The sequence below is a fragment of the Protomyctophum parallelum genome (genome assembly GCF_964188405.1).
Source record: "Protomyctophum parallelum genome assembly, chromosome: 20".
Taxonomy (NCBI): Eukaryota; Metazoa; Chordata; class Actinopteri; order Myctophiformes; family Myctophidae; genus Protomyctophum; species Protomyctophum parallelum.
Window position 1 is genome coordinate 30,595,018 of NC_139718.1, and position 288,358 is coordinate 30,883,375.

The 288,358-nt window shown below is 43.1% G+C and overlaps 4 protein-coding genes across 10 annotated transcripts in view; all 4 read right to left on the reverse strand.

Annotated features, from left to right (window-relative positions):
* Positions 1 to 5,436: 5,436 nt before the first annotated feature.
* atrn (attractin) lies at positions 5,437 to 163,446 on the reverse strand. 4 transcript variants are annotated; one of them, XM_083792563.1, is made up of 29 exons: positions 162,932 to 163,446; positions 147,266 to 147,349; positions 139,076 to 139,189; positions 136,311 to 136,439; positions 134,648 to 134,850; positions 129,916 to 130,084; positions 127,241 to 127,331; positions 125,671 to 125,920; positions 124,874 to 125,057; positions 122,413 to 122,567; positions 114,742 to 114,826; positions 112,593 to 112,816; positions 105,064 to 105,185; positions 102,717 to 102,855; positions 101,795 to 101,976; positions 99,640 to 99,859; positions 98,875 to 99,060; positions 96,081 to 96,326; positions 95,487 to 95,624; positions 92,762 to 92,855; positions 91,786 to 91,838; positions 89,876 to 89,970; positions 88,175 to 88,253; positions 87,240 to 87,394; positions 76,506 to 76,567; positions 51,087 to 51,165; positions 27,940 to 28,047; positions 12,469 to 12,583; positions 5,437 to 7,581 (listed from the first exon to the last, which is right to left on the reverse strand). In XM_083792563.1, exons 1-29 carry the CDS (start codon positions 163,195 to 163,197, stop codon positions 7,457 to 7,459), a joined length of 4,152 nt encoding a protein of 1,383 aa, XP_083648689.1. In that variant the 5' UTR covers positions 163,198 to 163,446; the 3' UTR covers positions 5,437 to 7,456. The 4 variants fall into 4 exon arrangements, with proteins under 4 accessions (XP_083648689.1, XP_083648688.1, XP_083648690.1 ...); XM_083792562.1 differs by having other exon boundaries at positions 87,240 to 87,397; XM_083792564.1 differs by lacking the exons at positions 5,437 to 7,581; positions 12,469 to 12,583; positions 27,940 to 28,047; positions 51,087 to 51,165; positions 76,506 to 76,567 and adding an exon at positions 83,294 to 84,872 and having other exon boundaries at positions 87,240 to 87,397.
* Positions 163,447 to 163,940: 494 nt separating this feature from the next.
* eif2ak3 (eukaryotic translation initiation factor 2-alpha kinase 3) lies at positions 163,941 to 219,668 on the reverse strand. The gene is made up of 18 exons (XM_083792567.1): positions 219,132 to 219,668; positions 198,701 to 198,830; positions 185,479 to 185,673; positions 183,792 to 183,922; positions 181,155 to 181,455; positions 180,363 to 180,528; positions 179,519 to 179,644; positions 179,214 to 179,336; positions 178,700 to 178,917; positions 177,903 to 178,015; positions 175,544 to 175,666; positions 174,380 to 174,529; positions 172,500 to 173,127; positions 170,644 to 170,817; positions 169,488 to 169,661; positions 169,003 to 169,104; positions 168,585 to 168,647; positions 163,941 to 167,688 (listed from the first exon to the last, which is right to left on the reverse strand). The coding sequence occupies exons 1-18, from the start codon at positions 219,422 to 219,424 to the stop codon at positions 167,506 to 167,508; spliced, it is 3,393 nt and encodes a 1,130-aa protein (XP_083648693.1). The 5' UTR covers positions 219,425 to 219,668; the 3' UTR covers positions 163,941 to 167,505.
* Positions 219,669 to 221,202: 1,534 nt separating this feature from the next.
* rpia (ribose 5-phosphate isomerase A (ribose 5-phosphate epimerase)) lies at positions 221,203 to 236,285 on the reverse strand. The gene is made up of 9 exons (XM_083792573.1): positions 235,963 to 236,285; positions 235,201 to 235,261; positions 234,158 to 234,213; positions 232,874 to 232,933; positions 232,343 to 232,407; positions 230,728 to 230,796; positions 230,092 to 230,233; positions 224,422 to 224,521; positions 221,203 to 224,300 (listed from the first exon to the last, which is right to left on the reverse strand). The coding sequence occupies exons 1-9, from the start codon at positions 236,161 to 236,163 to the stop codon at positions 224,203 to 224,205; spliced, it is 852 nt and encodes a 283-aa protein (XP_083648699.1). The 5' UTR covers positions 236,164 to 236,285; the 3' UTR covers positions 221,203 to 224,202.
* Positions 236,286 to 243,315: 7,030 nt separating this feature from the next.
* slc4a11 (solute carrier family 4 member 11) overlaps positions 243,316 to 288,358 on the reverse strand; it is a 148,966-nt gene continuing 103,923 nt past the window's right edge. For all 4 annotated transcript variants that reach the window (XM_083792571.1, XM_083792568.1, XM_083792570.1 and 1 more), the window contains exons 6-20: positions 286,296 to 286,377; positions 285,400 to 285,523; positions 275,403 to 275,612; positions 261,794 to 261,878; positions 260,766 to 260,891; positions 260,390 to 260,503; positions 257,557 to 257,689; positions 257,191 to 257,264; positions 255,769 to 256,027; positions 254,345 to 254,451; positions 253,520 to 253,685; positions 252,022 to 252,195; positions 249,195 to 249,390; positions 246,777 to 246,946; positions 243,316 to 244,203 (exon numbers count right to left, since the gene is read on the reverse strand). In XM_083792571.1, the coding sequence (XP_083648697.1) occupies positions 244,137 to 244,203; positions 246,777 to 246,946; positions 249,195 to 249,390; positions 252,022 to 252,195; positions 253,520 to 253,685; positions 254,345 to 254,451; positions 255,769 to 256,027; positions 257,191 to 257,264; positions 257,557 to 257,689; positions 260,390 to 260,503; positions 260,766 to 260,891; positions 261,794 to 261,878; positions 275,403 to 275,612; positions 285,400 to 285,523; positions 286,296 to 286,377 (2,087 nt within the window). In that variant the 3' untranslated portion in view covers positions 243,316 to 244,136. The remainder of the gene's footprint in view (positions 244,204 to 246,776; positions 246,947 to 249,194; positions 249,391 to 252,021; positions 252,196 to 253,519; positions 253,686 to 254,344; positions 254,452 to 255,768; positions 256,028 to 257,190; positions 257,265 to 257,556; positions 257,690 to 260,389; positions 260,504 to 260,765; positions 260,892 to 261,793; positions 261,879 to 275,402; positions 275,613 to 285,399; positions 285,524 to 286,295; positions 286,378 to 288,358) is intronic.

Genomic DNA, 288,358 nt, shown 5'->3' on the forward strand with positions numbered 1-288,358 from the left:
AGAGATTATGTGAACATATAGGCCCTGACCATATGTACTTTTAGCTTTTCTGCCATTAAGTGACTGCCACAAAAAATCTATAGGCCTACTGTACATGATCTCTGAGCTATGCTCCATTTCTCCACTCAGAGTTAAATGAACACAAAGGGGTTTACTTTGTAATTGGCTCTGGAATTCATGTTTGGTTCAGTTGTAATCTGGGACAGCAGTATCCTGTTGTTGGTGGTCCATTCCATGGGTGCTCCTGCAGCGGAGCAATAAAAAGGATGATGATTTCACTGCCCAACAGCAAGCTAAGTTCTAAGTTTGACCCCTTCTGCCACTGACCTTTCAAATCACAGCTAATAGTGTGTGTGTGTGTGTGTGTGTGTGTGTGTGTGTGTGTGTGTGAGAGAGAGAGAGAGAGAGAGAGAGAGAGAGAGAGAGAGAGAGAGAGAAAGGTCCCATGTATGCACCCAAGGTCCAGAATCAATTGAGTTTTTTATTTTATTTTCCTGCCACTTTGCTCTGCTTGCTTTTGGCCTGTAATGCTGTCAAAACCGAGGAAAAATCATTGCAAACTAATGCTGCAATGGTGCTGATGATTTTACTACAATGTTAAATTCTAATTTGATGCACGGTAGAAGAAGCAGAGGAAGGAGCTGTGTGTCAAATTGCATGACTTGACATAATGGGTGAAAAATGTGAGAGGCTCATTAGCACGCAACTGTTAGCAAGGAACTCTGTCTGCGCTGCCTGTCAGAGTGATCAGGAGGGATTTAGTCAGTGACTGAGATTGAAAGGCCAACACCTAATCATCTCTGAACTGTATTTGAGAACCTCCTGAGGCAGGAGAGGGATGTAAAGAGGATAACAGAGATGGTGAAAGGGAGCCGGGAAAGTGACGAAGAGAGGGTCGGAGGAGCAACAACGGTAAAGGTCGCTAAAGAGATCGTAGGATCCGTCCCTTGTGCCATTTCATGTCATTGGACAGTAAAATAAGCAATACGTTCTCATTAGTCTGAAACTAAAACTGACTGGCAGCCAGCACATTAAAAGTATAATTATGATAGTGGAATTATCATTACTTCGTCTTGAAGTGCCAATGTCCCCACACAAGCCCTTATTCCCCCCTTCCCCCCTAGCCCTTTTTGGCCCTCCACACAAGCCCTTATTGGCCCCCCACCCCACAGAAGCTCTTTTTGACCACATTGCCCACCCCCCCCCACATGCCCTTATGTGGACAAAAAAAGGGAGCACTTTGAGGAAAAGGGCAGGGGCTCAAGCCCCCCTAGCCCCCCCTCTGCACGTGCCTGAGGCCTAGTAGTAGTATTTTAGTATGCTGTTTTTCATGATTTGACGATTTAAAAAAATTCGAAAATCATGCAAAACGTCATTGCTGATTGCATATGGTACTAAACAAAATACAGTAGAAAGGCAAGTGGTTTGAATTTTACATTGGACAGCTCCGATCCGCCCTGCCCATAAACCGTTTAATTGGAAGGCTCTGGTCCCACCCCACCCATTGACAATTCCAAATCGTACAAATAGTTTTTGTTTTCTTTGTTTGTCATGGATATTATTTGTAGTGGGTAAGGGTAGGCAAAATAAGCTAATTAGCTTCAGCCTACACCTTTTTTTGGTAATAGCAATGTATCTTTATTTATATACTGTCTCATTCTGTACATGAACTGAAGACCAAAATAAAACATTGAAAGTGAAGTGAAAATCCTCTCTACTTAGGGCGCTTGCCAGTTCGGGTAATGTCAACAAAACCAATGCTAATGCAGTTTAGCTTTTCACAGACGGACACACTGAAGAACAGGGGAAAAAACATGGTTTCCAGCCAGCCTGGCGGGGACAACAAAAAACAGTCAAACAGTTGTGTGTTTTCACATTTAATAATAGACAAAAATGTTCTGTCATTCTTTTATGTACATCTGTAATTACAAGTTCAGTAAGCTATTATCCTCAAGTTTTACGCGCAAGTTTCATCAGCTTCTAGTAATGCTTGTTCGTCTTTACATTGCTCTCACATACAAAATATGCTATGTACTGTACTCACATTTTAAAAGCCTTGAGTTTTGCCATAAATGATTTTTTAAACCATTCAACAAATGTCATTCACAATACTTTCTCATTATTTACAAAAACCAGAGATCATAGCTGCTAAATTATACATTAACAAACTACTTCCTCAATATATATATATATATATCTATATATATATATATATATATATATATATATATATATATATAATGCCGCTATACAAAGAGAGAGAAAGAAAGAGGATGACACTTGACCTCACAGTGGCCCTATTCCAGTGTTCAGCTCTGTATCAAACTATGGAAAAGTGTTTTAAGTACTTAGTATATTAAAGATGTTCGTGCTCAGTGAAAAACACTATTTTACACTTTAGTAAATACATAACTGCTCAACAAATATCGATTGCTTACATGATTTTAGGGAGATTTTCCACTGAGCATTTACACACTCTTCATTCTTACAGTAGTGTTTTGGGCTATAGGTAATTGACCACACTCATACAGCTGCCATGTTCCCCTTACATCATACATATATACACCCTGTTCGGGTGGGGTCCCCACCCCTCACAAGTATAACATAAGAGCAAAATGGCTGCCGTGTGAATATGATCAATACACAAGTTAAATATGGAATAAAGCCAGTGTCAAATAAAAGTGCCACCAAAGAGAGTTTGAGGCTTGGAGACCAGGGGTGGATTAAGGGAATTTCTCCTTGGTTACAATGGCACTGTTGGGAACGTACAGGGCAGAAAGCTGGGGTGGGCTAACCTGGGCAAAAAAAGAATAATATCGTTTGTGCCAAATGGGTGGGTTTGTTGTGTCAGATGATACTCCAAATGCAAAGACAATCACAATTATAGTCAGTTGAGTTCCCACTCACCTGACACAGTACAACCTGAATGAAGGTTCATGCCTTGCCCAAGTGGAGGTGTGAATGTTGTGCTCCCCAGTCTCAGGGCAGACAGAGGGCTGTTAAGTTAAACTGACTGACACGCATGTCTTCTGTCCCATGGAAAGAATCACTGATAGATAAGTGGAAGCAGTGTATTTGAATATACAACATAAACCTTTGATACAGAGATTTTACTGTGCATGTCTGAGGGTTCAGTGTCTTGCTTGAGTGCACTTTGACAAGCTTCTGTGGGGATCAAATCCATAACCTTTGGCTATGGGACAGGCCTCTTTACCCAAAGGGTGATGCTCTCTTCATGTGAATAGGGGACAGTTTAAACATACATTTTCAGGCTGGTTTATGGACAACCGTACATTCATTTACAGAGAACAATCGTTACCCTTTATGGGATTAGTTCCACAGTATTTGTATCAGCTGTAGAACGGGGTCCTTCAGGGGGGAAAAAATGGTATATGAAAAGCTTGATTCCAAAACAATGTTAAAAGGAAAAAACACCTGCTTTGATAAAGTGATTGCTGGCATGAGCTAGGAAAACCTGCTATTGCATTGTTGGTTATTCACAATCTGAAGCTCTCTCACTAGTCACATTTTAAAAGGTTGTAATCATCTGTGCTTTTGTTATATTTTGAACAGTCACATGTATTTTGGGTGAAACCCTTCAACAGTGTTTTTGCATGCGAACCCAAAAAATATTTCTGGCATGGGTTTATAGCAGATTTCCAATTTGCTCTGTAGCAAACAAAGGCTTAAGATATTCACATTTTGTTCAACAATGCCACACATAATTAATATAATTAAAAAAAAACAGCATCAACAGCTTCATTTTCAAAGGGGGGAATTAATGTTGTAGAACAAAATGTTAGCCTCTCTTAAGCATACCACATGCCTTTTTTTCTGCATAATTCAAAAACCCAATGGGGAAAAACAAACATCGGATCTGGTGAAGGAACCTATTGCTAACACATTGTTACAAACCAAGTCATTTACTAATTGTTTGGACTTACTGGGAGTGTGATTTACTGCAATAGGATAGTTAGTTCAATAATATCTTTGTTGTGATTAGCTAAACATTGCTAAACGCAATTTATTGTGTTATGTGCCAAGCTATGTCCATCTTGTACACCAAGCAGGTTCAAATAAGTTGTTGAGTTGATTGCAAAAGCAATTTGACTTGATAGATTGAAGATAGGACAATCATCAGAAGGGCAATAAACGCATTATTAAGTATGGGTATGTATGCCAAAAGTAGTCACACTTTCATCATTGTTAAAAATCTGTGGCGCTTCAAATGATGCTCCATAGAAGAGTAGACAAACGTATCCAATCAGTCAAAAAAATCCCCAGCATTTGGCTGCTGGTACATTTTCCACACTGATCTCGACAGAAGTGACAGAATTGAAGACGGATGTCTTAAAAACTGCAATACATGGTCTGACTTAAATGACAACGATGTTTTTCTTTTTTTACGTGTCTAGATGTATGGAAGTAAACGGAGTGAATGAGAAGTACTTACACTGCGCGGGTCTGACTACAACCTTGTGAAGTAATGTCGCATCAACACCATCCAAAGGCCATTACAAACACACTCAAACTGCTATAATTACAGAATGTCAGCTTTGTTCATGCTTTATGCCCTGGCCTTTTCTCCAGTGCTGGAAATGTGCCCTTTAACAAGGAATGCGAACAGTTCCAATAGGCTGAACGTGTGCAAAGACTAGGAACTGAGTAGGATGGGGTTTTCTTAGGGCGAGAACGCTTGTTATTAAAACTTGTATTAGTCGTGCGAGGGTGGGGTGTTAATAGCTTGTGCGGGGCTTGTGAACAGAAGCGTAAATTGTACCGGAATATGCCCTGCCATTAGAAGAGTGCAGGAGCAGCCTGCTGAATACTGGTGCAGTACACAGTCAGTGACACTGCTACAGGGCAACTGGCATGGATGTAAGAGAAGAGAAAATGATAACCAAAGTCTTGCTCCATTATTTAGCTAATTATTACAGCGAGAGGGGATGGGAGTTTGAGTGGAAAAGAAAAAGAAAAAGAAAAACAATGTACGGTAATATTGGTACTGTTAACTTAAAAAAACAACAATAAAAACAGACCTGAGACCTGACAAAGCAAAGCTAACATCCTTTAACGGATGCTGCTGCTGTACACTTTCGCAACTCCCAATGCTCTTTACAACACAGGACATTTCTTCTGACATTTCAAAGCAGTGGCTATGTTTTAAACAAGCATCACTGGGACTTACTTTCTTTTGCCTTTTTTCCCCCCATGTGCTTGAATTTGCCTAGTGTTCTTCATTCCGGGTTTGAAATCTGTATTTTTTCTTTATAGCCACCAATAATAAAAAAAGAATATGGGGTAGCCGATTTTAAGATAAGCGTGGTGCACGGGACAGGTAGAAGTGATAAAAGGGGGTGGGGGGAAAAAAGAAAAACGTCTTGGAAACAAACAAACAAACAAACAAACTGCAGTGCACGTGAAAAGCTCCCGGTTCACAAAGGCGCCAACATGACCAGAGGAACTGCGTCAACCTCCTTTATCACACAGTTAAGTGTTACTCTGGTGACGTCTACGTGAGCACACTTCTATTGTCCAAGTCGTTTATTACCCCATGTGCTTGTTGTTGCTATAGGAAACTAAGTGCAGAGGGTAATCTTGGGCAGCCTCAGAGAGCTTGAGGACTTGGCACTGAACACACTGGTTGAACATTCGTAGCCTTCGGGAACAGAGAGAGGCAATTTTAGTCCATGGATTTCTCAGGCAAATATCTCAGAGGTTGCACAATCTCCCTTACCGTCACCTCATTGTCACTCGTCCCCTCCCACGGGGCCCTTCAGCACTGTGGCCCCCAGATCTCCTCTAATGCAGATCAGACTAATCATTCCAAGCACTGTGTCAGCAGATCCATACTACGGCTGTTCCAGGAGCACAACACAACCCACAGCACTGCCAATGGGACGATCGTTAAGTACCAATACCAATGGGAGGGATTTCAAACTCCCAACCCCTGGTTGTGTGTGTGTGTGTGTGTCTGTGCTTTTGTTGTGGCTCAGAAGAGTTAATTAGCTAGAAAAGTTGAAATGAGCGCCGGGTTGCCATCTAGCTAGAGTACAGATGACATGTGCCAGGCTGCAGTTCCCCTGTGCGCAGTATTCTTCGCACGTCCACTATTCCACGATTGCCGATAAGTTAGAAGAGCCAGCCAGGCAAGTAGCCAGCTGGACGACGTGGGCAAGGGAGGCCGACAGACAAACCAGAAAAGCATAACAAAGAAAGAGAAAGTGAGAAACCACGCAAGGGCAAAGTGTTGAGGACCATTAAAAAAAACAAAATGGCAGAGATGCTAGAAACAGCAAACAAGTATTCGGCCAGATGAGCAGATGGGATGGGACAGATAAGACAAACAGAAAGCTGTGGTGAAATTGCGTGTGTGTCTGTGTGTGTGTGTCTTTAGATAAGGTATTGGCTACAGTAAATCCTCATTAAGGGGAAGACTGAACATGCTAGTTTGGTTAAGCTTGGAGGCCAAACGGTAGAGCTGCACCGGTGATGAGGGACTTCAGCGCTCACCCAGAACTGACAGCCACTGCACGACAAGAAGCGACAATGTAGGAGAGGAGAGGGTGTATTATATGCTCAATTTGTTCCAGTTTTTTGAAAGGGGTATGTGGGTTTGGGGGGAGAACAGATGTGTGCGTGTCTGTCTGTTTGTGTGTGTGTGTGTGTGTGTGTGTGTGTGTGTGTGTGTGTGTGTGCACGCACGCACGTCGCACGTGTGCATTAGGCTCTAATTGAAAAAATAAGACCTAACTCAGTTAGCTTCCATATTTAAAAAAAAAAAAATTATACAATAAAAGTACAACAAATAAGTACAGCAACAATAATAACTTAAGTACAACATGACTGACTGAACAGGGTTTTTGTTGCAGAGTCTCTTGATTTAAAAAAAAGAAGAAAAAAATATAAACACCTACGTGATGAGGATCTCTTTCTAGCAGCAAGCCGTGGCCGCCTCGAACACTAAACGAGGCGGGTATCGGACAAAGGTTTGGGTTACTTCCTCAGTAGGGTGGAGGCTTAGAGAGCCTCCTCCACCCTGATCCCTCCTGTCACTCTCTCCCCTTATCCAGTTTCTTGTCAATTTCAGGACCTCGGGGTTCCACAAGTGAAGGAAGGAGGGGGGGGGGCTAGAGGGGGGGAGGCCCAGTCGGGTCTTAAGTCCACCTAGACGACATCCAGGGCCCCTCCCCTCAATCGCTCTCTCCACTTGACTGTTCCACTTCCATGTCCCAGCATGCACCTCTCCCCTGCACGGCTCTGTGATGGAGGGCTGGGGGAGTGTGTGTGTGTGTGTGTGTGTGTGTGTGTGTGTGTGTGTGGGGGGGGGGGGTCTCTGAAAGGGAGCAGAGGCCGAAGCAGGGGAGGCAAGGGGGCTGAGGTTGATGGGAGGCTTTTTGTTCGGGGCAGAGGCTGTAACGAGGCGCAGAGGCAGGTGTGGAAGGGCAGGGCGTGGTCAGATACAGGTGGCGGGCTGCGCGCTGGGCTGCTGCTTACGGCTCCGCAGGCCTCCCGATTTCTCCTTGTAGCCCACACACATCTGCTGAGACACATCCACCAGAGCACTGGCCACAGCAAGACCTACACATTCATACACAGAGAGAGAGAGAGAGAGAGAAAGAGAGAGATACATTGAGAGAGAGAGAGATACATTCCCCGATACATTGCCCGTCTCCGACCCTCTCTGTCATTTTCCGCAGCCGAAACACTCATCCACGCCTTCATCTCATCCCGCCTTGATTATTGCAACAGTATCGTCTACGGCACCACCTCCAAAGTCCTCAATAAACTGCAATATGTCCAGAATTCAGCTGCCCGCCTGTTCACCAGTACCAGTACCCGTTCCAGAGACCATATTACACCTGTCCTCCGTGACCTTCACTGGCTACCGGTTAAACAAAGAATCCACTTCAAAACACTCCTGAACACCTACAATGCACTAAATAACCTGGCTCACCATACCTCTGTGACCTCCTCAAACGCCATGCCCCCTCTCGCTCCCTCAGGTCTGGTGATGCAAACCTCCTCGACGTCCCCAAAACCAAACGCCATACGTGGGGGGACAGAGCTTTCGCCTTTGCTGCCCCAACCCTGTGGAATGCCCTCCCTAAGGCACTCAGAGATGCCCCTACCCTGAAACCTTCAAATCCACCCTCAAAACCCACCTCTTCAAAATTGCCTTCCCTAGCTAACCCTTTTCACTGTCTTTTAATGTTCTTTAGCTTTTAGTGTTATTTTTCCTTTTCTATTAAAGTTGTTTTTAATTTGTTGTTACCTCTGTAAAGCCCCCCCATGTAAAGCGTCTTTGGGTACTCAGAAAAGCGCTATATAAGTTTGAGATATTATTATTATTATTATTAGATACTTTAGTTGATACTTTCTTAAATGGCCACTTCAACCCTTTTGCAACCAGATCTTATTTTAATGATGTTTGGGAGACAAGAAACACTTTCCTGGGTTTTTTATGTGGGTAATATGTGTTATTTTTAAAATATTAGTATTTCAAAGTGCCAGTGATGTCATGGACACTGGTCTCACTTCCTTCCTAGACAGTAGACTACATATCTCATTAAAACAGTCCTCTCCCTCTCCACAAAGAGGAGCAGTGCACCAAAGCATTATGGGAATTGGAACTTCCTTCCTCGTCAAGGAAGGAAGTGAGACCAGTGTCCATGACATCATAAACACTTTGAAATACTAAAATAAAAAAATAAAAACACATTGCCCACATAAAACCCCCAGGAAAGTGTTTCATGTCTCCCAAACATCATTAAAATAAGATCTGGTTGCAAAAGGGGTGAAGTGGGCCTTTAAAGGTATTATGACATGATTTATAACATAATTTTAACAACATTAAAAGTCTTGGCCATGGTCCTTCAAACGTGTCTAAAAAGTTTGAACACTCAACTCCACTCCAGTATTTATTTTTTTCTCGTTTTTGTGTATGTCTAATCTTCATCCTGAAAAGCCATGGAAAAACACATTATTTTAGCCTGTAGATGTCGGTAATTCCCCCTTTCCTGTCAACCCAAGATGCGCTACTTTGACAACTTGGTAGGAAGTCATCGTCAAAAATAAAAGAGTCATCTAGGCCAGTTGGTATCCAGTGTAAGGACTTGTGTTGATTGACACAGCCAACAACAGAGCAGATTGATTTTTCTCTAGAAGCCATTATTAGTAAGTATTACAAAGAAACAAAGTCGCGATCACAATGAGGAAGCGGAGAAGAGAGGGTAGGCACTAGGCAGGGAGCAGAGGGGAGGGGGCGGAGCTTTAGCGGAGATCTACGTATATCTCTGCCGTCCAACCAGATGAGACATTTTTGCATAATTATTCACAGAAGTCCAGAAAGCAGAGAATACACTGAATGTTCAAACTTCGTTTTTTTTTGGTGACATTGATGTCAAGAAAAGCCAAAAAAGCCAAAAAATCTACAAAAATGTGTTTTAAATGTCACAATCCCTTTAAGGTATGTGTTACAGAACCTAAGCCCATACAACAGGTGGTATACGGCCCGGGGATCAAAACTACAGCCTTTCAATTCATGGAACGCTATTCTGGACAACAGGTTTGGTCTCTTTCACACACGTGTGAAATCAATTTGAAAGCAAAAATAAATTCTTTACATTTTTCTACTGTGCTGAAAACGGTGTCTGATCAGGGAAGCTCTTTCTTCATCATAACAATATATGCATACTCATGCTCCCACCCGGCTGAACATACGGTACACAAGCAATTCACAAGCACACATTCTCCAAATGCATTTGATCGTCAATTTATGAGACGCTTCATTACCGGCAGTTAATGCACTACATGCTGGGAACTTCCTGAGAACAAACTTGCGAGTTCACCCTTCATCTCCGGTGCAGGTTGTGTTTACCCTGCTGCGCCAACATCTATGGCCTATCAGAGAAAACACGTAGAAACCCCTGAGGGAACCGCTGCGGATAAAATCACATCCTGCGCTAATCGTACAGCCCAACACGTCTTCAGCGCTCCGTGTTCAGACCATTAGCCCACTCCTTGATCTGAAGGAGTGAGGCAGAGCAGATCAAAGCTGCCGAACGAGGCCCAGATGCTAATCTGAGAACTGCCTCCTCTCTGCTATTTGGAAGCACCTGTTTCTGCCAGCGGACATTTTGAAAACTGTAAACAGATGTAGGGCCAAGGTTACCGGAGGAGCTGAACAATAATGAGGCTGATGGGAAAACGTACTTGGGAGTGCTAGTGTGCGTGCTAGTTTATGTTTACTGTATGCATCGCATACTGTACTAGTAGCTTGTGTGTTTGTGCATACAGTAGTGTACACAGTATGTACGCTGTACATCGGTGTTGTTTTTGGCAGCAAATTTCTATTTTAGTTTAGTCAGTCTTTAGAATGAAACTTAATTTAGTTTTAGTCACATTTTAGTCACCTGGAATGTTTTAGTGTTAGTCTAGTTTCAGTCCACTAAATATCATAAGATTTTAGTTGACTAAAAATGCAATTGATTTAGTCGACTAAAATGTATTTTGGCGGGCCTTGATGCCGTCGTAATGACTGATTTTACACTTGCTGACAACGCTGTGAGCTTGTAGATCTGCTATTTTTTGATTTGTAGATCTGCTATTTTCAGCATGCAACCAAGTGTAAAATGACTAGTCTTTTATTTATACTGGATCTCGTCAACATTTTAGTCTAGTTTTTATTTGTTGATGAAACTGTCAATATATTTAGTCTTATTTTTGTCATCATAGCTGAGTTTTCATTTAGTTTCCATTTAGTTTTCACCAGTGAAAAAAGGTAGGACATTTAGTTTTAGTCGAGTTTTAGTCGATGAAAACAACACTGCTGTACATTGTATACTGTACTGTATATTTCTTTGGGTGAATGTCTATGAATATGATTATGTAGACAGGTGGTTCTCAACATGAGGTCCTTGGGGGGATTCAAGGGAATCCCCAGCTAAATTAGTAAATTTAACCACTTTATCCATTTTTGAAAAATTCTGAATATATATATATTTTAACACAAATCTTATCTTGTGTGGGTAATTGATCATAGGCTAGGAATCATTACAAGCTCTGTTTTAACCAGCAATACGGTTTCCTTGTTCCTCGATTTAATAAGGTGGTTGAAATGTAATTATTGATGAATTCAAACAAGAATGGACAAAATAACACATGGTAAAGTTCTTGTAATTTAAAGAAAAATGCAAGAAAAAAAAATCATACAGTAGTTGAGAAATGTTCTGAAATAGCGAAAGGAGGTTAGGAGTCCAACTTCTAAACTTAGTTTTAGATAGTTACATTAGGATGAATCTGCAATGCTATAGATATGTAGGACAGAGTCTACTCAAATGTTTAAAAGTAGGCTATAATTCTCTCACCTTTTGTGTGCAACTCACCCACAGACAGCAAAGGACCACTGGGACGTATACTATATTACCATAACATACAGACAACTGCTGTAACTGTTTCACTGTTGATAGATTCTATTGTTGCTCATTATATTCATAGCATACAACACTATCTGTGACCTCCCACTACGTTGCAGCACTGAGATTCGGTCACATCCTGGACCAAGTAATTTCTTGACCAACAGTAGCTATTTTCCAACGTTAGTAGTAGTTCAAAGCTCCTACAGATTTCTGAATTAAAGAAAGGGTGGAAAATGTATATTTCTCTGTGAAAAAACGGTTTAAATCGAGGGTTTTGACAGCCTGTGCCTTATAACACACGTTTCCGATCAGCAACAATGTTTAACCTTACCTGGACCACTCCCCAAACATCCCTGATCACAATTAAGCCGTGGATTTCAAATGAAATAATTTCTAGGACATAATTGTACGCTATTAAATTATATTTAGCATTTGACGTTACCATTTCTTGTTTGCTATAAAATATAAGCCCTTAAGACCTTTTTATGCACAAGAGAGAGCAGAGAACTATGGCAAACTAGTCTCAGACTAAATCTCAATCTGTCTCCAGAGTTTCCAGAAATACCCCAGAAGGAACACAGACAAAAAAGGGGGGGAAGCTAAAGGTTGAAAGATTGCATCTTTAATGTGTTAACAGTCTATACTGAAACATTATGGAAAAACATACAGAGGAAGAACAGAAGATGAACGAAATACTGAAGGGAAGAACAAGAGAGAAATAAGAAAGCAGACGCGAGAAGCAAAACAAGAAGAAGATGCTCACCAAAATGGATGGGAAAGACATGAAGGAGAGACGATGAGGGGGATAGAGAGAGACTATGAGGGGGATAGAGAGAGACGGAAAACAGCAATGAGGGATTATAAACAGAATGAATCTAAACTTTAAAATGCTGCGAGAGAGAGAGAGAGATAGAGGTGCAGAAGAAAGCATTAAAAGAGTGGTTGGGAGCAAATAAAGACTTGCGTGGTCTTGCAAAGAAATAAATGCTACAAAGAGGGAGAATAATGCAGGGGGAAAGGGCTGAAGAGAGGTAGTGAGGCATCTTACCAGACTGTCCTGGGGGAGGGATGCCCCCGGTGCCTCTGGGTAACCGGACGAAGATGGAGAGTACGGCAGCCTTGTTGCCAAAGCAAGGCTCTAGGGCGATGGGCTTAGGGACCGTCTGAAAAGACAAAACAACAAACAAATGAAATAAAAAAGCTGACAAACAAAGCATTATACATCGACAAGCCTCACAAATCCCATTCAGCGCCGGCTGTCTTCAAAGACACGGACAACAGGGGCTTTGCGGTGACTATCCCTTTTTTCCTGTAAAGACAAAAAACAAACCTCTCCTAGACCTTCCAAACAGTCCCTTTAGACTGAGATATACACAGGAGACACTGGATGCCCCCCCCCCCCACCCCACCTCCGCTGAGTGAGTGCACACGATGTTGTGCCAAAGTGAGATGTGCTGTTATAACCGAGCTCAGAGGCAGTATAACAATAAGGGAGACACTGAACATACCCAACTCAAGGAATGTAATTAACAAAATATAAGCGATAAGACGGGAGCAAGCCAGAAAAGGGTGGATGAGACAGTGGACTGTTTGTTTTACGCTGTTTGCAGAGTTGCTGGCCAGCTCCATATATGCAGATCTAGGTGATGAACAGGTCTTCTCCATTTATGGTTATCCAGGGTTAGATGAGGTCAGTGTCGTGATCTTCAAATATGGAGATGGTCATATATGGTGGCGTGATGTCACGAGGCATGACCATATATGGAGGCGTGATGTCACGAGACGTGACCATGGAGGCATGATGTCACGAGGCGTGACCATATATGGAGGCGTGGGGTGACCAGAGCCATAGACAGAGTTACGACATTGAGGGGGCATAAAACTGCCCGTTCAAGTGGTTTGTGTAACTCGTTTGTCCATAGACTCCAATGCATTCCATCAACTTACGGTTCAGGCATTTGTCACTATTCCACAATAGTGTATGTAGAAGAGCCTCCATTGGACTGGCCATGAAGTGAACAGGGTTGTTTAAAGCCCAACACACAGTCTGTGATGCGGGTGCGCAGCGACACGGTGCGGCATAGCCGCACAGCAACACCCACAGGAGGTGGCGCGCTAGTACAGACCTGCCAGCTACGCCCACGGATACCCGGATGGAGGCCGTGCGGCAACGCTTGGAAAATAGAACAGCGGCGCATCGGAGGGTCAGGCGAGGCGTGAACGTGCGCCAGCGAGCGTCTGACGCTGCCGGTGTGGGATGGGTTCATTGAAAATAACGGAGGCGGCTGTTTTGACGCGCTGCGTTCACAGACGGTGTGTGTTGGGCTTTACTCGATGGCTCTGGGGGTGACTATAACTGACGGACGGGAGATGCAGGTTTTCATAGTAAATTAGTAAAGTAAAAAGAAACGTGCAATGCTGGACGCGAGAGAGATATTACAATGATGCGGGATGAGAGAGAGCTGTAGAATGACTCAGTAGACGTGCTCATGTGCTTGGGGATGCTCCGGGCCCAGGTGAATGCCTAACCACTAAAAACCATGGCTCCTGCCAGCTAATAGACAAAAAGAAGGTAGAGAAAATCAACCAAGAACACAAACACACGACCAGCGGGCGGAGTCAGGGGGGGGTGTCACTCTGTCACAGGCCTTGGTTATCAAATGGCTCAGACATGAAAGGCCATAGTCTGAGCATCTGAGGAGACCAGATTGTGAGCCTCTCGGTGTAGCATGGTGCAGTATGTGTTCCCCTGGTTCCCAGTATGTCTTCTTCCTCCCCCCCACCCCCCCCCCCCACACACACACGGGGGGGGGGGGGGGGGGTGAGACACTCATGCTGTTTCTAATGCTGTCTGTCTTGTGCTGATCTGCAGCTCATCCATATACACACACACACACACACACAGGATCCTCCCACACTTCTAGGGTCTGTATCTCCGGGCACACACAGCCCGCGCCTGTTCCACTATTCATGGCTTTTCCTCGGGTGAGGATACAGGAAGGAACAGGGGCCGCTCTGCCCCCTCCAGAATAGAATATGGTTACTCGTCTACCTCGCTTGCTCTCTCTCTCTCTCTCTCTCTCTCTCTCTCTCTATTTTTTTCCCTGAGTCGAACAACAGAGGCTAACAGGAAAATAGGGCATGGCATGGCTTCACATCCTTGTGACACCATCATCACGCGCACACATGCATTGCACACACAGTATTTGCATACACACAACTATACAAGCTTGTATGCCCCACACACACACACACACACACACACACACACACACCAAATCCCTGCCCACATCAGACAGCACACTGGAGAGTTAAGCTCAACTCCCACTATGGTATTCCAACTACAGTGTGTGTGTGTGTGTGTGCGCGCACGCACAGACACAAGCTTGTATATAGTTGTATAATACACCAAAACACACTTCTTGCTTTTTCTCTCTCACGCACGCACTCAAGCTCATATACGTGACTCACCTTCTTAGTCGCAGATAAAAATACACTTTCCTTCCACTTTGTCACACACACACACACACACACACACACACACACACACACACACACACACACACACACACACACACACACACACACACACACACACACACACACACACAGTAATGATATTCAGACTCTGACCCATTTTAAACATGCCATTCTGTGCTCCATCTCTCTGAGGCTTACCTTTCACACTAGCACCAAAACCGCCTGTCACACAAGCAGCCTGGGAGCTGCTACACAGACCTGTGTGTGTGTGTGTGTGTGTGCGTGTGTGCGTGAGCTTAAGGTGAGACCGAGAAAGAAATCTGTTTGTGTATTCATGCGTGCGTAAAAAAAAAGAATGGTACAGTAATAGGTTGTGTATGCTTTTTGACTGTGATTGTGCGTGCATGTACAGTATAATACACAGTATGCCTGTGTGTGCACGTTAATGTGGGGTAGTGTCTAGTCCAGGGGTAACCAACCAGGGGCTCGCGAGCTACCAGTAGCTCGCGGGAACCTTTCAAGTCGATCCCGAAGTGTCTGCAGCAATACACAGCAGAATGTCGTTCGCAAAAAAAGAGCAGATCTACAAGCTAACAACGTGTAGAGGCTCGATGCATTTCAGCTTGAAGATCTGTTCCCCTTGCTTCCACCGCACCGCCCTCGGCCCTCCCCCTTTTAGCATTCTGTGCTCATGTGCTGTGGCTGTGTGTCTGTTGTTCCCCTCGCAGGCAGCACACAGAGCAATGAGAGCATCAGAGTGAACGCAGCATGATAGCGTCCCCGACACGTTGAATATTATTAAATATTATTATTTGTAAAGTTCGAACGCCAACTTTTAACACTGCACGGCTGCACGCACAAATAAAGAGTGCACTCGGCACTCGGACATGACGTATTATTATCGATCAAAACAATCCTTAGCGTGTTGCACAGCATGAATGATAAGTAATCACCGACCTGGCTGGATAAATATCACTATGACAAATTGTCAAAATGTTTAGTGCCGCTGTCAAAACATGACAAGATGCTCGATTGTGAATTAAATTGTAACATTCTCCTTGGCTTTGACTGCTTCAGACAGAACATTAGCCCCTTTCGGGACCCTACGTAAAACTTTTCTGATTTTTTGTTGAGTTGGGTCGAACAAATGTCAGAAACTTCAGTAGCATTTGGGTTCTGCTTGGAGGGCTAACAGAACATCTGACACACAGCTACGGTAGACTATTAATTTACTAAGCTGTTAACTTACTCGGCTGCCTACGGTTGCTCGTTAATCAGGTCACACAATGGATGGACCACTGATATTTATCCATCCAGGTCGGTGATTTTGTAACACATGCTTTTGTAAGCGACGCTAAGGATTGTTTTGATCGATAATAATCCGTCATGTGCGTGCGCGAGTGCACTCTTTATTTGTGCGTGCAGCCGTGCACAGTGTTTCTCCCACGTTTGGTTAAAAGTTGGCGTTCAAACTTTACAAATATGTGAATATTCATTGAAATGAGAAACAAAATATTGTGCTGTAAAAGCAATTCATGTCCTTTGCATTTTGTTTTATTAAAAAAAAAACTCAACAAAGAAGTTTATATGTATTTTTGTCCTAATATTTTTTATTTCTAATACATTTGTCTTAAAGCGCAAATAACATACTTTCTAAAATTGCTTTTAATATTTAATATCATATTGTCTATGTCCCTCAAAGTTATTTCTAATGGTTTTGAGCCTCAATCACCACTGATATAACCAGGCCTTGTCATTTCTTTCTGGACTTTGAAAGCAGTTTTAGCTGCAGTACCACAATGTCCTGAGGTGGTGGGGGTGCAGATGCAGATTATTTAATATTTGAGTCATTATAATACTGATGCTAGATAAAACCAGGTTGTTTCCATTCAATGCCAGCTTGGAAAATCGACAATGGTGGACATTGTAAACAAAGTGGAAATGCAAATTTGGAACTGAATACTTAAGAAGAGGAGGAATTATACAAAGTAGGGTGACATTGATGACATCACGATGAGGCCAAAATCAGTTGAGCTGTTCCTGAGAGCAATTTCTATTAAAGCACCTGATATGATATGAAAGCCTGATTGTTCAAAATTGGTTATTTGTGGGGATAGAAAACACATATGGGAGCTCCAAAAACAGAAAAGAAATGGAAAAAGTTGAATTCTATGTTATAGGTCCTTTAATATTATTTGACATTGATAATATAACTTACTATAAGTTTTTATTCTTATTTAAGCTTTAGTCTTTGTGTGGATGTGTGCACATGCATTGAGCCTGTCAGAAATAGCAAAAAAACAAGTGTTTTTTCTAACACGTTTTAGTGGTAGATCTTGGCTTACAATTGGGAATAAAATGGGCTCTTGGGCTTGAAAAGGTTGGTTACCACTGGTCTAGTCTATCCTCTGTAATGTTCTTATACTGTATGTGGTACAGTGGGGACAATTCTGTTCTGGATGCATGCATACTGTAGAGGTTCTCGTGTAACTTAAGACATGTTATCTTCAGGTACAGCACGCCACTGGCCCTGTGGAAATATTAAATTATGGAGACGAGAGACACGGGAGGCATCCGGAGAATGTGTTCCAGGAAGGAGATGTGCTCTCTCTCTCTCTCTGCGTGTCTCATACATTAAATGTACCCAAGTGGCCCTCTGTTTAGGACAACATTACTCAGTTGCTATGAACAGTTTAGTTGATATGAGGGAAGACAGGGGAATAGGTATAGTGTCGTGTGTGTGTGTGTGCACGGTACCAGCATGTGTGAGTACTTTGTTTAGACTAGTCATTGGTTAGACCAGTCATTAGTCCTACAACCCCATCTCAAACCCTCACCCTATCTCTAACCTCCCACCGGGCAGCACACCTAAACCTAACCTTAACCCTCTCCCAACCCTTAACGCACCCCTCATCCGGTCATCTTAACACACCCCTCACCAACCTTACAGTATGTCTAACCAATGCTACAGTATGTCTAACCAAAGGTTAGATTGCTATTGCACCATATCTGTATGTGCCCACATGTTTTTGTTTAATTAAATTGTGCACGTACGTGTGTCTGTTGTGTGCAAATGCGGCATGTTTTCTTCTTCCATGCATGTTTGTAGGGGGTGCAGGTATGTGTGTGTTGCTTGTGTAGGTCCCAATGGACTCAGTTGCTATGAACAGTTTAGTTGATATGAGGGAATAGAGGGGACTAATAATAATAATAATAATATAATAATAAAACTTTATTTGTATAGCACCTTTCATGACATGAAATGCAGCTCAAAGTGCTTTACAGAACAATGGAGAATAAAAGAAAACGACATTAAAAAACAAGCAGTAATGCAATACAGTGAGGACATGAATAACAAAAAATAGGCATAGTGTCTTGTGTGTGTGTGTGTGTGTGTGTGTGTGTGTTTGTGTGTGTACAGGTGAGAGGCTTTGCTTACACTAAGCAAAGGGCTTGGATAAAGTGAGTGTGCAAGTGACTGAGGTGGAGTGAGGGAAAGCGTGCAGAGTGCAGATTAACACCAGAACACTAAACTTGGGCGACACCCAGACAATTACATTGTTGGACCTCCAGTTCTAGACTAAACAGAAGGGACACACACACACACACACACACACACACACACACACACACACACACACACACACACACACACACACACACACACACACACACACACACACACACACACACACACACACACACACACACACACACACACACACACACCAACTCTAACGTATATTAACAATGACCGCCAGGATTAATGAATCTATTTATCGCGCATTTCCAAGGTTTTCCCCCTTTAAATTCAACCTTTATTTTGAAGAGCCAAATATCTGTAACCGGGTGTTACGATGACATAATGCTGTGTGTGGTGTCCTGACCGGTTGTTGTTCTCTCACTCACTCTCAAAAACCAGACCGCGAGTACCACAGGGTCCTGCTGTCGGCCGTTGAAAAACCTTGTGTTCACCAGAAACGGCATTCATTGCGCCGATTTGGAGATACAGGCCATTGAAAGCAGCACATAGAGTGCAAGTGGATGCGCGCGCAATCCGCGCATCTTCAAAATGGCCGCAGCCACTGTCTCACTTACACTGTGATGCTAACGAGCGGCAGCTCACGATTCGATCCGATCAAAACATGGATTAAAGAATATAAATCCTAGAAAACGTAGGCTACGGTTCTGGCGGGCTGCCAAAAAAAAAAGAATTCTACGCTTACTACGTTTCTCTGTGATAATGACATAGTTCAATGTTGAAAATGAATGTTATTCCCCTTTAAGTGTGTAGTGGTTTTGAAAACTTTTGACTTTGTGTTTGCTGTACTGTTTGGCTGCACAGTTGACTCACTGTATATGTTAGCTTAAGTGTTGTGTTTGCTGTACCGTTTGGCTGCACAGTTGACTCACTGTGTTATGTTATCTATATAAGAGCAACATCATCAGTATGATATGTGTTAATTAGCGCGCTACATGACTACTGTTTAGAGAACATTACCACAGCAGGCTGCCCTCAAGGTTAAGTTATTTTTTCTTTGAAACTGGGCAATTTATGCAAGTGTAAGTTAAAATCCTAAAACCAATTTTGAAATCGGGTGCCATCACCCATGTACTGAGAATATAGGGAGAATATTACTCTGTCTAATCTCAAACATGCACACACCACAATATCTTTAATTAATTGCGCATCACACACACTACATAATTGCACACTACACACCACAGGATAATTTATTAAGATTATCGTGGCTGGCTGAACAATGAACCACCACCATACATTTCCTCCATCTCAGCTGCCCAGACGATTGTTTTCTTCATGGTTTGTGTGCCAAAAGTCTGGACTCCAATGGCTCACAATGGACACAGCATCACATTCCAGCCTGAAGTGCCAACCACTCTAGAATGCTTGTATTCACTTGTCTCCATCAGCTATTGTACTGTAGATACAAATCAAACATTTGATAATGGTGCATCTGCGAGCAGAATGGAAGGTTTAAGATTGGATCCTTGCACCTCTCACACTACAGGATAACTAGTTCCCACTTGAACTAGTCCCCAATTACCCTGTAAGTGTGAGCCCAGCTTTATACAGAGTGACTGGAACGATGCAGCACCATTAGCCTTGCCAGTAGCCTTCCAAACCTAGACTGGGTTTGTTTGAACATTAATTGATTTGTTGTTGCCTCAGGAAAGTACAGTATTTACTTCTATTTACTTCTGCATGTTTGCTATTTAATGCTTTAACACAAAAACACACAAATAAAGAGAAAGACAACAACAGAAGCTTTTAATTTAAATGTATTTTTTGTTTTTCAGGCTCTTAAAGCAATATTATGTCAATTTTAATTACTTTTTTTTGGTTTGTATTCAGACAGCCTCCTATGGGTATAACACTCCCAAAAAATGTAGTCTCTGTGACACATCTAGGGGCCACAATCTGCATTCAAAGATTTTCCTAGAAGCTTTGTCATTGGTCGATGCCTGTCTACTTCCTGACATTTCGACCAGGGTTTTTTTTTCGACCAATGACAAAGCTTCTAGGAACATCTTTGAATGCAGATTGTGCCCCCTAGATGTGTCACAGAGACTAAAAAATTCTGGAGCATTTTACTCATTGCTGGCTGTCTGAAAACCAAAAGAATATTGCTTATAGCAGCTTTAACTGGGCACCTAATTTCCAATTTACCCCCTCCCCATGCAATCAGCTGCTCCTGTCTTATTTTACCAGTGTTGTTGGCATCATTGCTGTCGCCTCGCCTTCCAAAAAAAAGAAAAAAAGGGGGAAAAAAAAGATTTGACTGGGAACAGGACTAAAGAAAGGACAAACTGGCAACTCTAAAATGCGACGGTAGTGGATGATTCCCATTTTGACAGACTTCGGTTTAGGAATCAAATATGTGGGTGGGAAAGCTGTGTGTGTGTGCATGCGCGCTTGGGGGGAGAGTCAGCTGGACTGACGTTGGAATAAAAAACACAATTTATCTTCTGTCAACAGCAGCACCTCACTCCATTTTCTCTTGAGCAGAATTTAAGAGACTTAAAAAAACCTTCCGTCAATTCAATTATTTGTACTTTTAAATTAGCTGTGTGAGCATGTATGCTTTCTGTAAGATGTTCCCTCAAAGCTCTGTTCTCTCCTCAGAGACATTTCTAAGCTTTGTTTCAGACCACCGAAGACCCCTCCAACACACACACACACACACACACACACACACACACACACACACACACACACACACACACACACACACACACACACACACACACACACACACACACACACACACACACACACACACACACACACACACACACACACACACACACACACACACACACACACACTCTTATCAGGCTTGTCCAGGCAGAGTGGGTTAAGGTTTGAGTTAAATTACCTTCAGTAATTAACTCAAGCTTCCTGCAGCATTCTGACCACTACTAAGCTGAGCCAGTTCATACACATGTATGGAAAGATACAAGCAAGCACACACGCATGCATGCACGCACGCACACACGCAGTCAGAAGCATGATGCTGTGCATAAGCATGCATGCCCAAACGCACAAGAGCACATAGCCTGGACATATACAGTATGAGTACACCTTCGTGACAGTACACTGGAATGCACAACAGGACGACCACCGTTTCTGCCATCTCCATATTGTATTTAGCGACAGCCAGAGATCCCTTCCTCTCCTTCAGCCCCGCCACCACCCATCCCTAACACAGTTGAACTGCCATGGAGCCCCAACTATGATGGAGAGATTGAGTTTCTTTGGCTTCCTCGTGTGCGCGTTTGGATATGCTACAATAACGATGGTAAGAGTCCGCAACACTGTATTACCGTTTGTCCAGCAGCTGCGCTAGTTTCCAAAGTGGGGTCTGGGGACCCCCAGGGGTCCTTGAGGGAGTTTCAGGGGGTCCCCAGCTAAATGATAGTTAGGAACCAAATGGACCCTTATGATCCTCTACTGCTGTGCTCTTGGCCGCAAAGTCCAGACAGGTAACCTAATATAAAAAAACATTGTTCCACTGCCACTATCTGTACTTGCGCCCCCTTGTGTAACCCCCCCCCCCCCCCCCCCTTCTCCCTTGGTACTGCTTATAAATAAAACGGAACGGCGAATCGCAAAGGTAATCATCTGGCTGTGACCGCCGGCTCCATTTGTGGAGGAGAGCAAGAGAGGGGAGCGGGGGGAGGGGATGGGGAGGAAGAGGAAGGGGTGAATATTTCTCACATCACCAGCATCAGAGAGGAAGACTGAGGAGGAAACTTCCTACCACGGCCGTAAACAACTTTAATGACACACACACACACACACACACACACACACACACACACACTCCATTAACACCATAACCTTTTCAATCAGAGTTTCTATCATAGGTCATAGTGACTTCATGGTTGCCTTGCTGATAAAAAAACAAACATGGCGTGGACACCCGCTACAGAGAACATGGACACCCGCTACAGAGAACATGGACACCCGCTACAGAGAACATGGACACCCGCTACAGAGAACATGGACACCCGCTACAGAGAACATGGACACCTGCTACAGAGAACATGGACACCTGCTACAGAGAACATGGACACCTGCTACAGAGAACATGGACACCTGCTACAGAGAACATGGACACCTGCTACAGAGAACATGGACACCTGCTACAGAGAACATGGACACCTGCTACAGAGAACATGGACACCTGCTACAGAGAACATGGACACCTGCTACAGAGAACATGGACACCTGCTACAGAGAACATGGACACCTGCTACAGAGAACATGGACACCTGCTACAGAGAACATGGACACCCGCTACAGAGAACATGGACACCTGCTACAGAGAACATGGACACCTGCTACAGAGAACATGGACACCTGCTACAGAGAACATGGACACCTGCTACAGAGAACATGGACACCTGCTACAGAGAACATGGACACCTGCTACAGAGAACATGGACACCCGCTACAGAGAACATGGACACCCGCTACAGAGAACATGGACACCTGCTACAGAGAACATGGACACCTGCTACAGAGAACATGGACACCTGCTACAGAGAACATGGACACCTGCTACAGAGAACATGGACACCTGCTACAGAGAACATGGACACCTGCTACAGAGAACATGGACACCTGCTACAGAGAACATGGACACCTGCTACAGAGAACATGGACACCTGCTACAGAGAACATGGACACCTGCTACAGAGAACATGGACACCTGCTACAGAGAACATGGACACCTGCTACAGAGAACATGGACACCTGCTACAGAGAACATGGACACCCGCTACAGAGAACATGGACACCTGCTACAGAGAACATGGACACCCGCTACAGAGAATATGGACACCTGCTACAGAGAACATGGACACCTGCTACAGAGAACATGCAGTGCAGTGTAATGCCCTGATTCAATTTACAATTTAGGCATTTAGCAGACGCTCTTAATCCAGAGCGACTTACATTAAGCAAGAACAAAAAAAGCATGGGAATAGATCACATAAAAACATTTATCAAGAAACATGCGTAAGCTAAGAAAGTGGAATATCTATATAATGAAGCTATACATATAAACTATACATCTATACTAATATGCTATACATATGTACTATGACGTGCTATGACTACATACAATGCAATTATAGTGCTGTCTACATAACATGCTATAAGTCTGTATCAAATGCTATCTAAGTCTACAGAAATGCTATCTAAGGGGGTGGGGTAAGTGCTATGGGCCATGATAGAGTCTGAAAAGGTGGGTTTTCAGACTACGGCGGAAGATTGGGAGTGATGCTGCAGTTCTGACTGCAATGGGAAGTGCATTCCACAGTTTTGGAGCCAGAAGGGAGAAGAGTTTGGGACGTGTGGAGCGTTGATTCGATATGCATTAGGCCATGGACCCCTTTTTGATACGATTTTTATTTATTTTTTATCTCTGAGACTCCAATATTTCTATTGTTAGAACATGACTGGGTCTGATTTGTGAACAGCTTCTCCCCCCGTCCCCATCCCCGTCCCGTCAGACTGTTGAACAAGGCCTGAGCACCACCGCCTGTCACCAGCTGGCCATGGACTTTACTCTTGTGGATTTTACCTGTAAATTATCACCCTGTTATCGCGCTAATTTCTTTTGCTCCTTTACGTCTAATCTCATGTACACACCTGCTGCTAATGTGGACCACCTCGCACCTCATGTCTGACCGCTTGTACACGATGTACCGTCTGGGTTATGTGGATGAATGTATTCGTACGATTCGACTACCAGTCGACTGTAGGCCAATCAGATATGACTATATCTACAAGTTCTGAGTCGGGGACAGGCCTAGTGTGGTAGTATGGTTATGGTATAGTGTTGGAAGAGTAGGAGAAAAGCTGGAAGCCGAAGATCTAAATGGAATTTCTGCTCCTCCGCTGGGGGGCTGGATTGGGAGAATAGGAGGAAAGATGGGAATGGAGATGGAAGAACAGGAGGCAGGAGAGAAGGGGTTGAAGGAGGACTGGCTTCTGATGCAACTTGGTTTTATGGCAAGATACCAGCCCCAGACACACGCACACACACACACACTCACACCACAAGATACCAGCCCCAGACACACGCACACACACCACAAGATACCAGCCCCAGACACACGCACACACACACACACACACCACAAGATACCAGCCCCAGAAACACACACACACACCACAAGATACCAGCCCCAGCCACACGCACACACACACACCACAAGATACCAGCCCCAGCCACACGCACACACCACAAGATACCAGCCCCAGACACACACATGTCACAACATACCAGCCCCAGACACGCACATCCTTAGACAGACTCAGACATGGCACTCATGGGCACGTACACGCACGAGTGCACACAAACACCTTACAGAACACACACACACACACACACACACACACACACACACACACACACACACACACACACACACACACACACACACACACACACACACACACACACACACACACACACACACACACACACACACACACACACACACACACACACACACACACACACACACACACACACACACACACACACACACACACACACACACACACACACACACACACACACACACGGCAGCAGAGGAGATAGAATAAGTGGAGGGCTAAGTAAGGACAAGAGGGATGAGACAGAAAGAGGATCACAAAGGAGACACAAAAAGAGGATACGAGAGAGAAAGAGTTTTTATTATTATTTTGCTTTATGTTTGGTTTGTTGAGAGAGAGAGATAGAGAGAGAGAGAGAGAGAGAGAGAGAGAGAGAGAGAGAGGAGAACCAGATAGATAGAAGGCGTAGCAGATAAAGAGAAAGAACATGACAGGGAGAAAGAGAACCAGATAGAGACAGAGAGATAAGCATACTGAAATAGCTAGAGAGAAGATAGACCAGATATAGAGAAGAGAAGAACTGGAGAGGGAGAGAGAGAGAGAGAGAGAGAGCGAGAGAGAGAGAGAGAGAGAGAGAACACAAGGAGATAGGGAGAAAGAATGAGAACCAGATACAGGACATGGGAGCGTCTCAGTGATCTGATCTTGTTCTAGCAGGGAGTCAAATAACCACAGTTCTACCCAGGGGGGCCTTGCAGCCTTCGCTGGTAGTAACCTTGCCATTGGGAAGCCAAAGCCCGTGCGATGGATGGGCCCTGTCACTGTCCCGGGGGCCCCGTCACTGTCCCGGGGGCCCCGTCACTGTCCCGGGGGCCCCGTCACTGTCCCGGGGGCCCTGTCACTGTCCCGGGGACCCGTCACTGTCCCGGGGGCCCTGTCACTGTCCCGGGGACCCTGTCACTGTCCCGGGGGCCCTGTCACTGTCCCGGGGTCCCTGTCACTGTGCCGGGGACCCTGTCACTGTCCCGGGGGCCCTGTCACTGTCCCGGGGTCCCTGTCACTGTCCCGGGGACCCTGTCACAGGAGATGGGGAGAAAGAATGAGAACCAGATCACTGTCCCGGGGGCCCTGTCACTGTCCCGGGGACCCTGTCACTGTCCCGTGGACCCTGTCACTGTCCCGTGGACCCTGTCACTGTCCCGGGGGCCCTGTCACTGCCCCGGGGGCCCTGTCACTGTCCCGGGGACCCTGTCACTGTCCCGGGGGCCCTGTCACTGTCCCGGGGGCCCTGTCACTGTCCCGGGGGCCCTGTCACTGTCCCGGGGGCCCTGTGACTGCTGTCCCGGGGACCCTGTCACTGCTGTCCCGGGGGCCCCGTCACTGTCCCGGGGGCCCCGTCACTGTCCCGGGGGCCCTGTCACTGTCCCGGGGGCCCTGTCACTGTCCCGGGGGCCCTGTCACTGTCCCGGGGGCCCTGTCACTGTCCCGGGGGCCCTGTCACTGTCCCGGGGGCCCTGTCACTGTCCCGGGGGCCCTGTCACTGTCCCGGGGGCCCTGTCACTGTCCCGGGGGCCCTGTCACTGTCCCGGGGGCCCATGCCACCCTGCAGGAATAGGCCTAGAATTCTGCAGCGCATCTGCATTCCGGGGTCATCCATCACATGAGTATACAGTCATGGGTGTACAGTAAGTGGGGCCTACGGCTCTGTGCATAGTGCCGTGCACTCTGTTGCCATTTCTATAAGAGGAGCCGTGATGCCATTTAATCTTCCGTGCTGCAACTTAAGCTCTACTGATGTCGCCACTGTTATCAGTCAATCATAAAGGTTTGGGTGGTGTAGTCACCTTGCCGTGATGTAATTCAAAACATTTGCAGGATGTCATCGATAGCTACTCTCTTCTAAAATTGTCTCCTCATGACTTGCATTGCACAGAGAATCATGTCTTGTGAACTTTAACCCCTGTGGTGTGGCACACATCAACTGGCCGTCATCTAAACTGGCTGCTATCCCGTTGGCCTTATCTGTAAATCATCTGTACAGGTCCTGCTCACTTTACAATTCTATCGTATTGATTCAGAACAGTGCAGAGATGCCCTGGCTTCTTACCGACTGAGACACCATTGGCTGGCCTTCTCACATTACTTGTCTTCTTACCATTCATGAAATAAATTCTACTTCAAAGACTAGACCAAATGTCTATTTCTAAATCTACAGTAATATTTCAATAGTGTGAAACAGAACACTGCTGAATGTCCATTTCTAAATCAACAGCAATACATCAGTAGTGAAACCGAATCCCTCTATTTATCATGTCCAACACAAATAAATAAATAAACTCCAGCTCCACTCTGACACTGTTTCTACCTCTAATGCTCTCTGTCACACCACCTCTTTTCAACTGCACCACAACTTTCCAACATTACCTCAATACTTTCTACCATTAAAGCACTCTATTATGACACCCAACTAAAACTCTTCCCCAAGTTCACTCATTCCAACTCTCTGAATACTTCATCCTCCTCAGCATCTACTTACAGTATGTTCCAAGTCGGCAAAGTTCAGCTAACCGGCCCATTAGAATGCACAGCCACCAATCCGCTGTACCTGGTCTAACAAGCAGCATTAGCACTATCACTCATCTGCAGCCCATTTCCATCAAGCACGTCCTAGATTCACACATGATGGGGCTGCGTCGAGCTTCTCATTAAGTCGTGCTAGACCCGCACTAGACTTCAAACTCCCCGTGCTAAGTGAGCTTCAGTCTGGGCTCTCCACCGGCTGTCAAGGAACCTAATGGAAGTCAAGTCATTCAAACCCCGCCCCCACAAGAAAAAGAATCCTGTATATGAGGATTATGGAATATTTGACTGTAGTCTCGAAATCTAGAAAGCTATTTCAAGTTCCCTATTCCATATTATTATAGAGCCAAATCACAACAAGTTGTCTCAAGACACATTACATATAGAGCAGACAGAGACATTGTCCCACCCTTAGCGTGGATTTTTGAGACAGTGGCAACAAAAAACGTCCCCATAACTGGAAGAAACGTCAGGCAGACCCAGGCTCTAGGGTGGACGGCCATCTGCCTTGACCATGTCGTGGGGAGAGAGACGATACCGTACTGTCGGGTGACATGGACGACAGAGAATAAAGGTCACGCTCACCTTGACATTTCCTCCAATAAGGTCAGGTGGCTCCTCGTCCGTCTCCAAGGCAACGTTGATGGTGGCGAAAGGCCGGCTGGCCATCTGCTGCATCTCCCTTAGCAGTTGCTGGTGGGGGGTAGAGGAGGTCGAAGGTCAGTGACACTAATGTACTCTCCAGTAAAATCCTCAGTGACCATTTAACTCTGAGAATGTACAAATGTAACCAAATGGACCCGTAGGCCGTAACCATTTAAAACGTCTCGTCTCAGTGAAACAAACTTGAATTGCAACTGTACTTGGGCAGATTTTTCAGTCTGCAGTGAAACTCTTGTTTGGTTCAAAAATAGCTGTTCTACAAGCTCAAAACACGCTTTGAGCTCGTAGAGCGGGTATTTTTGAGTGGTGCAACAACTCCTATAGACAGCTATGTGTGGCTGTATCCATATAACAAAAATAGCATTATAGTGTTTGTTCACCAAGTGTCACTTTTGCACAGCCTAACATATAGACACACACAGGCCAGGGAGGGCTTGTACAGTACAGTACAGTACAGTACAGTACAGTACAGTACAGTACAGTACAGTACAGTACAGTACAGTACAGTACAGTACAGTACAGTACAGTACAGTACAGTACAGTACAGTACAGTACAGACGGGTCAGATTTCTTTTTAAATATAAATAACTTTTATATTTCCAGGTACAGTGGAAGTTTAAACTCTATACAGTCTCTATACACACATTAAAGGTCCTTGCAGACTGGACACGTTTCTCGAAAAAAACGGCAAAAAAAAAGCCGAAAAACGCAGTGTGCAGGGACTACACACAAATAGACTTGCTCAAGGGCACGTCGAAGGTAGCGGCTGAGGGAATGGGGGGAACCCATTGTTTATTCAACCCTTCGCCGACCTCGTCTAATCTCTAGACTAGACTACTATTGACCCCCTTTTGAAACAATGGCAAGACTGATGAACGTGAGACTTGTTGATGTCACATACATAGCAAATGACATTAATCTTTAGATTCTTATGTCTGCAGGCTAGTTGTGTCTATTGTCTGCGCGCCCCACTACTGTATGCTCTGCTGTACGCCTACAGAGTAATTTAAAAAGAAAGGACCTGTACTTGACTTTAAATTGTCACTAATGGCGAGGAGCAGAGGAGAATGACAGTAGCAGGTCAACAGACGGCGTTCAATTCTCTAACCACATGCCACTGCCAAGACTCTGCCGGCAGGCTCCCACCTCCCTCCCTTTCCTCCAAGTAATAATGGACTTTATGTATGTGACAGATGTTGGGGGAAGCATTATAAGTGGTAGTTATTAAAACACAGGCCCACTGGGCATTTTAGACCCATTAAGGATAAGCAGAATCTATAAACAGTAAGCCCACTTGCAGCTGTGAGTATTGTTGGTGACAGGTGTGCTGGATAAAAGCAGGCCTTTTATGGGCAAAGATACATAAACAAACAAACTCCTGCACTCCGTTACTTGTAATTAAGGCATTTTAATGCAAAATAAAGCATTTGATCCCGACATTTCCATTTGGTTTACAGTCCTTTTACAGCACCACCCTGCTTTCGAAGCACGCACAAGTGGTCGTTAAACAGCAAATGGGGGAAATCGGGGTGTTTCCTACACTGCCTCTTACCCTGGCACCACAGTATACTAGGAGCTGTGGTTTATCTCCTGTTAAACTCACTGTAATGGCTTGTATGACCATGTTGCCCACTTGACCGCTTTGTTCAGTACATGCCTAACATTCAAATGTACAACCAGGAGAAGAGGAGATGGAGGGAGATGTGGACTGAAACAGTGGTTCCCAAAGTGGGGTCCAGGGACCCCTAGGGGTCCTTGAGGGAGTTCCAGGAGGTCCACAGAAAAATGATAGTTAGGAACCAAATGGACCCTTATGGGTCTGTAACTCAGAGTGTACAAATGGAACCAAATGGACCCAGGACCCTAACGGGTCCATTTGGTTCCATTTGTACACTCTCAATTTGGATCTCAGAGATAGAAACTTGGGTCCTTGAAATTAAACGGGTTGAGAATCACTGCTAGAACCGTAAAAACTTCTCTTATGGGGGTCCCTGGCATACATTTTCAAATGTGGGTCCGCGGGCAAATTAGTAGCAATTTGGGGGTCCTTGTCATGAAAAGGTTTGGGAACCACTGGACTAAAAGGAGAGGAGAGAGTGAAGAAAAAGCAGATGACACGCTGAAGGACAGGAAGAACGTTAACACGAGGAGAGGAGAATGACAAGCAAAAGCGAACAAAGGCTGAGAGGGGAGGGGAGGAAGAGGAGTGCAGTAGGAGAGAGGAGGATGAAGATCAGAAGATGGGAGCAATGACAAACAGGAGCAGGAAGACGTGACAGCGGGAGGAGAAAGCAAAGGTGGGCGGGATGAAGCCAAAGAAAAAAAGCTGACTAAAAGACTGGAGGATGAAGGAAAGGAGGGAGGAAAGAACGGGATGAATGACACGAAGTGACATGAATGAAAGAGGCAGGGGGAGAGTCAGAGGAGTTTGAGGGAGAACTTGGATGGAGAGTAAAAGACAGCAGGGGAGAGGAGGACAGCGAGGATGAGCATGTTTGATGTTTATCGGCGGGCTGAACATAAATAAGGGAACAAACGCTATCAACTGTCAAGACTCTGGGAAAACCTCACCAACACTTCTCAACAAATCTCTCTCTCACACACCCGCACACACGCACAAGTAATAAAACCTAATTTTTGTTTTTCTAAAACTGTGTATCTAATAGATGGTTAACTTCAAAGAGACAGTTCACACTGTAGGATTCACAGAACAAAAGGTGTGTGCACATTGTGAAACATTTCCGTTGTAGTTCAACACAATCCATTAGTCTCTCATTAGGGTGAGTCTTGGGATTGAGGAGCAGACGGGTGGGTGGGTGGGTACAAAAAGGAAGCACCTCTACAGCGATTTGACTCGAAAGAGGAAAAAGGTAGAAACTGTATTGTCTGTATACATAATTATGGTGGGGGAAGGGGCAGGTTGGAGAGGTCACATTGCAGAGGGGTTGTCGGGGTCTCATACCCATCGCGCCTAGGCCTGACAATTAGTCATTACTCTATTGTTTATCATGGTTATTGACGTTTTAGAGCACTATCTCAGGATGCGACGCTTTTACGGATGTAACTCCGTTTCTATGAGACGCACATGAATCTCGATCTCTCTCTCTGAGTGAGAGTGAGATAGAAACCCCCAAAACTGTCCCAGATTCCCTTTGAGGTGTGAGCCAACTCATTAAATTTGTTGTGTGTGTCTGGGAAATGTTTGTGCTGCCTTAGACCCCAACCACCCCGCCCGCCTGCGCTTTGACAACAGCTGCCTGTGGGAATGAGCTGAGCCCTCATTCTCCCCTGTGAATAGCTACTTTTAAACCCAGACAAAGAGCCTGGTAAGGAATCACTAACATCCCAAGTTCTAGGCTGTATTGCATAAATGGGTAATCCAGTTTGTCTTGCTGGTATTGATTCTGTGCTTTTGGCTCTGTTTCTGTATGTGTGAACGTGTGTGTGTATATATGTGTGTGTGTGTGTGTGTGTGTGAGGTGTGTGTGTGTGTGTGTGTGTGTGTGTGTGTGTGTGTGTGTGTGTGGGCACTTGGCAGTGTTTGGGGACTCTCATGCGCACACACCCAACCACGTGAAAGCACCTGGAGCAAGTGTGTGTTGTGGGATGTGTTTCTTTATATAGCCCGCCAAACGGTATAATGAGATCTAGGGGAGAACAGAGCAACATACTGTAATTGTTTAACTGCCTGTTTACGTTTTCACTTAAAATGTACTCGTTAAAATGCATGACTTTTGTGATTTTGTGGGACAAGCAGAGCTGACTTTGTGGCTGATTTCCTGACTTAATCACTTCTCTGGACTTGCTATTTCAATACTATAATTCAATCCAAGCCTATATTCCTGCTGGTTGACTATTTTGACAGATAAAGCATACATGATGTACAGTATGTATTCATACATTTTTGAAAATCAACCTGTATGAGGCATCACTACATTTGAGGTGAAATATTTGTAGAAACATTTCTAAGAAGACAGTTTATTTGTCATGCTTCAGGTGTTTAAGGACCTTAAGGGTTAAGCTCTCAATGGGCCTCATTCACCAACCATTCGAAAGAAGACGCTTTCTTTAAAACAATGAGCTCACAGTAAAATAACTAGTAAATATTTATTTTTCGCTAGTACAGGATTTGTACGCATGTATGTCCCCTGAGAAATGTATAAATCAAATCACAGCTCATTAATACCTGCATGATGTCATATAAAGGAAAAAGTGAATACTGTACAAATGGGGAATTCCCACGAGAAATGCCTAAAAAAGCTTTCTCCCTCATTGTGATGATCGATTTGAACTGCAGCAGATTGTGTTAACCACGCGTGCATGCCTACATATATAGAGTTGCTGCCATGTAATTGGCCGATTAGAAATTTGCCTTAAGGTCCCACCAAACCGAGCGCGTTTTCCGGTTTCTCCATCGGTTTTACGAAAAACGCGTCTAGTGTGCACTGTGCAACCACCTTTAATGTACAGTTGGAAAAGGGTACCAAATGAAGGCCATGGGTTTATATTCCCTCTGCACTATCGTTTGGCTAATCTTTATCATTTCATCCTACTATGACTTTATTGGATATATTTAGTAGTGTATGCCTTTCTCCACATTTTTTAAAGCACTATGTGACAGCTGTTTGCAGGTATTTCATATACTATTACATTTCAATTGCCCTTCAATCCACGTGTTCAACTTCTCCAGAAACTAGGCATCCTTGAACATTTTCTGACGGGTTCTGGCAGTGAACTGCTTCCATAATGATACAACGGACTGACTTCGGCAGCAGCATCAGACACATTTCAAACATTCAGAAGCAGCTGCCAATATCTGCCTGCAGACTCCATCCTTTCTCATAAGCGGCATTCCTTGATCAGAACTGGGCACGTGGATTAATCTACTGGACACGCTCCAGAGGGGGCAGTGGGGCGTGCTCGGTGGAGTAAACAAACTCTATAGACCGCGGTGCGTGCACCGTTTACCTCTCTCTCTCTCTCTCTCCACATATGTTGGTCTTTTGTCCAAGAAAACAAGTAGGATATTTTCGGTTTGGATTCATTCAGAGAGAATCTGCTAGGATGGACGGCTCCCTGCTATACAGTATTGGCTGCCTATCTCCATGACCCAGTATGCTTTAAACAGAAAGCCTACCATCACAGTTTTAACTTTCAGTTGAGTCCAGGGGAGATTTCTGGATTTCTGGAGTAGGAGTTTCCTCCTACTCCAGTCTGATTTAAAATGGACAGCTTCATTCACTTTGATATCTTATCTAGCAGGTTTGCTGAACACAAACTGTGTTGCAGCAACGCGGTACACCCCACAGTAATAAAGTAAAGACACACAAGTGGGAGCTATACACATGACAGTACAACCACAGTTTCCTGCTACTGAGCCTGTTGAGCAAATTGGGGGTCAAGAGCTCGCTCAAGGGCACTACAAAAGTAGCGGTTGAGAGAAGGGAGTGCGATTCTTGTTCATTCTTCTCTCCGTCTTAGATTTTGAACAATGAACCCCTGCGTCTCCCTCTATACTTGCTTTACTACTTTTCCCCCCTTCTACAACACTCAATCTTTTTGCCGAAAATAGCCCACGTACAAGTTCAGAACTCGTCAGCATTTCTTCCCAAAAAATATGGATGGTGGGTTCAAGTGGTTAAGGCCTAATGTCACCCGACACAACTCAGGAATGAATTAAGTTCGAAACAGAAGCCCTTGAAGCAATCCCACGCAATATATGATTTGCACCAAACCCAATTATTGCACTGAGCTCTTCAGTGAGTGCAGCTGCACAGCAAACATTGTCTGCTGTGAAGATAACCAGCAGCCAAGAGTAACAGCACAGTCTTTCTGCAGGGGTAGTGTGAGTGTATGTGGACAAGAGCAAATGACTTTGGCTGAACTCGCTTTCCCAAGCTTCATTAATTGTGTATATGTATACACCTACTTATGAGGCATGTGGACACGCAAGTGTACAGCTGTGCACATGCAGTACTGCACTTGGTTTGCATGTAAATTAACATATTTGCAGGCATACACTCATTTTGCTCCCATGCATGTGCGGCGCATGCACGTAATCGAGTGCATGCTTAGTGTCTGCACAGATGACAAAAATACACCTAATTATGCCGCATGTCCATTGGGACCTACACAAGCAAACATCTGCACACACATACCTGCACCCCCTACAAACACTGCATGGAAGGGGAAAAAAACATGCCGCATTTGCACACAACAGACACACGTACGTGCACACTTTAATGAACACACAAAACATGTGGGCACATACAGACACTTGGTGAAATGTTTACTTGGCGGACATACAGATATGGTGCATTAGCGCGTACTTCACAAACATACAGATATGGTGCAATAGTGCGTACTTCACGAACAGACAGATATGGTGCAATAGTGCGTACTTCACGAACAGACAGATATGGTGCAATAGCGCACGCGCGCACACACACATGCACCCCCCCCCCCCTTAGGGAATTTGGTTTGAGCATTCACAAAGTGAGCAGCAGTGTGCCAAAGAGATTGAGTGCGTCAGCAATGTGTGCATGGGAGGGAGAGGGATGGAGCCGGAGGGGGGTGGGGGGTGGAAGAGTGACAGAAGCTCAGGGAAGAGGGGAAGGAGATACTCGGGAAGGAGAAATAAGGAGAAACACCAGTGGGAGGCATTCAAAGACTTCACCCCTGGGGGAAAAGGGCCACGCGCATACAGTACACATGCACATTACGCCCATCATGCACTTCATCTACTATCATGTGTGCTTCAGAACTCTGTCCATGGGAGAGCGCTCAGCCATCCCCTCAAGATCACCAAGGCAAGAGAGAGAGATAGAGAGACTAAGACAAAGTGTTGGATGAGAGGAAGAGAGATTTGAAAGTGAGATACAAAGCAGACAAAGTATAGAGGAATGTTTGATGGAAACAGCAGAAGAGAGGGCTGCAGAGAGGACAGCTGCAAACTTAATTTGGGCTGCTCTCTCTCCCTATCTTTAAGAGTGAGGTTTTTGGTGGTAGAGAACTGACATGAGAGCTCCCTCTCTCCTTTATTATCCAACTCTCATCTGTCTCCCCCTCTTTTATCATCCTCTCATCTTCTTCTCTTAGCTGACCCATTTCTATATATCCCTTAACCCGTCTCTCTCTCTCTCTCTCTCTCTCTGCAACACACTAGACCAAAGAACCACTTCCTGCCTCTCTAAATGTGGGGTTTGTCAGTGCCAAGAGACGAAGAAAATGTAGAGGAATGACAGTGCTGGCTATAATTTAATGGAGGAACAGAAGAAGACAGAGTCAGAAAGAATGGACAGGAGGTGGGGATTTGTGAGGGATGAGATTGAGTGGGGATGGAAAATGAACGAAAAATGGACAACAGAAGTGGAAGGAATCATGAAATGAATTAAGTGATGACATGAAACAAGAGAGAGTGGTGGCAGTAGGACAGAGCTTTGGGTGAGTAATGGGGAGATGAAAGACGTGTGAAACGCACAGAAAGAGACAAGAACCCAAGAAAGCGAGTGATGGGATGAAACAGAATGAAGAGATGCTAGGGGCGTGATAAGGGACTGTCAGTGCCGAGGGCTGGGGAGAGGTTAGGCTTGAGTCAGATGATATACCAGGGGATCGGGGACCCAGGAAGAGGGAAGTCACCCAGAGTGTGCGGTGGGGTAGGGCCGATAAGGTGCCCATTGCATTCTGGGTAATGAGACCCTGGCGCTGATCTGTGCCAATTATTCACGCCAATATCTGTGGACTACTGATTAAGAAAGGGACTGTTGAACTGTCTCAGGAAGTCTGGGAGAGCGAGACAGAGCGACACACACACACACACACACACGTGGAGAAAAGTTTTAGTATAAAGTAAATGTAATTGTAGACTTCATGCATTTGAACACTGTAGACATATGCACCTAGACTACACACATCTCTCATGTACTGTATAGTATATACAAAAGTAATTTGAAGTATATATATATATAATATATATATATATACTTCAAATACATATATATTATATGTATGTATCATGTATATGCATGCAGAATATGCATCAGTTTTCTTTTCACAAACTGTGTCCACACTCACCCCTGTACAAATCCACACATAATATGCATACCGCACTATAGCTATCTGCCCACACACACATGTGTTTGTATTTTCTCTCCAAATCTTATCCAGCCACAGTCAATATTTGCAGTGATCTTGGATGCCTTCAGGCATGGCTGAACTCATCTCAGCACAGGTATAGGAGACACTGTTCAGGGCCGGTGTGGCTGCTGCTCCAGTGCCCCGTTTCATCACATTTTGATGAACCCACATCCTGTCGGGTTCGAGTGGAGCCTTGTTAACTTTGACTCGTCTACACAGAGAATAACCATTAACAAGATCTTCCTGTAAAGTCAAGTAAGCGTGCGCCTTCCCCTCCGTTAAAGCTTTTGGCTTTTCAGTATCGCTGACCTTCAACGGCTGCCCTCTCCCCTCTCTCCCATCCCGCCTTCCTTCATTTTAACTCCCTATCCTTACCTCTCACTTCACGATTGATCACCTCAGAAGTAGGCCTCTTTTGTTCTGTGCAGTAGAGCAGTGCAATGCTGACCTCCGGAGGGAGACGAGGGGAGAGGGGGTAGAGAGAGAGAGATGGAGGGCAGCTCTCAGAGAATCCATAAGCATCTTTCCAGCTAATCTACAGGGACCCACAAGCTTTAAGCTGCTTCCTGCAATGTGGAAAAGGTGTATGTTTTTTGTTGTTGCTGCTTTTCCTTCCACGTCGCCCTGTTTTAATTTGCATTGTTAAGTCAGTATAAGCACGGTCCACAAGGGCGTCACACTACTACCAAAGAATGGGGAACTTCCATGAGGCAATAGCCTCGTGTTTCTGTTTTTAGCCCTGCTATAGCGAGCGCATGAGGCTCTAAGGATGCCGATGTCGACCCGCTCAAAACACTTTTACTCAGTAGGGCGTAAGGAGTCGCATGGCCTCAATGAAGAGCGAACAGGCTTTTAGACGGTTAGTCTTGTTATTCTTTAATATGGTTTAGATGAGAAGAAAGTGTTGGCTGTGGATTAGACCTACGTGAATGAGATATACTGTAGTGTAATAGGATCCATTTGAGAGCAGATGAGAGCCACACACACACACACACACACACACACAGGAGGAGAGCTTGCACAGTACAGCACCACTCACTTTTTTTGCTTATTTTGAATTGAACAATATAGAAACAATATCATATACAGTATGCTTATGATAAAAAAAAGTGTCCTTCCATAGTCTAACCCTTCAGCTTCATTATAATTGTTTGTTTTGTATATATTTCAGATTCAATGGCTTGACACCCAGGGCGTGGGGTCCATCAGCATGCAGTAGCAAAGAAAGAAATGTGTCAGCTCTACTAGGGAAGGCTCTCTGATGAAACTCTGTGGGTACCTGTTCGACATGACATTTGCCACTTGAAAAGGCACTCTGTCTGCAGTCTGCATCGTTCCAGAAGTCTGGAAAAACTATTGCAGATGTATATAGTTCCCTTGGGTAAGACTGTGCTTGAGAAGTGCAGAACCAAATTTGTCATTGCTTTGCAATTCATAGGCTAAAATATACTGTGGATGGCTAAACATACCCGGTCGTTGGTATACATGAACATGAAAAACGTTGAGAGAAGAGACATATTTTTACATTTATATTTTTGAAATAATAAAATGCCTAGAGAAGGGGCCGTGATGAAGGCCAACTGTGACCTGAGATATGAGGGAACGAAGTTGGCCAGAAGTCAGCTGGCTAAAGTCAGCAGTAGCCTTCGGTCCAAAATAACAGGTTTGAGGACATCACTTCAGAATAATAATGCAGGTGATTTTAGTTTTTGCTCTTGCTCTATACCAAGCTTGGAAACTGAGCTATGACATTTGATTTATTAGTTAAGTTGGCTTGACTAACTGATTTAATGAGATGAAAATACACTCTGACACAAGGGGAGTTATTCCATGCCATGCCATTATCTTTTAGATTTTGGTGACTTAAGGTGGCCTTACACTAGCCGATTTTTTTCAATCTGAAACCACCACACACTGCAGGATAATCGGGCCCGATTATTTTATCATGTTATTTTATACAGCACACACAGCAGTGACAGCACCTCAGGCGCAAATATCAAACATTCTTGATGTTGATACTGAATACTTGAATACTGAAACCAGATATGGTCACTAGGGAAGGTGTATGCATGTACTATGTGTACTATACGTAAACTCTTCATTTCCATTTTCCAGTCATTCAGTTGCAAACCCCCCCCCCCCCCAGTACAGTATGAATCGTACTGTACATGTAGTACATTACTGTATGAGTAGCACAGTACAGTATGACTAGTACAGTACAAGTAGTATAGTACGAGTAGTATGAGTAATACAGTACAGTACGTATAGTTGCACCGCTCAGTTCACACTGGTTTGATTTTTTTATATACACTGGTAAAATCTACAGATTGTATTACCTAAGCTGGTCATGCAAAAAGTTAATTTTGTTCCCCGCACGGAAGGCAGCTGAAGAGGAGGAGGGAGAGAGAAACAGAAATGGTGACGTGAAAACAGCGGTGTCGCTGCCGGATGGATGAGAGAAGTGTGAAGAATGGTAGCAGGATGAGAGCAGACGTTGCAGAACAGAGTGAGTCGGCCAGACACAGGCAGACAGGCCAGTCAGGGTCACCTTGACCCATCCATCTCACGTCTCCAGCGGGGAGGGAGGGACGACCAACAAGAGAAGCCCAGGTAAAGAGAGGAAGAGTCTGCAATTTTCGCCAGCCATCATGCTCCGTGGAAGGTAAAATGAGGTGAGAGCGGGCTCTCCCTCACCTTCCATCTGGAGAGGGCAGAGCCACTGATGGGCAGCAGGCGAGGGGGTTGAGCGATGGAGGGGTTGGACAGCACATAATGAGAATACAAACAACTCTTACGTTTGAAGAAAGGCTGTTATACAGCATGACTGGTAAATAATTAGCCTTCACATTGTGAAAGAGAGCCGACATCTCAATTCTGCCCTTAGGCAGAGGATTGATGCCTCATTTACAAAATCTTTAATTTTGTGAAGCTGTGTAGAGAGACAGGAGGATGAAGCTTCCAAGTGAGGTTATTTAGTGCAACGGCCGAAAAACTTGAAAGCAGTAGGTTTGAATCTGTCTTGAGCACACACACACACACACACACACACACACACACACACACACACACGTTTGTGAAGAGAGAGAACGTCCGTTGTTGTAATTGCACTGTAAATCAAAAAAACTGCTTTGAATCTATGAGAAGCCATTATAATTCACATAAGTTCTCCATTCCAGTCAGCAGGCAAACGCATCAACTGTTATCAATATCACAATGATGGGTAAACAACAGCTTCGGCCAAGCTGAGACCAAACTAAATGTGAATTTCAAACACTGCAAAAAAACAGTATGTGCATTATCACTGCATGTCCCACTGCATAATATGTCAGACAAGTGAGTCACTCGCAACAGTAACACCAGTCTGAAGGGCACACTTACTGTCATGGAGAACGGCTTCCATTATCAGGTGTGCACTACAAGAATCAAAAGGGGTGTATTTGTCACCGACTCATGAAAAGCAGTGACATTTTTAAACTGCTAACACAACCACACAATAACAAGATAATACAAACAACACTGGCATTACTTAACTAATACATATAAATAAAAGAAAACTAATAGAATAGATATCATAATACATATTTCATATTTAATTTTGTGTAATGGCAAGTATGATACACATTAAGTCAGGTATGGTATCCTTAGCAGCAATGGGGAACGTGCAAGAAGGCAGAAGGCATACGTGTGTGTGTGTGTGTGTGTCTTTGTCCTGGGCTCTGACAGGGCAGGGACAAACTCTTTCTGAGACTTGAGGTCCAGGCTAGAAGACACCTCCAGTGCTTCCCAGTATGCATTGTCACAAACAGTACATTACTGGGGCTGGTGTTTGTCCTTCATATAATAAGGGCCTTTCTCTGCCCCACCCTTCTCTCATTGTTTATATTGTGTTTAGTTTCCAAGATGGCCGCAGCACCAGGAGGGGGTGGGGCGGAGGTGAGCGGGCGGGGTCAATATATGCCCCCCGCCCCCAAACTAAATGTTTGGTCTAACCACATGGGCTTCCATTGGAAATGCATTGGAGCGGCCATTAAACACACACAAGACAAACGCAAGACAGGTGTCTTGAATTTAAACTACTGTAAATAAACAATATAAACAATGGGAGAAGGGTGGGGCAGAGAAAGGCCCTTATTGCTTTCCATTTTATAACAGACTTCTACATTTACAGTGTGAGGCATATGGTGGTACTATCCGATGGGAGTGAATTTCAATTAGTGCAACAGTACGGCAAGATTACAGTATATTTACTATTATTTCATACGGTGGCCATTTTGCTATAACGTCATACTCACAGGGTGGGAAGCCCCACCCCTGGGTCAATTCCTAGATCACAGAAGCTAAAGAGTCTCTCAGATCAATAATGCCAAGTCAATATCCCTATGTCACTATGATGATCATGTACAGTATGAGAAAGTGCCAACTAATAAATAATATACGGATAAAACAGTAGCACTAGTAACAAGACCAGACATGAGTAATAGAATATTCTAGTGACTGTATAGAACGATCACATTAGATAAGAGTGCTAGATCAGGAAATAAGAACTGAAGGTAACAATAGGCAAGAGAAGATCGCAGACAGCCAGATCCATCAGTGATCAATAACTTTTCTCTTATTTAGTAAGTCAGATAACCACATAGGAAAAAGGTAACAGGATACACCCAAGACTATTGAATGATGGTAATTGCAAAAGAGTTGCTATCTAACTGTAGTTGCACCAAGTCTCTGTGTGTGTGTACGTCTGTACTCCACGTAACTCGAGAACCGTTCGCCCCACCTACTTCAAATTCGACATAGGCGTTCCACACCCCCACAGGGAGTGCAGTGCTCGGTGTCGAGTTGGTCGGGGCCACGGTTTTCCAGAACCACCACAAAAGGCCTCTGCCCGGGCCACAGCTGACATCACAAGGCCTCTGCCCAGGCCAGACTCCATATTTGGGCATGCCTAAATACGCGTTCGTCCCACCGACTTCTGACATCATTCTGACATCTGCATAGACTCCATAATTGAGCATGCCTGACAAAGAACTCCATATATGGGTATAAAAGGGATACCGCTGACATCTATGGAGCCGAATCCATGCCAATATTATCTGTGTGTTCGTAAAAGAAAATGCGTAAAAAATAAATCTGAAAAATAAAAATGCGTAAAAAAACAATCTGTAAAAGAAAAATGCATAAAAAAACAATCTGTAAAAGAAAAATGCGTAAAAAAACAATCCGTAAAAAGAAAATGCGTAAAAAAACAATCTGTAAAATAAAAATGCGTAAAAAAACAATGTGTAAAAGAAAAATGCGTAAAAAAACAATCTGAAAAGGAAAATGTGTAATAAAACAATCTGTAAAAAGAAAAGGGCTCGTTGGAATCGTGTCGCCCCCCTGGGGGCGTCTTTGGGGTTGTTGGTTCTTAGGGTTTTGGAGGTTCGGGGACCCCCCGGGACCACCCAGGGACCCCCAAATGGTAACTCTGTCATTTCTCAACCGTTTTTGACGGGGGTGGGCTCGTTGTGATTGTGTCGCCCCCCTGGGGGCGTCTTTGGGGGTCTCAAGGTTCGGGGACCCCCCGGGGACCCCCCGGGGACCCCCCAGGGACCCCCCAGGGACCCCCAAATGGTAACTCTGTCATTTCTCAACTGTTTTGGACAGGGGTGGGCTCGTTGGAATCTTGTCGCCCCCCTGGGGGCGTCTTTGGGGGTCTCAAGGTTCAGGGACCCCCAGGGACCCCCAAATGTTAACTCTGTCATTTCTCAACTGTTTTGGACGGGGGTGGGCTCGTTGGAATCTTGTCGCCCCCCTGTGGGCGTCTTTGGGGTCTCAAGTTTCAGGGACCACCCGGGACCCCCCAGGGACCCCAAAATGGTAACTCTGTCATTTCTCAACCGTTTTGGACGGGGGTGGGCTCGTTGGAATCGTGTCACCCCCCTGGAGGCGTCTTTGGGGGTCTCAAGGTTCAGACCCCCCTATTTAATATAGGCTACTAAAATAATGAATTAGTCAATTGGCCATTGAGTGGTTGTTTTAAGACAAGATATGGATATATAGCTAAACTTGTAACTCATAAACTTATACTTATAACGTAGCCCCAGACAAACATGGCAACCTCAGTTGCCAGGCAGACTTATGGAGCTTTTTGATTGGGTAGAGGAAAAGGCCTCACGTGATTGGTTCTCAGCCGTCATGTGATTTTTGGCAGTGATTTCACTGGGGAACCAAAAAAACCATCTGTAACTGAGGTTGGCATTTTTTCTGTTCGTAAGTCCAAACACAAAAAAACACTATGCGTATATATTACGCATTTTCTTTTTACAGATTGTTTTATTACACATTTTTCTTTTACAGATTGTTTTTTTACGCATTCTTTTTACGGATTGTTTTTTTACGCATTTTTCTTTTACAGATTTATTTTTTACGCATTTTCTTTTACGAACACACAGATAATATTGGCATGGATTCGGCTCCATAGACATCACGATGACATCACGATGACTTGACCAGCTCAACTGATTTAATTAATTTGATTTCTTTTTAATCTGTCAATCGGGGGTCAAGGACTTCTCAAAATCGGGATTGGACGCAAAAAACTGGCATATTCTGAAGCTGGTAGAACAACGTTATTCTGTGTAATACAATAAAAGTAAAACTGAGTGCATGAGAGCGGAAGCCTGATTGTGTGCGTGTGTGCGTGTGTGTGTGTGTGTGTGTGTGTGTGTGTGTGTACTTGCGTGGAATGCATTTGCGTGGGTTCCACGGAGCAGCACAGTAGCTACAGGAGGACTGACGAGAATGATTGTCGTTGTGGCGAGTGATGTCACAGGTCAAAGGTCACTTGATTTTCTCCCCACTAGCGGGGAGGAGAGAGGTGATAGGTACAGACAGGCCAGGATGATACGAGCAGCCCCAGTGACATATTTGGATGCTGAAAAGTGCGGGTCAGCACTTCTCGCTGGCCGAGAAGGACACAAGGTCACAAGGACGGATTCGGGGAGCCATTTGAAAAAACGACTCCACTCCAAGCCCCGACTCATTACTCCTACTCGGTGAGAGGACAAAAGTAAAGCTGCCCTGACAAAAAGGCTTTGGTGACATTTGCACATTTCACTTTAAAGTATATGAGTTTTATGCAAAACTCATAAATGCACAAGAATATTATCACTAGAGTTGACTTCACTCCTTAACACAATTTGTTAGAGGCTGATAATAAATGCAAAGAATTCTTACTGTATATACAGTAGGTACAAAGGTACAGTATATACTGTATGACAGCAGCATAATGAAAAAAAGGTACCCCAGACAAAATACATTGGTGGCACTAATCCAATAATCGAAGTGCATATAATCACACTTTAAATAAAAACATTTCCTATGCGTTTTAACGTTTCCTATGCTTTTGAATGTTTCCTCTCCAGTGTCACCAAGACAAATTCCATTACTGCCATACTGTAATTCACACCACACAAACAATGTTGTGTAAATAGATTTAGCAAGAATGCTAGTTTCCACCTGTAGTCCCTAATTTAGTAGAACTGTGTTTACTTTCAGCATCTAAAATGGCCCCAAGTCCACTATGTATTAGAGGAGATTTGTACTAAAAGTAATGACACAAGATGCAGGGAAAGGAAAGCATAACCAAATGTCTTAACAGAGAACCCATCAGCCTCCCTCAAGCCTGTCATGATTCAGATCTTTGCTCTGGTTTCTGTGGTCTTTGAAACCTTCTTCCAACAGTCCCAGACAGAATCACACAAGCATGTACAGTTCGTGGACAGCAACTATGTCAAATCATGGAAGAGGAAAGGAAATGGAGAGAGCTCTATCATTAAAAAGCCCCAAACCCTCTGCTATATAACAGAGATATAATCCGCAATATTAAGTTGTGGCAGCAGGGTCTGTCTGTGGCAAGCGAACAGCCACAGACATGACCATGGTGGACTGGTCATGCCTAAGGGCGGCGGCGCAAATCGGCAAATATGCCCATATATACGGACTGGACATGTTTCTGTGGTGGGTGATGTCAGACAAGAATTTGATCACAGAGAGAGAGCGAGAGCGAGAGCGCGAGAGCGAGAGAGAGAGAGAGAGAGAATTCACCCACGTAATAACCTGGCCAATGCTGGGTACTGACCTGAAAAACATGTTGACACGTCGTCAACGCAATAATCCGGCAACACCAGGCAAGCTGATAACGCGGAACTGCTATTATATACAGTGTATACTAGACCTTGGGCTAAACGTGTGTGTGTCTCTCTGTTCAGTATATAACTGTACATCCCCAGGTCATTGAGCAGCCCCCCCCCCCCCCACTTGTTTTATGACATAATGACTGGTACTTCCAGGAGTGTTGGGAGGTGTCACCTCATGTAGATGTGACACCTCAGCTCTTATTCATATTTATTATGGATGATAAGGGAGGAGACCCCCGGAGGCGGGGAGAAGTTTAATGGGGTGATAAACATGTCGAGGGGAGAGCACCACACCCACAACGTTTAGGCAGCCATTGTCCCGTTTCCTTCCAGTGGTGATCCGCCTCAGACAACCCGAGTAAAGAATATATGGCATGCATGTGGGGAACTGCCAGTCTGCCTAGGCAGGCATCAAGGATATTGTTACATGAACACACACACATTATACTAGGCAGCTTCTGTCAATATCTACCAGGTATGGATTTTGATTTGTGTTGAGCTATGGGTCCTTTGCTCATCCATAACACGCACACACACACGTGGATTTTTATAGTAATAAGAATCACGGTATTGTAATATTAAGTTGCTCTTTAGTTTATAGAACCCTAGAGGACTGGTCAGTGGTCACCGATGGCCTCAGTTGTGTTGATGAAAGAGACTGAGATTTTGCTAGTGCTACGAGAGTTTTATGGACAAAGCATACACAGTAAAATCCTCAATGATAATTTCACAAAACTGGAGGATTTAATGAGGAGATAATGACGAATTAATTTGGGATCATTTCAGAAGCCATAGTTTTTATCCCCCACTGACAGGGTTGCAGAGAATAAGTCCTGCTTTCCTCCAAATGTCCCTGGTGGGAATAATTAGCCCTGTTTGACATTAGGCCTGTCATTTCTGTGGTAGAGATTCATTCAGACTAAAAGCCCAGGGTATTTCTACGACTCAGAAAATGGCTGCTCTGGTGCTGGTCTGCCTTCGGCCATCTGCTGGTTCCTGTTCCTTCAAAGGAGCCATCCATCAGGCCTCAAAGAAAGCCTTTGATTAAGACTCTAGACAGCATGCAATCACACACGCACGCACACACACAAGCATAAGTTCTTAAGTATATGCATAAAGGCACAATTATACAGACACACACATATCTGGCTCAAGGAAACATAGCCTCAGACTTGAACAAATTTTGTTTTCACAGTGACAGTGAGATATACGGATTCTCCTCAGAACTGTCCAGACCCACACTACCCAAATTCCAGAAGCTAGCCACAAAAAAGAGAGACTTATGCCATCACCACCACTGCCATCTACTGTACCGCGAATGGTAGCGGATAAGAACATGGGCATAAGCAGATGCAAATGTGTCGTTGACTGGATGATGCAAAAGCAGAGTAATAGGGACAATTGCAGCCTGAATATGGAAAGCCTGGAGGGGACCACAAGTGAAGAAAAACAGAACAATCCCTAGCCTCTTGGGATGGACAGGCGCTCTTAACGATGTAGTTAATACACGGCAAAGAAAACGATTAGTGGTCTGCTAGACTGCTACTACTGAAATTATCGGACAGTCCACATTTCGCTGTGTGCATGTGTGTGTGTGTGTGTGGCCCTGTCACAGACAGTTAGCCCTCTTGCGAAGCCACTCTGTAAAAAATAATTATGGTGAAATAGCCTTTATGGTCTCAGTTTAAGGGGTTTCAAACTGTGGGGTGTGCCTCCGCACACAAATCCAGAAGTGTTCATAACTCCAAAGATTGTACAACTGGAATAAAACCAAACACACTGCTGTCCTTCAGCTATAGCAACAGTCTAATGCTGGACTGCATTACCTCGCTTCACAAACACAAACTCACCTGAGCATCAATAATGGTGTTCCGACCCGACACCCTGAAGTGATTGCTGGCCCAGCTATTGATCCAGATCACCTTCTTCTATCCTACAGGTCCGATAAGGACTTTATTGTGCAGGGAGACTCCAGAACATTGCAAGGGAGATGTCACAGAAAGATGTGGGGGATGATCAATAGGCTATTGTAGGTACTAGTTACAGTAAAGTATGTCTGCAGATTTGCACAATAACTTTTGGCCTAATCCAGCATACAAATATTCAAATGACTGACCTCTCTCTTTCGCTCTCAAATTGCCTGAGGCAGATAGGCCTTTCATATAAATTGGGACTTATAATTAGGTTCATTAATTCATGTTTTCTACATTTCAGTGTAGGAATGACTTCATGAGACTTAATGGCATGCTGAACTGCAACTTTCTGCATTATAATAGCAGTTACAAGTAATACATTTTGTCATGTAGCATCCCCTCATGTAGTCCATTTAAATACTTGAATACACATTTACTCTTATAATTTTTAATATGACATTACTGTTAATAGTAATGTAATTAGGGTGAGGGTCAGTCCACTGCCCCCCCCCCCAGGTTGGCAGCTGAAGTGTAGCGCCCAGGACACTGGGTGAAAAAAATGGGTTGCAAAATTGTGGGATAAAAATTATATATATAAGCCTGGGCCGTGGCTCAGCGGTCCAGGCACCTTGGCCCGGTAATCCAGTCTGGCAGTGTGCCGCGGGTTCGACTCCCGATCCAGACGGCCTTTACTGCATGTCACCCTGCATCTCTCTCCCCATTTCCTGTCAGCCTACTGCCTGTCCCTCAATAAAAATAAATAAATAAAGGCGAAAGCAAAAAATAAAATAAAAAATAAAGTACATAATACGTAATAATAATAATAATATAATATATATATATTAACAGAGCACGGAGTTCGTTCAAGAAAGGTGCCAAGTAGATTAATTTACTATTATGATTGTATTATTATTATTAAGGAATATGTTGACAATTAGGGGGACTCAAACATGAAATGTTTTAATTAATCTCTTCAACTACTGTCCAACCTGATGGAGAATATGATATAAAACCAAATAGAAAAAAAAGAAAAAAAAGCTAACTTTTACACAGTTTTACTTCTATAATCACTGCCTCTGAAACAACAAAAATCAATCTGGATTATTTTATCTGTTGTTCTGTTAGTCTCCTGTGAGTGAGGCTGAGGTTATTTAATTGAGCCAAGGCCACATATCAATACATTGATATAATATACTCTCCCCAGGCGGAGACAAAGCTGCACACATAGAGAAAACCAATGCTGGAGAAAAATGTTCTTAATGGCTCAACCTTTGAAATGTTAAAGCTTAGAAAAGAAGCAAGAAGTGATACATGACCTTTCAGCAGAAATAAAACTTGAAACAACAAAACTACTACTATGGAGTTGAATACCAAACAACTCGCCCCTTTACCAACTCGCCTCGGGCGTACAGCTGGCGGAACTGCGTGGCCTGGTATTCCTAAAGTCACCTAAGTAAATTATGCTTAAACGGTTAAATTACTAACCTTGACCTCAGTAAAACTATGCCTAAACCTAAACCTATTCCTAAACTTAACCCCAGTAAAACTATGCCTAACCCTAAACGTATTTGTAACCTTATTCTCAGTAAAAACCAAAACGCTAACAAAATCTGCACAAAAAAGGTTATTTATACACTGCTTGCTTCTTTAAAAAAAAGCCTGTGTCACATCTGTGTATGAGAGCAAAAGTTACATTAGTAATAGTAATAGTTGGTGAAAGAGCAGGAATCCGATTCTGTTCCGTTTACTTCCAATGAACACACATGGATTATTGATTGAACACAATGAACATTTCCCAACATATAATAGGTCATTTACTGTATAATGCTGGAGCAATAGAAGCTAATGCTTATTCTATTGTCATTTCATTTTAAATACCCGGAATGTAAATGCAAATTACTTAAAAATGATCAAATAAAAAAACATACTGAAAAGGCAAAACTATAATACAAAAAAATAACTTGAATATATGAACCAAAACAAACACCACCCGAAGCTTCCCCTTCGTGACAACGGCTGCCTTGTATTTGTGTAGCTGTGTGCTTATTCTGGCAGGTCTTTTGGTCCAGTCAGCTCCTGGCGGACTAGGGAAATGCTTAATACGGATAACATTATGATTTGGAACGATCGCTTGGGCCCCTTTCTTCTTTATGACCACAGTGGAAAAATGGCTGTCTCAGATGCTGTTTCTAACTCTCCACACGAAGTACCCAGGTGGGATCATTGGTGATAATTAAGCATGGCTTTGCATATGCCTGTCATTGTTGTCATGCTTTTAAAATTAAAAGGGGTGACTGTTTATGCCTCGTTGTGCAACATTACAAAAGACAATACCCCTTTTGAGATAAAAATGCAGTCAATTATGACCGCTATATTTCCTAACCTATTTGGAAGATAAGCAGTCAATTTACAATTTAGGCATTTAGCAGGCACTCTTAATCCAGAGCGATTTACAGTAAGCAAGAACACATGGTAATATATCAAATCCATAAACAATTCTTGTCATCAAGAATCATAAGGAAGCTAAGAACTTAGCATCTGTAGAACAGTATAAAATCTATTCAGTAAAGTTTAGACTTTGCATACGCCTGTAAGATCTGAGCATGCGAGGCTGGTTGTAGGTTACGATCAGACTTTGAAGATATGGGGGTGCCTGCCATACCTTTGGTTGCTTTGAAGGCCAGCATCAGAGTTTTGTCAATCTCTGTATACTGTTCTATCCCACCAACTACCACACACTAACATCTTACATTCTCAATGCTCTGATGTCACCGTTTGTGAAAGGAAGAGAACACAATTAAAAGGAAGAGAACATAAAGCCTATTGACTTATATTTCAAAACAGCGCTATTTGTACAGTCTGTAATGGTCTGGATCTTGACTGTCTCAGACCAAGAGCACTTTAGGGATTCTCCAAAGTTTGCTTCTGCAGCTTTAAGTGATTTATTGTCATTTTGGGTCATCAATAGTTCATTCATTTTACTTACAGTACTACGTAAAATCACATGAGTGAATGTTATTACTTCTGGCGAATAAGCAAGCCCAACTGTATTTTTTGTTACGTTTGTCAATGTAAACCTTGCCAACGTTGCCTTTTTTAAAATCTATTTTAAAAATATTTGTTGTCTCTCATACAAAGATAAACAGAAAAGGTGCAATGTACCAACGCCTTGCAAATAGGAGGCACATATGGCGATGCACTTTCTATATTAAATCTAACCTGCACTTACTGTAAAAGTCTTTTTCCTCATTCACATTTTGGTCATTCGGTTAGATTTTTTTTTTAACTTTAACTACGGTATTATGAACCAAACCTAAGCGTTTATACTTAGGTAATACACCATTACTCAGCCGGCACATGGGAGTGTGAAAGTGCCAATCAAAAGCCAGTAGAAACATTAGCTGTGCTTCACATGGGAGAGCACGTACACATACGTACATAATTTATACAAGTAAGACGCGCGAACGCGGGAAGCTCATAAATTGCAATAACAACAATTAAAATAAATTATGTACTTTAAGTGTTTTTTTAAGATATTTTTTAAGTTACATTTTTTCAAGTTAAGTTTTTTTTAGTGTATGTGTGCGTGCGTGTGTTTTCACACAGACACACAGACAGACATTTTAGACCAGCTTCTATAGTTAGTGCTCATTGCGTTCGCAATAATATATATACACAAACACAAATGTGCGTTTACACACAGATTAATGCCTTTCAAGCACCTACTCAACCCCTTTCTGGGAATGCACTGTGAAAATCCATTTTGTAATTCTTCTTCGGTGCTGAAGTGAAAATGTAATGAGCTCTCAAACTGCTACTACTGTTCAGTAAAGTTTCTACAGGGTGTCAGCTGGCTTGGCATTATTCTGCAGTCACAGTCAGTCTCTCTCGGTTCCTCTGCCAAGCAGCCAGCCAGTTATCCAGCCAGTCTGCCTTTCATAGACTCATTAAGTCCATCATCTAGCCACACAAGCCACCCATGTCAACTCAGTCTGCCCACCACTCATACAACACACACATTTTCTGGCCATTTAAACAAAATAAACAGTGACTTCAAGGAAGATTTCAATGGCAAAAATATAGAGGCAATTCTTTTTCACAGAAATATAGTTTCCCCAACTTTCTCGATGCATTTCTTGGTATCTGTGGATAACTTACTGCAACATGAATATGCCAATGCTTAACACATTGTGTGCCCACACAACACTTTAAAAAGAAAACAGGGTGCCCACTTTTTACATTCATTTTTTTGACATTTTGTTTTTCATAAAAAACAACAAAATAAACGTCCACAGACGTCCACAGACGTCTTGGGCACCACATCATTGTAAGAAAAGGTTAATGTTAGCATTAACTCACGCTAGCTATCTGTCTCGAGAAACGTTTATATTTCGGCGCGATGCAATAAAAAATCTGAAATCAGATCCGAACCTCGGATGTCTGATCAGCAAACGGACAGCGACGTACTTTGAGATAAGAGCCAGAGAAGATCCTAATTATAACAGTGGTCAACGCATACGAGAACAGGTTACGTGCGTGTGGGGGTGCGCAAGGCGTTGCCTAGCAACTGGCTTAGGGCTAAAAGTTCGGTTTCAGCAGTGCCGTTTCAGATCCATATAAAGCAATGTAAAAATGTATACTGTATATACGTCAATCGCAGGCAACAGATGGCTATTAAAAAACGTTTTTATATACATCAACAGCAGCCAATGTGTAAAGTGTGCAATATTCAATTCAATTCAAATGTATTTAAGTGTCAAATCACAACAAGTTGTCTCAAGACACTTTACATATAAAGCAGAAAACCAACAAAGATCCAAATATTAGCTGAGCTTACCTCTCGTCGCCTTGATGCCCAGCAGCTCTGTTTGATCTTCCAGACCACTGCAGCCACCAGTAGCAGCGACAGGAAGCAACTATAGACAGACAATAGCAGACAAACAAGGGGCCATGTCAGTGAAATCAAACAGAGAGAACATCTGTTTGCAGCACTTTTTAAAATCATGGCAGTCCAGTGTGTCCATGATGTATCAGGATGTAGTTAGAGCCCATCGATGCCCTCTCAATATTATTTCCTCATCTGGGATGATGAATATTCATGAATGTTTTTGGTCCGACAGCTGAACCGATCACTGGTCGCGTTGACCAATCTTCCCCCTTAAACAGGTGATCACCCCCCCCCCCCCTTCCTTCCTTTCCCCTCCACTCTGTACATCGTTTTTATGTTTTCCTGAAATTATTTAGATTTATTGTTGTTGAATTTATTGCATAGGGCCTAAAGACTATTTTTGGTGCTATCGCTTTTGAACTGAGAGTTTGACTGTACTCTGTTGCTGTTTTTACATTTATGTTCAATAAACTAATCAATCAATTCCAGTTTAATGTGGCACGGACTCTAAGCTACCGTAGGCGTCAAGTCTCAAGTCTGAGGCTCACCGGCACAATACATACAATACATCTCCAGGTCAGTACCCTGTCTGCACTAGTTATTATTTATTCATTGAGGGCAATTTATTTTATTTTTATTTTTGGATGATTGGATAGGACAATGGCTCACAAAAATGTATGCTTAAAATATTTGTTAACATAACATGTTACCAAGTGTAGTCCCAATGTTTTTCAAAGCAGTGTTTGTTTTTTAATAAAGTAAAAGAAAGAACGTTTTCAGTGCTGCACGGCTGTACTGGAACCCATAAACGGAACCAAAAATTAAACTGCCCATGAGTGTCACTACTACATCAAAAATATAGCACTGATATACAATTTAAGGTGGGTGGTAGACTGTATGACAGATGGGCTTGTGGGAGTACGCCGCCGCCGCCGACACACACACACACACACACACACACACACACACACACACACACACACACACACACACACACACACACACACACACACACACACACACACACACACACACACACACACACACACACACACACACACACACACACACACACACACACACACACACACACATTTCATTTCATTATATCAGGACGTCATTTAAACATGTAATTTAATTTAGTGTAATTCCTGTTCAAGTCAAGATACTTCTATCAGGCTCCTTGGCATATCTTTCTCTTTTTTTCCCCATTCCAATTCTTGAAGTGAGATATTTGTAGAAACTGGCCTCTCTCTTGCCCTTTCTGTCTTCCTGTCTCTTGACCAAGGCTAAAACCACCACTCACACATGCATGTGAAGGGAAACTGTCAAGGATGACAGGGGGAGAAAATAAATAAGTCTGGGACTTGTTTCCATCCATCTTGGCCTCGCATGCTCTGCTCTGGCCTCCGGGTTAGAGGCGACAGAGAGGAGGTGGTGTGATGAGAACATGACATTATCCCCCTCTTCCCCTCTCTCTCTCTCCCCAGGCTCTAACAGGATGGCTCTCACAATCACACTCCAGCGTGTGTCGTGGAGAGGTAAGGAAGGAGGAAAAATGAAGACGAATGGGGAAATTGGGAAAGACAAGAGAGCGACAGGCGAAAAGTGGAGGAGATGGCAATACGTAAGAGAGGAGAGTGAGAGAGAGTTACTGAGAAAGAACTGGGAAGGAGAGATGCAGGGAAATTGAAAATGAGAGATGGAGAAAGTGTGTGTGTGTGTGTGTGTGTGTGTGTGTGCACGCGTGCAGACACCAGAGACAGCTCCTCTGAATTCAACTTCATTCCCTGGCCGTTTTCCGCTGATTTCCTGTAAGCTCTCATCACTGTGACTCTCAGCTCCGATGCTTCAATTCAAGTCGCAATTCATAACTGGTTGACTTTGACCGAGCTGTCGCCACCATGACGGGAAAACGCACTGGAGCCTTGGTGTCTCCAGCTGTAATAGCATTTCCCTTTTCTCCTCCATGTGAAACATCCACGTAAGAATCTTTTTAAGAGGATGCTATTGCAAGAGCCTTAAATCTGTAGTCAGGATAAGTCTAAAAACCAGGCAGTGAGAGTGATTATTATTGAGAATTGAACTGTAGAAGACAGACTTACATTCGCAATGGAGAATATTCCGGACAACACACAGGACACAAGTCAAGGCCTTCTCCGTGTATGACCACAATTATATCTATAACTAGCTTTGACATTATCAGTGTTGACAAGAAAGCATGGCAGCTAGGTTTTGGTTGCCTAGGTAACAGGTCACGAGACAAGATGTCTAGCACACCTATTCAAAAATAACTACACAGTGACACCACACAGACAAAAGTAATTAAATGATAGCATTCGTATTCATAATGTCCGAGATACTAGTTGATGAGGTCATCAAGAGAGATGAAATCCTGAAAACTAGGGGAGCTTGTGAACCATCCTAGCAGGTAGATTTACACACTGTCCTACCATAACAGAAGGTCACAGGTTTTATCCCAGCAACCGCCATGAGCCTTGAGGAAGACACTGGTCCAGTATCTGGAAATTAGCTCTATTGTAAGTTTTGAAAGCATGAACATCTAAAGAATACAAAGAGAGCACTTGCATGCAATGCAACATTTATAACGATACAGTTGCATTGAGTGTACCATTAATTTAAATATTGGATTAAAGTGCATATTTCCCCTCTACTCTGGTTCTAACAAAATGGCGTATCCTCCTTTTATATGCACTTTTGCTAAATTGCCTTCTCCATACAAATGACACAGCATATGAATTATTAGCTTCTGTAAAGTGAAATTACTGTAAAGTGAAAATCATTTACAGTAATTTGCTCTCAAATTACTTCATAGGCAAAATAACAATGTATGTTAACACCGAAAATGTTATTGTGAAGCTTAAGGTTTATATAATGATAAGACACTGAATGATAAGATGGGGCCAAAGCCACTGGCTGCTTACCAAGACACTAAAGCAGTCTCTCATTCACACTCAGTGAAACAGTCCCAACTCTCTCGTCTAACTTAAAAAAGACAAGTTCTCATGCTGGTAAATCCAGACTGAAATGTCCTAGAGGCGCATGAGCCTTAGGCAGACGTATTTTATTCAACATAAACATATGGCATTTGTTGTCTCATATTACAGCATTAAGAGCCTGTCATTTCTCACTGTTGGTGGCCCCAGATGGAACTCCCAAAACAGGACTATGTCGCTCTATGTAGAAGACACAGCGGTGACACTTTAGAATAACTATCCATTATAACTAGTTTATAGATCATTCACACACAGTTAATGAGTTATTAGTGACTTGTTAAATGTTTGCTAATAGTTAAGACATTTTAAACTATGCCTTAGAGATAGCTAACATATGTCTATTTGCTGGGGCGGCACCTGCCAGCAGTGAATGTTGGGTGGGGGGAGTAGGATGGGGGCTCTACGTCCTCCCGGTGGTGTCTCAGGATACAGCAGCAGTGTGCATACAACACACACAGTTGGTGTGTGAGGAGGAATTCATTGACTAAATTGGGGCGAGAAAGGGGTAAAAAGCTAGAAATCTACATTTTAACCTACCCCACACACACACACACACACACACTATCTATTCATTAAAAAGCATATATATACTGTCCAATCCTCATTATCTCTTCATCACCCAGAGTCTTATTGATCTGTGATCTGCTGCTTAAACAGTCACCCAGAGTCTTATTGATCTGTGATTTGCTGCTTAAACCAGCAGCTGAACAATGACCCAGGTGAACACATATCAGATCAGACGTCTAAGGAGGACTCCCCTCCCCGGAGACCACTGACATGGCAGGCAGCACAACATAGAGGGACAGAGGGATGGAGAGACAGAGAGAGACAAGGAGAGAGGGTATAGAGAGATGGCTGTGGAGACAGAGAGGGGGAGTGAATGTCAAATGGTGTGTGTCTGTGAGCGAGAGACAGAGACAGATAGGGAGTGTTAAATGAATGGAATGTGAGAAAGGGAGACTTGAGGGTAGAGGGAGCCTTGAAGAATTGAGATGGCAGTGTCTCACAACTTGTCTGGAGGTAGAGCGACAGCTTGGGGATCGGAAGGTTCCCGGTTCGGTCCCTGGCTCCGCCTGTAAGTGACACTTAACACTTATTTTGCCGGGGAATCTTTCATAATAACGGCAGATTTTACTCTGAAAAGCCCTGCCTTCCATTACTCCCCAAAACCGGGATGCATAATCTTCCATTATTGCCTCGCGCTGGTCACATCAAAACTCTCTCTAGAAGTGTTTATATTCCAAACGAGATGCTTGCTGAAGTCAGAAATGAGTACAGAACATCTGCGTTTTGGTTAAAACCATGGAGAGCACCGTAGATTTAGAGTAAAGAGACACTTTAGTCGGGCCGTAAACAAGGAAATGAACGGCAGTGTGCATGCGCGAAACAGGTCTAGGATCGCTGAAGAAGGAAAGGCCAAAAAAATTATAATAATTCATTAGTGATCCCGTTTGATACCATTAAAAAGGACCTAAAGACGTGTATACAAATCCAAGGCCCCCCATGGTTTGATTAGAAAAGACGTGTATACATGTCATTAGCATAATTAAGGCCACTTCACTCCTTTTGCAACCATATCTTATTGAAATGATGTTTGGGAGACAAGAAACACTTTCCCAGAGTTTTTATGTGGGTAATTTGTGTTTTTAGATATTTTAGTATTTCAAAGTGTCTATGATGTCATGGACACTGGTCTCACTGCTGGATTACTACAATGACCATAATGCTTTGCTGTACTCACCCCACCTTGTGGAGAGGGAGAGGGCCGTCTTACTGAGACAACATGTAGTCCAGGAAGGAAGTGAGACCAGTGTCCATGATATCACTGGCACTAAAATATCGACAAACACCTATTACACACATAACACCACCAAGAAAGTGTTTTTTGTCTCCCAAACATCATTAAAATAAGATCTGGTTGCAAAAGGGGTGAAGTGGCCCTTTAACCTCTTGGTTAGCTAGGTTGCCTCTGCCGCCTGGTGTACGTACGTGCAGGTGTATGAGTGAAACTAATACATAAACACATTAATTAACCATTTAGGATGGAAGAGAGCTAAAGAAGGAGAAAGAAGCAGATATATGAGGGCATACAGTACAAAGATAAATAGAAGGGAACAGGTGCAAAGAGAAAGTGATGCAAGGCAGAGACAGATAGTGAGAGGGAGAAAGACAATGACTGAGAACGACAGATAGGACAGAGCAGACTGAAAGAGAGCAAACTAATGGCAGAGACTGAAAACGGACCAGACAGGAGTGGAATGACAGAGAGACAAAGACAGAGGAATGAAGATAAAAGACAGCAACTAATGAGAAGGTAGACAGAGAGGAATGACAAAGACAGATGGGGGAGAGAGACAGAGAGAGAGAGAGAGAGCACAACATAGTTAAAAGCAACATGCAAACAAAGAGAATTGAGAGAGAAATTCGAGAAATAAAGCAAGCATGAATATACTGACGCCCATGCCGCAGTGGTGAGCCCATTCACCCTTATGGCACTTGCTGACAATGCCGTTTTGCGTGCCTAACATTGCCAATTGGCGCCCAAATCAGCAACATTGATTTGCACAGGTGCCCACGGTGTCAGGAGTAAAACACGGAAAGAGAAGAGAGTAATTGAGAGAGACCGGTGACGAGAAGCCAAAAGACAACGACGGATAGACACATACACACCAACAGAGACGGAGGGATACGTCCCCAAACGGCGAGATAGACACAGATGGAATGAGACACAGAGGGGACGAGCTTCATTTGATCCCTTCCCTCGCTCCATGGGGGTGGGATTTGGGGGTGTGCAGACAGATGGGGGCAGAGCTCTCACCATTCTCCACCTCCTACCACTCCATCAAGCACAGTACCTAAGAGCCCAGCAGCACCTCTGCTCCGTCCATCCTTCCGTCTATATCGATCCAGTGATTGGACAGACGCTTCCTAGACTCGAGCCACCCAGGCCTGTCTGACTTTCCTCATTGAGTGAAACCTGTGTGTGTGTGTGTGTGTGTGTGTGTGTGTGTGTGTGTGTGTGTGTGTGTGTGTGTGTGTGTGTGTGTGTGTGTGTGTGTAACTGTGTATGTGTGTGTGTGTGTGTGTGTGTGTGTGTGTGGTGATGTCCATGGACTCCAATGGGTGATTAAGGTTGTTTTCAATTTTAGGCAGACAAAGCTACACAGCGTATCCAGATGCAGAGGTGGTGAACACAGTCGCTCCATCTTAAACTGTGACTGGACTACATATACTGCACAGTTCATTCACTGCACTGAGTCAGCATCTGAATGACCTCAAACTTTGCCACAACCTACAATTAAGATCAATGTACTCTTTGATTTCCTCCAACCTTATGTGCTGCTACTTGGCAAATAGTAAAAAGTGTACTGAGCAGCAAGTACATCGAAATACTGTATCATCCTATTTTTTTATTATTCTTTATGCAACATCATCCTATTTCTTTATGCCACATTATCAATAGATGTGTGTTAAGATAGTGATATTTTCATATGTCCATACCAGCACCATTTTAGATCGAGCTAAAAATATGGATTCTGTTTCAGGATTTGATCCCAACCACAAAAGGGCAATCTCTCAAGAACAGATTCGGAGCTACACTACTGAATCTGTTGGCCGGGGCATTCAGAACATGTATACATTGTTGTTAGTGCATGAAAACATAGGCGCCCCACCGGAAGAGGAGGGCAGAGAGCGGACCACACAGGCTATTTTTGCCAATGGGTTCCCAAATTCCCAAAAGGGTGGTTTACTTCAGCATCAGATCACGGCTGGTAAAGTCGAGATTGCAACAGTGTGAAAAGCTAACAACATGGTTACAGACGATAGTGGGCCTTGACATGCAGAAATTATATTGTCATTTATTTCCAGTTGTCCAACACTTATCCAGCAGTGTCACTCTGAAAAGACATGGGTTATGGCTGATGGTGACAAACCAATTCACTTTATATACTATATACTATTACAACAAATTACATGCTTTTGAAAAGATAATTTAGGATTTTATAACATCTTAGGTTCAACCATGGCAGGTCTAGTGGCAATACAAGCAATGAAAACGACATCTAGACTACCGGTACATATAATTGAAATAGAAAACAACTCTGAGAGTGCAGAAACTGACCGTTTTGCTCTGAAGTTGAAAAGTTCAGGCGAAACAGTCAAAAAGTAACTTGGGTTGAAAGTGTATGAAAGTTGGGGATAATTTCTGCAGCACAGAAGTTCTGTTGCAATACTGTACGAGGGTAAATAATGCTCCAAGGTGGTTTGCTGTTGTCACACTGTTTGCAGTTAGCAATGACATATTTGTTTATTCCACACAGTAGCTTGCCTACTTTGACCCTGCCTATATTTCCCAAGAAGAACAACTCTCCTGCACACTGGCCATTGGACTTGGGAGAAATTGTCAGCAGACTGACAGGCGCTTTGATCCCATACAACAGATAGAAACGGCTCCAAAACCTCAGGATTGAGATGGACGGGAGGGAAACTGGAGCAGAAGATTGCAGTTTTGACAGCTGGAGACTTATTATTATTTGGATAGATTTCTGCTTTAAAGACACCGAAAAAGCTTCTATTATTCCCACCTTTGCCCTATAAAAAAAGGCAAACCCAATATAGTCCCAGAGCCTACAAAATAAAGTCACTGTGTTTCACTAAAAAGTGTATATTGTAAAAAACATTAATAAACATGTTTGTCTCATGACGAGGCCGGTCGTTTCGGGGAAGCAATCTGATTGGTTGAAGTAGCCATCTAGCCATCTTAAACGAGCATGATGGAACACCTAATCAAAATAAAAATGATCTGATCTCCCAGAGCGGCGCCAACTGGGTTGCTATGCTAGCGACTTTCTTGGAACAATTTGAATGTAGTGGCTACATCTGTCATTCATAAAATGATATTTTAGCGATATTTTATAATGAAGGTTCGTGCTCTACAGTCATTAATGCACTTCTGCACTGCTTACGGAACTCCCCATTGGCTCGTTCCTGCAGCAACGCACGCCTCAAATAATGAACGCAGCGTCCGATTGCGGACTCTACGTTAGAGACCATATTTACGATATGAAAACCATTCATCTGTCACTAAAACAATGTACACATTTTGGAAATACTTTAACATGGAACCTGCAGCATTAGGCGAGTAATACATCTGTGTTGGAACGTTACAGCAGTGGTTGAGCGGCTAACAAAACGCCCTCCTGCTGCTTAACAGTTACAAATACACTGTCTGTGTAGCTTTGCATCGGCCTGTGTGAATGCAACATACCGTTGTGGTAGAGAGACGTCCGCACCCCCCCAGCCATGAAACTTCACATTGGCCCGTTAAAGCGCCACCAGGAAGTGTTAAACAAATGTTTTTGTCATTACTCACATTATTTTGCAAATCAGTACACAATATCTCTATAGTCATGTCATTAAGACGGACCCGTCCTGATTTTTCATATTTCATCCTGATTGGCTGTAGTTGACTTCTACTACATGGCCTGGTGGAGACCTGTGCTCCGAGGAGAACATTTTTCTAGTTAATATATGCAATTAAATAACATTTGGACTGCTAACTGGACACTGGGCCTTTGCTTAAGCCCCATAAATATAGCTCCCTTTATCCAAGGCGCTTTACATAGATTGTGCATTGCATTACATTCACCCATTCATACACTGATGGCGGCGGAAACCATACAAGGCACCAACCTGCACATCGGGAGCAATTAGGGGTTCAGAGCCTTGCTCAAGGACACTTCGACACTAACTCTGGGGGAGCCCAGGTTCGAACTGGGAGCCTTGTGGGTTCCCATCTGGCCACTCTACCCCTGAGCCACCGCCGGCCCATTTTATATGGTGTTTGAAAGCTGAAATGTGTTGCATCATCACACATTGTGAGCTTGTTGTAGATCTGTTTAAGATTAACAGAGGGTGAGTGTGTGGTCATTACTCTGTGTTCAGCTGAAAGCCACGTTGATAATATCTTGCAAGACAGCGGTCATGGATTAAGCTTCAATACGAGCATTACAAGCAGTGTGCAATGATTCATAGCACCCAGGCAACATCCTGGTGATCAATAATCATGTAATTTCTTATACAGAGGTGGTGATAAATGATGGCCAATTTTGGCCATTATTGGAAAATTATGATGCGAGTCATTTACACCCACACCCCTCACCCACCCTGCACGCACACACGCATACACACTTGCAAAAATAATCACCAGGACTAGGGTAATAACAGAGATATATGTCCATGTTGGATATAGACGGGATGGTATTGGCCTATTGCTCACAGGAGGGCATGTAATACTGGAAGATTGCTTGGTTTTCCCAACAATCCTGTGGCTGGGAAAATCCAAATTCTGCACACATTCTGAATGAGGCACATTCTCCCCTCGCTCAACATTCACATCAACATAGCCCTGAGCAAAGCACTTAACAGAAAGCCGTCCTAGTAAAGTAGTGGCCAACAACAGTAGGACACTGCAGTCATACCGAGGCAGCTGCTAGGTATGAACATCCTTGTGTTAACAGGGCCGTTTTCAGATATAGGCCAGCGTGAGGGAGTGTCTATAAGAGAAGAGAAAAGAGATCAAGGCTGCTTGCTTGCATTGAAAACGGGGGTAGGGAGCAAAGGCAGCTAGTCGACAAAAAGTGAGACCGACCGAGAGTGGATTACAGCAGAAAGCTGTGCAGGCCACAGGGAGAGGAGAGCATCGACGTGTCATTGGATAACCTGAGAAGACGACAATATCCGGAGGGCAAACAAGCACAGCTACAGCCCAGGGTTCTGGCTCTGGTAGTTACAGCCAACATACTAATCCACACACTGACTGGCCGGCCTGCCTGCCTGCTTCACACTGACAGGCAGTGGCGTGCCTCTGACGCAGAGCAGGAAAATAACACAAATGCAGGGATATTGTCACCAAACAAGCTACAGTATAAATCACCTTCAAACACTCATCGATCAGAATCTTCACTTATACTATAAATACGGACAGATCTTTATACTTGTTAAAACGTCCAGGATATCACCAAGGGTAAAAGTTCCTTCAAGTCTTTATCTGATTTCAGACGACAAGAACACTTTTGATGCATCACAAAAACAAACGCCACCGTGACAAAATATGTTTTTGGAATTGGTACAGAGTTGGGTGTGCTCCAATCAGCCCCTTCAGAAGCGACCTGGGCCATCTCTAGGGGCGTCTTTGATTCTCAACATCTCATTTGACGAAACGGAGGAAGCAGCTGGCTTAAATTTGGAATCCATTATTCACTAAGCCCCACAAAGAAGTTCCACTAGACCTGCCAACACCACCAACAAAACAGAGAGAGAGAGAGAGAGAGAGTAGGAAAGTAGTTGGAGCAGGCAGAGACCATACTGAGATCAAAGGAGAGGAGGGAGAACGAGAAGTCAGAGATGTAGAGATGTAGAGATGTAGAGATGTAGAGATGTAGAGAGAGAGAGAGAGAGAGAGAGAGAGAGAGAGAGAGAGAGAGAGAGAGAGAGAGAGAGAGAGAGAGAGAGAGAGAGAGAGAGAGAGAGAGAGAGAGAGAGAGAGAGAGAGAGAGAGAGAGAGAGAGAGAGAGAGAGAGAGAGAGAGGAGGGGTGGGGAGGTAAAGAGCCAGGTAGTGAAGGATGCTGCGCTTGATCAGCTGGAGAGAAGAAGGCTGGTCTCCCTGTTCCATAGGGAGGCTCTGGGAGAGCATCACAGCCTCCTCCTCTCTCACTCCCTCTCTGGGAGAGCATCACAGCCTCCTCCTCTCTTACTCCCTCTGGGAGAGCATCACAGCCTCCTCCTCTCTCACTCCCTCTCGTTACAAGGGAGCAGGAAAAGAGTCCTGAACAGGGAGGAGGAGTTGAGTCAAATGAGGTTGAGGAACAGGAGGGGCAGTGTTGATCCTCGCTGTTCAATATCTCTCACACACACAGGGAGTGATGGTGGAAGATAAAGCTTAAGTGAAATGATAAGGAAGAGACAGACAGGTCGAGGTCAAGTTTATTTGCATGTCCCAAACTAGGCTGAGAGAGAGAGAGAGAGAGAGAGAGAGAGAGAGAGAGGAAACGACAGCCATATATATATATATATATTATGGCACTGAGCCAACCGCAGACCTGGCAGCAGCCACCCTTACTGAGTGCCCCAGGAGAACCCTTAGGAAAGCCAGACAATGATTGTGTGCATTTCTGTGTGTATTCTGCCCACATTCAATTGTGCGTGAGCCCGTATGGGTGTGAGTGTAAAGTTTGTGTTTACATGCTTTTTAGTGTGTATTTTTGCATTGCAAGGTTGTTTACCGTTTATGCATGCATGTGTGTGCATGTGTGTGTGTGTCTGCATGCATGCATGTTAATGAAGAATCTCTCCAGGCCTTCTCAGGGGAAGACCAGTATAGGGATGCTAGGGTTTATGTGGTTAAAAAATGGTTACCCAGACAACACACATCTTTTCTTTTCTGTTATTCTGTACATTTTATCAATAATTCAATAAATATACATACACACAGCCTCTCTATTTTCATATTGTGCCTTCCTTTATTATAGGAAGCCACAATATTATGAGTTCTCCTCCACCTCCACTCCTAACCTTGACTGGTGCTATAGAGTCTATAGCTCCCATCGCGGATAGGAGAGTGGCTGCATACTGCACAGGAGGTCAATATCACTTTGTATTCAATTATTCACGGTGGATTGCTTTTTTATTTGTATTGTTGCTTGATAATAAAGTCGTACAGAACGAATAGCCGTGGGAAATAATTGAAAATGAATGCTCTGCCTTTAGTAAATGAATGGCTTTCTAAACTGACACACGAATTGATTGCATAGAGCCGACCCCAACCTCTATATGCATTGTCTGTCACAGGCTGTAAGCAAGAGCGCGCACACCAGTGTCAGTGTGGGCAGACACACTGCTGAATTGAATGTATAGCGTTTCAACATGAATCCCAAAAAATGTAAATCCCTTAAATCCCATTGCCTCTTGTGTTTGTGCATGTATTCAATGTCTGTGTGTGTGTGTGTGTGTGTGTGTGTGTGTGTGTGTGTGTGTGTGTGTCAACATCACCAGTGTGTAGGCAAAGTGTGTTTACAAGGGGTATTAACAGCCTCTGTGTTCATGTGTATACTGCTGCACTTGTACATTACCCTTATATGTGCTTGTTACGAGAGTAAAAGGCGAGGCATGTAGTAACTTGACAGAAAGACAATATTACACAGTAAAATACTCAGCGTTAATTAATTAAAGCAATAATCCACTAGGTCTCTTTTTACCGTAGAATGGCTGAGAGGGGAAGTAGGCACGACACATAGTAGAGTGCCTCTAACCAGGGCTTAAAGCTAAAAAAATCCCAAGACTGAAAATGTTTTTTTTGCAAATCTGCACTGATCTCATTACATTACCCCTATGAAATCCTCAGGACTGAAATCAGTCCCCAGGACTAAGAACTTAAAGCCCTGGCCTCTAACGCTCTCAGCAATTTGTAAATTTGAGGTAAACCACAACCTCACATTAATTTATTGCTTTTCTAAAACGGTAACAAATATGGCAACTTGAAAATTATAGTCACGTACTCTCAATAAAAACTGTTAACAATTTACTTCCTGGCTTTATTTCCTGGCTTCCTGTGTCTGTCAGCATGCACCAAGAAGAGCAACTTTGTGGTTTACGAGTGAAGGGTATCGCTTGTTTTCATTAAAAGCCCTGCTTGAAGCTCCTCAGTCAGTCGCCACCCTATGGCTACAATTATCGCTGCCCCTCCCTCACTGTCAGAAACGGATACACTGAATCACAAATAACGCACGTGAGACTGATACAAGGTGATTTATCACAGGAATCAGCCAATAACACTGGTTACTGCATGTCCGTCTTAGAATGATCCATTTACAACTCTGAGCATGTACAAATGTTAACATGTTACATTTGTATACGCTCAGAGTTATCTTAACACTGAGGATTTTACTGTCACAGCCACAGTGAGACACTGCTGATGGCAGCACAGCTGCATGTTCCTCTGAACTTATGGCACTGGCCCAAAACCGTGTGTGTGCGTGTGTCAATGTGGGCAGAGTAGACACACTGCTGTGTGTGTGTGTGTGTGTGTGTCGCACACACATGTGCAAGTGAGTACGTACTCATACGAACGCCTCCATGTGTCACTAGGCACTCATGCCTGCGTCTGTTAGTCTTGTGTGTATGTGGGAGGGTGCAGAGTAAAATCCTCAGTTCTCATTTAACTTAACGTTAAAGCAAATGGACACTTACAGGTCCGCATGGTTACATTTGTACACTCTGAGTTACAAGTTAAACGGATGAATGAATACTGAAGATTTTACTGTTTGTAAGTGCCTGTGTGTGTGTGTGTGTGTGTGTGTGTGTGTGTGTGTGCATGCGTGTGTGTGTGTGTGTGTGTGTCTGTTTGTTGTGTAGTCCGTACCCATGCTGGTCGTCTGGCTTGTATTTCATGCCAGCATGGATTTGAGTTCGCTCATGCGTGTATGTCTGGCCGCCTGTGTGGCAACTTGTGTCTCCGTTCTCTCTCTCTGTGTGTGTGTGCGCGCGGCCACGCGTGTGCATGCGTGTGTGTGTGTGTATGCACGCGTGTTGACGTTGGCGACGGATGATGACAAAGAGCCTATCTCCGCCGAGCACATTTCCCCTGGGGTCTGCAGCTGCTAGCTAATAGAATACTACAAAGAGAGGGGGGATGAAAGTTTACCACAGAGACAGAGTGGGGGGCACCGCTGTGCAGCCACGCGCTAACACGCTGCGTCTCCCCCCACAAAAAACCCTCGCCATAGCCCCTGGAGAATGCTGCTGATTGGTGGTCTGGTGGGGGTCTACACGGGGCTGCTGTACAGTATGTGGATGCCGTTAATGCTCACTTTGCTGCATACCACAACTTGCCATTGTATGAAGTGAGATAGATCGTTGCGGTCGGGTGGGAACCATGCATGTCCAAAAACATTCCCTTTTTTATTATATATTAACCTATTCTGACCTGAGATCAGATTCTAAAAATGTCTTCTACATCCTGACAGTTTTCTGAAAAAGCAATGTTTGTGTCAGTGGTTCTTCGATTTTTCAAAAATAGCAGACCTACAAGCTTGTAGCTTGTAGATCTGCTATTTTTCAATAGCTAAAGCATAACACCAAAAGGGTGTTGCATCGCTATGCGTTGTGAGCTTACAGATCTGTTATTTTAACTACGTTTGTGCGTCACTCTTGTATGATAAAGTCGGGGATACATTTACAACAAAACTATGGAGATACGTACAAGGTTTCTGCCTGACAGCAACAACATGCAAGTAATTCTCAGCAGTCTACTTTGGTGTTGCTTCAGCGAAAAGACAACAAGCTGAGGGGGAAAATGTGTGATCCTGTAAGTGCACAGCGAGGAATGGGAGCCGTTGTCAGAGAAGAAAGATTTTGTTTCCCCATTGATCATATTCAAAATGGCACTGGGGACACCAAAACAAGACCTTGTTCAGGAAGCTCCCTTTCTTTTCCCCCTGGAATAAATATTGCAGATGTAGCTTTTTGGAGGGGGTGGGGGTGGGGGGGGGGGGGGGTGGGAGAGGGGGTTGGGGGGCTGATTTTGATTACGTTGCGATTGATGGACGAACTGGTCAAATGTCAGGATGGGATGGATGTCGAGAGAAGAGCGGGAGGATGGGGAACAGAACACACAGGGATTGGATAGCAGAGTATTCAATGCGGTGGTGGCGATTGATTACATGGGAGTTGGAGGTTCAAGGATAATGGAGGAGTGGAGGACTAGTGCTGGGTGGAAGGGCGTATTGTAGTCAGAACAGAGCGTTCTAATACCGCACATCATTGTACACTGTGTGCGTCAACCGACAGAAAGAATAATACCAAAGTGAAGTTTTTCCCAGGGTGCACGTGTGCTCCTTGGGAGGGGCACATGTAAAAGTCTTACTGTTATACAACGCATAGCGAAATGAGCTGATCTACAACACGTTGCATTGTGACACAAAGCAGACACACACACACACACACACACGCACACACACTCTTGTGAGTCTTGTCCAAGCCACCTCGCAATTTTAGCCTTTTGATTTACAGTGTGAATCCCTGCCCAACAAAACCCTCAACAGCAACCTGTTAGCTGATGATGCAGGTCAGGAGCAGGTGTCAACACTGCAGAGAGACGCTTCCAGGCGCTCAGCCTACGGCGAACCCTCTTGCGTCTCTTCGATGCGTGTTTGAATCGAGCACGTATTCCTTTGAGAGACGAGTGACCCACATTGCCAGTGTGACTCATTCACCTGCCCAGACCTCCATTGCCCTGAGGGTATCACCCCCCCCCCCCCATCATTGTGTGTCCCCCTATAGGGCGCATGGCTGACTAACTGGTTAATGCATCAACCATACACTTGGTCGCAACAGCCATTCCATTATGAACTATAATAATTCTTCTCACTAAGTATGACATCTTTCAAAAAATATTTAGGCCGCCTTGGGGGCGATTTAGCAGGAATCTGTCAGGTGCGTCATGGTTGTTTCATTAGGTTGCCTTTGTTTTCGAGAGCATTTTATTATAACTGATGGCTTATTATTATCATTCCCCTCACGTTAACCTGCACAGCCCTGTGTTCAACAGATAGAGAACAGTGTTAACTTGTCACTGCCTGAGTTGAGGGTTCAATTCCCTGCATACAGTAGATGGATCAATAATGATGCTGGCAGGTTCAGAGTTCAATAGCATTGCCATTTGCTACCATGACTACAAACATACTACATAGAAGTGTTACAAGTCCTGATTTCTCCTTGGTGTCGAACACACCGATCTACAAGCTCACAATGTGCCACTGCAGGACTTGTTGTGAGCTTATAGATTGCCTACAGAACTTGCGGTGCATGCAGCACGACACCGGCATGCAATTAAGCATAAATCAACCTTAGGAAACCCCTACGTGAAACATTACAATTCTTGTAGTCTAGTATGACTCATTTCAAGGGTTGATCCACATCGGCTCGGATTGTTCTTAAGAACTTATATCGCTACACGTGGAACATTTCAATAAGTGTTTCATTCTCATGAAGTTGGCCAGACGAAGTATTCCCCTCGTGCCATGATGTTAATATTAGCAACAGAGGAGCACCCCTGAGACTCGTCCTCTTGGGGAACAGAGGTTTCTAGAACTACAGGGATTCATCAGCAGGCTATTGGAAGGTTAACTGATGCTTCATTTGGTGTGTGTCTGTCTGTGTGTGTGTGTGTGTGTGTGTGTGTGTGTGTGTGTGTGTGTGTGTGTGTGTGTGCGCAAAAAACTACCATATCTGCTGGGCGAAGTACAACAATGTGCACGCAGCAAGATTCGTGAGTTGCTGTGATAGGAGAAGGATATCAAACGGAACACAACCACCCTAAAGACTAATTAATCATTGTGTATATCCCTGCACTATACCTGCATCCAGTGATCTTGGTACATAGAAATTGATCTATTGAAGATTCTGACTTTCAAATGTTAGTTTCAAATTTTAGTTTTGATTGTGTTGCTTTGGCAATGTAAACGTATGTTTTCTCATGCCAATAAAGCCCTTGAATTGAGTGTGTGTGTGTGTGTGTGTTGTTTGACAAATAAAAAAACTTCAATAGGTCGACAACTCCTCCGTTCAAGAGACATTGGACTTTCTTCTTCTTCTAAGGCTTATACTTTGATGTTAGAAACCAGAAAACACAACAATAAAGGCCAACAACAACACCACCGAATGATGGTCCTCATGCAGACTTCCCTGTTGCTGAAGTAACTGTATAACCTCGTCACCGGTGGCGTCATTTTGGGCGGGAACCCCGTTTGGTGTTAGCATTACGCTATTGAAAAATAGCAGATCTACAAGCTCATAGCGCGCCACTCGGTGGCGCGCTATGAGCTTGTAGATCTGCTATTTTTTTTAAATCGTGAAAATGCGGCACAAATCTTTGAATATATATTCTTTCAGAAGACTTTTTTATTTATTTCGATGTCAGGTCTAAATGGGTTAACATCTGGATTCTAGCAGCCGATCTGCTTAGACCAACAACAACAATGTGTCTCACCCGCCATTGCAGTTAGGCGAGTAAATCTATGAAAAAAAAGCACCTTACCCCCAAAAAATTGCAACAAAAGGTTTCTCAACAGTTTTTTGTAGTATTAGGTGTCCCTAATAACATACTAAAAGTTTACCAAAGTTTGTCCACCCGAAAGGTGTTATTTTCAAGATGGTGTCCAAGATGGCCTAAAAACCATTAAAATAGCCTAACTCCTTCATTATTCATCCTAGACAAGTACTTTTTGTGTCTAACCCTATGTTTTCAAATTGCAGAGATACAATTAGATAATTGTGAAATCCAATATTGTGTTTGTGACTCTGTTAAAACCCTCTGAAATAGTCACCAGTTTCAAGTTAACTAAACTAAATGTCTGAATATTTATATATTTTTTGGAATAAGGTTTCAAGATATCCTCAAAACACAACAAAACTAATAGTCACAATTTTCAGTAATTCAGAAGGTTGTGGCAGAGAATATTGTCAGTTGATAGATAATAGCCTACATGATTGCAATATTGAAACGTTTTGGATAGCTCGGTGGATGAACTTTGGCTCAAACTACTGTAAATAATTCATCATTATACACCCCACCCAAAACTAATTTCTTGCATTATAGAGCGTCGCAGTCCAGCCCCCTTTCATGACGACGCCAGGCCCAGGAAATAATTCCCGATGCATTTTTCCTCATAGACATTTCGAAACGTATTTATTGAAAGACATTATAAGCGTCGTACAAAGCCAACTCTTGTTGTGACAAATCATGACAACAAACACAATATTTTGGACCAAACAAATAATTACAAAGAAGAAAAACAACAAGTGTTGTAATCTGCTGTTTTTTTCTACTTTCTAATTCTTTGTTTGGCCCAAAACATTGTGTTTATTGTCATGATTTGTCACGACAAGAGTTGGCTTTGTCCGCGGCGTAAACGTCTTTAAATAAATACTTTTTGAAAAGTCTATGAGGAAAATGAACGGTGATTTCTTCTCCGTCTCTCTCGAGGGGGCGGGACTGCGACGCTCTACTTACTCTTAGTGCAGAGTAGTCAGAACCTAAGTCTCTACCGGGTGCAGAGGGGCGTATGATAGGTGGGGTTGGGTGAGAAGGTAAAGGGGGGTCCGGTCTAGAGTTTAGTGGGCCTAGGGTTCCCCTCAGGTGGGTACAGGGGAGTATGGGGAGTGGGGGGTCACTGGATTTCTCCCTGGGGACTTGGAGCACAGAAGAGCAAAGTTAAGAAGACCCTCATGGTCTTCTCCTCTATGCATGTCCGAGGTGGCTCATACAGTACATGTCCCATTAAAGCTATGGGGCACTTGAGCTTGAGAGATTGGGGCTTGTCTGTCCCTGTGGTGGTAGTTCTAAGACCTCCATGTTGTGCATTGCAATAGCCACATTCCAATATTCAAGTATACATTCTTCATGTCCAGGAGGGGGGAATAGACCTGCATCGTTTTGAAGTAACAGCAATCATGACATGTCACACAGTTGGATTGTTGGACCATTCCGGAGCTCCGAGGATTGTCATGTAGAGGAAGAGAAATGATACGCCACACATTTCAACAAAGACAGTTCTGCAAACGATACACGAAATAACTTTTCATCTTTGCCATATCTCACTCCAAGTGGCTTAGGGAGCCTGCACTCTCCTCGTTCTCAACCCCTCCAAAAGCAAATTAGCATTTGGGATTCAAACGATTTCTAAGTCATGGCATGCTGGAGAACGGAGTGTGGAGGAGGTAGAAACTAAGGAATTGGGGTTTCTCTTAGGCTGGGAGGAGTGTTCCTATGTCGCCTGGCTCACTAGTCCCACTGGTCCCATGTGGACCATGCTGGCTCTTACTCCCGAGATAGGACCTCTTGAGTTAGCATAGGTAGTGAGGACAGTCTCCACTGATGGTGGTTATAAGACCTCCACGTTGCAAGACTGTCAGGCAGACAGTCGTTTTCCTAAATGTATGTATGCTGGTCCCAAATGGACCTCCTGCTGGCTTTGAGCTAGGCACTAGGTGGGCATAGGTATACAGGAGGGTGAGACCCACATAGTGGTGGTTATAAGACCTCCACGTGGTGTCCCTATGTCGGACTGGCTCACAGGAGAGTCGGCGTCTGGTTGGTGGCTGACCATTCATATTACTGGGGGCCCCCAGTGACTGATCATTATGTCGCAAAATGTCCTCTCCCCTCTCTAGAACAGCTAGTACAAAAATTCAAAAATCACGAAATGAGGGGCACCCACTGTATTTATATCGACCACATGTCATCCTACATTGTCATTTAGTACCATGTAGTTTAGTACCCTAAACAAACATTAAAGTCCATATAGTCTTGGCTGCCACATGACTTAAAGGCCCGCTGACACGCCCCTCGGGAGATAAGAACGGCTATCAAACAATGCTATCATGATTCTGACGTCAGAGTGTGACAAGCTTTCCCCATCGACTTCTATGCAGGCTCGCTGGGCTTGGTGGCCGTAGTAGCATAGCAACTTATGCTACTAATTTGGTGTCACATTTAGAGTCATAATTGCTATAAATATAGTATAATAAATAAATTATTTGAAAAAATAAAAATCGCTCGAAAATCCTCGTTACAATGACATTGAGTTGACGTGTAATTTTTAGGGTAAACTGTTGCATAATCGCAATTTCGCGTGACGAGTTCCATGCTCTCCGTCTCCCCCCGCTGACATGGCCTCAAACACGGCTAAGTGCTGAACAGGGCTCCGCAGCACGGAGCTTCACAGGTTACCACTGCCTGTCTAGCGGGGGGAGACGGAGAGCATGGAACTCGTCAAGCGAAATTGCAATTATGCAACAGTTTACCCTAAAACTTACACGTCAACTCAATGTCATTGTAACGAGGATTTTCGAGTGAAAACATATTTTTTTTCAATTACATTTATAGCAAATATGACCTAAATGTACCGTCAAAAACGCTAGCCTGAGCTAGCAGCCACTTGTTGCTAGCGCGGCGCGCTGTAGCCCTGTTTCAAACTGTTTCAAACTGTTTTCAGTCAGACCACGTGATGTGCTGTACCACCCATATTAATTTTGGGGCGTGTCAGCGGCCCTTTAAGAAGACATGCATTGGAGGGCCTAGCACCCCTCAAACATGTATTCTGACTGTTGTAGCCAATTTGATGATTTTATATTGTGGTTAAGTTCTTGTGAAGTTGCTATGACAACCTGGGCATAGGCGGGTTCAACCAATCACAGGGACAGCCTACTTGTATGGGTCACAGGTGCACGGCAGCAGGGATTTGGGGAAACGCCACAGGGATGCCACACAGTTTTTCAACCGTGCGTCTTTTGTTTGTTTTTCAGTTGTTATGATTTTATTTGTTTATTTTGTAGCACCAGTTTATTGTTTAAGTTACAGTTTGAGTACCCTGCAAGCAAAAATAAAACCTTTTAAATGCACTCAACGAGACGACCTGAGTTACTGTCATCATCACCACGCGTTGGAAAGAGCTTCACACCATTATCCCTCACTGGCATTCTTTTGTTGAGAAGTTGCCTTTACACTGACCATTAGGTCTATATGCAGAAAGCAATGCTTGTTTGTTGGATAGCAGCAGGGACACAGCGTGGAGGGAGGTTAGATTGGGATTCTATGGGGAGACCAAGACTGGAGCCCAGGGCTCAAGGTTATTGCCAGCAGTACCAAACACAAAGTAAATGTGAAATTAAATTTACACACACAACTACTACAGTCTCGGGAATAAGAAGATGTCTGTGACAAGCATAACTGAACCCTATATCCGTGCGACACTCCACCACCTACCTATATACCAAGATACATGTGTGATAGCTCTGTACTGACTTACACACCCTCTCTAGTCTCTAGGCCCATGAGGGGCCATTTCTCTCCACTGTATCCCCACTGAGTCCATCTTCCCCATAGACCAGACAAGTGGCCATTTGGTTCTACTGAGTGTGTTTGCTGCAAAGACACTTTGCAATGTTTCACAATGTTTGTCCCGGCCCACAGTATGGGATCCACTACCCTTATAGGGGACTTATTTTTATTATTATTATTGCCAGACACCTTTACAAAAAAAGGGACATTTCTCTGACATTTCTCTGTAAATTTATTCCATGACTTGTGTAATATTCCCATGCAGTCTATCACTTGGCAGCCATGCTTTTACAAATGTCACATGACAGTACCACCCAGTAATAATGAATATATTCCTTATTGTTATGGTATCAAAATAAATCTCCTGAAAGCTTCAACATAATGTGAATTGTGTATAGGTGATGAATTCACCTATACAGCAGTACGGCATTATAGAAAAGGGAAATGTCCTATTACACTGTTATAACCTTATAAACAATTGCTTTAATATATCATTGTACTTTTATATAATTTATATATGCTAATTGGATTCCTAGATAACCAAAACATACGGTTAGACACCAAAATTATTTTTCTAGGATGAATAATGGAGGAGTAATGGTATTTTAAGAACTGGCGGCGGCCATCTTGAAAATAACACCTTTCGGGTGGTCAAACTTTGGTAAACTTTTAGTATGTTATTAAGGACACCTAATACTACAAAAAAAAGTTGAGAAACCTTTTGTTGCAATTTCTTTGGGGTCAAACCATATTCTTACCCGCCTAAGTGGTGAATGATAAGAGCCAGATATCTTTGGGCCATATACTGTATACTGTACATGACTCTACTACTGTACCGTCTCTACTCTATGCTTTGTCAGCATATTTCACTACGGTGTGTGTTAGTACTGTACTCACTGTGGTCACTTTGCTACAAACAATCATTGCCTGAGACTTATGCAAGGAGAAAACGTGTTGTTTGGGTCACTTCTTTCGACTACAAGGAGCAGTTGGAAATGAGTCGGTCAACATTACTTTAATGACATTTCCATATCTTTCTGGATAGTTCTTTTTTTCCCACCAAATATCTTTTGTGCAAGCTTGGGAGACATGATCCTCTAAATGACATGAAGATTAAAAAGTTTCCAGTGGAACATCTCAGCGAGTGGGACAAAAGGTTGTCACATGCGCTGTCATATGCACTTTGTTTGCAGTGATTCATAGTTTCAAGCCCCGGGTATGCTATAATGGGACTGTCATGACCATCTCTTTTATTAGTATAGCTCGGTGTGAGTGTGGGCACAGAGAGAGAGAGAGAGGAAGAGCGAGACAGACCGACTGCCGGACCACAATCCTGCTACGTTTCCGGGTTTCAGCTTTCCCATTGCACTTTTGAGCAATGGGAATGCTGAAATCTGCAGGGATTGATGATGACATACTGTCATATTGCCCCGTTTATCATATAGGTATTGGTAAAAGTATAGACTGGTGATATTAGCTATAGTCTAAAGTTAAACATCTGGAAAAGGCCTATGTGCAATAGCCCTAATGGAATCTACATGTAAAAACGGCAAGAGTAGGCAAAATGCCACATATTTATTTAAAATTACAGTATCAAATTGGCATGGCCAAAATATTGTTTGAATCCATATTTCACCGTAGCCTTAAAATATATATGGAAATTCATCAACTTTGTTTAGATGAATATTTTCCTTTTTTCTGTATTCATACTCCTATTTTAGAGCCGAATAAAAGTGGGTTTGGCTCTGTAGAGCCTACAATGTGACGTCATTTGGCTCTGTAGAGCCTACAATGTGACGTAATTTGGCTCTGTAGAGCCTACAATGTGACGTCATTTGGCTCTGTAGAGCCTACAATGTGACGTCATTTGGCTCTGTAGAGCCTACAATGTGACGTAATTTGAGGTTCAGGGGGGCGGGTACCCGAAGTTGGCTCTTCGGTGCTACTAAAAATATCTGACGAGCGGAAATCATTTCAGCACTACAGCGGTAAAATAGGAGTATGAATCGGCCCTAAGAACGAGTGAATTAGGAAAGGCAAATCATTTGAGTTATGCTTTGTCTATGACATATTCCGTTGATATACAGAATATGTCACAATAGTGAAAATAAAACAAAAATTATATGCTGATAATGATGACAGTATGACACTTTTTTAGTTTATTTGGCTGCAGTCCGTGAGCAGCAAGTGGAAAGAAAATAGACGAGGTGTGTCTTTCTAAGAAAGACACGTTGGAAACGCTACTGGTAGAATGGCAAACATTGTTTAGAGTGGACAGGGCTCAGAAACAGCTACTGGTGGGAAATAAGAGGGGATGTAGGGAACAGAATGTGAGAAAGAGAGAGAGAGATGTTAACAAACGAGGACATTAAATAAATAGCAAAAAGGAAATTGATAAGTTTCGTCTCTTATGCTTTGAATGCAGATGTGTACTGACGTGTGTGTATTAACATGCATGCATTTCCCACGCACAGCAAATTGCAGGGTTTGAATTTGTGTGTTTGTGTGTGAGGTGCAAGGGAGGCAGGTGAGGTCGGTTCAGCTTTAGTGCGACAAGACAAATATTGCTCCAACTTTTAATGCTTCCATCCAACAAAAAAAAGCCGATAGATCAAAGCACCCCGGGTGAAAGATGGGAGGATTTTCAGGCGACGTTCAAAAGCGTTGCTTTCTGAACATCACAGCAATCGCTCACACAGGCTGCTCACAAAAAGGCCTCGATTCGTACAAATCAGCACTATCAAGGCTGTCTGTCTGTCTGTCTGTCTGTGTGTGTGTGTGTGTGTGTGTGTGTGTGTGTGTGTGTGTGTGGTGGTAGGTGCGTATTTCTTTGTGCATTAAAGTGCTGTTTGTGTATGAATTGTACGTAGCTACAGGATCAATAAAAGCACTATGACACAGAACTGTGTAATTTCTTTAAGGGCATTGTGCTGCCCAAACACAACTGCTTCAATGGCCATATTCCCTTCAGGGAGAAGGCCTGCATGTGGGTGGAGACACACAAGCACACGCACCCACGCAAAGAATGTGGTCTATAAGGGAGGCACACAGATTATACACACAAACTGCACGCACACACATCTCCAACGGTTTCCCCACTTTTGGTCCTGTCCAGTTTCTTAATCGATAACACATTACAGCAATTCCTGAAGAGGTAGACTCCAGCCCTGGGATATATATTCCATTTTAACACATGCATGTGCATAGGTGCACACACACACACACACACGCGCATGTGCATAGGTGCACACACACACACGCGCATGTGCATAGGTGCGCACACACACACGCATAGGTGCGCACACACACACACGCATGTGCATGTGTGCGCGCACACACACACACACACACACGCATGTGCGTACACACACACACACACACGCATGTGCGTACACACACACACACGCATGTGCATGCGTGCACACACACGCATGTGCATAGGGGCGCACACACACACGCATGTGCGTACACACACACACGCATGTGCATGAGTGCGCACACACACATGTGCATGCGTGCGCACCCACACACACACGTGCATGCGTACACACACACACACACACACACACACACACACACACACACACACACACACTCACACACACACACACACACACACACCCACCTTCTACTTCAACCCTTGATTGGGGTCCATATTGACTCTAGGTGGATCACCATATGGGATTGCTCGCTTGCTTGTGCAAGTGAAAGTATTGATATTGACACATTTTCCCTGATCTTTCCTAATTGCTGTACATAAAGCAACAGTTGCTGTCATACTGTATGTTATGCAAACCAAATTCAGTAATGGAGAAGAGCAGACGATGTTGCTCTTATTTTCCATTGTGTTATTAAAAGAACATAAGCATGTTATCCACAGTTCATACTTATGTACAGTATGCGGTCCTGTCACCAAAACCGTATACCGGTCAGGGGTTTTGTCTGTGCGGTAATGGAAAGTGTTATTTAGTCGTGGTGATGTCTTTGTGTGTGTGTGTGTGTGTGTCAGTGGTTCCCAAGTTGGCCCGTGGACCCCATTTCAAAATATATGCCAAGGACCCCCGTAAGAGAAGATTTTTATGGCTCTAGCAGTCATTTTCAACCATTTTCATTTCAAGGACCCCCAGTTTGACATGCATTCGTCTACTGACCCCAATTTAATGACATTCATATCTCTGGGACCCCCAATTTATATTGTAAAATCAACGTTAATTGATAAGTATAAGTGTGAGAGTGTACAAATGGAACCAAATGGACCCTAACGGGTTCCATTTGTACACTCTCAGAGTTACAGACCCACAAGGGTCCATTTGGTTGCAAACTATCATTTAGCTGGGGAACCCCCTGGAACTGCCTCAAGGACCCCTGGGGGTCCCCGTACGCCACTTTGGGAACCACTGGTGTGTGTGTGCGTACATGCGTGCGTGCGTGCGTGTCATGGTGGGACTCACCTGAAGAACGTGACAAAGAACTGCACCAGGTCCATGAAGTTACTGTGCTGGGAGAAGGCGATCTGCAAAGTAAGAAAAGACAGTGATTATTGATTATTATATTTCTATTGATGATCTCGCCTTGTACTTGGCACAACTGTACATATAACATCCATGTTAATTAAATACATTAGAAGAGACGACGAGAGAAAGAGAGAAACAACTAAAACTAAAAAACTAAAAGTCTAAAAGCACTACTACAATACACCAAATATCTGGTTTATGACCAAACATTGATGAACAATCCAAGAAATCCAACAAGAAGCTTTCAAGATATGTTGGACCGATGGACCGACATCACCATCATTATGCCTAATTAATACTTTGATCTGTGCCATGTCAAACACAAAAACAGATCTACAAGTTTAATTTATACTTTGTTCTGTGCCATGTAAAACACAAAAACAGATCTACAAGTTTAATTTATACTTTGTTCTGTGCCATGTCAAACACAAAAACAGATCTACAAGTTTAATTTATACTTTGTTCTGTGCCATGTCAAACACAAAAACAGATCTACAAGTTTAATTTATACTTTGTTCTGTGCCATGTCAAACACAAAAACAGAACTACAAGTTTGCAGATATCATATTTTGTGTGTGCTACTCCTGCAGGCACGCAACTATAAATCCCCCTCTGCTCCTAGTGGGGCTAAAAAGACAGAAAGAGAGAGGGGGAAAGTCAAGAGGGAAAAAATGGGAGACTCTGAGAGACAGATAAAGAAGAGAGTGAGGGAACAAAGAAAATCTGCTTTAGCGAATAATTTCAAATGGACGGCTCAGCAATACTGTCTCATAATCACGCAGACTCCAAACCGAAAGTGACCTCCTTCAAAAGGAATCAGGGGAGAGGAAGCGACAAATGTCGCCTCTGCTTGGAATTACAGGCGTCACATGTTTTATGTATCGTCCGCTCTGCATTGTACACAACCAAATTGCTCAGTGTTAATTTAACTGAATGCTAAAGGTGCATGTTTTTGGACACGAGGATCTTTATATCTACATGAGGGGGGGGGGACCCTTCGAGGAACTTTCACCTGTGCACTTCACAGTAAGTAAGTGTTAGCCGTCCATATGAGGTTCTGTGTTCCGTACTTCAGTGTTCACGTCGGTTGCAATATGTTCACTGCAACGCGGTGTGTTTGCTGTGCCTTTAAAACGGCATGTGAGTGAGGTGCCATTGTTCTTGTACCCGTGTGCAAGTACTTGTGTACTCCGTTGCCATGGAAATCATCCAGTCTATTCCCCGTCCTTGTGAACACTTTGTGAGGCCGTATTGTGTTGCCGTCGTTGCCCACAAACACATCCCGGCACTCAATGGTTCTGCGTCGTCCCCCTGCGCTGCAGACTGCAGTTGACGTCCTTCTGTATCCGTACCTCACATGTCGGTATTGTGCCGTTATGCACATTGTCCATATGTCTGTCCTATTGTGCTGTGTATTAGGATGTGCTGCACTGCTATGTTAGAGGTCAACACGGCTCCTGCACTGTACGCAAAGTGATATTGTGGAAGTTGGTGGTGGGTCTTTACACCAAGGCCACCAAGGCAAATTACTAACCATTCATTGAAGTCAGTGAATAAAGTTATTTCTTTTCACTGATTAACATTATTAACAGCTTGCTAACTTGTGTTGAATGCAAGAGCCCAGTTTTCTCAACTTCTATTCATTCCTCATGGGAAATTACACTTTCCCTCTTTTTATTTTATTTCTTTGTGAGTTCCACATCACATTCCCCTTCAATTAAACGTGTGAAAAGTCAGCACCTGAGCTGCCACGCAAACCTTGTTTTCCATCCATGCGTGGGCAGACAATTCTCTCTGCGTAATCATCATCAAGAGCAATCGTACTAATGACATCCTGTCTTAATCAAGGTTGCCAGGAGTAGAGTTTCCAATACCTAATGTACCGCACAGCCCCGAACAGGACATACCCCTGCCTGGGACAACAGTGCCCCTCTCTGCCCAAACATCGGTACTGCATCCCAGACAGCAGAGCTTGCTCCACTTGTATTCACTCACACAAAGCAGTCCTTTTCTGCGGTGACACCTCAGACCAGATCACCCATCCCTGCTCATTTTTATTCACTACACCATAATGCACAGTGATTTGCATATCATTTTGCAGGAATAGAAGGGAGGGGGATTAAAAAAAAGAGAAGAAAGGGGGAGAAAAAAAGACAAAAGCTGGGGAAAACGGCTGTGCTCACGTCAGTGTGGGCTTATGAATACTTAATACGTGCTCAGTTCCCCAAGTAGGATAGGAGCATGTTAAACTACAGTGACTCGCTGCAAAATGAAATGACAACACAGCGCTAATAACCATGGTGACCGCTGAATGATAAAGGGTAATGTCAAACGATAAGCCAACGGCACATGACCTGGACATACAAGAATGACGTAATGAGCATTCATGCACATGTTCACACACACACACACACACACACACACACACACACACACGCACGGACGCACCATGCTCTGCCATTATGAAGAAGAAGTGTCAGTAAAAATAAAATGTCTGCGGGTCTCATTTCCCTGTGTTGTCGGGACCATCTGGCTTGGTAATGTGTTGCTGTTGATTACTGTTGAGGTGCAGAACCCTCCGTGAGATCGTTTTCCTCCAGACAGTTGAACACAGAGGCGAGGCGAATAGCGATAATGTGCCCATTGAAAACCTGCACTGATGATGTCATCAGCATGGGACGGGGGTAGGTAGTACACAAAGACACCAGATGTGTTGTTTTTCATGACTATAGCCCTGATGTTTCCTAGAGCAAATGGTGCTGGCAGAGGTGATCACGGCAAGAGCACATGCTGCTCATTACTGTCTGGATCCTAAACTCCTGTCCTTGTGTGTGGCTCGTGGCGCCAACAGGGTTACGGGTTCTATTCCATGTGTTGCTCAATGGACCATAGACCTGAGGCCGGTTCTAAAAATGCCTTCTAAGTCTTCTGAAGTGTGTGTGTATATTAAAGAAAGACACACACACACACACACACGTGTTCCTAGGTCTTAAAGCTTGGAATACTATAAAATCACACACGTGTGAACTGAGTGGTGCAATTCCCCCCCCCCCCCCCCCCTCTCTCTCTCTCTCTCTCTCTCTCTCTCTTATTAGAGACACCACCCCTCTCACTGTTTCTGGCGCCCCCTACTGCTATTATTAAGTCACATACTCGTGCTTACACAGACACACACACAAACAGGTACGAGGACATTGCAAGCTGGTTGTAGGAGTGGTTGCACCACTCAAAAAGCATTGGGTGTCCCATTGGTTTGTAGTGTGAACCACTGACCCCGAGCTGTGCAATGGGTGTAGCACAACGCTGACAGTTCAAAGGGTCTGTTTCTGCTGTACCTCAGTAGGTACTGGCATAACCCTGGCTGTAAATTTGCAAGGGTTATATGGGTTTCAATAGGCAATACTGTAATAGAAGTCCACCCATGCTAGAAATGTGCACACTCGGTACAGTAAGGTCTTTTCGGTGGGAGCTGATGTTAACTGCCGTAGGGCGCACAGAGGGAATGCTGGAAAAGTGAAAGGATGGTCAACTTTGCCTTCACGGAAATTATTCAAGGAGCTTCTTGGATACCCCTCCCTTTGTTCCATCTGAGGGAAATCTTCTCCATTTCTGCTATAATTCTCTGCTGTAATTCTCTTGTATAATTAAAAAAAAGGATTAAATAAGAAAAGGAAAAGATATAGTACTGAAACCGTGTGATTACCAAGAGCAAAAGCTTAAGAGTTATCATAGAAAGCCTTAAGCTGGCGTTTTGAAACACTGCATGCCTTCGTGACAGCAGCCAAACAAAGCTATCTGTGTCCCCGAGTGATTACAGCGGCACAAGGCTCTCTCCTAATGACACCAGAGCTGCCTTCAAGGACAAAAACTAACACCATAACACATATGGTGTTTAACAAAGAAAAAGACACCGGCGACTGCATCGTGTCGGCCACACTTCGCCGCTCATGCGTTGCCCTTTATCCGAACGACCAGCCTCACACTGTCACAACCCTGTACAAAGATCCGCGATAACATTTATGGTAACGGCTAATCTTGGGTTTCAGCCTTGCGCTGTCTGTTGTCACTAAGAAACAGGGCTGATGGCGGGGTTGGCGGTGAGCGGTCGGGAGAGAATAAGGTGACACTCTCATTATGTTCCGGGGCGGAGAGTGGCCCTTTAGGGAACACCAAGGATCTTCAAGCAGAGTCCCCACCTCCGCCACTGCCAGCTTACAGTCGGGCATTAACTCTGGGAGGAAGATTGTGTCTCTAATGTCTTGTGACAGCCGCTTGAAGCGCAATGGGCATTTCAGAAGAAATGTATCCTCATCGGCGTGAGGGAATAGAGGGTTTCTCAACAGGTTGTAGATAGATAATAACAAAGTCATGGAGAAATATGGGCAAGGAAGATAAGAGAGGTGTAAATATGTGGTGTGTTCTACCATGTTGCGCTATACACGTAGTATACTGTCCAAGACAAATCGTATACCGTCCAGTACCCAGCCGAGGAAGTTCTTCATGTGACTAGAAGCACTAGCTAACCATAGGTGTGCGTCGCTGTTTGAGGTTGTTGTGTAGAGTGGTCCTAATGGGTAAACAGGTGGCAGAAATGTGCCTGAATAATGCATTTTATATTAACTATACAATATGTATAGACATTGAGGGCAGGGATAATAAGCCTAGAACCTTAGCAGAGTACTTATGCATAGTCTGTGGAAGTGTGGAGGCAAGTGGAGGGCTGGTAAGCTGGGCCCTAGTAACCAGACACCACGTCGACCCTATTCTGATAGTGGCATAATGTGGCGTCCGATGTGATGTGTGGCTATAGAGCGTCGCAGTCCCGCCCCCCTCGAGAGACCCGGAAAAGAAATCGCCGTTCATTTTCTCATAGGCATTTCTTTAAAGCGGCTTTGTCCGCGGCGTAACCGTCTTTAAATAAATACTTAAAGAAAATCCGATAGGAGAAATGCATTGCATTTCATTTCCTGGGCCACTGGTCGTTCTGAAAGGGGGAGGGACTGCGATGCTCTATTGTCATGAGGTGCTGGCCACAGGTGCGTGTGGGAATAATTGTGGTATACCCTCCGAAAAAATAAAAAAAACTATAACACACCACTACATACTAGCCTCGGTCCCAGCATTACTCATCTTCAAAGAGAAAAGCCTGGTCACGACCTAATGCAGAGTGCATCAGCGGAAGTGTCAGGCCGGAACATCCGACAGATTTATTCCCCCCAGATACCATTTTTTTTTGACCAATCACAACACTTGTTTCATTCACGGAGAATGTGAACATTTTTGTAAAGCGTCAACGTCATTTCCTTAAAGGAATAGTTCAGATAGTTTATTTTAAAAATAATTGCTAAGACGTCCACAGACGTCTTGGGCACTACATAGCGAGATTTCCGGACGTCTGTGGACGTCTTGTGCTCACAACCTGTTCATATTGACCAAAACCAGAGCAGAACTCCCACCGCAGGACTCGGGCAATCAATAAATGCAGTTGCAACCGCTATATTAACTGTATATATTAACCACTATACATACAGCTTAAGTTAAAAAGATCTGAACTATTCATTTAAGCGGTAGCCTACATCTGCCAAAATCCTGCTACTTCTGCCGATACACTCTACAGCGTAGGTCTTGCCCAGCGTGCTGCATGCATTTCAATTAAATGTATTGGCATGAGAAAACATACGTTTACATTGCCAAAGCAAGTGTCACAATATAATGCAAACAGCTGAAAATGGGTTCAGTATATACAGTTGGAGGGGGTACAACATATTGTAAACAGAGCTATATCACATTGCATCGTTATATACATCATGTTATACAGGGTATAAAGCTTTTTTGATACAAATAACAGCAAATCTTTTTGCAGTCACTTTGGGACAAATAGCAGCATCTTTTCTCAGGACAATTTAAATAGTATACAGAACAACTGAGATTTAAGAATGTGTTTAAAGGTAGCAGCTCTGTTTATATGTGCAAGGTCCAGTGGTCTACTTGATACAGATAGTAGTCCTTAAGAAGGTTAGCTAATGGAATACAACCACCCTTTGTCGCAACAGTTCACAAATCGTGTGGCTGTATTTGCACATTGTTGTATATATAACTTTTCTACAATAGGTATGGGAGTTTTTGTGTCATACAGCAGAGCAAAGAGAGAGAATCATAACGATAAAATGAGTATGCGGTGGTCAGTACGGAACTTCAAACTAAACCTTTGTCTTCGCCCATGCTCTGTGCGCATGTACAGTATGTACAAGTAAGTGTGTACACAGCCATGTTCTGCAAGCTTGAGTGCTGCTGAGTTTGTGCAATGCCAAAGACCAATTGAGAAGATGATCCCTGCACTGTACACATTATAAGTAGATCAGATATCAGCACCAAGAAGCAGCGGTCATGTAACCCATGACCACTTAAACGCCCTATAGTTGAGCGGAGACCCTCAGGGCTCTATGCCGGTGGATTCTTTGTTTTCGGTAATTGTGGGGAAAGTAGGAAAATACGGATGCTGGTGGTTAAGTTGTTAAGGCTGACCCTGACATACAAGCACCTAATCGCGTGCACACACACACACACACACACACACACACACACACACACACACACACACACACACACACACACACACACACACACACACACACACACACACACACACACACACACACACACACACACACACACACACACACACACACACACACACACACACACACACACACACACACACACACACACACACACACACACACACACACACACACACGTGTGTCTGGCCATGTCTGCTGCTCCACGGAGAATCCCATTACAGTATATTGAAAGGCAGCCATAATCTTCATCATATATGGATCACTCCTCTTTATAATGGAATTACTCTGGCATCTGCATCTAATTAGAGACACCATTAGACTCTAATCTATTTTTCGTCACGAAAAAAGGTTAGGAAGGGGAAGGAAACTGAAAAGAGAGCCAGAGAGGTTTTGGGTTAATCGGATCGTTTTAGCTTCGATTGTCTGAATTAATTTTGAGTGATGCCCCAAGGTGTCGCTTTCAAAAGATGTGCTCAACTGTGGGTCAAGCAGTATTTATAGAAGCGCCTCACTGCTTTCCTGACAGATGCTCTCTTCAGAAACCTTTTATATACGCCTTATGGGGGAAAAATGCTTTTCATTCAGACATGGTGCACGGTGCATGGCCAAAGTAATAAGCTGTGTGCAGTTGACTTTAATGCAGACTACTGGAATGTGAGTGGCACAAGTTTCAGCTCTGTAGATGAATCCACCATATGTATAAAAGAAGATGAAGAGAAACAGGAAGAAAACAGTGGAAACATTCAAGAAGAGCTCATCCCGATTATAATTCAAAATAGGTGCACTCGATCCCTGCGAGACCACTAGAGACAGACAAGCTTGTGCGTGCACAAGGACACAAACAGACACAGTCGGGGCTGGACTTCCTACCTCGTGAAGGACAAACAAAAACACACAACCTTGTGATGCCGAGGAAGAGCGAGTGAGACCGGAGGAAAGGGAGAGCAGGCTGCAATAATGGCACACATGATAATGCAGCGTGGAAAAGGCTGAGGAAAGCTTCTTTCGTGCAGCCCACTCTCAATTCAGCATGTGTTTCAACTTAACATTCCACTTTGCCCATGCACTTTCTCCACTTTCTACAATCCATTACTTAACACTCTAGTCCCCCTGCTGCCAACTCTGAGAGGACCAATCACAAACAACACAGACACACATAACCCAGAGAGAGAGAGGCACACTCCCACCAACAAGGACAGCGCACTCGCATGCAAGGAAAGCATGTGAAAGGGACAAAGGCCGAATAAAAACAACCTTCATGTGAGAAAGAAACGATTGAAAGGAAGCGAAATAAGGAAGACTAATGCGGTACGGAGGCTGTTAAGGTAGTTGAAAGTGTTACGACAAATTAAAAACTTTACCTCGCCGTCGAAAGTAAAGCTCCATGAGCACGAGGAGGGCGAAACGCACACACAGAAAAAAGCACGCCAGCAGACCTGAATGCTACGCTTCAAAAAGGAAGAGTGGGTTGAGGTGAGGAGGGGTGGTGGATGGGGGGCGCGGGGGGGGGTGTCTCTCCTACATGGTCCCACCCAGCAAGGAAGACGTGAGACAGGGAGAGAGGGGTGTAGAGCAGGAGGTGTTGAGGTGGTCCAGAGGTGCCTGGAGGGTGGAGCAGGAGTGGTGGGACCACCCTCCACTCTCTTCCCTGCTCTGTTCTCAGCGTGGCTAGGTGAAGCTGTGCAGCTGGCCTACCTTCCTCTACTCTTCCCTGTAGCTGAGCCTGAACACACACTCACACACACACTCACACACACACACACACACACACGATGGAGGAAGCAGGCAAGAGGCAGTCCCCCCTGCGTTTTTGGGGTGGAGGAGCTCAGCCAAATCACTTCCAGAACCCCCCCCCCAAAAGAAATAAAGCCAGGGTGAGTATGCTCCGTTCTCCTCCCTTGCTAAACCAGAAGCAGCCGTTCCTCGCTGGTCATTTCCTGTGACAAATCTTGCTTTTATGCAGCACAGCCACTTTCAGTCCCCTTTTTCATGCCATGAAATACTCATGCACTCATGTACAAAGTAAACTCATACATTGAGTACAAATGTAGAGGCTAAAGCCCAACAGTCTGAACGCCGCGCGTCAAAACAGCCGCCTCAGTTATTTTCAATTAACCTATCCCACACTGGCGGCGTCGGACGCACGCTGGCGCACGTTCACGCCTCGCCTGACACGCCGCTGTTCTATTTTCCAGGCGTTGCCGCACGACCTCCATCCGGGAATCCGCGTCCTGTGGGTGTTGCTGTGCGGCTATGGCACGCTGCAATACTGTGCCGCGTCGCTGCGCACCCGCTTCACAGACGGTGTGTGTTGGGCATAACATTGTTCCCCCTCGGATACCACCGACAGCCAACATCCGTCTGATTGTACAATAAAGGTTAAAAACTTAAAGGGTAAACATGCAGTTTCCCTTTCCAATTATTTTGTTAACTTTTTCACAAACAAATCTCTAAGTGGGCTAACATCACATGATCCTGCAACTGACAACTGATAGTGGTCAGCAATTTCACTGAACAACGAACACAAAACTGAAAAGTCAAATAATAGTATAGAGCCCTGGTTCCATTTGTACACTCTCAGAGTTTTGGTGGAAAAGGTCTGAGAACCAATATTAGTAATTGTATAGAGATTAATCCACAGAGTCTTGCCCTGTAGCCCTTGACCTCATTGTACACCTCAACTATGGCTGCACCCAGGGCACCCCCTCCGTGGATTCGTCTATAGCAGACATGAGGTCCACATACCCGCTCTGACAGTGTGATGACACAAGTTCCAGAAACGGTTCCAAATACGATGGAACTGATTCCAGTTGCTCAATCTGGATCCGATTCCTCCGGTTCCGGATCCCAACCGTAGTGTTAAGTGAACCGGCCACAGCAATGATGACAGTATACCTACTTTCTGTACATAGGAAGATCTATCTGGCACTATAGAGGTGACGGTATTTCCGCTCGGTGTAACTAAAGTGAAAGCGAGCAGACCCCAGAGCCTTGTGCAAATAAAGCAATTAGTGGTACTAAACACTCTGGCTTACGTCGCCAACATGTCAGTGCGGGGCTATAGAGAGAGCAGTGTGAATAACGATGGGGAAGGTTGGGGTCTTCTCCTCTCTCCCAGTCCCCACCCAGTCTGCACACAAACACGTTTCCTTTACATACGCACGTACGCCTTGGCTCTCTGCACAGGCACGCACGCAGACAGACACTACACACACACACACACACGCACGCACTTCCTGCAGATCCACATGTGAGAGGGGCCAGTGGGTACAGCAGTAGCTGTATAAACACAGGCCAGGAGAACACAGTCTCATTCACTGCTACACTTCCAACACTGCACTCCACTCATATCCATGTGTGTAGGAATGTGTGTGTGTGTGTGTGTGTGTGTGTGTGTGTGTGTGCGCGCATGCGTGCATGTGAGTGAGAGAGAGAGATAGGGAGACGGATTGTAAGGCTTCTACTGTATGAATGCACAATATGTGTGTGAGTGTGCGCGTGTTTTTAGATCAATTGTGTTTCCATATCTATGTGAGTATCTGAGGGTACTTGAAGGGTACACGTGTAAGTGTGTACAAGCGCGCGCATGTGTATTTGAGAGTGTAAGTAAGCAGCATGCAGACATGCCTTCCCCTCCATCCGACTCAACATTCTAGGCCACTCTTCTATCCAGAGCACCCTAGTATAGTGGGAACCCTGGTGAATACTAGTGCCATACCCCACTGGGCTATACAGGAGAATAACACGTCTGCTCATAATGTGTGCACTAAGCCAGTATATTCCCAGGTGCTGGTCCGCAGCCAAATTCATATCAATTTGGGGGTACTTGACATTCAAAAAAAATCACACCCGTGTGAACTGAGTGGTGCAACTCCCCTCTCTTCTGAGAACCATGGCATCAAACACACAGTTTGTGAAGGAAAGCAGGTTTCATCTTTGCGGAATATCACATCAAGATAACTTGAACTTTAAGAAAAGTTAAATGCTTTGTATATATATATATATATATATATATATATATATATATATATATATATATATATTATTATTTTTTTGCAGGAAATCATACTTGGGAGACAGGAACCCTTACCTGGATCTTAATGGGCCAGGTGAAGTTGCTGACGTAGACGAAGAAGGTGATGTTGGGGTTGTTGCGGAAGTCAAAGTTCTCATTTGAGAAGGTGTCCTTCAACTCCTTGATGTTACTCCGCGACACGATGGGGATCTCCTCCCCCGTTTGGGTACCTGCTAAGAGGACAGCAGGAGGAGGAGGATGGATACAAATAATAACATGGAGGGACAGGGATGGGAAATGAAGAAAAGGATGAGGGATGGGAGGTTAGAAACAGTAGGGAGGGAGGAAGGAAGAAAAGACAAGGGAAAAAGGACGGATCATTGGTGAACAGTGTAGTTACTGAAGGAAATCTGAATGATCTAAATAGGGGACCTTTCATGAAATTGGGGTGGGGGAGATTAATATCTAGTACAAGTTGATAAGACATTAACTAATTATTGTAAAAAAAAAAAAAGAAAAAAAAGGGGGAAAAAAAGAAAGAAAATAAAAAAGGAACATACATTTCAGACGAACTTCAACAGGGACTTTTTACCCTGTATATTTTCCACGCTGGTTATTAACAAGAATTTACATTTTTCTCCATTCTGGTAAAAAAAAAAAAAAAAGCATGTGAACTTTACTAGATTGGAGTGAAATGGGCTGAAGTGAAGACCTACCAGTGAAGCTGGTGGCCCAGGTGATGTTCAGTGAAGACCTACCAGTGAAGCTGGTGGACCAGGTGATGTTCAGTGAAGACCTACCAGTGAAGCTGGTGGCCCAGGTGATGTTCAGTGAAGACCTACCAGTGAAGCTGGTGGCCCAGGTGATGTTCAGTGAAGACCTACCAGTGAAGCTGGTGGCCCAGGTGATGTTCAGTGAAGACCTACCAGTGAAGCTGGTGGCCCAGGTGATGTTCAGTGAAGACCTACCAGTGAAGCTGGTGGCCCAGGTGATGTTCAGTGAAGACCTACCAGTGAAGCTGGTGGCCCAGGTGATGTTCAGGTTGAAGTTCTTGGATGCATTGATGAACACGTCCAGATCCCTGTTTGGCTGATGACAGGAGAACAAGGACTTATGCTTTAACCACCATCATCACACTCCTCATTATTGCCATCGTAATAAATGTAACCGCATGAACCCTCGCATCCCGATATTGGGCATGTCAGAACAGGCTAACATTCTGAGAAAATACATTTGGTGAAAATCCACAACCATGCAACGTGTTGTGAACATTTTGTGTGTTATCTTTTAGCCCAAATGTCTGACTGTACCTCGTGTTGTTTACATTTCGGTCCAATAACATATTCAATCTGTTGACAGCGCCAACCATTACTTTGGTACCATGTAATCATTATCCCGGAGCACATACACTGTGGTTGGAAATTGAATAATACGGAAATTCTGTCATATTCGGCAATCGGCATATGAATATTTTATGTGTGAATGAACAAATGCAGTGGTGCAGTGAGAATGAGCCAGCTGATCATTTCCATACAGCTGGTGGAGAACGTGGTGTTAACATGCATGCCAGGTACAAGATCTGTTTGGAACATGTACTGTACCAAATAATTCAAATAATAAATATTTGAACAGTTCAGGAGAGAAAGAAGTCGTCAAATCTAATAAAATAAAATAAAAATAGAATGAACATTCTGCCTGGTCTGAGAAGAAGTGCTAAATCACACATCTGCGGTATTGCAACATTTGGACTGGTGGATCAGATGTCCAGATGCTGGGACCAGGTGGCTGAGTGGACAAGCCCTCCTTTGCTGGGAAACCCAAGCGCATGGCTGCCAGTGTTCTGCAGCACACCAGACCACACAGGCCATTAAACCAAATCATTGTCTGGAAATGCCCTCTTTCTTCAAATGAGCTCATTGGACAACTAGTCCATCTGAGTGTATGACAATGCACCACAAAGATGTATCGTTATGTTATCTTTGCATGTACGGAAAAATATATATGCTACCACCTGATTTATACCCGTTTCCAGGCTGGTGTCTCGCACTGACCTACAAGCTCACAAGGGGGGCATACGTTATGAGCTTGTACTGTAGATCGGCTATTTTCGGTACAACCAAGTACAAATCAGGCTTGAGTATTTATCATTTAATCTACTTTCTCTCAAAACTACAGATCAAGCATCCAGTCACTTTGCGAGAGATGATTACAGAGTGACGTGATGCGATCAAGATCATCATAACATTTTGTCCTATACATTTCTGCTGAGTGAAATTCATTCACTTCACTCTTTTTTAAGGCTTGTTGAGTCATTAACACACAATGTTATCACTACCATCATTACATGTACTACTACTATGACAATTACAGCTTCAAGAACGGCAACTAAAACTATTGCTACATATTACTACCTATTACATATAACTACTAGCGTACGACTACGTACAAATACAACCTATACTGCTACAACTTCTACATTACAATATGCTGCTACTGTACTACGCTCTAGTATGATCAAGTAGGGCACTCATTTACAAAAAGAAAACAAAAAACATGGAGATAAGAGGTTTCTGCCCGCCCGACAGCAACAAAAAGGTTTTCTCCCTCAGCCTGCAGAATCACACACGCACGCACAATATGAACCAAAGTGATGGTCGGGCCGACAGACTGACAGATGCTGTGACTGTGGGGCGTAGTGTGGCACAACGTACCTCCTCGGGCGTGGCCACGAAGTTGATGGCGGTGTAGTAGCGGTCGTCCTCCTGAGAGAGGCTGAAGGTGAACTGGTAGTCTATCAGGAGGGTGTCTGTTTGAAGCCCAACAACACGGAGAGTCAGTGAGTGCTCGGTCTGTTTGTGTGTGTGTGTGTGTGTGTGGGGGGGGGGGGGGGGGGGGGGGACAGGTCGCCCGCTGGCACTTTAGTCTTCAAAGAGAGAGGCAAAGCAGTGTGAGTTGTGTGCTTGTGTTATGAGAAAGCGGTCATTATGGATAGCGTGCGCGTGCCACAAGAACTGCTTGCCCACTCTAGTTTGAAAGTCAGTGACAGTGCGCGCGCGCGTGTTGTGACACAATGGCCAGATTTGTCTTGCTCAAATGTCAGACAAATTCATTATGACAGAGTGTCTGCTTGATGCCCAACAACAGGGAGTTGGTCTTTGCTGGGATATGCATGTGTGCATGCAAGAGAGACAGATAGAGAAGCATGCTATGTTTTTAATGGCCCACTCTCTGAGTGTGTCACACGCGTTCAGTATACTCCATCGTCAGGGTGACTGTTCGGGAGGGAGTCTAACAGTCAGTGTCTGTGACGTCTGTGTTTCCTTATAACAGCATGGCTCGCTCTCTCTCATTTGAAAGTCATATTACAGAACACATTCTTATAAGTCTATAAGGAGGGCCACTGTGTGTGTGTGTGTGTGTATTGTCTACACACTATGTCTGTGTACAGCATGTAGATTGTGTATAGCTCATGTCGTCATGGTCCAAAATGACTGGTTTATAGCCTGGCTAGATACAGCAATAATGCTATGTGCAAGATTCGTGCAAATCGCTCGATAATCATAAAATCGCAACCGTGTGAAGTGAGGGGAGCTCTTATGGTATTTGTACAGATTAAGTACTCAAACGAAAATTGGTCAGGTTAGTCTTTAAAATGCTGTCGAACTTAAATTATAGCACCTTCAATGTAGCCAATTTAAAGCACACTGCTGCCTCCGCTTGCATAATAGTAAACTATTATAAATATAACGTCTCAGTCCATGGAACCATCAGGGTATTTTGGCAAAGGGAAGGAACATTTTAAATACACACCAAGAGCAGGTTTATTTATTATTTTCTCATGTGAACTTCTTTTTTATTTTTTTGTCTCCTATGCACCTGTCAACTACTCCTTAGTCCTTAGGTGTGCAGAAGCTTCTTTCTCTTGAAGTCTCTACGGTTTACTACTTCACTGGGAATTGAGCAAATGTATGGAGAAAAAGAAGAGAGAACCATGGACGTTTAATGTCCTCATTTTTTAATAGGTCATAATTAAGTGTTCTTAAAATGGGTTTAAATATACATTGCTCAGACAAAAGAAAATTCTGTCAGTGAAGCAAGGCTTTTGCTTCCTCTAAAGGCCACTTTTGACCAATCAATCATTCAGAGGTCTTGCAATATATATTTTATTTTTAAACATGGCAATGGAATGGCATAAATTGTCTCCGTCCTCGTACTTAAAGGGTCTATTTTGGGATGTTCCTGCCTCATCGCTATTTAGCTGACGAGTGAATGTTGCCTCTCAGCAACCACTGTGTGTACTCCGGAAACATGCTACTGTTATCTGTCCCTGGTGAAATGACTGCCATCAAAACACAGATAAGAGAAAGCCAGGGGTGGAATTCTAAAGAAAAAGAAAGCCTGCGGCATTCTGCAATTTTTGCTTTTATCTGCAGCTCAGTTGTTTTTTTTGAACCTGTGACTTTAAAATAAAAATAAAATAAGGAGCAGTCTCCTTCAAACTACTTTGATTGAAGTGCCTTGTCGTTGACCTGAACAAAGACGGGATTGTTAAAGCTCCCTGACATTAATGTCTCGAGAAGATGTCTGCCTGGTTCCGAAGGCAGTAGAAGGAATTACTTACAGTAGCATGTTCCTTTGAGGGGGTTGCCTTGGTAACGGTTCTCCACTTCACACCTGAAAGCAAAAAGAAAAAAAGGTGAAAGGAGAGGTTTTAATAACATTTGAGAAAAAGGAGAAATGACAAATGGGTCAAAAGATGGTGGGCAGAGTGGACAAAAAGTGGAAGTAACATTATGGAGATTGGAGATAGAATGGGGGAGAGGAAACTATGAAGATTTAGGTTTGGATTAATGCAGGCAGAGAGTGACAGAGGGAGGCCAACAGCTAGAAAGAGACAGGAGACAGATTATAATAATACTGAGACAATAATAAATAAACAACTCTACTGTTCCTGTGAAGGTAGAAAGTGAAATACAGTGAGCATGAATGATGAGGCGGCGAAACCAGGCTGGGGAGGTAGTTCATATGTCACTCAGAAGGACAACTCCACATGTCCTAACCTTCAGCCATACCTCAGAGGCCATATAGCCAAGAAACATTGAGATGGAAGAGTGTGCGCGGACGGACGGACGGACAGACAGACAGACAGACGTTTTATTGGGTTATCAAAATGAGTATCCATTACAGTCACAAGGTTTCTCTGCAACAGTAGCAATATAACGGTAGCAGTAGACATACTGTATGGTATGCGTGTATGCTTTCAATGCCAAAATTATGCAAAACCACAAAAACCATGCCTGTGACTGATGCAGAGGGAACACTCGTTTTGGTCCACGCGATAACGCATTCCGTCCAGTGTCTAGACAACCACGACGGTGCTCATTGACGTGTGACACCATTGACTGCTTGGTGAAGGCACGCCTCAAGGCCTGCCATTGATATAAAAAGTCATGCATGTGTTATAAAACCTTGCACATGCACAGTGTGTCGAGTGAACCATGGGAACCAACCGTGAGCGAGCGCTCACCCAGTAAGCAGAAGAGGTGATATAACAAGGGGATAACGACAGGGGACAGAGAATAAGGACGGTGACTCACAGGTGACAGCGGTCTCCTTTAATGCCCTTGGTGGTGCAGAAACACTTCCCATTCCCAGGGTTACACATGCTGGCGTGGCCGTTACACTTGCAAGCTGAGGGAAAACACAAGTACAGTTAGATGTTATTAACCTATGTAATAAACACAATGACTGTAGGGATTAAATAATCGTGATCTCCCTGCCTAGTTTTCAATCCACTTTAAAATGGTGTAATCGCTTGTGTTGAGAAATATTCCAAAGTGGCCATCACAACAACAGAGCGGAGAAGGAACGCGCAAGCTGTACGTCACCGCCGCCATTGCAATGGGCCTCAATTTCCCACAACCCATTGCATGCCAGTGCGACGGATCATTTTCCGATGACGTCATCAAAACGCGTAACCCGTAAATCTTAAAAATGATTAAAAACGTAAATTAAACAATGAAAACATAACTCGTGTAACTCATTATTATTAGGAGGGAAGCTGTTATACAGTCAAATAACTTGTGTAACTCATGTTAGGGGGGGGGGGGGGGGAAGTGTTAAAAATACATTTTAATTGCATTGTGGTTGTTCAGGGTACTCAGAGACTAGGGAGAGGTACAAAATTAGAAAATGAATTAAAAATATATACCGGTATATAAAAAATAAAAACTCAAGCTGAAAGAAGATCTATAATGACAAACTACACTGCACTCAATGCATCACCATAAAAAAAAGAAAACCCTATAAGACAATCAAGGTTGGGTGAAGCATGAGATGAGCTATAAGTGAAAAGCTGTAACTTTAAACAAGCAGAAAGTTATAAGCTTGACCGGCTTCACCAGGGTTATTGCGTTGCCAATCAATCAATGAGCATGGCTCATCAATCAATGGCTGTGTTATTGCATGGGTGAAATAGGCTCCTTGATGTCTCTCTCCCCGTTGGGATGAAAATAATACAAAAAATCATAAAGTAAAATAACTACAAAACTACTAAAACCACCAACAAGAACAGTAAACGTTCCGCATCACAAATGCGTGTCACAAGTTGTTGAGGAGAAATGCAATGACATTCACTCACTTTAGGGATGATTACAAACTTTCCCAACCGTACCCAATTTCACTAATGAATATAAATCACACAAATTGGGACATTGATTCAAAGGTTTGAGAGGTAATAATAATATTATTATCCCTTATATTGGGTTGGTCTCAGATATTACACTGGACACACCTCCGGTGCTTTGATTAGGGCAGTATCGGTGTATATATTTGATTAAACTTGAATCTTTCCGCTGATGTCACTGATTTGCCAGTTGTGTTCACAGCCGAAATGCAGCGACTTCTTTTCTTTCCGTTTGATGATTTATGAACTGATTTTCATGACAAATGTCTCTCATGGTAGCCAGTAGCCACTGGCAGATGGAAGTCCCAACCATCACATCATTTATATTATATCATCATCATCATCCATCTTGCAACAATACTGTATACAGTAGTAGCTGCTGTAGAGGTTCCCCCTTTGGGCATTTGTCCTGTGTCTATCCTGCATTAATACTATATACACACACACAGTAGTAGTTATTGTAGAAGTCCCCTTCGGGAATAGATTTCTTGTTGCATTTATCCTGCATTGGTGAACAGTACAAAAGTCTGTTGTTTCGATGTCCCTGCACATCTTCCTACGGGTTGCAGTAATGTATACAGTTGTTGTAACGGCCGCCCTTGATTTAATCTGCATGAAATCTCAGAGCTGTACAAAATCTCCATGTTCTGTTGAGGACACAGCAGAAGCACAGCAGCAGTTCATACAGTAAATAGTGTTACAGTCTGTGAGTGTTTTCCCTGCATGTTGCTCTAGTTGTTGTGAAAGCATCCTAATATGAATCATGTAACAGTACTGTATTATCACTGATCGGTGGTTTAGTGAGTAAGTACACTTAGCCCTATAGTGACACATACACACATAAAAAAGCTCCATCCCCAGGGGAAAAAATAAAATAAATAAGAGAGAGACATTGATAATGCTCAGTTAAAATATCTATTAGATAACTGCTATACACATGTATAATTGCTTGATCTAAGCGGAGATGTGTTGGCAGTGTGCCTTGCATTCTGGATGTAACAAAGTAAGATTGATGTTACACGTCGTCAATTGAATGCTTCAATAAAGCTTCATGAAATGAATTGATCGACTGACTGTCACTTTCAGCCATGGAGCAAATCTATATTAACCCCCCCGAGGGTCACTTTACTTTACAGCTTGGCGCTAGTAAGCACAAACATACCATCTCACTGGAAGAGTATACAGAGACGCTAAATGAGGCTACATAGACGCTTATTGACTGATTGATTGACTGTCAGTCTTGGCTTGGAGTACAGTAAATCTTTAAAATCCCCAAAGCATGCTTCACTTTGTAGCCGAGAGCTGGTAAAATGAGCAAACCGTGTAGGGGTTTGTGGCACACACACACACACACACACCTACTTCCAAGGTGTATATGAAGAAGTGGATAGTCTAAAAAGGTCAAAACTCCAGAAACACTCCAAAACCCCAAACATAACATATGCACAGTATACCAGAAAGCATAATGAAGCAATGCGGTAAATTGGTTTACCGATTTCCTCCACCGTTTGACCGCTGCTCTTACAGAGGGCAATAAATATTTAACATCCCCGGAGGAATAAAGCAAATACACAGTGCCTTAATGAAACAATACAGAAGGGCTGAATGATTTATTGATCGACTAATTGACAACTCACGCTGGCAGTTGCCCCCGTTTGTGGGGTCTCCGTAGAAACCAGAGATGCAGCTCTCGCAGTGTCGCCCGGTCGTCAGGTCTTCACACTTCTCACACACACTCTCGTTGACACACTGGCTGTGGCCGTTACACTGGCATGCTGTTCACACCGGACATTGGACAGTGATGAGTGTAGGACGTTGACAAAATGGAAGACATAGGTCAAGGTGAAATGCGACACAAATGCTGGTAGTGATGAAAGTCAATAATAGCACCGTTTTAGATGTTGTCACTGTCTGCAACAGGCGAGGTTGTCCCCAAAATGCAAATATATGTATTTGGAAATGAACTCTTAGTATTTGACTGCATGTTCATAGTTGTTCTTGTCTGTTACCACATTGAAGTCATCTATTCTTTTCCAATGACTAATATGTTAGTCATTAGTCATTTCTGGCTATTGTATTATGAACATGATTACATTACAATACACTGAGTAGCATTCTATTATTCATTTGTATTGTGTTGCTGTGCATATTGTATGTATTGAGTATCATATACCATTAAAAACTAAAATAAATACAGATAATACAGATAAATACATAAAGAGACTCATCACCTGGACAGTGGATGAAGGACCAGTTGTACTTTGCTTCTCCGGGACACATGCTGGCATTGAGGGCTGGTTGGGGGCTGGAAGGGAGGCCGGGCAGGGTGGAGGGAGCAGGGACAGAGGTCTGGAAGGGTCCCCGGTATGAGCCCTCGATGCACTGGCCCTTCCCCGTGTTACTGGGGTCAGTGCACCAACCGCAGCCCGGCTGGTCCAGACACTGTCCACATGTTCTGTATCCTGAGCAGTTCTCAGCTGCAGCACGAAGACAAGATGTTTACATTGCTATAGAATTTGTTTTAGAACTGAAAATTGATCACACACACACACACACACACACACACACACACACACACACACACACACACACACACACACACACACACACACACACACACACACACACACACACACACACACAGAGTTCTGGATTTCTTTTTAAATCAGGTGACCAGACAAAAAAAAAGATTAGATTATTAATCATATTTAAACTTTCACCTTTTATGTTACATGTAAGTAAAAATGTCTCTCCAAATGTTCCACTAATGATTCTCAAGCTACCCATCTGATAGGGCTTGATCAATACTTGGGCACTGACAGACCGAAGACAGCGGCGATCGACAAAAGCAGCAGCGGCCACACCCCGAGACAGCGGCAAAATGGTGGCGCTATGGCACTGAAAATTGAAAATTAAGTTGAAAATGCTAACTTTGAACGTGCATATCTCATGAACCGTTTGACCGTTAGCAATGACACTTTGATTCACATATTTGTCTCCTCATGCCGAACAACTTTCGTGTTCTGACTTTTGACCTCTGATTATATGAAAACCATTTAAAATGTATCTCCTCCCAGGATCTTTGATCAAAATGCACAAAAAACGTCTACACTTGAACTTTGGACTTATACGGACAAATAATCGTAACAGATTGAAAAAAATATGTTTTTATGAGCCAATGAAAAATTCTGTTTTGTGAAACCTCTCATGCACCTAATACTTCTACCAAATACGGTTGGTAGAGCTAATACCTATATGAATACTGCATGATGTTACTGTATAGAATGAGTCAACTGACAGTGTCTGCTTAACTCAGTCGGTAGAGCTCTCACCTTTGGACCACAGGGTCACTGGTTCAAATCCGGGTAGCGACAACTCAGCCTGTGATTCTTATTTGTGCATATTGTTCTCCCTCTCTCCTCTCTCTCCCTCTCTCTCTCTCTCTCCACCCCCCCCCTCTCTCTCTCTTTCTCTATCTCTCTCTCCACCCCCCTCTCTCTATCACTAGGACATGACATCACAATAATAGAGATACTAGTAACTGTAATAGTGTAATAAGTCTAATAGTGTAATAAGGGTATTTAGTGTAATAGTGTAATAAGTGTAATAGTGTAGTAGTGTAATAGTGTAATTAGTGTAATAGTGTAATAGTAGTGTAATAAGTGTAATAGTAGTGTAATAGTGTAATAAGTGTAATAGTGTAATAGTGAAGTAGTGTATTAAGTCTAATTTTGTAAAAAGTGTATTTAGTGTAATAGTGTAATAGTGTAATAAGTGTAATAGTGCAATAGTGGTGTAATAGTGTAATAAGTGTATTCTGTCTTCTCTCTCGCTCTGTCTCTCTCTCCACCCCCCTCTCTCTTCTCTCTCTCTCTCTCTCTCCACCCCCCCCTCTCTCTCTCTCTGTCTCTCTCTCCACCCCCCCCCCCTCTCTCTCTCTCTCTCTCTCTCCACCCCCCTCTCTCTCTCTCTGTCTCTATCTCTCTCCACCCCCCTCTCTCTCTCTGTCTCTCTCTCTCTCCACCCCCCTCTCTCTCTCTGTCTCTCTCTCTCTCCACCCCCCTCTCTCCCTCTCCTTGGTCCCGCCTTATTGCTGCAGCTATATTTTTCCATTGTCATTGTCTTTCATTGCCAAACGTTAAACAATTCGAAATGCATCCTGCCCTGAACTCTTGCCATTAGTCTTCCTTATTCCCACCATTCCTCTTGAGGGCTTTTAACCAGGTCTTTGTTGCAAATAAGAACTTGTCTCCTAATTGAACTGCCTGGTTATATGAATAAAAACAAGCACATTAACAAAACAACAACAGGGCGCTGACTACTACACAGTATGAGAAACATCAGTTAAATGTCATTACATAGTGCCCCAACAAATAACCTTCAGCAGGAGAATATCAGTATGCAGACTTTATGCTACCATCTTCCCCTTCATTTACTTTATAATTTGTGTATTTTTCCTTGTCCTTAGTTTATCCAATCTCTCAAACGTCAATTCAAGTCATGTGGGACTGTTCTGGCTTATGTGAAGGTTAAAGCTGTGGATTTGGGAAGAAAAATAAGTGCATGATAATTACAATAATTTTCTCTTTTTTTATGTCATCGAGCATACAAAATATATACCTTTGAACTTTGAAGTAAGGGGTCAGGTCAGCACACAATGAACCTTTTGTTGCTTGTACTGTGCGTTAGATCCATTACTGTTCAAAGATAATAAGTCTGCCCTCTTTGAGCACTTAAACCACAAACAGTTTTACATTTCTGAGGTTTCTGTTGCACTTCTCACTGAAAGGCAGTACGCCCAGTTCATACTTAGTCATAAGAAAGTGTGTCGTCAGTGGTCACACTCGAAAAGAGCAAATTTGATGTATAAGGTTTCAATAAGTTGCATCGCAACAAGCTAATGAGTTTGAGATCGGCTATTCTTGGCCCAGGACAGTGTCACATGACTAAGTATAAATCAGGCTAATGTAGCAACAATGACTAAGTTACATCCAGGGCAGGAAGGAGGAGATAACATATGCTTACGTGGACAGCTGTTCATGGTGTACCACTCCATGCACTGTCCAAAGGGGAAGGAGGCAACATAAGCGTTGGAGTCGACACACTGCTTCATGTTGCTGCACCACATGCACTCTGAGCTGCTGCTGGTACACTCGTTGCAGGTGGCCCGCATGGCGCATGGCGTCCGACACTGCTTGGCACTGTGGTTGGCTGGAAATATCAGGTTGGAGACGAGTTAGACGATATGGGCATATCAGTCAGATCGGTGGTGCGACGTGGGTGTGAGGGCCGTGTAGCCCAAAACTCTAGTACAAATAAACTTGCCTTATAATGACCTACAGTACGTATTAACCAAAATACAAACCACTGTGAAATTATTTAAAGTATGTCATATTGTATGCTTTGCCATCTGAATTAAGGAACGATAGTGGAGACAGGACAGACTCCGGCAAGAAAACAAAAGTAAACGAAAATGGAAAAGACAGCTGGTTGTCGACTAGAATTGAAGGAGAGGATGGGGATGAAGAGACGTAGAGTTGGGGCAGACTGTGTAGTCTAGTGTCAAAGAAATAAGCAGCCAGGAGGTAGAGCTCAGCTTTAACCGTCAAGTCAAATTGAAATACTGCACATCACTTTATCATAATTCATGTAATTTCCAGAAACCAACAGTCTTACATTCCAGGCTACTATTGTAATCACTAGTTGAGCACTCTTGGTCGCCAGTCTGCACCCACCCACTCAAAGGAGCACCAAACCAAACACCATCTAATTTATTCTCTCTCAACCCACCTGGGCGTTCACAGAGGCTGCCGTTGACAGGGTTGATGCAGGTCTGAGCCTTGAGGCCGCTGGAGGCGGGCTCAGCCAGGTAGCCACAGAAACCTGCGTCGCTGGGCTCTCCGGGCAGCCACTGGAGAGAGGTGTTGGTGAAGGGAGACATGTCCTCCCAGCACCAATAGGACACGTTGATCTTCCTCAGCCCCACCCATGGCGTCACTGTGGCTTTGTACTGCAACGAGACGCAAGGTGGAGTCAGTCCATCTCATAGGTCAGGATTTTTAAAAGCTTTTATATTGAAGGCCTTTATGTCCCCTCAAAGTCATATTCGTACTGGTACATACAAAGAAAAAAAAAAGAAACATTAGTAGCATTTGTATAATGGATATTGATGGAAATGAAATATCTATATATAAACATGCTCAGAGTGGGACAATGTCGGGTATCTGCTCTGTAAAGTGTCTTGAGACAAATTGTGATTTGGTAATTGGTATAAAAAAAAGTCATTGAATATCAAGGTAACTTTTTCACCATTTAGAAATTATGCTTACACTTATGTAGGTTTAAGTGGAAATGTCATGCATTATAAATACTAATGGAACTTTTGTGTATGAATTATGAATGATGCTTAAATTGGTTTTATGCATAAGAAACTTTTTAAACAAAGGGCCTATGGCAAGGGAGTTATTCATGGGGTTATTTCTATTTAGCAAAAAATTCATGAACTTCATTGTCTAGTTATGTACAAATTACTGTGCTTTTGTGTTGTCTGTGCTTACAGTAACCTCTTCAAATAAGTTTGCTGTGCATTTTAAATGTCAGAGGGATTATTCTATTGCACTAATCAAAACCCACAGAATCCACTAGTCTCTGTGTGTGGCATTAAGTGGAACTTGAACTTGACTTAATAGACTGTGTAATCCATCCCAGAAGAAATCAATTGAAATGCAGTAGCAGCAGCAGCAGCGTGGTAAACAAAGAGGGCTCAGTCTCTGGCAGCCCTAGGTTGAATTACTGTTTGAAATGGATTTCATTGCCTTGCTGGGATTGACTGATAATGTCTAGAAATGGCTGAACTGCCCTAAAGGGTAAAACTCATCAATATAAGCACTACAAGTAGGATCTTTGTGATTCAAAGTCTTTGGGCGCACGGTGAGTTCTGGAGGTCTTAATCTTGACTGGATTCACACTTTAGCCACTTATTTTTATTCAGTCCATGACACAATCTTCCTCTTATTTTTGTCTCCACCAGGCCGAAGGCATGGGGGGAGAGTATGTTTTGCACTCCGTCCGTCCGTCCGTGTGTCCGTGTGTGTGTCCGTGTGCAGCTAATCTCCGGCACCGTTAACCCGGTCGATGCCAAATTTTGCACACACACTCCCTGGATGCCAACGATGAACCTCTGCCCCAAACTTTCCAGAACGGCCTGTTATAGCGCCACCAGGAGGCCGCTTTGTGCAAAACAAGTTTTTGCACAGTACACCTACAGATTTTGTCCAAACATCGCGCAAATTGGTACACAGTCTCTCTAGAGCCATTCAACGAAACGGGTCTTTCAGATTTCTCAGACTCCATCCTGATTGGTTAAGATTGGCTTCCAAAGTTCACAGGAGTGCTCAGTTTCAAACAAAATGCTGCAAATCATGAACACATCACGTGATTTCCGTGAAATTGTGCACGCACATTCCCACTAGGCCGAGGAAGAAATGCCACATGAACAATTTCAACTCAGCCTCAAGGTGGCGCTATAACTGGCCGAAAAGTGTTTTTACCTCTAACTGCACGGATCTGTGGATAACTTTGTATGCCAACTCCCTAGTTTACTTTTGTTGCCCTTTTATCCAACCACCAGATGAAGGCAAGCTGCAATGTCCTACATTCCTATCCTGGTGGAGACCTGTGCCCAGAAGGGCACTTTTTCTAGTTCCCCTATATATTGTCCACCACCACTATGACATGTGTGATCTACAAGCTCACAAAGCGCCGCGCAGATGGGCCATTTTGGCGAAGAGATTTGGTATAGACGGAAAAGAGCAGTCCAAGTACAGTTGCAACTACTGCTGGTCCATTTTGACTAAGAATAGAGCATCTACTGCAAGTGGCTAAGCTCTACACTTATGATCCATGTTCTCCTGACCTCCAGCACTACGATCCGTATTCTCCTTACCACAACACTCATGATCTGCAGCTCTTTCAGGACAAAGTCCACCTTCTTCTGGGTGGTGAGGGACGCCAGCACCGCGTTGTGGCTGCGGCAGGCCAGCTTGGCGTTGTCGTACGAGTCTTTGGCCGTGATAAACTTCAGGCAGGAGTTACCCACCAAGTGCCAGGTCTCGCCGCACACGTTCTCTGTAGAGCAGAGAGACAGAAAGACAGAGAGATATAAACAAACATACATGGGGGGAGAGAGAGAGAGAGAGAGAGAGAGAGAGAACGAGAGAGAGAGGGTAGTTGATTAGTGTCAAAACCACAGATATAAGTATTAACCCATTTTGACCTGAGATCAGATTCTAAAAATGTCTTCTACATCCTGACAGTTTTCTGAAAAAGCTGTGTTTCTATGTCAGTCGTTCTTTGATTTTTCAAAAACAGCAGACCTACAAGCTCGTAGCGCACCACTCGCTGGCGCGCTATGAGCTTGTAGATCTGCTATTTTTCAATAGCTAAAGCATAACATAATGCTAACACCAAAAGGGGTTCCCGCCCAAAATGGGTTTACAAGCAAATGATTGTGCCATCTGCCCGATAATTTATTTATTGTAGTTTATTTCCACTCCTGAAAGGTTCCTTCTGAATATTGTTATGAAGTTGTTACAAGAGGCATATCAATAGAGACAGAAAGTGAGGTGGTTGAGTCAAATAGGCCCCCGGTTTGTGTGCATGCATGCACATCTTTATTTGCATAAAGGGATGCATTATATGGCGAGTTTGTCATCTAGTGCATGTGTTTGTGACTGTGTGCCGGAGAACGAAGGGGCCATTTATGACAGCAACCCGTCTTATCCTGTCCAGTGTGTGCACAGACGTAGGTTTATTTGCATGATGTGACATTTACTGGATGCAATTTCAATAGCAGCAGCAGCAGCTACCTGGCAGAGAAATACACTCCTGGTTGCGTGACTCCCACTGGCAGTTCTGGTCCACAGAGCAGCTCTTACAGCTGGTCTTCTTACTGCAGATGAACGCAGGATTGTCCTTAGGACAGAGCTCATACTCTGCTATGGCACCCTGGAAATACAGCCAAATAGAACAGGGTACAACAATGAGCCAGATGTGGAACGTTTGCCTTTGGCTTTGCTGTGGCAGCTTTCGAAAAGACACAACAGCACAGGAAGAATCAACCACAATAAACCAATGCCACTTTAACAGAGCCTCCAGTTAAGATTCCCATTAGAAAGACATGGGAAAGTACAACGCCCTTGTGAGGCCCCGGTAGAAGCCAGGTAAATCAATTAAAGATACAACAAATACAAGCCATCCATCTCTTACGCATTGCGGGGGATGAGGAGTTATTACATTTCTTGCAGCATGAAGAGAACAGTTTGTGGTGTACATAATGAAATATTAATTTCATCACATACTGTATGGAATGTGCAAGAATTTCATTATTAAGACGACGTGAGCCTTTTATGGTTATGAGACTCGGCTGGGAAAGATGAAAGTGCTATAATGAAAGACAATGTCATTATGCATGTAGAATGTTGTATTGGAGTTTATTTATGAACGCACAATCATCCGACATGAGAAGCACCTGATGGGTATTTAGTAGAACTTGATTGGGCTTGAATATTTACAGAGTCTAGTTAATAAATAAATATGCATGCCATGGGTTACTGCATTTATCTTCATTTGCTTCCTATTTTGTTAGCTTGACAGATTTACAAACAGATTATTTCAGGATCAAAAGGTTGTAGAGAATGAGACATTTCCCCAGCTGAACATTGACGCCTGATGCAACCTATACATTGTTCTACCTTTGATGCCGGCACGCTCTCTGTGTCTCATCAACTATTGCTATACATATAACTATTTAAAAAAAGAATGAATCAGAATTTGAAGGTTTTCAGAAACCTTACTGTAGGTCAGGCCCTAGAAGGTGTTCCCACATTCGGCATCAGGCATCAATGTGTGAAGTATCTAGGGGTCTTGTTCACGAGTGAGGAGAGGACAGAGAAGGAGATCAGCCGGAGAATCGGAGCGGCAGGGGCGGTATTGCAGTCGCTGTACCGCACTGACGAAAAGAGAGCTGAGCTCAAATGCAAAGCTCTCAGTCTACAGAACAATCTTTGTTTCCACTCTCACCTATGGTCATGAAGTGTGAGTCATGACCGAAAGAATAAGGTTGCGGATACAGGCGGCCAAAATGAGTTTTCTCAGACGGGTGGCTGGCATCTCCCTTAGAAGTTCAGTCACACGGGAGAGAGTAGAACCGTTGCTTCTTCGCTTAGAAAGGAGCCTGCTTAGATGGTTCGGGCAACTGGTAAGGATGTCTCTCGAGCGTCTCCCTAGGGAGGATCTCGATGCACGTCCCACTGGAAGGAGACACCCTGGGCATGACCAAGGATGAGATGGAGGTATTATTATCTCCAAACTGGCCTGGGAACGCCTCGGGATCCCGCCGAATTAAGTTACTAATGTTGCTCTGGAGGGGGAAGTCTGGAGCTCTCTGGTGGAGCTGTTGCCACCGCGACCCAACTACAGATAAGCGATTGAAGATCAATGGATGGATCAAAAGGTTGTAGGTTCAGTCCCTCACCTGACTAGGGCTGGGTGATATGGACAAAATCAGATATCACTGACCAAATACCTTTAGATTTTTTTAACCCAATGTTTGTTTTCTCACTGCCGTTTCTACCATTGTTCCTTCCTATCATAGGCTAATTAGTACATTTAAAGGGGAATTCACGTCTCACTTGTTCTGGTGCTTTGAGTTTTACTGATTACAGCAATGTTAAGATTGACATCAGGTGCATTATTTTTTTTACACATGAATAGATTAACTGTGAACCCACTTGAACACTCTTTTCAAGTTTCACATTAACTGGCATTAAACCGACATTAATCCGACAAATCCACCATTAGTCACAGCATGTGCACCGCGAGCGTCTTAAAACAGTATCCATACTGTTTTAAGATGCTCTCGACCTTCAGAAGCGTTTATATTGTAACCTCGACACAGCAACTTCCGAAATGACCCCATAACATCCACGTTGTGTTCGGTCACCGCGGATGGCACCTAGATTACCACAAAACAGGCTTTTAAAACGTGCCACAAACAGGAATTGGAGTCCTTTGTTTACTTCTTCCCACTGGCTACGGTCGATCACGTGACACGCGCATCGATATAAAAGACTGCACCAGAAGTGTAAGTGTAAGGTAAAGAGCCTGTTTGTATCACTACATGGCCCGACGTCAAGCCTGGCCCAGCTTCCTTACCGTGGCAGCGGTACAGTTGCTCCCCATGGAAAGACATTTGCCTGAACACCACTGGCAGCCATTGGTGTTAGCCGTGCAGCTGTAGCAGTCGTCATACTGGTCACACATCTTGTCTTCAGCATCTGGATGGAAAATGGCAAATTACACAACTATGAGATTTGAAAACGCCTGCTGAAATAGAATTATTTGCACAGAAGTGACAGAACATACATACTATACTATATTATACATTATACAATATACATGTGTACTATAAAGTGCTATGACTACATAAAATGCAATTATAGTGCCGTCTACGTAACGAGCTATATATAAGGGCAAGTGCTACGGGCCATGGTGTAGTCTGAAGAGGTGGGTTTTCAGACTACGGCGGAAGATTGGGAGTGAGGCTGCAGTTCTGACTGATGGGAAGTGCATTCCATAGCCACACCGAGAGCCCACCGAAATCATCATATAATACAGTTAATATGTGTGTGTGTTAGGCTGCGCAACAGTGACAGTTGGTGGTGAAAACCAACCAAACGCTATTTCTGTGCTCGGACACAGGGACCCACTCACCCACATAGCTCCGCATAGCACCACTCAAAAAGAAAATCACTCAGACAGATTCTTCCAGTTTACTTTCCAAGCTAATATGCTATTAGCAAATACTACCTTGTTACGATAATGGCATAATGGCCATCGGGAATTGCAATTACCTGGTTTGAGGAATCACCAGTATTGGAATGTGGTTTTGCCAAAATAGATTGCCTGTCTAACAAATCCGTTCCCCCTCTTCCCACTCAGGTGGAAGAACGCATCACTGCATGTCTGGCTGCATCTCTCTTCTTCCCAGCTAAGTCCTGCCCCATGCAGGTCCTGCATAGGAGCTACCGTAAATATTTCCGTAGATTACGCATTGGTAACTTCGGTTCCAGTTGTCCTTGTTCAGTCAGCTCTCATTCAAAGCACACATTACAGCGGCCACTCGATCGTGTAGGTTTACACCTTCCTCACCCAGGAGTGAGCCCAGCTACTTATCCAGGCATCAGTCTTATCAAAACTTGGACTATTGTAACTCCCTCCTTACTGGAAAACCAGCATGCGCACTAAAGCTTCTCCAATTGATCCAAAATGCTGCAGCTCGCCTGGTCTTCAACCAGCCAAATTTCTCACATGTCTCCCCCCTTTCTCTTCTCCCTCCATCGGACGGTTCGGACCCTACAATCCCTCCTCGCTCAGATCAGCCGACGCAGGGAGGCTAAAATAGTACGGCAGTTAACCAAACCTATTGTGCATTTTATGACTAAAGCATGAAACTTTCTACAGTGTTTCTATATACTATGACGTTTGTTTTCAGACGTGGAACCACTTCTGAGTTGATGTCTGTAACTCGTTAGAGGCTGTACACATATCGGGTTGTCAAAAACATGCATTTTTCCCTTTTTTGCAGGCACAAAGACAGTATATCAATAAGAAGAGTTCTGGAACCCACTAGTCATCATCAAATTGCTTTAATAGGTTAAATTAACAGTAGAAGATATGTCAATTGGGTTTCATGGGTCATTAGGTCACACAAACACCTCACATAAACACAGACACAAAATTCGGATTTTCAACCATTTGTGTTCAATTGGATTGAGCATTTGACATATCTTCTTAACATATCCTATTTGCAGTAAAGAGTGTCTACCGTGCAATGACATTATTAGAGAGGCCTAACAGTCTCCTGAGCATGAACAAAGGGCAGACTTTTTGCACTTGCATCGCTTCGTGCACCCTTTCTTACAACCACAATGTATCAGTTCATAGCAGCTCTGTGAGGCTTCTGGAAGGGTGGTCCACAGTGGCTACCATCCCAATTCTTCTTTCACCCCAATCAGAAGGGCTAGGCTGGATGAAGGGAATGGCATAGAAGCCACATTGATGACCAACAGGGCACATTGGCACAAGTCCTGTCGAGTAAGATACAATCAAACCAAACTGCAGCGACGGCGGAAGTTGCCAGAAGAGGTGAAACAGTCTGTAGTACCCAAAGTTCACACTCGGTCTACTGACACTGACAGCCATGTCTGTACTAAGGACAGGGTGTGCTTCTTCTGCAACAAGTTAGCAGGCTCTCAAAAAAAAAAAAACTCAGAAAAGTGCTACGTACATGAGGCTTCAACAAAACAGTTGGACTTCAATGTTAGACAAGCTGCTTTGGAAACGGAAGACACTGAGTTACTAGGCAAACTTGCACCTGGGGACATGATAGCCCTCGAGGCAAAGTATCATCGAAACTGCCTCTGGATGCTCTACAACAAATGAAGACAGGCTCATTCAAAGGATGGACATGAGGAAGAGACTCAGGTGCATGGTATTGCTTTCGCAGAGTTATTGGCCTTTATGGAGGAAAGTATAAGGTGATGACTGCGCCCCAGTATTCAAACTGGCAAACCTGGGTAAACTGTACCAAGAACGACTTAAACAGCTCGGTGCTACAGTAGATTATCGTGTCCACACAACCAGACTGAAGAACCGGCTTATGTCTCAGTTACCTGATTTAACGGCTTGTACACAAGGAAGGGACACACTATTAACATTTCAGGATGATATCGGAGATGCTCTCAAGAAGGCCTGTGATCACTACCGTGATGCCATGCATTTAGTGAGAGCAGCACAAGTGGTACGGAGAGAGATGCTTTCCAAGAAGTTGATGGCTCATTCCATCCTAACTGTCAGGAGTCTGTACCTACATCTCTTTTGGCCTTGGTGAACATGATCCTGGATGGGGCCAACATCAAACACCAGACTCAGCTTCTGGAAAAAGGAACTTCTACCGCTGCTCTTTCAATCTCACAGCTGTTGGTTTTCAACAGTGTCAAACATACACGAGCAGAAAAGTCATCAGGTACAGTACGTCACAACCGTAACCGTGAAACTCCACTTCCTCTGTATGTGGCAATGAAAGTCCATGCTGTCACACACAATAGAGGGCTAATTGACACTCTCTTCAGTCTGGGTATGTGTGTGGCATATGATCGCCTGCTGCAGGTGTCAGCTGACATTGCCAATGGAGTCTGCCAGCGTTTCATGGCAGAAGATGTTGTGTGCCCGCAAGAAATGCGCAATGGACTCTTCACAACAGCTGCGGAGGACAATATTGACCACAATCCGAGCTCTGGAACAGCAAAGGACTCCTTTCATGGCACTGGGATCTCCTTGATGCAGCACCCTACACATGAAAGTGTAGGCTCTGACCGTGGTGTGCTTGTGATTAACCAGTCCACTCTATCCACTAGGTCATTCATGCCACTGCCACAAGCCTACACCAATGTGCCACCAGTTGCTCGGAGACAAAGACCTTCAGAGCCCCTCCAGTAAAAGGCCCTTTAAAAGTATTGATAGCAAGAACAAGAGAAGAAGAAGATGGGTGGTTGAGAACTGTGAAGGCAGCCTTGGATGATCCAGAAACCAACCAGGCAACCTGGGTGTCATGGTCTGCCTATCATGCTCACATCCAGCAGACAGTAATCCCCCCTGCAGCCATCAATGCACTATTGCCTTTATTCCTGGACAACGCACACTCTGCTGCCATGATAAGACATTCAATGGACCTCATCAGAGCAGCACACGCAATAACCCTCTATTGCGTGTGACAGCATGGACTTTCATTGCCACATACAGAGGAAGTGGAGTTTCAGGGTTATGAAACGCTGGCAGACTCCATTGGCAATGTCAGCTGACACCTGCAGCAGGCGATCATATGCCACACGGCACACACATACCCAGACTGAAGAGAGTGTCAATTAGCCCTCTATTGCGTGTGACAGCATGGACTTTCATTGCCACATACAGAGGAAGTGGAGTTTCACGGTTACGGTTGTACGTACCTGATGACTTTTCTGCTCGTGTATGTTTGACACTGAAAACCAACAGCTGTGAGATTGAAAGAGCAGCGGTAGAAGTTCCTTTTTCCAGAAGCTGAGTCTGGTGTTTGATGTTGGCCCCATCCAGGATCATGTTCACCAAGGCCAAAAGAGACTTCCGTGGTCGCTGCAGTTTGGTTTGATTGTATCTTACTCGACAGGACTTGTGCCACTGTGCACTGTTGGTCATCAATGTGGCTTCTATGCCATTCCCTTCATCCAGCCTAGCCCTTCTGATTGGGGCTGGGTGAAAGAATAATTGGGATGGCAGCCACTGTGGTCCATCCTTCCAGAAGCCTCACAGAGCTGCTATGAACTGATACATTGTGGTTGCAAGAAAGGGTGCACGAAGCGATGCAAGTGCAAAAAGTCTGCCCTCAAGTGTACTGCCCTTTGTTCATGCTCAGGAGACTGTTAGGCCTCTCTAATAATGTCATTGCATGGTAGACACTCTTTACTGCAAATAGGATATGTTAAGAAGAGATGTCAAATGCTCAATCCAATTGAACACAAATGGTTGAAAATCAGATTTTTGTGTCTGTGTTTATGTGAGGTGTTTGTGTGACCTAATGATTGAATTAATTTAACCTATTAAAGCAATTTGATGATGACTAGTGGGTTCCAGAACTCTTCTTATTGATATACTGTCTTTGTGCCTGCAAAAAAGGGAAAAATGCATGTTTTTGACAACCCGATATGTGTACAGCCTCTAACGAGTTACAGACATCAACTCAGAAGTGGTTCCACGTCTGAAAACAAACTTCATAGTATATAGAAACACTGTAGAATGTTTCATGCTTTAGTCATAAAATGCACAATACCTTCCATATGATGAGCTTAACTGCCGCACTAAAAGTACCTTAGCTGAAAACACCGGGACAGCACTTCACACGTCCCAAACTCTTCTCCCTTCTGGCTCCAAAACTATGGAATGCACTTCCCATTGCAATCAGAACTGCAGACTCACTCCCAATCTTCCGCCGTAGTCTGAAAACCCACCTCTTCAGACTCCATCTTAGCCCGTAGCACGTGCCATAGCACTTACCCTAGCCTCGACAACCTTACAGGCGTATGCATAGGCTCAACTTATGTAACTTAGATAGCATTTTATATAGACATAGCATTCTATAGTGTATACACATACCGGTAGTTTCATTATATAGATATTCCACTGTTCTTAGCTTACGATTCATGATGACTATTTTTATGTATTTAATGTATTACCATTTATTTGAGTGGTGCAACCACTCCCTTATTGAGTGGTGCAACCACTCCCTTACGGAGCTATGTGTGTGGCTGGCTGGCTGGCTGCCTGCCTGCCTGTGTGCCTTCCTGGGTGCCTGGGTGGGTATGAGCACGAAAATAGCATGGTTGTTTTTCCATCACCTAACACACACACATATTAACTGTATATATGATGATTTTGGGTGTGCCAGTACAGTACAGTACAGTACAGTGACAGTACAGTACAGTAGAGGGTACAGTAGAGGGACCCCCACACAGTAACTCGTGTCATTTCTCTACCGTTTCGGACGTGGGGCTGCTCGCCGGAACCGGGCCGGAACCCTGGCAGTGGTCCTGTGGGACCACTGCACTGATTGACTGTAGCTGAAACTGTCAATCTGACACCACTCATCCGCACCAGTCATCTGGCTGGAGAGCAGAACTCCATCTCCCGTATAACCCAAGAGAGATAAGACTTCTGTGGAGAGTAACCATGGCGCCTGCCAGACAACAACAGAGCAGAGGCCAACACAACACGCCACGGTATTACAATTCCGTGAGAGATATTCCAAGTCACGGTTTTCATCCCCTGCGACCTCTGTACGAGCTGACCTCCCGCAAAATGAGACTGGCCTCGTCGGGAGGAAATTGAGGATGTTTTGGTGGCCGTGATGAAACAGCAGAACCAGGAGTCTCAGTGGTGCTGCCCGGTATCATTATTCATACTCCCCCCACCCCCCCCCCCCCACACACACACACACACTGGCCCTTTAGCACGTACAGTACTGTAGACATGGAAACCCAGAGAAACACAGGCACACATAGACGGTATAAAATACAAAATTGCACACAAACATGGCACATGCAGATAGATATATATGCATAGACGCACCAGATCCAATCACCCATACTGTACGCACACCAACACTCACCCTAGTTAAACGCACTGCAAGTTTTACCGTTTTCAATCTGACTCACAAGGCTGCACCTGCAGCTGTCTATCACAAACAAGCCTGATCAGACCGCATGTGCGACACTCTGCGAGAGATAGGAGTCTGATTGAAAGTCATGGTACCAAAAATTCCGATGAGATCTTAGGGGGTAAATTTAAATAATTAAATAAATGAAATCTAGAATAATATCAAGAGAGCGGAAGCATTATGTCCACAATATGTGCAGCTGCTGAAGATCAATGCGATTGTAGGGACATGCGCCACAGGCTGTGGGATTGCAAACAGGGTGAGAAAATAACTTTTCCCCATCCCGTCGGACAAACTGGCAGGTGAAATCCAAGATTTACCTTTTCTTTTAAATATATGCCATGTTATATTTTAACATGGCAGGGTGAAGACGTGTCCTGTGAAGCTCTCCACTGATAACTCAAACTGACATAACAATGAGGGGTTCTTCAGTAGCAGCACTGTGTGCTTGCGCTGCGTTGCCATGTAGGGTGGTGCATTTTAGCATTACATTATTGCCTGCTTATTAAGGTAATAACACACTTTACAGTGTTCAGAAAGAGTTAGTTCTTTACTGTAGTTCTGTTCGGGACATTACTTAAAGACCGGTGCAATGTCATTTTAGTTTTTTTACTTTGAAGTTTCAAAACGGAGTAGCTCTGTAATTAAAATCAGGCGTGTTTGAAGGAATGCCCAGCTATGGGAATCAAACAGGTGGATTTATATTCACAAGAGTTGATCTATGTCACCAGGCAGTACGTTTTTGTTTACAGGCTTTATAAGGCACTTTTGACATAAAAATCACACCTGTGTGAAGTGAGGGGCGCCAATATATTAAAGTCTAACTCATGTTGATTAGGTGATATAATGGTGATTGAAAACAAGCCATTAACAATAAAGAGACAATATGACGTAATGAGGGACAATATGAAGTATATTTTCCCTTCATTGTCAATGGCGTTTTTAAAACAAACATTTTCTTTCTTTTTTTTGGCATCTATTGGGTATGCCCATGATGACCACAGATATGCTTTAAAAGTGTGAAAAACATATTTTTGTTGTTTGCCTAAACTAATCGGTCTCAGCTGACCATCTCATGGGATGGATGTGCTGATTGTTTGTAGCCTGTACACTCATCAGCTGCGCTCCGCTCACACCTGAGGTAAATTTGGGCATTTTATTCGTATTACCAAAAATACGGTAATGACTCAACACTCCACGAGTCATTGAGAGTCATTGAGCGCGAGTCAGAGTCGAGTCTGGAGTCTTTGAGGGGCGAGTCTGAGTCGAGTCTAGAGTCCCATTTGTGGCGACTCGAGTGCGATTTAAGTAGAAGTCTTTAACTCGAGTCGCCATCTCTGCCTTCTGGCAGAGTCAGGTTAGGTCCGCGGTCAAATGCATATTAAAAATACTTGAGAACCACTGCTATATAACACACAAATGCGTCTCAACCTACACGTGCTGGCGTTGCAGGAGACCAGGAGCTGCTGCTGGTCCGGGGCGCTGGTGCTGCTCTCCCACGGCATGCAAGCTCCCTGGGTGGCGTTCCACTGGCAGCGGACCCCCGGCCAGGACTGGCTGCAGGATGCCAGACTGGAGAAGGCAAAGCAGCTGGGAGAGGTGTAAGCCAACACGTCGCTCAGCAACAGGCTGTTAAAGCCCCCGAAGACGTACATGACGCTGAAAGGAGCAGAGAGGGCAGAGAGAGGAGGGCAAGAGAGCGTGTAAGTGTGGATGAATACAGAGCGTGCACACGACATGAACTGAAAACTTGTCTCTCGATTGAATGAGGGTTAACATCTGTGAGACAAAAGGCACTAGGTAAGAATGAAGAGCGAGGCTTAGAGACAGAGAAAGAGGGGGAGGTAATGAGACACAGACAGACATTGCGAGAAGAAGAAAAGGAGAGACGGAGGCAACACAACAGAGAACGGGATAGAGAGACGAAAGAAGATGTTGAAATGAAAGCTTCCACAAATCTGACGGGACATGGCAGGTACGAGCCAGCAGGGAGGCAGGGGTGAGAGAAAGGTGAGAAACAAGCAGGGTACATGAAAGGCACAGATTAAATAAATAAATAAAGATCAGTTCTCTCTCTCCCTCCAGAGACAAATCTCCACCCTTCCTTCCCCAAGGTCAGCCCCGGCTCAGAGTGTGAACGGCAAACTGTGCAGGAGCGGTCTGACAGTCTATTCCTCCATCCCTCCCTTCCATAGCAAGTCAGTTAATTCCACGTACAAGCACCCCTCTTCCTGTGCGAGCGGCCCTAGACAGCTCCCCCCCTGCTGGTGGGGGCCAGGGTGCCTCCCAGCGGAGCACTGCGAAAGCCACAGGGATTATGGAGAGGAAGCAGCGGTAGGAGGAATAAGAAAGAGCCCCCCCCCCCGCCTCCAGCTGGGAAAGAGGATGAGGGGAGGAAGAGGAGGCAAGAGGGGAAAATAAAGATGAGAGATTGAAGGAGGAGGTAGCCTGGATGAAGCAGATTATTTTTCAGTTGACATCGTCAACTGAAACGGTAAATAACTGATTTTCAACTTTGCGTGGAGGCATATGAACTAATTAGCCTTCAGGAGGAGAAGAGGTGGAGGAGAAGAGGTGGGGGAAGGAAAGAAAATGTACTATATGAGCAAGTGTATAAATGGATGGATGGATGGATGGATGGACTGACGGACGGACGGACAAATGGATGGATGAGTCAGTGTAAGTTGGAAGCCGTCAGTAATATCACAGAAGAAAAATATGATTTGTGTGTGTGAGTTAATGAATGAAGCGTGAAATTGATTCATATTTCTGAATAAAACACTGAACGAATCAATGAATTAATTAATGGCATCTTTACTTCCACCCCAAGGGAGGAGGATGATTGCTGAGTTGACCAACTCTTGCAGTGTAATATTCCTTCCTCACATTTCTCCATAACAGTATATGATATTTTAATAACAGATCGCTACCCCTTCTTCAGCGGGTGGTAACTTATTGATGATGATAACTCATCTCCTCACACAACCACCATGTCTAGCATAATAAATTCATGAGGTTCCAATAATGCAAAAAGCCGTGCATGAATAATAGATGTCACTGATGTATAGTAATGAAAAATCATCTAATGTCATGGTGTAATTGAAACTTTTACATGCAAGTCTCATATCTGTGGCCATTTTATTCTTGCATCATAATTATGCCCCTTGATTATGACGGAAGAGAAAAATGGTCTCCATGAATATGGTCAATTGGAAAACAGTATAGAAGTAGTCCACACAGGTGAGAGACAAAAGAGAGGATTCCATTCTTAAGCCAGGTTGTGTATACACTCTTCAGCCATCGATATATAGAAATTAATAAGACAGCAGGAAAGGGTCATCTCGGTTAAGAAATGTTAACATTTCATATGAAGATCATACATGCATTGCCATATGTTTGGCTAATAAACAAAGTTTGCACTGCATGTACATACGGTATGTATGACTTCGCTACAAGATCCTTAAGTGAAGTTGAACTGGAGTTTGCAGTGGAATGGGTACACACAAGTATACTAAGATGAGACACGTACAGACTTGCAAAGGTCTAAAATATGAAGCCTAGTCAAAAGGTTTTATTATGATTACCCGTCATTGAAGACCGCAGAGTGTCCAAAGCGGTTGACATCGTGGTGAAGGTCAGGTCTGGGCAGCACAGCCCATTCGTCACACGCTGTAAAACATAGACACAGAGACAGAGAGGTCACGGCTTTGACCCTATTTATATGTATGACATCACACATGTAACGGCAAATCAAATTGAACATGATTGACGTGACCTACAGGGCAGTCCGTTAGAGGGACCATCAGTTAACCCAAAGGTCACACATTTGATGCAAACATCAGGAAAACCCAAGAAGAAGAAACTCCAAAATGTTTATTTATTTTTATTTTTCAGGAAATGAAACCAACATGTAAAGCATGGATTAAAAAATCAAAACCCTAAAAAAAAATAGTTTCTCCCCGACAGCAACAAATATACTGTATATCGAGTGGACGGTCCAACATATTCGTGTAAATATGATTTATTTTTTGTTTGGAAACGTACGTCTAAAACATATGGTTTTCCTTTTTTCCCTTCCTATATAGTCTACTATTCCTGCTGTATGTCATCAACAACATTAAACCGTGCTGACAGGCGATGACAATGGATAAGAAACATCTCATAACCAGAAGGGCGAAGCTTTAATCCTTGTGACAGCAAAACCCTTACCACATATGAAATGATACACATCCTCAGCAAGAGTCTATTGAAATGACAAGTGATTGATGTTCCCTGGGGGGATTGGGGGGTGTTTTCTTTTAACCTGAAGGTCACAAGTTTGAGCCTTGCAATAACCCTTTTAAGAACACCAAATATATTTGAATTTCCTCTCATATATCCAAATTATATGAAATCTGCCAATATGTTAACCACTTTATCCCTGGCCGGCATCCCTGGGTGCGTTCTCCAGACAGAAATCTAAACAAAAACAAATTCAGACCTGTGTGAAGTGAGGGGCGCCAATATATTAAAGTCTAACTCATGTTGATTAGGTGATGTAATGGTGATGTAAAACAAACAGTGTCAACACAAACATTAAACGCCATTAACAATAAAGAGACAATGACGTAATGAGGCACAATATGCCGTAAATTGTCCCTTCGTTGTCAATGGCGTACAAAATAGCCGATCTACAAGCCCATTGTGATGTTTTGTGAGCTTGCAGATTGGCTATTTTCTGTCGAAATAGGGCTTAAGTTAAGGAACAAGGTCTTATAAATCAGAGTTCAACACAAGTGATGTGAAATCCGTCATAATTCAAATTCATATGAAATCAAATGTCTCTATAGATGACAAGGTGGCCTCGGAAGGGGCACAAGAGAGTCCTGTGACAGTCAAGCTCACGCCAAACATGGCACATTACACAAACATGTCCTCAATGACATTATAATCACATGGCATGTGACTGATGTGTCCTAGAGGGGCCACAGCCAGAAGCGGACACATTTGACCCCTGAAACAGCTAAACTATCTACACATATTAAATACAGCAGCACATTAGGTTGACATGCAATATAATTATGGTGAGACGGAATAGCATCCCATAGCCAGAAGGTCATGCATGGGCTTTGATGCTTGTGGGAGCAAACCCTTTCCTCATACCAAATGATCATTCTAGTGTATTCAATGAATTACTTCAGTGTGAATGAAGTGACCTGGGGGTCACGTTTGGACCTTACTACAGCTAAACTCTTTCCACACATGTAGTCATAAAATCACCAGCAACAGCAAGTACAGGTGACATAATGGTGATGGTGGTGACCATTAGACATATAGTCACATCACGTAACCAGAAGGTCAGGGATCTTTTTTTTCCCTCCTGCATGTGAAATGATATATACCTCTTCATCAACACTCCATTTAAATGTCATGTGATTGATGTGCTCCGGGGGTAGGTGGCGGGAAAAGAATCGGACATGTTAACTGGAAGGTCACGAGACTGATCCCAAATCCACAAACGTTTAATTTATCAGGTCAAACATGGCTTCAGCAAATTCTAATGACACATGATTGATGTGTTCCGAGGCAGCTGGACATAGAATAGGCACCAAAAGCAGATAATCAGACAGCTCCAGCTCCAATCTCTGTGGACAGCCGCTTGACAATTCCTGTCAAAATGCCCTTGAGCAAAACACCGAAACCTCAGCTGCCGTTGAGGCAATTAACCCTAAATACTTTGTGGACCAGGGTCCCCCAGGGCTCTATACTAGGTCTGCTCCTTTGGTTCCTCTAGATATGCTATTTTCAGGTTCATATAGTTAAAGTTCTCCTTCATCTAAAATGATTGAGTGATAGCAGGCAGCTGAGCTATCATGACTCCTCATGAAGGCAAAGAGAACCTGGTTCTGACAACAGTTCTGACAAACCTGTGGTCTTAAAAAAGAAAAATCATACCAATTTTCAGCAAAAGCAAGTTAAACTGTTAATGGTTTATAATTAGATTATATTGTTTATGGTCACATGATTGGGACATAATACAGCTTGTGGTACGGTAGTACTGTGGAATTTAACAGCTCTGCACAGATATGGACAAATAACTAGAAAACTAAATGTATACTATAAAGGATATATACAAACTTAACTGAGGTGGAAAATAGTGATGCACCGAATATTCGGCCACAGAAAATATTCGGCAGAAAATGGCTATAAATGCATTTTCGGCCTATTCGGTTTCGGCCTGAATAAGTAGAAAATATATCACCGAATAGTGTATGCTATTAATGCATTCAAAAGAGGAGGGTGTGTAGAGCCCAGGATCACATTAGATGATTGACACAGGGGTGAAAAATGGGTTACAAAATCGTGGGATAAAAATATATATTTAAAAAAAGAGCTGTACGACCATGACAGCAATGGTAGGAAAAAAGATATATAATATTAATTAATATTCGGATATTCGGTATTCGGCCAACTGTTTCCAATATTCGGTATTCAGTTTCGGCCAAGAATTTCCCTTTCGGTGCATCCCTAGTAGAAAAGAAACGTCCCAAGGGGAGCAAGTGTGTAGATTAAGTATTAATTACAATGGTGATCCACATCAGATGTGATCGTATAAATCAGGAATGCACTGCATACAAAAGAGTGAATGCAGTACTGTAAGTGCTTTTGAGCCTGTGCACTGCAGTACAACTAGAAGTCATCATAGCTTTCCCTGAGGGGGGGAAAAAGGAATTGCAATGTATTTGCTGGCTGACAGTACCCTCTAGTGTCCATGACCGGTATCACACATGGTACAGCATGTCACTCTGGCACTAGCCTCGGAAACCCAGACGTTTTTATTTCCAGGGAGGGAAAAAAAAGTCTGGGTCCGAGTCCACTTCAATTAGCCTGTCGCTAAGTCCCACCCAAGCCCGTTCTTGGCCAATACCACGTTAGAAACGGTTACTAGGTTAGGATCCTGGTCAAGCTTTCAATGCTGGTCAAAATGGTTTTGCAGTGTCAATAAATATATTTGCTGTACAGCATGTGTGGTTTTGTTTTCTTACCTTATGAGCAAACTAGTCCATTCCATGAATTATTTCGCTCCGTTGTGCAGTTTAATAGTAGCCTACATATTAGAAATAAAAATAGGCTCTCATTGACTTCCATTGTAACGGGGAAACAACTCTCAAACTCGCTCTTTTAGAAAAGCTGATTATGACCGTTTATGACAGGAAAACTCATTTAATAAAAAATAAAAAACATGTTTTTGTTTTGACTTCGGTGTTGCCACATTGTGTGAGAGATATAAGCCAACCCACCTCCAAAAACAAGCCAACTCTTAAAGCCAAATCAAGAAAAACAAGCCAAAACAAACACAATAATATGACCATATATAATCCTAATAAAAATATTGTATGCATTTATCATTATAAATACTATGTAGGCCTATGTCTATGATAATTAATGTTTTGGTAATGTATTACAGTACTAATTATTAGCCTTAAGCCAAAAGTAGCGGGAAATAAGCAGACTTGGCAACCCTGACAAGTTTGCCTATACAAAACGATCTGATTGGTCCAAATCTGTACACACACTCCTGAAGTATAGCCTCGGTCCCAGACTTACCATCCAGACCGTTGGATGTAAACAAAATAATGTATCTGATCTCGTCCACTTGTCGCAAACACCATACACAATTTTGGACGTGTTTGAGGGAGACGCTTTAGGAGAAATGTCTGGGACTGCAGCTGGGTGCATCTCAAACAGCATGGCGACTTGTTTACAAACGATTGAGGAACACCAGAACCGCTTCACTGTATATCTCCAACCAATATAGTTACTTTATAAATCTATCAAAAGACGAAAATAAAACGGCATGAGTTTTCCTGATGTCATAAACTGTCAGAATCAGCTTTTGTTGTGTTCGCTTATGTGCTAACTGACTGATTTTGAGAGCCGTTTCCCGTTACAAGTGAGCCTATTTTTATAGATACTATTAAACTGCACAACGGAGCGAAATAATTCATGGAATGGACTAGTTTGCTCATAACAGGTAAGAAAACAAACCCTCTTTCTGAGGTCCACACATGATGTGTACAGCAAATATATTTATTGACACTGCTTAACCATTTTGACCAGCATTGCAACTTTGCAAGCTTGACCAGGATCCTAACCTAGTAACCGTTGCTAACGTGGTATTGGCCAACAACGGGCTTGGGTGGGACTTAGCGACAGGCTAATTCGGCATAGAGTAGCGCAAACGTTGATCACTCTCTGCTGATTTCGGATTGTCTGCATCTTTGTTAAATTGCCGCACACATGTACACACACACACTCCTCTCTCTCTCTCTGTCGCTCTAATTAATCAGTCTCATGTCGCGCAGCTGTGTCTAGATTCTCCCGGCGGATCCGGCCGGGAGCTGCCTATGCCATAGAAAGCATAGGTGGATCGGAAGCTGCAATAACGAATCGATTAAATCGATAAAAATCGATAATTAAATTCGTTGCCAACGAATTATCTTATCGATTTTTATCGCGGGTGTTTTCCAACATTAAAATGTAACGTAAAGCTGTTTTCTTTTTACCGTTCAGTAACGGCACTAGGCTGAACGAACAATATGCAACGGGTCGGTATAAACACAACACAAGATTGTCTTGAACGTGACCAGAGCGCTCCGCATCTAGTCTCTCTCTCCCAACTTCAGTCTCCCACACACAGTCACACACACACACAGAGAGAGAGGAGAGCGTCAGCCAAGTGGCTCTATGGCTGCGCTCAAAACAGCTCATCAACCGGTTTCAAAATGCCCAAACAGGTCCCAAAACATGGCATTTGTGAGCACGGCCACTGTCCATATTTGTTTGTCTTATGACAAAAGATTCTCCCCAATGTCTGAATCTGTGAGCTTGCAGGACGAGCACTAGCAGTGTAGCTTGCTAACGATCGTTAGCTCCTCAAATTTGTTCCACCTGTGTGTAATCTCAGCAGCGCATTGAAGTGGGCAAGGCAAAAGCAGAATCTCCGTGAACGTTTTTGCTTAACAATGATTTATTCAGTGCTGTTTAACTTTGGCAATATGTGATACTAAAGCCTAGACCCTAGAGAACATGCCAATATGGCTGCTAAATAAGAACGGTTTCCCCTATCAGCTAGCATGCTACTTGTAACTTGTGTGCATACTGTGTGTGTGTGTGTGTGTGTGTGTGTGTGTGTGTGTGTGTGTGTGTGTGTGTGTGTGTGGGGGGGGGGGGGGGGCTGTGAGCGTGCGTGCGTGCGTGTCCACACAGACTGTGTAGGACAGCTGTGGTTCTCATAGTGGGATTTCCAGCTACATTATAGATAGTTAGGAAGTAAACCAAGTGGACCCTAAAGGGTCTGTAACAGAGAGTGCAAAAATGGAACCAAATGGACTCTCAAAATTGATTTTACAATAGAAATAAAAATATAAAAATGGGGGTCCCAGAGATAGAAATGGAAAGAAAGACAGTCAGCTATACACGGTCAACATTACAGATTACAGTATCATTACAAGTAGGAATGGCAATGAAATCAAATTGGATAAAAAAGGGGTAAAATATTAATTTTGAAGGAGTATTCATTTTTATTGTCTTTATTGTTAGTTACAACATGCCTAAAATAACTTGAAGCTATTTTTTTTAAGTAATTGCAAAAAGGTGCCATAATCCGATTAATCGATTCATCGTTTAAATAATCGACCGATGAATCGATTATGAAATTAATCATTAGTTGCAGCCCTCCCAGGCTACTCTGGCACAGAGTGTGGAATTAATTCATCTACTAGTATCAAGGGGGTAACAGACCCCATAAATGCTATGCTAATTGAGTTCAGCATATTATATTGGGGGGGCAATTAGTCCCCAGAGTATCAACCCCCCCCGCCCCCAACTCAAGTCTCAACCATAATTGCAAGACAATTACAGACCAGCACCAGTGGCCTGTTTGGTGACAGAGGAAGAGGAGGAGAAAGAGGCAGAAACTGTGCAACTTTTGTGTCCAATTATGGATGCATGACAGCTAGCAGAGCAGGGAAGTTAATTAATAGCTGACAAGGAAAAAAAGGGGGGACAAAAAGTTGTGATTCAAGGAGTTTGAGTAGAGAATACAAAACTGAAATAAAAATGTAAAAGAAAATTAATTGGCGATAGCATCTGATCTGTGGACAATTCCTCTGACTTGCACAGTTCAGTAGGAGGGTGTGCAGCATGCAGAGTGGATAATCGGTGATGAAGAATGTAATTAATGTGGTGAATCGGCATGCGCTTCCACAATCCATCATCCTCTCCCTCTCAACACTTCCGCAGATGAGACAGATTTTAATCATGCGGGAGGAAAAAACAGGTGGGAGAGCTGTTTGTTGGAAGGCTTCTTTTGTAGAGCAGTTATACATTTGTCCTCGTGAATAGAAAGCAAAGTCGCACAAGGAGGGGTGTAGGAAGGGAGGGATTGGGTCGCCCGTGCCCCGCCCACAGCCCAGAGGAGATTGAAAATCCACTGCCTTTCAATAATGTCTCATAAATGAGAAACGAAGAGATCCTGAGGTCGTCATGCAGCCTGCAGGGAATACAGCATACAGACTGAAGAGTCACGGCCACTAATGAGCAGCTTCATGAGGAAAGAATCTCAACGTTGGAACAGTGTTTGCAGCGAGGGTGGTGTAATGGGCATCTAATATGGATTCTGACCAAGCTACTCTGGCTCCTAGTTAGAACCCCCAATGATTTTTTATTTATTAGTAGGGCAACCCGGGAGTGGTGTAATTACAAACTATCAATTTCTGGATGTTTTTACCTCATTGATTTACTCAGGGTGAAGCAGTTTGGGGATGAGAGTCAAGGCTAGACAAATGAGCTCGAGACCTAGGAGTCATCCGTTTAAATCCCCAGACAGACCGGATTACTTAGTGGGTGAAATTTCTGCGAGCAAACATATCCCCTTCCTCTACCCTAATATCACCCCTTTCGCAAGGCATTATCTTGACAAAATCGGCAAGGTCACAGGCTTTACAAAACAAACAAGACATGCTACATGCTACATGGCTTCTGTCTGATGTCATATTGATGTGTGTAACATATTTGGGCAAGACCAATCTGGGAACCCATTGGGCAAGAAAATATTTAACTGAGATGGGGGTCCGCAGTCAAATGCATATGATTTTGACATAGAAACACAAGTTTTTCAGGAATCTGTTCTGTTCTGATTTGTAGAATCAGTCTCAGGTCTTAATGGGTTTATAAAAAAAAGTTAAAATAAAAACTAAACATGTGGTACCTACCCATGTCATAGGCCATGAAGTCTGAGGAGAAGCACTTGGCCCCGAGGCTGACAGACGTGTCGTTGTGTGTGTTGCCTCCAAACACCAACATGGTCCCACTCACAATCACTGCTGTGTGGAGGTAACGGAAATAACCACTGTCCTTCAGAATGGTCCTGCACAAAGAAACACACAGAGCAATGGTTGTTAGATTACCAACCAAAGAGTACAGAACTGGTTAACAAATGGCACTGTAGCACACTTTCGAGGATGGTTTGCAGACATGTAAATAGAACATATACCCAAACGGCACAATGCCCTTATCAGTAGGTCCCCCAGTTCGACTCCCGGCCGGCAAGACCTTTCGCTGAATGTCATTCCCCTACTCTCTCTCTCTACGTTTTCTGTCTTTCTCTCTGCACACTGTCGCTGTCAATAAACGCCTCCAATCCAATCCACTTTATGTACAAAGCACATTTAAGACAACAGAGTTGAAACAAAGTGCTGTACACAGAAAAATATCAAAGGCGAAAACGACAATAGAAAAACAGGGCAACATAAAGACATAATGAGGTGGAAAGTGGAAACAGCAACTCTTAATCAGCATGTTCGAATGCCAGGGAGTACAAGTGAGTTTTCAGACCAGATTTAAACACAGGCAAGGTTTTTTCCGAAAACTTCAGGTCAGGATTTAGAGGCGTTTTTAGAATCGGCCTCAGGCCTAAATGGGTTTAAAATCTTAAACTGAATCCTGTAGTGCACAGGGAGGCAGTGAAGCTTCATCTGTCGAATCCTCTGTTAATTTCATCTTTTTCTTTTCAGTTTCCTCTGTCTGGTTCGGTGTCGTGTTAAAAAAAGAATCACACTGGTGTGAAGTGAGGGGCGCCCACTGTGGCTGCCACATAACGTCACAAGAGGGTCCCGTTTAAAGACAAACATTAAAAGTCCATAGACTTGGCTTGAAGCCCTCTGCTTTGGGGGGGTCCTGTTTTTGAGGGGCGCTAGCCCCTCCTATATACAGCTTTTGTCCCCACACGTCTCAAGATTTGAGACAATGAACAGAGAAATTAGGTCAAAATTCCGTAAATTAAACATCAAACGATTGAAGGGAAAATTTACGTCATATGTACGTCTGATTGGCCAGTATGAGATGATGCATGATGATGAATGATGATAAGAGCGCACCTCACTTCACACAAGTGTGATTTTTTTCATTAAAAGTCCATGGACTGCCCTGCCACATGACGTCATGGAGGAACACAGGAACACACAAAGCCAGGCTACCCCTAAAAACAATAATCTAATCAATCATGTGAATCTTGGGATCCACACTAAACGAGCAATTATCCCGATCTCAGCCACATTGACTTCCAAATTACATTTGAATATTTTGAAAAGTATAGGAAATATGTGGGGGGAATAAAACACAAACACACACACAAACAGACCCTCATCCTTCTAGACGTCTAGACTCCTGAAAAACCACAGCTAAAAGTTCTTAGAATGGAAGTCCCAACAGACATCAGACAGTACTCTGAAAGAGGTTATTGTCCTCGAGTGCGACTTTATGTCTTCAAAAGTAACTTAATTTAATAGTGGAAGCACAGTGACAAGCATATAGAATGCTTTCTTCAGAACAACTCTTAATCCAACATCACAGAGTTAATTTAGCATAGTTAAAAATGTCAGAACGAGCCACTATGAGAAACAGCACTTCAAATTGCAAGTTTCCATTTTAACTGGAATTAATTCACAATACTATAATAGCAACAGTGTTATGGAGATGAACAACATGAAGACAACATTATCATGTGGCTCTAATTAAGTGCCAACCAATTATGCCACAGGAAGTAATGACTAGTAGTCATCCAAAGGCAGGATGATAAGAATCTAAGCCCAGAATCTGGTTCCATCTATTTTGAGTTGCACCACATGTTTTAAGCATTTTGAAAACATTTACAGCAACGACACAAGGGAGGGGTTTTAGAGGAAGGAAGATCTATAGATGTACAGTAGGCATAAGGATTCATGTATTTCCCATTTACATTTTTACAATATGGCTCTGAACGAGGTTAGCCGTTTGAAAGACCTTACTCTGAAAGAGGTTATTGTAATCGAGTGTGACTTTGTGTGTGTGTGTGTGTGTGTGTGTGTGTGTGTGTGTGTGTGTGTGTGTGTGTGTGTGTGTGTGTGTGTGTGTGTGTGTGTGTGTGTGTGTGTGTGTGTTTGTGCGCGCACACACACACAAACCTAATCTCACAAACCGCTGGACCAATCAGCACTGCTAAGCAAGCTTGTGGATATGCCTATTTTCACTGCTTTATTTACCCTATGGATTTTATTTTCATTAAATACTTTTGAAAATGTTGGAATTGTTTTAAATTTATGAAAAGTTGTGAAATTGTGTGTCTGCAACCCAAACATAGGCAGTTGTGTTTTCCCAAAACGTACAATTCAAACCCAAAAGACAACAGTCACTCACCATCTGCTCTTGTCCACCTCATACTTGTACAGGTCCCCGGTCAGTCCGTACTTGTTGACATTGTAGGCGCGGTACCCACCGTGGGTGTAAATGGCTCTGGAGCCAGGGTCAAACACGCTGCTGTGTCCGTAGCCTCCCTGCACCAGGGCCCCGTCTGTGTTCACAAACCTCCACGTGTTCTTGGCTGCCAACAACAGAGGATCCTGTTAAGTTTGGGCCAAAAGCTTTGGCGGGCCGTTAGATCCAGTGGCTGCTAAAGCTAGAGCATTTACATACCTAATTACTTGGTAAAAAGGGAACTACTGAATACCGAGGTAAAGGAATGTGGTTGTTTTTATAATGGGAGCTAACAGCAAAAGCAAGAAACAAGCTCAAGTGGGTCAAATAGCATTATGAAATACTTTCTATGGTTACATTTTGCTTATAGGAGCCAGGATGGTGGGACTCTAGTACCAAACGGGTTGATGCACCTTCTACAGTATGAGAGACATACTAACATGTTCCTGCAAATACTATTTGTCCCAGGAACAGCGGAAAGCACTTTGTATTTTAAATATACTAATGATGGTACAATTACCAAAAAGGCAAAAACATATATTGAAAACAATATTTAGAACCAATAGCCGACAATTAATTGAGAAGCAAGTTCCCCAACAATGGTAAGATGCAAAATTAGCCGACCAACAAGCTTACAACACCTCACATCACGATGTGTTGTAATCTTGTAGATCTGCTTTTTTCCACAATTAAAACATTTATAATCGTTCTTTAATAACTCGAAACAGCCAAAAACTCACCTATGTTGTACTCCTGCACCTGGCTGATGTAGCCGTACAGAGGACAGTGTCCAAACAGCACCAGCATGACCGGGCCGGCTCCGTCCAGGCCAGGGGGCACGATGTGGGCCGAGTGGCCCACCACGGCGTACTGCTCCTTGGCCCGCGGGCTCAGCAGGGTCCAGGTCTGGTTGTGGACGTGGAAGACCCACAGCTGGCTGGACACGTTGCCCGTGGCGTCGACCTTCCCTCCGTACATGTAGATCTTCCCCTGTGAGGACGGGAGACGTGATGGAATGACATCACTGAACTATTGTTGTGGTAATGCTACCAACACCACTTGCATTATAGTGCATTTCATGCAAAAATACTGATGTTTCTTCAAAAAAGGGGTGTAACATAGACAGACATCAATACTTTGTCCAAAACCATTCCTTTTTTGAGTGGTGCACACCGCTCAATGACTGTCCGCGTGTGTCCCTATGTGTCTCCGTCTATATATGTCGTCTGGGCCTGGGGTATGAAGTAATAACAGCTGCATAATTTCAGAGATCTTGCGACGATAGTTGAGTCTTCTACCACGTTCTCCCTGCCGTTTGGTGGTGTTCCATTAAGCCGGCACTGGCCACTGGCTAACCCTCTAATTTTAATATATACGATTGGATAGGATGTCAAATAATGCATCCACTGTGTCTCATTATGGCTGGCCTATAACATTTGTCAGGAGTTGACGGGACATTCCACCAAATCATCAAAGCTGCAATGACAATACGAACCCCCCAGGGTGTCACTTTGCAGTTGTCCTTGAATGTCCTTTGAACAATGCCACGCTGCACACAACAACACCAAATCAGTGCTTTACATTCACACCAAGAGACACAAGCAGGATTCTGTCAATCAGAGACTTTTTTGGTAGGAAGCATGTTTGCCGTTTCCATTTTGATCACCTGTGTTCTATTTTTGAGTGGTGCAACCACTCCAAGGAACAGCTTTGTCCATGTTCACCTATGCCTGTGTTCACCTATGCCTGTGTTCACCTATGCGTTCACCTATGTGACTATGAGCATCATATAATGAGTACCAGTAGGGGCGCTGTTTGCCAGAGAGAGAGAGAGAGAGTTGCCTGCTAATATGAGAGAGAGAGAGAGAGAGAGAGAGAGAGAGAGGAGGAGGGGGGGGGGAGGGGAGTTGCACCACTCGGTTCACAAAGGTGTGATTTTTTTGTATACCTTGCTGTGATTACCTGCTCCTCCCAGCTGTCAAGTTTTTCCTCTTTTTATGATCACTAGACCAGTGTGGATATATGTATGTGTGACCACTGTTAGGTTCTTAGCCTACGTATGATTCATGAGAGTTTTTTTGCATATGATGTATTACCATGCTTACTGTAAATCGCTCTGGATTAAGAGCGTCTGCTAAATGCCTAAATTGTACTGTCAATGTACTTAGTGAGTAAAGTTATCACAGAAATGAGAACGGCTCATGGCAAAATTCCACAGAGGCTACTGCAGAACCTTTGACAGCCCCCGGCAGCGTAGCGCTTCTGAAATCTACACGTCTTCTTTATTGGGCGTCCGTGGCGTGCACAAACCTCATGCAAGGCCAGCGAGTGTCCATATCGCGGTGTGACAGAGTTGACTGTGGGATCGAGAGGCAGCCAGCTCTTTGAACTGAGGTTATACCTGGAGAAAGACAAAAGACAGGGAGAGAAGGTTAAGGCATGGTGACAAAATCGACGTGGAAGTTTTAGCACTCTTGAAGCATCCGTGTCCATATCATTCCCATCGCATAAACTGCAAGAGTAGAACCATCTGTCCAAAACCTGAAGACACATTCTTATGCAATAACGGGATTATTTTTGGTCTGTTCTGTGTCCTCTGTTCTTTTGTGATGTTTATGCCTTGTCTGCCACACAAGGAATAATCCACATTGTCTAAATAATGAATCAATTCACTAAACCAAAAAAGGAGTTGTGACCGCATCACAACAGCAAAGGAGACGGGAGAGAAGTGCTTTGGTGAGTGCGCCCCCCCCCCACAAAGTCAAATCCAAGATCTTTAACGAACTTTTGTTGGATGTGTCCAGAGAGAACATTTAAATTTAACTTTTAAAGGAAAACAAAACCCAACTAGAAAAAGTGCCCTTCTGGGCACAGGTCTCCACCAGGAGGATAGGAATGTAGGACATTGCAGCTTGCCTTCATCTGGTGGTTGGATAGCAGGGCAACAAAAATAAAAAATTGCACACCGTGTTATTTTCTGGGAGGTAATAGGCCTATGATACTCCAACTTTAAGATAAATATTCATTGCCGTTTGTCTGCCAATAATGAAGAGACAGAAAGATGGGAGAGACATCAGAGATCATAACATGCATCGTTAATTATACTGTATGTGTGACACTATGACCTTTGAACCTCACAAAATGTAGTTACTGTAGTCAGTCAAACTTAAAATGTACCGTTTTTCTAGGTGGTATTTTACACTATTCATTAACAGACTTCGCCAGACAGACTTTGGCCAATACAGAGCCTTATAAACACCAAGCGTCGCGCCCTTGAATCAGTGCTATGGCTGGGTGGAGTTCAGCATGAGCCGTACCACTAATTTTACAGCTATAATGATATCCTAGGATGTTTATCCAGCACAGCCCTATCTTTAAATCGGTGGCTATTTTCTATTGCCGTTTACAAAAGTAGAGAAAGTGTGCAGTGTTTACAGCACACTTCTTCTTTTTCTCGTCTACAATGGAGAAAATGTGCAATTGCTTTTTGCAGACTTGTAGTTGCTTGTTCCCACACCTAACAAAACAGTTGGATGTCAGTTTTCTGCTTTATGTGCTTTATGTGCCAGGCACTGGGAGTTAAAAATGTTTTTGCAAAACTCGAGCCTGTTGAAAAAGAAAGGTAAATCAACTTCAACATGGCATGCTTAACCACATATGCTCTAAATACTTTTAAATAGCTGATCTACAAGCTTCTTGCATCCGAATGTTTCACTATTTTTATAAATAGTCTCTAAATGAGGCCTGGGCCGTGGCTCATCAGCGGTCCAGGCACCTTGGCCGGTAGTCCAAGTCTGGTAGTGTGCCGCGGGTTCGACTCCCAATCCCGACGGCCTTAACGCCAGGGCTCCACCGGGCGTGTTGCGTCTCCGTCGCGTGCGTCAAAAAACGAACCGGGGCAATTTTAATGGTGACGGAGACGCAACGCAACGCGGGCAGTGGAGCCACCCTTCATTGATTAAAAAGGGAACATTCTGTGACGGTGACGCGCCCGGTGGAGCCCCGGTGTTACTGCATGTGGGTGGGGGATCCCGATCATAGACTGTAACGGTAGCCACGCCCCTCAGAACATACGCAACTTTATGGTAATTTCTTTTATAAATGGGACCATAATTTTCCAAAAAGAATATTATGACATTAGAAATGAGACTTTAAACTAGTGACTGGAAGCAGAAAGTATTCATGACCATGTTTATTAAGGTAATACAGTCTAGGTGAAGTTGGGCCCAAATACATGGGCCTCTATGGAGCTATGGGGCTTTTTGGGTCCAGTCCAGCGCCACAACAGGCGATTATATGAACTTTCAGGAAGTCCCGATTTCAAAAGAGGCTTCACGAAATATCTGGCTGACTGCCCCCCTGGTTCTGTCAGAGGAGAGCTTAGTACTTAGTACTCGGTGTCACTGAAATAAAACAACAGTCGTTTCTCAACACAACAACATTAACTTAACACTCGGTGTGTGTGTGTGTGTGTGTGTGTGTGTGTGTGTGTGTACAGCTGCGCTGCATAATAATTAGGAGAGAGCGAGGACGAGAGTTTAGGCGCGGAGCGAGAGAGATAGAATGTAAAACACGTTGTTTAAAGTCTTTATAGTTTTGACCAGATTTGAGTGTGCTTGTGTGTGTGCCTGTGTGGGGGGGTTATTGTCACGTCACTATGAAGCAAGTCCAGTCTGGGTGAAATTCACATCGGAAAATCTATATAACGGCGCGTGAGCCCGCCCGTTGGTCAGGGACAGAGACGGCCCGGGCCCGGCCCGTTTTGGCGGGCCAGGCCCCGACGGGCTTGCATGTCTCTAGTATATGTATATATATATATATATATATATATATATATATTTGTTTATTCTACTGTTGTCACACAAACCACACCTAAGAAGTAATCAAACGTACACCTTTCACCATACTGGAGTCAAATCCAACACTGCCAACACCATCTAATCTAAGTAGACACAGACACCGCAAAAAGGGGAAATCCGACTTACCCTTTGACTATGTGATAATCGGAGGCATTGAAGACGTAGCCACCGACCACCCACATGATGTCCTGGTCGACCACAGCCTTGTGGGAGGCCCTGGCCAGCCCCGCCTCCGTGTATTCCTCCCGGGTCCAGAAGGACGAGTTGGCGGGAACAGAGACTGAGCAGTCAGGCCCTGAAGGGCAGAGAGCATTGTGTTAAACGGAGCAGAAAAATTATTTCTTAGCCCATTGATTCTGAAACCTTTTAGTTTCACGCCACGAATCCGCATTTCATACGATTTTCATCTCTGGAGCTTTAAATCTTAAAGTGTCAAAATTCCTGCGAAGCCTCCGACTCCAACAACCTGGGAGCCAGAAATAGAGAGGCTGACTGGAGCTGAAACAAGCTGATGACATTGTTTGTGATGAGTACAGGGCAGTGCAGGACATTTCGTCGATTAATGACAAAAAAAATGTTTGTCGACTACCTTTTTTCACTGACGAAAACAAAAAGGAAACTAAATGAAAACTAAGCTATGATGACTAAAACTAAAGTAAATGTATTGACAATTGTGTCTGTCAACGAATAAAAACTATACTAAAATGTTAGGAAGGGACTAGTGGACAAGAAGAGATCCAGCATAAGTCATTTTACAATTTGTTCCATGCTGAAAATAGTTGTGAGCTTGTAGATCAGTCATTATGACGACATCAAGGCCAACCAAAAGAAATTTAGTCGACTAAATCAACTGTAGATTTAGTCGACTAAAATCTTATGATATTTAGTCGACTAAAACTAGACTAGCATTCCAGGTGAATAAAATGTGGCTAAAACGAAATGAAAACTATTCAAGAGACTATGACTGAAACTACTGTAAAATCAAAACTTGCTGTCAAAATCAACAATGGTACAGGGGATGCAAACAGTCACAAGGAAGTAAGGAGCACAGCTGCTTGGATCCAAACAATCAGAATATGACGGGGGCATCAGAAGGGCACGGGATGTTTACATGCCAGGAGAGTTTCCCCGTGGTCATTATCAACACAATGCAGCTGTGGGCCATGTGACAGGAAAAGGAAAGTGATGTGGCTCTCCATGCCAATAAAGGCCATTCCACTCATTCTCTGCGTGGCTCCGTCCTGTGGCTGTAATTTCCCCATCAGGTCAGGTTCATAAACATCACACAGCTTACATTAACCACTTAATATACATGGACTGGGGCCCCTCGGTGGCCAGGGCTCTATACTGTGTAGGAGTGCTTCTTTTTCGCCCCTCAACGCCAAAATATCTTCAGACAAATAGCTATATCTGCAAGCTCACAATAGGTTGCAACATGACACGTTGTGAGCTTGTACTGTAGATCTGCCCGATTTTCACCCCAGACTAAGGATACTAGGGTCCATATGGTTCAACAAACAATAATAATAACGTTCGCATCTGGCAACATTTTGGAATAACCAGAATAAACTGAGCCTTAGGGCTTTACATAAAGAGGTAATTTATTGAAAAGGGCAATCCATTTGGAGGAGAGAGAGAGAGAGAGATTAAATGCAAGGCTGGCTTCACTAAGCGGGCATTCTGTCTTAGGTTTCTCCCTGGCTGGCTGGCTGATGTATAAAATGGGTTCATTTGGAGGCTGGCAGCATGGGGGTATACACTAAGTGAGCTACTCCTCAGCCTGAGACTCCGTGACAGGGTAATAAAGGCTAAGATAACACCAGTCTGTTTCTCAAACTCCCTCAACCTCAGTAATTAGATCATGAGCACATTGAGCCGGTGAGATAACTATGGTTAAATCAAGCCATCGTCTCTTAGCTTGTGTTAAGCGTGGTGCTACAGAGCCGTTTAAAAACTAACAAAGCATTTGGAGCCCAGATGGCCTCGATTCTTTAAAAACAGTAAGGCGCGTCTACAGGAATGAAGGGGGGTGGTGGGATGTAACCAATAGGAACACAGGGTGCTGCTAATGACCCAGCTGGCAGAGAGGGCGATGTTGATGCTGAGGCTGAAGCATCGTTCTTAGAGATAAGATTATCTTCAGTGTATTGGGTGACAATGGAATGAGATAATTATCCTCTACACCTCACCTTTGCTCATGGAGAGAATTTAACAAGTGATATCATGGGTATTAGTTAGGAGTGGGGTAGAAATGCAGTTTAAAGTACAAATCTCTTTTAAGTGGCCAATGTTTAAGCTGACTGATGTAACTTTGAACCTGGTTTCCTGCGCAAGAGCTGCCATGTTAAAAAAATATTTTGAAATATATATATATATATATATATATTAGGGATGCACCGAAAATTCGGCCACCGAAAATATTCGGCCGAAAATGGCTAAAAATGTATTTTCGGCCTATTCGGTTTCGGCTCAAATAGGCCGAAAAAATATCACCGAATAGTAGTGAGATATAATTCAACTAAACTGCGGGAGAAACACAGATGTACAAGCCCAACGAGCTGTGCATTGCGACGGGTAGATAACTTGCAGATCTGCTACTTCCAGTGCAGGAAGGGCGCATGCTTATGACGCTCTTTAACAATGCATCAGCAGCCAGCGACGCTGCGACAGTCACTCACAACACGCGAGCAGCAGACGGAATGCACAGGCAGATCCGACACAACATCCACGCTTCCATAGCCTTTTAAATCTTATTTCCCATCCACAGGCACAAGCAACGTGATATCCAGCAGCTTCCACCCGATCTGTGGTGGTGTTCTGTTGACGAGGGAAGCTACTAGCTAGTAGCTAGCATGGGAGCTAACGTTAGTTTTAACACTATGTACTTTCCATCCGTTCCCCAACCCCATCACACTCGCTGCTGCGTTTACACGGGCAGACACAAAGACGAATGGGAATATCATGTGTAGCTTTAACAATAATGATAGACTGTATCGTTGCGTCTGCCTGTGTTTAATGCTCAGGGTTTCACTGTCCACAAAATGCACTTCCCATGCCACCACCTATAAATTCAAACCCACCTCTGGAATCTCATTCCACTTTAATTTATTTTATTCCATAGTCTTAGTTTTTCTCAAATAAAGTTGTTTTTATTTGTTTTCTCATGTTCTCCTTGAAAAGTGTCTTTAAGTACTCAGAGAAGCTATAAATAATATTATCATCACTATTATTATTACTACTTGTTTTATTGCCTATGCTTATGTAGAAAAAAATGCTCACTGCTCAGGTCAAATAGGCCTATTGATATACGATTAAAATGTGATTAATTGAGATGAATTAATCACAAAGCCTCTAATTAATTAGATGTTTTTTAATGAAGTCCCAACCCTATTCCTTATAGATCTAGCTTCAAATAAAAAATCTAAAAAAGGTTAAATGTGTCGGATCACATCGTATCGCATCGCATCAAATTCCATGAAATTCCACATTCCACACAAGATGTATTCGGCTATTCGGTATTCGGTTTTCGGCCATCCATTTCCTATATTCGGTATTCGGTTTCGGCCAAGAATTTCCCTTTCGGTGCATCCCTAATATATATATATATACTTAAATGTGGGAAAAGACAATATTTTTATTCGAGTCGTGACCCATAAAAATTGGTCCGTGACACACAAATGGGTCCCGTCCCACTGTTTGGGAAACAGTACCCTAGGGGGCATGGTTAATAAAATCAGCATGGTGGGTTGAAAAATAGGTCACACAGTTGGCTTGGCAGCAGTGCCACTAAACTGCCAGCTAAGCGGAAGTGCCACCCACATGGGAGTGACACCAGCCACAAAGAAATGCAGGGCAGGCTACTATGGCCGGTTGCATTTGCTAACGATACTGTACATCAGGTAAACCACCATCAGAACTGTTGTAGTTGCTACTGAATCGAGGCGCCCCATGAAATAGCTTAGCCTGAGTTATCCTTAGTTGCGTTCTGGCATTGTGCAACTTTATAGCCAAGCGACAAGCTCATATATACAGTAAGTTATTGTGGTGTGCGACACTAGCATTCAACCATGTAGAAATCAGGCATTAGTCACTGGTGAAATTGGACATGTTGAAGACATTATAACTGAACATAATGGAGGAAAAACATATCCGAATAGAATCACCCTAGCTTGAGTCGCTGCCTTCCACGGATCTGAAAATGTCACTGCGCCACTCAGTCTGGAAAGTCTCCTATTCTCCACATGTAGGCGGGACATATGACCTTGAAATGGAACCATGGCTTCCGATTGGTCTGTGGTGCGGGTTGAGGTATCAGTTTGACGTATCAATGCGCACTGCGCAGCTACTCCTGTTGTCCTGCAACGTCCCCTTAACATTCACTAAACTCACCCCACACAGCCGTCATTTCTTTTGTACTACTGAATCTGACGATGGACTACTGAATCGTTTACTTTTTACCGTAGATTTTTACTCTCAAGTCTCGAATGGCTCCATTTTCTTCAACAGTGAGAAGCACGGTCAGAGTGGAGCTGGCTGATGACGTATCAGCAACAACATGGCTTGGCTACGTAACAGTTGACGTTATGAGATGCGAGTCAAGCAGCCTTGTAGTAGTTGAGTGACAATTCAGAATATCGGAACGCAGTGATTCAGGCTGGAACCCAGGCTAGAATCACTCCCCCAGAACAGGAAAAACTAACATGACCTAACCCCACGTGAAGCTTACTGCTGGAAACATATAAAAGTTGAAAAATTACTCATTTACAGTACATGTACGGCAGTGGATTGTGCTCCAACAAGTTGATTTGTTACTCATTCATTCACATTCCAGTGCTCTTCTGGCCCACTGCAGACCCACCTTGCCATCCAGAGTTGCAGAGACAGGACTTGGTGCTGGTCTGGCAGCGGCCTCTGGCAGGGAAGCCGCAGTTGGCCTGGCAGTAGGGCACGTCGCAGGCCTCGCCCTTCCAGTTGGACTCACACTGGCAGTACACGGAACCAGTGGCGTTTGCCACGAGACATTCTCCACGACCCGAACAGTCATTAGGACACGTGTTCAATCTGAGAAGAGGGAGGAAGAGAAACAAAAGACAAGGAAGACATGTACGTGTTATTATGAAAGTCGGACGAGAGTTTCGAGAATAGATGCAGGGTTGAATCGAAAATGTAAAAAAGCACTTCTGAGACGAGTTGGGGTGAAGACAGGCCAGGGGACACACAAGGTCCCATGTTGCGTGCGGCACTGAGATTTCGTTCAAGAATCTGATTTTCAGACCCAACTTTAGTCCCGTCACCATGGTGAAGTCAGCACGAATTAACATGAAAAAAGGCTTCCATCAGGCATTTGAAGTTTTGTGTGCGTGCGTGCGTGCGTGCGTGCGTGCGTGCGTGCGTGCGTGCGTGCGTGCGTGCGTGCGTGCGTGCGTACACCCGCTTGCTGGTGACAAAAACAGACGGACGCTATAATGACTATATCATCGGGTCTCGATATCATTGGTGTGGTTTGGACTGTAATGTTGGTGCAAACAGTTACACTGCATTTAGTGTTAAGACATACAGGTACTAATACCCAACCAGGACTGGAGGAACCTAAATGATCAGCTCTTTGTCACCAAGTGTGTTATTTTGCTTTTTTGCTTTCCCAAGTCCGTATATGTCAACGCTAGGTGGCGTCATATCCCAAGTCCGTATATATATACGTACCCCAATGTGGACTCTATATAATGGTTGATTCCTACAGAAGCCTTTAACATTGGTCCGGTTCCCATAGCAACGGCCGTTCCAACTATGGGATTGCATATATATTCTCAGTGCACAGCAGTGGAAGGGAGGATTTTCAAACAGTTCTCTCTCAACTCAAATTGCTGTCCTTGGTGGATTTTCTGCCAACCACATTTCGGATTTAATTTGTGCCTTTGTACTGCGATGCTCAGTAATGATTCTTTTCTCAGTATTCACCAGTGTTGCCATTCCAATTCTAAGCGACTTTGGGGTTGTTTTTATGTAAAGTTGCATTGATAGTTGCGGCCGCGGGTTATATTTTGGGGCTTTCTGTGTAATGTACTGTAGTGTAGTTATTTATTTGTCTACGCCGGACTGAAATATTGTGTGTCAGGGACCCGTGTGCCAGATTTGTGTTAAAATAGAGATGGTTTGGAAAATAGCCAATCTACAAATAGCCAATGGTGGTCTAGCTGCTTCTTTTGGTTGTGTTGTTTATTTCTCTCACTAAATCTGTCAACACTGGTATTGACCTGTAGGAGATGTTGAAGCCCGTCAGGTTGTAGGCTGCGTCACTGAAGAAGTGCAGCAGGGTTATAATAATAATAATAAAAAATTGTGCATTTCTATATCGCCTTTATCTAGATTGTGCATTACATTCAACCATTCATACACTGATTGCGGCGGAAGACTGCAAGGTACCAACCAGCACATCGGGAGCAATTTGGGGTTCAGTGTCTTGCCCAAGGACACTTGGACATGTAGACAGGAGGAGCCGGGCAGGGTTAGGGTTAGTTCACCTGTAGGAGATGTTGAAGCCCGTCAGGTTGTAGGCTGCGTCACTGAAGAAGTGCAGCAGAGCGTAGCCGGACTGGGAAACCACCTCGGGAACCGTCTCATTGCTGTAGCGCTCTGGGACGATCAGACCGCTGGAACGAGGAGGAAAAGACACACAGTGAGTAGTAGTGTGTGCTGTGTGGTCAGGACCACGATGAATAGTAAAAACCACAAAAGTGCCATAAGCGTCGGTAACAGTACAACCACACATGCCAAAAAACTACTACCAGTAATGCGTTATCATTATCAATGCTGTGTTTGTTGGGTTTTTTATGGAGTGGCTCCTCAGAGGCGAGCCATCTTTAGAAGTATGTCTGTCTGCGTGTCTTGAGCTAATCTTGTAAACCGCTTGGTCGATCAGCACCACATTTCTTGCTCAAACACTTCCAGTTGGCCACAGAATACCACCAATAATGTTTAGTGGAGGTACCTCTACTGAATTATTTCTTGGTTTAACTTAAACTTCCTAATGGCAGTCTCTGATCGGATTGAAACCTTGCCCACTTCTGGGCGGGAACCCCTATTGATGTTTTACATGTTTTATATCATGTTATACTTTAGCCGTTGAAAAATAGCAGATCTACAAGCTCATAGCGCAGCACCGACTCACAAAGTGCCGCCCTACGAGCTTGTAGATCGTTTTTAACTCAAATCTTTGCTTCTGGGGGGGGGGGGGTACCTGTACTACCTGGAACTATATATTTTCAGATGGGGGTTGGCGGCCAACACAATATCATTTCTGGGGTCCTTGACAAGAAATAGTTTGAGAACCACTGACATAAAACATAGGATTTTCATAAAACTGTCACGATTTTGATGACATTTGTAGAATTGTCCTCAGGTCTAAATTGGTTAAAGGTCACATGATCAACGTCATACAGTAGATGGCCGACGTCACAGGATGGGCACAAGTCTATCCCGTGTTTACACAATGTTGCTAAATAAAATCGAATAGACTACCGATTAACTATTCTAAATTCTAAATATATTTGATTATAAGCAGATTTGATGCACATCCATGTTAATATATGAAAGCCTATCACAATTCTGTCATAATGGAGCTTTTGGCAACCGTTTCTAACCTACTTTGCGGTAGTATTTTCTACATAATCATTGGCCATTCCCCCCCCCCCCCCCTTTTTAATTTACCCACTTGTTTTTTGTTTGTTTGTTTTTTTACATGAATGTTGAGTACTGGTGTTGTTGGTTTGTCCTGTATCTGTCTTGTATCTGTTGTCTGTCCTGTCTTCTGTTCAAAGAAAAACTTCAATAAAAATACTTGAATAATAATGGAGCTTTTGAGTGAGGCGGTGCAGAGCCCAAAATGTTGGGAGACTGCTTCCTCACATGACATTAATCTGACACTTTTCTAAAGAAGGGTGGGCCTTAAATAGGGATATTTTACCTTTTTGAGGGGCTAGCGCCCCGGAGCACCCCTCCTATGCCCAGCTGTGTGTGTCTGTGTGTACCGCATAGCGATGATTTGATTGGCTGAGCAATGTGTGTACCCCATAGCGATGATTTGATTGTCTGATTAAATGAATATCAAATATCTAAATGCTGAATCGAGCAGCTTAAGAACTGTCTGGGGTGTTCACAAAAGCCTAGAGACGAAAGAGTAGACGATCTCTTTTCATTTTCTTTTTACCTTGCACTTTATGTGCATGTATGCGCATAAAGTGAGTGGCAAAGTGAGTTTAATGCCGTTTAATATAGATAGGACGTTTCTGTTTGGATGTATGGGCTGTCAAGGGCAGAAAGTCATTTTTTGCCACTCAGTAGGCGATCCAGCATAACTTGCTGGTATGGTAATCATGTCACGCGCATACCCTCTATAGACGAATACGGAGTGATGGCCTGTAGGCCAGCTTTAGGCAATCAGAGCTGCTGTGTCAAGCTGTCTTAATTTGACACCACAGCTATGATTAACTACAGGGCGCCGCTCTGCAGATTCGTCTATACAGGAACACTGTGTAAAAATAAATACATTCTTTACAACATTCAAGTTGTTTGAAGTAACATCAGTAGACCTAATAATGAATCACATAAGAATGCACTGTATGCACTGTAAGTGTGCAACTGCCGCCAGAATCACAGTTACTGAAGTAACAGGTGCCTAACTCGTATTGCAATACCGGATCGATTGATTTGACCATGTAATTAATCCGTTATCGCATATCGGCGAGAAAATGTCAATATTGTGCATCCCTACTTCTCAGTCAGTCATCCCATGTGAAGACTGGGTTTTTAGACCAAGAAAAAAAAACCTGTATCAGAGCAATCATGTTCTTCATTATGCTCTCTGGGAATTATATCGACTTGTTCTCGACTTGACTCGTTTATTCCAAAGGTTATTGTATCGTGCTTTGGGCCATGCTGCAAAGGCCTATTAGTTTCCTTTATGAGGTGGAAAAAGCTCGTCAGTATTTGTGGGCCTAACTCATTCAAACAACTGTGCTGGCATATGCTCCGTTGATAAGCTCAATGAAGGGCAGCACATTACTCAAAAGCATTTTGTACCTTAATTAATTACAGTGGGAATACTTAAACATTTGATCTTGGTCGATTTAGAACAGCTGCTGTAAATCAAATATGTTAATACCCGGTGATAATGGTGCAATTACAAACAAATGTTCCTCAAATCATTCAAGCTAACAATTGTGATTAAAGCTGAAGCATACACTTCCCTCCAACATCATCCAGGCAAAATCTTTACAAGTAGATGTACCTGAAGGCAGCAATAAGGGGAGCGTATATCGAGTCTCCGTCGTAAACATACAGGTGGTCCCAGCTGCACTCTGTAGCAAAGTGGTTGAAACGTAGGCGAAGGATGCTGTTGGGCCTGCAGAAGAAAGACACAGAGAAAGATTGATCATACTGTACCACCAAAAGCACTACAGGCAACCAAATGTCCATGTGTGTGTGTACATCATGAGAGAATGATACACACACGTTAGTTATCAACATTTGTTTTAAGTTCAGGTTAATTTATTTGTGTGTCCCCGAAGGGCGATTTAGTGTACAGCAAAGCACAACAGGCAGACATGAATCACATAAAACACAACACAGTGAAAAAGCATGTGGTACACATGGAACAATAAAAACAGGGTGGCAGTTCAAGGGATCAGTGTAGCATTGGAACAACTACAAAAAACAGTAAATTAATTCATACAAGAAGTTACCTCCTCCTCCTATCAGCATTTAAAGCCTGGATAGACACAGGCACAAAGGAGAACTTTTACCATTACTTGTGGCCCCTGGAACCTTTAGGCGAAGGCCAGAAGGAAGCAGCCTGTACTCAGAGCTGAGGGGATGAGAGTTGTCGTCCGAATGGACGACAACTTGATCCAGGCTACTGAAATTTACCGTTCTCACAGTCCTACCAAGGTGGTTCTTGTCCTTTATGTTCAGGTTTCCATACCAACAAATTATGGAGAAGGAGATAACTGACTCAATAAATGCACTATAGAACAATTCCATTAGAGATTTGTCAACCTGAAATTTGGCAAGCCGCCTCAAACAAAAGACCTCTCTTACACAGAATTTCACAGTTCACATCGAATTTCAGCTTGCTGTCAAATGTAGTGCCCAAATATTTGTAAGTGGTCAGATTTGGGGTGCAGATTTGTTTGTCACTGTAATTTTATAACACTGAAATTTGAAAATATATCAAATCAAACTTTATATATAGCTCAAATCAAACTATTTATTTAGCACATTTACAACAATCAGAATTCAGCCAAAGTGTTGTACATGGAAAACATTAAAGGCTAAAGAAAAAGTTCCAACAATTTCTAATGGGAAGTCTTAAGCCCAAACCACACCGGTAGGGACTCCTTGGGACAAAACAGTTTTAAGGTCAACCACACCAATGCAACTTGGTTGGATTGGTGTGGTTGAGGTTAAAAACCCTCTTGTGTGGTTTGGGCTTTAGACCATTCCAGAGCATGGGGGCAGCAGCAACAAAAGCACAGTCACCCCTGGCTCACAAAAAAAATCATCACCTTTAATCGTCATCATTGTTGCCGTTAATATAATAAGCTGTGCAAGTATAAACATAAACAAACATTTGAATTCTATTATGCGAAAATCCCTTACGACAGCAAATGCAATAATAAGCCATCAGCTCCTGACAAGTACTACAGTAAGTCAGTAGCCAGCGTTTATACAGCTACAAGTGGTTCACCAGAAATGGAGAAAATTACTTAAATTAAAATTCACAAGATTCACTTCAAAAAATCCTACACTCTCACTACTTCTAAATGTGGTTAAGCACAGCAAATTGAATTATTCCAAAGGCAGGCACAGACAAAAGCCTATTTTGTTGTCTGTGAAAGGCACCAAATGTACTGGATTTTTTTAATGAAAGGGCCTGGTCATATCTTTAGCCCTCTGGCAACCCCTAGCTCGGCTCTCCTTTTGGGGTAGATATTGAAATTGACGCAATCCAAGAATTCCTTGTGCCTTCCTCAAATATTTAATACATTGCGTGAGGGCAGTGGCCTAAGGGGCAAGAGAAATGGGCTCATGACAAGATGAGTTTTGCTTCAAACGCCTTGACTGCAGTATTGGCAGGCAAAGTAATGTTCTGCCCTCTCTCTGAGGCACTTAACCTTCAAAATGCTCATGGATATTTGAGATGTTGATGAATCCAAAACTGGAAACACAAATCCACAACAGCCTTCTAAATATCTCTGCTGTCGGGAAGAAACTACTTAAACTTATATTGTTGTGTCCTCTGTGTGAAGCACTTTGAGCTGCATTTATGTATGAAAGGTGCTATATAAATAAAGTTTATTATTATTAACTCCAAAATGTTAAATTTTCAGGAAATGAAAAATATACATTTATCAGGAAACGAAGAAAACCTTCTATTTTGAAAACAAATACAATACTGCCCCATCAATGTTGGTGATGTGACTTTATATATTGTCAATTACTTCCACGAGAGGGGGAGAGGTGGTGGAGTTAGCCGTTTTAGCAGACAGTTTGTGGGTCCAATGGAGTTAAGACTGAGGATTTGTCCTCGAGTTTGTACCGAAGCTGAGATCTGTGCTGTTCAGCGGCAACGACGACCCAACGCACAGAAAGATTCTGCACTTCTGGTCAGACCAAGGAGGAGCCAGGCCTGGACACTCCTACAGCGCCAGGAGCCTCTTAGTGTCGCCAACATCAGCCATCTTCCCTGTCTTAGTCTTGCAGGAGACAGTGGGGGATGTAGCATGCCACTTGGACACAGGCCGGGGTCTGATCAGACTTGTTCGGGTCACCTGGAGGAGGGTGTCTGTTCTAAGACCCAGAAACACCCAACGATTCCAGGTTTACAACACTGATGATGTGTCCAAGTTCATGCATCAGTAGATGTATAATTTACTTACTACTGTCCCAAGAGCTTTTTACTACTTTTCATTGGTTCAATATTTTCGAAACAACACACAGACGTAAAGCGTGTTCAATAGCACTGATTTAGGCAAAGAAAATAATCAAAAACCCAACAGCAACGAAATGCAATTCAGGGTCCTAAGACTCTTATGTGCATAACAGTAAGCATCTAAACAGCATTAGAAAAGTAGTTAAAGTAAGTCTGTGTGCAACAAAACCTTTCTGCATCCACTTACTGTAAGTCTGAGCCTACCCATCTCTCTCTCATCTATTTGTAAGGACATTAATAGTTAATTCAATAACTGTTTGGACAAACATCACCACATTAAAACATGTTCTCTCTACACAGATTAAAATAGGGTGCATTTTGCATCCCAAAACGCAGTTTATGTTTAAGCAATAAAACAACAACCTCTACTGTACTACTGAACTGTTTATTTTTATTTTTATATAGTTTATTTTGCTAGCTTTAGTTATAATAATAATTTCTTCTTCTTCTGTTTTCTACATGAATATAACCACATTATAACCATATAAAATTAAATGGGAGTTAAATGCTGCAATTTGTAAAAATGGCAAAATATAAGTGGGACTCATAAAATGTCCCTGGGACTCATCTAAAAGACCATCCCTGCATCCCAGGACTCATTACATTGAAAGCCCATTTACATCACTGCTACATATAGGGCAGAAGGAAGTATTGTATTACCGGTAGTAAGTATTAAGTTATTGGATTGTGTGGATATGAACAACAACTTTAAGGTTAAAGGTTGATTCACACCAATCACTATAAATATAAAGATATAGTGTTAAGAATCGTTAGAGGATGGTAGCTATATAGAAGAGTATATTTGTACGTCTCTAATTGTTATGATGAATTGAACATGGTGGGCCCTATTGTAAACAATTGTAATACTTTATGGTGTCGTCCACAGTTAACAGCTTTGTATTGAGTTGTGCTTGAAATATACTGTAATTCTCCAATCTGTTAATACAACGCCCTGTGAGAAAAAATGTATCTATGAATTTTGTTTTTAATTCATGTTTGCTTTTTGGGGAATTGAAAATGAGTATTTGGGAACCGGTGATCTATTCTAGACAGAGGGTTTAAGTGGTTAAACTAAGAAACCTTTTTAGGAGTGAAAGCCTTTCATGTGATTTAGAGCGTTTTTAATTGTCGGTCAATCAGTCCTAAATAATGATTTGATTTTGTCCCTGGGTATTTCCCAGGTGTGACTGTGTCCCACGTCAATGTGAAACAGCGTGTTGCTGGTAAAATTGCATGCCTCCTCAGCAAAATGCTCCCCTGGGTAAATACAGGCAAAAGAAGATACAAGAGACAGTTTCCAGTGAAGACTGAAGAGTGGCTGTGGATACACAAGCCTGGACTGACAGAAAGTTACAGACAAGTATGAAAAGATTCCGGATTTTAAATGGGTTGACGTACCATTAACACACTCAGACACACTGATCACATTCCATAACCGCAGCCACATTTCTCCCTCTCTAGCCTGGGTATCTCTACAGATGAGTCTTATGCCACTGCCGACAGGCGGACACATTCAGTGCTCTTAGCAGACCAGAGAACCTTTTAAGTCTCTTTAAGTCTTTTAAGTCTATGTGGATGCGTGATTATTATAGCAGATATCCCTCCTTTCGACACATCTTTGCATTTTTTTTAAAGCATACTCGTACAGGCATGTCAACCCCTTTCCCTGTATATGAAATATATTTTGATCCTCTCTGAAAATGGTATGGGGGCTGCTTTGCGGCGCGGGTGGAACAAAATTGGGAGGTTAAATCCCCCAAAACCCCCGAAATGCATAGAAAACTATTTATTTTACCACAGTTATACCTGTAACACACAATCATCTATCATCCATCTATTTTATTTATTTATTTATTTTTCTTTAGTTGTGAGCCACACAATTTGTATCTTGTACAGGGCTTATATTAAGCAAGTAAGCATCACTCAGTGATTTCAACAATTGTCAGTCACTTGGCATAGGCTAGCAGCACACAGCAATGACAGCATGCATTGTCAGGGAGCGTATGAAATACACAAAACAAACGTTAGCACATTTTTGTTTTATTTGTGTTTCTTGTTGAGCCTTGTTGTGTCTTGAAATGAGCAGGGAATTTATATGTTACGGCCTATCCCACACAAGGTGGCAAATCTGCCTATGACAGGTGGGTGACGTCTTTCTTCAGATGCTACGAGAGAAATAAACTGACTGTCTCTAGTTCTTCACTGTTTGTTCAGACTGGTGCAGATCAGTTTAAAAAATATAATAAATTTACTGAGCTACACCACTGGACACTGGTGCATGTTTTGAACAGTGTTCAACGGATCATTGCGTTTCATGAAGTAGATGAATTCCCCATTTGTACTAGCTACTAAAATATGATCAACATACCTGCAAATGATGTTTCAGGCTCTAAGCGTAATTTATTTTGTGTGTGTGTGTGTGTGTGTGTGTGTGTGTGTGTGTGTGTGTGTGTGCGTGTGTGTGTGTGTGTGTGTGTGTGTGTCTCTCTCTCTCCACGGTTTATCTCACAATCCAAACAACAATCAGCATCGCATTTCTTGTGTACGCTGCTGCCAAGGAAGTAAATCTTCAAATATTTGTCCAAGTCAATGACAAGTTTTTGAGGGGTTTATGTGATTGTATCATAAGATCCACCGTCCCTCAAGGCTTTGGAGAGCGGTCTGGAGAAGAATGGAACTCTATATTTGGGCTAGGGCTGGGATGGTATGGAATTTTGAAAGTTGAATTCCATGCTTTTACCAACCAAATAATTATTTCCATCACAGCAACTTGGAGAAAGAAATCCATATTGCCTTTGATCTGATCTTAGATTACCGTAGACGCATGGATATATTTCTGCTTTGATGCAGGTAACATGAAAGTAGGCCATCAAGCTTCGATGGGAATTAACCGATAAGAAACGATATTTAGAATCAATAACTGATTTAAGCAATGCACTCCTGTAACTTTCATCAGTAAAAAAGAAAAGAAATAAACAAATTGCTTTAATGAGCTCAGAGTCAGCACTGCATGCGTCATATAACCGCAGTATTTCGGTAAGGAGGTTATTGTCCCAGCCCTAATCTCATATTGTTTATGTTGACATCATATGACGATGTTCACAAACTTCACAACTATTAATTTTGTTATCTATAATTTGTAACAGATTACACAGGGAAGCCACAGCATAATTAGATCCTTCATCATCCGTATTCTCCTGTATTTATGTACGTAGACCCCATCGTGTTTTTATGGTTATTTGTAGGAGGATAGCCATTCTAGGAGAGGGTCTGTGTGTATGTGTCTGTGTCTGTTCATCTAGGGCTAAACACCCAAAACGCTGGACCTACCAGCAACACATTGATTGTGCATGAGGATACCAGTATGCCAAGGAAGTACTATTTTTAAAGTTCTTAAAACCTTGCCAAGATTTTGAGTCATAAGTACAACAAAGTGGTGAGATTGCTCTGGTGTTATATCGTTTAAGTTGCTGAAATTGTATTACCTATGCCTCACTGCTGTAAGTAAGTTACATTGTTTTAGTTACAATGCGTAGCCTAACTTTTTGGAACCTTATGAACCTTTGACCGATGTCACCGTCCTTGGAAATTAAATGTAATTCATTTCATACCAAGCTAGTTGCATCCAGTCTCTTTTTAAAAGCTGTGAAGTTTGAAGTTGGATAATTATGACTGTGATGAAGATGCCCCAGGCATTAAAATGTTAGTCATGATCAGTGTTGGGGGTAACGGCGTTCCAAATAGCAGCGTTACTGTAACAGAGTAAGCTAACCTTATGATTACCTTGTTTTACAATTAGAGTATTCAGTTACTTGGTTAGTGATTACCTTTTCCAAAAAAATAAGCTTGCATTTACGACCTATATTTCCATGTTCTTCTGTTGCCACAAAGGAAAAATAGTCCATCTGACGCGTTTCCTGAATTTTCTCTGTCAATGGAGAAGTGAAAGACTGCAAGCGACCCATGCTTTGCAGTCTGTGGTGATTGCGTAAACATTATAATCTACCATATTCAATAGGTCACCACTTTTGGTGTGACACACAGCTGGTCTTGATCCGAGTGGAATAGTAAGAGTGGCAACATGCTTTGATCTTGCCGCAAAGCTGGTGCCTATGGGCTATAGTTCCAAACATTGGAACTATCCCTTTGAGATAGAATGAGCACTTCCACATTCCATTGTTACAATGGGAGTCAATTCAATTAAATTAGCCTTCATTGTCAACGCTAGTGTTGCTACTCTTACTAGATTACTCTGGTCTTGATTACATTCCGTTGTCACACGTGTGTGAAATGACATGCATTGAGAGAAGACGGATAGTTTAACCTTTAGTCAGGCTGTGGAAGTATTCACACTATTTTTGGATTTATTGGTGAAAGGACGAGATCAACATCAATGCAAATTACTGATTAGTCATGGTAAAGCAAGCCCACAGCACAGCTCCACAACACTATGGTAGGCTGCACTCTTGATTTTCTTTTTTAACCAAACTTCCTCGGGGTTGGGTTATAATTATAAATACTTTTCTCAGAAGGTAATCTTGTAAAGTAATGGAATACTTTTTTTTTATTAAGATATTTTTTGGGCTTTTGCCTATATTGATAGTTGTACAGTAGGTACACAGGAAACGTTGAGATGGGGGGGGGGGGGGGGGGGGGGGAGAGACACACAGCAAAGTTCGTCGGGATTGGGACTCGAACCCGCGACACACATGCTGAATTACCAGCCAAGGTGCCTGGACTGTTAAGCTAGCCCAGGCCGTAATGGAATACTTTTTAATTGTGGTAATCCTGTAATAAAAACATAACAGAATACTTTAAAAAGTAATGTTCCCCAACACTGTTCATGATATAGCACTTCACAAGTAAAAAAGACATTTAACAGGCATTTGTCTGCTAAATTTGGATCTCCGTTTAAAACCATAGTCACGGTGTGCAAATTGCTCGTACCACTGTCCTATTCTAATATTGAGTTATTTCTTCTTTTACAGTTTACACAATCAATATCTCACTTGTCATGAGGCTAATACACCCGTCTTTTTACATCCCCTTGTGTCTTAAGTGGACATGACAAGTGAAATCAATGGGGGATCAAAGGAGCGTTCACCTGCATTTAAGTCAGTGTGTCTGATTGACCCCATTACCCTGAAGTCCTAACCTCGGTACATAGGCTTTTATTTCCGTTCGCATTCGGCTGCTGAAGTCCCACTCCCACCTTCTGCAAGCACGTTGAAATAAACAGCTGTTTGCAATTCCAATTTACCTAAGGCTGTCCCTATCATTGTATGCACTCCGTAGATTATTGGAAATTCACACTCAAGAGGGTTCTCAAAGGCTTTCTCAGAGCAGAGCACACAGATACTTGCAGAACATGCCATACCAATATTTCACTACTTCTACCAGTATGAGTGAGTGTTAAACACAGACTATGGCAAATAGTGTGTGTTTGTACAGATTTGGTGTTTTGTTGGTTCCTGTGATTCTACTTACTGTCCTTCAATGAGCCAGGTGCACTTAGTCTTATATTTGTAGTTCCCTGGTCCATCCGTCAGATACCCAGATGGCCCAGTCAACCTGGAGAGAGAGAGTGGACAGAAAAAAGACATAGGTTACACTTTGAGTACGGTGGGGGTGATAAGTGTTGGAAATTGTCTGTTGCCGAACGTCTACTGTCGAATGGGCTTTTTGGTACAGGTCAGGTCAAGTCAAGTCCAGCTGAAGCAAAGCTATTCTAATTTTACTGTAAGTTTTACTTTCACCATCGCAAGCATTCTTGCTCATTCTCCAATTAAATCATAGATATACAGGATAGATTAATTGAAAAACGTACTTAAGTTTGTGCCCAATGTGATGATTGAACAGCAATGACAAGCTGCTGTGCCATTTTTCTCTAAATCATTCTAGTAGCTATTGGTAATTTATTGATTATCAGTTGAAGCAACGCAGTTCATCGTTTTAACATGATTAAATAAGAAAGATCTGATGAACCAAAATAGTCTAAATAAAGTTTAGTTACAGTATAACCTTTTTGTGCCAATGTCCTGACCTGTAAAGCCCCCAGCCAATTTCTCAAATGATTTAAGCATGCGCTGCATGGCATGTTCCTGCTTTCGTTATTTAAAACATCAATGCATAAGTTATTTTTCATTCATATTTCTTTATCTCATTTCATTCATGGTTCTATGTAGAATCTACATGATTATAGACATTTTAGCACCATACTAAGAATTTGTAGCCAACTATCGATGGTGTGGAGAGAGTTGCAGCAGCAACTTTTCACACCTTAGTTTCAACGACTGATCTCCTGATGATCTTCATTCGACTACGAGGAGGAGTATGTAGTCGTCTGGTTTAACCCATTTAGGCCTGACGTCGAAATAAAAAAAACTTTCGCTTTGAAAGAATATATACCTATTCAAAGATTTGTGCCGCATTTTTATATTTTTCAAAAATAGCAGACCTACAAGCCTGTAGATCTGCTATTCTCCAATAGCTAAACTATAACAGAATGCTTAAACACCAAAAGGGGTTCCCGCCCAAAATGCGTTAAGGTGTGGAGACTGTGGACACATTAAGGCCTCGACATAGTCCGTTTTGTTCCTTGCGCGGGGGAGTCAAACGGACACAAAAAACGCAAGCTTATTTTATACATACTGTACATAGTCCGCTCCGTTGCTTACGTCGGTCATAATCACTTTAATGTGCAAGCATCTACTCGTCCGCTAGATGGCAGCTGTGACACATGAAGTGTGTCATGTGACATGAAGCTGTCCCAGAATGCAACGCTGCATTTTCAGGAAGTGAATAGATCTGGTCTTTATTCCTCCCGTTGTTGTTGTTGCAACTTGCATGGGATGATGGCATGGTTGGTTGACAAATGCCCCCGTCCCACCAACCAACTACACCAGTATTTATGCCATCATTAACTGTGCTAGAGAACTCCCGAGGAAGAAGATCAAGCAGAAGGACCAACAACAATAATTAAGACAGGTGACAACCTTTAGAGTATATTATTTATAACTCTATGCTCTACTCTGTTACAAGTAATCGTTCTTTTCACTTAAAATGTTGTGCCTTTTTATTCTCTTCCAGAACGTCCCATGCAGACCAGCTTCGCAGTTATCGTCATCGTAATATCTATTTCAATGAACACAATTGTCATTGACTTGTCCATGCCTTTTTTAACTGTTGGTGGTTTCAAACGTTGCATGTACTGTGTTATTATAATAATAATAATAATGCTTGAAATGATATAACATGCGTGTTATTGCCTTATAGGATGAAACATAGTGAATTCATATATAAACAGATATTAATATAATAATAATTAGCCTAATATAGAGTGCATAGGTCATGTTTATCATGGATTATGTCGGTTGATGTAGTGTAAACGTTATGTAATTGGCGCTATATAAATGCACCAATTAACAATTAAGTGGTCTCCCTGCTCTTCCATTAAGAACATTTCACACCGCAATCTTAATTGGTGTTTGGAAATTGTTGCAGTTGAGGGAGATGTGATGTACATCAAACTTAAGCTTTGTAGCCGCCTGTAACCATTACTGCTTAATATCAGATCAGGGCGAAGAGGAGTATTGTCAACAGAGTCACCATGGAATGGATGTGGTGTTCCTGATTTGGGTCAGCACAATTCTGCAATTCTGCTAACATGCGCAGATTTTACTGATGCAACAACACTGACCAGTTACAGCACAGGTAAACGCCAACTACACCCTCATCACATCATCATTTATATGAGAATGTCTCATGAACACCAAACGCCTCAGGTGGTTGCACAAGCTACAAATGAAAACTTTTAGGACTTAGGAGTCTGTGAATTATTAGACAATATTACCCAGAGTTCCTATACTGCACACATCCAGGTAGAGAGAGTTTTTTGGGACAGATCCCGATCACCAATTTTTTATCTCATGATCGGCCGATACCGATATGGATCTTGTGCATAAGGGGAACATTTGAATATGTAAATTGTGTACACTTACACTGATGCGTTGTTTTGGCCGAATATCAGAGCAAATTTCGGTGGAAATAATAATCAACCTCACTTTATCTCAATCACGTTTGCACACTGCGGGGTGTTGGCGACAGGCTGACAGCTGGTGATAGCCTATTACTTCCCGATCCGCAAAACACAGCGAAAAAACACACCAGTGTGCAACCACCTTAACAGTGGAATAGTACAATGTGTAGCAGCAGGCGTACATGTTATTGTCACAAAGTGTGGCATGATGACGCAGCAGCAACAGACGCGATATGTGATTTACAGTACACAGGGGGTAGTTAGGTGTAGTCAGCGATTTTGTATCAACTATCTCCACACACACACACAGTCTGTACTTTCACTTCTACTCCACTAGATCTCAGAGACAAATACAGTTTTAGTTTGTACTCTACTACTATAACTATAAAACTTGAGTTACTAGTTACTTTGCAGATTCTGATTATTACAAAACAAAACATACATTAACCGCTTCAGCCCTATATACATTTCAGCCATTTGAAAACAGCCGATCTACAAGCTCACAATGCGAGGCAGACACATTATGAGCTTGTACCGGTATATCTGCTATTTTTATACCATTGAATTTATACATTTGAAAACTTGTTGGATGGGGGGGATGAAATCGCCTAACTGTGAGAATGGTGGTGACGCGCCTGAATACCACTCATTTTCAACATTGAACAGAATGTGGAGGGGTGTTGTCCATGTTTTTTTTTTTTTTTTTTTTGACTGCTAGTTGTGTTTTGTTTTTTCTTGTCTTTTTCTTTTGTGTAAGTCATGTGAATTTTGTATGCTTTATTGTAAAATCATTAAAAAACTTTGATGACAAAAAACATTGAACCATGTCATAAATATACCTTAGAGTTTGTGTGGAAATAATAAAAAAGTCTCCCCCCTCTGTGTAGCCTAGAACTGGAGATATAGAACTTGAGTTCATGTGATCAGTGACATCACGAAGATGTACTCTGCAAGCTAAAGAGTACTACCTTTGTGATGTCACTGATCACATGACCCCAAGTCCTGAAAATAATTAGAATTTCTATTTTTTTCCAGTCTTTGTTATTCTTTTTAAAGTTCTAGAATGTGTCATATCACATGAGGTTGTGTTGAAGTACAGAAAAACTGTTAACCAAACATCTCAGTGACATGGCAGTGCTTCATTTACGCTTTATGTCATGCAAAGAGATACGACACACAAGTAAGGTGTTGCAGACTCTTGACCACAAACGATGTTGGTGACTGAGAATGTTTTATTTTTTTACTTAGCTGCACTGTGATCCAATATTATTAATATTTATTATTAATATAGAGACTCAAAGTGCCAAAGCTGGTTACAGAACAAAACACCAAATATTATTTGCAGCCTGCAGGAGAAGGATGGTATTGAACAGTAGTTCACCAAGTCCAGCTGTTTTGTTTGGGTGGTTCCAAAGTCCCAGGCCAAGGGCGTAGTTAAGTGCACAACTAACTTTACAGGCTTATTGTATGATGCTGTGTCATAACAGTGGGTACTAGAACAGGGGTTCTCAACCCGTGGGGGGGTCCCCAAATTATTTTGGGGGGTCCCCACATTATCTTTTTTTTAAGGTCCGGGGAATCAACCAAAATTACACAAAAATGCATGTTTATAACCATTCATTTTAATGAATTGACATTCTTTTTTATAATTTACTTAATTAGTCTGACTATTATAATCACTTAACCAGCCATGTTCTAAAATTGAATCTATACATTTAAGAAAATGTTTAAGAAATGTTAATGAAATTTAAATTTTAAGATTTTTTTAAAGATAATATAGTTTATAAATTATTATAAATCTTTTATAATTATCTCCACCATGTGATTGGATCAAATGTTTTTGCCTGTTAATATATAAAAAAGTATAAAAGAAGATGTGGCACTAGTGTAGGCACTATAGCAGTAGTAGTAGTAGTTTTCTGCTCTATTGGCCCAAGTCTGGTCTCACTTTTAAATAGGTGCCTCATCTCAGGACAGGTCGCCATCCCCGTTAAACACACTGTAGTCCACCTGCTTATTAACACGGAGGACGCCAAAAGCAGCGAAACCCTAGCCTGCCAAACCCGGAACCTCTGTTTTCCAGGGTTTATATTATTTAATCCATGATTTTATCCGATCAAATCATTAGCTACCGTTCGTTGGCATAACACTCAAAGTGGGACAGTGGCTGTGGCCATTTTGAAGATGCGCGCGCATCCACTTGCATTCAAAGCCCTGTATCTGAGAAACGACCTGTGATTTTGACGAGCGGCTGTGATTTCTTTCCAAAAATCATTTTTATATTAATTTGTGAAGTCACTGGAAAAGCTGCAAAGCCTTTTTTCTTTTTTTGACAGATGGAGCTCAGACAAACTGCTGTCTGCGGAGTCATGCTTGAAGCCTTTTATGGTGCGATATGGGGCGTGGATAAATGCATATGAGGTTGTCGGGTGATTTTCCGATCACTTGGCACCCGCTGCATTCAGTATGACATACACCTGCGATACGCCTGCGCACCTGTGGTACACACCACTCTTTGAATTGCACGGCAAAAATTCGTAGCTTGATCGGACGGATTAATACGATATCAAAACGCATCTGTTTACGCATCAGTTACACTGTGGCGTATTTCTCCTTTGTGAATGAGGACCATTGTCTTTAAATATTGTATTTGAAACTGAAGGATGATCAAATAAACTAAACAAAACTAAATACTTGCGTTGAGGTTTTTCCAACACCGACCGAGAGAACCGGTGATGACACCACACAGCATTTTGTCCTATCTGACCGATAGGACGTTCTCTGTCCAGTTGGGTGGCTTTTCATTACCCGCAGCCCCTCTCACCTGTGGGGTACCCCAGGGCTCTATTTTGGCCCCATATACTATATATGCTCGCTCTCTGACCCATCTCTCCAAACACGATATATCCTTCACTGTTACGCCGACGATGTACAAATCTTCATGCCTCTCACACCCAACAGCAAAAACTTCGAGCCCCTGATTAACTGTCTTAATGACATTAAAACTTGGTTGGATGCAAACTTCCTACATCTAAACGACAATAAAACTGAGATCATCATCTTTGGTCATAACTCCACCCTTCCTGTAAACACCCTGAACCCCCTCTCATCCAATATCCACACCAGCGCAAAGAACCTTGGCGTCATATTTGACTGCAATTTCAAATTTGACAATTAGATTAGCTCCGTTGTTAAAACCAGCTTCTACCATCTCCGCCTACTCCACCTTTGTCTACTGTGAAGCAATTTCGGTTGTGTAAATGTGCTATATAAATAAAGGTTGATTGATTGATTGATAAGCTACAGCTCAATTCTGTAAAGTTTGTTGTAACTAACCCTGTGCATGACTTAACACCGAAATAAACTATTTATTCATGAATTATACTTTGTTGTACAATCAATGGTGTCATACAACATAATTATCGAAACGAAATAGTCTATCTACAAGCTCACAACGAAATGGATGTTATTTTCACTATAAAAGAAAGGGAATTTACCATGATCAGGGCAAAAGTTTGAAATAATCGGAATATTGATTTGAAGTCATATTGTACAGCCCTGCAATAGCGCTTCTCTACTACAATTGATTAAAAATAAGAGCAGCTCGTCGCCATACACCCCACCCCACCACCTCTCATTTCACGTGGCAGGGACTGCAGTTGGCTAACGAGCACACTAACAGGGATAATTACGGAATGCACATGGCTAATACAGCCTGCGAGGTCTGCAGGGAGTCTTGGTGCTCACAGCTAGCTAGACAAACAGGGCTCCCTATGAGGCTGTGAACAGGACTCGCTTGGTGAAAATACAAACTCGCATCTCTCTCTTCATTTTACTAGTGTTGCAGAGTAGAATTAAGTATAAATTATACCAAACCAACCTGAACCTATTAAACTTCATCAGTGATAAATGTTCTGACATGAAGACGAAGGCTAACTAACAGCCATTTGTTTTTTATTTAATTTTTATCCCACGATTTTGCAACCCAGTTTTTTCACCCAGTGCCAATTGTCTAATGTAATCCTGGGCGCTACACTTCCTCTGCCAACCTGGGGGGGGGGGGGGGGGGGGGGCAGCGGACTGACCTCATGCCTCCTATGCATGAAGAGTCCAAGCTGCTTCTTTTCACCTGACAGGGGGGGATTCCGACCAGTTCCTTTCCCCTCCATCAGGCGCCCCGGCTGCCCAGGGGGAGGTAGTTTTAGAGACTGCATATTTTTGTGAGGGTACCTACCCTAGGGGACACGGGGAGAACATGCAAACTCCACACAGAAAGGCCCTTTCGCCAACCCCACCTCGGGTATGGGCACTGATGACACGGAGGAGGGAGCACACCCCCAGCGCCCACAGCGTCCCCAGTGGGAATTTAACCCAGGACCTTCTAGCTGTGAGGCGACAGCACTACCAACTGTGCCACGGTGCCCCCTTGTTTTGTTTTTTTAACATTATTAAACATATGTACAAAAACACTAGACTCTGGATCTCACTATGGCTGTCAATCCACCGCTCTCCTTTCATTGCACACAGTGCCGGAACTGCAAATGCTAAAGCGTAACAGTCATGAAAGCAAAGTCAACATTCAGACGGTATCTAGAGAGCCAGCCCTGAGTGGTGACACGGTCTGAGTGGAAACAGAGCATGCACAGACAGTCAATACTACAGTGGACAAGGGCATTTCCCCTATCAGACTGTGTGGGTAGCCATGAGTTGAATATGAGGCAGGTTATATATTCTAGGTTAAGGCGGGTCAATTAACCGAAAATATATATAGAAATATGTTTTACATTGTACAAAATAGGCGACCTACAATTGTAGATATTATATTATAAAATCACTCATTTATCGTAACTAGAGCCGTGCCCGTGGGGCCTCTACAGCGGTGCCCGTTGGACACTGTGACAAGTTGGAAATGCATGACCCACCCAGATATTATGCGTTGGAGCCTCTACAGCGGTGCCTGCCTACTTGGAACGATGCAAGTTGGAAATGAATGCAGACGTCAGAATTATGTCAGAACAGGCCAGCTCCATATATTGACCCTGGGCAGGGGTCTTGTCCAGAAACCGTGAAGAGGCCTTTTTGGATTCTGGACAACCGCGGGTCCAACCGACTTGACACCGGGCACTGTACCCCATGCGGTTGTGTGGCACGTGCGTAACGAATTTGAACGGTTCTCAAGTTACACACACAGAGACATGGTGCATTTATAGGTAGATAGATTGAGGCAAAAGTTTGAAATTGTGATATTGATTTGAGTCGTAAGAAAGCTTCCCCATTCAAGCTCAAAGCAATAGATGTTGATTTTCATAATCATGATTTCTTAATCTGCATACAAGCTCAACCCAGCTATCACAAACACAAAACAGCACATGCTGCTGCACCTGACCAAAATATAGAAGACAATACATGCAGGTATTGTGTAGGGATGCACCGATCCGGCTTTTTGGCATTCGATACCGATTCCGATACAGAGTACCGATCCGATACCCCCCACAAAGAAACGTAATAACCTATTAAGCTGTATGCCTCACTGTGTGGAGTCTGGAATCATTATGTTGTGTAAGGCAACATCAAGGCTTGACTTAAACATTACTTTCCCAAATTTGTAAAACAAAATGTAACAAACACAGATATAAATGCACTGAATTATTTATTAAATAACTGTGCAACAATTAGACCAGGTTAATGTGTGCGCAGGCTAGCCTGGCTGCATTCCACATGTTATACTGTCAATACTACACTGCTGTGTCACAGAGGAGAGTTGTTTTCATACTGTAATTACACATAATTATCGGATCGGATAATGGATCGGCCACCGATCCGATACCCGATCTAGAATTTTAGCCTGGATCGGCGCCGATCTCCGATACGAGTATCGGATCTGTGCATCCCTAGTATTGTGAACAATGTCACAACAGCAACATTAACCTCGGTGTACTGTAAAACACACTGACATCTCCATGCAGGGTACACAACATTCTAATCATCAGTTGGGACAGAACAGTTATCCATGGTTACTTGACAACAGCCACAAGGGATGATAATGGTGCCAACATGGCTGACAACAGAACCTGCAGCTTCCAAAACTATCAGTGTAGCATCTACAGCTGTAAAGGGATGGGTGGGACAGGTCTCTTGACCCGTGGTCAAGAACACAGCGATCAAACAGGCCAGCGGTGCGGTGAGACAAGACAATGTGAGTGAGGGAGAACTGGTGTCGGCAGTCTCCTGGCCTGGACATCAGAAGAGTTCAGGGGAGGAGGAAACATCAAAACCAGCAGCTCATGATGCTAGCAAGACGCTGAGTCACTATTATTTTAGACTCTGCAAGGTTTACTTTACACTACAGGCTGGATTTTGTTTTACTGCATTTTGTTCTTTGCTTCCGTGTCTCACTCCCTGCTTCCCTTATATTTATTGGATTGTTATTTTTACATTTGATTATGTCTGCAGTATGTAAAATATATATTAATAAGGTTATTCATAAATTAGTCAATGGCATCATTTAAATAAGAGAGAGAGAGAGAGACAGACACACAGTGTATCGTCTGTGGATCAGGAGGATCTGCTTTCTACAAGCTGTGGAACCAAAAACTCTTACCCGAGGGCAACTTGTGACCCCCAGACCCCTAGCCTCCCAAGACAGTCAATAGGGCTGCACACTTAATGCTGGTGTACTGTACAATATAAGAATAAATAAACGCTCACACACTGAGGGCTCCAATGCGACAGATGCTTTATTGCAGTGTTTCCCAACCTGTGTGTCGCGGAGCTTTGGTGCTCCGTTTGATGTGTGCAAGTGGCAAGTGCTTCGCCTAATTTGACCGAAATTAAGTTAGTGTTACTTTCTGTCAAATCAGGCGGCACACTAACTCTCCCCCGCAATATTATAGCTACTGGGCTGCAGGCTTCTTATTGTTGCGTCGTTGTTGTCACACGTCTAACCATTAGACGTGCGATAACGTTGCGGACGCAACGCGTTGTGAGCTTGTCGATCAGCTATTTTCAGCACGTGGAAATAAGCAGGCTGTGAGAACTGAGCCCATTCACAATAAAAGCATGCAGCTTTCACAAGTTGGCCCATAATAAAGACAAGGAAAAGGATTACCGTAGGTGGCATTTCACATTGCATATGAGTATTTTTTTTTCTCCAAAATGTATTTAAAATATATATATATAATAACTTAATATATATTTAATATATAATATATATATTATATATATATATACACCCCCCCCCCCCCCCCCCCCAGGTGTTCCCCGAGGCTATGAAAAGTGAGTGTATCAGTGTATTGGCAAGTAAACAACATAAGCATAATTAATTAGAAATCTGCAATACTGCTGCTTTTCACATTGTTATCACTGAAAACTGTTGATAACTTAACACCCATGATGCTAAAAACGTGTATACACAACACATCCGCTCAACAAAAAGCGCATGGTGCTAAGGTATATGCGTCTTTAGGTCCTTTATAATAATATAAAACAGGATTGCTGTAATCCATTTTTTTTACAGATCCCGTTACAGCTCCAGTTTGCTTTTGTGCATGCGTGCAGCGGTTCACTTCCTTGTTTACGGGCCGACAAATATTGCTCATATCTTTGCAGAAAATGCAGTAAATCAAGTATGTTCCCCAAACTATCAAAAAAACTATAATTAATGTGCAATTATTATCAGCAGCATGTGTCATAAAGGGAATAATCAATATTATTGTTTTAGCATATTTTGTGCAGCCACTGCACCAACAGAAGGACTGTGCAAAAAACAGTCTTGGTGATATATTAGCACGCCTATATAGCCTAATGCCCCTTGGAAGTCAAATGATTCATTATTTACTGCTGCCTTAGACATTAATTGCGTTGGGGATGGAGTGTGGGTTAGGGGGAGAGGTGGTTAATGATATGAACAGTGCTGTGCAGCTAGACAGGCCTGATACTACGTTGTTTTGGACAAGGCGTTTATTCACAATGCTGTACTAACTGGAAAGAACCCCCCCAGTTCATTTCTCCACACCGCTAGAAATCAAACCAATTCAGGCAAATTAGAATTTGTACCCTACCCTCCCTCGGAAAACACCCAGTCTTTGTGCCAACACACCGTGGGATTTCACTCAGCAGTCCTCATCAGATCAAAAAGAAGGAATGCAGGGCTATGATTGTGAACCAACTTTCACACCAAAGATTAAGAACATTATGAAACGCATGATTATGAATTATATTAACGTAATGACTCTAACGAGGCATTGAACAAAATGGGCATAAAGTGTAAAAATGTGCGCATGTGCCGTTTTAGTACAGGATGAATCACCAACCCAATAGACTTTTGCTGGTCCACTCCAACTCAATGGGCACTGCATGGCCCTAACACTGCCAGAATTAGTGGTTCACTGGTTTCATTCACCATGTATATTCAAAGGGCAGAAAATCAATTGCCTATATAACTCTACGGGCCAGGCCTGGCACTGAGACAGCCAGGGTTTAGGGTTCTGTTCCATTCCCTTTTTTTGCTCAAAGGGCAAACATCAAACGGGGAATGCTTGAGTGCCGTGATTTTTGTTTGTTTGAGGTGACAGTACTTCATTAGACCCCTTGGTGTGGTTATGTGCAATGATATCTTCCCTTTGTATTTAGGGTTTCTTCCTGGAGGCTGAAACCTTGACAGTCAAACATGCCAATGAAAAAACAGTGATATAGTGACATCCCCTCCCCTTTAGCATACAACAACAGCTGTGGGTGCGGCTTCAATTCAGGTCGATCACTATTCACTACCCATCACCACCCACCAGGCAAATCAGGCATACTTAATTAACTGGTGGGCGTGTCCAAATGAACAAATACAAATAATGTACACTTTTTAGAAAAAATCTTCCTTTTTATATAATACTGATGATCATGTTTTACGCTGGAAAGAAATCACGGCACTCCATCTTTAATTCTCCAGAGGATATCTTCTCTCAGAGGCAGAGGTTCCAAAATGTACAGCATGTACAGTGTTCCGGTCATGCTGGTGCTATGGTGCGTGGAGCTCCACTGGCCCATTAGTCATGACTCCAATCTTGGCACTCCTTGGCAGAATACCACCATAGAGGCTGTCCTTCAACCAGCCTTGTGAGGCGGCATTGTCTGTATGCTAAACACGGCCTCACACCAGTCTCACCCCCACCCAATGCACACACGCCATCCAAAAACAGTACTGCAACATTTGACCCTCCAAAACAAAACAGGTCCACTCTGATTTCAGGCAAATCTTGGGATCAGAGAAGAGTACAGTTAGTGAACTATTCGCCTAATAGAACAGTATGCCAAGCAGCAACCTATTGTGCTACAGTGTGTCATGTGGAACTCTGTTACAAAATGTTCTCATGGTGCAAACAATGTGTTTTGTAATTTTAAATGTGCTATATTATAAATACCCTACCCTCGTTTACCGTTGCTCTGTAGTAGGCCTATTTATTATTATTGTTGTTTGATGAATCTTGTCTTTTGCCTCGTTTCTACTGTATACTACAGTACTTTCTTATAATTACATGTAAGCTGTAACCTTAGGGTGGAAAGTTGGAAACTATTCTTCCGGAGGTCCACACAAAAATACTAAACACCATCACACAAAATATATGAACCATCTACAACATATCGCATATACAGTACATCCCTCATACCCAAAACCCAGTTTCCCAACACATCCACCCAGCATACCCAGACAGAACTCTCACAACTTAAAAAAAAAACATCACACCACCACCGGCAACAATCATAAACACTAACAATAAATAGTGAAAACATTAAATAATAGAACAAAATACAACTCTGTTTCCAACAGAGGAAGGAAAACAGTCCATGGAACAACACAGAGCAAACATAACAGAGTAACAGACTAACAGACTAGATCGCTTGGAAGTTGGAATGTCCCAGCCATGACAACAATAAGATGAAGTGACATTCAGTCATAAACCAGACAACAGTTGTCCCCAGGTCGTTGTCACAAAAACATGTGATGCATTTTAAGCTTTACTAGTTGCTGTTTATGGAACATGGTAGCATAGTCCATGGCATTGAGTGGACTGTAAAAAAAATCTGTTCTCTGCATTGCACAAGTTCTAGGTGAAGGGAATATATGAATTCTGAGTGCATGCTTTTAGGACAGTAAACTATAGAGAGCATCGTGCATACCCTCAACACAGGCCCAGGATGAACAACAGTGAAGAGCTAGACGTAGACGTGCAGCTTTGTTCTGCAAGTTGAAGCTTGTGCAAATCTCTCTTTGTCTCACTTCACCAAACAGTCAGGATGAGACATAACCAGCGCTTGTAAAACCTGCCTGAGTTAATGTGTCAGGAAATGACAAATCACCTCCTAATAACAAACGCTAGCCTTCCCATTTTAGGTACAAGCTTATAGCTGGGCAAGGTAGTATCAGATAACCCCACAATTACCCGGATAACACAGAAGTATCCCCCCCCCCCCCTCACACTTTTCAACACAATGGATGACATGTATTACAGAGGTGCCCTAATAGCACCCATACCACATCAATATATTCGTTCTCTCCAATTAATTTTACATATCTGTCTCCACTGTGCCGTCTATTAAAGCAGACATACCTTTAGCTCTGGTCCATAGCCTTACTGCTCTTGATGCCGTTGCATTAAGGCTATGGAACTGATTGGCTTCCTGCCTTGCATGAAATGCAGACCAGCCTCTCCTCTGTAGCGAAAATAAAAAAATATGTTTTACCTACTCACCAATACAAAGACATATTGTGTTAGTAAGTGGACACACTCCGAGCCCCCACCACACATATAAATGCACTTTTTGGCCAGAAAGGGATTTTGTTTTCACCGGGAAAAATAAATAATTGTAGTTACTCCACTGCACCCTCCACCGATATTGCCAAGAGAAAACCCTTTCTGGCCAAAAAGTGCATTTACACGTGTGGTGGGGGGCTCAAACTGCATCCACTAAGGAAAGTAGGCTTTCTAATTACACAACCCGTCTTTGTATTGGTGAGTAGGTAAAACATTATTTAAATTTTCGCTACAGAGGAGAGGCTGGTCTGCATTTATGCGAGGCCCGGAAGTCGACAGTAACATAGCTCTAAATTCGACGGCATTAGAGCTATGGACCAGAGCTAACATACCTTCAAAATGTATGTTTTTAAGATATTACTTTTCTGATTCACTGTGACTAACACAGCCCATTACCAAAAGAGCACTCTAAAATTGTAAAAGACCCAAGTGCTAACTTTTCAACCTCTGCTCTGGCCTTTACAGATAACACTATCCTAGAGTTCTTCAAAGGAGAGAAGACTGTAAAGAGTCCCTACTTCACTCTAAAGCCGAGTTCTGACACTTCATAAGCTATGTACAGTAGATGTTGTCAGTCCATCTCTCTGTCCGTCTCTCGGTCCATCCAGGCCCTGATTTGTTGTGCTGTTGCTGTAAGACCAGTTTTCATCACAAAGCTGACAGCGATGGGACAGAGTGCTAAATCTGTAAAGATCAACAACATCCACGTTCACCAAAAAAGCTAAAGGTTAGCAGTGGGGCTATATGGGCTGCTGTACACAGACAGTGGTGGGCTTGAGTTATAGCCACACAGTGTGCCAGCTCATCACTATCTGGGAATGAGATTGCCAGATTGGCCAGCTAACAAACAGATGGAGACATTACAGAGATATAATATTCCCTCTTTAGGTTGAAACACAAGTCATGTGACTCAAGGATGCTACGGCCATGAAAAAGGTAATGGTCTGACGTGAATGTGATTATGTGAGAGAGCTGATTAAATGTATACATAATACATATACTATGCACATAAAACAATTAAGAATCTTGAGCAATCTTCATCCACTGCCAGCTCAAATATGATAGCTGCTAAGCTTAAGACAGAATGCCATAAGCTGCGACATGCTGTGAGCTTGTAGAACGGCTATTTTCAACAAAGATACATTGCAGCTTGAGGCGTGGTGGAACACTGTCGAGCTTAACAGCTAGTAGTACTAGATAATAGAGAATTTTCTTTCCCTTAATTAAACTCCCTCATGTTTTGAGAGGACTTTGCCAGAACACTTTGCAGGCTGAAGGGCTCTCATGCTTCCTGAAGATTGTGTACTAGCAGTGAAATGTATCCGTGTAGTAGTATTCAGTGTGCTGTGCTCCTTCAAGTCAGGAGCAAGGACTACTACAAACACTCTCGTCTACTGTCTTAACAACCTCACTGCAAGACTTTTGGCTGGTGTTCTAATGCTCTCTCTCTCTGACAGGAGCAGCAACAAGCATCTCTTATCCCCATCAGCAAGAATATACCCATACAACCAGACAAGTAGCCTTGCTGTGTAACCAATTTACTGTGCTACTGAAAATGAATTAATTTTAGACTAAGGATAGCAAAATAAGCATCTAATCTTGCCTAATGCCTTATATTAGAGAGCCTTATCTTGAACCAACACAACTCTCCACTCCTCAGGGCAGTCACCTCAAGCAGTGCTGTGTGTGTGCATTGTGTTTGTGTGTATAGTCACACACTGTGACTATATCACAATTCAACATGTCACCTCAAAGTAAAGTTGAGCCAGATTGATTTGCCTGAGTGATGACACGAAATGTGTCACAGCACAGCTGCAGCCACGCACAGATAGTCAACTCCCATCGCTATACATTAACCACCACTGTCCAACCATGCAGTTTGGATCGAACTGAAGCCAATGTCAATACCACAGTGCTGGCCAACTTATAGGAATACGGACCGTTGTTGTGTGCGACTGTGTGTGCTGTGCACTGCTCTGCATCCCTGACTGTGCAGACAATCTGGACTAGAGTCTGCATGCATGAGCCAGGGATTGACATTAGACAGGCAACGATTACACTGATACAGAACAACCTGTTAGTGCAATGGTTCCCAAACTTTTACATTTCAAGGTCTCCCTTTAACTCAAATTGACCTAGTTTAATTTGTATACCGAGTCTGTCAGTAAGTTACCTGCATGTAAAGGTAAGGATGAATTTAGAGACGCCCCCCTAAAGGAACCCGGAGTGTCCCTGAAATACACTTTGAGAACCACTGTGTTGGTGCATGCAAAGCAGCATTTTCACACTGAACGTGGATGTGGTGTGTACCTGAATCGCCCTCCGCAGTGCTGGCATTGGTCCCCAACCCAACCTGGGAAGCACAGGCAGCTGCCAGTGGCGGCGTTGCATTGGCCATTCATGCACGCTTTGTCGCATTCCTTCGCCTGGGTGAGAGCGGGCAGCCCGGCGAGCAGCGACACGACGGACAGAAGGAACACGGTTTTCAGCGTCGAGCCGCGGGGGCTCGTCTCCGTGAGAGCGCGACGAAGGCTCCGGCCGAAGCCCGAGCAGGCCCGCCGTGTCGCCCCGTCCATTCTCTCCTCCTCACTATTAAAAGATGGCTGCTGGCTGCTGCTGCTTGCTTACAGGGCAGTCGCTCCTCCGTTTAATCTGGTGGTGTGCGGCCGGCCCGGTGCGCTGCTCGTCTGTGAAACGCTGTCGCTGATTGTGAGATACGCCGTGCGGAGGCTCTTTGTTGTGCCTGGGTTAATCAGTTACTTGGTTTCCATCTTTGCGGTGGTTCTTCTGCTTCCCACCGCTGCACCGAGCCGCATATTGACATGCGGACGTGACGACACGACAGCGGAAGTGCCGAGCGATTGGTGGAGGCGGCGCGGGGAGCTTCAAAATAAGACAACCTGTGAAAGGAAGGATGGCTAATGTGTGGACTGTGGCCCCTTTAACTATAGTCTACTCTATGGCGTACCCTCGATCGTCCCAAGCAAGCAATTTATTACACATTTATAAAATGTAATTGGATTTCATACTGCACTACAAAACATTTGCAAGTATTGCACACTGGCTAATTTATGCATGTACCCTTTCGTATGTGATAAACATGCAGATTATGTGATTATGTACTAGTGACATTATTTATACATTTTCTTTTCGATTGAGGATGTCAACTAAACTAGTCCAGAAGGAGGTCACACACACACACACACACACACACACACACACACACACACACACACACACACAAACAAATTCTATAAGTTTAACGACCGCAACCCCCGAAATACATGTTCACAAATTGCACACCAAGGACACAAAAGTGTACAAATATTATATTGTTTATTAAATTTAGACTTGTAAGAAGTCATCATATTTCAAACGCACTCCACTGTATGAAGCGCATTCATTAATATCACCAACCCATAAAATGGATTAATCTCGGCATTGAAACATAAATAAAAACAAATAAACATATTTACAATTCAAAATGGACAGAGAAGAGACATTGTGAAGAAACACAAAAACTACATGTCGAGCAAGAGGCATCAGACATTGGGAATCTTAAACTTTAACAGAATTGGGCCAGGGAATAGATAAGATAGCAAAGAAAAGGGGTAAGACGACGTAATTAAACAATGCTTGACCCAACAGTGATTTCAATGGGTCTCAGTGGAACAAAAGAAGAAAAAAAAACATAACCACTTGAACCCCAGCATCCATATTTCTAGTGGGAAACGTCATCCAGAAATGGCTGATCTACATGCTCACAATGCGTCGCAAGTTAACACATTGTGAGATTGTAGCTTCTGATTAGCTACTTTTGTCGAATAGATTTGATTGGAAAGAGACGTAAAAAGTTGAAAGTAACTCAAGTCCAGTTTTCTAAGACTAGGGGTTTAAGTTGTTTAAACCCAGACAGTACACTGTAATCCAAAAGGTTGTAGTATAGTGAGCCTTAATAATTAAAGCTGTAATCCGTGAGTTCTGTGTCCTACCCCGGGATTCAAACCCGGGTCTCCCACATGGGAGACAGAATGTCTGCCTCTCATCAAGAGGAATACCTGCTTTATTTTATTATTATTATTATTATTAGGGCGGTATTGCACTCATGAGCTTCAAGCAGAACCACTAGTCAACCATGAGGTGTCCAACCAAACACCAGGGTCTACGTTCCTCAGTGGAGGAGTAGGGCGAACCACTGCCGATGTGCTAGTTATAAAGTATGAACATACTTTACTATAGAGATAGATTGGTTAACACAATGTGTTATTTTATTTTTTTAAAGTACCGAATTGCAGCTTTAACGATTTAAGGTATGCGCCAAGTGATGTCAAGTTTGTTCAAGAGCTTCGTCTTTCCCCGCTCAAAATGATTTAGACAAAGTCTGTACACAATAAACAATAATTGCGTAAGAAAACACTTTCGAGAAAACATATAGGAGAGAGTGGTGTTGGGGGTGGGGTAATTACTAATAACACAATTGTCATTGGAAAGAAAATAAAGTTGTTTAAACTGTGATGAGACATTTGTTGGAGGGAGCAAGTAATCATTCAGACAATGAACCATCACAATTGGGTAATTTTGGACAGATGGAATTTGACTTACAAGTGACAGTCAATACATTACAGTCCTTACAGTAATAAAAAAAGAGCTGCAGAATTCAAAAACTGCCATTATCCAAAATGTCCTTATAAAAGTACAATCATTACAGTACATTACAAGTGTGTGTGTGTGTGTGTGTGTGTGTGTGTGTGTGTGTGTGTGTGTGTGTGTGTGTGTGTGCACACACAGATAAGTCATGCGACTCTCAGAAAACTCCCCACACAACTAAGGAGATCAAACAAAGAGTGGTCACATGACTCAGTCAGGTCCAGGTATGGGTAACTTGTTTAACCAAAAGTGGAAAGGAAAAGAAAGATGATTTAGATTTCCTTTGCTAGTATCATGCTCTATAGGCGAAGACCTGGGTCAAACAGTATTTGGAAACCGTTTGTATTATCACCAATGACCACCAGGTGGCTGGTGTCAGTACCTACCACTCGACCAGGACATAAGAGCACATTTTAGTCTAAACATTGTTGAAATCACCATTTTAACCAAGGTGGAAAATGTCACCTGCCTCGTTACTCACTGCAGGTAAAACCCCACCCCATGTGGTAGATGACGTAAGTTAAAACAAACATCATGAATCAAGAATAATCTACAATTACCATTTGACCCAGAAGTAGAGAAGTGACCACATCTCCTACGGCTGGAGTCACAGGGCAACATTCCGCTATCTGTAAAATGCAGCTATCGTGTCATTGGTTCCTCTTCCCACATTATAGTATATCACATTATCTTACAGCAGCCTTATGATGAAGCCATTTACAAAGCAATGGTGCCGTACATCATATGTACAGGATCGATTACACTTATCCATGATTCAGCAAATGGAAAGAAATAGTATTTTTGTTTCCTTCATTTATGTACAATAGCAAAAATGAGGTGGTGCAAAATTCATAGAGCACCTCAAAGTTTTAGAATCCCTGTGTAAAATGTACACAAACCTGCCCCAAGTACTGGCGTTTTAAAAGTACTGGCTTCTTTTTGGACAAATCTACAATCACACGCACCTCCTCTGAGTTGCCCTGACAAAGACATGCAAGAATTAAGACAGGAGCCAGAAAAGCGGCTGTGCATTCATTCAAAATTGAGACCAGCAGTCCCCAGTTTCTGAAGGCAAATCATATCTAACAGACGTACTCATACAGTTTTGTTCTAGGCAACACGTGGTCGACCTCTTCTCATAAAAAAAGAAAAAGAAAAATAGTTTTTTTTTTTTTTTGGTCTTCCAAATCAAGCATGTTACTTGGGTGTTAGCAAACATCTCTTAGTGCTTGTACCAGTGATTTGTACTGGTCACCAGTAGATAGAATGGTAAAGCATTATCAAGGCCCCTTTGGAGTGTCCTCTTGGTTTGGTTACCTGAGGTGTAGCGTGAGTGGGCGAACACTGGCCAAGTGACAGGTGGGAGCGATGTGTCATGAGACAGAGCTGTGGTTAAAAGCCATTCGTAAATATTCGTCAGTGTTTCTTTTCTACTGCATGAAGTACAGCATTGGTGGGCTCCGACATGCAGGACACTACAGTGACCACTACAAAGCTTCACAGCATCACAGGGAAGGAATGTTCATTTAGTATACCTTTCTGCAACTGGCAAGTTCTGGAGACTATCATCAAACCTCACCTATTAAGCACAATCCACACAGACCGAAACGAACACCAAGAACTATTTGAAACTACTAGTTGACCCTGGACCGATTGTGAGCATCAGGTTACAACTCTCACTTGCAGTGAGAGACATTGTGCATAACTGTGTGGTTGAATCCATAAACAGGCAACACACTGATGCGATGACCACTTTCAACCTGGCGTCCCTACTTTGGGCATGTCATTATACAGCAGGCAAAAAAAAAGAAAATAAATCGTAAAAATGGCAGATCTACAATTTTGAGTTTGTGGATTGGCGATTTTCGCTATCTGTCATACAACAAAGTATATAGGGCTTAAGTGGTTAAAAAGTAGGTGCATTAGGGGAATGGCTGTCTTGAGCAAGGTTTCTGTGCATCTTGATGATTGACGTCCTGGTGTGTCAATTTGTGCTGTGTGTGACAAGCAAGTACAACACGTGTTCAGCAATACATCTTGGGACAGCACCGTCACCAAGACATACATTATTATTGACACTTGAAGATCTTCATTTTGGGCAGGAGGTTACAGGCATGCAACCGCAAGGGGTGAAGTTGTCTCTCTTAGGCAGTAACCAGTCATACAGTAAGGCTGGAAGGGATAGGAGGGAGTTGTGGGAAAGTAAATAGGATAATTGTGTCGTCGTGGTGCCATCTTTAGGTGCTGGAGGATTGACGGGAGGGCCGGTTCATGGAGGAAGCGCTGTATGTTCGAGATCTCTGCCTCAGGGCCAATCGGCAAGGCACCTCCAGCTCTTGGAAGAGGGGTGTCTCTGTAATGTCCACCGCCTCTGGACGTTCGCTGGGACTCCGTGACAGCATGCTGCGTATCATGCCCAGCTATAGACGAATGAACACAAGCGCACACGCACACACAGGAGAGAAGGGGAAATGCATTTAGGATGAATACATTACATTTCTTCACAGACCGACCAAGCCATGACATAATGTAAAGTGCTGACTCAACCAATTCACCTCACAAATAAAAATATAATTGAGTAAATAAAACACACACACACACACACACACACACACACACACACAGAGTGTAAAATAGGGAGCAGCGTATTTCCAGTTGGTGAATCACAGATTACGTAAATGGGATTGTACTAATCCAATTACGCAAACATGGGTAAACATGGTAAATGGATTACAGATACTTCTGTGAAAGTAGTGTGAAAGTAGCGTAACTGTTTACAAGTTCTGTTTACACAGAAATGTGTTGAAAGTTAATTCTCAGGGTTAGATTATGCAAACAATACCCGAAGGTGGGGTTGGCGAAAGGGCCTTTCTATGTGGAGTTTGCATGTTCTCCCTGTGTCTCCTAGGGTAGGTACCCTCACAAAAACATGCAGTAATCCTGGTCACTAAACTGCCTCCCCCTAGCCAGCCAATGAGTGAGGAACAGCTCTCCGTATAACAACATGATTCAACTTCAGCATGTGCATTGAAGCATATTGATTATTTGGGTTTTTGACATGAAGTAATACAAAACACAAAAGTAAGTCAAAGTAATAAGATTACATTATCATATTTAGGTAATCCATTATGCCATTGTATATGAATTAAAACAATTAATATTTAAATATGTGAACCGATATTGTAATATTCAGCTTCCCAGCTTTGGATATCACTGTCTTTGTTCAACTCTTACTAACTGCCTCAAAAATTAAAATTAAAATCAATTCCTCTTATAACCACTAGATGGGAGCAGAGTATCAAGAGTCAGGACTCACCTCCTGCACGTTGTTTTTGGAAAACAGCTCAGGGAACTGCAAAGCTCTCACCTCTGTCAGCGTCTGTGGAGGAGGGGGGTATGTAAACAACTTTCAGTGAAACTATGGCAATAATTAATCAAGTCCTCGGCTCTTTGTTAGAGACAAAAGGCGCCAGGTCTAATCGCAAAATGAAAAAAAAGGAAAAAAAACAATGGCTGCAAGTGCTTCTGTCTGTGTGGGAATTTACATTACGCAGTGGCCATTACATTTATGCAGTGGGCAGTAATAGGCTATTTACAATAATGCTAATGTTTTTGGCTCTTTTCCAAGGAAGAGTTACAGCATACATTATTGAAAATAAACAAAAGAACAAAACAATGTAATTCAAACACATTTAGCACAATATGTCCATTATACAGTACGTTTGCTCACTTACCCGTACTCTCTCCATTTGCGTTCTGAATGGACAGAGCAGCTCAAACAGGATCAGACCCAAAGAGTAGATGTCTACTTTGTGAGAGTATGAGTTTCCAGAAAGCTGCAAGAATACAATGAAACATGTAGATATTATTATTCAGGCATTGGTACTTCATACTGTATCTCTTTGTTGTTGTTTTTTTTCTTTTCAATAATCACAATTTAAATATTTAAAATGATATCAGATTAAAACATTGCAACACACTTTGTAATTATAAAACAGTTAAGTCTACAACTTATTTCTTTACTTTACGATTCTGACATTACTTAACCAGTGATCTGCCCCGCCCTTTTTCCCCCACAACACCAAATCTCGTACCAAAAACAGCTGATCTACAAGCTCACAGCATGTCGCAACTGGACGCATTCCGAGATTTTAAATCTGCCAATTGGGATGAATGTTGGGCCAGAACAGGGATGCCGGGTCCCTTGTGGTTCCATTACCTGCTCTGGGCTCATGTACAGCTTGGTGCCAACCTGTCCCGTGTGTCGGGTCAGTATGGGGAATGGAGTCAGGGCTCCTGGCTCGTCGTCGTCTTCCTCTTGGTCCATGGCTGTCACCAGACCGAAGTCTCCCACCTTCACCACGTCGTCCATGGTGAAGAAGATGTTGGATGGCTGAAGGATTTGAGACAAGGTTGAGTGATGCGTTACGGTCAGGCGTATCCATCTATGCTTCGGATGATAACACAACCCAGGTTTCCATTCACTGTCTCCATCTCAGCTTTGAAATAATATATATATATATATAATAAATACTATGATTACCGGTATTTGGTGTGTGTGTGTGTGTGTGTGTGTGTGTGTGTGTGTGTGTGTGTGTGTGTGTGTGTGTGTGTGTGTGTTGTGTGTGTGTGTGTGTGTGTGTGTGTGTGTGTGTGTGTGTGTGTGTGTGTGTGTGTGTGTGTGTGTGTGTGCGCTCACATATTGTTTCCATTTTATTATTATCCTGTCTGTGTGTGATCTCCTGCAATTATAGCATTTATCTTTTTTTATTTCCTGAGTTGGCAACACATACTGTCATATTGTAATGTTCAATTGTTTGTCTTTTTGCTTTCTGTATGTCCTTGTCTATTTCTGTTCATGAAAAATGAATACAATTTAAGTTGAAAAAGAAAACAAAAAAGATTACCGGTATTTGGAAAAAAGAAAAATAATTTATCATATATTATTATGTATCTATCTATTTTATTAACCATTTAGGCCCGATTGAAACATTTTCCTTGTAGCAGATCTATAAGCTCATGACCCGTCGCAATGTGACCAAACTTTAACATGCCCAAAATTGGGCCACTAGGATTAAAGTGGTAAAAAAAAAGAAATCAGGATACATGGGCTCTATAAGAGATCGAAAAACCACGTTGTTCGCTTAGAAAACAAAAGAAGAAAAAGAGGGTGTAGTGGTGACTCGCTGGCCGAGCATTGAAAACAAAGTTGCAGAATCCAGGGTTCAACACAAGTTGGACCCAGGACTTTGCAGAAAACTGTCCCCTCCTCTCTGCCTACATCCCCCCCCCCCCCCCCCTCTCCATCTCCACTATACAGTCCAGTAAAAACAGAATACCCTCACTAGTGAGAATCTTTGTATCCCTGTGCTCACCTTAAGGTCCCTGTGCATGAGTCCCTTGCTGTGGAGGAAGTCGACAGCCTCGGCGATCTGCAGGAAGATGTCCAGACACTGGCTGTGTTCCCTCTGCTCAGGAAGACATCGCTGGGACATCCAGTCCTTCAAGTTCTCCTTACGACACAGCTGCATCTGGATGTACAGGTATACCTGGGACACAAATACACTAATTATTTATATTTACATATATATACACACACACACACACACACACACACACACACACACACACACACACACACACACACACACACACACACACACACACACACACACACACACACACACACACACACACACACACACACACACACACACACACACACACACACACACACACACACACACACACACAATTTATTTCCTTCGCAATTCAGTATGAAGTCAGTCATAAAATGCTAATAGTGTCTTCAATAATGTACCAATAATGTTTTTTTTAGATACCAAGTTGATAAAAAACATTTCAAATCAAATAATTAAAAAAGGGGTAGAAACCGCTTATGTCCATAATCCTTATTATTGTCCTACTTCGTCTTAATACTATTCCACACAAAAGTAAAACAAATAGCCAATGTACGATGTAATGCCTTTTGAGCTTGTAGATCAGTTCTTTTTGCTATTTTAGAATTCTGAAAAGTAACAGTTTTGGACATATATGAGGTTTCCACCCGACAGCAACGATATGTAAAACATAGGATCATGTAGAACCTACTGTATGTGTCAAAACGTAGGTATTTTATGTCTTTGTATGTTCAATTGAACATTATCTGTAGGCCTCACAAGTAATCAAGCCAATAAATAATTAAGAATGATTGTACGCAGACAGTAAAAAGTCCTGCCTATGGACTGTCCTTCTCCCCCATAGAGATGCATGTTAAATGACGGGATTTCTAAATATAAATAATCTGTCATTTCAGTAGCAAGAGCATCAAAATGTCTTCTAAATCTAGTCAACCAGACCTGTAGTAGGCTATGCACTGGACATATTTACATGACATTATTTAAATAAACTAGAACATTAGGAATAGGAAATTAAATGATGAATGGAGAATCAACTTTTAACGACCACCCGTTTTCATGTTGCACGGTAAGACTACGTACGGTCATTAGTATTATTGCCATCACCTGGGTGGGTCAGTCGTGTAAATTCCTCGACTTTAAACCGTGTACATGTTCAACAACACAGCCATGCAAAATAACATAGACAGCTATGAGGTGGGGGAAGCTTGACCTGCATAGCAACAGTTGCTAAACTATTTGGATTGGCATTGGACAGTCGCTTTTTGAGGTGGGATTTAGCAAACTCAACAATAACTATTTTGTTCATCATGAATGATAAGCCAACTGTACAACTACATGACATATCACGCACCATGCAAAACAATCAGCACATTTATGTTATATAAACGAAACATAACATATACTGTAGATGATTATATAAATGATTACTTCAATCCATTAATTGTATTGACTGTTGCAGCCCTAGCACCTACTGTAGCTTGTGCTAGTTTGTGCATATAATGTGCTGAATAAAAACGGCTTCCTAAACTCTGAAATGATTTTATGGTTACCTGGTACCGACTGACCTACAGTGAGATAACATGAAAACAGTTCAGAGTTTTGTTGTATGTCTTTTCTTTACTGAACCATAACATGTTAAATATTAAAACAATGACAGCAGAGCAGCAACAAAACCTCACTTCAGCAAACGTCTTAACACTACAACGTACAACTTACAATACCACTATGATCACCACTAGTCCATGAATCAATTAACCTTAATCTATGTGATTCACGTAATGACAGTAAAATAAGTTAACAAGTAAACCCACCTTGGGTGAAGGCTGTGTCCGCTGGGCCGGTGGGCTGGAGGGAGGGAGGGTCAGTGTGAGTGAGGTGGGCCGTGGGGGAGAGGACGAGAGGACCACTTCCTGTCCTCTGGTGCGCAGCAAGGAGGAAGAGCTGGCCTTCTCCATCAGCGGGAAGCCGGGAATAGCCACGCCTGAGACAGAGACAGAGTCTGCCACCGCGTCCACGTCGCGGTCGCAGCCCGAGTCTTCGAACACAATGTCAAAGGAGGAGGAGGTGCAGTCGCCAGCGACGGGTCCTCCGCGAGGAGGACACAGCTCAAAAGAGTGAGGGGTGTCGGGGCTCTCGGAGGCTTCTGGGTCCGCCTGGCTCTGGCTGTCCCGTTCCGACATCAGGCTGTCCTGACCCAGGAGAGGGTGGACGGACATGGCGCTGCCGTCCCCCTCACTGAAGCCAGCCGCTCTGAACAGCAGACCCCGGCTCTCGTCCACGGTGGACACGTCCTCCTCCAGTCCGTCCTCCTGTCCTCCATCACGTGCTCCTGCACAGACTTCAGGGCTGGACACTGGAGAGACAGAGCTGCTGGACACAGGAACCTTGACCGACAGTGGCTCCATGTGTTCAGGGAACGTCATTGGCCAGTCGGTGGTGCTGTTGCAGAGAAAATGAGAGAATCTGTAACTGTTCTGTGGAAAAAAACACTAAGCTAGAGGCTGTGGCATGTGTAATGACTGAATGAAAACAGAATAAATTATTGGAAACGGGGCACTTTATTTTAGTTTTGTCACTATAAAGGTCCTTGCAAACTAGACACGTTTTTCGGAAAACCGGCGGAAAAACGCTGCAGTGTGCAGGGACCTTAAGGCCGTTTTAAGAAAGTCATACAATTTTTGAAACATAAGTAAATAGATGTTGCAACCCTAAGCTGTAATGTCACCCATTCCATTTCCTTACAGTCTTGTGACTGTCTTTCACCAAAGGTTGGTTGCAGAGAATCAGGTATATTGTAACTTGTCTACGACATTTGTTATCAAAATGCTCTCGTCAATGTAATGCCCTTGCAAGCAAGGCTAGGCAGAGTGGGGGCCACAGTCCACACTTTGAGAAAATGTAAGCTACTGCATAGCTACCTAAAAATCACACTTGTGTGAACTTTTAGTTGACAATGAATGGTGAAGTTACGTTATGTGTTTGAGCAAATCGGTATTTTTGTCCTACACAAAAATGTAATTCCCATTGACCAATGAATGGAGAATAAACATCATACAGGTATGTGTCTGAGCAAATAGACATGTTACATCATGATGATAAGAGCGGCCCTCACTTCATACAGGTGTGATTTTCTTTTATTTTCTGAGCTCAATTGACCTATAGCTAAGACCCGGCCTCTCCCACTTACACACTCCCACTTGGACACTTTCCAGCCAGGCTCATTCATTCCAATGTAAATATCATAGATTTACACATTATATACTGGTTCATTTTTGGAACCAGACATTCAAAATCTCTTCCAAATACAACAACAAGGCCTACCATATGCACTGGAAAAATATGTGCGTGGCATTTATTTTTTAAAACAATGTTTTGTCATATAGGAAAACTATTGGTGGAGAGGTTTGTCTAACCCATGTTATGCTTTGCTGTGATTGGACCATAGCAGTTTGGGGAGGGGCTTGGGATAGGTCTATTGCACCCAAAAAACCTGAACTTTTAACATTCAGTAGATTTTCTGTGGTCTGGTAGTTTCTGGCTCAAACAAGTGCTCTGATTTGCCTGTGGCATAGGCAAAAACTAACTTAAAAAGCATGAAACTGAAACATTTCATTCAAACATCGGTGTAATTTATGGCAAGAAATTACGACATTGTGACAAGAAGCATGCAAAAACACCCATTTTGTCTAACCTGCCATCTTTTAGCCATCTTTGGTCCATCTCCTCCTGCCAGCCCTCCGGAGGGCTCTCCTGCCAAGCGTTGAAGTAGCGAATGATCCCTGGGTGCTCCAGCTTGGCCAGCGCCTTCACCTCCCGCATCACCTTCTCACGGGCCAGCTCCCTGATGACAGGGGAACAGGATAACGCAGCAGATTTAGGATCAGTTCAAGCATAACTATTTTTAACACACCAACTAAATTCACATTCCCACCTGATGTGATGATATTGAATTTTGTTTTTGTTGTTATTCTTCATGTCAATCACACAGTCACTGTTTCATGTCTATGAATTGATTGCATGAGGCCTAAATGGAAACAAGGACTTTTTGGACAACAAGGACTTTTTGGGGGGGGCTATTGGACTAAGTGTTTAACTGTACTCTGTCTAATAGACAATTCAATCAATCCATCAAACCAGTGTGCAGCACACGTTTATCGCAGGTTCACTTTTAATTCACTTAGATAGCTTTTTATGACAAATACGTTTCGACTTGGAGAAAATTCCACTGCCTTCGTTTTGCTGCTGAGTGTGTATGTTCTCCGTCAGCCCAGTTCAAACACATTCCCAGTCCCACCTGGGAGGTGTCCTACTCCCACCACGCCATCACAGGCTTTTACCGTTTGTCCACTGAGCCGCTCCAATGAACAGCTGGGGGGTTAAGCACTTTGTTTAAGGGCACCTCAGCAGCAGTCGTCCAGGGAATTGCCTGAGCCAAAAACACTATGTACCCTGCTTTATTACACCCAGGGAGTGACCAACATTGGACACAATGATTAAAATGGGTAGGCAAACACAGTTCACAGACCCAATGTTGTATCTAAGCTTCCAATTAAGAGGTTGTGGCCAGTTTTGTGGAGCTAACTAAATTGGCTAACATGGGACGAAATGTTCTTGAAAAGAACCAGGAACCCCAGAGTCACATGATAATATTGATTTGTTTTGTTTCTCGTACTTGTGCTGCTTGTAAAGAACTTTAAGTGACATCCTATGAAGGAAAGATAGTTGTACAAGTTTTTTCTTGAAATGTCCCCTTTCTACATTTTTGCCCATGTTTGACCGATTTAAAGTTCTTATTAATAAATGTCATATCATCACAAGGTGCTGGTGTACAGTATGAGCACTGCGATGGCTTTACCTGTTCGGGAGGCGGATTCTCTTGATAGCATAGTTGCAGTCGTCCACTTTGTTGCGGGCTTCAAACACCACACCGAACCCCCCACGGCCAAGACACTGTACTGGCTCAAAGTCGGTCAGGTACCTGGAGAGAGACACAGTCACAGTTAGCATCAAAAGGTCCTCTCTATTCGTACATGTGTGTGGGACTGTGTGTACAGGCATCCTACTGTACATGTACATTGGTGGTACTAGCAATGCCTATGTAAGCAATAGCTGAACTGCCCTCCAGTGTGTGAGTCATACATCAAAATCATCAGACCATAACAATGTCCTTTCAAGGACGTACAAGTAAAGGATATCAGCCCAGACAGATCCCTAGTACCAGTACTTCCACGTGATAAATGAATGACAGTGTTATACGTGATATACAACTTTAAATATCAACCAATCCTAAAAAGGGTGATTCAGCAATCATAAGTTCATCACATTGGAGCATCAGAGCATCGTGTGGCCAGTCACACACACACACCTAAACAGATTTCTGACCCTGTGTCTCCACTATCTGTCATCTGTTGCTTGGAGAGTTTCCCAGCCACAGTTCTCCCAAATCTGCTTAATAAGTTAGATACCAATCAGCCTATCAGATCCAGTGGAGGAATTGCACACCCTATCACAATCATCCCTCTCGCTGGGGTGCAGAGGGTCTTATTTTAGGTAACTGTGTGGTGCCATCTGATGCATGGCTTCTGTCCTGATATCTGCCGCTCCCTTCTAATGATCCTGACTCATGCTGGGATCAGCTGCTGAGTTTATTTATGAAGATTCTCCTACCAGGCAACTGGCACTGGTGGTCACACTGGTTTTAAAAGGGAGGAGGGAGGGACACATGCGTGGCGTGTGTGTGTGGGGGGAGGGGGGGGAGGGGGGGGAGGGGGGGGGGGGAGAAGAAGAGAAGAGAAGAGAAGAGAAGAGAAGAGAAGCTTGACATCCCTGTGATGAGAGATGAGAAAAAGAGCAGCCCGCCCAACCTCTCAGACTGCATAATCACATCCATGTCTGTATTTTGGTCCGATTAACGGCATTATTCAGCTCATGAATGTAAACATGCGACACGCCGCATCGATTGGGCACTGAGGTCAGCGACCACCAATGGATTAAGACAGATTGTGTAAACATGGATTGTCCAGTAGGAAAACATCTCGGCAAATGTGCTGACAGCTGTGTAATGTGACACCTCTAGCGGTGGCAGATGCTGCCACAAGAAGACATTCTACGGAAATATGGAATTCAAAAGCCACTCAAGTGCAACAGATAGAATCGCCACCTCCATATCACTCAAACACTCCGTTGAGGTCCTTCAGTGCATTCAGTGGTCCTTCAGTGAATTTACGTTGAAAGGACCATACCAGCGTCTGGCATTTTTTACGCGTTGACAACGATTAAGCATATACCTGTACTGTCTTTGTGACCATTTTCCAAAAACAAAACATATCCAAAATGGTCTTTTAATTTCAAGTAAGCCATTTGGAATGGATTCCACAAATTTCAGTATGGCATAGAAATCAACTTGAAACTTGCATGAGATCGGTAATCTGACATATTCAAAGTTATGACATTATCATTAAGTTTAAATACATTTTAAAGCACAGATTGATTTAAAGTCTAGCCAAAGTCCCAAAGTCCCTCAATTTAAGATAAATATGAATTGAAATTAGTTATGAACCACAAAATGCTGTTTAGCCAATATTATGTGTAATCTCGGTCCACTCCGAATGGAGGTCTTGAGAAATTCTCATTCGTGGTAACAGGAACCTAGTAGGGTTTTCTCCTTTTTATTTCAGGCTGGGAGGAGGGAGATAGGGAAGAAAGGCAGACACTGGCAAGATTTGAGCCAGAGTCAGTTAAGGGTGGATATAGAGCTTAAAAATGTGATCCATCAATTTATGAGTAATGCACATACCGTATTCTCTTAATTCCCTGCTGCAAAGCAATATTCCCATATGGGACAGCGAGGCCTTTTGAACTTTAACTCAACATAGGCACAGCAGGGTGTTGAAAAGCTGGCTGGGACCCGTAGGCGGTCCAAGGTCATTTATTATTTGATGGCTAGCCGCTGACTTATCCAATCACATATCAGTACTCCTCACATCTCCCATCCATGCTTTGTCCTATTGCAGGCAGCCTGGAAGACCAGCTGTTACCATGGTAACAGTACTGGTTTCTGTAGCTACACCTTGAAATGAGTGCAAGGCTCAGGTGTGACTTCCACGCTAGAGATGTAACCCTCTCCCAGGTAATGTTGTTACATGTAGAGTTTCCATGCATGCTTAAACAGAAACACAGTGTAAACTAAGGTGACAGTATGCTAATGATTGTACCTGGACACGTATTCACTGGAGCGCGTTTCCATGGTGACGGGCTCTTTGGATTCTACAACTTCAAGGTCAAACTTGCTGTCTGTCTGGCATTGTGTCTCTGACTCCTTCCGCTGCTGTGGTAGACAGGGGGAGAAATATTATAAACTTGTGACAAACTAATTGCTCAGCAGTGCTGTGTTTAGAATTGCAAATTCATAAGCAATATATGGGAGACTAGGAAAGCTATCACATCTATCAAATCTAAAGCACCCACTATGTGAAAGATTGATGTCAATGTCGCCCACAACACGCCTGGCGTTTCAGTTTTACAGGCTGCAGTCCATCAAAATTAATTATTAAATGTGTAAAACAAAATATATTAAGTAAAAATGCACATGAATGTGTTTCCGTCAACTACTGTTACAGTTTGTGAATATTCTCAAGAGGAGCAACACGATTATATAATCGGAAGCACTCCTGCCAAACAGACGGATATGGAGACCTTGCATGGCCCAAACAGTTGTCTTGGCATCCATTCAATAATTATAAACACATTGCAGTTGTCAGGAAACAAGTTAGTGGCTTAGTGCTTACACAGTGCATTATGCATTTGTAGTATCTCACTGTTGCTTATTGCTGGAAACATTCTCAAGCTTCTATTGTCAAACTAGAAAAACGGTGTAAAGCAGCCTTGTTTATATGAAATTGACATACTAATCACAGCTTGTGCCCCTTAAATATACACACAAAAGGTGACCCTGCCATTTGTCTTTGTAGCGCAGTAAGTACTGTAGGAAGTTAAACAAATGTGCCTTTACCCTGGCATATGCCACCGGGGCAGTCGGGTGGAAGAACTTGCGCACAATGTAGGTAGTGGCGGCGATGCAGAAGATAATGGTGCCCAGGATCTCCTTCCACCAGGGGAGAAGGAGAACCGGGTCCTTCTTCTCCCGACCCGAACTGTTCCCCTTTATAAGGCTCACACCACTGTCCCGCTTCTCCCGATAATGTCTGCTGTACGGATAGTAACCGTTGTCTGTGGAGTAGAGACACAAACAACTCAGTCAGTCATGCTCTTTTTTTCTTTACCTGCACATTGGCTGAGAGTGTCACAATAACCAGAGTCTAGGTCAGGAATATATATATATATATTTTTTTAATCTAGATTTCTGTCCTCCTCATCTGGAGTAGAGTTTGACAGTTGATGGGATGACAGGTAAATATGTATGCTGGTGCATGACATGTGCTTCAGGTCATTATAGGGGTTATAGGGGAAACAACGGGAGAAACACGGTCAACATCTTACTACACACACAAGTATAGTGATTTTACCATATGGATACTGCAGGATGGACAAGGCTCCGTTGCTGTATTCATCATGGGAGTACTTGTCATTGTTGAGACACTTGTCAAACTCATCAGAACCCACCAAGACCGGTGTACGCGAGGGGGAGTCTGTATCAGAATAAAGATAAACAAGAATGGCTCAATCATTACATATTGCAACGTGTTCCTGATGATGAGGCGCACTGTGGTACACAAAAAGTCGTTTTTTGTATCAATCAGATATTTTAGCAACAAACTGAATAGTAAGAACAGCTCTGCAATCTGCACAGGTGTGTTGAGGTAGAACTTACGGATGAGTGGTTTCCATTTAACAATAGGAAGTGGGTGGCCATCCTGGTCTGATCCAATGGCGTTAGAAGGGAACTTCTCAGAGTTTCTGACTGAGGACTGCAGGTAGAGCTGACCCTGGAACATGCCTGGCAACAGGGTCCAAAGGTGTTTTATTGGAATAAAATAATTTCACTACGTATAATATACAATACAATGTTACTACCAGCTGATGACAAGGTGAAATTAAAGTACAAATAAGTCCAATATCCATCTTACCAATGCAAATTGACATGTTGGGTTTTATGGGAATTAAGAGCAACTGGAAGAATAACTTATTTTTAATGAATTAAATGTTATTTGTCCAATCTGTTAATTCAATAATTTATACAATGTTGTCTCCCTGCTCTTCTATAGAACCATTTAGATCGTGTCAAAGGTCACATCTCACACAAGATCTGAGACAAAGTTTCGAACAAGATTCATCCCCTGAGCAAGCAGCCAGGCTCAATGGCAAAATTGTCAGCACTCGCCAGGTTCAAGTCCGGGATAGACAAGGAAGGTTACACAGTGCAGCTTTAATCATATTTGCTTGTCAGAATCTGTGGACTTTGGAGGAACATATTCCTTAGCAAGACATTTTCAACAAAGAGCTCATCACCTTGTCATCGATGTAATTCCACTAAGATTAAATTCATCCCTTGAGCAAGCAGGCAGGCTCCATTAACTCAATGGCAAAAATGTCAGCACTTGCCAGGTTCAAGTCCGGGATAGACGAGGAAAGTCACACAGTGCAGCTTTAATCATATTTGCTTGTCGGAATCTGTGACAGTGTCATGTTTATTGATAAATTCACTTGACATTTACCTAGGTACACGCTAGACTGTGTAGCACCTCTGGCCTCCTCCATAATATCTTCATCCTCCTCTTCCTCAGGGTCAGTCTGGCCGCTGTAGGCCGTGTCATCAAATAGGCTGATGGGAGTGACTTTTCCCCCGCCCACCAGCCAGGCTGAAGCGATGGGCGTGCAAAACTGCAACCACAAAACAAAAAGACCAAAAGGTGTAATGACCTCACATGATACAGTATACAGTACGTTATCGACCCACAAAGAGAAGTTAATCTATCACACAGCACTTTACTGCAGCGGTTGGCAAACCCATGGCACTGAATTAAATAAGTGTCTAAACGGCATGGGAAGGGAAGGTCTTGTCAGCAGAAACTAGCTGAAACAAAACAACCCTCAAGTCTGATCCCAGACCAGGCAGGAGATTACTCATCGTTGTGTTTGGCAAGTTAAGGTGTAGACTTTGGAGGAACATATTCTTTAGCAAGACTTTTTCAAGAAAGAGTCACCTTGTAATCGATGTAATTCCACTAAAAGCTGATGTATAGCTAGCTAAATGGATGCATACAATAGACACCCTAGGCATGATTAAGCAATAGGGACAGTGTATGTTTGAGTAGGTAAGTGGCAGGTTGCAATACTAAGGGATAAGCTAAGGGAATTTGATATCATAATGAAGAGGGAAAAAAAAGGATCATGAAAATATTCTCAGGCATAAAACCAAGTCAAAACCCACGCTGATAATTGAATAAGTACTTCTTCAAGACCTTAAGAAGTGAATAAGATCTTTGTAGATCAGAATGTTGTCTGACCTGGTGTTCCCAGACCAGCTGTCCTCCCGGCTTGGTGCTGAAGGCCATCACCTTCCAGTCAGGAACAGATACTTTAATGACCAGGTCCAGGTTCAGGTTGTGCGGGTTCTGCTGCTGGTTCTGCTGCTGGTTCTCAGGCTGCTCTGGTCTGTCTTTGGCCTCCTCTGTGATGACACGCTGGCTCTCACGGCGCTCCTCCCTCCACGCGTCGCCGCTCGCCATCTCCCCCTCCAGGAAGTTCAGCCCCGACTGCGCCTCCGGGACAAACTTCAGCTCAAAGTTCCCCACGCTGAAGTTCCACCTGGGAGAAGAAGAAGTGACGAGATGATTCTGAATTGTTGTAAGATAATGGAGGGTTCATCAGGTTGATTATGACAGTGATGGTGTTAACTCGTTAAAACCACCAGAGCATTCGTGTCAAATTTAAAGTTTTGCTTGGCCATTCAAAAAATAGCAGATCTACGAGCTCACAGCACGTCACTACGTGCCGTGCTGCGAGCTTGTAGATCTGCTATTTTTTGAAAAGTACTGATTTAGAAGGCATTATTTTGTAGAATGGGCCTCAGGTCTTAATGGGTTATAAACAGAGGTGGGGACTTGGACTCGAGACTCGAGACTCGACTTGGACTCGAGTCCCGATTTTGATGACTTTAGACTTGCTTGATCAAATCAAAAATAGACTTGGACTTGCTTGGGACTTGAATGCCAAAGACTTGAGACTTGACTTGACTTGAACACCAAGGACTTGAGACTTGACTTGACTTGAGCCCTCTTGACTTGAACATTTTCAAGTCACTTAATACCTTACAGCATCTGATTATCTTTTTTATGACATGTAAAATAGTTTGGTATTTGTATATAAAGGGATGCCGCGGATCGGATATCGGGGCGATATCAGCCAAAAAACGTGATCGGGATCGGATCGGACTACAGCGAAAATGACCGATCCATTCCAAGCACTGCAAGCACTCCACTCCAGTCCATTCTAGTACTCCACTCCTCCAGGACTTTATTCCTCCAGCAGTGTGCGCTACAGAGGCATTGGCAGCCCCAGTCACACTTCACAGTGGCAGTCTTGCACAGTGCAGGCTGCTAGGCTAGCCACTAGCCATTACTGCGCGCTGCTACTCAGTGTGGAGAAAGCCGCATTGACAGCCGCTCCCGCATGGGAGTATTATTATATATTATAAAACAAAAAAGACCCAACAGCCGAGTGCAAAAATGGATTCGCCACCGTGGCAACAACAGCAGCAAAGTTTCAGCCTTAGCTCAATGCAAGCTAATCTTTAGCATTGATTAGCGTCAACATCTTAGACGAGAGAGACGGAACAGCGCAACAAGCTGACAGCTGAGCATGACGACATGCTCATGTTCTTAAAATGATATATCCCCACAGTCCCCAATAGTTGGTTGACAAATATGACCGCTGTTTGTCAATACTTATGTGACAGACCATGCTATGATGCTAATAACTGCTTAAGTGCTAACCAATGCTTAAATAAACAGACGTCACTATTTCCATTGTCACGGACAGACAGTGTGCTGTGTAGCTGTAGGACAGTATGCACGGTTTGTGGATCAGGGGTCCCCACTCCCAGCCAAATGATAGGTTCCATTTGTACACTCTAAATTGACATTGATTTTACAAAATAATAATTTGGGGTCACAGAGATACAAATTGCTGGGTCCTTAAAATGTTGTGCATAATGTGCATAATAATAATAGTATGGATAAAAAAAGGCATATAATACAATAAAATAAATTTGTCACTAGAACACTTCCACATTTGAAGTATAGGCTCAAGTTAAAAATAAATGGGTCAGTTATTCTCAACCTATACTCATGTGGAACTTGTTTGTTGACTATTATTCTGGGGAGGTGTTGTTCTCTGTTTTGAGTAATAATATTATCACTTGATCAATCCTGATTCAACATTCCAGACTATAAAATCTGTAATAAAAGGTAAAGATAAAAAAAAGTCTGACAGATTTGGGAAAGCATAGAGCGACTTAAATATGTGCTGGATCGGATTGGATCGATATCGGATCGGTATCAGTTATCGGATCGGTTTTGATGATTTTAGATCGGTATCGGATCGGGAGTGGAAAAAGTGGATCGAGGCATTATGTAACATTCCTCTTCTACCCTGGATTTGAACACCTTTTCAGTGCAAGTAATGACATTTTACCATTGTAATAATAATAGCCTGCTTGCTCAGGGGAAACATTTAATTTGTGTCTCGGTGAGACATGACCTTTGACATGATCTAAATGGCTCAATAGATGCTCATGATTTATGTAAATCTTTACATATCATTAATTAGTATTATGTCTTGGTGGGACTTGTTTGGGACTCGAAACAAAAGGTAAGGACTTGGTTGGGACTTGAAACAAAATGCTTAGGACTTGTTTGGGACTCGAAACAAAAGGTAAGGACTTGGTTGGGACTTGAAACAAAATGCTTAGGACTTGGTTGGGACTCGAAACTAAAAGTTCAGGACTTGGACTTGCTTGGGACTTGAATGCCAAAGACTTGAGACTTGACTTGACTTGAGAGCAAAGACTTGAGACTCGACTTGGACTTGCAACATAGGGACTTCCTCCCACCTCTGGTTATAAAAGACAGACTGGGTCTTACTTCTCCTGTCCTGAGCGTGGTCTGACAGCCCGCAACGTCTTCTGGGTTCTTTGTAGCAGTAAAACATCCTCGACCTCCAAGTCATCCTCTTCCCAGCGACTACATCCCACTGCCGAACAGATGTACCGTAACTGCACACACACACACACACACACACACACACACACACACACACACACACACACACACACACACACACACACACACACACACACACACACACACACACACACACACACACACACACACACACACACACACACACAGTTAATCTGATGTTTCCAGTCAGATTGGATATGACACTTACAGTTTTCAACCACACACTGACACTGGGCCATAAAGGAATAGGCAAGAGGTCAAAGGTTACTGTAATGTCATACGTCATTGTGACCAGCATCTGAAGTTGTTTCAAGTGGCCAGTTCTGTTTATAGTGGAACCGGCACGCATGGCTAAAACACACCGTGCAGTATATGTATCAAACAGGTGTGGCTAAACGTGGGAAGTTTTATTTTCATGTCAAGTGATGTAAGCAATCAGCAGAGAGCTGTTCTGATGTGTCACGGGTGGTGTGATGCAAATGACTGCTATTGGTAGAATTTACAACAGGTGATAATGACAGGGCAGGTCTTTCAAAATGAACACAATGCATGTACCAAACAGGATGTGGCTGGTATGTGGGAAGTCTTGTATTGCCGACAGAGTCATTATCACGGTGTAGAAGAAGACATACTGTACATCACCACCATTAAGCATTTAAACAGGTGGAATCTAGTGCTACCCAATTCTTGCTCGAATGTGATCGATTCTATGATATGTTCTATGAAAATATATGCTGTCTTTTTAGTAGTTGCTGAACATTACTACATTCAAAATGTGGCACCGGGAGCCAACTACTGTGGCTTTAAATATACAACATCAAAGTGCTTGATTTAAACCTCTTAAAGTCTCTCTCTTGTAGCAAAAACATGAGCTCAAATGAATTTGACAGCCAACTAGTACTGCACCATTCTTGTTCAAATGTAGAAATGAGATCGCACAGGTGTCTGATTCTAGATCGCGATCTTTTTTCCGATTAATCGTGCAATACTACTGGAATAACCTGACTCCGCCAGATGGTGGCAGTAGCGAGTTCCTCCTCCTGTCTCCATCTGGACTTTCTCGGGCAGAGGATGTACCCCGAACCAGCTGATTTCGGCTGATGACTGATGACGTATTGAAGCTTGGCACAGCTTCAATACGTCATAGCGCACATGTAGAAACAACCTAACAAGACTACAACTCGAAATTATTATGGAGATATCGGATTTTTCCCCCGCTGGTTTGGGTTAATCGTTTCTGCTTGAGAGAGACCAGATTGAGGTAGGAGGAGGGAACTGGTGAACTCAATACTGCCGCAATCTGACGGAGTAAGGTTATTACTGGAATCCTTTTGTCCTAAAGGTGTTTAACCTCTTGCATGTTATAGGGTTAACCAACCTTGCCGCTGTAGGCCTCCAGGCCATAGGGTTATAGGGTTAGGGTAGGTTTAACCAACCTTGCCGCTATAGGCCCCCAGGACATAGGGTTAAAGGGTTAACCAACCTTGCCGCTGTAGGCCTCCAGGCCATAGGGTTATAGGGTTAGGGTAGGTTTAACCAACCTTGCCGCTATAGGCCCCCAGGACATAGGGTTATAGGGTTAACCAACCTTGCCGCTGTAGGCCCCCAGGCCATAGGTGGTGAGGGACTTTCCCCCGACCAGGACAGTGTCCTCTCCGATGCGGTAGGACGACTCCAGAAGCGACTCCACGCTGAAAGGCACGGCCTCCATGCTCTCCCTGTCTCTGTTCCACTGGAACAGTGCCCCGTCCAACGACGGGATGAACATCTTATTGCCGAACACCTGTGTGGGTGAGAGAAGGAACAGATGTGATTGGAGTCACAAAAAAGTATTAATCGTCCTCAGAGAGACGAGAGGGAAAATTATATGATAAATGTAGCCTGACCTAAGCAGAGACATTTCTGGCCTAGATGGGAGGGTCGCGCCTCAGAAAAACGCGCACCCTGATTGGATCTCATCGATCTGTCCGTCACCCCCGGCCCCTCCTCTCCCCCCTAGTGCAGCGCTACGTCACATCATTTAGAGCGACGCCCACCCGGAAGGGTTGACTCCCACTTTTAGACTGGTTCAGCCCACGGCTTTTTCCAGGCTTTCATCTTTCGCGCAGACGAAATGAAAGCCTGGGTATCGAGGCTATGATAAATGTGACTCTGGAGCTTTCTGTGCGTGCGTTCGTGCGTGCTGAGCACGCGTGCACGCACACAATGTGTGAGTGCAATTTCTAGTTTGTTGTACTGTTGATCATCTTTTCTTTATAACTTTCTAGGAATAAATAATGTGAACTTTTAAAGTCTCAGACAACAAACAAATATTTACATAAAACAACTCGCCCACACTGTGTTTATTGAAACCTATCTGCCCACACTGTGTCTGCCCAGTGTCCACACATACTGAACTCAATCCACTCACACTTTACATAACTTCAGCAATTAACCTAATTTTTATGAGCACATCCAGCATATTGTGTACGGGTGCGTGTGCGCATGTGTGTGTATGTACCTGTATGTTTTTGCGTATATTATATGTTGTGTTGTGTGTGGTGTGTGTGTGTGTGTGTGTGTGTGTGTACTGTGCACATCATGTTTGTGTGGTTGTTGTTTGAGCATTCTGTGTGGTGTGCGTCTTTGTACACTACAGTATGCACGTGTGTGTGTGTGTGTGTGTGTGTGTGTGTGTGTGTGTGTGTGTGTGTGTCTTGCATGGGAGAGTGCTGCTCACTGCAGGGGGCTAGTAGCAAGGATGACATCATTGTAAAAACCCGAGCCAGCTCTTTCCCTAATCCTGATTAACCTCCATTACTTTTAGACCGACAGGGGGTGAGAGTCTCTTTTCTCCAGGGCACTGCAAACACACAGTATCACACTGCGTGCAATTAGGAACTTATTTGTTCACAACCCCCCCCCCCCAGGCAGAGTAGAGACAGAGGTAGAGGTGAGTACCAGGGGCAGCCACACGCAGCGCTAACACAGCACATAGGACCTTGCTGTGTAACTGAAGGATGCATTGATACGGATACACATCAAACATACGTATGGCTAGGCTATACGTATGGCTAGTCCCTCAGACACGTTTACAACGAACAACTCATTACACCTCCTTTTCAGCAGGTAAAATGGTTAATGTGGTCCATATCACTGTCTGTGGCTGGTGCCATAATACCACAGCTTGCTTCCTGCCTCGAGTCTAGCAGCCAGGAAGGATGACCTTCTGACATGATTTACAGGGGGGGGGGGGGGGGGGGGTGCAGAGGTGATGTCATCTCCTCAAGTAGGAGGAGGAGAGGAGAGGCAGAGTATACCTGGGACTGGGAGAAAGATAACTAAGAGTAGAACAAAACGAGTAAGAGAGATTTTGTAAGCAGACAGAGGAGGGGTTAAAGACCTGTCCACCACATCACATCATACAGTCTGGCACGTGGACGGCTAAGAGGTTTATTTGGATTGGGGGGGGGGGGGGGGGGGGGGGGGGGGGTTGTCAGAGGCCGCCTGGATGACTCACCCTTCTCCTGATGCCTTAATCCCTGTCTGTGATCTGGACCACTGTTACAACTCACTGTTCTCTGTTCTCTCCGTTTCACTTTGTGTGGCACATTATGTACATGAATGATACGTGCAATATATGCCAATTGCACACACACACACACGTACTACGTAACTACGGTATCCACACTCCACCTCCTCCTCCTCCACCACCTTGATTTCTGTATTGAACAACCTAAAGAGTGAGGCTAGACAGCATTCTCAGTGGAAGTTCAACAAGCTGTCTGGCAGCCAGGTTCAAAAAAAGAAACACTCCTGTCTGTGTCCTGCGGGCAGAACTACCCCAGTTCCCCTTCCCTGCTCTTCATATTCCTGACTCTATTACGTTCATTACCTTCATATCAGCTCTTTTTAAAAAAGGACTCTCGCGTCGCGCTGAACCAAGTTCATGTGAATTATTAACCAAGCGTGCTAATGAAACTGAGCTACTGAGGACTAAACGAGTGCAGACATGTCTCGGTGTAACAGATTGTGTTTTGCATGCGATTTTCTGATGTCTGATGTCTTTAATAGTTTCAGTTTGTAGTTATTTGGGGACCACGGAGGATGTCTGAATGTGGATTTGTGCGCTGGGAGATGGGGTTGGTGGGCTAAAGGCTCATTCATGCTTAATCCGGTAGCCTCCGTTATCCGTATGGCAGGGCTGTATGGCAGAGGAGACTGGCACTGGAAGGTTCTAAAGGAGCATGTATGCAGTCTTGGTGTAGTCTCTCGAGACAGACTGTTGACCAACGTCAAATTCAAAGGAAAAGAGGGCGCCGTTTTTCCTTTGTTTTGCCAATGGGTACCCAGATTGGGCTTGGTGCATCGGCAAGCGATTACAGTAACAGTATTGTATTATTGTCGTTTATCATCATCATCATCATAAGCCATTCTATGCATTCATATCAGCATGCGCTGCAGTCGTGGACATACTGGAATATGTGAAACCTTGATCCATGAAATGTAACCAAAGTAAAGTATGGTGTCTCGCCAAAAACCCGTCAGTCACCAGAACAAGCATAAAATCAACCTTATGGCAGGATGAATCTTTGACCAAAGTAGTGTAGTAGAGTAGACATCCCAGACAAATGTGCCACAGTGCCAGAAATCTGGAAGGTGTAATAGTGGTTAGGCTAAGCATTCAGTAAGTGGTCTTTTGAGTGAAAGGTCACCTCTTCAATTCCGGTACCAGCTGGGAGAAGTCAAACTAGAGCACTGAGAGAGAGTATTTTGTAAAGAAAATAAAAAGGAGCAGAGCTCAGCAGTACCAAAGAGATTACTGTATATTTTGGGTTGTTGTGTAATGCTGTTTTGTTTGCTGGTTAGATTAAATGGCATGTACACAAAAGATAGTACTCTGTACACAGTAAAATAATTTGTGTAAACTCAACTCTTAGAATGTACAAATGGTGCAGGTCCAATTCAATACATTTTTACACACTTATTTTACTATGTAAAGTTTGGACACACATTACAACATTTTGACAAGATATAGCCTGGCAACAATTAGGCTGTACATACTACATACTTCAGTTGAGCAATGTCATGACTGTGGCTCAGGAGGTAGAGCAGGTCGTCCAATGATCCATGGGTCGGCAGTTTGAATCCCGGCTCCTCCTGTCTACATGTCGAAGTGTCCTTGGGCAAGACACTGAACCCCAAATTGCTCCCGATGTGCTGGTTGTTATCTTGCAAGGCTTCCGCCGCAATCGGTGTATGAATGTGTGTGTGAATGGGTGAATGTAAAGCGCCTTGGATAAAGGCTCTATATAAATGCACCATTTACCATCAACATCAACATCAAATCTAAATATTTAAATTAATTAATTCAGAAACAATTCTTAAACCAGCCTGGTGACAAAGTAGCAGCAGCACTTGATGTCTTCATACTAAATTCTCTCTTGCCAGCAGCTAATACAGTACCCAAAGCTGCAAAGACGTTGTCTTACTGTTATTACACACAACAAAAGAAATGTATAAGTCATGGGCACGTTCTCAGAGGATTCAGTTTGCTCCACACAAGCCTTTGATGCTTAATGAGCTATATTAATCTAGTCATTGCCCTCCACCCGGAGGATCCGTCAGCATCCACTAGTGTTAAGGACTTGGAAGGGGGTTGGGGGTCTTGTCAGCTGAGAGGAGGTACATAGGGTGGGGGGTGAACCCAGTGAACCCAAGGGTTATTAAGACGCTCCAGTGATTCCGTCACCGAGATGTGATCGCACAACTGAGGTGCAATACAACACGGAAGAGGGGGGGGGAAATATGACTCCTTTAAAAATGTGTTTTAAATAGACACTAGTGCTTTCTAGGGTATGATTTGGGGCCCTAAAGATGAATACAAAATCAATTTCAACCTCTTATTAACAGTTTCCGTGCTTTGAATGGATTACTCCAGGTTATTGTCGCTGCCATATCGGACATACGCGCCTTTTGTTTTATGTGTTTAATCCGCCGTAATGTAAACAAAAAAAAGAAAATCCGTCATCGCCGCGGAGAAAGAGAGAAGATGCATCTGTTTTGAGATGAAACCGGAAATCGTCACATGCTGTGGGCTGCTAGGGCTTCTGGGAAATTGAGGCCAATGTAAACGAATGGGGTTCAACGCCTCATGGAGGAGGCTCCTGTGCTGCGTCTTCCGGGTGTACCAAGATGGCGGGTCGTCCAGCCGTTCATAACAAACGGTGGAAGCTTTTTTCGCTCGATTTTCGCGGATTAAAAGCCCAAATAATTCAGCGTATGCTCTAAAGGTAATACAACAATCTCGGCAGTGAAGGGGGGTTGATTAAAAGTCTGATAAATCGTTTTCCGCAGTCAAACTGTTAATATACTGTCCAATACTTAGATAGGGAGGGGGGTGAAATTATGACAGGCCGTTGTGGCTTTCAAAATATGACTCCCCAGTCGTGGATTTTTAAATGGTGTGTTTTTAAATGGAGTTGGAACAACAGATGTTCAGGAAGTGGAGGAACACACCTTGATCTTGCCTTTCACGCCACTCTCCGTCTCCGCCCTCCACGCCAATCTACCTGACCTTATTTATCCCATTTTGGGCGGGAACCCCTTTTGGTGTTTGAAACATTATGTTATAATTTAGCTATTGAAAAATAGCAGATCTACAAGCTCGAATGGCGCTCTAAGAGCTTGTAGATATGCTATTTTTGAAAAATCAAAGACATTTTTAGAATCTGATCTCAGGGCAAAATGGGTTAAACCCACCCAAAAACACCCAGAATCCTCTGCCACTCCATCTCTCCTGCTCTCTCCCCATCTCTCCACCCCCCCTCCCCCCTCCACAGGTTCCTGCAGGGGGATGGAGTCTACAGTATGTGTGCCGCGAGATGATCGCCAGTTCGCCACACAAACAATCTTTAGATAGGGAGGGCGGTGAAATTATGACAGGCAGTTACTACGGTCAAAAATAATGGAGACATAGAAACAGAAAGACAAAGATGATGATGGACAGAACAGTGTGGGATGCCTACTTTTCTATTGAAAATATATGATCGGGGCGCCCGCTGGCCTAGTGGTCCAGGCGCATGCCACATATAGGCTCTTGCCTGACAGCGTGTCGTGTGTTCGAGTCCCGTTCATGACGACCTTTGCTGCATGTCTTCACTGTAACTATCAATAAAGGCACAAAAGCCAAAAACAAGAAAATATATGATATATCCTTTTCAGGACTGTGGAGACTGAGGTTCGATACAAGTCTCCTCGGAGCATCCAGCTTGGCTGGGCGTTCCAAACACACAATAAAACTACAGTTCTAGCCCTGACCTTAACCTGTTGAAACCTGTTGAAACATTTTCATAGAACTAGGCAATTTTAATATATGATAATACTCTTTTTGACGTTACTTCTTCTCCTCCACGTTGTTTGAGTGCTCGTATCCCCTCCTCGTTTTTGTCTCCACCAGGCCGAAGGCATGTGGGGAGAGTATGTTTTGCACTCCGTCCGTCCGCGTGTGTGTGTCCGTGTGTCCGTGTGTGTGTGTGTCCGTGAACAGCTAATCTCGGCCACCGTTAACCCGGTCGATGCCATATTTTGCACACACACTCCCTGGATGCCAACCATGAACCTCTGCCCCAAACTTTCCAGAACGGCCTGTTATAGCGCCACCAGGAGGCCGCTTTGTGCAAAACAAGTTTTTCAATGCCATATTTTGCACACACTCCCTGGATGCCAACCATGAACCTCTGCCCCAAACTTTCCAGAACGGCCTGTTATAGCGCCACCAGGAGGCCGCTTTGTGCAAAACAAGTTTTTGCACAGTACACCTACAGATTTTGTCCAAACATCACGCGAATTGGTACACAGTCTCTCTAGAGCCATTCAACGAAACGGGTCTTTCAGATTTATCAGACTCCATCCTGATTGGTTAAGATTGGCTTCCAAAGTTCACAGGAGTGCTCAGTTTCAAACAAAATGCTGCAAATCATGAACACATCGCGTGATTTCCGTGAAATTGTGCACCCACATTCCCACTAGGCCGAGGACAAAATGCCACATGAACAATTTCAACTCAGCCTCAAGGTGGCGCTATAACTGGCCGAAAAGTGTTTTTACCTCTAACTGCACGGATCTGTGGATAACCTGGTGGAGACCTGTGCCCGGAAGGGCACTTTTTCTAGTTAAGACTATATTCCCGCTGATCCTAGAAGCACCATATGCTTTGAGTAAATAAAGAAAGAAAACAGTTGATTTAAAAAAAAAAATACTATATGATCAAAACGAAAGCAGAGTACTTGACTTACACCATCATTAACACAGACATGGAGGTCTATTTTAATTTCTTCAGCCGTGTCTGCCAGAAGAGTTATTACTGAAATGACATCGACCTGAAGTCATCACATAGACATCAATCAACACCCAATGAATTTTGTTCATTAACATTGCATGCCAGCAGAGGCAGATACTGTAGGGGGGGCGTGTGTGTGTGTGTGTGTGTGTGTGTGTGTGTGGGGCGAAGACCTGGTTACCACACTGCTCCGGGCAGCGCTCCCCTCACGCCTCCGGAAAAGGAAAACGTGACAACCGTATGGAGAAAGGGGCAGAAGAAGTGGGATGCGGAGGCGCGACTCCCCGGAGCAGTGTGGTAACCAGGTTTACGCATGTGTGTGTGTGTGTGTGTGTGTGTGTGTGTGTGTGTGTGTGTGTGTGTGTGTGTGTGTTACCATTTCTTCATTGTCATGCACAGGTCAGTGTGTGTTTATGTATGTGGATGTGCTGGGGGTGGGAGGGGAACTCTGCTATGGGATGACATCATTCCTGGACTAAAGCATTACCTCACCATCCTAATCACCATATAACCCCCCCCCCCCCCCCCCCCCAGCATGACTCATTCCACATTGGCACCACCATGCACCCCCCCCCCCCCATCCTATTCGTCCTCCTCATCCTCTCATCTAACGACTCATGGCTTTCTGAAGTGACAGCTTCTGTCAGTTTTGCAGACTATGCCGTTTGCTGCTCTGTTGCCAATTTACCGTCTCTCTCTCTCCCCCCCCCCCCCTTCCCCCTCTCTCTCTGTCTAACTAAACTGTCTCTCTGCGTCTGTCTGTCTAACTGTCCCTTTCTCTCCGTCTTTCTGTGTGTGTGTGTGTGTGTGTGTGTGTGTGTGTGTGTGTGTGTGTGTGTGTGTGTGTGTGTGTGTGTGTGTGTGTGTTATAGTATTGAATGGGTACATTGAAAACGAAAGCACAAACTGCTACTTTGTGGACAAAACCATGAAAAGCACAAGACAGAGAGAGAGAGAGTTTGTGTGTGTGTGTGTGTGTGTGTGTGTGTGTGTGTGTGTGTGTGTGTGTGTGTGTGTGTGTGTGTGTGTGTGTGTGTGTGTGTGTGTGTGTCTACCTTTCCACACTCTCTCCCACCCTGTCTCTCTCTGTATGCATCGCTCTGTCTCTCTATTCTTTAAGTTTGTCTCTGTCTCACTTTCTTCCCCCTTTCCCTCTCACTTGTTCCCTTCTTGTACAATATCTCTCCTCCTTTCTCTGACACACACACACACACACACACACACACACACACACACACACACACACACTCACACACCAATAGGTGAAAGGCTGGTTTCCCTCCGTAAGGCCAGCCAATGGTGTGCCGGCAGCCCCCCCTCCTCTCTCTAATCACTGAGCAGACTGGTGGCAGAGGGACCCAGCGAGCGCCAATCAAAACAGTCTGGTTGCTAAGCGCTCCGGGTGTTGGGTGCCGAGAGCCAATAGGAGGGCCTCGTCTCACTCACGGCAGCCAGGCATCCCAGGTTACAGGGGGCTAAGAGGACATGGCTGGCACATACATACACACACAAACACTGGCATGCATTGCACACACACACACACACTTCTGCTTATCATGTACTTTTCCGTGCACTCCGCAACTGTGTACATCATACACTCACTTTGCTGTCACAAGTGTTAAGGTTTCTTAAAGCTCTCTCTGTGTGTGTGTGTGTGTGTGTGTGTGTGTGTGTGTGTGTGTGTGTGTGTGTGTGTGTGTGTGTGTGTGTGTGTGTGTGTGTGTGTGTGTGTGCGCGTGCGTGCGCGTGCGTGTGTGTGTGTGTTGCATACTGTGAAATGCATATAAGCACGCGCACACACACACTCATTGCAATGAGAATACACAACCAAATGCAATGTTTTATGTATGCATTCATATCAACACACACACTGCATCATAACAGTGTGTCAGAGCAGATCACTGGACTCATCATGACCGACAGCAATCTCAGCCCCTTATGCTCCATCAGCAATATTACATCCAACAAGTGAACACGCACACACACAGTGAGATGCACAAATACGCAGTGCATTGCTGCAAGACGTGCACGTGCGTACAAACACACACACACATACAAACACAAGTCTGCATCGCAGCATCCCCACCAACTACCAAGTCAGCAGTCTCGTGTCATTACTCTGTCACTTCACTGGCAGATGGGTAGCCTATAAAGGACTGCATGTGTGAATGGGTGCGTGCGCGCTGCGTTTGTGCGTGCATGGGTCCATGGGTGCGCGCTGCGTGCATGCGTCCGTGGGTGCGTGCGTGCATGAATGTTAATTATTTTTAGAACCAAAACATGTCCTCAGAGGGATGAATATAAGAGTAGTCATTTACTGGTTACGGCAGTTAAGTGGTTCTCAACTGTGGTCCTGGGGACTTAAGAGAGCTGCTGCTTTTTAATTCTAACAATTTAATTAGAGACTCATTTAAACCTGGGACACACCGGGGGGGAATGCAATTAAAGACAGGTGGAACGGAAGACTAGGAGGTCATGGCATCGATGCAAGACGCTGGAATGTCTTCATAAGTATAGCAAATGTCAGTGTATGCGTTTATATCCTCTCCTTGTAAAAAATATCAAATATGGCAATAACGTTTTAGTCTGGGTGACCTCGTAGCGCTCATAGCTCAGACGTCACCATGTAGCGCTCATAGCTCGTAGCGCTCATAGCGCCCTACGAGTTTGTAGATATGCTATTTTTGAAAATGTGTGAAAATGTGTGCAAATCCACTGAATATTCTTTCACAGTGAACGTTTTAACTCAAATATTTGCTTCTGGGGGGTCCCTGAAACAACACATAGTGTTGGACACTGAGCAGCCCCCCCCCCACACACACACACACTGCTCAGGGGGGAGGGGGGGGGGCTGCTCAGTGTCCAACACTATAAGAGGTTGTACTGGAGTGGGCAGTTGCCATGCAGGTTTTAATGTGTGCATCTGTTGCGGAAAAAGAGCATTGGTGCTCCGTACCCTCTGCTCGGTTACCTACCCTGGCCATGTACTGTGACAACAGACCTGTACAACAGGCACTGTGGAGCCGGAGGAGCATGCATTCCCAACGGGCATGCTAAATCATATTGTTAGCAGTATTTCAGAATTATTACAATTTATATAATATGCTTCTGTTCCATTTTGCAAAACTAAATTGTGAATTCCCATGTCTTTTGTATTTAACGTGCCTATTTTTCAGGTCAATATGTGGCAACTACTTGAAATCTTGAACAAATCTAATAAACATGCACCGATTCCCAATGTATTACAGTTATACTGAATATCACACCCTTGCTGTTGCATTAATTGTCTAAAATTACCACCCATGATATTATTAGATTCTCTGTGATTACGATTATTAACCGCAATCTTTGGATATCATTTATTGCATGCTGTGCTTCCGAAACAATTATTTTACTACAAAGCCAAAACCCGTTGACCTCGCAAATGAAATCAACTGAAATAGCATTTTTCTAACAGCATATATTTTCCAATAATAAATCAGAGGCTGAAATCAGGCTACATGATTATACTTCAATTATCAATTATGTAGCAGCTCTATTACCACACTCTGACAACCCATAATTACCAGCTGCGTCATATTAAACTGGAAGCAAACACCACAGAGCTTGCCGTTTTCTTAACCACAATATCAATCACAAATACCAGTATTAATGTCAAAGCTTTGGAGAACAAACTGATTTTGTTTTCCTCCCATCACACTTGTTGCTCGAAATATTAACACGCTGGCTACCCTCAACTACAAAGTGCATTCTTTGTAGTGATTCATGATTTTCAGTGTCAGCTAAATTCCATAATTGCTCATCATGGAAACCAAGTGTGTATATGGTTATTATACACTATTAATTGCTCAACTACACTCACACACTTGAAACAAAAACATCCACCACCACCACCACAGACGCGGACATGAACTTCAGACTGATCCAGAGGCCAGTATCCACCAGTACGCTCCCTTATCATCATCACAGGCTGGGGGCTTCCTCCCCGAGGAAAACACTCCATATCAAAGTGGAACTCTAACCACTGTGTGCGTACTGGAGCTTCCAGTGAGAGTCTCGCTCTGGGCGCGATACTCTCGCCTCAAAACATGTCTGTGTTGTTATCTGTGTGGGTGATAAGCCTGTGTGTGCAAAAATACGCTATATGTACAAACTAGGAGTCCTGCTGTGGGGGTGTATGTAAGAACTACAAGAGACAACAACAAAAAAGATGTATCCTCGAGGCGAAAGAAGCTCCACTAAGATGTAGGCCTGTGTGGGGGCTGACGGCTGCTGTTGAATGGAAGATGTTTTGAACGTGTTTTCTTGGGGGTTGCGTGCGTGCATGCGTGCGTGCGTGCGTGCGTGCGTGCATGCATGTCTGCGTCGCTACGCATACAAGCATGTCCAATCGCAGTACTAGGCTGTCCATTCATAGTGCAAAGAGTTAATTTATTGTATTGAATGTGTGAATATGGAGATGCCAGGAGGGACAGTGTTTGTTTTCAAACAGATGCAGACAGGCACCACTTTGATGTACAAAGCAGAAAACGGACTTTATTATTTAGCATAAAAACAAACACCAGATGAGTGGAAACTGTGGCACTTCAAATGATGCGAATGAAAGGCTACAGCTCTGATCTGCATATCTTTGTTTAGCTAAATCAGGCTGATGTAGCAAAATAAGTCTTGCATTATATATATATATTTTTTTAGTGTAGCTCTTTCCACTCACCTGGTGGTTTTTAATCGTTGCTGTCAGGCAGAAACCTCTTATCTCCTTTGTGTGTTTTTTGTAAATTAACGGACTACTACTTGATCATAGACCTACTACAGCATCACACAAAGCATCAAAAGTAGCAGATCTGCAAGCCGAAGTGAGGGCCGAAGCGGTGGCGTGTTTTAAGCTTGTAGATCAGCTATTTTTGCTGTTTATGAATTTGAATCCTGAAAATAATTCAATGGACGACAGACGTTATGCTACAGTATGTATTACATATGTGATACATCACTGAGGATACGTCCCAGGTGCATCCATTTATGTGTGTATTTTGTTATAGTTCTTCTATTTATAGTGACTCATAGGAATAGACTAAGTGACAACCAGGAATAGTCTGGTGACCACCGGAGAGACGGGTGGCAGCCGGAAATTAGACGGCACCCGGGAGCAGCATGGGTTAGCGCCCCAGCCTGTGTCTTCCTTGAGGAAGAAGCCCAACAAACCCACGGTGAGGCCTTTAGGAGGGCCATGCAAGCCTCAAGCGGAGTCTGCGGCACCACCAAGGGCAAGGTGGAGCCTGCGGAACCGTTGCGGCTTGAAAATCCACCATTCCTGAATAAAGTGCCTGGTGCTGGGAGTCTGGTGCAACGCACAGGGCCTGACCTGGTGAGAGCAGGAGTGGACCTGGTGAGACGTAGGAGGGGCCCGGACAGGTGTCAACCCACAGAGCCTAGTTCTTCCATGTGCCAGAATGGTACCTCCCAGTCCCGGCAGAGTAGTTCAGGAGGAATGGATTGTGTGGCCCTGGTTTTTCCCTAATGGGACTTATCGAGGGTAGCTACTGGGACGTAAGTCGGGACTTGATCACTCCCGGCTGGGTCACCTGAGTGAGGGGTATGATGTTGGGAGACCCGAAACCCTGATGACCTTGGGATACATCACTGAGGATACGTCCCAGGTGCATCCATTTATGTGTGTATTTTGTTATAGTATTGGCTGTATAGCGGAGTCACAGCCAAGCGGTGTGAGCATTTCTAACTCACTTCTGAAACTTCTGATTAAATGCTTTCGGTTGCTTAGCATTAGCCCGTGTCCAAGACAAGTATATTGAATAATCTTGATCGATCAGGATGCAAATACACAAGAGACAAAATACATTAAGAACAGGACACGCTCTAATAACAGTGTGACCCCCATGTGTCCAATCTTTCGCTATTGATATTAACACAACGGATGCACCAGCATATTTCAAAATATAGGCACTAGAGTACCAGCAGATATGTCAGATTTTACTCTGAAAAGGCAGTCTTCCGTCCCCCGTCCCCCCCCCCAAAAACCGGGAGGCATAATCTTCGATTCTTACCTCACACTGGTCACACTAAAGACTCCCTAGAAGCGTTTATATTCCAAACGAGAGGCTGAAGTCAGAAATGAAGACAGAACATTGCCCATCTGGTCAAAACCATTGCCTAGATTGGGAGATACGAGCAATTATTTTGTAGCCGCAAACGGCAAAGGAAGTGAACGGCAGTGCGCATGCGCGAATCAACAAGGAGTACATTGCAGAAGGAGAGGCCAATCACCCCCCCCCCCCCCCCCCCCCCCCCTAGCAAAAATGTTGTTAAGTTACTTGGTGTGTAATTTGTGAACTAATCACAATGCAGTGACTTGTGATTGTGAGCTGGCCGGTTCGGCCAGTTTGTGTGTGGTGAGGGTCTACACGCACGCACACACGCACGCACACACACACACACACACACACACACACACACACACAGTGCACAATCCTACCTCAGGCTTGCTGAGGCTGGAGGACACGAGGCAGCCTGAGCCCACATCCAGGTCCCACTGTTTCCTGCCCTGGTTGTGGGGGTCCAGGGCAGCGATACGGCCGTCCAGTGTGCTGATGATCACCAGGGGCCTGCGGACACCACACAGAAACAGTTGACAGTCTTAATGCGGAGCTGGGAAAAACACCACAGAAAAACGGTGCAAACCACAGCCGTGGTATCGTTGCTGTCGTGTGGATACTGGTGAAGTAGGGCATTCATTTACGAAAAAAACAAAAAGTTGTAAATATGGCAATTACACGGTTTCTGCCCGACAGCAACGATATAGTACATGCCACGCCCATCCAGGTACAGTATATTTCTGCTCATCACCAGGGACCTATGGAAGGAAAACATTAGCATACTCCCCATTATCAGGTTTTCTGACATGAAAAAAAAAAAGAGTACAAGGCCATATCAAGGTCATTTGTCTGAATGATATATGGCTTGGTGCTTTAATGGTAGGCTATGCATTTTCATTGTAAATCCTTTCCGCGACCTAAATACCTCATACACAGAACAGTAAAGATGTTAACTGAATTGCTCTTGATAGCCTTGAAAAGACCTGAAATTAATTCAGACCTTGAAAGTGAAAACACCTTTTCAAACACATACATTAATTAATATTGTGTTATTGCTGTTGTTTTTGTTAATAATTATATTATATATGCATGTGTATATATTTTTTATTTAATCTATTTATTTATTCAACCTGAGTCTGAGAACAAATAATCTAATTCTGTAGTTATGTCTGGACATACCAGCAATATTATGACGACCCATTTTCAGCCGTGTAATCAGAGATGTAGAAATGACTGCTATTGTAAATTAGTAGATTGTTATACCACCTCCCCTAGATGTTGGCTAAACCTCTTCAGAGTTCAGACACATTCTTTATTTAGACCTTCAGCATTAAGGTTAGCCGATAACTGTACCACAGTAAAATATGGTTCAATCCTAGAGCAGGAAAAACTACAAGAGATTAAGACTACACCACAGTGCAAAGATAGCATCCCTGTAATCCTAAAAGTGTCATGTAAGACACTAGACAGCGGTGTAAAGATAAAAAATAGGACAATAAATAGGGGACCCAAGCTAAGTATAGGGCTAGAAGGGATTCCTGTTTCTCTGTCCTCATCCTGAGGGAGAAGCATTTTGTTACTGTGAGGCGTTAGTCTGTTAGCACAGATGTTGCCGACCCCGCCCTTGTCCTCCTTAGTTTATCATGCAGGACGACCTTGGCCTGCCAGCAGCAGGCCGCACACCTGTTCAATGACAAGTCCCATACTGGACGCTAGATGGATGACAGGTTTGCTGGTTGGTTAAGAAGCTTGCCTATAGTACCCTTCAATGGTGTGCTTGGTAATAAGAAAAATATGTTTGCCTGCGGAACCACACATAGTCAGTGGCCTGGGGCCTTTTCACTGTATATATCTCAGCTGGGGGGGGGGGGGGGGGGGGGGGAATATATATATATATATATATTAGAGGTGTCAAAAAATATCGATATGAATCGATAATCTATTTTAACGATTAACGATGCGACTACATCGATGCACGCGTGTCTGGATCGGTCAAAATAGCGTCTGCATCGGACGTTGGTTCGATCCTAAAGTTGTGAATCGATATAATTCAACTAACTGCGGGAAAAACATTGATGTACAAGCTCAAAGCACTGTGCAATTCGACGGGTAGATAACTTCCAGCACGGGACGGGCGCATGCTTATGACGCTCTTAAATATGCATCAGCAGCCAGCAGACAACACACGAGCACTAGCAGCATAAACCACTCGTCGTCAGATTGATTGATTGATTGATTAAAATATTTATTAACAGTTTGCAGAATTACAGTACATTTAAAGCACAAACTCAATACAAATACTGTTAACTGTGAGTGGACGACCCAATTAAGCATTACACTTGTTTACAAGAGGGTCCACCATGTTCAATGCATCAAAACATTTAGAGACGTACAAATAGACACTTCTATTCAGACGTATTCCGTCAGACGGAATACACGCGCAGATACGAGTCACGACACAACTTTATTGCACATCTGTGCTTTCATCCACGCTTCCATAGCCTTTTAAATCTCATTTCCCATCCACGGGCACTAGCAAAGTGATATCAGCAGCTTCCACCCAAATCTGGATGGTGGTGTTGTTTCTGACGAGGGTAGCAACTAGTTAGCATGGGAGCTAACATTAGTTTAACTCTGGTCCATATCGTTAGAAGGAGTTAGGAGTCCTCCTTAATAACACTATGGTACTTTCCATCCGTTCCCCAACCCTCACACTCGATGCTGCGTTTACACGGGCAGACACAAAGACGAATGGGAATATCATTTGGAGCAGGCCGAGCAGCTACTGTACACGTCTGTTTGCATCGACATGTTGCTGGCTTCACAATGAATGATAGACTGTATCGTTGCGTCTGCCCGTGTTTAATGGTCAGGGTTTCACTGTCTACAGCAGGCAGACCTGTCAAAAGACCTGTCAAAACTATGCACTTCCCAAAACTCAGAGATATGCCACCACCTATAAGTTCAAACCCACCTCTAGAATATTTCTTTCCCCAGCTATCTCATTCCACTTTAATTTATTTTATTCCATAGTCTTAGTTTTTCTCTAATAAGATATTTTGTTTTCTCATGTTCCCCTTGAAAAGCGTCTTTAAGCATTATATAAATAATAATCACTATTATTATTACTACTTTTTTAATTGCCTATGCTTATGTAGTCACTATTCATTGATTCACTCGTATCCAAATCCATTTGAAAAAAAAGCTCACTGCTCAGGTCAAATAGGCCTATTGATATGCGATTAAAATGTGATTAATTCAGATTAATTAATCACAAATCCTCCAATTAATTAGATGTTTTTTTAATGAAGTCCCAACCCTATTCTTTTTTTTTTTTTTTTTTAAGACAGTATAGGCTGACAGGAAACGGGAGAGAGATGGGGGGATGACATGCAGTAAAGGCTGTGTCGGGCTCGGGAGTCGAACCCGCGGCACACTGCGACTGGATTACCAGTCGGGTGCCCAGACGGTTACGCCACCGCCTGGGCCAACCCTATTCTTTATAGATCTAGCTTCAAATACAAAATTATAAAAGGTTAAATGTGTCAGATCGCACCGTATCGTATCGCATCAAATTCCACAAAATCGAAATCGCATCGATTTGGACTGAATCGAATCGTTCTGTATATAAAATGTATCGTCTCCGAATCGCATCGTAGCCCATGCGTATCGAATTGTCTTGTAAGGGAGCGATGCACACCCCTAATATATACAGTACACACGCATGCGCGCGGCCTGGGGCCTTTTCACTATATATACACACGCACGCAGCCTGGGGCCTTTTCACTATATCTCTCTCACACACACACACACACACACACACACACACACACACACACACACACACACACACACACACAAGCCTGCTTCATTGAGCAAGGCAGAAGTTGGAGGGCTGGAGGTTTGAGCTGGTCAGAGCCCAATACTGTTAAACCACCCCTAAGAAAGGGCAATATAGATAGTTAGAAGGACCACTTCTCAACCTATCTTCATACAATTGGTCCTCACTGATGATCATGAGAAATTAGCACTGTGTCTCATGGGAGGGCTGTGGGCAGCCCAGACACTGTCCACCAGTGGCATCATCGATGGGGAATGCAAGCTAATAGAAACGGCAGGCTTTCTATTCCTGAAAAGTTGCAATGCGAAAATGGAAGCCATCGTTCTCACGATAATAAAAATCTAAATATATTTAAAAAATAGTTTAAAATAATCTGCCTAACGATGATGTCACTGGTGGACAGGTTTTTGAACTGCCCACAGCCCTCCTATGAGACACAGACAGAGTAGAAAAAACGGTAGTATATTAATCAAGAACATTAGTGAGGACCAATTATATGAAGATAAGTTGTGAAGTGGTCCTTTAAATCTCTGCCTAGTACCTACCTACAGTACCCAGTAGTCAAAATGCGTTGGTGCCTGGTGGTTGGATTCCCTTCAGGTCGGCTTGACTCTTCAGGTCATTTATGTGCCATTTGGTGCCAAGTTATTCACAGAGGTGAAAGTGTGCTTCTGGGCCTGGGCCGTGGCTCAGCGGTCCAGGCACCTTGGCTAGTAATCCAGTCTGGCAGTGTGCCGTGGGTTCAACTCCCGATCCCGACGGCCTTTACTGCATGTCTTCCCCCCCATCTCTCTTCCCATTCCCATTTCCTGTCAGCCTACCGTCTGTCCCTCCATAAAAAATATAAAATAAAGGCGAAAGCCACAAAAAAACATTAAAAAAAAAAGAAAGTGTGCTTCTGTAGGGGGTCCACCATCGTTTGGCAATGAATCCCCTGGACCAATCACCAATGGCTCTCCGTACCGAGCAGACTACATGACAGTAGCCCAGAGTTTTGCCACCGTAATATTGTTACATCTAAGCCTATAGATGAGAGTCAACCCAGTGGTTCCTCAGTCAAGCACATCAAATGTCTGAACCTGCGGTTCCTCTTGTAAAGAGCGGGAATACTATTAAAACTACACATTATCGGGACGGGAATGTTTTGTAAACCCTGCTCACTTTCCCCATTAATTGGTGAACAATCCAACCCTTGCTGAATTCTGCTTTTACAATGATATGAAAAGTTGACATCTAAGGATCAAAATGTGGCCTCACAATGATTGCTTGGCCTCCTTAAGTACTTACTTACTTAAGTTGTATGAAATAGTTGCCATTAATATAGTGGTTTCAACTGTATTAATTGATTGCCCGAGTCCCGTGGTGGGAGTTGTGCTCTGGTTTTTGTGATTATTAAGTAGTTCCGGTCATTTTGTGGGGGGCACTGGGGCCACGCAGTAAAAGTAAATTAATCCACAAAACGAACGTCATATGTATTGTTGACCCACTTCTAAAATATTAGCGCGACTTTGGTTCAACTTTGACCCCTCCATCACATGGAACTATTTTTTTGGGCTTAGTGATATGGACACAAAAAACATAGTTCTGTGTGATGTAGGGGTAAAAAAAGAACGAAAGTTGCACTAATATTTTAGAAATAGGTCAACAATACAAATGATGTTCGTTTTGTGGATTAATTTACCTTTACTGCGTGGCCCCAGTGCCCCCCACAAAATGACCGGAACTACTTGATATTTCACCAAAACCAGAGCAGAATTCCCATCACGGGAAAAATCTGAACTATCCCTTTAAGGGAATCAGTATAAAGTACTACAGAGCCACAGCTACACCATGGCTCAAAATAAATCCTAGCTTTGACTTGGACTCACGTGATGATAATGATAATGAGCTGGTGCTGAGGTGCTCATAATGTTTTCATTTTGGTATAGGAGACATTTCATTACATCCATGTGTACAAATCCTGCACTGATGTATTAAATGGTACAATGTGTATAAGAATCTTATTTGTTGTACACGTGTCTTTATATTCCCTCCATGAGGATGCAATTCCTCTCAAGAGGACAAATAAAGTTATTTTATTTGTTCGTTGTGCTGAATAAGAGTTAAAAGAAGAAAAGTCTTGTGTGTGCAGCAGAGCCAAGTCTGTCACTGTGTGAGGGAATGATGATGATGGATGATCTGGCCCCCCTCCACCTGTCGTTGTCAGCGTTAGCCTGCCTCTAGGCACACACAAATCAATGGCCTGGTCGTCGTCTGTGTCCAAGACTTGGGCATTATTGCTGTTGACGAGCAATGCGGCATTTGAATAAGTGAGGGTGAAGGGTGGGGCTGGGGTCTCTCGTCTCACGCCAGTTTGATGTACTACTCTTTGACGTCTGTTGCTACACAAAGGAGAAGGTAGGCGTGTTAAAGGGAAATTGAGCTCATATGAACACTGCTGTGGGGGTTAAATGTATTCAGATGAAGTTTAGTTTGAAGAAAATTTGTGAAGTTGTATCAACGTGACTTCCATTTGTTTCGTTTTATTATTCACACATTTCAGTTTAGAATACAAATTAGCAAATAAACAGGACATTTTAAGCACAGCAGCAGTGTGGGTCTGTGTGTAAGAGACTAAGAGAGAGTGACAAAAAGTGAGAGACTAAACCTATTCCTTGTAAAGTCAGAATAGTTCATCATAAGTGATAAATTGATAATATGGAAACAGAATTTACACTACAGAGAGTTGGAGAAGAGGGAAAGACATGCAATTGCTTCAGTATTTTATTGGTCCGGTGTTTCATTTTTCCTTTTGCTGAGCAATATTCCCTCTTCAGATTTATTTATATACATTTTAAGCTGATTTACACTTCACCGGCGGTGTTGTGTGCCAAAAGAATCCAACCTACAAGCTCACAATGAGTCGCAAGATTATAAATCTGCGGTTTTCTGTGTCGTTTCACTGTCCTCTGACGGAGTATAAAGAAGCAGAGCAGGCGGAGGGGCAGAGGGGCTAAAATGCTTGTAACCTTGTAATGAGAGCTAGACCCAAATGGCTCTCGAGACGAGGAGACTGCGCGCACAGAAGACGGTCCGATACAGAGGTTCCTCCTGAGTTAAAAGCTGGTTGGTTATTATATTACAAGTGCTACATTTTCAGGAACCAATTATGTGTAACCCCATGCCAAGATTATGGTCCTGAATAGTACAATGACTGCTCTGACAGATAGAAAGCAGCAATGAAGCCGCTTTCTTCACCATAAGGCCACTTCTTCACCATAACCAAAATGTGGCATTCTACAACTGGAATGTAGAATGGTCAAACAAGTGAAAACACAAACATACACTGCAATACACGTCTGAACTCATCAATGACTGGATGCCATATAGTGTGTACAATCAATCATACAATCATATTTTGGTGGTATACTCTGTGCCGATGCACACAAATAGAGCCATGCTCTGCAAGGTGCATCAACAACTTTTGACACACCCAATATTTGAAATCTCCAGTGTGTCTACAGTGAGTAAAAACAATGGGTAGGTGGATGGATTACCTGAGAGTTGTTTTTTTTACCCATTTTATGATTCAGAAATCAGTGGGTGAGGAATCCCAGATGCTGTGCCCTCGTTTCATTTTTTTAATAAATTAAATTAGTTTCATGATTTCATGACGTACGTGTGTGTGTGTGTGTGTGTGTGTGTGTGTGTGTGTGAGTGAGATATCAGAGATGTACAGTGCAGAACAGCTGAATTGCACAGACATCACAGAACATTTGTGCGTCTCATAAAAAGTGTGATTGAGGTTTTTACGTTTCATTTTATAGCAGTAATAACCATTTAAAGAGAGAGAGAGAGTGCCCGTGTCCCATCACATTCCTGCTAATAGTTACATTCACCATATGTTCTACAGCAGGCCTCTTTATTATCACCAATCCTGCTTTGGGACCTTTTTTCCCCTCCTATGCCCATACCCATGTTTGTGTGTACCACTTAGTGATGATTTGATTGGCCGAGCACGGAATGTGATGTATGATGAACATGTATGATGATAAAAGCGCCCCTCACTTCACACAAGTGTGTGATTTTTTTTCCTCTTTCATGGCTATAGGAGATAATAGTGATGATTCACCTAAACTATTTTGACTGGCATAAGGCATGGAAGAAAGGGGGAGAAAACACCGCCGTACACAGGCATTCACAGAGCAGGTTAATCCAGGTGAACACAGAGGTGCCTTATTGATTTCACCTGTTAAATACACTTCAGTCCCTTCAGGGGTGATGTCAATAAAAGGGTGGATGCAGCTCATGTGATGTTCAAAGTGATGTTGATCTGTGGTGGACTGGTGGTAGAACCTCAGGTTGAATAGCTCTCTGAGTGACCATGTGCTGCAAGACTGAGGAACAGGGAATGGATTTCTCCCCTCTCCATTCGCTAGTAGTTGGATGGTGAAACAGGTCCAGAAGTCACACGTTCAACACACATGACAAATGCAAACAATCAATCAGTAAAAAGACTTGTTTATTTTTATATTGGCATAAGTGACTTTGCTTGCTTTTAGTTTTGGCTATGTGCTAAAAGTGTGATTTTGAGACCTGTTTCGGCATGCAATGAAAGAACAGTCAGAGAGAGAGAAAAAGCACTAGATCAATACAATAGACATGGACATAAATCTTTGCAGGGTACAATGAGAGTGCATTTTACTCCACACAATATAGTCCTCTCAATTTGTGGTGGGTCAGCTCTCCCTCAGTTGCATATTTTATTTATTATATTATGTGTGCAAGGTGCGACAATCAGTGACAGCCATCATGTTTGTTACTCCAGTGTGGACCATATCCCTATACAGACTTTAACCCATTTAGGACAGTGAGGCCGATTCTAAAAACGCCTTCTAAATCCTGACCTACATTTTCTGAAAAACTTTGAATATTTATTAAAAGAAATCACACCTGTGTGAACTGAGCGGTGCAACTATACTGTTATTGTTATAGTTACTGTACTGAACTCCTGCACTACACGGACACACCGCCAAACAGTGCCACCCCAGGGCACATAGCGCCACTGCAGCTGTCCGTGCTGAAACGGACATGCATACATACCTACACAGGGACGGACAGACATAGCTGGTAGTTGGAGCGGCTACACCGCTCAAAAATTACAAGAAAAATGTTGCTATATACTGTATAGCAACAAGAACCCAAAAATGGGTTCCCGTCTTGAAGGGTAAAAGAAATCCAAAAAGGGGTTCCCGTCCTACATTGTCAGTCAGCCGTGCAATGTCTTACTGCGCCCTTGTAAGTCACTTTGTGGGTAATCCTGTGTGACAATTCTTATGCCGGGTTGTCCAGGCAAATCCCATTTACTCCATATCTGATAATGAATTATGGTGGTTCCGTTTCTGATGATAATGATAATTGAATTGTTTCATGTTTTAAATATATAGACCACGTGACACAACTCTCTAAAACTAAATATTTTAGCTAAGGGTATACCACTGTGGATTCACTCTCATCTCCGTTTTGAGGAGATGAGTCGAGGAGTTAGCATAAAAATGCAAATGAGATTGCTTTAACATTAATGAGCCATGTGTCTTACAGGCCCTTCAAAGCCAAGATAATCTCTTAAATCTGCTCCAAGCATTATCAGTCTTCCCACTATTAAACCTCTAAACTATAGAGATGAGGAAAAAAGGGAAGAAAACATTGTTTTTCTTCCTTAACCACCAATAAAAATACAGTGCGCTAAAGCCTGCGTTTGACGCTCAGGATTGGCTGCGATGCCTGGCCAAAAATATTAGGCTGATTGGTTGTTGCTAAGCAGTAGGTATGCTGAGAGGGTGTCGTCTTGGTGCTGCGTTGATACTGCTGGTCCCGCCTCCCTCCACTCCACCCCCCTCAAGTCATGCTGTGAATGTAAAAAGTGTTGAGACTGGGAGAAGTCATTGAGAGCGCTACGAGTTCAACTTCACATGAGAAATGAGACGGAGAGAGAAGGAGGGTTTGATTTCAAGGAAGATCAAAGCCCCTTGTTTGAGCCTTTGTACTCTAGATAAAGGATGGGGCAGACGGGGTAGGGGTGGGGGATTTAACTCTACAACTTAGGTAACATGAAGGCAATAAAGAGAAAGAATATGGGAAGGAAGGACGATTGATATAATAGAACTACTAGACGATGAGAAGATTGCTGAAGAAAATATTCCAACATACAAACAAAAACAAAAACAACATCTCGTTTAGATCTGGAGGCAATTTATTTTCCATGTCTGCGATGGCCTGGAGCCATGGCCTCCCTGCTCGTCACCAAAGGGACAGTGTAACACGACGCAGCCCATGGGCTGTTGCCGAGCGTCACAGGCTCAGGGGCAGCAGTGTGGATGAAACAGATGTTAAGAGTGAGAGGCAGAGTAAACAGTATGAAGCTACAGAATAAAGCCTTGTTAGTACCCTGAACCCTGTGACGCTGTCAAAAGTGTCATAATAGCACAGAGTGCTTCTTCAATCACATGGTGTCTGCCAGTGCAAGGAGGCAATTACCCCTCTGCTTTCAGCTCAGGCACACTGACTGCTCCTCGGAGAGCCTGGGAGCTCAGTATGCGCACACACAGGCTGGTAAACACGCTCCATTGAAAGAAACATACCAGGATGTTTACACAGGGCCAGAGTCTCCAAGGAGCGGGGAACCAGTTGAGTCAGACCAATCGCAGCAGCCTGCCTGAAGCCCGGTCCCTCCAATCACAGTAGCGTTTTTCTCCTACTTGCTTGGCCAATGGGTTTGGGAGGTGTATAGAATGTGGGCCAATGGTAGAGGGGTCTGGCTGTAACCATGCAACAGCCGTGGTTATACATGCTGGAGTGTGGAGCGTTGCTGCAGCCGCGCGGCTGACAGTCAGCCCGCCACGCAGCCACCGGGATGCAGCAGCAGAAAGATACGAGAGCATGGGGAGCACGTGGGGGAAAGTTATGGATGTGGCGCAGAGCCGGCCGCACCCTGCTAGATGGGCTGCACTGCCAGCCCAGGATAAGTGTGGTCCACGTCCTGTAGATTCTAATCGGATATTGATCAAACCTCAAGCAGTATAAGTGTCAATTTACTCACTATAGCAGGCTTTTAGGAAGTTGAAAGTACAACTTTTTAGGAGTTCTTTCCAGCCAATTAGGATAACTATAGTAGCAGTATACTAGGTATTTTTGAATGGAAGGAATGCAGTTCACATAAAAACACTGAATTTAGGAAACTGAGGTGTCCACTTATATAGAGGTGCCTTATGCCTCTTCTACTGGGATATTTTAAACGCTTAATTGTAAGTCAGATAATTGAATTAAAGACAATGTAAGACAATTTTCAGTCCACAGCATTATTGCACACTCAAACATAAGTTGGTCATTGATGGTAATGTATTTGCCTTGCATTTATCTGTGTTGTGTAAAAATCATAATCAATTTTAGAACATGGGACATTTAGGAAGTTGGGTCATTTAAGATAATTTAGGCCTGACGTCGAAATGTCTTCTAAATCCTGTCAGGATTTGCGCCACATTTTCACGATTTCTTCAAAAATAGCAGACCTACAAGCTTGTCCTACGAGAGGAAGATAGACATAATCGCATTATATGTGACATGTAACTGCCCACAACAATTTAAAAAGAAACCTAGTCAAATGCCTGTAATTAGGCTGAAACGAGGCTTAACTGATATTAATCAACAGACGTTGGACATGTGGTCCGTTTTATAAAATCTTCAAAAAGCCAACAGACAGAGGCAAAGCACCATCTGGATGCTTGCTGCAGACCGCTGGGTGTGGTTTCAGAAAAACTTCCAGATACCAACAACAGAAAGCTTGCGCTCATCCCTCCCTTCCTCTTGCACAACAAACTCACACTCACCCTCTCCCCAACCGAAAGCGCCTTGAAGTTGCACGTGGTTGAATCCAAACTCTATGGCGCCAGGCTCCTGGCAACTGATTGGCCTGGCGGTCACTCTGATCTAGAGATCTGATTCGTTGTTGCTAAGCAGTGAGGAGCTATCCACAGCACAACAGTGAAGTGTGGTCCTACTAACCGCCGGTTTACGCCCACTGTTTTCATCCCTCTCTCCTCTCCTCAGTCCTCACTAGTATCTCCCTCCCTGTCTCTCTCTGCTTCCCTTGGTCTTACTCCCATGGCTAATATCCTACCTTTCCTCTCTGCCCCTCCCATACTGCAGTGCTACAGGGTGGGTCCTAACAAGTACCAAGTACAAAACACTAGCCATGGTTCATGACTCTCGTATTCATACGAGAGTCATGAAGTAACTGCATCCTGTATTTGGCGATCGCTACATTTACAAAGAATCCGTATATATAAACATTCGGAATTCAAATATAAAGTACTCACAATTTGTCCCACGGGTGTTAGTTAGTTGCAGCTCCAGCGATTATAATTTCTGCATCCTGCGTTGTTTAATAAAAAGCATTTTTATCCGAGCTGTTATTTTGCCATTGGCTTTCAATTACGCGCCCCTATCGGTCGGGAGGAGGGTGGCACTCGGTGTGTTCGATATAGGCGAGTGCGCTCCCGGTGTGCAACTGTGGATTTCCCAAACGAACCCCGTTTGAAAGAAGTAGCCGGGGCGCTCGGACAAAAATGCTTTTTATTAAAGAACGCGGGATGCAGTAATTCTAATCGCTGGCGCTGCTACTAACTAACACCCGTGGGACAAATTGTGAGTACTTTATATTTGAAATCTGAATGTTTATATATACGGAAATCTTGTAAATGCAGCGAGCGCCAAAAACAGGGCTAAGTTTCTGCATGACTGTCATGATAATCATCATGGCAGTCATGTTTCAGGGCTAAACACTAGCTATTAAGAGTTAATCATTACTCCAGTACAATGTCTGATGCCCACATTAAAGCATCAACTGTTCAGTAGTGGTACTAAACACTGGAACAAACCAGGAGAGTTTTGTATCGAAGCATTCTCTACAGCTATTTCTTCTCATCAAATGAACAACACCTTTCAGAATGTTGTTTTCAGAAAGACTTATTTGACCTGGTGTAAAATGAAATGTCGTCTACACATGATAATAAGTTAATAACTTTTTTTTTTATACATTTTAAATAAATACTGTCAAAAGCAAGAATAAGAACAGGCAAAACAAATTATATAATTGTCCGTTATAACTTAAAAGATGAAAATGAACTGACCAAGCTCGACTCCTCGGCCATTGAGAGGTATGGGCTACACACGTGGTCTGAATTTTATGCTACGTGCAATTTTGTGGAACTTGTCCTGAGGGATTCCAGAGCAACTTCAGAGCCACACGGAGCCACACCTTACTCTCCGGTCTACGTCACCACGACCTGTCATTTTGGGGACAGGTTTCTATTAATAAAACCCATAACATCTCCCCGGTTACAAGAACCTCTCATGAAGTAAAGGGAAAAGGGGGGGAAAACAAGGACGTGAACTCTCTCGCTCTCTCCCCCCCAAAAAAATCTCTCCTCTCCCCTCTTCCTTTCCCACTGCCTACAGCCAGACCCCGCGCAGTTGGACCAACTCAAATTCCGAACACTACTACCCCTCCACTCTGACATAATTGGCCGACAAAAGTTGCCCGGCACCGGGCCTTGCTGATTGGCTGTTGCTAAGCAGTCGGCTGTGGTGGGAGCCAGCCGGCAAGTGGCAGCCCAGAAGAGCTGTTGTAGTAGCTACAGTACAAGCCCTGAGGGGGCGAAGAGGAGGAGGGAGGGAAGGAGGAGAATGGAAGGATGGAGGGAGCGAGCGACTGAGGATGGGAGGAAGGGTGGAGGTGGAGTAGTGGTGGGAGAGGGAGTTCAAACAACGGCACTGGTGAGACGTCCTCTGGTTCCTCTCACCTCGGAGCCATCCCCGAGGTGAAGGAGGTCCCCGCAGAGCGAGCGCTCGTCTGACAGAGGCATCAAACCATCAGGCACCATCATACAAGATTCAAACACACACACGGCGGGGGGTTTGTTTGACACTCTACAGTACGTCTCTGTCACACATGCATACAATATGCACACAGCCGAATGTTTATACAAAGCTTTCACAAACATGCCCGCGCAGACCTTAGCCCTCTCATACACAGTACACACAAGTGAACCCAGAGTCCCAGACATGCACTGTAATATTCTAAACTCTAAAATCTCACTCACAGGCAGATGCTCACATGCACACAGCTGAATGGAATGGATGTAAACAACAAGCTTCCAAAGCAGTGTTTTCTATACAGCTAGAGACAGTGAGGTGAGGTGACATCCATCAGATCAACACAACAGCAGCTCGCTGCAAAGCACACACAACACATCAAAGTCAACATGTGGATTATTTATAGATGATAGGATACAGTAGCAGAGACACAGGAAATACAACAGAATCTGAAACTGACAAAAATAAAAACTTTAAATATAGACATCTGAGTGGAAAGAACACATGTGGTTGAAGTCTCCAAAGTTGGAAGAGAAGAAAAAGAAAGAACATAAAGAAATGACGAAATATATGACGAAAGAAAGGAAGAAAGAAAGAAAGATTACAACTAAACACATGAAAAAGACTAAAATAAGCAAAGAATACGAGCGAAAGAAAGATTAAAGTGTAAATACATATTTTACCTCAACCAGGATCTTAGCAGCCAAGTACAAAAGCAAGTTTGAAATAAATTACATAAGAAAGTGCCATGAATCATTGTGTACAAACGGTGGTCGTCTGAAGTGTGTATTCTTATCACAGGCTTTGTGGCACATGTACACATGGTCTGTGTTTGACTATAGATATTAAGCTGTTGCTGTACCCTTGAAAAGGACATTGAGAATGAGTGAGGAGTTTTCAAAGCTTTAGCATTTATTTTGTATTGTGAGGAGAGGCATGCTTCTCAAACAGGCATGCTTCTCTGTTAAACTCAATTTACTGTCTGAAATTGCTTTATAGCCTACTAAATAAATATAAACACAAGAGGTAACATAAGAAAAGAGATACAAGGTTATTTGAGGAACAAAGTTATCTAAACTGAGATGAGTTCAATCTTGTTTGTTTTAATTTAACAAACAAGGCAAAGGGTAATAAATATCAGCTTTTATTTTTTACTCTCTGCAAGATACTCCATCTGTGAGAAGGTTGGTTTGTTCAGCAAACATAAAAAATGTTATTTTATCTACTTACAAAGTACAGGTTCGAAGGAGAGGAGTCTTTCTAAAAGCCACTACATTCTTCAATTCAGTGGCCTCCAAGGTCGTCTCCTTTAATGTCTCCACCAGGCCGAAGGCATGGGGAGAGAGTCTGTCTGTCTGTCTGTTACCAGCTAATCTCCGGCACCGTTGGCCCGATCCATGCCAAACTGTGCACACACACTCCCTGGATGCCAACGACGAACCTCTGACCCAAATATTCCACAACGGCCTGTTATAGCACCACCATGAGGCAGATTTAGGCAAAACACACATACATCACACATCACAAATCACTTTCCGTGAAATTATACACGCACATTTCCACCAGGCCGAGGACAACATGCCACCAATTATTTTCCCAAATCAGCCTCACGGTGACGCTATAACAGGGCAATTCCTGTTTTTTTTTACCTATAACTGCATCGATCTGTGTGCAACTTTGTATGCGCACTCCCTAGAGGCCATGGAAAAACATTTCCCTGCATCCCTCCACATCTGCCGGTTATAGCGCCACCATGAAGCCAATTTCTGCAAAACACATTGTTTATATTAGTCGCACAGATTTCATCCAAATCTCACACAAATCGGTAGTCGGTACACATGATCTCTGTAGTCATGAGATCAAGACGCATTTTGCCAAACATCACACACACACACTCCTATCCTCCTGGTGGAGACCTGTGCCCAGAAGGGCACTTTTTCAAAAATAAATTATAGCTGACCATTGTAGGTGTGCGTATGTAACTTTGTCATTGTGTTCTCGTCTCTTTTGTTTTGTTGCTTTATGCTGTTTTACTTGTGGCCTGCTGAAGATACTACAGATGACAGTTCGCTACAGTGTTTGCCCGACTCCCTTAGGAACAAAATATATTAATAAATAAGGCAGGGAATGCTAAACCAAAGTGTACAGGAAAGAGAAAACATACGGAGCAGAAAGAGGTAGCGAGACAGGTATAGACAAGTGAAAGAGAGAGAGCACAAGAGAGACAGGAGCAGATGAGCAGAGTGAGTGTGACAGACAGAGAGAAACAGAAAGTGAGTCCCAACTCCCAAGTGAGAAATGAGGTGAAAGAGATACAGACAGTTATGGCTAATTCATAGTACTTTGTCATATTACTGTGTTGCTCACCAAAGTAAACTTGGAAATTGGATGTGAAACAAAATATATCCAGCCTTATAGAATATGCAGGGAACCAGGAATTGGCATAAATAATCAATTGTGAGAAGAAAAAATAAATAGATTTGTCAAAAGAAAAGTAAAGGGGGAGAACATATCCAGACAGAATTGAACCATCGATATTTTCCAGTGTGCGACATGGTCATACACTGAAGTATAAATCCGCTTTAGGGGACCAGGTGTGATTGCAGGTCGCGTTCTCACCACAGATGTGTCAATGAGGCCCATTTCTGTCACAGCTAGCCTACTAACAGCCTGGATAGGGAAGGTGTTGACACTAAAGTGAGACCTGACTGTTATCCTCCTCAGTTCATTCAATGAAATGCTATTGAATCTTAGTACAGTGTATTTTTTTATCACCTGTAAAAATATATATTTTGTATTTGTTTTTTTTTCCTTATTATTTTGTTCATTATCATTATTATTTTGCTAAATACAAATACAATCACGTACACATGTGAGTGTGTGCGTGCGAGAGAGAGAGACAGAGAGAGAGGCCAAGATAGATACATACAGACAATATAGAGAACAAACACACTCAACTTGTTTGTGTGAATAATATAGAGTGTAGGGTGTGACAGCAGGTTGTGTACTGTGGAGTCAGTGTTGTCCCTGTACTAGCCTCCCAGGCAGACCTCTGACAGGGGATTCCGAAAAGGCTGTTTCTATCAGGGCAAAATGCTTAGATAATTACTTTAGATTTCCACTTGATACAATAGCGAAGCTACGGAAGATGACAGTCGGAAGCCCTTTCCTCCTTTTCACTACGGGTAACCTGTATGCGTGCATGGAGTTTCAGTAGGACAAAAACTTAGTTTATTAAGTGTGAAAATGACAAACAAAGACAATGTCAAAATAAATATTGATAATAAACAAGACCACCCATGGGTCCCGGGACCCATTACATTGGAATCTGATTTACATCACTGAATATGGAGTGATCAACTGTCACATCAGTTTGAGTCTGACAACTGCTTCAGACCGCCTGAAGGTCAAATAAAGAGGGGGGGGGGGGGTCCCCGTAGGGGGATGCCTGTATGTCAACTTCATAAATTTGTCATGTGTTTATAGTCATTGGTCATGGTGGCCATTGATGCCCATTTACTACTACCTCAGCTTTTGTTGAAATGCACAAAAGAAAATCAATGATAATACAACGGTTATGACAAATGACAACTCCTATTCACATTACTAGCCGATGAATGAAGCTATTGTTATCAAATTCCTCGTGCAACATCAACATTTTTCTGGGGTTCTCTTGGAGCTGAACTGTATTTCTACCTTACAATTTCTAATTTTTTAATTTGTCCACTGAAGAGTCTACTTTTCACACGGTATACCTGTATGTTGTAATACGCAGATGACCTGCTGCTGCTGTCCCCAACCAAGGAAGGACTACAGCAGCAACTTGATCTCCTACACAAATTCTCCCAGACATGGGCCCTGACAGTGAACCTAACTAAGACTAAAATCATGATATTTCAAAAAAGGCCCAGCCGCCAAAACCACCAATTTTTCCTAAATACAATCCCACTAGAACAAACAAAAAACTATACCTACCTTGGCCTAAACATCAGCAGCACAGGGAACTACAACCAAGCTGTAAAGGACCTGAGAGACAAGGCAAGAAGGGCATTCTATGCCATCAAAAGAAACAGAAATAGAAATAGACATCCCAATTAAAACCTGGCTTAAAATACTGGACTCTGTGATAGAACCAATTTCCCTCTATGGTTGCGAGATCTGGGGACCATTAGCAAACCATGATCTTGAAAAATGGGATAAACACCAAACCGAGACCCTACACACAGAACTCTGCAAATCCATTCTCCGTACCCAGCGAAAAACACCAAATAATGCATGCAGGGCAGAATTAGGACGATACCCACTCATAATCAAAATAAAAAAGAGAGCACTTAAGTTCTACAACCACCTAAAAGAAAGTGACCTAGATGCACTCCATAACAAGGCACTCACACACAGTGAAACTCTAGAGAGATGCCCCCTCAGCCATCTGGCCCTGGAACTCCGGGCACAAACACAAACAGAGCCACGAGATAGAAAACCCATTGGACTAAACCAAATTATAAAACAGCAAAAGGAAAACTATCTGACACATTGGAAAGAAGCAACACAAAAGCAGAGTAAACTAGAATGCTATCTGGCCCTAAACAGAGAATACACAGTGGCAGAATACCTGAGCACCGTGACCGACCCAAAACAAAGAAAAATCTTAACTAGGTACAGACTCAGTGAGCACAGTCTCGCAATCGAGAAAGGCCGTCATAGGCAGACCTGTATCCCGAGAGAAGACAGACTATGCACCCACTGCACACAAAATGAAGTGGAAACCGAGCTACACTTCCTAACCATCTGTCCATTGTACCAAGACATCAGAGACACATACTTCCCACAGATTACAACCACACACAGAGATTTTGAAAACATGACCAATGACAAAAAACTCCCATATCTGCTGGGCGAAGTACAACAATGTGCAAACACAGCAGCAAGATTTGTGAGTTGCTGTGATAGGAGAAGGATATCAAATGGAACACAACCACCCTAAAGACTAATCATTGTGTATATTCCTGCACTATACCTGCATTGAGTGACCTTGGTAAATAGAATTTGATCTATTGAAGATTCTGACCTTCAAATGTACATAATTTTTGTTTTGATTGTATTGCTGTATTTTTGTATTGTTCTTTCTGCTTTGGCAATGTAAACGTATGTTTTCTCATGCCAATAAAGCCCTTTGAATTGAATTGAATTGTATGTATGGGAAAATAAAATAAATTGGGCACAGTGGAATTCTTAGAGAATCAAGAGGACAGGCAGGACTCATGCAATTGTGACAGAAGACAGAATTTTTGGAGGTATCAAACCAACTGTTTACCAAGCAAAATATATAACTGCCCACTAGCCAATAGCCATGTCTCACTTTAGGGCCAGGAAAAAAAAGGCTTGTTAAAACAAACAAAACACTCAGTTATTGGCAAGCTCTTGGCAATTTACCACATTATATAAAGCGATAGTCTCATTGTAATGAATATTGTAATGAATATGAAAAAATCAACACTAAAAACATTCTCATCTTTAAGTTAATGTGTTTTCCAACAATGTAACAAAGCCAATACTCTCTATATGCCTCATCTGTAACCTGTGTTCAGTATTCTGATTGCAGTAAATCCATACACACATACAGTAGTACTGACAGGTAGAATCATCGTTGCAATGCACAGTGAAAGTTTAGAGAAAATGTATCAGTACTGAGATTTGTGATAATAATAACATTGTGATAACACTTTCAAGTCATATTAACCAGCAAACTGTGTGGAACCTACATTTTGAGGGTGATGAGATACACCCAACCATGGTTAAGTGTCTCTGCACCAAAGCCAAAGTCCCAGGCAATAAAGTGTTCTGACTTAGTACAAATTAAAATAATGTCCTATGCTCCCGCAATTGTTAATGGTATCTATCTATTGATTGGTACATTGCCAGAACAGAAATCCTACAGAGTGAGGCAATGTTAAACACTACCACTGGCTGAACTCCTACTGACTCGTATTCCTTGCTGCATAACTGCATCCGTTAAATGCCTAAAGTAGTTTGAAACGAGCTTGGCTTCGTGATAAAGCCTTCGTTATCTACCCACCTACTGTAGCATACCTGGCTGCTGCTGCCTTGTTTATCTAGAATGGCACTCCTGGCGTGTTCTCATGGGGAGAAGTCAGTCACTGGTCTAAGTCTACAATTGCTGTGTGAGTGAGATCCTTATCTGCTTCGAACAACCTGTGCTGTAGCCTAGGTTCACTGTGACATTATTGTGCACATTGACAATTGGGCAATTGGAAAACTACTGATTCACACAAGTTTGTGCATGTGTGCGTGTGTTTGACAGTGACAGAGTCAGAGAGACTGATGGTTCTTTGGTTCACTCTGTTTATGCCTACTAGGGTGATTGGAGGGGTTGATTTCAAGTAAAGATGAAAGTGTAGCAGTAATAGTAGCATTTCAATGTTTTTCCCCCACAAGGAAAAAACATAACGTGCTGTTTCAAAGGCTCAAAGCAAGTGTTAACGACCCTGTGTCGGTGTCCACCAGACCTTTCCCTATAGCTTGACCTTAACCAGCCACCGGAAAAGCTTTGACTGCATGATTGACAGTTGCTGTGGCTCCAACAACTTTCCGAGCTGGTTCAAGTTAAACTACGAACACTTGTTTAACAGTCAACTCGCAGTAGTGTTGGGTATACAGTTCAGTGTTGTTCGGACCCAATGGGTGGTGGGCGGTTTGCGACAGTACTAGTAGTGCTGACATGTGCAAATGAATGGTCTATTCTGGTCTCACTGCAACAGTGCAACTGCAGGGGATCGTTGCATGCATGCGAGATGCAAGTTGGACACGTTTACGTTATGAACACTTCATGATCATGCCGTTTCTACATAGCAAGGTAACAAACAAAAATGAGGAACTGTCGTATCGGGTGGTCGTACACAGGCGGAAAGTTTCGCTGAGTTGTGCAAACTTCGGTCGATGCAAACACTCATTGCACTGACTGACTGAAACGCGCTATGCCCGGGCATGTGCAGGACCGTGGTCGCTATCAATGGTTAACATTAGAATACTTCTCCTACCTTGTTGGTCTGACATTTGCGTCTCCCTCTCCGTACGGCTCGTTGCCCTCCCCGGTGGCCCCGCTCTCGTCGTCCTCGACCGTAACGTCTCCGGTGACCGGGGCGCCTACGTTTTCCAAGCCCCGCTCCATGACATTTTCCTCGACCAGATATGAGCTCAGGGCTGCGGTGTCCCTCGGCTCCCTCCTGATGGCGGAGCCCTGAGTTTGTAGCGAAGTCCCAATCAGTGTTCTCAGTAGCAGCAGGAGCACCAGGTAAATGCTCACGTTTCCAAAGTGAAACCTCCTTTCCATTTGGAAGACTGGAACATTAGTGAGTAGGCGATTTACATGCCAGTGGCCTTGTAAATCCTACAAAACGAAACGACTACAAAATGTACCCATAAACAAATGTTGACGCCGCGACGATGCGGAAGGCTGTATTGTGCCCCTTAACACGACGCCCTTTCGAATGAATTCTTTATGTAAACATAAACAGCCACTGGGGCACCATGTTATTCCCTTTATACTTGACTCAAGACTTGCCTTAGTAACGCCAAATCCCGCCCCGTTTCTATACCAGGATTGGGCAGTATAATCCCTGCGGTTATTAAAATTACATGTAAACGCATCCGATTGCCCTCTATGCTGTCAATCTGGCCAGCGTGTATACTAAGCACAGTGCTATTGCATCACTCGCCTGTCATTCAAAGAGGCGGGCGCTGGACGGACAAACCCCCCACAAACACTGCTTGTGATTGGACACGCCGCTGCCAATACAGACGGCGCACGCGCAGTCCCAGCTTCCACGAAGAACACCCAGCGCGTGACGCCGAAACTTTCCCCGGTGGCGTTAAATTGGGATGGGTGATGTCATTGGCCAAAAGTGCCTACCGTCGTCCAATCGGATGACAGAAGTGAGCAGAACGAAACCCCGTTGGTTGGTTTGCACAGCCGGGAACGACAGCGCAGGTCCCGGTTGGCGTGTCCAGCTGTCATTCACTGTGGTTGCCATACGTGGTGTGGTGGTGTGGGACATCCGAGCCGACAGCCGAGCATCCCACATGAAAACATCAACGTGGCTCTCCACTCACTGCCTACATTTCCTCTTCCTCATCTGTCACGAGTTAAAGTCAAACCTGTCCTCCTGGACAAGTATTACATAATGCAAGGCTGGATTGATTCAAAGGAACGAAGAAGACATACAGATACAGCCCCTCAGGTGACATCACTGCTATACTCTAAGCATCACTGTCACTTGTAGACATTTAATAGACAAATTTACTATCGTTGTTACAAAACACCCGGTTAAACCGATATAATTACATTTTTATATTATGCTCGTTTATATTATCCTCGTAAACTCAAAATGACATGCTACCTGTTCATTTTTTAGAATCAACTATTTTAGTTATTTACACTGTATTACCTTTGAGGAAACTAACTCTCTGGCGCCACTATGTGGCCATTAATATATTGACCTTTGGTGCATCAGAAAGTTATAAAATTACTTTTCTTCAATTAGTTACCCTGACCAGTGCAGTTTGTTCTCTTCTGGTTGCAGTCCAGTTGGATGTCTGATGACTTTTACATATGCATGGTCTTTACCACTGCCCTCAGTTCCCTGTCTGGCTCTATCCGAAATAAAGTCACAACTGGCCAAAATTTAGACAAAATAATTGCTCAAGAAGGCATATATATGTATTGTTAGCTGAGCACTCTGACAAAAGCAGTTGTTTAGTAAGCACTTAACCCCTCCTGTGACCCCAATCAGGCTGCAGGTCAGCTGCAGGTCATGCTACAAACGGACATAGGAACAGTCAGACAGACAAAGCTGTGCGTTGGAGCGGATGCACCGCACAAACATTGAGTGGAGAATATTTAGCAAAATGGAGCCACACACTATATTCATATAGTCTTCAGTTGTAAGTGGATATAGCATTTGAATCTATTCATATAACGGTATTAGTGGAAAATATTGTAGTTGATCCCAGGAAAACACAATCAAGATAATAAATATTAAACAAAAAAAAGACACATGTTTGTTTTTTACAGTTTGGTCCTGTATTTTGTTGACATACAAACCACAGTAGTACCGTAATAGCAACATTTTATTCACAGTCCTTTTGGTAAAAGAATGGTTGAACAAAAGAAAGAAAAAATAATGCTGGTGCAAAACAATTCCAACATGCTCTGAAACATATCAGACACCATGCTGGCTCTCAATTTATACTTTGTTGTATGTCTTGCTAATTTGCAACACTAGTCTAGATTTTTTTAATGTTTGAATCAGAGTTGCAACACCAGCCATTGGACAGCCCATACAGTACATCCAAACAGAAAAGTCCTGATTGTATTAAGCGACTTTTCATAAAAATTCTCACATGTTATGAGCTACCTTCTGTCAAGAAATTCTGTGCAAGTGATTATCTTTTTAAGTGGAGGAGTTTGGAAGAGTTTTCAATAATCAGCCACATGGACCCAGTTCGATCCGGACTCCCCCAGAGTTACTGTCGAAGTGTCCTTGAGCAATAAACTGAACCCCTAATTTCTCCTGATGAGCAGGTTGGTTTCCTCCGCCATCGGTGAATGTGTGGGTGAATGTAATGCACAATATTATGTAGTGCCTTGAAAGGCGCTATATAAATGCAACATTTACAACTATGTGACATTTAGTAACAGGTGGTACTCAGGATCGTTGAGTGATTTACAACAAGCACTCGAGCAAACTCGACAAATGTCTTGACAGAAAGTAGCTGCGATAGAAAGAGGATAATTCAAGCTTTTCGTACAACTGCGATGTTGGTGAGTTTAACGTTGTTTACCGTAATACAATCACTCAGATAAGACTTTTCTTTTTGGATGTACGAGCAGTCAATGGTTGGTGTTTTTTCTTTATATATTTTTTGCGTTTATTGCGTTTATGGATAGGTTACAGTATTAGACAGGAAAGGGGGGGAGAGATGGGGGGGGGGGGGGAAGACATGCGGCAAAGGCAGACAGACTCGGGACTCGTCAGTCTGGATTACCGGCCTAGGTGCCTGGACCGCTCAGCCACAGCCCAGGCCAATGGTTGGTGTTTTAACTCTAGATTTAACTTATTAAGTACTAGTGTTGCAAAATTGCCAGCATCTTGCCAAAAACAATATAACAAAGTATACATTAGGCTTAATGTTCTTCTGAGGCTCCCAGGACTATTTAACAAATAGAATTAAAAAAAGAATAAGGCATTGTAAAGTGGAGGCTAAGTGAAGAGTTTTGTTCCAAACCAAGATGACAAACATTGAAGTGACATTGTTATTGTTGCGAGTACAAGATCAAACCTAATACAGCACTGTAGTAAAGTAGAATTGAGGTCCATGGTTGTCAAAATTGTTAACATTTTTACAGACTGTTTTACATAATGGATACTCTACGGACTGATTTCTCTGGATTTTAGCGCCATTACATGATGAATTACAAATAACTTAACCCCCTCCCCCCCCCTCCAATGTATAGATAGCATTTATGAAAGAAACGTACATAACTCAGATCTGCAAAATTGAGGTCAGTTGATGTCATACATGAAGTATGTAAGATCTTTATATGTATATCAACTGTAGATGTAGTAGTAACTCATCAACTACTACATTCCCATGACCTGATAACATTGCCAATATATCACTGCATTTTTAATTGGCAAAATCATAGTCCACCATTTCCTGCTCACCACTTGAGCAAATGAGTGAGCCACATGCGTGACAAATAGGCACGAACAAAGACTTCACACAGGCATAACAGCACATACAGTACATAGCACATGCAGTGTTGTATGTTATCCTTTTGTGTGAGACATAAAAGAAAAGCCTAACAGAGAGACCAGACAGGGCCTCAGGCTTTGTATCTTGCACCGCTCCGGCAGGCTAGTTCAACAATACAGGGACCACTGTTTAAATTATACAGAAAAAACACAGAGGGCTGTCCTCACTCCCTCTGCCAGACTAGTCAGCGGTTGTGTTTTAAAAGAGAATCACATGTGTCCACAGTCCACAAAAGTTTAAAAAGGTAAAATATATAATTAACATACTGAATAAAGTTAAACCTGGCAATGCTAATGGAACGTGTACTCCACTACGGGGAAATCGATGCAAAGTGAATCCACACATTACTCTGTGATACAAGGTGACTGCAAACAAAACAACATTGAAAACCCAGGTCTTCCATTTCATCATTGAACATGCCATGGCAAAGGTCAATGCACTATCACACTACAAAAGCACATAATCAATAAAACCAGACCAGAAACAGTGCAACAGAGAGCACTATGTTTACCAATATTTGGCCATACCACACAGCTGTGGTTCTCAACTTTTTGGTGCCGATGGTCTAGTACTGTCCCTGACCCATGTATATCAGTATGCACCATGTAGCTATGAAAGTGGATGTCTGCAATAAACATCACCTAGACAAATTCCTGTACTTTCGTTGGACTTGGGCATAAGGCAATTCTGATTAGTCAACAGAACAAGATTTTGATTTATTCCGACGCCTTGTAAAAACAGAATAAGGTGGTGTCCTGGTTTCAAACAGCATAAACCTAGCAGTCAATATTTTAAAGCCCATAAAATGTATTATTTTTGAAAAAATAAAATATAAAAAGTAAATTAAATTTGAGATCTCTAAAAATCTCAAGGCACACCCCAAGGTCACACTGCAGAGCACCTGTGTACTTCAATATAGCAGTTGAGATCTATGACCCTCCACACATTCCACCAAAACCCCTCCATCTAGATAAGTGTCTTGGACAAAATGTATACCTGCAGATTGGAAAATTGGCGTTTGGAAACAAACTACTGGAGATACACTCGTTGCACTCATCGGGCACTTGAACTCTCACTAAAGCACCAATTACGAGATAAGCAAAACCAAGTGCACTACCACCTCAGCTAGTCTTTTGTTTGTATATGTCTGACAAGTTATCCGATGATGGTTTCATCAGGAAGTGTGGGGTACACTTAAAACATACAGTCTTTACGGAGGTGGGGAGAAATTAATTATACGGCACTTGTGGGTTGTTGGAAAGAGGGGCACTAGTCAAAAGAACAAGTAACTCTTCAGTTTACTGGGGGGTCCCGGATCATCACACCTCCGTTTTCCATTCCAAAGTACGCCCTCTCGGCCATGTCCACAAAGAGCCCAGTCTCCACCACACCTTACAGGGAGAGGAGAAAACACAAATGCACAAGGTTAGTGATTTGTGGCAAGACTATAATCAAGGTGACTCTGGGTCAAAGGACCCCCATCCCCACCCAGTCAGACTGCTCTCTCCTCACCTGGGATCATTTTGATGGCCATGTTCACCTCTCTCCAGTTCTGGGCCTGCTCAAACTTCCAGTCCAGGATGAAATTGCTGTTATCGGTGACGACAGGGCCCTAAGAGACAGAGAGCGTGCTTTAGTTTAACCCATTCTGGGCGGGAACCCCTTTTGGTGTTTTACTCCCTCAGGCCGGGAACCCATTTTGGGGTTCTGTACAGTATGTACAGTATTCAAAAATGTAAAGAAATTGATGCTGCTATATCAATATTTGTTTTTTCAGAAAAGTTTTTCAGAAAACGTAGGTCAGGATTTAGAGCCGTTTTTAGAATTTAGAGGCGTTTTTAGAATCGGCCTCAGGCCTAAATCGGATAATCTATCATAAATCAAGGATGAATGAACACACACTCGCACGGCGCATACCTCTTACTTCTATGCCAACCTCTATATAGATTTCATGTTTTTGAGATGTCTAAAAAAGAAATGTCGTTTTTTATTGTTCATGGGACCCGAATGGAAACAAGACCGCAAGGTCTTTCTTCGGTGCTATACTTTTGGACCAAATGCTCGACTGTACCCTGTGCTGTTTGAATTATTTTATTGTCTAATAAAATAATCTCTCACACACACACACCAGGCGCACGCACCTCCTTTGTTTTGTCCCAAATAATTATTCCTGCTGGAATAACGTGTGATCTGAAAACCTTCTGAAAAAAAAGAGAAGCTCATCTATTCACTTGTGTATTATTTGTATCCACACTCAAAATTCAAGAGTTGAGTCGGGGGGAAAAAAATCTAAAACCAACACTCCCAACTGCAGTAGTGATCCAGGGATGACAAATGTGTAGGAGGAGATCTAATATCCACAGTCCACTAAACCAAGTGAGTAGGAGGTACAGTTGGTTAAATTCTAAAATCATTGCACTGCATCATGCTGTATCCCCAACTGTAGGTTCGGTAGGAGATTAACTGTTTCCATATTTCTACTGTAGCCTGTTCACTTCAATACTGCCATCACTTTCACTGGTCAGGTTTCCCACATATTTTTTAACAATTAACATTTTTAAAGTATTTTCCCACATTTCCAGGCCGATAGCAATCATACAGTGCAATAATGAGGCAGTGTGCTATGAATGCCCCAATGCCCCTCGAGCGAAGGTGTCGCAAACTAATCTACAAGCTAACAACGTATCACGGTGCAACATGTTGTTAGCTTGTAGATCCAGGGCTTGACATTAACTTTTTGAGGTACTTGTCCTTCAGGCAAGTAAACTGTCCAGGCACAAAAGTCAAGTGTCCTGAACACGAGCACAACTAAGTTGCTTTTGGTGAATACATGTTTGAATATTAGTTAATATTCTCAGTTTACAAGTTAATTTGCTCTAGAATGTCTGATCTCAAATAGACAGTCATAGATCGGTCCTATCCACGCACGTTTAGCAGACTGACCTTGTTTGCATTTAAACTTGAAGCACTGCGTGTGCACTGCCACTCACCCAATAATTAATTCCTAAGACTTGGAGTCGTTTTGGGGACTAGTTTCATGTTCATTTGAAAGTTCTGGCAGAAAACATATTTTGTAAAATATCTCCACTTTTCCACGAGCTGCACACGGACGACATTCTCTCCTTCGAGGGGCCCGGAAAAGGTGCAGAACTGAACATAAAACTTTCTTTAGGAAGCACAAATGTATGGGGCAAACAAAATGGGTGGTGTGATCAATTTCCCCACACCAATCGCAACACAACTCTCAATTGTGTGGCCCATACGTTGGTGCTTAGTTCCCATTAACCAATGACGTTTCTTATTTTCAGTCCAGCTTTTCCTTGTGGAAAAGTGCCGATATTTGACTTGACACATTTTCTGCCAGAACTTTCAAATACATATGAAACTAAAGGACAATATTTGACTCCAAATCTTAGGAATGAATTACTGTCCGAGTATGCATGCAGTGCTTCAAGCTTAAATGCCGACATGGTCAGTCTGTGCGGATAGGATCGATCTATGACTGTGCATTTGGAATACATGAAATGTATGCAAGATCACAAACATTCTAGGGCTATTAAAATATTAGAAAGGTGATTATTAGGAAAGCCAGACAATAATGCCAAACAATATTGTTAGGAGCGGCTGAGTCACAGAAAAAGTGAAACCAAGAGTCACAAGTAAAATTGAAATGCACACACAGAAAGATGTATTACTTGTCCTGGACAACAGGACAAAAGCCCTGAGATCTATTATTTTTGTCACGTGACATCCTGTATACATTAGGCCACACGTATTCATGTAATGTTATACTAGAGTTCAGTGTTATTACATGTTAATCAATGTATCAACTAAGGTAAGTGCATTATCGTGAACAATGACTTAAGCATGAATCATGATCACGATTTCTCCTTGCAACTAAAGGACTACTGAAGAAATGCCAACCCACGTCAGCACAGAGCACATGGAATACGTATCGTAATCCTCATTGATTAAAGGTGTAGGGAAACGGAAATGGTGGGCATTATTTTTTTTATTTTGGAGTTTCAGACGGTTTCAACTCGAAACACCACTCTGAAGTTTCTGAACCAATCAGAGTGTCGCATCCCCTCAGGCGATGGGACGGTAGCTAGGGACGGTAGCTATGCTATACGCAGGACGCATGGTGTGTGTTTGTTTACAAGTCAGATATTCGGCCAGCTGTGCCAGTTTACTGTAATGTGGCTTATTTCTACCCTATAATGTTTTCAGATACATATTTTAGCGTGATGATTAAGTTGAAACTGTCTGGACGTCATCTTGAATGGGAATTAAAATGGAGCATTTCTGTAATCAGTAGCAGCTGTGTTGGACAGTGTTGGACGGATGCGCAGATATGGAGAATTAAACGGGTGAGCTTCATTTTTATTGGCTTTTATCGATGTGGGCCTCGACACGTCATCACGCAGTAAGTTCTTTTGGTATGCTCATATAGATGACTACGGATGTGGTCTAAAAGTGTGAAAAACATATTTTTCATTTCACTACGCCTTTAAGCATTAGCTACTCATGACTTCAGTATGTCTGTGGTCCGAGGCAGTGTTGACGAAAGGGCCTTTCTGTGTGGAGTTTGCATGTTCTCCCCGTGTCCCCTAGGGTAAGTACCCCCACAAAAAACATGCAGTAATCCTGGTCTCTAAACTACCTCCCCCTGGCCAGCCGGGGCGCCTGATGGAGGGGAAAGGAACTGGTCGGAATAACGTGTTCCTTCCACGTGCTACGTCCGGCCGGGTTAACTCCCCCTGTCAGGTGCATTTATAGATGGAAGATAGATAAAGGGCCTCACACACCGTCTGCGAACGGCGTGCGCCAAAACAGCCGCCTCCGTTATTTTCAATGAACCTATCGCACACCGGCGGCGTCCAACGCGCGTTCACGCCTCGCCTGACGCTCCGATACGCCACAGTTCTATTTTCCGCACCCGGTGTGTGTTGGGCTTTAGATGTCCCATGGGAGAAAGTAAGCAGATATTCTATCTTTTCTCCCTACTCTAATACATGCAATTTATATACAAAAAAAGTACATAACAGCTTCAAAACATGCAGATGAAATACCAAAACGTGTCATTTATGTTAAATGTGAAATACTGGAGGACCACAGGACAACACCCTGCATGTGTTCAAGTTACATGCTTTATATACATTAAAACTCATGCCATTATCCAGAGTTAGTGCTCAATGACACTTGAACAAAACTGAACAAAAATACATATTTCCATGCTTCCAGTTAGTTATACAATTGATTTTAGATTAAAAAAAACGAATTGGTTTAAGGCTTGTTTTTAAATATGAACCCTAGAGAAGTCAATGGTTATCTGGGACCGGCCTACAACTATTCCCAGAGTTAAAACAAAACATGGTGCAATTTACTAATTATACATCTGATCTGAGATGAGAGACTTGCAATAGCTTTAACGACATTTAAATCCAGACTAAAAACTTTGCTACTTTAAATAGGTTTTTACTTTTGATGCAAAATGTGGAATGTGGAATTGTGGAGTTTTTTATATTCATAAATGTAATTTATCTCACTATTGTGTGCAATAAAAGTCCCTTTAATGTTGTGTGGGGTAAAGTCCCCCTGGTGTGTGGGTTTACGTTAATCCTTGTTTTAAGGGGTTAGTGTGTTCAAGACCCATAACTAATACAATGATTCCTCAGAGGAGACTCGATTATAATTGATTTCAACATGAGTTTGATTCCCATAATCCTAGATTAGTGGGGTTTAGAGTCCCCAGATATTGAAAGTTGTGCTCACAGACAGAAAGTCTATGTCTGTCTGTCTGTCTGTCTGTTTGTATCGATAGATGATAATATATAACCTTTATTCCGTAGTTAATTCCAGGTGTCATAGGTAGCTATATTAGCCATATTGCTGTTAAATAGTCTATAAAACCAACGCATCTCATTTGTATAATGTTGATATTAAAACGCAGGGCAAACATTTGGACCACCACATGCGCTGTGTGTGTGTCGCAGAGAGACAGATTTATTTAATGAAAATCAAGATTTTAGCATCATGACTCCTGTCTCGCCCTGTGTGTTCGTGTTCCTGTGTGTGTGCGTGTGTGCAGAGAGAGAGACGCAGGCTATACTACGTCCTCTCGGTCTCGCGCATGTCTTAGTCCGGCAGCCGACAGGCTTCTTTTGTTTAAAGTGGGAAATTTGGTAAATAGTATTTTTTATTGGCCTAAAATATTGTCTATATACATACATTCATGAATCCACTTGCTGACCGGCTGTCGGTATTGAGTGATGTTTTTTATAGGGGTTTATATGTGACTACCATTAACATCCTATATAAGGCAAAAATGTCAAACCAGGGTGTTTTCATGATTAGAAACCATTCCAAGCATTAGTTTTGCACTAAAAACACTCCTTGGGCTAAAAACGGCCATAGCCACTTGTCCAAATGTGCCCAAAATGTGATGACCTCATCCCATTTGGGGATCCGCATGTAATTCCGACGGAGCATTAGTCCGACATGTGCACGGGAGCAACATGCACTGCTCCCGTGCTTGCGGTTATGGTTAGGTTAGGGTTTGAGGTAGGTTGTCGGACCAATGACTAGTCTGAACTAAGTACTGCACCCCACATTTGTGCTGACCTCATCAAATTTGTGATAACGGCTATGGCCGTTTTTATCCCAAGGAGTGTTTTTTGTGCAAAACTAACATGGAATGGATTCAGAATCATGAAAACCCACTAGTTTAACATATAACATGCTATTGTCATTTTGACATTTTCGCCTTATATAGGATGTTAATGGTAGGGCACATATAAACATATAAACCCCTATAATAAATTGCTCAATTCATGAATATATGTACGTATATAGACAATATTTTAGGCCAATAAAAAAAAGACTAAAAGATTTCCCACCCATATGTGAGACGTCAAAATGAATTGAAATGAAAAACAATATGTATCTGGATCGTATCGTCTTGCAGTGTGTGATCCCTAGTCGGCGATCAATCGTTTAGTGTGAAAACCACACAGCCGATTTCAAGAAAAGATTCCTGTAGTGTGAAATACATAATGATCTGATGACACGCTGACAACTTTAAAAGTCCTACAATGTGTAGGGGTCAGAAGTGGAGATCCGCAACACTATGTGCTATCTTCGTGAAAACCAAGTGAGCAATAAATAACATCCTCCACTTACTGCTTTACTGACAGCCATTCTCAAGATGGCCTCCCCTCCAAAGCGTGCAGCGATGGTTCTGGAGATGGGCACGTAAGCCATGGGAATGACCTCAATGGGAACCCCCTTCTTCCATTGTTGGCCCAGTGTCTTAGAGTCCTTCCTGGGGACAGGAGAATAAATCCAGATGCTTCTCCAACATATAGATTTACACATTGTACCTGGTGCTTCCATTTAAAGTTAGTACCGAAGTCCTGACACCCACACTCCCTGGGTTATGAACATTTTAATTCCAGGTCATGTAATTCAGTCCCCACTGAAGCACATTAAACTACATTAAAAACATTCCTGAGATTCTTTAGATTTTCTGACATGTGTTATCCGTTTTTTCTTTAGCTTGTTTGATGAAAACAACTGGGGACTGACCCACTACTCTCCTACAGAAAGAACATGACACTGCTTATCTGCGTCAATGGCACCGGCCACATGTGTAATGTAGGACATATTAGGCTGCCGTTATATCCACTTATCTCTCAGCATAATCAAAACCAAGTCCAAGGTTGTTGATATTTATGTAAATAAAACATATTTTTAGTAATTGGACTATACATGTGAACTCCACTGGTCAAGTTAAACTGTGTGCACACACATACACACCTGAAGTCAGCGATGACAATGAAATGTTTAGCACATCCAGCCACTATTTTCTCCTGTGTCAGGCAGCCCCTGTGAGGGACAAACATCACCTGACAGATTAAGAGACAAAAGGGCAGTGCGTGACAGAGAGACTATGAAAATGGTTGCGAGTGAGACACATCATTTAAGGAACCCAAATACAGACTCTACATCCACACAAGTATGGTTTCCTTTTTAAAACGATTTTTTAAATGAAAAGGATCTCTGTCCACACTGCATAGTGCTTTTAGCAGACAAAGACTTGATCCTTCACTTCGGACCTTTGCAGTCTTATGTTTTGATGTAGTCCGGACCCAGGGGGTGTCCAATATTATTGGATATCGGGTATCCAGCCAAGAGGGCTCGCTGTCGGGCACGAGCGGCCGAACCTCGGCCTCTCGGAGGTCCTGGAAGTCCCCCCCCGAGCCCAGGAGCTCTGGGGCTTATTCCCTGCCCCCCTCCTGTGTAATTCTCTCCACAGCCAATGTCCAACTTTTCCCAGCCCGGATTTATGAACCACCGCGGTGCCGGTGGAGGGAGAGCGGCTGGAGACGAGCCCGACGGAGAGGCACCGAAGCAGGCTGGGTGGCGCGACGAGGTGCCCCTAGCCTTAATGAATGACTGAAACAACTGGTCAGACTCAGGATAGTCCAAATGTATTAGGGCTTTGCTGGAGTCTTCCCTCGTCACTCAGGCAATGTGACGACATGCACTGCATGCTACTTTTTGTAAGTACATCCACGGACACTATGGGAGTTTTTGCAAATTGCAAAAAGCTGTAAGCATAGACATGGATACTTGCTGAACTGCAGTGATGCTACGGGTGCATTTTGCATCCCAAAATGCAGATTATTGATAATGGACCCATCCGTGGACCTTTCTGGGGTTCCCTTGGACACACTACTGTACTTTATGTTTGTATATACTTTGGACTGTTGTTTGCACAACTCGTTAGAAGATTTAGAATTGTGTTTATTTCTTTCAGATATATTTTATACATAAATATAACCATACTAGAGTTAAATGCTTCAATTTGTAAAAATGACAAAATATGACTCCTAGCGTCGTTGAAGCGGGACTCATCAAATGTCCATGGGACCTTTCTAAAAGACCACCCCTGGGTCCCGGGACCCATTACAGTGAAAACCTATTTACTAGAAGAGAAGATTCTCTCTACAGTAAAGGGTCAATTGATATGGTTGTGACAAATCAGGGAAGGACACGTCATGACTAATAAGATCCAATTAGGAACTGAACATGGGTGTCTGTCTGCATCATGGTTTTCACAAGTCTCTGTCTCTGCTCAGCCGAACATAAAACGCTGGAGTCTTCCCAACAAAAAGGGGCCAGCGGTGTTTTGAAACGACTCATTTTAGGAGTTGGATGCTAGGTCTAAACAAGTTATGCATTTTTAAACAACACACATTAGTGTGGATGTAGCTAGAGTACAATGGGCATATAATCAACAACAAGCACTTTGAGAGACAAGAAATCCTAACCTACACCGCATAATGCACAACAAACGATTAATCATGAGAATGAGCAAATCAAGGAGACAAACAGATAATCATCGTCATTACAAAGTATATGAACTCACCCTCCCCCTTTGATCAACGTGAGCTGTGAGTCGACCTCATCTGCCCCATCAATGGCCACGTCCAACTGCATGTTGGGAATGGACATCAACACAATTCATCACACCAGCAAGTAAAGGGTGATAGAAATACGACTACTAGAACATTCTTTCACAAAAGCGGTTGCAAGTTCCTTGGCAAAAATATGACATCAATTTCATCACTGCCCTGCAGAAATAAATTGTTGTTTTCACTTCTTCATGCCCATGGCTTTTGGAATTCGGCAGTGCATTAACAACAAGCCTCTGGATGATATGTCCTGTCTTTTGCAGAGAACATTACAAATTTGATTTTTGGGCATCTTTTTATCAAACCACTGATCAGATTGTGGTGATGCTTACATGCATAACCCCTTGCGTATGCCAACATGTGTCAACAGTCAACTGTTCCTTTAATGTTGACAGTGTGTCAACAGTTCCTTGAATGTTTGATTATTCTTGCACATTCTCTAGCGCTACTAGCATTTAGAGACATTTGTTGTGAGAATTTCATACCTCTGGGTGTCTATCCAAATCAGACAGAGTAAGGCCACGACCGAGAATGAGCTGACGAGCCTGGGAGAGGAGGAGGAAGCGAACAAGAGTGAAGGGATGAACTTTGAGGTCTGTGATAAAGGTATTACACACAGGGGATTCCAGTTTTTTAAAGAACATGCACAATGGAGAATATCAACAAACAGTTCATCATAGCTGATCGTTCTAGGGCAGTGGTTTTCAAACTTTTTGTGCCTTTCATCAGGGGAACAAAAGTGTGTCATCTTTAGTTATTGGCAGTTGAATTTAGCTAGTTTTTTATCTGAGAACAGAAAGCAGAGAAAAAAAAAGATGTGTATAAATCCTATAACATTACACTAAACCTAATTGAATTGTATTCCATTTGCTGGTTATTTCTGTGTATACTCTTCTTCGGAAGTCCTAGGATCACTCACAGGTTGCGGAAGAGCACCCTCTATCGTAAACCACTGAAAACACCACATGACGTATGATAGAGTACATCAATGGCAGGCTGTGTGTTGGATTGAAATGATATTCGTCAATGGCAGCAAATGAGTTCATTACTATTAGTCACTTCTGACATTGGTGGACTGAAATGTGAATAATCTACTACACTTATAATATTTGAATGGTCTCTGGATCAAAATAAAAAAGGTGCTGTAAGGGATACATTTTGGATGAGCTTTTTGTTCAAAGGTCAGACTGATAGTAATGAATCATTTATATAGTGTTTGCTCAGTAACAGGAGTCTCCCTATCTCCCCTAATCTTCAATAAATAGAACATACATTTTCAGCTCTATATTCTGATAGCCATAGGGTGTTTGTTCAGTCACAGGGGTCTCTCTGGCTTTTTACTAAACAAAATGCAGTTTCAGGTGGGGTCACCAATGTCATGTGTGATTTCATTCGTGTTACAAACTAAAATGTGTCTGTTTTTTGTCACTTCCTGTTTAACATCATCCTGTATAAGTTCTCTCCACTGATCGGATGAAATTTGATGCCCACCTGAAAATGTATTTTATGTTTACAAAAGAGCTGGAGAGAGCCCTTAACTACTGAACAAACAAACAGAATATAGACCTATTTAGGTTTTAACAAAACAAAACATCTTTAAATGTAAATAAAAGATAGAGGATGCAAGCTGGTCTAACATGCTCCAAAGGTTGTGAACCTCAAGGTGAGATAACAAGCCCAGTGGGCTTACAATATGCTTGTAAAACACATTCTAAAGTAAGTCTTGATTATTCTGCATGTTCAAAAGCCTTCACAACTGAAAAACTGACCTGGAAGGAGGTGGGAATGCAAACAATGTTGAGTTTCTCCTGACGAACTCTCTCAGCTGCAATAAATGACAACAAGAAAGAACTAAGAACAAGAGCAGTGGGGGTTGCTCAAGGGGTATTGAGTAAGGCATTGAGTGATGCTCGTCAATCCCACCCAAATGTTTTCTGTTGGTCCAGATAATTGAACGCAGTACAGCAGCAGGAAGCGTGATTCAAATCTGTGCCTACCTCTGATTGGCCTACCGAAACTACCTGCCTTGCTACATGGTGGGAAATATTACTCTGTGTTGGCATTGCCTTGGGGGGGGGTAATACTTTACTATTCTGTGCCTATCGGGTTGCAACTTGATTGGGGCTGAGTCGGCTCAAGCGAACTTCGCACCGTTCGACACCACAATTTGCGCGCTCTGTGGTTTCTCATGGCTCAGGTTACATGAAACGGCGCCCCTCCGTCGCAGTCTAAAACTATATCGGCCAAAATAAAAGTAGTCTGCGGTTGTTGGAAAAATAATGAGACGGTAGGGGGATTCGATCCCAGCAGGTGTGGATTGGGAGTCTAATGACTAACGAGGCATGCTACCGAGCTGGCTGCCTTAACGGGGGTTTCTGGCTGTATTAGAATGTGAGAATGCCTCCATGGACACCTTCGCTCTACTACTAGTAGGAGGGGGGCCACAGCTTTGAATCGCCAGCAGGAATGCCTACAGTAATGGCTCAGAACTCTCTTGTAGTGACGTCAACATCCAGCTACTAGGGCCTCACGTTTAGTACAATGGCACAGAGCAGGACAATACAACACACAGCCACCACATTAGTCATGTTAATACAGCTGAAGGACAATCAACATATGCTCATAGTTTGTTCATTGTTTGTTGTTGTACATGAAATCCATTGAAGTGCAGCTAAAAGCGTCTACAGCTAAAAACATTAACCTTTTTAGCTGTTGATGACTTGCCTTTTTTGTTTATACACTGCTGACTTTTGACTATGTGTGCACACTACACACACAATGCCCCCTCCCCCCACACCGCCGTGACACTCACCTATCCTGTCCACAGCATAGACGATGGTTGAGCCACTGCCTACTCCAACAACCTGGTTGTTCTATGAGAGATGAAAGACAATCACATGACCATGTTACATCATTTCACATTGTCATTCTAATAATGCAGTGCTGTTGAGTGTATTCTTGAATCAAAACAGCGGCAGAAACGTTAAAAGAAATATACTTCAGTAAAACCAACTTACTTCCTTTTACTCAATCTCTGCTGTTTCAAAACAAGGTTTGGTAACAGCAAATCCTTCCTGTTGGCGTCATATTTAGTGACGGTTCAGTTACATAGCAAGCCTCTTTGACAGCTCCAGTTTCTAATTTCAGGTTTGTGGATTAACTCTTAAATAATCTAGTTGATGCTCTACAATATTACATCACAGGTTAATAAACCAACACTGCAGTGCAGGATCTTTACTATCTGCTATATGCTGTTTAACACACCATTAGAACAAGTCTAAAGGTGTGTAACAACAACATTATGTGGGCCCATCACAGGCATGCATAGCGCCCACCATTACACTATAATAAGGACTTAATTACAAGCATGTGACTCACTACTCACTAGTTTATGTATCCATCTGGATGCTAAAGCTAGTTAGCTTCCAGCAGCAGGGTGCACATGTGGTGGTGATGAAGCTACCTTCTCATCCAGCATCACAGAACAGAACCTTCCTCTGTGATGATCGCAACATGTGGACCGTTTGTTGGCGGATCATCACAGCCGTTGCAAGTCGCGATCGGTTGTTTTTACCTGGATGTGGTTATCCACGGCGGCGTACGCCGCCAGCTTCTTCGCCTCCTCGGCCATGATGAGGGCACTGGTGTGTCTGAGGAGTCGCACGTGTTTCTGGCTCCAGAGATTCAGGGAGACGAAGTGGCTCCCCGGCGGAGACGATGCGAAGCAGAAGAATCCAGCTGCGAGGTTGGAGCAGATCCTCCTCTGGAGTCTCATGACCCTGCCCCTTCGCACGGCTCCGCTGCGACAAGGCGAGGCGTGTCTCCCCTTCCTCGAAGTGTCGGGTTGCTAAATGCTCTCTCCTCCTCTTCGATCGGCCCTTCACACAGCGAGCGACGCCCCCAATGTGCGCCCGAGTGGAGTGGAGACTGGTAAACGTAGTAGTATGGTGACCTGGTGGTGGGGCGTGAGGTGGAAGTCTGGTGATGCGAGGTTTAGGCGAAGCGGCGCAATGTCACGCCGTTCCATGCGAGTAGAAGATCTGCTAAGTCCTACGCAGGTGCACGCAACAGCAAGGCATCTGTGAGCGGACTGTGTTGTAGAGTTGCATTCAAACACACTGGACCGTTCTGAACGGTTTGAAATGTGGCGATGATGGTGGGCCCTATTGTAAACAAGTGTAACGCTTTATGGTGTGTCGTCCACAGTTAACAGTTTTGTTTTGTTTTCAATCAATGATAAGTTATCTATTCTATCATTATTTATCAAGTAACCAACGTAGCATTTAAAAGCAGACTAACAAACCCCTTTCCACCAAGGTGATGGGGAACAAGAAATAAACTTTCTCTAGATGATTTACAATCTCAAAATGACTTACAATTTACAATTTAGGCATTTAGCAGACGCTCTTAATCCAGAGCGATTTACAATAAGCAAGAACAAAAAGCATGGGAATACATCACATAAAAGCATTTATCATGAAACATGCGTAAGCTAAGAAAGTAACAGTGGAATATCTATATAATGAAACTATACATATATACTACTATGCTATACATATGTACTATGGCGTGCTATGACTATATACAATGCAATTATAGTGCTGTCTACATAACATGCTATAAATCTGACTGACATTTCTGAATTCTGACAAATTCATAATATGATGGGAAAAAAGTAATGAAACTTGCTTGAAAAAAAATACTATTAAACTAAGAATATTAGAATAATGATAACTAAAATTAATTACAAACCTTAATCCTAAAATACAACATGAGAATTGAGAGATGAGATTACTATGAAAACCTGCAAAACTGTCAGTCCGTCATGCCTCGTGACGCGCTCCATATATGGCCGTCTCCATATATGAAGATCACAACACTGACTGACAACATCAAACTCTGGATAGCCATACATGGAGAAGACTGGATCATCACCTAGATCTGCTTGTGGAGCTGACCTGTTCTGAAATTCCATGTTGATCTGACCTCATCAAACCCTGTACACTCAAGACACGCTCCATATATGGCCAGACCTCATTAAATCCTGTACACTCAAGACACTGCCCCCACTGCCACCCTTAGATCTCCAATCCATATATAGAGCTGACCAGTTCTGACATTCCATATGTTGATCTGACCCCCCATGCCAAAGCGCCAGCGCTCGCACGTGACCTCGTGCTTCTCGCCCAGGGCGTCTTCATGGTAATAAATTACTCTCAAAATAATGTGAGTCAATTATTATGTATGCCTATTTAATATGTGTGTGTGTGTGTGTGTGTGTGTGTGTGTGTGTGTGTGTGTGTGTGTGTGTGTATATATATATATATATATATATATATACACACACTAGAGCGGTGCCAAGTTGCAAGTTGGAAAAGCATGCCCCACCCAGATATTATGGCTGTGTATATACTGTCCCTATATGGAGTAGCCTACTTTGTCAGGCATGACCAAATATGGAGTCTATGCCGATGTCAGAACAGGCCAGCTCCATATATGGACATTGGGCAGGGGCCCTGTGCAGAGCCCGGGTAGAGGCCTTTTTGGGGTGGTTCTGGACAACCGTGGGTGTGACCGACTCCACACCGGGCAGTGCACTCCCTGTGGTGGGGGGGTGGAACGCGAACGGTTCTCGAGTTACATGGATTACGACAGTACACACACACACACACACACACACAGACTTGGTGCATAAACTATAGTTAGATAATGATGATATACAGGACCCCCTACCAATATACCACCAACAACATAATTATTGGTGAAAATTGAGAAATCTCACTGTAACGTCCTACACGAATCAACTCATCATTCACATTTGTCTGAACTTTGACCTTGCATGTAACACATACCTTATTATGTCTGTTGTTGCAACTGAAACCATGTGAGAAGGTCATACTATATCCAGGGCCGACACTGAATACAATTTGAGAAATTGGTCTGACCCAGTTTGACAATGTGTCGTTCTCCAGCTCTTCCTTCGGATCCTGGGGGTCAGGTCAGGCCAGGTCTCCACCAGGATAATAGCATGTACGTTTTGCAAAAATTGGCCTCATGGTGGCGCTATAACAAGCAGTTGTCCACAGATCGGTGCAGGTATAGGTAAAACATGAATTGGCATGTTATAGCGCCACCATGAGGCTAATGTGCATTTTTTAAGTGGCCTTTGTTCCTCTGCCTAGTGGGAATGTGCGTGCATAATTGCACGGAATTCGCACGCTGTGTTCATGATTTGAGGAATTTTGTTCAAAACGGACCAATCCTGCAAACTTTGGAAGGCAATCTTAGCCAATGGGGATGGAATATAGGGATAGTGTATACCGATTTGCGAGATGTACGGATGAAATGTGAGTAATGTACAGAAATGTGTTTTGACATAATCGGCCTCATCGTGGCACTATAACAGGCCGTTGTGGAAAGATTGGGGCAGAGGTTCGTAGTTGGCATCCAGGGAGGGTGTGTGCAGAGTTTGCTATCAGGATCTATGGGTAGTTCCCTGGGCACCAGGGGACCCTCCAAAATGCTCCACAGAAATGTCCCCCGTTCTGTTATTATCTAATATGAATGAAATTCTGTATATCTTTTAAGTTTTCTTGTTGGTGGGAATGCAGCTGGAAAGTGCATCATGTATATAACAATGTGCTAGATTGGTTGTTGTTCAAGGGGGGTGGGCTCACTGGGCCGGTAACCGGTCAGGTGACAGGTGGAGAGGTGATTCCATAGAGTTGGGTGATTCTGGTGGAATAAAAGACGTCCGCCACCCAGTATGCCTTTGTTTACATTCTGCTTTAACAAAGTCATGTATAGCCCTCTGGAAGAAGATGCTGCCCCCCCCTTCTCTGTCATTCTCTGTCCACACCCTTGAACGCTACAATACTTTTTTATTTTACTTTACTTTTACTTTGAATTTAGTTAAATAATTCCTACGATTAGTATTAGCCTATACCACTCAAGTGGAAAAGGTTAGTGGGCATGGTTTTCTGGTTCCACTGAAAAATAGGCCATTCATTTTTCCCATAGAGATATACAAAAATATTGATTGGTTTCATGGTCATGAATCACCAGGATCCTGGATGGCTTGTCAAAACATTGAGCAAGCATGGAGCATTGGAGTTTGGAAATCACTCAACTAGAACTGCATACCACAGTTTCTAAATTGCACATAATGCAGGAGGCAAAAATAATCACCTGCACAGAATTTATTGACAGAAAGTAGCTCGAAAGTATTATGTTTACGGTGGAGTTTAATGAAACAAAAACTTTGCAGATAGAAAGAGTATAATTTAAACATTCCATACAGCTGCAATGTTGGTGAGCTTAATGTTGTTTACTACAATCATAGGAGTTTTCTGTTTGGATTTGCTGTCCAGAACGTATTTATTTTGTGGTGGGCATTCCCGCATCATTGTACCTCTGGGTACAATGATATCACATGCATAACCTCTATTAAAGAACTTTAATTATGCCCAGTCTCACATGAACACACAAGCACAAACAAATACTGTACATCACTATTACTCTTTATTTGGCAAACAGCTTGAGATAGTTTCTTTTTCAGTGTACAGTATATACTATATAATAAACCAACACATTCTGTTTGATAAACACTTTTGTCTTCTTTTTTACATATTACAGCTTACAAATATAGCTGGATCTTTTTGACAAAATTACAGATCTGTTTGACACCTAAATGAATATGCTATATAAAAATCACACATTGTACATTCAGGTTTAGAAAAAGTAGGCTATATGAAATCAGAGTAAAACACCACAGTACGCCATTTCAAACAAATCAAAATAAGAGGGGAAAGAATCAAAGTTTCACAAACAGCGTTATGACTGTCACTCCAATCCAATTTACATGTAGATCTTGGACAATGAAGTTTTGCTGCAATGCCAAATAATTAGTATAGAGGAGATATCAAGAAACAACAACAACACTGCCACGTAAGAAGAAAGAATGGGATTTTCTTGGATCTCTTACTTTGTTCCAAGTTAGGAAACTAATACCCTTTGCCCTGAATATATACGTATCTGATCAAAACTAAACCTTTTATTGCAAACTGCCTATTCATACCTCACAATCTCTCCAGCAGTGCTTCCTTAAGGCTTAGGACACAAATGCCTTTTAGCTTTTCTGTTTTCTGCCCCTTTCTATCCCCACACGAAATGTCTAAAATCAGGCATCTGCTGCTTTTTTTTTTACTGCTTGAGGGACCTGCCATTTGATTTAGGAAATCAACTTCAACTGTTAAAACATCTAAAACCAAACCTACTGTTATGAATGCTTAATTGAAAGGTACACATTTTGGTCACGTTTGACTTTGTATTGTTGAGGCATCACACGCACATTATATTTAATGAATTATGCATTATTATGCTCATCCTGCGTATTAAAACCATAGCATGATATAATACACACAATTTGCAGTAATATCAGGTGTTGTGTACTTGCTGCGGAAACCGTTTAGGCAATAGCACTGCCATAAGTCATATTATTATTATTATGCTGTATGGATTCAACTGCATCTAATGTATTGTGTGTGTGTGTGTGTGTGTGTGTGTGTGTGTGTGTGTGCGTGCGTGCATCACAATGCACATCGTTAATTTTAGTTACCACATTCTTTTAATTTTGTTCAATAACCAAATCTTCAGACTGCCAAATCCAAATTGAAATCCGAACTAAATTTTTAGTTTACTAAAATAATAATAATAATTAACAAAAAACATGGAAACTGATTTTGCTAATCAGATTTACACCACATTGTTCAAACTGGCAAACCACATCCCATTTTTGGCATATCCAGATTGGATACGTTTATAAAGTTTGAACAGAAAGAAACACATGGAAATTGATTTTTGCTAATCAAATTTGAACCACATTCATACGTGGTTTGAATTACGATTCTATAGGCTTCAAGAAGTGTCTTAGTTTGAATGTTCTAAGGACTCAAATCAGATATCAAACAGATAAAACAGGACAGATATGTCGTTGATGTCACTCGCAACACAGGACAGGAATTTGGTGGTTATAAGACGTATAAGTGGTAACGGAATAGTTAATGGAGGGATTGGAGGAAAATAGTTCCTGGACAAATGTATTACCTGTATGCTATCACTTTGGGGCATTCCTCAGTACAGGTGAAGGAATATCGTTGTATATATCAGCCTCCTCCATTGGCTACGATGTCACTGATGTTGTCGGCTGTGACAGGAGTTCTGCATCTCAACAATAAAGTGATATGGCATGAAGGGCGAGATGACAGATCTCCTTCTTTCCATTGGTTGTTGTTTTGTTGTTGACTGCACTGTTTTGTACGTAGGCCTACCAGTACCTACACATACGTCCTTACCACAGCAACCAATGCAGATAGGTTGATGTCTGAATACACAAATATGATCTGATCACTGAGAGTGTGCTCAGTCAGTCCTAGATTGTATTTGAGGAAGAAATTTGGATTTGCCTGTAGTCAGATTGCAAAAGTGATTTGAAATTAAATTGGATTAATAAAGATTTGTCTACGTCCAGAGTGCCACAACATGAAGTATTTTAACTTAAGTGGATAGAACGTGAGTAGTAATGCTAGAATTATGGAAAAATGGAAAATAACCGTGAGTGTGTGCGTGTGTGTGTGTGTGTGTGTGTGTGTGGGGGGGGGGGGGGTCATGGGTGCCCTCACGCCCATGTTGTTACATTGTTACCACAGTGATCACCATTGCAGATATAATACAGTAAGGTCGATGAAGGTCTGAATACACAGATCTGCTCACTTGCAAATAACAGTGTGGACAGTCAGTGAGAACACATCAGATGTGCCAGTTGTCTGAATGGTCTCTGTACCATGAGGATGTGTTTGAAATTATTCCATCTGGCTTTTCTTTGCAGGCCTGTACTGTAAAACCAATGTCACCAGAAAGCTTGGATTTACACTATTGCTGAATATTGACTGTTGCATTCAAGTTATTGAGAAGTTTACCTTTTTCTATTTTTTTGTGTTTTGTTTTGCTGAATACAGGTCTGTACATAATGGCATCACATTGATTGTATCAAAAAAACTCCCAGATGAGTCATGCTTTAAAGATGTGAATCTCCACTCCTTTCAATTCAAATACACAGAGGAGCAAACCAGTGCTTAGAAATGTATTTTCTCTTTTTCTTTTTTTTGTTAGATATCAAGATATTCTCTCCAGACACCTGTGGATTACATGACATAACGCTTGCAAGCATCGACCTAATTTTAACAGCTAAGTAAAACTCAAAACAAAAATGGATTAATTTCAAACTCTTGAACACTTGCCACTGGAAAAAGGGACGCACCAGATGCACCATGTTTGTTTGTGTTACCTCCACCAAAACTGGGCTTTGTTTCAGGACATTTGTTCTTCCTCTTTTTTTTTGTTGACGTGAAGTTGGAATGGGTGTCTTTGATAAACACCAACATTTAGTCGGATGCAAGACAGATACAGAGGCAAAAAGTACTGTTGAAGATAAAAGACAGGAAAAGTAAAGAGACCATTATACAGTTTGTCTTCAAGTTAGGGGTAAAAAATAGACAAATATACATCATCATTATGATAAATAAATATCGTATTTCCCTCTTTTTCTTTTTACCTAAAATATCTTTCCTTGTATATTGCCATAGTATTACTATAATATATTAATCATTAGATTAAGGTTAAACTATGTGTTTTGGCTTTTGCTGTCATTTTAAATAACAACTACATAATATTTCTGTGGAATGTATTTGTTATCTGGCAGAGCACATGGCAATTTCACCATAAACGTGGTGTTTTTTTAAAGAGTTGGCAGGAGGTTAAGAGGACAAAGCGAGAAGCGGTGTCTGAGACACAAACGCATACCTCCTTTCTTGTTCTCTTACCTAATAAACATTGACTCGTTTTTGGAATGACTTGGAAATGAAATATGCCGTGATGAAGTTGTCTTTAATATACTGACGACAATAACGGCTACAAAGTAATGGAATGTATGGCTCATACATTGGTAAACCAAGTTGGCACAATGATATAATCTCAATAACGGATAACCGTGTACTTTACAACGCCCTAATTCCAGTGTATTAATTTGTGTATATAGCTTATAACCTGTGTACTTACGGAAAAGTATTGTAAGTACATTATAACTCTGTGATTGTAGTTATGCAATAGTCCCTAATATTTAATGGACTTGTATTGTTACAGCCGTCCACCCTTGTATGTACATTACACATGAGGGACGGTAACATGTGCGTAGTACATACTCAGTATTGCGTACTTAAAACGCTTCTTCATAGGTTAATACAGTGGAAAAAAGCCTGCTGTAAAGTAGCGTGTTACCAAAACAAAGTAAACATGTTTAAAAGAAGGATGGCACTGAAAGGACTTGATGTCATAAAGGAGGTGGTCGTCCACGCTGTACAGAACTCAGCTGAGAGAGTAGCGGTCTGTCCACGCTTCGGAATAATCCGCCGGTGGATTTTTTTTTCTTCTTCTTTCTCTCTCTCTCTTTTGTACTCGTAATGTAATCCCTCCATCCCTTCTTCTTTCCAGTGCTTGGCCTGTGAATGTTTTGTCTTCTAATACAAAAATCAAACAGTCAATATTTATCCTTTTTGCTGCCATTCAGTCTTGCATTGAAAAATACTTTTTCTTCTCTCTCTCTCTCTCCCTCTATCTTTTTTTGTTTTCCAGACGTCATTCTCCCCCCCCCCCCCTTCTCCTCCACATGAAAGCTTGTATCCATCCTGCACGCTACATGTGTTGGGCATCCATTATGTCCAAGTATTTGGCTTCAATGATATGAGGAAGCACACAGTTCCTAAGGAGAAAGGAAAAAGGAAGATAAGGCATTTATGTGAGTCACTGTTACCTGTTTGTTACATTTTGTTCATAAATTAGTACACATTATCTCTCGAGTCAAGTTATCAAGGTCTAGTAGTTAATAATTATAACTACTTCTAGTTTGGCTATTGTAATTGTAATTGTTTTGTTTATGTTTTATCCCACAATTTTGTAACCCATTTTTTCACCCAGTGTCAATTATCTAATGTAATCTTGGTTATAAGCAGTTATTATGTTATCAAATGATTTGTAACTAGTTACATTTTAAGGTCTGAACAAATGATTAAATCCCCCTCTCTCTTGATAGGGAGAGCGGGTCTTAATTAATGGTCTGCCAAGATTACTGCATCCCATGCAAATGGTCCCACTATAATTACCTTGGAGAATTAATGTGCTGGGTTTGTCATTGTCGTATACTTCAAGGATGGGTTTGAGGAAACACAGATTGGACTAACAATGACACTTGCTTTAAAAGGACCTCATTTTGGAGTGTTTTGACTGGGACAGATAAGCTGAAAAAGGTCTACTTGGGCTAAATCCAAATTTGAACAGTACTTTCAGCATATGGAGGGTTATTGAACAATAACTTGGTAGAAAGAGCTATTTTCAGCTTGTAAATAATAAGGCATTTCACCAAGGTATAGGTCATTTTCCTCAAGGGTATAAACAGGATAAGAACTAGCAAATTGTTGTATTGTTTATTTATCATTTTACCCCTTTTTTCAACCGAATTCAGTCGTTATGCCAAATAACTATTCCTCCCCATACACATTTGTTGAATCCTACTGGCGCATATATCAGTGAGGAGCACCCACCGGGAGGACGCAGAGCTTCCATCCTACAACTCCCGAGGCCCTCCCGTCCCAACACTCCAAGAAGCGGACAGGTGCCACCACAGCATCCTGCAGACGTACGTACACGTCGTACAGTGACAACTATCCCCCTCCCCGCCCGGATTCCCCCTCCTGAACACGGATAAACTGTGTTCCCCAGACTCCATGGTGGTGCTGTAGGCAGGTCCTTTACCACTACGCCAGCCGTACTGTAGGCAGGTCCTTTAGCACTACGCCACCCGTACTGTAGGCAGGTCCTTTAGCACTACGCCACCCGTACTGTAGGCAGGTCCTTTAGCACTACGCCACCCGTACTGTAGACAGGTCCTTTACCACTACGCCACCCGTACTGTAGACAGGTCCTTTAGCACTACGCCACCCGTACTGTAGGCAGGTCCTTTAGCACTACGCCACCCGTACTGTAGACAGGTCCTTTACCACTACGCCACCCGTACTGTAGACAGGTCCTTTAGCACTACGCCACCCGTACTGTAGACAGGTCCTTTAGCACTACGCCACCCATACTGTAGGCAGGTCCTTTAGCACTATGCCACCCGTACTGTAGACAGGTCCTTTACCACTACGCCACCCGTACTGTAGGCAGGTCCTTTAGCACTACGCCACCCGTACTGTAGACAGGTCCTTTAGCACTACGCCACCCGTACTGTAGGCAGGTCCTTTAGCACTATGCCACCCGTACTGTAGACAGGTCCTTTACCACTACGCCACCCGTACTGTAGGCAGGTCCTTTAGCACTACGCCACCCGTACTGTAGGCAGGTCCTTTAGCACTACGCCACCCATACTGTAGACAGGTCCTTTACCACTACGCCACCCGTACTGTAGGCAGGTCCTTTAGCACTACGCCACCCGTACTGTAGGCAGGTCCTTTAGCACTACGCCACCCGTACTGTAGGCAGGTCCTTTACCACTACGCCACCCGTACTGTAGGCAGGTCCTTTACCACTACGCCACCCGTACTGTAGGCAGGTCCTTTACCACTACGCCACCCGTACTGTAGGCAGGTCCTTTACCACTACGCCACCCGTACTGTAGACAGGTCCTTTAGCACTACGCCACCCGTACTGTAGGCAGGTCCTTTACCACTACGCCACCTGTATACTGTAGACAATGTCCTATGAACATTGTCAAATTTCTCATTCTGCGATTGAGGGAGAAGGATTAGGATTTCTTTGCTATTTGGAATCCATAATCTGATGACACAGCTTTCTCTCCCCCTAAAATCAAACAACCAGTCCAAACTTGTCCTTGAACTGCCTTGAGGACATTGGAGTGTTGGATGGCACAAAATGCACTTTTGCTATTTGCCCTCACTGTGACTCCATCACACAGATATCAACCTGTCCACTCATGTCAAACCCAGTGTCAAAAACCTCAGTGTATTATTTGATTCTGCCCGTAAGTTTGACAAGCAGGTAAATGCAGTAGTGAAAGACCTTTTCCCTCCAGATTCTCCTAAATCAGCCGATTCTCTCTGCCCAAGAAGACCTTGGGGAAGTCATGCACCTCCTCCTATTATCCCACTTTTGACCCACTTTGACTTGAACATGTTCATTTAATTCATTTAATAGGATTCATTACAATATGACAAATATTATATAATAGTGTACCTGATGATAATTGATGATAGCTTCATGTTAAATCCTAAGAAATGAATTGAACACATATTGTAGCGATGAGGGATGCCAGTCTGTTACCTCATTGGTATGAGCAGGATCATAAGCAGAGGAAAGATCATCTTCATGTAGGGCATTGGGTACATGCCAAACGTACACAGCACTAGCAGTTGCATCATCTGCAGAAAGGTGAAGTAGTGGATCTTCCTCTGTGGGACCTTGCGGATGTAATGGGTGGGAGGGTATTGCGTCTGCAAAAAAAACACACGCACGCACGCACACACACACACACACACACACACACACACACACACACACACACACACACACACACACACACACACACACACACACACACACACACACACACATATATATTCAGATTTGTATTTAGCAGATGCTGTGAATCGCAATGCACAATACACACAGGATATGACGGTTATGGTGGATTGCTGTCATTATTTTAACCTTTCTTTCTTAAATCAATGACCTACTTGGACCCACAAGGTTTCCTACCAACAGGAGCGATATGCAACTTGTACGTGTACATGTACGCGATGACATTAAATGATATTATTAGTAGATGTGGTACAATGTCTGATTGAGAGGGCTACTTCAGTGCAGCCTGTTATCCTTGGGGTCATAGCATACGCAATTTGGAGGTTGTTTTCATCCAAAAAACCATTAGAGTCTCATTCATTTTCATTATGGGTGGAACAGGACAGCCAATTCTCGCATGACTCATACCCAGAAAAGAGAAATACATTCCGTACACTGTAATGAAGCAATTATATTCATACTGTATACACAATAAAGATAATTGCTTTAGGAGATGCATTACACCACCCTTTATTTCTTTATTTTCTTTATTTTCTTTCCGGCGGAAATTGTAGAAATGACTCACACACCCAGGCCAGCAGGGGGCGTTATCCGCTGCAACACAGACATGGGTTAACCCATTCAGGCCTGACCTCAAAATTTGAAAAAAATCTTCTAAATCCTCCCTTTTCTGAAAAATCACACCAGTGTGAACCGAGTGGTGCAACTCCCGTCTATTGGTTCTCTGTATCATTCCAATTTGTATCGTCCAATTTCTTCTCTGTATCGTTCCAATTTCTTCTCTGTATCGTTCCAATTTCTTCTCTGTATCTCTGGTGCCCCCTACTGGTATAAATATGTAACATACTCGTGCTCACTGAAACATACATACAGGTACACACACAGGTACACGGACATTGCTGGATGTAGGAGTGGTTGCACCACTCAAAAAATATTTTCACGTTTAAAAAATAGCAGACCTACAAGCTCGTAGCGCACCACTCGGTGGCGTGCTATGAGCTTGTAGATCTGCTATTTTTCAATAGCTAAATTATAACATAATGTTTAAAACACCAAAAGGGGTTCCCGCCCAAAATGGGTTAAAACAGTGGTTCCCAAACCGTTTCATGTCAAGGACCCCCAAATTGACACTAATTAGCCCCCGGACCCCCATTTGAAAAGATATGCCAGGGACCCCTATAAGAGAAGATTGTTACGGCTCTAGCAGTGATTCTCAACCCGTTTAATTTCAAGGACCCCCAGTTCGACCTGCATTAGGCTACTGACCCCCCATTTAATGGCATTTCTATCTCTAGGACCCCCAATTTATATTGTAAGATCAATGTTAATTTAACTCTGAGAGTGTACAAACTGGTTCCATTAGTACACCCTCTGAATTACAGACCCATAAGGGTCCCATAAGGGTTCCAAACTATCATTTAGCTGGGGACCCCCTGGAACTCCCTCAAGGACCCATGGGGGTCCCCGGACCCCACTTTTGGAAGCACTGGGTTATGAAACGTTGTAATTCTGAGTTAGTTTAACACTGAGGACCCTGTGGTTCTGTCTGAATGGCTTTGATGTGGTGAACTCCAGAGGGCAGCTTATACCTGCTACTCCACACTCAAACAAGCACTGAGAATTATCTGCAAAAGCTATTCAACACAAGGTGTGCTTTAGAAGGTCTGTTCAACCCAGGCCCGCTTTAGAAGGTCTGGGAAACTAGTCAACTGTTTGATCTAGAGAGTTCCGTGATCAACATATGGTGTTGCGCACGAGCGCGCACACATGCACGCCCACCCGCCCACACACACACACACACACGTGCATTTGACAGATGAGGTGCCAGTCCCACTCACCTGCTCCTTCAGAAGGAGTCACATGCATTGGAAACAACCGCACGTACGCGCACACACACAGACACAGACATGCACGCACGCACGCACGCACGCACACACACACACACACACACACACACACACACACACACACACACACACACACACACAGGGATGTGTGCACACTGCAGATGAGATGCCAGGCCCACTCACCTGCTCCTCGAGGAGGTGGGACACAAGTACACAGACACACACGCACAAACACACGCACAAACACGCACACACGCACGCACGCACTCACGCACGCACGCATGCACGCACACAGCTCCCCCAGATGAATGACCTGTTCTTTGAGCAGGAGGGCCATGCGGTCACACATCTGGTTGCCGTCGATGGACGTGATGGCGATGTAGAGGAACAGGCCGTAGAGGACGGGCTTGGGGATCCACTGGAGAGGCACGGGCAGCAGCAGCAACGACATGCCGATGAAGATGTTGGCCGCCAGAGACGTCAGCCTGGTCTCCTTCACCTGGACAATACTGAGATAGAACAATACAGAGAGGTCATGGTCTCATGGTCTCCTTCACCTGGTCAATACTGAGATAGAACAATACAGAGAGGTCATGGTCTCATGGTCTCCTTCACCTGGACAATACTGAGATAGAACAATACAGAGAGGTCATGGTCTGGTCTCCTTCACCTGGTCAATACTGAGATAGAACAATACAGAGAGGTCATGGTCTGGTCTCCTTCACCTGGTCAATACTGAGATAGAACAATACAGAGAGGTCATGGTCTGGTCTCCTTCACCTGGACAATACTGAGATAGAACAATACAGAGAGGTCATGGTCTCGTCTCCTTCACCTGGTCAATACTGAGATAGAACAATACAGAGAGGTCATGGTCTCATGGTCTCCTTCACCTGGTCAATACTGAGATAGAACAATACAGAGAGGTCATGGTCTGGTCTCCTTCACCTGGTCAATACTGAGATAGAACAATACAGAGAGGTCATGGTCTGGTCTCCTTCACCTGGACAATACTGAGATAGAACAATACAGAGAGGTCATGGTCTGGTCTCCTTCACCTGGTCAATACTGAGATAGAACAATACAGAGAGGTCATGGTCTCATGGTCTCCTTCACCTGGACAATACTGAGATAGAACAATACAGAGAGGTCATGGTCTCATGGTCTCCTTCACCTGGACAATACTGAGATAGAACAATACAGAGAGGTCATGGTCTCATGGTCTCCTTCACCTGGACAATACTGAGATAGAACAATACAGAGAGGTCATGGTCTCATGGTCTCCTTCACCTGGTCAATACTGAGATAGAACAATACAGAGAGGTCATGGTCTCGTTTCCTTCACCTGACGCATTGTGAGCAAAATCTTTCCCCGTGATAACAGAAAACAGAAACGACCCTAGCGTAGAGCCCTGGGGGACAACTACAAGTTGGTTCTGTATTTGCCCCTCTTTTTTTTCCTTTGCCACAAAATATGAATCCTGGTGTGCAAGTGCAAGTGGTTAACAAACATGCCATTTTAAGAGTTTAAAGCATATTTAGATTTATTGTGATAATATCATTAATGGTAATTATTTTGGCCAAAGTGACATGAAAGTTTCATATGGTCCATGCATTTCATTCTGTCCCTGTGGCAGTAAATAGATACAAATATGATAATCAACTGTTAACTTAATCACTTAAACCATTTTTTTCTGGCTACACCAAACCTTAGCCATTAGCAAGCAAAAATAAATTGCCAAAAGTAGCCGTTCTACAAGCTCACAACGTGTCGCAACGTGACACGCTGTGAGCTTGTCGCTCTGCTGTTTTCCCAGAGTACGGATGCTGGGGTTTAAGTGGTTAATGCTTCTGAAGACACAGCTGCATGTCCCATGACAGTAATGAAAAGCCCATCATTAACCAATCACAAGCAGGAATGCCAACGGAGCAGAGTCTCACTGCTAATTCAATTACATATTGTGGAACAGTAGACATAAAACACACACCTATATTTAGCTTGCACATCACATTGTTAGAACGTATGATATACTGAGAAGTACAAACACTTCAAAGGCTTATACTTTAATGCAACTCTCCAATGTTCTTTAACATGTAAGAACAGAACAGAACGTGCTCGTTTCGTGCACACGCCCGCGACTCAGCAGACCTGGATTCTGTTTTGCTTTTTTTTTACGCTTGCGTTGTCCCCCCCCCCCCCCCCCCCCATTCCCCAATGCCTAATGACATCGTAATAATCAGAGAGGAGCAACGGAGCCCCATGCCCTGGATCAACCCATTAAGACCGGGAAAGCATCTCTGTCGTTTCAGATTTCAGCTACACACTGTATGTATAGCCAACACTGTCTCACTGCCCTTTAAGTCCAGTTTAAAAAACGTGAAAATGTAGGAGGCGTGCCGTCTCAAGCAGACTTGAGCCACGGGAGGCACCGCCGAGCGAGCTTAGGCGAGCAAGAGTGTTGCAAAGTCCGCCTTCAGCCGACTCAGAGCCGTCAGAGTTTTTGATTGAGTGAATATTTTCTATTAGACAGAAATCCAAAACAGTACCGTACAGTCAAACAACTGGTCTTAAAGGATTACACGAAATCCTTGTGGTCTTGTTTCCGTTGGGGTCCTACGTATCCAATTCATCAACATATAAAAAATATATATCCAGAAATTCAATATCATCACAAGCAGTTATGTCAATAGGCATAGAATCATAAATCATATATTCCACGAAAGTCATATTGTGACATGTTGACGTTTGTTCAAAATTGTCCCAGAGAGTATAAATATTACTTTGTTTTGTGAGACAGTGTTGATAGGTTTTTCAGATAACAGTGGTTCTCAAAAATAGCAGATCTACAAGCTCACAGAGCATCACATCGTGCCATTCTGCTATTTTTGAACATTTTAGAATTTAAAGTGTTTGAACAATGTTGAATAGTTTTGATTTATTTTTAACACAAATGCCAATGACCCCCCCCCCCCCACACACAACGTTCAAGAACTACTGATTTGGACGGCATTCTCAGAATCGGCCTCAGGTGTGTATGATGGGCTAACGCGGTCCGCCGCGCGAAGGCTATACCAATAATTGAAGTGCTGATTAGCAGGTGCGGTGGGCGAGAGGCGGCCGAGCTTGGAGGCTAACTCACGTCTCGTAGAGGTGTCCGCCCTCCACCCGCTGCTCCACGAAGGCCAGCTGCCGCACGTGGAGGGTGGAGTGGGGGAAGGCGGCGTGCATCCAGGGCAGCCCCAGCACCGACATCAGGATGTTAATGAGGCCAGAGAGCATCAGGTCCCAGTGGTAGGCTGTTCCCTTCAGCAACCTGCACATGGGACCAACAGAGGGATAGGAATAGTAGCTTCTCACACTTCATTTCATGGATGTGCACACATTTTATACTTTTCTCAGAAATAGTAGCCTAGATCTACAAGCTCAAGCTTATAACGCGGCAGACACGCTATGAACTCGTATATCTGATATGATTGTGACGCTATATTATTATTTTTTGCTGGGGACCCCTGGGCACGCACGCAGGCACGCACGCACACATGCACACACACACACACACACACACACACACACACACACACACACACACACACACACACACTTATGATCATCTGTCTATCTTGTTTCTTTTTCTAGTGACATTCTGTTTCCTGATGTCTGTGACGTAGATAGGCTTTACTTTACAGCTGTGTTTTATTTGGACGCAATGTTCCAATGTCTCCTGTTTTCCTTTGTTGCAGTTAGCCGTTTTGTCTTTTGTCCATCGTGTTCACCTGTGCACTCTTTGCCAGTCAGTTGTGAGTGTATCACCAGTGTTTGTTCTTGGCTCCTCGTGTATTTTCCTGGTGCCTGATGCTTGAAAAGCGTCTGGACAACATGTTCAACTACCTCTACTAGTAACCGTAGTCGACACATTTTGCTTACCCATAAAACCCATAGTCTGAACGGCATAAAACCCATACTCTGAACGCCACAACGTGAAGCTGTGAGCTGAGGCAGAAGCTGCGGCACACACACTGATTATAGATGTTCATAAACGAGAGCTTGCTGCAGCTGTTGTTTCCTAGTGTTTTCCTTGTGTGTCAATAAACCACCTTGCACAATTCACACCTGATCACCCCCTGATCTCCATATATGGATCTAGCCTGTTCTGACATCATAATGTTGTTCTGACATCCGCATAGACTCCATATTTGGGCATGCCTGACAAAAATATATATGGGCATAAAAGGGACACAGACGTAGTAACTCGGTGCCAGTGCCCAATGGGCTACTTTTCTATCAATTACACACCCCATGGAAACTGGAATGCATGGAGATTGTTTTTGTTATATTCCTAATCCAATGCGGAGTAGATACAGTTTACTTATCATTATAACCATTATAAAACAAAACATTCATCAACTTTAACTATAGCACTGACTATATTCATAGTACAAATATAGTCATTTTAGTTCTATAGATACTTCCAGTCATTTATTTTGTATGTAGCATTTCTTTATCTTTATGTCATGTGACGTGATGTTATTACATTACGATACATTATTTCCAGGTACCTTTTTGCCCTCCATGTATCCCCAGAAAAAGAAACACATGGATACTGATACTTGTTTATTGTGTATCTCATCTAGTCCTACCTGTTCTCTGGTGCATTGGTGAGCGAGACCACAATGTTCTGGTCGATGAAGATGAGGAGGGCGAGCAGGAAGCCCAGGCCCATGGCGCTGAGCACATTCATGGCCGACAGGCGCTCAAAGGGAGCCACATTGAAGATCGGACGGTCGTGGACTTTGAACTTTGGAACTGGTGGAAAAAAGAAAGAAAGAGCATGAAGAGCAAGATACTCAAGGGACCTGTGTCCATGTATGTACCCTTAAAATTACTTCAATGGCGTGCTAAACGCCCACGGGCACAACACCAGAGGGAGCTCCACAGATTCGACACAAACATGGGGATGAATTAATTCTACTATTATGCCATAAAAAAGTGTGACTCCCTTGTCCCTATACCCTCCTTCAAAACCGCCATAAAAGAGCACCTGTTTGCAATTTGCAAACAGTCTTCTAGCATATCAAAATAAATGACCCCCACAGTTCTTTCTGTAAATATACTTGTATTGCTCCTAGTAAGATGTCTTGTATAGGGTGGTATGTCTATGTCTTGATTTTTTTAATAGATAGCATAATTACAAACTGTTAGTATTCAATCAATCAAAAATGGAAAAGTCAAAAACAAACATTTTAATTATGACAAACAATGTCAAATCTCCGTATTATATGCCACATGAAAGGCATTAGTAATTCATACAGATGAACAGTTTAACAGTAAAACTAAGTACAGTATAGATACATGAGATAAAAGCCTGAAATGTAGACCCTCCCCCCCCCCCAAAAGGGACAAAATGATACCAGTGTGGAAACAGTCAACGGTATATATTTCAACAGACAGTAAATGGTACTGACGCTCAATGTCGTTAAACAGATAGGAGCCGATGAACGAGAACATGAGGACCGAGATGGGAAGAGCACAGTCTGACAGCACCTCTCGCACTTTGGCATGCAGGAACGGACTGAGAGAGACAGAGAGAGAGAGACAGAGAGAGAGAGAGAGAGAGAGGGGGGGGGGGGTGTAGAAAGAGGCAGAGAGAGAAGCAACAAAGGAGAGAGAGGAGAGCGCAGAATAAAGAGTAAGCGGGGGAGAGAAGAGACAAAAGAGAAACACAATTAATGTGAACAGGACGAAGACAATGACTGCAACACAGACACTGCTGAAGTACGTCAGTCCAGCTCAGCTCACACACAATTGAATCGAGCCTTGAGTTTGATTTGATTAGAGGGTGCAATCACAGCGTAATGCTTTGCAAACCCCAGGAAGTGACGGGAGGCGTTCAACAACAACAGAGTTCTTCATAAAAGAAGCTGCAAAGTAAAAGGGTTTACGGTTAGCTTTATATCTCCTTGCTGGAAGTCGGTGACGACCCTGCAGTCCAAAAGAGATTTAAAGGTTGCAGAGTGATTCATGTGCGAGGCAGTGTGCAGTGCTGCACGCTGGGTTTGATGGCGGTAATGAATATGTAATGGCATTAATTATCTATAAAACGTGAACTTACTTGGCATTAAAACATTTTGATGAGGTATAACTGACAAACAGAGCTGACAGATATAGAGAGACAAATGTCCTGCACTTGAAGATGGCCACAACACTGAAATGTTTCTGTCTTAAGACAAATGTTTTAATACTCAAGTAAGATGCAGCGTGTAGGAGGTGTTTACCCACACATCTTGTTGCTTGCTCTTCTTCTAACTCACAATGTTTAAAGTAAAATGAGTGGCAGATCCATCAGATTTATCATACACATACTGTATATGGGGTTAATTTGGTTATGGTTAGATCACAAGATATTAATAGGGCCAAAATCAAATTATGCACTGAATGCATGGAGGATTTAAATGACATTATAGACTATGAATTGTTGCAACTTGTCTGTTTTACTTACAATATAATTTCAGTTATCTTGCCATCTCTTCCATCTCATCAGATATAATCTAATCTCTTCTCATGTAATCTCCGTCCATTTTTATGACAAAACATTAGACTAAATTATTGCCCGATTTATATGTGGTTGCCCTGTCACAGATTGAGGTGTTTGAACAAAAGGTCAATGTTGGTGGCTCATTATTAAATCGCAGCTACCTAGCGGTTACAATATGAATGCTTCTGATGACTTAAAACAAGACGGTAGCCACATTAGCTTTAGGCAATTTTGTTTTCCGGTTAATTTCGGGGTCTTCAAAATAAAGGTCCCCTCTGCATCCGGAGGCAGTGACTACAGACTGAATCAATGTTAAATGAGATAACCTGTCCCTGCCCTGACTGCGCCTCATACCTCCTCTTAAACTGGTAGAGGGTGTAGCCTATCCAGAGTGTCCCCAGCATCAGCAGCAGGCAGAGGACAGGCCTCTCTCTGGTGCAGTTGTTCAAAGACTCTGGGAAGGCGTTGAAGCCGGCCAGCCCAGCCACCGCCTCGGTCCGGTTTCCAACCAGAAGCCCTGCACCGCCACCACCTCCTCCTCGGCCGTGCAGCTGCTGAGAATCCCCTAGACTATGGTTAGACAGCGTCGGGGCGTGGTAGTACCTGTCAAAAACTGGAATTAGATGAGGAAACAATGGTTAGCTGGGCAACAGTCGGCAAAACAGGATTGGAGTGCAAATCTCAAAATAATCCCTTTTAACAAAAGGGAATAACAAACTAAACTAAATAAACAAAGAAAATACATTCTCAGGGGGATATTCCCAGACGAAGAATAAAATAAATATATACTTAAAATGTACTTTTTCATTGTGTATAAATGTATCAGGACGGCGGGGGTTAACCCCTCCCCCAATTTCCCATGTTTTCCCAGCACTGGTTTGCGAGAATCATTCCCATGACCACATTAAAGCCCTTCAGTTTTTCATTGCTATGAATCCTATAGAAATGTAAAATAAAGCACCTTGTATAAAAAAAATTGTGTAATGGAATATCAGAGGTGGGCAACGATTTACTTTCAAAGGTGTCCCAAACTCCCAATATCATATTTTAACTTGGCAAATAGATGGAGGACACCATCACTCTTGAAATGAAATAAAATAAAATGAACATATTACAGTATTTTCATATGTATACTGTAAATGTCTATATCCCAGATTCAACCAAAACCCCAATGACCCCCCCCCACACACACACACACACACACACCCTGTCAATTAAACTCAGTGCAATGTACTAATACACCAGAAGGAATGCTGGTACTCCAATTCATATTCAGGAAATTTTAGTTTATTTTCCACTTGGAGAAGTTACAGGTAAAACAGGAAGGAGATAAGACTACCCTCGTCAAGGTTCAGTCAACCTCTAATAGACCCAAGTTCACATTTCTCAGAATTGCCACGGAACTGCTCAAATGTGACATATACAGTAGACTGCCTGCCCCATGCTGACATGACATGACTGCACATTGCATTCATTTAATTTGTCCGGTATGACTGTGCATCACGAGCATGCGTCATAGGTTTCCCCGTCACAAATTAAATTGACCTTCTGAGGCAATGAAGTGTACAATACACAGCACGAGAAGAAGGTTGAAACACAGCCTTAATTCAAGCCAATGATATTAGGAGCATGTAGTAGCCATTTTGGTTCACAGTTTGCCTCCCGCGGCTCTTTAATGTCCCAGAAACACGTTCCATGTCTCTACCAAGGTCTGCTACAGAGACTGCAGGCCTGAGCACGGTCTGCTACAGAGCCTGGGCCTCAGCACTGACTTACTTTTGACTGTGCCTTTGACCGCATCAACCACAAACGCAATGGAGATGAACAGAGCAATGACCTCCTCCGTCGACCTAGAGAGCACACATAAAACAACAAGTAAAAGTAATATATGAGGGATGGATGGAGATAGTAAAACTGTGATAGAGTAGGCTCACATACTGCATTAAACCAAAAACAAACTAAACAAATGTACCAATCATCCGATTACAAACTCATTTAGTCATTTGTATTAAAAACATTAGCAGGGATGAGATGCTGATGATTGCACCCATGAGAACTGGGGAAAACCCAAACATCAACAACCCCCATACTAAACCATGATGACAAATGCACAGAGGGCACTGTGTTGGGGCGTAAACAAACCTTTTAAAGAGCTTCATTACAAGGCTGACATTGAAGATTCCCCCCAGGATGAGGAAGAAGCTGTTCCACAGGCCGATGCAAGCATAGAACGCTGGGAAGTCCAGGTCGTAGTCATCGCAGATCCCACGGATAACTGCAAGATCACATGCAAGCACACACACAGTCACAGTCACACAGGCACACACACACATGCACGCACGTGCGCACGCATGCACGCACGCACGCAAGCAAGCAAGCAAGCATGCACGCACGCACGCATGTGCGTGTCAGTGACAATGCGAGACATATCGGACGACGGCTAATATTTTAATATGACCAATATGGCTAATACAGTAATTTGACAGAGGGATATTTTGCGGACAGATCACCTCAATAAGTGTTTTGACCTTACACTGGGCAACAGATCCCCGCCCCCAAAATGCTTGCTAATGTATTCAGCCCGGTAGATATATGGTCATATTATAAAACCCTAATAAAGAGGCGGCCGTCGCTGAGTGTGTAACGAGGCTGTCTGGGAATTGGAAGGTCGCCGAAGCCCTCTCCCCGGACTCGACACAGTCTGTGTGTCAATGTGTCCCTGAGCAAGACTTTTAACCCCCTAACCGCTCCCCGGATGCCGAGTGGGTAATTGCAAAGGACAGATTCTACTTAGGACAAAATGTGCTGTAGCAAATACCCCAACAACTATATTCACACTTGCATGCATATAATATTTAATAATTTGAACCGTATCCCTTGCCATGGTTATTTTATGTTCTCCAGACAATGTTGCACACTCGGTATCTCTTAGCACTTGCCCTGAACAAAGTCGTGTTAACGTTAGCAGTAGTACTGTTTGACCGCTGCTATGCTGCTCATTCCACTCAGACAACATTGTAAAAGCCAACTTCAATCAGGCCAGTTTGATGTGAAACAATTGGAATTCAGTTTCTTGTGATTAATATGAATGAACTGGGCCTGATGATGAGTGTTCCATACTCATTTCGATGGTAGGCTTGACGTCCAAACTGCAGCATGTCTTTAACCCATTACAACCGGGAAAGCATCTGTGTTGTCTTAGATTTTAGTGTTGGCTGTTCAAAAATAGGCCAGATGTACAAGCTCACATCTCTGAGCTTGTACATCTGGCATTTTTGAACATTTTTAAAAACTTGAAAGTGTTAAGGTCATTACACACTGGCGAATTGGCGACGCGATATATCCGTGCGAATAATTCGCATTTAAAAAAAAACAATTGAAGTCCATGCAAGCTTCCACATCAGTGGCGAATGTGCGAATGTGCGAAAATGTGACCGTTTTCGCTTTTATTTGTTCGCTCTGGTGTCGTATTTTGCAGAGATTCGCAGGCGAACTGCAACATGCAATATTTCGCATTTTCAGATCGCTTATTCGCATCGCGTCGCTAATTCGCCAGTGTGTAATGACCTTTAGTGTTAGTGATGTGTTCCTAGTACTGAGTTTGTAATGCCTTACTTGTGTACAGTAGTGTCTATACTTGGTTGTGCACCGTGATTGTGCGCGCCAAACAAAGCCGCTATAAAAGCTCATAATGTGTCACACTGGAATGCGTTGTGAGCTTGCAGATCAGCTATTTTTGGCAGGGAACACAGGCGCATAACAATGTCTGAATCAGGCTTTTTAAGCGAGTTACAATTTCACAAATGAGCCACGCTGGTGTATTCTGAAAAATAATCCCGGTATTTTACCCTCAATTAGCCCCACAAGAAATGTACTCTGTGCCCCATTCTCTTCAATGATCATAACACCACAGCTCAAATAAACAGCTGCGCCATTAAAGCTCCATCTTGGCATAATAAGGATTAGTCTCCCTCATTGTTGCTCAATTCCACGGCTTCCACATGAACTCATTATCTGTAAATAAATAGCTATACTACTGTGCGTTAATTGTGTCAGTTAATCTTTAAATCTATCCTGGAATCTTATTTCGCCATTAAACGAGTACAAATAAATGTGGAAATGTGTGAAGATTATTTTGCTAGTTTATAAACAAAAAACCCACAGCAATATCTTTAAGCAAGGAAACAAACTGTGTTGTGTGGAACCATGAGATATCTTTCATTTTCCAGCAGACTAAGGTCCTTTTTTACTGCTGCGTTTTTCGGATCTTTAGCAACGTTTTTCCGCTGGTTTTCCGAGAAATGCATCCACTCTGCAAGGACCTTAACAGCTTGAAAACACACATTTTCACATGTGAATATATAGCATTGTCACATGTCAAGGTGGACATTTATTTTCATTGTGCATTCCCTCTGAAAGAGAGACAGGGAGATTAAAAGAGAGAAAGACAGACAGACAGACAGACAGACAGACAGACAGACAGACAGACAGACAGACAGACAGACAGACAGACAGACAGACAGACAGACAGACAGACAGACAGACAGACAGACAGACAGACAGACAGACAGACAGACAGACAGACAGACAGATGAAGAGAAAGAGAGAGACAGACAGAGAGATGAAGAGAGAGAGACATAGACAGAGAGAGATTAAAAGAGAGAGAGAGACAGACAGACAGACAGACAGACAGAGAGATGAAGAGAGAGAGACATAGACAGAGAGAGATTAAAAGAGAGAGAGAGACAGACAGACAGAGAGATGAAGAGAGAGAGACATAGACAGATGAATAGAGAGGGAGAGTGGGGGGAGTTTGGGGTTGTTGTTGCTGGCCACATGCTTGGATGCCTCTGTCCCCCAGTTTTGACGTTATCTCCCCCTGATTTCAGCTGTCGGCACAAACCGTGCAGAGATAAGACTTACTCTGAGGAGGTTTAAGGTGAGGAGGAAGAGGAGGGAAGGAGGAGGGGCCTACCACTGATGAAGATAGCGAGAGGGGCTGTGGTGAGAGGGATGACCAGCGGGGAGCCTGCAAGAAGGGAATAGATGACTCCTCCTATGCTCTGACCGACGATGGTCTTCCTCACATCTGGAGAGAGACCAGAGGAGATGTAAACAACCAACGCACATATGTACGCACGCACGCACGCAGCAGAAGAAAAAAAATGGTTGTGTATAATTGTGTGTGGTGCAGGTGCTAGTGCAGTGGTGTGCGCGTATGTGCACAAACTATTTGATTTGTGAATGGCTGCATTAAGGCACTTGCTGGTGTATATTTATGCGTGCGTGCGTGCGTGTGTACATATACATACATGTTTGTGTGTGCTTGTATGTTATTTCTTCATTCATACCAATCTCTCCGCGGGTGCTCTCATCGTTGAGCGAGCCAAAGGCGATGGCGGGTAAGAGGATAGCAATGTACAGGAAGATGGCCGTGGTCATGTACTTCAGCAGGGTTTTGTTACTGCCCAGCACACCTGCACGGAGGACACACTTCAGTCAATACTGTACACCTGAACTCCATGTAGTACCACTATAAGGCCCCTTTTACTTTGGTTCAAGAACTGGTTCCGTTCGAGATTCTTGGAACCTTGATGCTTTCACGTAACCGGCGGCCATTTTCTTGTTACCAACTGAACCAACTATTAGGGTTCTGAACCAATTAATTTTCATTGGAAACACTCTGAACTGGTTCAATATTAGTCGGGAAAAAATAAACAAACTGGTGATTTATAATGCTTCTCATCTCTAGATGCAGAATGTACGGTCACAGCACAGACATACATTCTTGTAGCATTAACCTTTAATTTATGTTTCAGTCAGCAATAATGCAAGAGATTTGCTTGTAACACACACTGCAACATTCATTTCTCTCAGGACTTTACCACTAAAATGCCTGTGATTGCCAGTGTTTTGACTTGAACTGAATCAGTCCAGGAAAGCTGTAGACACAACATAATAGATGCATTGCAGGCATTTAAGGCATGCAGCAAACACAAATTGCATGTAATTTCACAATAATGACAGTAATGTGGGAGATGTGCTGGTTAAGTTTACTACCCCATTAAACGACAGACAGACCATCACCATCTCTCTATGTGGACTTATTCCAATACACACGCACGCACGTACGCACATACGCATGCATGCATGCACGCACACACGCACGCACGCACGCACACAAGCCCAGTGAATATACAGTATAATATGGAGAGCGGTGACAGACAAATCAGGTGTTGTCAGAAGTACCCTGGTGTGCCATAATAAGATGATTCACAAAGATGCAGGTTAAATGTGTGTGTGACTGTGTGCGTGCGTGTGTGTGTGCTCGCGTGCGTTATTTGTGCATATGCATGCATGTAGCACTAGTCCAGCCTACCATCTGTGAAGTCGGAGGGGTAAAAAGGGAGTCTGCGGCACACGTCCTCGTAAATCCCTCGACCGGCTCTGAAGAAGTCTTTACACTGTAGAGGGAGAGAGACATAAGTCTTTACACTGTAGAGAGAGAGAGACATAAGTCTTTACACTGCAGAGAGAGAGACAGAAGTCTTTACACTGCAGAGAGAGAGACAGAAGTCTTTACACTGTAGAGAGAGAGACATAAGTCTTTACACTGTAGAGAGAGAGACATAAGTCTTTACACTGTAGAGAGAGAGACAGAAGTCTTTACACTGTAGAGAGAGAGACAGAAGTCTTTACACTGTAGAGAGAGAGACATACGTCTTTACACTGTAGAGGGAGAGAGACATAAGTCTTTACACTGTAGAGGGAGAGAGACATAAGTCTTTACACTGTAGAGGGAGAGAGACATAAGTCTTTACACTGCAGAGAGAGACAGAAGTCTTTACACTGTAGAGGGAGAGAGACAAAAGTCTTTACACTGCAGAGAGAGAGACAGAAGTCTTTACACTGCAGAGAGAGAGACATAAGTCTTTACACTGCAGAGAGAGAGACAGAAGTCTTTACACTGCAGAGAGAGAGACATGAGTCTTTACACTGCAGAGAGAGAGACAGAAGTCTTTACACTGCAGAGAGAGAGACAGAAGTCTTTACACTGCAGAGAGAGAGACATAAGTCTTTACACTGTAGAGGGAGAGAGACATAAGTCTTTACACTGCAGAGAGAGAGAGACATAAGTCTTTACACTGCAGAGAGAGAGACATAAGTCTTTACACTGTAGAGGGAGAGAGACATAAGTCTTTACACTGTAGAGAGAGACATAAGTCTTTACACTTCAGAGAGAGAGACAGAAGTCTTTACACTGCAGAGAGAGAGACAGAAGTCTTTACACTGCAGAGAGAGAGACAGAAGTCTTTACACTGTAGAGAGAGAGAGACATAAGTCTTTACACTGTAGAGAGAGAGACATAAGTATTTACACTGTAGAGAGAGAGACAGAAGTCTTTACACTGTAGAGAGAGAGACAGAAGTCTTTACACTGTAGAGAGAGAGACATAAGTCTTTACACTGTAGAGGGAGAGAGACATAAGTCTTTACACTGCAGAGAGAGAGACAGAAGTCTTTACACTGTAGAGGGAGAGAGACAAAAGTCTTTACACTGCAGAGAGAGAGACAGAAGTCTTTACACTGCAGAGAGAGAGAGAGACAGAAGTCTTTACACTGCAGAGAGAGAGACATAAGTCTTTACACTGCAGAGAGAGAGACAGAAGTCTTTACACTGCAGAGAGAGAGACAGAAGTCTTTACACTGCAGAGAGAGAGACATAAGTCTTTACACTGCAGAGAGAGAGACATAAGTCTTTACACTGTAGAGAGAGAGACAGAAGTCTTTACACTGTAGAGGGAGAGAGACATAAGTCTTTACACTGCAGAGAGAGAGACAGAAGTCTTTACACTGTAGAGAGAGAGACATAAGTCTTTACACTGTAGAGAGAGATACATAAGTCTTTACACTGCAGAGAGAGAGACATAAGTCTTTACACTGCAGAGAGAGAGACATAAGTCTTTACACTGTAGAGAGAGAGACATAAGTCTTTACACTGCAGAAAGAGAGAGAGACAGAAGTCTTTACACTGCAGAGAGAGAGACAGAAGTCTTTACACTGCAGAGAGAGAGACAGAAGTCTTTACACTGCAGAGAGAGAGACATAAGTCTTTACACTGCAGAGAGAGAGACATAAGTCTTTACACTGCAGAGAGAGAGACAGAAGTCTTTACACTGCAGAGAGAGAGACAGAAGTCTTTACACTGCAGAGAGAGAGAGAGACATAAGTCTTTACACTGCAGAGAGAGAGAGAGACAGAAGTCTTTACACTGCAGAAAGAGAGACAGAAGTCTTTACACTGCAGAGAGAGAGAGACATAAGTCTTTACACTGCAGAGAGAGAGAGAGAGAGAAGTCTTTACACTGTAGAGAGAGAGACAGAAGTCTTTACACTGCAGAGAGAGACATAAGTCTTTACACTGCAGAGAGAGAGACAGAAGTCTTTACACTGCAGAGAGAGAGACATAAGTCTTTACACTGCAGAGAGAGAGAGAGAGAGAGAGAGAAGTCTTTACACTGTAGAGAGAGAGACAGAAGTCTTTACACTGCAGAGAGAGAGAGAGAGAGACAGAAGTCTTTACACTGCAGAGAGAGAGACAGAAGACAAGCTCTACTGAATTTTAATTTCACGCTGTAGGTATCCACATGGCTGATGCTCAATTATCCAGAGCCATTTACAATAAATACATTTATGAAAAACAATGCAGTGCAACAGTGCAAATCTTTATTGAAAAATCTTTCCCCAAATGTAGTGTGACAGTAGAGCACGCATCTACGGGCAGGAGACATGGTCAGAATTCAGTGAATGAAATTAAATTTGTATTTGTCAAACGGTTTTTAGCAAATTACCAGTAAATGTCTTTTTTGGGGGGATTTTACATTTGCCTTTTAGGCACATGTTGATGCTATTATCCAGAGCAATTTAAGAGTGAGTGACACGGCAGAATGTGCTTCCTTCTCCAACATTACAAGCAACAATCTGTTAGGAGTGCCAGGGTCAAAGCCAGAGCACCCGGTTAAGTCACACTTTTTGGAGTCACGCTTTTTGATGGCTGGTGGTAGGGCATTCCTTTTTGATGGCTGGTGGTAGGGCATTCCTTTTTGATGGCTGGTGGTAGGGCATTCCTTTTTGATGGCTGGTGGTAGGGCATTCCTTTTTGATGGCTGGTGGTAGGGCATTCCTTTTTGATGGCTGGTGGTAGGGCATTCCTTTTTGATGGCTGGTGGTAGGGCATTCCTTTTTGATGGCTGGTGGTAGGGAATTCCACATTTTGGTGGGGTGGCATAATAGTAGTTTGTGCCAAACTTGAGGGAAATGAGATCAGTGGAGCTCCCTCTGGTATTGTGCCTGTGAGCGTTTCTCTGGGAACTGGTCCCTTGAAAACCACGGCCCATAGCAAGTTGCTGTACTTTTAGATAGCATTTTATGTAGACATAGCACAGTTTCATTATATAGAATTATAGATATTCCACTATTAGGTTCTTAGCTTACGTATGTTACGTATTTCTATGTATTTGAAATTCCCATGTTTTTGTTCTCCGTCTACCATATATAGCATAATGAGGAGGGGTTAGGTGAACGATGCAAGTTGGTAGTGCATGCCAACCGTGACACCATACCAGTTGTCAGAGTATTCGTTGTACCCATACTGTACTGTATGTCCCTTTTATGCCCATACTGTATATGGAAATATCTGTATCTGTCTGTCTGCCATCAGTATAGTCAGTTCCTTTGTAGATTTCGATTATTATTACAAAACATACATGAACCATTTCAGTCCGATAAACATTTTGGCCATTTGAAAATAGCCGATCTATTGCAATGTGCAACACAATACATTGTGAGATAACTGAGATTGTATTTTCTATTTATACACTTGAAAACTTGAAATGGGACATTGTACTTTTGGTACTTTTACTCAAGTACATTTTGAATTCCAGACTTTTACTTAAGTTGTAACAGAGTAGTTCTATAGTGCAGTATTCATACTTTTACTTAAGTAAAAACCTTTGAGTACTTTTTCCACCACTGAATCTGGACATCCAGATACAGTATATGACCATGTTGGTCGGATCGGCTCTGAACAAACGGATCTCCAAATTCTTTCAAGTACGTTTCAGAGATACGTGAACTGCAGACAGACATTTACCGGTATTAGTGCCCATATATACAGTATATACAGTATGGGCATGCCGTTATAATACGATGTATCAAATGCAACCTCTAGGACAGCTAGTCATCCTGCTGTGCCATTTTGTGTTGAGTCAAATTACTTATAATAAGTATAATTATTTACAATTTTCAACGCAAGTGTTTCTAAAATAAGTGACTTCATTGAGAAAAGTAAAAAAAGAAAATACAAATTAATCATGAATCATGAACCCGATGAACACCTTTTGGGTTGAAATGTTGTTTGTTTAATAAATGCACTGTACTGTATGTGGGAGCATTCAACATGGTGTGCAGATAATATTTGGTACTTTTATCCTGCACCTGTCGAAATTCACTCGGATGTGCGTGCATTATCCTTGAACTGCTTTTATTGAGAAAAGCCCTTGAGTAAGCCATTCCTATCAGGCACCCTCATATTAAGAGTGTTGTCAGTTTCTGGCAAAACAAAGTGCTTTACCTCGATGTAAACATCCTGGAATGCTTAAACAAAAGATTCTAGTTTGTCTTTTTTTCCTGTGAGAAACAGGCTTTTTTTATGAAGCCAAACAGGCTTGTTCAACAAAAGCTGCTCATCCATTAAATCCCATATTTGTAATGAAATACTTTACTATAACAAGGGAATGCGTACATGTGTACGTGCGCGTGTGTGCATGTGTGTGTGTGTGTGTGCGTGTGCGTGTGTGTGTGGGTGGGTGGGTGTGTGCTTGCGTGCGTGGCCCCCAGCCAGCACTTGGCTCTGGTTTGATAAACAAAAGTCTCATAGAGGAATTAATGTCCACCTGTTTGCCATTCCCTCAGAATGGGTGATAGTATGAGGGGGAAAAGAACAACACAACAACAAAAGATCTCTGAAGGTATACGGTGATGAGATATGCTGTGGGTGGTCTGAGGCTGAGCTGCCATGAAAAGGCATGAGGCTGGGCATTGTTCTCTCAGTGTTATTTCTACCACACTTTCTCACCCGTCTTCACTTCTTTCTCTGCATGCATTTTCTTCCTTTTGCCGTCTCTCTCCTTCACCACTTTCACTCAGCTTGCTTCTCTATCTTGTCCCTGTTGCAGTCTCTCTCAGCCCTTCTCCCTTCTTTCTTTGTGATGCTACAGCGCGGACTAGCCAACACCAACTCTGGCCTCCTGAGTCTTTGTAGCCTGGCATGGTCAGACTAATATCACTACAGATTCCAATGTCTCAGCAAACAAGTCTCACTTTGAATAGCGTGCTCTGATTGGTCACCTACAACTCTGGGGTGAGGGAAATGTAATTCAAGCCGAGGAGTTTGAGTTTGAGTCCTGTCTCGCATCAGGGTCTTGAGCTCTGCAGTGTTGTCAGCTCCACTATCATGCCAGTGTGTCTACATAGGTGTGGCTCTGTTCCCTCCCAGCTGCGCCTTGGGTTGGCTCCCACAGTGTCAGTTTGCCTGCCGCTGGTTTTGGGTGCCAGACGCAACGCAGTGCCCAGCCAGCCTCATCCTTCTCTCTCTGACCTTGGTCGCGTTTCCCAAAGAGAAGCTGCACAGGGAACTTATCCGTGCGGTCCTTACGAAGGCTCTGCTACGAAGGCTGAGTTAGTCGGGCATTACAATCAATGCCAGACTAACTGATTTTTCCACGCAACTACCTTATAAGGTGCAAATGAAGTGTCACTGTAACAAGTGAGATTGTACTCGGCCCATCAATAAAATAATGCTGAAAATTAACAAGCTTTAAGCGTTGTTAGTATCTGTGACTGCACAATACCTTTGTTTTAATTTCATCTAGCCATATCATTATCACAGGGATGAGGGGTTAAAATCTCCTCATTTCACTCCAAACATATCTTGAAATATCAACTCACTCGTTATATCTATTTTCAATTAAAAACAAAACTAAAAACCTTTGCTTACAAACTAAAAACCAACCAACTTGTTCTCACACTTCTTTTCACTCAAGTAATCACACTATAAAGAGAGAGAGAGAGAGAGAGAGAGGCCAAGAGTATATTTGAGGGGAGTGGGGACTTTCATCAGTGTTCACTAGGGATGTGAACGACTCTGTATTTGGCCATTTACCGATCGATTTTATTTTGGCTGCGCATCAGTTGACACCTGACAGGAGAGCGCAACAGTGCATTGACTGCAGTTCTGCAGCTGCACCCGTCATGTTTAGAATTAGCATCAAAGCCAGAATAAAAACGACTTTATTTAGTAAATGAAACACTGAAGCATTGTTTAATCCGTAAACAGTAGGATTCACTAGCCTCGCATAGCCAGACGAATCTGCCATTGCAAATAATAATAATAATAATAATAATAATAATCCACGCAGTGATAGTCTGGTTTGTGCCAAGTGGCTTTAAAATAGTGAGCGTTTGTTTCACATAGGACTCCGTTGTCAACGCTGTTGACGACGACAGACGCTGTCTCGTCATGTGAGCGCGCATAGAGTTCATAGAGTTATAAAGGACAGAGAGCGGACCAGGTGAGCAGTTGTTTACTTCCTGCTTGCGCATAGTGTGCGCATAGTTGACGACCAAGAGCGGAAAGGCTTCCGTGAGCTGATGGCATTTCTCGAATCATCTTGGCCGTCAACTTTGCGCACAGTATGTGCAAGCACCTCACTACTGGCCAATCACAGCAGGGCTACGGTTGATTCATAATAATGTCACGCAGAGTTATAAATAAGACACTGACGAGAGACATGCAGTGCACTCATACAGTTCCCTTTACCATTTGGAATACATTTGATATTTGTTTTTACATTACAGTGATGTTTATAACGTTTTTGAACAAGCCATTACAAAAATAATATATATATTAAAAATATATATATGTGATTTGCAACCACCATGTGATTTGCAACCACCTCTGAATGTGGCTCAAGTCACATTGGAAGAAATCAGATTCCATGTGACTTGTATGTGACCTGTCTGCATTTAGACTTATTTAAACAATTCAGATTTCAATCTTGATGTGGCACAGATCTGATTCAAGCTAGATGTGGCTGCCAGTGTAAATGCGGCCTTAAAGCCTCTACACACCCACCATACTAACTTGTCATAACAGACTAACGGCGGGAGATCAGTTGGGTCAGACGTCTGATGTAAGGTGTTAAAAGGTATCTCTATGCACAGCATAAGTCTGTATAAACACTGCACAGGTGGTGGGCGTGGTACTGTTGTGCACCTGCGTGAGAGGAAATAACACCATACCAGGAGGTGGTACAGTAACAGTAGTAGTCTGCAGGAATCATTGAGCAACAAAAACAAACACTTTCACACTAGTCCTCTTAAACCCGTTTATGGTGCTCGGGATAGCATTGAGAATATAATACTTTCACTTGAACACACACACACACACACACACACACAGTCCCCACTCTTATCAAGGCAGACGCCATTGTTCTTGAGAGTCAGATGAGCGACCCATGCATACATCTCAGTACCACCCACAGACGCTGTAAAGTTTGTATTGGTGGAAAGTTGACTGGCTATACACAATTCAAACTCCTACATGAGTATGCCAGCCAAAGCATTCGGATCAGGGTTTTCAGGTTGCCATATTGCTGGGCTTTAGGTAAATGTGATGTTGAACAAACGTTGTCGGTGGGGTGCTCGGGAGGAGCTGGTGCTGGAGGAAACCGGACTGAAGGGACCACTTGAGTAGGTGCAGGGGGCCGCCTGCAGAGTGGATTGGTGCCGGAGAGGACCCTGGGGCTGGAGTCACCACTGGAAGAGATGCCTGCAGAGTGGATTGGTGCCGGAGAGGACCCTGGGGCTGGAGTCACCACTGGAAGAGATGCCTGCGGAGTCCTGAGAGGAGCACCACTAGGAAAGCAGCTGGTGCCAGAGGGAAGCAGACTGGATGCACCTCTAGGAGGGGACCTGGAAGCTGCTGTGCCGCAAACTGGACTGGACTGGATGGGCTGCGTACTGGCCTGCATACTGCTGGGCCGGTGTCTGGATGGGCTGCATACTGCTGGGCCGGTGTCTGGATGGGCTGCATACTGCTGGGCCGGTGTCTGGATGGGCTGCATACTGCTGGGCCGGTGTCTGGATGGGCTGCGTACTGCTGGGCCGGTGTCTGGATGGGCTGCGTACTGCTGGGCCGGTGTCTGGATGGGCTGCGTACTGCTGGGCCGGTGTCTGGATGGGCTGCGTACTGCTGGGCCGGTGTCTGGATGGGCTGCATACTGCTGGGCCGGTGTCTGGATGGGCTGCGTACTGGCCTGCGTACTGCTGGGCCGGTGTCTGGATGGGTGGTGTACGGCTGGGCCGGTGTCTGGATGGGCTGCGTACTGCTGGGCCGGTGTCTGGATGGGCTGCGTACTGGCCTGCGTACTGCTGGGCCGGTGTCTGGATGGGTGGTGTACGGCTGGGCGGCACGGTGCCGGGCCCTGAGCTGTACTGCAAGGTGCCGGGCCGTGAGCAGGGCTGCACGATGCCACAGGTTGGGTTGAGTACTGCTGGGCGGCCAGCTGGGTGGGAAGGTGTTGGGCCGCAGGCTGAGCTGGAAGGTGGTGCCAACTGGAAGGAGGCCCAGGCGCCACTTGGGAAGAAGGTCCATATGATGGCGTCGGCTGTCTCAGGGCATGCGTTCCCCTATTCCCCCACAATCTGAATAATGTCTAAGGTTCAGTATTTAGAATGAGGGGTCACTGAAAGATAAGTGCCCTGAAATAAAAAGGCATGATCCTTCTAGACAGATAAATATATTTGTCTCAACCCAGCCCAAGTGGTTGAAAAAATAAAATAAAATAAATAAAAACAAATCAAATGACCTTCCCCCACCAAATAATGATAAACAACAGATTAATTCCATTATCAGTTTGTAGCTGAGTGTGTGTGTGTGTGTGTGTGTGTGTGTGTGTGTGTGTGTGTGTGTGTGTGTGTGTGTGTGTGTGTGTGTGTGTGTGCGCACGCACACGCGTGCGTGCGTGTGTGTGAGAGAGAGGCTGTCCTTCGGGACTTGCATGTCAAAGTGGGGGTCTTATATTATAGATTTTGTGCCTGCGAGCAGCATTGGATATTTATACGTTGGATAAATGCTGCAGTTAACGTCAATATGGCAGCTCTGAATGAAGCAGGTTGGTTCCATCTGTCACAACTGTGGAGCACAACTAATTAATCCAGTCTGAGAACTGCTGACAGTCACTTTGAACACTGAAGTCTTTTACAGAATAAGTGAACTGACAATAAAGTACAAAATTACATTAGGTACAATATTTTAATAGTTTACATGAATTATATAACATTTTATGTAAATTTGTCCTATGCACACAGTTATTAACAATGTGAAGGCGTCATAATGTGTTTCCAGTTCAAGCATGCTGATGAGCCAATCAAACAAAGCTTTGAGAAAATCAACTGGAACAGATAACAGGTTCTTTATTCTGGGACTACAGTTATGCACAGAGCTGATTAACAGGGATAATAGGTATGCACAGAGCTGATTAACAGGGATAATAGGTGACATAATTACAAGCAATTCCAATTCTACCAATTACAAACAATGTAACAGATTTGCAATGTGACTGGTTAGATGCTTAATCTGTCATCGATTTGACGCTAAAATGATTTCTGTGCTCTGTTTTATACATTAGATAGATAAGTGAGGGCCATTGTCTTTTAGTTCTATTAACATACTATTCTGTATAATATGTTACTGTTACTATTATTATCATTTTGCTAGTATAGACAACAGTTTGGCCTGTTTTGCATTTAGATAATGCCTAACTTGGCGTGGGCATACTTGACTCTTTATCTCTTTTGTTTTTGTTTTTTGTTTGTTTGTCTGTCTGTCTGTGAAAAGCTAATCTCTGGCAGCGCTTGACCGGTTGACAAGAAAGATTGCACACACTCTCTCAGTAGGCCAAGGTAGAACCTCCACCCCAAAACACCATTAAAATAATAGCAGTGAATAAGGCAATACAGTTAAAAGCTCAACTAAAGGCAAAGAGTGTAGAAGTAGGTCTTGAGCTGTGCTTTAAAAATGTCTACAGAGGCTGCCTGTCGAAGGTATAGAGGAATAAGCAGTCTTAGTCTTAGTTGCTGCTTTCTCCAGGAAGTCCTGTCATGGTGAAAGTAGTAAGGGTAAGAGCTGGTCTGCTTATGGCTGGACAGCTGTGAATTGAGGAGTGAGCGGAGTCAAACAAAATGGTACTAGCTGCAAGCTAGGTTTGGCTGTAAGGTACAACGTTCCCTCTGCTAAATATCTTGCGTTAAAGAAGCTGATACATAAAAGTAAAGTAGTGCTGCAACGAAGGACGAGAGGGAAAAGCTGGAATGGATGTACTTGCCAAAATGTTGAGGGTCCAATTCCCCATGAAGTGCATGTGTGTCTCTCTCAACCTCATTAGTCGAACAGTGACCACATATCCAGCTTTCTTCTGGTTGCCAAGATTTCTTAAGACTATCTTTTTTCGAGGGCCAACTGGTTGGTCATTAAGCCTGTACTTATAGGGTTAGAGTCTGTCTCTGCTTTCTTTCCTGACATTTTGGGGGTAATATACTGTAAAATAAAAAGTAAAATATTCTCTGTATGAATTTATATGTATTGGTAGTAGTATATTTTCACATGTACAGTACAGTACAGTACAGTACAGTACAGTACAGTACAGTACAGTACAGTACAGTACAGTACAGTACAGTACAGTACAGTACAGTACAGTACCCTTCCACTCCATCCCCAGGAGATTCTTTCTTGGACTCAGGATTCTATATCTATAGATATAGAATACTATAATAAAAATAATTATATATATATATATTATAGTATATATGGAATTTTGATATTAGAATAAACTTTCTAATTTAGGGTTCTTCTATTTTAATTATTTTTAGGTATTTTAATTCTCCCTTTCTCTCTCTCTCTAACTTCCATCGTTACCGATGTGGTGCTCTACAGCCGGGCATTGGTCTAGTTTGAATAATAATGATAGTAATTAAAAACAATATTATAACAATATATTGTATATAATTATAGCAGTGTGGCACACACACGGCTGTTCTCAGACTGTATTTAACATATTAATAATTTCTAGAACTGCTTGGTTCTGATATACAGACACTAACAGCGGCGGTTGAACCGCCCTGCTCGCGTTCAGAGCCTCAGGCTGCTGATTTATGTATGCTTCCTAAAAATATGTAGACCTGAGATCAGATTCATACGAGGTTTCAACTGGACACACACTGGTCTGATTAACCCATTCTGACCTGAGATCAGATTCTAAAAATGTCAGTCGTTCTTCGATTTAAAAAAAATACCTACAAGCTCGTAGCGCGCCACTCGGTGGCGCGCTTGTAGATCTGCTATTTTTCAATAGCTAAAGCATAACATGATGCACCAAAATGGGTTCCCGTCCAGAATGGGTTAAGTGGTAAAGGCAGCTTTGTATTCTACATATGAACCCAGTTAAAGATGGAGTGCCGTGATTTCTGTATTTTTTTCTGTTTTGTAACATTACATTAACATTAATGTTAACATTTCTATGTTAACATTACTCTAATTGACCCCCAGGTGTGGTTAGAATATTGAAATATTTCTTCGCTGTGTATTTTTTGTTTGTTCCAGAAAGCTGACATCATCACAATATCATCCTAACCCCTGCCCCTTTATCATACAACAACAGCTGTGGGTGTGGCTTCAGTTCAGGTGGATCACCGCCCACCTGAAAACCAGGCGTTTTTATGTGGACACGCCCACCAGTTATTTAAGTATGCCTGGTTTGCCTGGTGAGTGGTGATGGGTGGTGATCAACCTGAACTGGAGCCGCACCCACAGCTGTTAAGGGGGAGGGGTTAGGGGAGGGGATGATATTGTAATATCACTATATCACAATCTTTTTCATTGGCACGTTTGAATGTCAAGGTTTCAGCCTCCAGGAAGAAACCCTAAATACAAAGGGAAGACATCATTGCACATAACAACCACACCAAGGTGTCTAAGGAAGTACTGTCACCTCATAAACACATGAAAAACTATTTTTTCACGCAATTATTTTTATTGAGTGAGTAAGTGCAGGTTACAACAAAGGCATCTTGACAAATCGCAAACCATAAGTGTTTCTTCAAACAATAATTTCAAGGGGAAAAAAATAAACAAACATAGTGCACATTTGATTATTCGCGCACGCACTTTTCTGCACATACTCTCTGCTTTACTCACACACACACACACACACACACACACACACACACACACACACACACACACACACACACACACCTAAAAGGTCACCTATCCCTCCCACCACAGGCACATAACAAGGACACCCGCACGTGTAGCAACTTACTTATCAGAGTTGATACTCTTTGGATCTATTGCTAAACTAAATATCCTTCCTAGGTTCAGAGTGGTAGTGCATTATAGGTGTCATTGAAGTTGCAGCCGAGGAATAACTTATTTACTTAGTGTGCATATTAGACAATACACTATCTGGAGGGAGTAGGGCACTAAAGATGATCTCAAATGTTAATCAAAAGGTATTCCAGCTAGAATATCCACTTCAATACATAAAAGTGCTCTTGAAATATTGCCAGCGGCCCCTATTCAATGTCATTTTGACTACACCTGCACATCCTTGTGCAATAGCATCCCTAAGATCCTTAAAAAGAAGCCTCAGGCCTCTCCTCATAAATTAGTTAGGTTGATACTCCATCCCAGAACTCATCTTGCCCTTGCTCATTTGATTAGCCTCAAGTGGCTCAGAGTGGTGTAGAGAGTATCACATATTAAAATGTGCATGGGACACAGGACTGTAAACGTTGTGGTACCCAAATAATATCCATACAATGACTTTTTGAAGGTTAGTGATGTACACAGTTATTCCTCCAGAGGAAACAGAGCTTTAAGGCGCTCAGGTGGCGCAGTGGTAAAGTACCTGCCCACTACTAGGGGTTCGAATCCACCGCAGTGCATCCGGCTTTGCCGAGTGTGTATATGAACATGAGGAGTAGGATGAACGCTATACGTCTGCCTTACTGGCAGGTGAGCCAGTAGGATAGAACAGAAGTGACAACAACACACTGAAATGTGGCGGCTGTGGCTCAGGAGGTAGAGCAGGTCGTCCAATGATCCCTGGGACGGCAGTTCGAATCCCGGCTCCTCCTGACCACATGTCGAAGTGTCCTTGGGCAAGACACTGAACCCTACATTGCCTCCAATGAGTTGGTCGGTGTGAGCTTGCCACCATTGGTGTGTGAATGTGGGAAGTGACTTCAAGTGAGGACGCTGGCGTCGACTGTTCGCTGCTTCACCTCCCAATGTATGAATGAATGAACCATTGTAAAGCACTTGGAAAAGTGCTATAAAAATGCAATTAATTATGAATGTGTGTGGGGAGGAATGAATTGGCGTAACGACTAAATTAGGGAGAAAAAAAGAGGGGAGCTGCATAGTCTTTGTAACATTAGCAATAGTAAGCTAAGTAATGGAATAGGGGTGTAAAGATTAACTTTACTAACGCAGAGTCGCAGACCCCTGGATCGAACCAAATCTACCATGAATTGAACAATGGTTTAGTTGTAAAGTTATGTATCGGTAAGCTAGTTTAAGCTAGTATAAGCTGCTGTCTGATATAACATTATAATGTTACAAATTATTAGTTACTTTCAAAACAATATTTATATACATTTTCGGCAATAAAGAGATTAATCACAAAAACAGTACAGGCAGGCATGACAGAGATAGAGCGAGAGAGAGATGGTGCATAACTTGAAAGGAGTATTCACGACATACACGAGCGCACATGCGCGCGCGCACACACACACACACACACACACACACACACACACACACACACACACACACACACACACACACACACACACAATTCCTCACCTTGAGTGGTTTGTGGCTGCGGGGGTCTGTCTCCTCCTCCTCTATGGCAGTTGGCTTCTGATTGGCTGCCGTTAGCTGGTGTCTCTGGAACACCAGCGCCTCCTTGAACTCCTCCTGTGTCTTGGTCTCCAGAAGCTTCTGTCTGAAGCTGATGTCTGAGAACATGGTGGCGAACGTCCTGCCCAGTTCCATGGCTGTCTTGGTGCTTTTCTGCCAGGGAGGCGAGGAGAGTGGTTGTTATTTCATTAGGTTGCTATCCATGTTTACTCAAACACCCAAATGACTAGAAATACTGCATCTGGTTGTACTGTATGCCTCCGCCAAGAGTGGAGTGGAGACTTTGAAGGGATTTAAAAAAAAAGGTGTTAAGTGTATATTTGGCTAAATGTATCACTAATTGATGTTTGAATTTTGTACATCCAGTGGATTTTCTGTGGCCTGGGGTTTACTGAATAATTAGGCTCAGAAAATGTTGTGATTTGCCTATGGACTGTGAGTGTCATAGTCCACGAACCCCCCGCCTTTCATCTCGCCCCTTTTCCTCCCAGCTATCCCTAACCCTATCCTTCTCCCCCTGGGGGGGCGGAGCAGAGACGATGATTGATAGGCAAAATAGCTCAATAGTGACACCAACAGGCAGGTATTTTTTCATTGCACCTGGAAAAGCCTCAGAACACAGGGGAAAAAACTGCCATGGCTCACCGGAGTGGATTATTTTCTGTTAAAACCCTTTAATACACGTTTGGAGGACCATGATAAAGACAGCATGCCATGAGACTTTTAAATGAAGCTTGACGGTAAACCCGCTACGGAGTAGGCTAGTTCGGCAGTATAATTTACCTTGCTTACCGAGTAGGGAATCCAATAAACCACAGTAAACCTTCACTTAAATTAGCTAGACTTGTCAAAATAAGACAGGATTGTTCTTTATCTGTCTTCATGGAATACTCTACATTGTACAGTTGAAACTTGGCTGCGGCAGTGTCCAGCTGCGGATACCATTAGTTATGATACAAACTGAACAGTACGTGTGATAATTTCCCCTTTACGATTTAAGCCATATTAAAGTACGATATAGGACAATGTGTAGATTGTGTACCGTTGGTGGATTGGGAGCGGCTGTTCGAGCTCTGTCAACAATCACACATCTGTCACAGCTAATGCTGTTGCACGTCACAAACTGTGACAGCGCAACGGTAAAGGCTTGCTGGCGGGCAGCATGGCTGCGGGGGTGCCAGGCTAGCTTGGTTAACCAGGTGGCGAAACGGCAAACATTGTCAGTTTGGTGCCTATAGTAACAGCTGTGGCAAACAGAACTGCTAAAGCCCATAAGCTTCACAGAGAGGAAGTGGGAACTGAATTTTAGTCAGAGCTGATAGCAGGGAACAGGAAGCTTTTGCAGAAAGGCCAGAGGCCAGTAGAGGCCATTGGCTAAACCAATGGTCACAATCTTTCTCTTATATTATTATTATTTAACAATTTGGCTCCGCTCCAATACGCAGCTATGTGTGTATGTCCGTATGTATGTCTGTCTCTGTATGTCCGAGCACGGCAAGCTGCAACACGGTAACCGTCATTCCTCGACCGTTTCGGACGCGGGAAGGCTCGCCGGAACTGGGGCTGCCCCCCTGGGCGTGTTCCTGGGGGTCTGGATGTTGCGGGGACCCCCCGGGGCCCCTTTGGGGACCCACACAAAGTAACTCTGTTATTTCTCGACCGCTTCGGACACAGGGTGGCTCGCCGGAACTGGGCCAGCCCTCTGGGCACGTTCCTGGGTGTGCTTTTAGGTATTAAAAGTCAAAGTGCGTGGTGGCGCAGTGGTTAGCACTGTTGTTACTTCAAACCCCGGCTGGGCTGGTCTTTCTGTTTGCAAGTTCTCCCTGTGTTTGCGCTGGGTTTCTCCCACACCAAAAGACATGAATGGTAGGTGCATACTCCTGCCAGTGCTATTGACCATGGTCTTATTTCTTCTTCTTCTCCTCTTCCTTCTTCTTTCGGCTAATTCGCATCGTGGGTCATCAAATCGGATCATCTGTTTCCATCTGAATCTGTATTCTGCGTCCTCCTTCTGCGACTCCTGCCACCTGCATGTCCTCTCTCCCCGCATCCATGAACCTCTATGGCCTTCCTCTCCTCCTCTTACCTGGCAGTTCCATCTTCAGCATCCTTCTCCAAATGTACGCCTCATCCCTCCTTTTCCCACGACGGTGGCTGGGTTAAATATCCCCAAAGGTACAACAAAGTGTGTTTGTTTGTTTCTCATTTTATAGTAGGATTGGATAAGTACGATAATAGTAAGAAGTAGGATTTTATAGTAGAATAGTAGGATTTCATAATGTGTTGATCCTCTACTGACAAAGGTCACTGCACAATAAAAATAACTTCTCACTACTTGTAACAACTAAGTATCCGGTACAGTATTCTCCACCACTGTACAACCTGGGCGCTTTCACACCAGGGTCTGTGCACCGTACCCAGACATGAATCAACGTCAATGCCCGCATGTGGACTCGGGTAGGGTATGCAATGCATCAGGTATGAAATCCAACCATACCAAAATACAGAAGTTGACTGATATTTAGATGTTAATTAAATTAAATTAAAATAGAAATTTCGGCAGACAAAAAATACTATCACAACTAAAAATAGATACGCAAGTGTACTGATGTGAGCGCTGACTGGCACGGCAGGGGCATCATACTCAGCTACTGTATGAAGCAATCAGACATAATGTGAAAGCAGCCTAATCAACTCACGTACTATTATCTGTTTTGAGATATTATGGGGGCTCTTCTGCCTTTATTTATATATTTAGTACTGTAAAGGGTATGCACATGCATAAAGTAAGTGAGCAAATCGAGTGACAAATCGAGTATCCGTTCCTGCATAACTTCCTGGTATGATGATGATGTCACGCGCATACCCTCTATAGAGAGTGACATGCAGCGAATCCACCACAGGGAATTGAACCCAGGACCCACTGGCATCAGAACCTATGTGGTACACACTCTAACTACTTGGCTATCAGTGCCACAAACGTTGTTTAACTTTAACTGAATACAAAATCAGGGGTGTTGCTATAAAATAACAGTGTATTATTGCAGACATTCCCAGAGTAAAGTAAGTTACAGGCAGCCCCCCTCAATCACACAGACACAATAGATTGCATACATCTGCCAGCCAGAGGAATTCCTGGTATCATTATCATCATGCCGCCTTCTAAGAGCTCTCTCTCTTCCTCCAGCAAATAGACCGTCACCATCAGAGCAAGTGGAGTCACAGCAATGCATTGCTGTTTACTCGCGGCCAAGATTAATGCCTTGCAGAATGCCATTTGTGGTTGGCTGTAAGGGGCACTGGCACCGTTACGGAGAAGCACAAACACAATGGGAAGTTCATAGCAGGAAAGAGAGAGAGAGAGAGAGAGACCGCGCAAACATGCACAAAGCAGGTAGTTAGATGTGGACTTGTTGATTAGCGGGGTCACTTGCCGCCGCGGTGGGGCTGAGGTTTGATGGTAGTGCGGTTGGTGAGATTGGTTTGTGTGTGTGTGTGTGTGTGTGTGTGTGTGTGTGTGTGTGTGTGTTTGTGTGCGTGCGTGCACATGTGTGTGTGGAGCCTGTTTTCCCGTGTATGTGTTTGTCGAATGCATGCATAAAAAGTGGTATGCGATGCGTAATGCGTATGCACGTGAGGGTGTGTGTCTGTGTGTATCTCAGTTTGAGTGTGTAAGAGAGAGGCTTCTTGAGCGATGTGATTTCATGAGTTTCTATGTTTCCATCTGTGTGTGTGTCCATGTGTGAGCTTGTATGTACGTACACTGTACATATAGTGTGTATAATATACATATACATATAATATACATACATATACAATGTACAGTATAATATAGTGTGTGTGCGTGTGCGTGCGAGGGAGGGAGGGAGAGTTGCTGCAGTGGTTTGATGGCAAGCGGCTGTTGGAGGATTTGTTGTGCCATTCCAAAGCGACAGAAGAAATCAATAAAGTCAGCACACAGCTGATTTGGTCCCACTATTTACTGCAGAATTATCATCACTTTCGGATGGACGCCTTCATGTCCAAAATCGTTACTTTTCCGAAAATGGGAAAATGTTTTCCAATGGGTTGATTGCAGTGCAATGCAGTGATTTAGTCACAAGCTCTTAATAATATTATATTATTATTATAATAATATTTGTTCAGTATTTATAAGAAACACAGTCACACTTCTATCTATTAAAAAAACTCACTGTGAGCTTGTAGATCTGCTTTTTTTTAGTTGAAAAATGGAGATACATGGTTTCTGCCCGACAGCAACGATATACTGGATAAACTTTCGATCATGTCTGGACCATCATCATTAATTCTTTTGGATTAAAGGAGAATTCCATACTAAAAAGCTTTCTTAGCTTTCTTTGTAGTTGTTACGTCCCCATCAAAGAGGTCCAGGTGTTATTTTGTGCAAAAGCTCCTTATTGGCTATTTCCCCTACCATAAGCCCTCAATGAATTGCATTGAATTGAATGGGATGTATGGGGTGTAGTGCTAATTCGCTTATTTCCATCGAAATAAGTAGTAAAGTGTGCCGCTTGGGTTATTATTACTTGCGCAAGCAGAGCGCGCAAGTAATGTGATCGGCCTGGTCCATTTGTCGTGACAGCCGTTCCGCCATTTCAGGACCCCCCCAGAAAAACATCAAATCTGTGCCCGTATTGCTGGACCAATGATGACGAAATGACCATATTTCTTACGTCATCATTTAGAGCTAGTCATACACGTATTTCTTACGTCATCATTTAGAGCTAGTCATACACGTATGTGTATGACTAGCTCTAAATGATGACGTAAGAAATATGGTCATTTCGTCATCATTGGTCCAGCAATACGGGCACAGATTTGATGTTTTTCTGGGGGGGTCCTGAAATGGCGGAACGGCTGTCACGGTTTTTGGACCAGGCCGATCACAGAATACCGCTAATCAACTTACAACTACACACTTTATACAGTATAGAGTATAGAGTATATATGTATACATATATAGTATATGCCTATATACTATATATATACTATATATATTTCTTACGTCATCATTTAGCTCTAAATGATGACGTAAGAAATATGGTCATTTCGTCATCATTGGTCCAGCAATACGGGCACAGATTTGATGTTTTTCTGGGGGGGTCCTGAAATGGCGGAACGGCTGTCACGGTTTTTGGACCAGGCCGATCACAGAATACCGCTAATCAACTTACAACTACACACTTTATACAGTATAGAGTATAGAGTATAGAGTATATATGTATACATATATAGTATATGCCTATATACTATATATATACTATATATATTTCTTACGTCATCATTTAGAGCTAGTCATACGTATACTATATACATAATCAATAAAAAATAATTTACCAAATTGTGCCTGATCTGCTGGGACCAGAGTACGTGGTGTGTATGTAAGAAATATGGTCATTTCGTCATCATTGGTCCAGCAATCCGGGCACAGATTTGATGTATGACTAGCTCTAAATGATACACACCACGTACTCTGGTCCCAGCAGATCAGGCACAATTTGGTACATGCGCGCTCTGCTTGCGCACTAGTTGGCCATTTATGGCCTACTAGTGTGCAACAAGCAAGTATGCACTCGACAGAGTGCAGTTCTAGTTTACATTATGAAGAGAGGATATATACAAAATAATTATAATTTTGAGCGATGGAAATAAGCAAATTAGCACAACACCCCATACATCCCATTCAATTCAATGCAATTCATTTAGGTCTTATGGTAGGGGAAATAGCCAATAAGGAGCTTTTGCACAAAATAACACCTGGACCTCTTTGATGGGGACGTAACAACTACAAAGAAAGGTAAGAAAGCCTTTTAGTATGGAATTCTCCTTTAAGCATTATATTTTTATAACAAATTCACACAAAAAAACAACTGAATTGATGATTACATGATAACGATTAGCAAAATAAGAATTTAGTTCAAACCCGGGCTCCCCCAGAGTTAGTGTCGAAGTGTCCTTGAGCAAGACACTGAACCCCTAATTGCTCCCGATGTGCAGGTTGGTGCCTTGCATGGTTTAGACTTCTACAGAGATGGCTTCAGGGTCCAGCATTCACTGCCAGTAAAAGAGTGTTATAGAAATTGTTCTTATTGGAATTAATGAAAATCCGCCTATAGAGAAAAAATATAAAAAAGTGGAAAGTCTATCATATTTGAATGAACTTATATTGACCCTATAAACAATTTAACAATAGGTAAGGTTTTGTCGCCTCTTCGGTACCGATATCTCGTCCGGCCCAAAGACTATAAGTACTGTAGGCATACTTAAGTACAATTTTGAGGTATTTGTACTTTACTTGAGTATTTCCAATTTCCAATACTTTTACTTATACATTTCAGATCCAAATATTGTACCTTTACTCCAAAACATTTATTTGAAGACTTTAGTTACTAGTTAGTTTAAATTGTTATTGTTGATTATTATTAAAACATTAACCACTTCAGCCCTATATACATTTCGGCCAATTGAAAATAGCTCACAACGCGTTCACGCTGTGATGCGTTGTGAATAATTCAGGTGCACGCTAACCCCTCCTACACAATAGATAGCACAATAGAAAATTGGAAAAAGAAAAAAAAAAGGAACTGAGTGTTTTTTCTTTATTTTATTTTTTCTAATTTAAAAAAATAATGTCTGTAATTCACTTAATTTACAACAACATGTTGGGAAAGTTTGAGAGCAAGAGTGTCTGTCCTGTTGTCTGTTTTGTTTGTCTGTTCACACTTGTCACTGTTTAACAGTTTTTAGTTTTTTCATGTTTATCACATTTATATTTCTTTTTTATTATGTATTGTATGTGGAACATTTACATTGCCTGTTATTTCTTTCATTTTATTTAACAGAACTACTCATTATCATTGTCGATAATATTCTGATGTCATACAAAAAATGCCTAATAAAAACAGTATAAAAAATAAAAAAATAAGTAAAACATTTGAGTACTGGTGTGAGTGGTACAGATTGACAAATGTTATCCCTGTTTCCTTGACAACCTTGTTCAGCCTGTCCTCAAATGCACTGACAGTATGTTCTGTTAAGAAGAAAAGGGCAAGATTTTAAAAGAAGAAGAAAAATATGTGTGGTCTTTAAAGTACATACAGTACTTGTCTACTGTGTATTATTGAAATAAATATTGATAGCCTGATTCTATAATAAAACTGAAAATGTTTAACAACTTTAATAGAGCACCGAAGTCTGACATCAATATCGGTAGAGGGCGCAAATCCACTGGTTTGTGTACTTTTTATTTGCATTGTAATCCCCATAGGGGGATTTTAGATCGCCTCATATAAGAACTGTTTGAAAAATAAACAAATCACCCAGGCCACTGCACTCATATGAATATGAAGAATCAACTGACTGAGAGAAAACACTATTGTTACTACGGCTGAATTAGTTACGTACATTTTCACTAGAAACAGACTGTATCGAGTGACTGACGGTTGCAAACGATACAGTCAGAGACACCTCAATGACAATAACGCAGAGACAGCTTGTTTATTTTTGGACCACAAAGCTTATATGAAACGATTTTAAGATGAGCCCATGTTATTCTCCATAGAGAAATTACTTCCGTGAACCAGGGGAATCGAGGGGACGAGTGAGTGACGTCAGGACTTCGGCACTCTATTGCTGAGTGAAATATGTTTTCTTGATAGGCTGTCAGCCTCAAACACTTGATGTTACATATTCAAACGGACCACTGAAAATAGCACAATGTTCCATTTACTCTTTTTGGATACATTTTACTTGTAAGATTAGTTTTATGCTATAGTATTTGTGAAGGAGGGCCTGTTACTGTATATGATGACACATTAAACAGTAACAGTAACACACAAAATGCGGTTCTGCTGATAGTACATACACACAGCAGAACCGGAGAACACACACCAATGAATGAGTGGATGTCAACAATGCCTGAAACAACAGTGACAGCGTGTGATTCGGGAATCAGACTATGTTTGCCTTAAAAACAGCCAAAAAGCTATCTCATACGCTGCCATCTTCTTGAAATGTGGACATTTCAGCATATAATAACTAATGAAACATGTTGCGGTAAATTGCAGATTTGGATAGGCTAGCCCTGTTAAAGGACCCTTTGAATTGAGTATTTTATATTTGGTTGTTGTCTTTAGTGACAGAATTGTCTGGCAAATAGTATGACCAATATATCATACCATGACTGCTTTGTAGTTGGCATACTGTATCTGGTCTAGAGCGGACATGTACAGTAAACTAGTTGTGTGCGTGCGTGTGTGTGTGTGTGTGTGTGTGTGTGTGTGTGTGTGTGTGTGTGTGTGCGTGCGTGCGGCGTGCACATGTACTGTTTGAGCAGCACTGAACAGTAAATAGAAACCAGTCTTTCCCACAGGTGCTCATTTAGATGACATAAAGGCTGTTTTAATTACATTTGAGTTGTTTATGCACTACGCAGAGGCAGAGCTCCACACTACTATTTTACTTCAAAGAACCACCATTTGTTTTCCTTCGTATTAATTGTGTTTCTTTGGTGATAGTTAGACATATTTAAGTAAGTAAGTCAAGTAAGTAATAAATAAAGACATTTAAATGCACTAAAAAGATAAACCATGCACACGCACAATCACGTTAATTATCTGCTTCCACATGGACAGTTTACAAATTAATGTGATATAACCTATAATTATTATATGGATTATATGGAAATTAGCATCTCTCCTAAATCCTGTGTGTTTACTCTACATTTTTTATATAATGTTCATTAATATACTCTGTCCCGTCCAAATAAACAAATAAAGTAAAGTAAAGTTATAAAAATGGGGCATATTTGCAATTAGCTCTGGCGTTCCTATTTTGATTATTGAGACAATAAATCTGACGTTAATCAGTACTTGAGTAGTTTTGTTCACTAAATACTTTCTTACTCGCTTTTACTTGATTCATAATATTCTAAAGTACCGGTAATACTACTCTACAACTACAACTACAACTACTTGATAACTGTTTTTAGATACTCTACCCACCACTGCAAATACACCAATGGATTAACACTAGATATAAAAGACAATTGAGCAACTCAAATTCATAAAAACACGAGAAACACAAGAGAAAAGAAAACAGGACACTGGACTGACGTTCAACAACAATTCAACAACAATACAAAGTGAAGGAGATTTGAAAATATAACAACATAAAGGGTAATGGAGGTCGTAAAACACCTAACAGCCCCAGGAACTTAATGCACTTGCTTGGAGGCATTTCAGTTGTTAAATATTGTCTCGGCAGCCTGCCAGGCTCGAAGGCATCTATATTTCAATGTAGTCAGGAGGCCCTCACACTTACTGGAACGCTCAATATTTTCTCTTAGAGTTCAACCGAAGTCCAAATAAAATACATAAATAAATGAACTATCTTCAAAAATGTTGTCGGGCTATAACTGAATAAAAAAGAGCCAGCTACTCCAGAAAGGTTGTATCAAATGAACTGTAAAAAACGAAATGAGCTGTGATGAAAGCTAGAAGCATCGTATGGGAATTTGGATACTCCTTCACCTCTTACATATTGAGTACTCTCTACTTTTGGTACTTTAAGAACATTTTGATACCAATATTTTTGTACTTTTACTCAGGTACATCTTGAATTCCGGACTTTTACTAGTAACAGAGTATTTCTCCATTGCAGTATTGCTACTTTTATTTGACATATGAGGACCTTTTCCACCACTGTCTCTGTAGCTGTCTAACTGCTGCAGGGGCGTTGTGTGAAGTGGACAGTAGGCATTAACTACAACTTTACCAATACATGACATTGATATTTCATCATGGGTTCATGACCTGTGCTACACGGTACATATAGCCCTCTCCTCTATTCCATCTGTCACTGTTCTGTCTGAGTAATAATAAAGCGCCATTAAAGAGCCATTAAAAGCAATGTTAGTTACCATTTTGAGCGGGGCCAGTATGAGGATGACGTAGCGGACCTCGCAACAGTTTTCCCCCCAGTTCTGAGGTCTCTCCAGGCGGGAAATGCACACGTGACGCCTCTGGAGGCTTTTCACATTACAACTGGAGGAGGGAGAGAGAGATATGGATAGCATAGGGAGAGAGAGAGAGAGAGAGAGAGAGAGAGAGAGAGAGAGAGAGAGAGAGAGAGAGAGAGAGAACAGAAGGGAGGCAAAGGGTCAAAGAGGATAAAAACAGGAAAAGAAAGAGGGAGGAAACAGGTAGATGTGGAGAAGGCGTGAAGACATTTTGGGAGGGGAGTATGGGAATAAAGGAGAGAACGGCAGGTGGACAGAGTTAGAACAAGATGGATGGATGGGTGGAAAGGACAACAAAGGGAGCAAAGAGTGAGACAGGGAGAGAGGGAGTGAGACAGAGAAAGGGTGAGAATATGGAGAGGGAGAAAATGAGTGACAGTGGTAGTGACACAGGGGGGGAAAGAGAGTGAGGTGTGGGGGGGAGAGGTAATGAGATGGGATAGTGTTTTAAATGTCAGTGTTTCACCTCATTTCCATAGATTAACCTCTCTGTGTGTAGAATGCATGCAAATTAACACACACAAACACAGTGCAAACACACAGGCATGCTCAGTACACCACAAAGGACACACATACTGCACAGAACAAATGCAGAAGTGTAAATTAAGTCCAAATGACACAACATAAACACATTAAAATTTATATGGATTCAATGCACCTGTGCAGTGCTCAGGCCTTATAATAAAGTCACTTTTAGGTGAACTATTCCTTTAAATATAGAATGACACAGTCAAACATGCACACGCACGCACACACGCACACACACGCTCGCGCACGCGCGCACACACAGTACTTACATGATACAGAGCCAGGACTGTTGGTACTGGATACCTGTGGCCGTGGCCGTCACTCCCTGGATGGTCTCTGACAGCAGGTGGACTGCAGACGACAGGTCAAAGGTCACTCACAGGAAAACAAGCTAAGGTCAACTTCCCATCTGGTGTCTACTCTCGTACACTCCCATTCACTGTGCTAATTGTGGTCTGTGTGTGTGGGTGTGTGGGTGTGTGGGTGCGTGCGTGCGTGCGTGCGTGTGTGCATGCATGCATGCGTTTATTATTTTATTTTATTAAGAGCTACAGTATCCATGCATAGACAGAGAATGATGCCTAGGCACCGCTCGGGGGTACAAACTGTAGCAGTTTAAATAGTAATGTGGGCTGTTTAGTTGTTTTGTTTTGCACTACCACTACATTATACATATTATAGTATAACAGCCACATTATACAATATAGAGAATAAACCTGCACACTCATCTGCTCCAATGTAATTTATTGACAACATTTCAAGCCAAGGCTCTTCATGGGGTCAAATTCGAGGGTTTATTCTATTTCTCTTGACTGTAAAAGGGAAAATAAAACCTTCTGGTTTTCAGTCTGGATTAGAAGATTGTTCACTGTGTTGTTGGCTTAAGCTTTTAAAAGTCAAACACACATACACACAAACACACAAACACACACACACACACACGCAGCCACGCACACACGCACGCACACAGCCATGCATGCACACACACACACACACACACACACACACACACACACACACACACACACACACACACACACACACACACACACACACACACACACACACACACACACACACACACACACACACACACACACACACACACACACACACACACACCGTATGTAGAATCAAACTGAATTAACACATCTGCAGAGGCCAAACAGGAGAACTCTGGAGAACTGGAGAACTGCAAGTATGATCGAACCCTACAAAGCCTCCCGCGCACTCAGATCAGCCAACGCAGGGAAGCTGGAAGTATCCTCACTAAAAACGCCGGGACAACGCTCCACATGTCCCAAACTCTTCTCCCTTCTGGCCCAAAACTGTGGAATGCACTTCTCATTGCAGTCAGAACTGCAGCATCACTCCCAATCTTCCGCCGTAGTCTGAAAACCCACCTTTTCAGACTCCATCATGGCCCATAGCACTTACCCCTTACCTTAGATAGCATTTCTGTAGACTTAGATAGCATTTGATACAGACTTATAGCATGTTATGTAGACAGCACTATAATTGCATTGTTATGTAGACAGCACTATAATTGCATTGTATGTAGTCATAGCACGTCATAGTACATATGTATAGCATAGTAGTATATATGTATAGTTTCATTATATAGATATTCCACTGTTACTTTCTTAGCTTACGCATGTTTCATGATAAATGTTTTTATGTGATGTATTCCCAAGCTTTTTTGTTCTTGCTTAATGTAAGTCGCTCTGGATTAAGAGCGTCTGCTAAATGCCTAAATTGTAAATTGTAAATTGTAACTCATTAAAATCACAGTTTGTTTGCCAATTAATTGGGGGCCCATTTGCAATACCCTCGTGGCCCACTACCACCAGTGGTCTCTCGGTCTGCAGCCCACATTTGGAGAATCATAAGCATAAAGCATGTCTCTAAATCCCCTCTAAGCAGCATGCATGGACACTCATCAGAAATGTCATTATGCTGCCGAGTTTAGTCGACGGAAATCAGTGTCTCGCTGAAGCCAGTTCAATTTCTCCTAATAATAACTATAATTCTCCCTCTCCGAGCCACCACGCTGCTACCTGAAGGAGACGTTCAAGTATTCAAGGATACTCTTGACGAGAGAGAACGCAATCCACACCACACCTGTTTGCTTTGCTTCTTGTTTTACTCGTTCCGATTCCTCACTTCTACTGATCCTTATTTGGAAAGGAGTTTGGAAAATTTGGAATAATCTTTTCAGATGGGGGGGGGGGGGGGGGGATCCTTGACTTGAAAAAGTTTGAAAACCACTGCCTCATTGGACGGTTTACAGGGAGAAAATGTTTGGTGTCAGAATCAGTATCATCATTTAGCC

Excerpts from the sequence above, each read along its gene's own strand:
- atrn (XM_083792562.1), bottom strand. The coding sequence starts at position 163,197 with ATGGACGGGGCGACACGGCGGGCCTGCTCGGGCTTCGGCCGGAGCCTT. Across the intron at positions 87,398-88,174 it reads CTGGGCCACCAGCTTCACTG|CAGGTACCCAAACGGGGGAG; the intron begins GTAGGTCTTCAC and ends CTGTCCTCTTAG. Across the intron at positions 7,582-12,468 it reads CCCTCCCCCAGGACAGTCTG|GTCTTGCTGTGGCCAGTGCT; the intron begins GTAAGATGCCTC and ends ATGAATGTGTAG.
- eif2ak3 (XM_083792567.1), bottom strand. The coding sequence starts at position 219,424 with ATGGAAAGGAGGTTTCACTTTGGAAACGTGAGCATTTACCTGGTGCTC. Across the intron at positions 178,016-178,699 it reads CCCCGGTGGCATATGCCAGG|CAGCGGAAGGAGTCAGAGAC; the intron begins GTAAAGGCACAT and ends TGTCTACCACAG. Across the intron at positions 173,128-174,379 it reads AGATGGCTAAAAGATGGCAG|CACCACCGACTGGCCAATGA; the intron begins GTTAGACAAAAT and ends TCTCTGCAACAG.
- rpia (XM_083792573.1), bottom strand. The coding sequence starts at position 236,163 with ATGAGACTCCAGAGGAGGATCTGCTCCAACCTCGCAGCTGGATTCTTC. Across the intron at positions 232,934-234,157 it reads GCATTCCCACCTCCTTCCAG|GCTCGTCAGCTCATTCTCGG; the intron begins GTCAGTTTTTCA and ends CTCCTCTCCCAG. Across the intron at positions 230,234-230,727 it reads ATTGTCATCGCTGACTTCAG|GAAGGACTCTAAGACACTGG; the intron begins GTGTGTATGTGT and ends TCCTGTCCCCAG.